Source organism: Tenrec ecaudatus, chromosome 18, assembly GCF_050624435.1.
Source record: "Tenrec ecaudatus isolate mTenEca1 chromosome 18, mTenEca1.hap1, whole genome shotgun sequence".
Lineage (NCBI taxonomy): Eukaryota > Metazoa > Chordata > Mammalia > Afrosoricida > Tenrecidae > Tenrec > Tenrec ecaudatus.
Genome location: NC_134547.1, coordinates 29,310,314 through 29,598,671, shown reverse-complemented (window position 1 = coordinate 29,598,671; position 288,358 = coordinate 29,310,314). Strand labels below are relative to the sequence as shown.

Below are 288,358 nucleotides of genomic sequence, written 5' to 3'. Positions count from 1 at the left end.
GTCTGGTGGATGCAATGGCGATGGAAGCATCTCAGCACTGGCCTGGGTCTCCACGTGGCTCCTCCAGCTCCAGGGCTCTGGTTCCATCAGGGGTCTCTGTGTGGTTTGTCAGCAGGAAGAGAAGCAGAATGTCTGCGTGTTTCTGGCCTCCAGTCAGCTATTTATCACTGTTGCACCTCCAAATGAGGTCATCAAGCTGTGACCTAATTGACAGGCTAGACTCCACTCCTTTGCAAGTTGACAGGAGATTATGTAACTGCCACAGTATACCACCCTTGAATTCAGAGAACTTCTCAAGAACACATTTGACTCACTAAACATTAATGATTAAAGACCTGATGACGTGTGGGATAAAATCAAGAATATTACATGCAAAGAAAGCAAAAGGTTGGTAAAGAGACAGGAAAGAAATATTTCAGAAGAGACCCTAAAATTTATTCTTCAATGTAGAGTAGTTAAAATGAATTGGAGACAGGATGAAGTCAAAGAATTGACCAAGAAATATCAAAGGAGGTGTGTTAGACAGGGTTCTCTAGAGAAATAAAACCAGATTGATGATAATTTTATATATAGATAGATAGATAGATAGATAATACAAGAAATGAACTGTTAAATTATATTCAGATAGATTGATATATAATACAACAAATGAACGGTTAAATTATAAAGCAATACAAATGGCTCAGTGCAACTCACTCCTGTGAGAGACTTGTGAGACAGTGGCAGTCCTTCAAGTCTTGAGGGCCGCCAGGTAGTCCTCTGTAGAGAGAGCTAGGCTATTCCAGCATAGGCAGCAAACAGCAAAGCAGGTCACCAACCATCATCCAGGTCACCAACCATCAGTCACCAGCTCCAGAGATGTACATTCCAATTCTCTGGTGAGGCAAGTTTTAAAGGGACCTCAAATTACAGCGACGCAGTTCACAGATTAGGTGTCCTACAGGTAGTGTAGCTTGCAAATTGAGGCACAGAACAAACGAGGCAGCCACACACTGGTCCAATGATCAAAGAGCGAGAGACAAGTGGCGAGGTTCACGGAACCATTTATCTCTCAGCCCTTCAATTAATCCCACATGTTTTTATCAGCCAGGCTGGCACAATAAACTATCTCAGGAGGTAAACAAGCAGCCACCTAGCTGAGAAGCAACAAAGCCCATATAGAAAAAGCACACCAGGCTGTGTGATCACAAGGTGCTGAAGGGATTAGTTATCAGGTATCAAAGAACAAAAATTCATATCATTGTGTACTCGCCTCCCTGATACGATCGCTGAAGACAAATAGGTTCATAAATAAATGTGGTGAAGAAAGCTGATGGTGCCCAGATATCAAAAGATATAGTATCTGGGGTCTTAAAGGCTTGAAGGTAAACAAGTGACCATCTAGCTGAGAAGCAAGAAAGACCACATGTAAGAAGCACACCAGCCTGTGTGATCACGAGGTGTTGAAGGGATCAGGGATCAGGCATCAAAGAACAAAAAATCACATCATTGTGAATGAGGGGAAGTGCGGAGTGGGGACCCTAAGCCCATCTGTAGGCAACTGGACAACCCCTTACAGAAGGGTCGTGGGGAGGAGAAAAGTCAGTCAGGGTGCAGTGTAGCAACGATGAAACATACAACTTTCCTCTGGTTCCTAAATTCTTCCTCCTCCCCACACTATCATGATCGCAATTCTACCTTATAAATCCGGCTAGACCAGAGGATGTACACTGGTACAGACAGGAACTAGAAACACAGGGAATCCAGGGCGGATGATCCCTTCAGGACCAGTGGTGAGAGTGGTGATACCGGGAGGGTGGAGTGGAAAGGGGGACCCGATTACAGGGATCTACATGTGGCCTCCTTCCTGGGGACGGACAACGGAAAAGTTGGTGAGGGTAGGCATCAGACGGTGTAAGATGTGACAAAATAATAACTTGTAAATTATCAAGGGTTCAGGAGGGAGGGAAAGCAGGGAGAGAGGGGAAAAATGAGGAGTGTGATGCCAAGGGCTTAAGTGTTTTGAGAATGACAAGGGCAACACATGTATAAATGTGCTTTACACAACTGATGTATGTATGGATTGTGATAAGGGTTGTATGAGCCCCCAATAAAATGATTTTTTAAGGAAATATTAAAGGGAAGCTCAAAAAGACAAAGTAAAATATTTTAGTGAACTGTATCTGGCATTAGAAAACAGAAAAGAAATAACACCCAGTAAATCTCAAGCTGAGAGAACTGAGGATAAAATCCTAGCCCTCAGTTGTAATATTGAAGGACTCTATCAGCAAAATAAGAACCCCTGATGGCAATGCTGGATAAATATTGGACTGCTAATGGCAAGGCCCTTGGTTCAAACCCACCAGGTGGTCAGGGACAGAAATATGAGACTATCTGTTCTGGTAAAGACCCACAATCTCAGAAACCCAAGATATGGTCACTATGAGTCGGAACTTAATGGCCAAGGATGTGATATGGGGACGATATTGAACCATGCAGGAGACACCCAAAGAAGATTTAAAGAATACACAGAGTCATTGTACCATAAAGAATGAGTGGGCAATCAACCATTTTAAAAGATATGATCGAGAACAGCAGTACTGAAGGAAGAAGTCCACGCTGCACAGAGGCATAAACGAAGCTCCAGGAACTGACAGACCAATCGAAATGCTTCCACTAACTGGCACTGAAAGCACTCACTACTCTATGCCAATCAATTCGGCACATGTGGTCAACAGACTGTTAAAGATCCATATCTGTGCCCAATTCAAAGAAAGGTGACCCAATAAAATGCAGAAATTATTGAGCAATATTATCACATGCAAGTAAAACTTTGCCATAGGCAATTAAAAAATGTTCACAGCAGTACACAGTCAGGGAACTGCCAAAAAAATCAAACTCGAGTCAGAAGATGACATGGAAAAAAATAAAATGTCAAAAAAGTTTTAAAGCTGATGATATGGAACAAGGGCATTGTTGACATCACATAGATCGTTGCTGAAAACAAAGAACACCAGAAAGAAGTATTGACTACAGAAAGGCATTAGACAGGGTGTAGCACAAAAAATAAGCCTGTGGATGGCAGTGCAAAGAAAGGGAAATCCCGAACACTTCATTGTGCACATGCAGAACTGGACATAGACTAAGAGGCAGCTGTCCAAAGGGTGTATCACAGTTGTACCTTTCATCACACTTATTCAATACGTATATTGAGCAAATAACCTGAGCAGCTAGACTAGATGAAGAAAACCATGGCATCAGGCTCAGAGGAAGACCCATTGACAACCGAGGAGAGCCTTGTTTGCTGAGAGCCAAGGAGAATCGAGACACTTCCTGATGAAGATCAAGGGCTACAGCTTTCAAGATGGGTTTTACTTCAATGTGAATTTTTAAAAATCCTTTCAACTGGACCAGTAGACAACATCATGCTAAATGAAGAAAAGATTGAAATTGTAAAGTATTCCAATTTGCTTAGATTCACAATCATGGAAGGAAGACAAAGTCTCGCTGCCATCGAGTCCATTCCAACTTTGAGTGACCCTGTAGGACAGGGTCTCCTGTGAGTTTCTGAGACTGTAATTTTTCACAGGAGAAGAAAGCTCCATCTTCCTCCTGAGGAGTGGCTGGTGGAAGCAGCAGTCAGTAAATCAAATGACAGGCTAGCAAATCTGTTGCACGAGATTTCTTTGAAGTGTTAAAGAGCAAAGACAGCAGTGTGAGGAATAAGGTGTTCATAACCCAAGCCATAGTCATTTCACTCAGCTCATCTGCATGGAAGAGCTAGGCAATGGGTGAGAAAGATTGCAGAATTGATGTACTGAATTATGGTGTTAGTAAAGAATATCCTAAATGCCATGGACCGTCAGAAGAACAAACAGATCTATCATGGAGGAAGTACAACCAGAAGCAAGGAGTGAGCCTTTGCGTCGTGTACCTTCCCATCTATTACCAGTACACACCAGTCTCTGGAAAAGGGCACCATGCTTTGTAAAGCAGAAAGTCATGGGAAAAGAGGATAGGGATGCAATGGACACACAACACAACAATTTTGAACTCAACGATGGACTCAAATATAACAATTTTGAAGATGGTGCAGGACCAGGCAGTATTGCAATCTGCTGTGCATTGAGTCACTACAGATCAGAACCCGCTTGAGGGCATCGGACACCAACATACTTAGCTCCATGGTCGTGAGTTAAATGGAGTCTATCTTACACTCATGCCAATGGTTTCTCTCATCAGGATGACTTGTCTTTAACCTGTTTAAGGCTTAATAAAAGGGTCTCAATCGACCAAAGGGAGGGTCTTGTTTATATCTCCACAGGGAAAGAGGGACCAGACTTCAACCCAGTGCTCCAAGATGTGAATGCAACATGCTGGCATGGAGTAGGGAACCAGTGGCGAGGTCTTGTGGGCCGGCCCCAATCCCAACTTTAATGGACACCTGCCCCTCCCCCCAGAAGAATTTATTTCATAGGATGGCATTGAATCTGCAACTCCTGGAAAGGGACATATCTGATCAGAGCACACAGGTGCTGATGAAGGGGGAGGAGGAGAGATTAGAGCACATCCTGGCCCACCAGGCCTTGGAGACGATGACCCCAATTAGAGCAGCCAGTCCACAGAGAGGACCACATGGCCAGCCCCACTATGAGACATGACGCCCCTCACTGACTCTTAGCTCTACAGAGAACAACATTGGAGACAGAGTGTGGGAATTGCACCCGATCTGATCTCACCACACCAAGGCAAAACACTAAGGGGGTACAACAGAACAGCAATGGAGTGGCGAGGTCCCCAAGGAATGCTGAAGGTGGACTTTGGGACCAGGGCATGGTGTCCCAACAGACTGGACTGAAAAATACTCTTAAAGGCCAACAAATGATCCTTGAACTAACTACAAGCTTTTCTTTCTTGTTGTGTCTTGTTTTGTTGTCATTGTTTTGTTGTTGTTTTGTTGTATAGTGTTGCTTGGTTTTGTTCTGTCTTGTTTTTGTGAATGTTATTATCTCCACAGGTCTGTCTAAATAAGATAGGCTGGATGAAAAATCTGGAGGAGAAAACAATGGGACTGACAGTTCTGGGGGGACGTGGGAGAGGGAGAGGTGGGGGGAAAGGTAGTGGTGTTTCAAACCCAGGGACAAGGGAACAACAAGTGATCCAAATTGATGGTGAGGAGGGTGTGGGTGGCCTGGTTGGGCATGATCAAGGGTAATGTAATCAAGAGGAATTGCTGAAATCGTCATAGGGACTGAGCATGATAATGGAACAAGAGGAAAGTCAAGGGAAATAGAGGAAAGAGCTGGGAGGCAAAGGGCATTTATAGATGTCTAGATAAAGACATGAATATATGCAAATATTTATGAGGATGGGGAAATAGATCTATGTGCATATATTTATAGGTTTAATATTAAGGTAGCAGATGGACATTGGGCCTCCACTCAAGTACTCCCTCAATGAAAGAATACTTTCTTCTATTAAATTGGCATTCTGTGATGCTCACCTTCCCAATACAACTGCTGAAGATAAAGCAGGTGAATAAGCAAATGTGGTGAAGAAAGCTGATGGTGCCCGGCTATCAAAAGATATAGTGTCTGGGTCTTAAAGGCTTGAAGGTAAACAAGCGGCCATCTAGCTCAGAAGCAACATAGCCCACATGGAAGAAACACAACAGCCTGTGTGATCACGAGGTGTTTAAGGGATCAGGTATCAGGCATCATCAGAACAAAAACATCTTACCATAGTGAATGAGGGGGGTAGTGCAGAGTGGAGACCCAAAACCCATTTTACGCCACTGGAGATCCCCTTGCAGAGGGGTCCCGGGAGGAGATGAGCCACACAGGATGCGATGTAGCAACGATGAAAAATACAACTTTGCTCTAGTTTCTAAATGCTTCCTCCTCCCCCCACTATCATGATCCCAATTCTACCTTGCAAGTCTGGCTAGACCAGAGGATGGACACTGGTACAGATAGGAACCATAAACACAGGGAATCCAGGGCAGGTGATCCCTTCAGGACCAGTGGTGTGAGTGGCGATACTGGGAGGGTGGAGGGAGAGTGGGTTGGAAAAGGGGACCCGATTAAAGGATCTACATGTGACCTCCTCCCTGGGGGACAGATAACAGAAAAGTGGGTGATGGGAGACGTTGGACAGGGCAAGAAATGACAAAAAATTAGACATAAAGTTCTCTAGTGACTTTATGTCTAATTTCTTAATCTGTGTGCCCTACTGGAGAGAAAATGGCCGAATCCTCACCTTCCTAGCAGGAGTCCCGGATTTGATTCCTGGCCAATGCACTTCAATTTATAATAATTTATAAATTATCAAGGGTTCATGAGGGAGTGGGGAGCAGGGAGGGGAAAAAATGAGGAGCTGATGCCAGGGTCTTAAGTGGAGAGCAAATGTTTTAAGAATGATGAGGGCAATGAATGTACAAATGCGCTTTACACAATTGATGTCTGTATGGATTGTGAAGAGTTGTATGACCCCCTAATAAAACGATTAAAAATAATAATAAAAATTTTTGAAGGGTCTCAATCGAATGTTTGAATTTGGAATCTTTCCCCACTAGAATAATAGGCAAGGCAAGATTCTATAAAGTGAATTCAACTGAATCTGTGCACTCAGTTATTTACCCGGAGCTTTATTAATGCCCTATTAGAAGTGGCCCCCACCCCTATTCCTGGATGTCCCACGCAATCATAGTTCCAGGCCCCCTCCCCTCCTGTTGTCCCTGCCAGGCACAGTGTTTTCCTCTAGAGATTTTTTCAAGGGGCTGAATTCAAACAAGAGTTTTCTTTGAAGACTCCAAGAAATCACTTTGCCCTTTCTTGCTCTTATAGCCATCGAGTCAATTCCAACTCATGGTGAGACTGTAAATCTTCATGGGAGTAGAGAGCCTCCTCTTTCACCTCCTGAGAAGGGGCTGGTGGTCCTCAACTACTAACCCGTGGCTCACAGCCCAAGACATGCATACACGACAGCCTTTAGAGGCAGCCTAGCCCCTCTCAGACCTTCAAGGGGTCCTCGGTGAAGTCACTCTGAGAAGCTGATGGGATCAATATCTGACTGATGGAATCTGTTAATGGTCCATGCCCCCACTTCATTAGTAACCCCCAGTTCCTGCCCCTAGGATCACATTATATGATAATTATTCTCAGATTCGTTTTTCATACTCCTGAAACACAGACACGCTTATTTGAATTTTTAGATATTAAAAGACTATAAAGTTCTCTAGTGACTTTATGTGTAATTTCTTAATCTGCGTGCCCTACTGGAGAGAAAATGGCCGAATCCTCACCTTCCTAGCAGGAGCCCCGGATTTGATTCCTGGCCAATGCACTTCAAGTACTGTCTGTCAGTGGTAACTCGCATGTTGCTATCATGCTGAACAGGTTTCAGGGGCCCTTCTAGACTAAGACAGACTAAAAAAAGCCTGGAGATCTACTTCAAATGTAGGGGCCGGGGGCGCTTACCCCAACAGTGGAAGGAGATCTGACACAAGGCTACAGTAACAAAAGAGGTTTTATTTGTACTAGCTTAAGCCAGGGCTCAAGTCCTCAGGTACTCAACCATGCGCACTGTCCAGGACAAGAGCCCCGAACAAAGAGAACGGTGCCGTTTATATACACAGGGTTTACGTCCCCAGGGCGCCCCAGCCCGCCCCTCCCGCTTTCCGCTGATTGGCTTGTTCGTGGTGGCTTGGCAGTTTGGCCCTTTGTGTTGTTCCCGCGCTGGCTATGTCGGCTTCTCATTGGCGGTTTGGCCCGCCGTGTCGTTCCCAGGTTGGCTGGCCTCAGTCTCCGGGATTTTTCAGCTCTGTACTGCAGGTGAAAAACCGAAACCAAGGCCTACCCGAGGTTGCGGAGCCTGCCATGGAGGCGATTTGGCTTTACACCAACATTCAGCCAAAGAAAGCCCTGTTGATCCACAAGGGAGGGTGGTGATGGCACAGGACCTAGCGGCAGTTGGCTCCAATTTGCACATCGTTTCTGTGTTACGTTGAGTTCTCTCAAGAAGCAAAACCCGTGCTCCTTGTATATGTCAAGAAATGGCTCTCACAGTTGTAGAACGAGGTCAATCCAATCCGGCTTCTCCTCACTTGTGGAAGCTGGCACGGTGTGGGAAACAGAAAGATTTCTCCCAAGTCGTCTCCCAAATAGGACACTGCTTGCAGCTAATGGTAAATAATTGTCAAGTTACTTCCCTAAAAGCAATCAGCTGCCAGACTACTGTCTAGTCCCACCAGGTGGGTGGGGGAGGGGGTAGGCCTGCTCCCTGCTGTTAAGGACAATGGGCTACTTCTCCCTAAAAGCTTGCAGTCATGATTTGGTTCCTGTAGGTGGCGTTCACACCCTACTGATAATGGTCTCTATAGTTGAGCCAGGGAACAGGTCAACCCAGCCAGTGACATCCAAAACTAGGTTGCCATCCTGAATCTAGGATCTGCCCATCTTGCCACATGTATACCCCCAGAACCTCCTCTTCCTATTGTGTGTATACCCCTAGATTGTCCCCCTCCCATTACTGTGTTGCCTATAGTACAATCCCTTCCTGTGACCTATGTCTCTACCTGTAATTGGGGGGCTTGCACTCCCCCCTAAAACATATAGGCCTGGGTTAGCAATAAAGAGTTCTCTCGTGCTCCCCCCTTGGCCTCTAGTTGGTTCCCCCTCTCCTCTGCAGTCCTCGCTCCCCTGTTCCCTTTCCCTTTGTCCTCCTTCCCCTCCCCCTCTCTCCACGTGGTCCACCAAGCAGGGCTGGGGTGAGTATGCTACTATGAAATGTGTCTGACTCCATTATTTCAGTCTCTCTTTGATCTCTCATGCTCTCAATGACTTTAATATAATATTTATATATAGCTCAACCCTATAATTGTGCCTATCGAACCCGAGAGTAGTGGTAGGGGGGCTGGACCCCTCCCCCACAGTACACAGAAAGTAAGATGATGGAGCAGAGACAGCAGGGAGCACAGGTTGGTGGATGCAGAGGTCTGAAATCAGCCAAATGAATCCACCATCTGTAGCCCATTGAAGGCTCCTGGGACTGAAGGGTGAAGCAACAGATCAAAGAACCATACACCAGGTGTAGCTCTGGCAGAAGTTGCAGGGCAAAATAGGATTCAACTCTGCTCAGTCGCTCTCACACAAAAAGGGTTAGGACACCAAGGAAGTGGCCTCAGGCTGCAACCCAATTGATAGAATCGCTGCCACCCCTACTGTGGGAGTCACCTAATCTGGTGTCAGTTTAAGGATTAAGAATGGAGGGGTGGAGTCTAGGCTGTCAATCTGGAGATAGCCAATGAGACTTCTGTGGGCATGGCCTTCTGGGAAATCTGGGACTTTCTCCTTGGAGGCGGAAGACACCTCTCTCTCTCTCTGCTACTCCCTGGGAGACATTACAGAAGATAAGCCACATGGATGCAACCAGATCTCTGAAGCCGGAGAAGCCACAGAGAGATCCCTGCCAGCACTGAGATGCTTACAAAACTACTGGACCCAAAGACTTTCTACCCACTGGCTTGTGATTGTCCTGCATTTGACTTCATTGCATGTGTTTTGTGAGTCTGAAGAGGACTTTATAGATTGGTATCGGACATATGGGCTAATATCGAACTTATGGATTTGATCTGGACTGGGCTGGGATGTTTTCTCAATGTTCAATTGCTCTTGTATATAGATCTCTTTCTTATACGCATATGTGTGTCCATGGATTTGTATCTCTAGTCTACCCAGACTAACACACCTACCCTTACCCAGGAGTGTCTGGTTGATCGTCACAGTTTCCCTGGGTTGGGGCTGACTGCACATTAACATTGAGGAGGGAAAACCCCCCACAGATGTGGCTACCAGCTTCCTAGCAAGAGTTAATTTCTTGGGACTTTAATCATAAGCTCCTCGTGGATGCAGGGATGCTATGTCACCTAGTTTTTAGCAAAAAATGTCTAGAATCTTATTTATAGAACATACCCTTACTTGCTTCACATTCTCACCTCCCCGAACCCAAATACCTGAGACAAAGGCAACAGTAGGGACCAGAGCTCAAGCTGCCACCCAAATTAATCATTGAATCTTTCAAACTCACATTTCATTGTCAAACACATGACAGAACTGTCGAAAGCACCAAATCATCTGCACAGGTGGCAGTGACAGATCAGCCATGGTGAGCTGGGTTGAGAATAGCTATTAAAACCTCAAGCTCAAGTTCAACTCCTTTGAATGCTGGCTGAAGACTCCATTGCCTCATCTGTAAAACGGGACTTTGATAGAATTAAAAGACGCCTGCCAGGAGAACACACAGCACAGTCCCTGATCCATAGAGCCATCAGTACAATTAGCTAGTTTCTAAAAAGATCTCAACTCTTTTATTGCATTAGAACAATTCAACTGATGGGGACATATCAAATATGCTTTCTGCTTGGTAAGTATTGTTCATCCTTGGCAAGTCTCAACTGCTTTTCTCTCTCTTGATGAAGTCTGTCTCCTACCATGAACTCTCATCAACTGATTATTCCACCTTCAGTTTTAAAACCTAACATCCACTCCCTAAACAGCGCCTCCTGACTCTGGATGCTGACATCGGTCCACTGTGCCTCTATCTCCCGGCCTTCCCTGCCTTCTCTTGCTTCCTGGCCACACCCCCTTCCTTATCCAAACTCGAACACTAAACTACAAGTGGATCTTCCAAATCAGTCTCTCTCTCTCTCCCTCTCTCTCTCTTTCTCTCAAATCATTTTATTGGGGGCTTTTACAACTCTTATTACAATCCATAAATACATACATGTGCCAAGGCCACCAAATCAATCTCTTTCGAGCAGCCCTTTCTCCCTTGTCTAGGTCTCATAACCCACCTGCGCAGACCCTCCATCTTTCAGGCTGTCAAGTCCTGTCCAAGGTGCCACATGGCTCGGCAGGCTGGTGCCAGTTGTAGGTCCATGGTCCCCAGATTCAGAGGGCCTTCAACATACAAACTTCCTCCTCTTCCTCTATCACCCATTATGTCAGTGATAGCAGATTGTATGGTTCTTGGTCTCTGTGTTTACTTAAAATTATTTCAGGCTAAAGTTTTCTCCCAGGAAATTCTAAATGTCAACTTTGAAACCCAAGTGACAGCAAGAGGAGGGCAGTTTACAGAACCGCACGCATCTCAGGCTGTCAGTAATTGAAGCGGGTTCCTCACACACCAAAAGAGACAGAGACCATCTCGGTTTCAAGATAGAATTCAGCAGGTGGCTTCTGATGGACCTGGTTGATTAAATTTTCTTTAAAATACAAAAAGTTCGGTAAAGCACCCGTCTCAAAGTTAACGACAAGTTTTCTGTAGTCAAATGGAGAGTTGGGACTCCACATTCTGTTCTGTGCCCATTGCTCTGTCAGCAATAACGGAGTGACTCAATCAATTAAAAAAACTAAGAAATGAATGATAAAACCATACAATTTCTTGAAGTTCACTGCCATTTTGGAATGCAACAGTTAATGATTTTGTGGCAAGAAATTCAAGAGTGCAAAGCAGAAGTGTGGCATTCCGCACCAGTGGCTTATTGGGGCTCTCTATTGCTGTAAAGAGTTACAGTCTCGGGAACTCATGGGCAGCTTTACCTGGTCCTATGTAGCTCCTGTGAGTCGCATCGACGGGATGGCAGGGAGTTTGGTTTGGGTTTTGGAACGCAGGAAGGAAGTACACGGGTCCTTGTGGGGCTGACATGAAAGTCCAACTGGAGAGGGCCAAGACGAAGAGCAAAGTGGGAGGGAACTGCTTTGAAATGATGGAGTATTTAGGGGTTGGGGGACGGTGAAGGAGAGAATGGAGCCTCTGATGTGCCCCATCAAGTTTGGAGAGATAAGGAGTCTAATTTTAGGCGTGGATTTGAAAGATCCAATAGGCAACTAAATCTTGAGATGGCAGCTCAGGTCCTGGGGGTATCCGGATCACAAATAAAGCGCTCTGGTGATGCTGTGAGTTTGGTGTTGGACTGTTAACCGAAAGACCTGAGGTTCAAGCCCCCCAGTCACTCCTCTGTAGAAAGATGAGGTTGTCTGTGTGGTCCTCTACCATCCTCACAATTGTTCTTAGGCTTGAGCCCACTGTTGCAGCCACGGTGTCAATCCATCTGCTGAGGGCCTTCCTCTTTTTGTTGCCGCTTTGTTTCACCAAACATGATGTCCTCCAGGGTCTAGTCTCACCTGACCACATGTCTGTAGTATGTACGATGAAGTTTCCTCATCCTTGCCTCTAAGGAGCACTCTGGCCCTCCCTGCCTCTAAGCAACTTCTTCCACTACAGATCAGGTTGTCCTTTTAGCAGCCCATGGTGTTTTCAATATTCTTCTCCAGCACCACAATTCAAATGGAACAATTCTTCTCCAGTCTTCTTTATTCAATATCCAATTTTCACATGCATAGGAGGCAATGGAAAATACCATGGCTTGAGTCAGGTACACCTTAGTCCTCAAAGTAACATCCTCATTTTTCAATATTCTAATGAGGTCTTGTGCAGCAGAATTACCTCATGCAGCTCATCTTTTAATCTCTTGACTGCTGTTTCCATCAACATTGGTTGTGAACACAAGAAAAACATAAGACAGTGTAATAATATTACTTAAAAATATAACTATACCTAAATTATTTTCTTTGTACTTAAAACCTATCTAAGATATTTGTATGGAGAAATTGGATCACAGTAATTTGATCTTTGATTTTAGCCAGAAACATTGAGAGAAGGCCATAAAGAACAGTCCTGTATCCTCCTGGAACCCCTATTTGTTAATATTGTTTTATACACCCTTTATATACCACAAGCAGGCCTGCTCACACACTCTGTATGAAAACAAGTTATCTGAGAAGTAGTTGTCGATATTGGCACTAACACATAACCTAAATATTTCAAAATACAGCTCCTCGAGGCAAAGGCATTCCATATATAACCACACTTTATTGCATTCAGACATTTTACTTTACTGCCCGCTGATAAAGGCGACCTGGCAGTGTTGTGGGCTTCGCGTTGGGCCAGCAAGTACAGCTCGACTCGCCCAGGAGCTCCCCGGGAGAAAGCCGAGGCTGACTGCTTCTGTGAGGGGACACCACCTCGGGGACCCTCGGGGACTTCTCCTCTGTCCTCTAGGGCCACCGTGACTTAGAATGGACCTGATGGCAGTGGCGATGAAGTAGTAACCAGCCTGTGTTCACATTCTGTCTCTTTTGTCTCCGTGAATCGAGAACAGCTCCTCCGCCTCTTTCGGTCTGAGCACTGCCAGTCTTGAAGAATGCAGGCCTGCTGTGTGCAGGTTGCCAAAGTTGGGGTTTCCAGGGGGTTCCTCATGTTTTCACCAAGTGCCATTGAGTCAACTTTGTCTCATGGTGACCCCGTTGGTGTCAAAGCGGAACTAAATGCCATAGGCTATTAATTAAGTGGCTGGTTTGGGGAACATATTGCCAGGCCTTTCTTCCAAGGCGCCTCGGAGGGGATTCACATCTCCAGCCTCTGGGTTAGCAGTCTAGCACAGGCATCATTTGCACCACTCAGACACCGCCTCACGATTTATTGTTGTTGGTCGGAGTTATCAAGGCCAGGCCAGCTCTCAAGGACCCTGGGTTCGACAGAACAAAACGCCGCCCGGTCCTGTGCCGTCCTCACAGGTGTTGTTACTTCGGGTTGCTTGCTGCAGTCACTGTGCCTATCATCAAAGCATCGGGTTAGGTGTGGTCGGCAGGAACAGTTCAAGGGAAGGTTGTGCTGATCGGGAGGGTTATGGTGTCAGGTGGTACCATTATTGGTGTTGAAGTCTTGCCAATTGGTTATCTGCCAGACTACTTTATTATAAAGTTTTCTTCTCGGTTTTTAAGTGATAAGTCATCTGTGAGGATCACACTTTGAGAAAGCATGAATATCCTACTTCAACAATGGGAAATTTTATTGCAAAAAGCGATTTTCCAGTTTTCCCATTCCTTCTATATTTATTAATGGGCTTTATGTTTTTATGGGAGTGTGAAGGACAGCATCACTGTGGGACAATCCTCCCCCCCACCCCCATGTGCTATAATACATTGCTCTCATCATTCTTTGTGCCCAGATTGGCCCAGTGGCAATGCCTCTTGTGTCCCGGCGACCTATTTTCACCAGTCTCAGAACACGTCCTCACATTTTAACACAGAGGTCCAGGCTCCCTGCCTATACACCCGGTGGTAGCTAACGCACTCCTCCGTCTCTTTCTCCCTTCACGGGGTATTAAAGTCTTGACAGAACATTGAAAGCTCTAAAACGAGACACCATGGCCCTAAATGTTCTATTTACAGGGATATAACACCGCCGTGTCTTTCTCAGTGCATCCCGCAATCTAAAAGGGTCATATATAAAATGTTGGTTTCTTTTTTGTTAGTTCAAGGACTGTTTGTTGGCCTTTAGGAGTGTTTTCCGGTCGAGTGTGATGGGGCGCCAAGCTCTGGCCCCAATGTCTATTTTTGGTATTCCCTGGGGACTTTGTTGCTCTGTTCCCCTTGTTCTGTTGCACGCCCTTAGTGTTTTGCCTCGGTGTGTTGGTATCAGATCGGGCGCAATTCCCACACTGCATCTCCAGTAGGAATATGGGTCAGTGAAGGATGTCGTGTCGCATAGTGGGGCCAGTCCATATGGTCTTCTCTGTGGATTGGCTGCTCTAAGTGGGAATATCGTCCTCAAGGCTTGGTGGGCCAGGATGTGCTCCATCTCTCTTCCTCCCCCTTCATTTGCTCCCGTGTGCTCTGATCAGACATGTCCCTCTCCCTGAGCTGTAGCTTCAGTGTTGTCCTCTGAGATAAATTCTTCTGGGGGGAGGGGCAGGTGTCCACGTAGTTGGGATTGCGGCCGGCCCCTCATAAAATGTTTTAAGGATAATCTATTCTCTATACGTACCTGGCAGGGGAGATACCATGATCACGAAGGTGGTTTTCCCAGGGCGAGGCTTATCCATTGCACTCCAGATGTGCTGACCCCTATGATTTCCCCAAATGTGGGAACTCGACTGCATGATTTGTGGTAGTGGGGGACTGCGTTTGCACTCTCCCTTGGAAAAAGAAAAAGAATAAGCTATTCTCCCCTCACCTCTCCTGGCTGCAGCGTGGGGGATCCCTGCAGGAAGCCAGGACCATGCGGCCACACGAGAGATGGCCCTCGACTCTCACAACCCTGCCGGCTTCAACTGCAAAGATGAAGCCGGATTTAGAAGTTTTATTGTTTGGCTCGAAGACCAGAAATTCAGACAGTATAAGATTGAAGACAGAGGGAACTTAAGAAACACCCACAGCAACGATTGGCCCAAGTTCTTTGAAAAGTATCTCAAAGATGTTAACTGTCCTTTCGAAATTCAAGATCGACAAGAAGCAATTGACTGGCTTCTTGGCTTAGCCAGAAGTTAGACTCGAATATGAAGATAATGCTGAAAATGCTGAAAAACACAAGGGCACGGTACCTGACAATGCCAAAAGTGATGTTACCGCTAAAAATGTAGAGCCACTGATCAACTTGACTATAAATAACCCTGACTTCAAGGCTGGTGTAATGACTTTGGCTAACCACCTTCGGATTCAGCGCCATGAGAAGCACCTGACACAGGATGCGGTCGCTCAAGCTCATGGAACAGAAGAGGGCGTGCCTGTTGCCTTAGATGAGCAGTCTTGGTTGTGACCCAGGAGATACAGCTCTAATGAAGTTGCTCTGATTCTTCAATTGTTGCATCCAGAAGAACCCAGAGAGCTCCAGACAAAAGTCAGTGGCACCAGAGTCGCTGCTCAGTGGATTGTTTTGGATCCAAAGACAGATCACAGAATGGCAAAGGGGGAAGATGAACATTTCAGGATTTGGGGTTCTCACCTACTTAGTACACTTGGGAACACTTCTGGCACCTGTTTGGAAATCAAATGTCACATTTTTGAAGGAAGAATACCAGAAAATAGACTATGTTCTCGATATTTCCCATCATTGCTTTTTTTTCTCTTTAATAAAGTTTGGGCAAGTGGGGAAAAAATAATCTATTAAATAAGGGAGTCGCAGGTAAGTTTTCCACTCAGAATTTTTTTCTGCTGGGGGAGAAGTGATGGAGTTTTACTCAGTAGTCATGATGTCAAGTTTAAGTGTCTTTATCTAACTGTGAGGAGCCCTGGCGGCCTAATGAGTTATGTGTTGGGCTGCTAGTCACAAGATGAGCAGTTCGAAGCCATCAGCTGTTCCTCAGGAGCAAGAGGAGGCCTCTGCTCCCGTAATGATGTACGGCCCAGGAAACCCAAAGGGGACATTCTGCTCCTTCCTGGAGGATCTCTCTGAGTCCGAATCGACTCCATGGCAATGGCTAGGTCTAACTGCAAAGAAGACGAAGCCCCTCGGAAAGAAGGACTGGCACAGTGGCTGCAACAATGGGCTCACACACAGTGATGGTGGAGAGGATGGCGCGGGCCTGGGCAGGGTTTCGTTCCCTTGTGCATCGGGTCATAAGGTTGGAACTGACTTGACAGCACCTAACAGCAGTGTGTCTAGTTGGTACTTATGACTATAGGAAAAAATTATTTTGTACACTGTAATTACATGCTTTGAATATGTAATTAAGAAATGCAAAACTTGGTGTCTTTGATCTGAATTTCCATTACTAATGCCTTTTAGTTCACATAACTCAGGGATTTCTTTGCAGGACCACCTTTTTCTAATTAGTGATCAAGATGAACACAATAGTTCAAGATGTTCCCCAAGTTTGGACCCCTCTAAATAATGCCTTTTATCCTATAGCATGATTATACTTGGCCCTAAAGATTGAACTGGCCATGACCTTGCCCATAGAAAGATACCACCCAGGGGGCCAGCCCTTGCATTCCTAAGTGGCCTAAGATCTGTGTCACCCTGATAGGCAAAAGTATAATTTACCCATCAACTACCAAGCATCTGCAGACGACACCGCACCCAATAAATGACCCCTTTTCGCAACCAGAGCTGGTCTATAACTTGTTATTGTTCTCTCTTTGAGGAAAGCGCACTCATCACATCCAGAGGTACCGGGGCACCTGTTCCTGTCCTGCTCCTGCCCCACCTCGGTTCACTCATGCTGAGAAATACAGTGGCCAGGAAACTGTACCACAGCCATGACTTTTAAGGACACTGGGAAGACACCAGGGAACCAGAGATGGCCATTCAGCACATTAGGATTATTCTAGTCAGGCAAACGTAAAATCCCTGGAGAAGCTAGTGCTGACTTGATGTGTTTATTGTTGTCAGGTGCTGTTGAGTTGGTTCCCAACTCACTGCCACCCTGTGAACAACACAATGGAACATTGTCTGGTCCTGCACCATCTAGAGGTGGAAAAGAGAAGTTCAAGTGAAGGGACAGTTTGGATGTGTTTTAAGGCTCTAGGAACCACTTAGCATAAAGCTCCTTGTGGTGAAGCTCTAAGACCTGCAATGGTTTCTAGAGGCGAATTCACAAACAACTCACTCACTTGTGCAGCGTTTCTGAGATCAGTAAGCACTTTTCCTCCTGGAGCCAGGTGTCAAATTTGAAGCATCGTTGCAGTGACATATAAAACAACTACCCATTGCTTCTCAGATGCTAAACAAGTAAGTAAGTCATGGAGCGTGTGCCCTGTACAAGCCAAACTCAGGCCAGCGGCTCACTTTTCTGTTCATGATGAATGTCACATTTATGAGATGGTATCAGAAGCCATGTCACAATCTTTCTGTATGTCACACCCTTAACGACAGTCACAGCAGCAACAAGAGTGTTGTTTCAAAGAATGTCACAGAAGTCTTGAAGACAAGGCGATGCACAACTTTGTTGGTGGATGGACGTACACTACAGACTTAGAGAGACACGGGTAACTTGGCAATGCATGAAGGAAAACATAGGGAGTAGCAAAACCATAACCCAAAGTGGCTCAACCAAACTGGGGACATTCGGGTTCACTGGCAAGCCTGGAACTCACCTGACTTAAACGGCTAGTATTTACATTCTCCAGGAACTTCCCTTTCCACTCACGCCAAAAGAAACCCCTCCTGAATTCCAAGCAGCTCTGTGAGCCCACGACTGCCCCAGCCTAAGAGCCCCGCTCTAACAGCTCTCATCCGGACACTCTTGGTGCTTAATTGTTACTACTTCTGCTCCTTCCCACATGTTTTGCCTTTTGTATTTCCAAGTGCATAGTGTAGGTCTATCCACTGATAAAGATGCACCTCCTCTTGTCCAATACGTCTATGATATTCCTTAAAAATAAACGACTGTTGCTTCTGTTGCCATTGTTGTTAAGGGTATGAAATACAATAGGACTGTGTTCGAGATAGTTTTCCTGTACCTCCTACCTACTCCAGAGGTTTTCACTCCTGAGGTCAACTGTATTTACTATAGCAACCCTCATTTATTTCAACTCTTCCTCATCCACTTAATTTAATGTCTCCTGTGGGGTGAAGAAGTAACTTTAGCCAAAGAATTTGATCTTTGTCCCATAGTTCCTGGGAGGTGATGTCTAAACTCTTGGAATTTCCCAAGCGATTGAAGCCCCCTTGTTTTCCATGAAGGGCTCTAGACCCACCAGAGAGATCTACCACGAACCCAAGTTATCAGCCAGACCTCCTGGAAGGAGGGTGACACAAGAGGCTGAGCTCAGCCACGTGACAAACGACTCAGTCAAGGGTACCTACATAATAAAAACTGCAATAAAAACTGCGACTGTTGACGCTCAGAAGGTAATAGACACTGATGCGCCCAAGAGCAAGGCGTCCCTGAGGACACAAGACGCGTCTCATTGCGTCTTGCTGAGATCTCACCTTATGTATATCTTCTTGATGCTGGTCTTGATTTTTATACTAAAATCATCATCCTAAGTACCACACTTTCCTATTTTTTTTTTTAGGTAAATCACTTAATTGGGGGCTCTTATAGCTCTTGTGCAACTCTCAATTCTGACTGTCACAAGAATCCTGTAGGAAAATGCCACTATACCTTAGCAAGGCAAAGAAATAAAAATGGGAAATGTGGAGATAGTACATTTGAAAAACATAAACTAATGCTTATATAGGTTATGAATATGGTGTAGGACCAAGCAGTGTGTCATTGCATTGAATACAGAGTTGCTATGTATCAGAGTTGACTCAGCATCACATAACACAACATATCAATGTCCGTACCTTTTAAACAGGAAAAAACTGATACTCTTTTCAAATGTCTGTATATTCATATACTTTGCTACAAAGAAATCCTAAACTAATCCCTCCTCAAAAATAAATAAAGACTCTTACCACCATGGGGAGAAATGTAATAGCAAAGTGGACAATCCAACAATAACAAAATGTAATAAATTATTAACAGAAAGTCACTCTTCTGACCAAGAATCAACAAAAGTTGATTGAAAAAACAAAAACATGATTACAAGAGCAATTCATGTGAAAATTTGTCACATAGGAACAAAGCTGGACCAGAACAAAATACTTATAGCTATTTCGACTGGAAAAACAAAGCCATAATATCTTATAGCTCCTTTCATGAAGAGGTGGGATTTTTTCCTCAGCCCTCCGGGCTTGCTGTGTCAGATAGAACACGTGGGAGCGGTGCCGTGTGAGTCCAGAGTCCAGCAGCTTTGGTTTGCGCTTCCTTAGCATGAAGCCCCAACACAATCACGTGAAGAAGCTAGTGTAGCCAATGAGGATGAGAAGCCACATGGCGGGACTTAGAGGCAACATGAGTAATCCCCTGACATGAGTAAACACTTCCAGGCCAACTGACCCACCTGCTGAATGCAGCTCCATGAATGATCTCAAGTGACCCCTACAAAGGAACGAGCAAGTCAACCCAAAGAATCATAAGCATAATACATTGATGAGAGTTTAAGCTGTAAATTTGGGGGTAGGTTGAACAATGAATAGCTTGGGGTAGTAAAAAATAAGAAACAGTACTAGAGGTACCCCTACCAAAAGAAACACATTTTCCCCACTGTGTGAACATTGAGCAACTCACTCTGAGTTAGTCCACCCAGTGGCATCACCTGGGAAGGTTCTCTGGTCACAGTGAATTTTTTCATGAAAGCAGTTTCACTAGAACCTCATCTTTTGTGATGATCTATTTAAGAGAGCAGTGTGCAGCTGTGTAATTTTTTTCCTGCTCAGGAAAAATGCTTCAGAAACTGTCGTGATGTTGAACATAGCTTCCAAGGACAGTGCTATGGGAAAAATTCAAGTTTATAAATGATCTCCTCATTCCAAAAAAGGTGAAATGTCAATTGGTGACAAACCTTGTACTGGACATCTGCCAGCAGATGAAAATGTCAACAAAATCATGCACTTGTGCTAGAAGACTGACGGACCATTGAAGAGGTGGAGAAGTTATCTGGACTATCTTGGAGCTCAGTTCAGCAAATTTTAACAGAAGATTTGGGAATGAGAAGGGTCATTGCAAAATGCGTGCCTCAGGTTCTGAGTGGCCAGCAAAAAGAGCCTCGAGTGGAAGCATGCCATGCTTTGTAAGAGCAGCTCAGAAGTGACCGAGGCTTTTTTTCCAAGGTCATCACTGGTGACAAGACATGGTGCTATTCTTACGACCCCAAAAAGCAAACATCAATCAAGTCAGTGGAAGACACCATCATTGCCTCGCCCAAAAGTAGCTTGTCAAGTGCAATCAATGATCAAGACGATGCTCATTTGGTTTTTTGGGTGTGTTTTTTTATGGGAGGGGGATAGTGCATTTGGAGTTAATTCCACCAGGCCAGACTGTTAATCAAGCTTTCTATTTAGAGGTTCTGAAAAGATTGTGTAACAGTGTGTGACAAAAAAAGGCCTGATTTGTGGCAGATGGAGGACTGGTTGTTCCATGACAACGATGCACCTGCTCACGCAGTCATCTCAGTTCACCAGTTTTTGACAAAAAACAGCATGCCTCTCTTGCCTCATGCACCTTACTCACCTGAACCTTCCTCTGTGCAACTTCTTTTTGTTTCTATGAATGCAGAGGTACATAAAAGGACAGTGATTTGATGATTTAGAAGAGGTGAAGACAAAAACCAGGGAGGTGTTGTCAGTGTATTAGGCAGGGTCCTCTAGAGAAACAGAACCAGGAGACATGTGATCATATGTATATGTTTATACATATATATATATATATATATATACATAAACATATATAAGTTTAGGGAACTGATTACAAGGATCTATATGTGACCTCCTCCCTGGGGGATGGACAACAGAAATGGGGTGAAGGGAGATGTCGGACAGGGAAAGATATGACAAAATAATAATTTATAAATTATCAAGGGCTCATGAGGGAGAGGGAAGGGGAAAAAAAGAGGACCTGATGCCAAGGGCTTAAGTGGAGAGCAAATGCTTTGAAAATGATGAGGGCAATGAATGTACAGATGTGCTTTACACAATTGAAGTATATGTATGGATTGTGATAAGAGTTATATGAGCCCCTAATAAAACATTTAAAAATATATAAGTTTATACAGCGAGAAGAAATATAATGGTTCATTAGTCCACACAGCTGTAGGGAGTTCAACTCACTTTCGTGGAACAATTAATATATTGAAGGCCCTTCAACCTCACTCAGGCTGCTGGTCCAAGGTCAAGGAAGCAGAATGAGGAGTGTGCTCTCAGGTAAGACAGGCAAAGTCAGCCTGCAGGTAGCAAGCAGCAGGGTGGGCAGCAACAGTTAGTAGCACCCCTGGGAGCTTGGTGAGCAGGTCCTGATGGGATCTCAAACTCAAACAATGTACGTACCAGAAGAGCGGCGAATCTGGTCTGCAAGGAACCCAAGCTCTAGCAACATGACCCACGAATTGGCTTGGCCCATAGGTAGTGCAGCACATGGCAAAGAACTAGCTCAAGTAGCAGCATGCTAGTTTGATCACGAGGGAAGAAGAGAGAGGGGATGCAAGCCAAGGAAAGTATTTATCTTGGTAGTGCTCCAATCAATTAAACTTTGCCCATGTGTTCCTGTGGAGGGCTAGTTTGCACAACAAACCTAACTATCATAGCCTCCTTGCACAACAAACCTAACTATCACAGCCATGCAAACAGATGAAATTGAAAAATGTTTCCAAAATGGAATCATGGATCTGACAAATATATTAAGTGTAATGAAGAGTACTTGGAAGGTGATAAGGTTGTTTTGTAAAAAAATTTAAATACATAGCTTTGAAAAATATTCTGGTTTTGGCGGGTACCCCCTAGTATAACCATACAGTTAACAAACAATAGGTTTGTATTTCTTACTGATTATAACATTTTGAAGTAAATAAGCAAAGCCACTGTACTGGGCATCTGTTTGTTCCAGTTGCTCCAACGGAGGACAACCAGCAGTTTGGTGAGTTGACTCCACCCCAAGCTGTAGGCGGTGGGTGAGATTCTGGTGTAGGTCGGTCAGTGTAATGTTATCACTTGGAATGTGCTCATCTGAGGAGTAAGCCAAGGTGGGCCAATTAAAGTGAATACCAGCACTTTATAGTCTACATCTTGGCCCTCTGTGGGGGAGATCAAGATGGGGCAAGGAGACTGCGCGAGGTGCAGCCCTCTCATGCAGGGTAAGCCCGGTTTCCTCAGGTCTGGGCCTTATGCACACTGGGATTTGTTACGTTACACAGCTCAATATGCGTCAGCTACCGCTGAGTTGGATCGGCACAACGGGCTCAAACATACCATGACCATGTGCCCACAGAGCCTTGTACATAAGGTCTACCCGAGCTGGACCCTACTCAAAGGCAACGGCCAATTACTGATATTATTAATATTATTATTACCTGCAAAATCCCCTTGCTGGTTTTCCAGGTAACAGTGAGGAATTCTTGACTGGTATTCCTGACTAAAGAGGCGGACTCTGGGGACTGGGAAAGATTTACTTGATGTACCAATAGGTGAGCGTCATCACTCCATTTCTGCAAAACAACGATTTTAAGACACGTACTGATCGCTCTAAAACGCGGGCTTGCTGGCTGGTTAGTCGGCAGAGTTTTGCTTCTGAAAGTATGGTAGATAAATATGGTAATACGGGCTTCCGGGAACCCTGCCCGCAGACAGACCTGAGCCCCTGGAGGCCACCGAGAGCTTTGAGTCTGAGCTTCCCGGGGCTTCCCGGAGTCGAAGGGACGGTCGGGGATAGAGACACCCCGGAGGCAGCCCTGCCTCTGGGCAAACTCGGAAACAAGGAGGGCTGATGATGCCACAGGAGCCCCTGACAGGTTTCCGCGCGTTCGGGTCCCCAGCCTCTGCCGTCCGCCACGCGCGGCCGAGCGGTGGAACGCCAGTGGCTCCCTCGGAGCGGGACTCTGGTGACCGGGGCCCTGGTGGCTGGTTACTGGAAATGCCCTGACGTTCTCTGCAGCCTCGCCCCGCTGCAGCCAGGACCCCTGACTCCTCAAAGGCCCAGCCAGAGAACCCGCCCCCCCCCCCTCACCTCTTTCAGGCTTGCCAGGGTCCCGGGCAGTGGCCTGTAGGTTGCCCACCTCTGCTGGGTCAAGTTCTAGGTGAGGGCAGGCAATGCCTCTGCCCGAACAAATGAGAAGGCACCGGGAGGCTTGTGCTGAGGACGTCTGGTTCTCTTGGGAGGGCTATCCCGCTGCAGCCTTCTGGTTCCTAGGAGGACTCCCACGGAGCTTCTCCACTGGAGGTAGGGAGACAGTGAGGGTTGGGGGTACAGATAGGGGTGCCATGGAAAAGACCAGAGGCGACCACTCCCTCCCCACTCTCCTGGATAGACCATAGAGCGAGCCCACCTCCCCCTGAGAGCTCTGGAGGATGGGACAGCCAGGGGACCCACATAAGAGGCCACCACTGCCGGGTCAAACAGGTTTTCTGACCCCTGGACATAGCCAGTAAGTAAGCCCTCCACCTCATCCCCCTCAAACTTACGCATTTGGGCTTTAGAAATTTTAAAAATAGAAGCCTATTTATGTTCTAAGGCAGTGCTTTTTCAACCTTCCTAATGCCGCGGCCCTTTCATACAGGTCCTCATGCTGTGTGGTAGCCCTCAACCATAAAATTATTTTCATTGCTACTTCATCACTGTCATTTTGCTACTGTTATTAATCGGATGACCCTGTGAAACGGTCGTTCAACTCTCAAAAGGGGTCGCGACCCACAGGCTGAGAACCGCTGTTGGAGCCCTGCCGGTGCTGTGAGTCAAGCACTGGGCTGTACCCGAAAGGTCGATGGTCCCAGTCCACAAGAGTGTAAAGTAAACCAGGATATTACGCTGAGATTAAAATGGGTCAGAGGGGCAAGTGAACCTTATTTTTGAAGCACAAATCATATCAGCCCCCACCTGACAGCTGCCATCCTTGCTTTGGACCCCACTGGTGACATGCTTTCTGATTTCCCTGAGTTGAGCAAACAGTGTAAGTTACGGCGACTCGGCAGGTCACTCATGGGAGCTATGACCCTGCTCCTGCCTTCTTGCAGTAGGAAGTATGCATTGACCCCTGCACCTTTCAGCTCTTAGACCTCCTCACAATTTTGTCATGATTCTTGCAGTACGTTTTACATTGATTCTGTAAACTGAATAAATCAGTTGGCCTGTGAACCTTTGGTTCAGTCACCTCTGGGGCCACCTCCCTGATAGTCTAATAGGAAACTACCTTTACAGCAGGGTAAATTCCTCCCACTACAGGAGCAGTAGCTGAATCGAATTCCAATGCTGAAATTCCTCTCTCCAATGGCTTCCTTATGGAATTCTAAGAACAACAGCTCAACATCCTGCTCAAACAGCACTGGCCCCACGGAGTGTGGGAAACAACAGAGCTGCTGATGTGGCTGCTGGAAAGGGCTCCAGATGAGGGCTCTCTCTTGGGAACTTATCTGACAGCATTTTCAGGTGATGGGATGAGAAGACCATTTGACTGCTGAGTTTCAAGAACAACACTTTTACACACACACACACCAAAAAGAAGGGGGGGGGGGAGGAAGGACCCTTCTGCATTCAAGGAAGAGGGAGATGCAAAGGGAAGATTGCTGGAAAGTCAGCTCCTCATAATCAGTTTATCAAGCAAAAGTATTGATATCAGCAGAGCTGACTTACACACACGCACACACACAGAATTTACCACAATGCTTTGCAAACATTATTGCCATATTGTGCTCAGTGAAAATACACAAAGATAAATATTATCATCAGTTTTCCCATCTCTCATTTTAGAAGCTAGCAACATATAATTGGAAAATAAATTTAAATTAATATCATTTAAAATTTCGCCAAGTATGTATTCTAATGTACTGTAAATTAGAACACAAACCATGAAATACTTACGGATATATTTAATAAAATTTGGGTAAGTTATCTATGCTGAAAATTACAAAATGCTGAGAGAAATTAGACAGGCTGTAAATAAATGGAACAATCTCCCATGCTAATGGAGCCCTGGTGGCATAATCGCTGATGGCATAGTGGACTACAGACTGAGCTGCTGACCCTGAGATCAGTGGTTCGCACCCACCAGCTGCTCCACAGGAGAAAAGCGAGGCTGCTTGCTCCCATAAAGGTTTAAGGTCTTGGAAAGGACCTTAAAGGAGCAATTGGACTTTGTCTTAGCATTGAGTCCGTCCCTCCCCTTTGCAGCCCTCTGCCCAACAGAAGGAAGCACTGCCGGGCCCTGCGCCATCTCCACAATTGCTCCTATGCTTGAGCCCAGAAGCCCCGTAGGGTCACTCTACGTCTAAATTAGCTTGAGGGGAGTGAGTTTGAAATTTTGGCAATGGGTTGGAAGACTCATCATTTGCTAAGGTGCCCATTCTGTTTTGATTTGTTTATAGACTAAATGCAATCTAAATTCAGATCCCACCATGCTTCTGTGTAGAAATTTATAAGGCAATTTAAAAATTTATGTGGAAATTCAAATGATAGTCAAAAGAGTAGCCAACATCATTTTGAAAAGGAACAAAGTTGGACGACTTATAATCCTGATCTCCAGATGTACTAAAAGTTACAGTATTTCCATAAAAATAGCCCGTGTGTACGTCTGTCTACCAGCATCGCAAGCTAGGGATGAGACCCATGTCGTCACTGGCATCCGCCATGCTGTGGTTCTACCCTCATCTGTGATTGAACTAAATACACTGAAGACACTTACATAGTGTGGTAATGTGAAAGCCATTATTATATATTTATAGAAAGCAAACAGTAAACTATAACAACAAATTCTCAAAAGAAGAGCCTCTGACCCTTCCCTGAATTACCCATTCTTTTATCATTGAGAAGATGTGCAGTGGTTCCGGAGAGATACTAAATTCACATCATTGCATCTGGCTACAACTATACTGTTCACAGGACCTGTCCAGTTCCAGAAGATTCTGCTCTACCACTGAACCTTTCTGAGTCTTGTTTCTGGCAGAAGGAAGCCTAAATGGATCTTCTGAAGGTTGGCCACTGGGTCCTTTGAAGCCTTTGTTGCCAGCTCCCTCCACACTACCTGGGTCTCTTGCCAAGTGTGCCCTGCATGCAAGCCTACTCAGGACTCATTCATTGCTCTGCACAAGCAAGGGTTGCACCTTTCTTAGCTCCACTGGCAAGTCTTCTGCCAGGTGCTCAGCTCTCGCTTCATGGGCAGAGCAGGCTCCCCTCTGCTGTCTTTCACTGTCTTTAGCATCCACTCTTCTGGATGTAGGAGATTCTACCCATAGGTACCCACCCTAAGTCTCCTTGATAGTAATCTCTGTAGGAGAAGCCCTTTATAAGCCTAGCAGGATGGCACTGATTTGTGTAGTAAATCACTGATTTGTGTAGTAAAATGTCCATCACCTGCAAAATCTGTATGCACCTTATTTGCATCTTCCCCACAAATCATTTTGCTAGGTTTACCATGTTGTAGCTAGAAAGGCCATGTGGAAGCAATGTTTTATTGTTAGGCATTATCCATAACAACCATAGCTGCCTCAGCCTGCACCCGCCTTACAAGAGTAAGTATGTTTCAGCCTGATATTTCAAACACTGTGTCAATCAGTCTAATTGAAGGTCTTCCTCTTTTTGCCTAACATAATAGTAGAGATCAAGAAATAGAACTACACATACATGATTAATGAGTTTTTCTCAAGTGCATCTCAGTAATTCAGTGGTGGAAAGGAACCCTTTACAATAAGCAATGTTGGCACAACGGGGTATACGGAGACAATGAACTGCAACCCACTCAATACACAAAAGCTGACTTGAAATACCTTTAAGACCTAAAGTTAAAAGCTAAATTTGTCCATTTCTGAGGAAAAAATTGTGATCTTAGAATACATAAAAATTTCTTAGCCATGAAACCAAAAGCATCATAAAAGCAAACCTTGATTTGATAGGCGTATAACATGAAACAACAGATGCGTAATATAAATAGGAATACGGGAAAGAGTCAAACAGAAGTGCCACTCAGCTTCCTCTTCCTCCTGTAGAGTGGCTGGTGGGTCTGAACCAACTTGGTGGTTAGCAGGCCAATCCTTGCCCAAAGCGCCAAAATGGCACCACCAATCACTAACATCAGAGATGGAAAAGGGGCCATCACCACTGATTCTGCTGATATTAAAAGAGCAATAAAGAAATAATATGAACAACTTTGTCAACCAATCAAATAACTTAGAAGAAACGGGTCAGTTCCTTGGGGAAAAAATCCACTTAAGGAGAAACAGGCTATCTGAATAGGCATATATGTATTAAAGTCAACAATTGATAACATTACAAAATAAAAAGCAGTTGGCCCAGATGGCGAAGTCTACTAAAAAATATAAGGGGAAAAAATTCTCTACAATATTTTCCAAAACATATAAACAGGGAGACTACTTGGATTTGTTTATTTTTATTATAATTTGGATGGAAGTAAATTTAAAGAGCAAATTAGTTTTCCATTCAACAATTGGTACAGATTTTTTAAAATTAGTTACAATTCTCTCAATTATGCTTCCTCCCGAGTTTCATTATTTCCATTTGCCCTTTTTGCCCTTCTTGCTGTCTAAGACTTGTTTCTGGGCAAGTGTTACCTTGGTGGTCTCATATGGATGATACTTTTTAACTCATTTTATGAGGTAGCTTTACCTCATAAATTATTATTAAAATGTTCATATAAAACATATTTTCTATACAATATTAATATAATGTAAACTAACAGATACATTTTATATTAATTCTATTCCATAAGCAACTGAGAACTATTCCAGTTATATAAGAAAGGCTCAACATTCCAAATCAATTAATGCAGACCATCACATCAGCAGGCTACAGAAGAAAACACATGTGATCATAAATAGGTAACAGAAAATCATTTAACAGAATTCAACACCTATTCATGATATAACCTCTCGGCAAACAAAAGATAGAAGAACACTTCCTAGACTTGATTCAGAATACAGGTAAAACACCTACAGTTGCACTATAATTAATAGTGAGAAAATAGATGTCAGAAACAAAGCAAAGATGTCCCTTCTCACCACACATATTCAAGTTCATACTAAAAACTCTAGTTACCATTTTAAAACAATAAAATAAAATACATGATAATTGGAAAATAATAAATTACCTTTATTAGCACATTAAATTACATTTTTTCCATGTACAAAATCAAAATAATTGGCAAAAAAACTCCAGAAACAATAAGTGATTATGGCAAGATTATAAGATACAGGATTAATATACAAAAGCCAATTGCTTTCTTAGATGCCAGAAACCAGGAGTTAAGAGTTTGAAGGTAAAGACACAATATCGTTCATACTAGCACAAAAAGAAGGAAAAGAAATACTTAGGAATAAATCTAGCAAAATAAATCTAGCAAAATCTAGACATTTACCATAAGGGTGTTCAAAACAGATAAGAATAAATCAAAGATGTAAGTAATAGGAAAACTGACATCTTAAATTTTTTTAGTCTTCTTATCATTGAACATAGACTACTATTTCTCCAACTAGATTCAATGTAATACCAATCAAAACCTCAGCAAGTTATTTTGGGAATACTGACAAGCACTCTAAAGTTTATATAGAAAGGGAAAAAGCAACACTATACTGAATAAAAAGAGCGAAGCTAGAGGACTAAAACTATTTGACTACAAAACTTAGCAGAACACTACAATAATTGAAACAGTGTGATACTGCTGAAAGAACAGATACAGAAGGGGGTGTAGAAAGGGAGAATCCATCTTGGGGATCTATGTGTAACCTCCTCTCTGGGGGATGGGCAATGGGAAGGTGGGTGAGGGGAGACGCCGGGCAGGGTAAGATAAGATAAATAATTATTTATAAACTATTAAGGGACCAGGGGGAAGGGGGAGCGGGAGGGAGGAGGGGGGGAAAGGAAACCGAGCTGATTCCAGGAACCCAAGTGGAAGGCAAATTTTGAGAATGACGAGGGCAACGAATGTATAGGGGTGCTTTGCTCAATTGATGTATGTATGGATTGTGATAAGAGTTGTATGAGCCCCAATAAAAAGATTAATTAAAATAAAAATTAAAAAGAATAATTCACATAAAGGCACGAGTAAGATTGAGATTTCATCACTGATGCAATTACTGTGGATTTTGTAGTAATTTTTAATGCATTGAAAAGCCTATTTACAGGACCTGATGCTTAAGTGGAGAGCAAATACTTTGAAAATGATGAGGGCAAAGAATGTATGGATGTGCTTTATACAATTGATGGATTGTAGGGAGCTGCGTGTCTCCCCACCCTGGATTTTAGCCATGAATCTACTCTCGCCATACAAACTGCCCAGAGGTTTTTCTGTCCTTTGTTCCTTTCCCGCCAGAGGGTGGCTGCCCTGACCCTTGCTAGGATTGGTGATCTTTCACTAGCAGCTGCTATGCTCATTGGTCAATACATGTCTGCTGGCATTTCCCCCCAGGCTCACCAGGAATGCTTCATTAGCATACTTACCTGTTTGATCAGTTGCCCGCCATCCCTTCCTTGTTTGAAGATGCACGACTATTGGCTACCTCAGCTGTACCTTATTTTACATGTGACGTAATGGTGCCAGCCCCTCGCTGGCTATTTAAACCTCTGCTCTCAACTCAATAAATGAGGCTTGATCAGATTCCTTTTTTGCCTCCATTTCTCGCGCCCTTGCCCATCTTCATTCCCAGTCCCTCTTTCAGGTATCCACGTTCTTGATGTCCCGCGGGACGGGACAATGGATGTATATGTATGGATTGTGATAAGAGTTGTATGAGCTCCTAATAAAATGTTAAAAAAAATAAATACATTTTATGCAAAGGCAAAAAAATAAAAATAAAATAAAAAGCCTATTTACAAAAAAAAACCAGATACAGAGATAAACCGGACAAAATAGAATCCAGAAATAGTTCCTTGAAATGTAATCAACTGACCCCCAAGGGGGAAGAATAACAGAAGTGTGGGTGAAGGGACCACACCAGATGGTGTAGAATAGGAAAAAATATATATGTATGTATATATAATTGATTAAGGGTTTCCAAGAGTCGGGGGGAAGAAGGGAAAACAAAAAGAGCTGATATTAAAGGGCTCAAGTAGAAAGATGTTTTAAAAATGATGATGGAAACATATGTACAAGTTTGCTTGATATAACTGATTTATGGATTTTTAAAATATCTGTAAGAGTCCCTAATAAAATGCTTTTAATAAATAAATAAAATCAACTGATCTTTGACAAAAGAACAAAGGGAATTCAATGAAGAGCTAAACAGACACCTATCAAAGAAAACATACAGATTATGGAAATAAGCACATGAAAAGTGCTCAATATTAATTGTCATTAGGAAAATAGTAAATTAAAATAACAATGAGATACCACTACACACTACTCACCCACTCCCTGTCACTGTGTCAATTTCCATTCATAGTGACCATATGGAATAGGGTAGAACTGTCCCTGTGGGTTTCCAAGACTGTAACCGCTTGTGAGAGTACTCATTGGGCTGCCAACCGGAAAGTCAGCAGTTTGAAACCACCAGCCCCTCCATGGGAGAAAGCTTTCTATTCTTGTAAATAGTCATATAGTCTTGAAACCCCACAAGGGTAGTTCCCTGTCCTATACGGTCAATGTGCGTCAGAACTGACTCCATGGCGGTGAGGATTTGGGGGACATACTTATTGGAATAGTTAGACCCAAGACACTGACAACACCAAACACTGATGAGGATGTGGAGCAACAGGAACTCTCGTGCTTGGAAATGCAGAATGACACTGCCATGTGAGAACATAGTTTGGCAGTTACATAAAAAGCTAAATATACGCTTGCCAAATGATGTAGAAGTCATACTCCGAGATATTTTCCCAAATGAATTAAAAATCAATGACCACACACAAAAGAAACTGCATAGGAATGTCTATGATAGATTTACTCATAATTGCCCGAACTGGAAGCAACAAATATGCCTTTCAAAGAGTAAGTGGATAAGAAAACTGCAATACATCTATTCAGTGGAATATTATCTAATAACAAAAGGAAATGAGCTATCAAGGAGCTAATTGGGAAACTTAACTGAATATTACTTAGCAAAAGAAGCCAATCTAAAAGGATACACATTGCATGAATCCAAGTATGTGACATTCTAGAAAAAGTTAAGTCTATATTGTTAGGTGGCCATGAATCTGTTTCAACGTAGTGACCCAGAATTCAGTACAACAGAATGAAACACTGCCTGGTCCTGTCCCATCATCACAATTATTGTCTGACCCACTCACTGCTGCAACCACTATGCCAGTCTATCTTCTGAGGGCCTTCTGCTTCTATGCTGACTCTTGAGCGTTAGGGTGCGCCAGACCCAAGTCACGGTATTTCCAATCACCTCACATGCATGTGAACGTTGGACATTGTGGTAGTGACATAATCTTGTGTCAACTTGAGGATATTAAGAGAGAAGGGTGGGGTCTAGCCTATCAGGTCACAGCCTGATGGCTCCTTGTGGGCATGACCTAATCATGAGGATTCTGGGAACTTCCTCTCCTTTTCTCCTGGGGGGCGGACTACATTCTCTCTGCTTTACCTTCCTGTTGGCTAGCCATGTACAGTCATGCTGAGACCTGAGTGAGCCATGCGGTGGAAGCCAGTGCTAGCGCTGAGATGTTTCCACCGGCATTGGATCCAGAAGAGTTTTCACCCACTGGTCTGCGATCTTCCTGCATTCCGCATCACTGCACAAGCCGTTTGAGTCTGAAGAGTGATTTATGAACTAGTATCAGACTTATGGGCTCATATTGGACATATGGACTTGATCTGTACTGGGCCGGGAGGTTTTCTTAATATTCCATTACTCTGATAAAAAGCTTTGTCTTTCTGGTTTGCTCTGCTTTCAGCCAAGGACTATCTGGTATCATCAGTGATAGCCCTCATTCCACGTCTCCTTCTGAATCCAGCTTGAATTCCCAGAAGCTCCCTGTTAATGAAACACTTTAAAGAGGTCTGTGTAGCAAATATTGACCGATGCAGGAAGCATAAAAATAAGATGGGGGAAAACCACAGAGCCACTATCAAAATTAACTCACTGACATTCAGCTATTTCAAGAGGTAGTACATGGTCAAGTACAATGTTATTGAAAGAAGCCCAAGGCTCCAGGAATTGACAGAGTACCAATTGAAATGTTTCACCAAGCATGTATCCCTGGAGGCTCATCTATGCCAAGACATTTAGAAAACAGCTACTTGGCCAACCGACAAGAAGACACCAATATTTGTACCCATTCCAGAGAAAGGTGACCCTAAAGAATGCATAAATTATAGAACAATATCATTAATACCACATGCAAATAAAATTTTGCTGAAGATCATCCGACAACAGTTGTAGCAATTTGTTGACAGGGAACTGCCAGAGGTTAAAGCCAGAAGAGAGGATATGAAACACGGGATATCATTGCTGATGTCAGATGGAGGTTGGCTGAAAGCAGAGAATATTAGAAAGATGTTTACTTGTGTTTTATTTTCTATACAAAAGCCTTTAACTGAGCGGGTCATAACAAACTCTGGATAGCTTTGAGAATGGAAATTCCAGACCACTTCATTGTGCTCGTGCAGACCTGCCCGTGAATCAAGAGGTAGTTGTGTGAACAGAACAAGGGTATACTGCATGGTTTAAAAATCAGGAAAGGTGTGCATCGGGATTGTATCCTCTCAACATATTTATTGAATCTGTATTCGGAGCAACTAATTAGAGAAGCTGGATTATATGAAGAAGAATGTGCAGCATCAAGATTGGAGGAAGGTTTATTAACAACCTCTGCTGAAAGGACTTGAAGCATTTGCTGACAAAGATCAAGAATTACAGCCTTTATTTTGGATTTCAACTCAATTAAAGAAAATATAAATGTAAAAAAAAAGAAAAATCCTTATAACTTAACCAATTGGTAACATCATGATACATGGAGAGAAGTTTGAAGTTGTCTAAGGATTTAATTTTGCTTGAATCTATAGACAATGCTCATGGAAACAGCAGTAAAGAGATCAAACAATACATTGTTTTGAGTAAATCTACTGTACAAAACCTCTTCAAAGTGTTGTAACGCAAGGATGTTACTTGGAGGAGTAAGGTGTTCCTGACCTAAGCCCTGGCATTCTTAATTGCCTCCTATGCATGTGATAGACATTGAATAAGGAAGACCGTAGAAGAATCGATACATTTGAACTTTGATGCTGGCAAAGTACAATGAACTGCCAAAAGAACATACAAATCTATCTTGGACAAGTACAGCCAGAATGCTCCTGAAAGGATCAGATGAGGAGACCTGTCTCATGTACTTTAGACATGCTTTCAGGAGAGATTATGTGTTAGTCTGGGTTGATTACAGAAACAAATTCATAGACACTCATATGGGTGTAAGAGAGAACTCTCTATCAAAGAGCAATTGTACATTCAGAAAATATTCCAGATAATATGGGAAGATGGCATCCAGGTCGATTTGCCTGACTGGAGCTCCTGCCAGACCAGAAAATTAAGGGTAATGAGAGCGAGACTGGAAGGCCGAGTACTAAAATTAGCATCAGGTGCTAGGGTCTGGTCCAGATCCCTGCTTTTAAAATTTTCACTCACAAAGAGAACTGAGAATACACTGTGATGCTCTTGGTTCAGTGTGCTGGGCTTGCGGGCTCCACTGAACCCAGTCCCTCCTGGTGCCCTAGTCTGGCAGTGAGCGGTGATTGCCCAGGCTGCTGTCTAAAAGTGGTTGCGATCCCAGATTGGAGGAGAGCCTCTGAAAGTGGGTCACAGGACCCCACATCAGAGTTTCCCGCACTGTTGGCTGCCTTGCGCTCACAGTCTAGAGGTTGCAATGGGCAGCCATAGATTTGCAGCAATTGAAAAGATAACAGAAAATTTACCTGTGTCAGATTGCAATTTGGCAGAGCACAAACAGGCAGCCAATAGTGAGGGGAGAGGGCCAGGGGAAGTTTAGTTCCAGTTGGCTGAGAGAAAGAGAAAAAAAAACCAAAAACCTCTTTGACAAGCTAGGTCTCCTTCCCTGGGGGTCAGTGTAACAGCCCGGAAATCAGGGCACCCACAATCCCAATATAAAAAGGAGAAAAAATATTTCCTTGGTAAGAACTTCAAATCCTGACAAACCTGCAGAACAAGTCCTTTAGCATACATCAACACAACAAGGTAGCCAGAGCTAAGGAAAGCCCGAAGTTAGCTACAGACCACAGCCCAGAGGTTTCCAACAGAACAAAGAGCCTCTGGGACAAACATCAGCCTCAGAAAGTTCCACAGAGCATAAACAGCCCGTAGCCTGGAGTTAATTTAATTCAATTCCAGACGGCCAGGGGAAACACAACAAAACAAACTTATCTGAGCTACAGAGGCAACAGCCACCTCAGCACAAACAACGGCAACTCCGCAAGTCCTATGGGGGAGCTATTGTCTGCCCTCGGTGGACCTTCATGCCCCTGGGGAAATCCTGCCTGTCTCCTACAAGTCCTTCTCGTGGCTGGTGGATCCCTTGGCTGTCCTGGGGCCCTACACGTGGCTGAGGGAATTCCCCCACCCCTCCGGCTGCTGCAGTGTTGCACAAGGTCGTCTCCTCCACTCCACACTGCTGCAGGAACCTCTGCCTGACCTCCGCTGTGATCATGCCTACGAGGGTAATTCCGCCCAGCATCTGCGGGACCCTACACCAAAGCAGGCAGACCACCCCGCCACCTTGAGACAGGGTTGGAACCCCTCCAGCACCAGTCAGGCGATCAGGACTCAGATAGCTCCTTACTTTTTATTATTTTTCCTCTCTCTTTCTTCTCGCTTTCCCACCACAGTCAGTCTCAGCGGGCCCAGTTTTGTTTCTTTTCTCTCTCTCTTTTCTCCTTTTTCTTTATTTTTCTTCTCTCTCCCTTTCTTTCCTCTCACATGCCACTGCTGGTTTCCAGGCCACTACCCTCCACCCAGGGCAACTCTGCCCACCCAGCAAGGAGAACTCCAGCCTGGCCTCTGTGGCAGTGCTGCACACAGCTCGGTATGAGGCTCAGATATCTCTTTATTTAATTTTTTCTTATTTTTTTTCATCTTAGTTCCCTTTTCCTGCTTCTTCTATCTCCTCTCTTTCCTGCCACAGTCTCAGAAGGCTCAGTTTTCCTTCTTTGTTGTTTTCTTTTTCTTCCCTTTGCTTTTTTTGCATATTAATTTGTTTCTACTTTTATTCTTGTCTTTGTTTTCTCCTTTCCCTCTTTGTATCCTCTTCCCCCTCTTTTCCTTTCACATGCTACTACTGTCTCCAGGCCATTCCCCTCCACCTAGGGCAACCCTGAGTGCCAAGTTTGGGAAGCTCCCACCCACACTCATTGGCTTTACATGCAGCTGGGAAAATCATGCCCACCCTCCACTGTACCCCAAACACTGGGGGATGTCCCCTTCAAATGGCTGGGGAACTGCTGCCTACATCCCAAGGCCCTACAAGTGTCTGGGGGAACTCCTGCCCGCCATTTGTGGTGCTCCATGCTGCTGCATGAACATCCATCCAACCTCCACAGCGATCTCTCTGACTAAAGTAATGCCACCTCCCATCCACGGTGCTCTTCACCAAGGAGGGTACACCCACCCACCCTCTTTGGCACCCCTGTTGCAGAGGGAACCACCACCACACCATCCAAGGTACTCCAATCCCCATGGGCCACACCACCATGGCTTCCTGGGAGATCAGCCAGTGAAGTGCCATCCTTGTGGGCCCACAACCACCCGACCAGCATCTCCTGAGATGACTGTCCAACTCACATTCTAAAGAATAGAATACTGATTGGCTAGGTTAAGAGTAAAGCCATAGAAAGATAAAGTGGTAGCCCAACCACCCAGTACAACTAGCTTCAGGTAGTGCAAAGAAGCGCTCATACGAGTCTCCCAAAGATAGAGCCCTTCCAGAATCTCTCTAGAAGATGGTGTTGCGCTCCTCTAAAGCAACATGGAAACAGCAACCAACCCCAACAGCCTCAATGAGAAATCAGGAGAAACAGAACACAATGCCAGAAGAATTCATGATTCTAACAATGTGCATAGAAGAAGCAGACATTGACCTCGACAGAAAGAAATTTTCAGAATGATGCTTTTAGTCATACAGGATATGAGAGAAGCAATACAGAAAATGAATGAAATGATAGAGGAGATAATGGCCACTCACCAAAGGGAAATACAAGACCTAAGGGATGAAATAACAAAATCCAGCAACAAAATAACAGACTTTACCAACAGACTGGAGGAGGCAGAGAATCACACCAGTGATCTGGAATATAACCAGGCAGACTTCAACAAATGGGAGAGGCAGTCAAATAAGACAGAGAAGCTGTAGAAAACCTGAGAGAAATGCCTAATGCTATGACGAGGAGGTGGGCAAAGGACCTGAACAGAAGTTTCACAGGGGCAGAAATCCAAATCGTCAATAAACACATGAGAAAATGTTCCCGATCATATAGCCATTAGAGAAATGCAAATTAAAACTATGAGATACCACCCAACACCCTTGAAGATAGCCCAATTCAAAAAAATCATAAAGCAACAAGTGTTGGAGGGGTTGTGGTGAGATAGGAACTCTCATCCACTGCTGGTGGACTTGTAGGTACATAGAGCCATTATGGAAATTGATTTGGCAATATCTAAAACAGATGAAGATTGAGCTACCACACGACCCAGCAATCCCCGTACTGGGCATATACCCAGAAGAGACAATGAAAAAAATCATGGCCAGACATCTGTGCTCCAGTGTTCATCACGGCACAGTTCACAATTGCAAGGAGTTGGAAACAACCAAAATTTCCATCAATGGACAAATGGATAAAAAAACTGTGGTACACCCATACAATGGAGTACTACGCATCCCTAAAATGCAGCGATGAACGCATGAAGCATATCGCCACATGGGAAGAACTGGAGTAAATTATGCTAAGTGAAGTAAGTCAAGCACAAAAAGACAAATACAATATGAGTCCATTGAGGTAAGCTTAAAAAGAAAAGAACGTTGCATAGGGGAAAAGCTACTATATACATACATCCCTGGGGTGAGGTCCAGCAACTATGGCAGGGGCCAAACCCAATCCAGGGATACATACAGCAGCCAACTAAATCAGAGGGTGAAAGAAAGAGTGGAAAAAAGACATGGGTGGGGGGATTAACCCACCCAAGGGGAGGGTATTGTTTCTCTCGCCACAGGAGAGTGAGAGTGAGACCAGGCTCCAACCTGATGCTGAATACAGCATACTGGCATGTACCAGAGAACCAACAGAGAGATCTGAAGGGCCTGCTCCAATCCCAACTATGTGGACACTCCCCCCTCACACACACACAGAAGAATGCATTTCAGAGGACAGCACTGAAGCTACAGCTTGGGGGTGGGGTACGTCTGATTAGAGAACACAGGAGAAACGAAGAGGGATGGAGAGTGAGGAGAACACATCCTGGCTCACCAAGCCCCAAGGATGATATTCGTGCTTACAGCAGACAATGTACAGAGAGGACCATAGGGCTGGCCCCACCATGAGACACAATGTCCTTCACTGAACCACAGTGCTACAGGAAACAACACTGGAGACACAGTGTGGGAATAGTGCCCAATCCGACCCCATCACACTGGGGCAAAACACCAAGGGCATGCAACAGAACAGCAAGGGGAGCAAAGTGATAAAATCCCCGGGGAATACCGAAAATAGACTTTGGAGACAGAATGTGGCACCCCATCAGACTCGACTGAAAAACACTCCTAAAGGTCGAACTACAGACCTGGAACTATTTGTAGGTTTTTCCTTTTTTGTCACTGACTTTCTTTTGTTGTTATTTTGGTTTTTGTAGTTGTTGATATTGTTTTGTTGGCTTTGTCTTCCTTTGTTATTTTGTTTGACTTTGCCTGGTTTTTGCACTTATTAATGTCTCATGCAGGATAAACAATTTGAAGACAAAAATGGAACTGAAGGTTCTGGAGGGATACGGGAGAAGGGGAAATGGGAGAAAGGAAGGTGGGGTGGGCAACCAACCCAGGGACAGGGGAACAACAAGTGAACTAAAATCAATGGAGAGAAGGATGCCTACTGGGGCTTAATCAAGGACAATGTAACAGTGAGGAATTACTAAACTTGAATGAAGGCCGAGCATGATGGTGGGGCAAGAGGAAAGTAAAAGGAAATAGAGGAAAGAACCAGGAGGCAAAGGACATTTATAGAAGTCTAAATACATACATGTATATATGTAAATATATTTATAGATAAGGAGAGGGAAATAGATCTATTTACTTATATCTATAGGTTAAGAATTAAGATAGCAGATGGACACTGGGATTTGACTCAAGTACTCCCTTAACACAACAACACTTTGTTCTAACAATCCAGCATTCTGCAATGCTCACCTTCCCTACTGGATTGTTGAAGACAAAATGGGTGAATAAGCAAATGTGGTGAAGAAAGCTGATGGTGCCTAGCAATCAAAAGACATAGTGCCTGGGGGTCTTAAAGGCTTGAAAATAAGTAAGCGGCCATCTAGCTGAGAAGCAACAAAGTCCACATGAGAAGCAACAAAGCACAACAACCTGTGTGATCATGAGGTGTCGATGGGATCAGGTATCAGGCATCAAAGACCTAGAACAAAAATCATATCAATGTAAATGAGGGGGAGCACAGACTGGAGACCCAAAGCCCACCTGTAGACAATTGGACAACCCATCACAGAAGGGTCACAAGGAAGAGATGACCCAGTAATGGTGCGGTATAGCACTGATGAAACACACAACTTTCCTCTAGTTCTTTGATGCTTCCTCCCCCCAACTATCATGACCTCTATTCTACCTTAAAAATTGCATTAGACAAGAACATGCAGACTGCTACAAATAGGAGCCCTCAACACAGGGCATTCAGGATAGATAAATCCCTCAGGGCCAACAATGAGAATAGAAATACCAGGAGGATAAGAGGAAAGTAGGGTAAGAATTGGGGAATCGATCACAAGGATCAACATATAACACCCTCCCAGGGGAACTAACAATGGAAAAGTGGGTGAAGGATGACAGAAGATGATGTAAGATATGAAAATAATAATCTATAACTTATCAAGGGTTCATGAGGGGTAAAAATGAGGAGCTGATAACAAGGAATCAAGTAGAAAGAAAATGCTTATGTACAAATGTGTTTGACACAATGGATGAATGTATGGATTGTGATAAGAGCTGTAAGAGCCCACAGTAATATTATTTCATTGAAAAGAGAAAGAAAACATTCCAGCCCAGTGCAAGTTCAGTTCATAAATCTGATATTAGCCCATACGTCCATTACCAGTCTATAAATTCTTCTTCAGACTCACGCAGCACATGCAATGATGCTGAATATGGGAAGAAAGATCACAGGCCAGTGGGTGGAAAGTCTTGTGGACCCAGCGGCAGAGGAAGTATCTCAGCGCTGGCGTGGGTCTCCACGTGGCTTCTCCAGCCCCATGGCTCTAGCGAAGTTCCATGTGTTTTGTCAGCAGGAAGACAAAGCAGAGAGTCCGTATGTATCTGGCCTCTAGTCAGTTATTTATCTCCATCGCACCTCCAAATAAGGTTATCAAGCTGCGACCTGATTAACTAGGCTAGCCTCCCTCTTTGCAAGGTGACACCAGATTATGTAACTACCACAGACCACCTGCAAAAGGACAGTATACTTGGTAAAGGAGAAGGGCAGCGAAAAAGCGGAAGGCCCTGACAACAGCCATGAGCCTGGCACAGGACAGGGCAGTGTTTCCTTCTGTGCTACTGACTCAACAGCGCCTAGCAACAACAACTCTATGGATATACTGCCACAGCTGTCTTTTAATTACATTAAGCAGTATTGTACTTGCATTTGATTTTAATGATAATGCTCCATAATTTCTGCCTTCTCTTGGGACCTTTCTTCGGAAGAGGCACTAATACGTCCCTCTTTCGGTCTGTTGACTAAGTAAAAGTCTTCCAACTTTCTTGACATAGTCTAGGAGGTGCTTCCAGTGCTGCCTCAATTTCTTGGAACTTTGATTTGGTGTTGTGTCATTTCCTGGAGCCCTGGTTTTCTGTAATGCCTTCAGTGCGGCTTGGACTCCTTCCTTTAGTAGCCTTGGTTCTTCATCGTATGTACGTACCTCTTGAAGTGGTGCAAGGTCAACCAGCTCTGTTTGGCATAGTGACTCAGGCAAAATTACATAAAAAGTAAACGTCTCCGTGGCTTCGGCAGTGAGGAGGTTGAATACATGAAGCACAGGAAATGGTTAAGGCAGTGGGACTGTTCCCTATGATATTGCAATGATAGATATGTAACATTATGCATTTGTCAAAACTGGAAAAAACATACAGCATAGGAATGAGCCCAAAGGTAAAATATGAACTTTAGTTAATAACAACGCATCAACCTTGACTGATGAATTGTAACAAAGTTCGCCCACTAAAGGAAACAGTCCATAAAGGAAACAGGGGTGGGGTTTGGGTGAAAGAATATGTGGGAGCTCTCAATCAGCTGCTCAATTTCCTATAAGCCTAAAATTAAGGTCTCTTTATTATTATTATTACATGCTTTTATTGTACCTCTGTTGCCATCATCATTTTCAAAGTATTTTCTTTCTACTTGAGTCCTTGATATCAGCTCCTCATTTTCCCCTCCCTCCCCCCTAGCCCCCCTCATGAACCCTTGATAGTTTATAAATTATTATTTTCCCCTCCCCCCACCTTCATATCCCCTTGATAGATTATAAATTTTTATTATTTTCATATCTCACACCGACTGCTGTCTCCCTCCATGTTTTCTGTTTTTCTCCCCCCTGGAGAGGTATGTATGGTTATGTATTGATCATTATGATTGGTTCCTCCTTTCTTCCTTCCTCTCCCCCTCTTCCTCCTACCCTTCTGGTATTGCTATTCCCTCTCCTGTTCCTGAATTCTGTGTGTCGTGAGCACCCATTTCTTAGCTATACCTGTGTACATGTTCCGGTTTAGTCTGAATTGAGAAGCAGCACTGGGGTCATGGTAATGGGGGTTGAGGAAGTCTCAAGGAACCAGAGGAATATAGTGTGTTTCATTGATGCTTCACTGCACCCTGGTTGATTCATCCCTTCCCAGTGGCCCCTCAGTGGGGAGATTATTCCACTCTTTACAGATGGGTTTTGGATCTTTGCTCCAACCTCCCTCCTTCCAAACAATATCATTTTGTTTGTTTGTAAAAATTAAGGTCTTTAAAAAACAAAAACAAAAATTTCTACCCTTAGTCTTGTTTTCAGCAGCACAGGCCAAAAGATTTGATCTTTAAAATAGGTTAATCAAATAAATAAATAATAGGTTAATCAACCAACAGGTCTTGAAAGAATAGTGACCATATACTTGTGATAGCTTCCAAGAAAGCTAAGGCACTTATTGTTTTGTGTTTCTAGGTTAACTGACCTGTATAATCTCTTCTTACTGGTTCCTTCATTTTCTTTTAGATTGGCAGAGGAGTATGTACTTTGAAAGTGTTATCTTTGCTATGGATTAATAAACTCACAATTGCCAGAACAACTTTGCTGCTATTTTGTTATTAATTGTTGATCTTCAAATTTATACTCTGAAATTATTCTGTCACAGAGAAAACCTCTAAAATTTTACTTAATTATAATATTTTAATTGTCATGGATTGAATTGTGTCCCCTCCCAAAATATGTATCAACTTGGCTGGGCCATGATTCTCAGTGGTTTGGCAGTTATAGAATAATACAATCTAGTAATCTATGAAATGATGTAATCATCCCTATGACGTGATCTGATGTAATCAGTCAAGCTATTGTGAAGTCACTAGGGTGGGATGTAATACCTTTACTCAGGGTCCAGCCTGATCTGGTTAAAGAAGTGATTCCTTGGCTGTAACCTGCATCACCTTTTATCTGACAATAGCTCAAACGAGAGAGAGGAACTTTTCCACCACCAAGAGAGAAGGGCCAGGAGCGGACCCATGGGTCTCATGGATCCAGGGTCCCTGCACTGGGAACCTCCTAGGCCCATGGAAATGTGTCAAGATACATGCATGTACCAGGCTATAGATGTTGAAACAAGACAAGGACTTTCCTCTAAATCCGACAGGGGGAAGGGTGGGGGGGTGGTGGAAGCCATCCCTGAGTTCTGCATTTAGACTTCTAACCTCCTAAACGGTGAGAAAATAAATTTCTGCTCATTAAAAACAATCCTCTTGTGGCATTTCTGTTGAATCAGCATAAGGTAACTAAAGCACTAATTATACACTAATTGTGAAATGGTGATTTCATAATAGTAATTGATTATAGTACAGATACCATTATTTAAGGAATAGGAGATAGATTCCTCATGAATCATAAAATGTCTGCATAACCCCAGGAAAATAATAGATGTGGGTGAACCACAAGCAAGATCATTCATCCCAGGACATCTGCACAGGGAAGGCCTGGGCTCTCCATCGTCAAGTTGCTGATGTTTGTTATTGAAAGAGTCAAGACGCTCCTGTAACACCAAGCCAGCCCTGCCACAGTGCTCTGTGAGAAAGGCATTTATCTCCAAATAAATCGTGGGAACGTCAGAGTGTCATAGTCCTGGGGCCAGCCCCACAGCGACCTGGGGAGATGTTAAGAATCTACCATATCCCATCAAGAGCCACCCAGAAACTCACATTCAAGACATGGAGACAGTTCAGGACTGTCTAGGAATGTGCCCATAGGATGTGGAATAAATGAGAAGTGTTTCTTGGTTTGGGTACTGTTTGCTCACTCGGCCTAAACAGAGGCTTCCAGCTGGTCGGTGTACATGATGAAGAGCCCATGGGTTGTGAAGAAACACACCACTTCCCCCAGATCCACACACTACTCTGTTCTACCTGGAGACTGGCTGCCCTAATCATGGTGTGCTGGTACCAGCTCCTACTGGCTTGTTTATGAAATACATTGATTATTCAAAATGAATTTATATGTGCTGACAAATAAATAAAGTATATTTAAATACACCTACTCTGCTATTGTCTTTTGCTCCTGAAGTTATTTACATCAATTTTGTCTCTATGGTGGGAATACAATGTAATGGATAGCTCCTTCCATGTCGCATTGGCAGCTTGAAATTGGCCACAGTGCCAGTATTGGCTCCCTGGGAAGCAGCAAATGATACACATCCGAGTTTGTCTGCTTGGTTCTTTCATGGATTGGTTTTAAAGGTTTCTTTTCTTTCCACAGTGCCCTCGTTACGCGCTTACCAGCCACCCAGAGCTTCCGCAGGACTTAAGTGAGTGCAGCAGAAGAAGGCCTAGCTGCTGGCAGGGCTGGAGGGAATACTCCTGGCAGATTGGATGGCAAGAGGTAACAAAAGGCCCGTCTTGTGGCCTGTAGAGCCTGAGCGGTGAGGTGACGCAATCAGGAAAGTAAGACCCGAATGTCCCCTGGAACAAGGAGTGAAGCTGGGGGCATACCACCACCTCCCACCCTCCCCCACCTGCCCCTTAGAAGGAACAATAAGCAGGAAAGTCACTCTACCTGACACCTGGGCTGCCAGGAAGGGCGACTCTCACTTAGACCTAATCCCAGGAAATTCCTCATACTTTCCCAGAGGAAGCAAATTGAGGAGAAATGAAACCGAGGAGGCTGCAGTTAAGTTCACAGTGGAGCTGCTTTTCAGCAAAAACCTTTCAGCTAATAGGGGGAGTGTGTGTCCAGGAACCCAAGGGTCTCTTCCCAATCTCCCTTTGTTCCCAGCTCTTGTACCCCATGGATGCTCCCTCACCAACACTTTGAGAAATGGCCAAACTAGTTTGCTGGAGCTTCTGATGGGGCAAAAATATGGGCAGGAATATTTGTGAATGTTCTGGAAGCAAGGATAAGATTCTGGGAAGCAAGCAGACTATGCAAGACCCACTATCAGGTCAGAGAACTTGAGGAAGGAAGGAGACTCTACTTTTATTCACCCCACCCTTGCCCCCTGCCTTTCTGTGCCGTAATCTTAGGGTGGGTTCTCTAGAAAAGTAAAACTAGTAAGATAAAGGCAGAGGGAGAGATGGAGATCTCAAGGGATGGTTCACGTGGTTGTAAAGTCTGGCAATTTCTAAGTCTGTGGGTAAGATGTCATATTGGAGGTTTCTCCTAACTCACATAATTGAAGGGGCTGACAACTCAACATTGGCAGGCTCCTGGCTTTAGGGGCAAAAAATCCATGCTGTCAGATAAGCCTGAAGGGTGATGGCTCAGAGGCTGCAGAGGCCTCAGGTGCTCAGGATGGGGAGGTAACACAGCAGGCCACTGGCTCAAGTCTAAAGAACCAGAGTTTAGACCCAGTAAATAGAAAGTTAGTTTTGCCAGAATGTCCATATATATTGGAAGGAGGCCACGGCCCTGAGGAACCTCCCTATTAATTGATTGGCTCTTCAGAGAAGATCTCCTTTTAGAGGTGATTATATCAGATCTCATTGTGGGGGATAATTGCACCATGACTGACAAGCGGCTGAGAATCATGGTCCAGTCAATGTGACACACCACTTTAAGCATCACATGCCCCCTGGAGGGCAGGCCCTGCCTTTTATTTACCTGTTTCCCAGGTGCCTAACACTGTGCCTGACACCTAGCAGGCTTTCGATGAAACATTCTTCTTTCTTGATCGAATGAACTTGTTTCTAGAAAGGAAATCTCCTCGGGATTTTTTTTAAGAGTGTGTCATTGTTCTTTTCTTTCTTTTATTAAAATTTTTATTATTTTATTGAGGGGCTCTTACCATTCTTATAATAACCATCATTCAATTGTATTCATCACACTAGTACGTATGTTGCCATCAACATCTCCAAAACATTTTCTTTCTACTTGAGCCCTTGGCATCAGTCTCTCTCTCTCTATCTCTCTCTGATCTGGTTTTTAATATTTTCTGGGTGTTTTTTCTTTTCATATTGGGTTTATCTGTTGTACTTTATCATTGTTGGTAGCTTCTTGACTCTTTGTTATGTGTTTTTCTCTGTTTTCGGTATATGAAACCCAGGTTGGGTGAATCTATGTTGACAACAGCTAGAGTGTAAGTTCTTGGTGGGTGGGGTGGAGGCGGTGGGGAGGTGAGGGGGAGCTGATATCAAGGAGTTCAGGAGGGAAGAATGTTTTGAGACTGATTGTGTTTGGTAGCAGTTGTGCAACACCGCTCAGTATGGACAGTCTGTGGGATACTTCGATGTCTGGAGGAGCTCCTCATGAAATGGTTTCAGAGAAAGACATCTGCTAATAATTGGAACTTGGAATGTGTGAAGTGTGAGTTTAGAAAAACTGGAAATAGTTCAATTGAAGTGGAACAATAAAGATATATAGCCTAAGTATTGCTGAGCTGAAATGGACTGGTGTTGGCATTTCGAATCGGAAGATCATATGACTTACTATTCCAGGAATAACACAACCAAGAGGAATGGCATCCAAAAGGACGGTGCAGAATTCATCGTGAAGTACAATGCTGGGTGTGATGGGATTGTATCTATTCCCCTTCAAGGAAAGCCAAGCTACACAACTATTATTCAAGTTTATGCACCAACCACAAAAGCTAGTGATGAAGAAATTGGAGAATTCTACCAGCGGCATCAGTTGGAAATCGATCAAACATGCAATCAAGATGCGTTGATAATTATTGGTGATTGGAACGCAAAAGTTAGAAACAAAGAGAAAGGAACCAAACCCAACTCCCGACCATCAAGTGCAGGCTGATTCACAGCAAACCCTCTGTGGGGATTGCTCACGTCTTCTCTGCTCATCAGTCCCAGTCTTGCTGTAGTTCTTTTGCTGCAGAATCTCTATCCATGCAAGCCTGTTAGAAGGCTTCAGAAGCTTTATTGAGTTGCTTGCCAGTGCTTCCATCCATTCCTCTTTGTCCTGTAGCATCACTTGAAATAATGAAGTATATGATAAGTGGTTTAGGGATTTAGCTTTCATCTATCATACCTCAGATTCATGAAGCCAAGTCAAGACTGTAAATCTTGATGGGGGCAGACAGCCTCATCTTACTCTTGAGAAGTGGCTATTGAGTTTGAACTGCTGACCTTGACATTAGCAGACCAATATCTAGCCCACAGTGCCATCAGGGCTCCATATCAAGCATCAGAGCAACACACAATTGACCACAGTACTAGCAACTGACAACTGGTGGTAGAAAAGAAGCCCCAGAGAGGGTAATTATTGTACAAACCCCTCTGTCCCTCTCAAGGAACTGTGGATTAGACATTGGATAGCTACCAACTGGGTCAGTGGCTCAGGCCCTCTGGAGAAAGATGGGACTGTCTGCTCCTGTAAAGAATTACAATCTCAGAAAACTTTATAGGGGTGCTATAAATCAGAATCAATACAATAGCAGCGGGGTTTGGGGTGGGGTCCTTTGTTTGCTTGGCGACCACACAGTGAAAAAGAAACTATAATCCAGCAAGTGACCACCAACCTTGCAGTTGTGTTGTGCTGCTTCTGAAACTCTCTGAGAGATCATTTTCTAAATACTTTCCTTCTGGGCAACGTGGCCTCTGAATCGTCAAAGGAGCTGAGGTTTTTCCCCGCCTCAGCGTGGTTCAAGGGACTTTCGTAGTGTATGGGTGATGTGCTGGGCTGCTCACCAAAAAGTCAGCAGTTCAAATCCCTCAGTCACGGAGGGAGAAAGAAGAAATGTACAGCCTCAGAAACCCACTGGGGCAGTTCAGCTCTGTCTTCTAGGGCCGCCATTAGTCAGAACAGACATGTCAGAAGTGCCTTTCTTTAGCAGCAAAGCAAGGAAGTGGGAGGGTTTCAGAGAGGCCGCCTGTCCAGCAGGAGCCCAGGGTGAGGCCTGAGCCTGGTGTTCTTGAAGCACAGCAGCTCTCCCGGAGCCCAACATTCTGACACCCTTCCAACCCGAACAGCAAACCCCAAAGGATTTGCAGGGGGCGGGGCGGGAAATCATTCTGTGGCGTGCATGCATGCACGCATGTAAAATAGGCCTGCTTTGAGCAAAGAAGCATCAATATCTATATTATTAGAAATAGATGAGAAGGCAAACAGGCAACCGTGAGACAACAATCGGATGCAGCCCACCCTGTGATGTTGTGTGTGTGTATATATTAACATGATCCAAATGCCCCTGCTTCTTGCATATCATAACTGTCACTTGGTTAGATGGTCCCCTTCAGTGATGTAACAGCCAATCTCCATCACAGGATCCACTGCTAATAAAGTGGGTTAAAAACAACTTATGAAGACAAGCCTTGAAGTGTGTGAGATTACAATGTGCTATTCAGTCTGCGACACAAAGAGCTCTACAGCCCACGCCAGGCGCCACACCTGCTGCGGCTTTCTCCGAGTGAATCTGGGCATATGGTATCATAATGGAGCACGGACTTACCGCAACAGAGATGGACGAGGGAGATTAAAGCTTCATCTGTAAGGATACGCTGCATGGCAAAATAATACTAATAATTGTATTTTCTGCTTTGTATTATGATAAAAAAAAAACAAAACCACAACACCTCAGTGCCTTTCAGTGGAGTGTGGGCTCCCTCTACTGCTGGCAGGGGACACCAGAGCACCAGGCTCTCTGGCTCCGGGGGGCGCAGAATACAGGTGGCTTGTCCTGGGAACAGAAAGACCGGTCTGAACCACTGCAGGGGGACCGACTTGTTCTGCACACCCTGCCTGTGAGGGAGGCTCTGGGACTGCCTGGGCTACTGTTGCTATAAGAAGCGAGGGTTCCCTGGGAGAGGGACAGCAGAGAACGGGGGAAGGGAGACCCCGAATAGGGCAAGATATGACAAAATAACGAGGTATAAATTACCAAGGGCATATGAGGGAGGGGGAAAAGGGGAGGGAGGGGGGGGGAAAGAGGACCTGATGCAAGGGGCTTAAGTGGAGAGCAAATGCCTTGAGAATGATTGGGGCAGGGAATGTATGGATGTGCTTTATACAATTGATGTATGTATATGTATGGATTGTGGTAAGAGTTGTTGGAGTCCCTAATAAAATGTAAAAGAAGAAAAGAGAAAAAATGATTAGGGCAAAGACTGTACAGATGTGCTTTATACAATTGATGTATGTATATGTATGAACTGTGAAAAGAATTGTATCAGCCCCAATAAATTGTTAAAAAAAAAAAAAAAAAGAAGCGAGGGCTGGAAGGAATGGAAAACTGCAAAGAAAGCCCAAGTTGTACCACCGGCACATTGTCTGGCACATTTTGTTCATACAAAAATGGGCCATAGTAGTGATGCTGAAAGGTGGCTTGCCCGTCTCTTCTTCCTCCTCCTTCTCCTCCTCCCCCTACTCCAACTTCTTTCTTTTTAAACACCCACACAGCCACTGCCAGAGCTCCTTCAACTTTGTTTGAGACCCCTGCCAACAATTTTGCTTGTTCTCCAAGTCCTGCCTTATTCAAGGACGGCCATAGGCTGACTTTTCATCTCCCACCTCAGCAGGTAGGCAACACTTCTCAACAGCCTCCCTCCACTGTCTCCACTTAGGTGCATGGTTGCTTCTTCTAGGGATTAGGACATTTGAAGGCAGCAACCCTCATGCCCGACTGATTCTCTCGCCAAGATATGACTGAGAGAGACCATGAACCTTAACCTCTGAGGTTGGACTGGAGTTTAACGAACAAGTTTGGGACTCAGAGAAGGGTCAAGGTGGGGGATCAGGTACTGAACGTTTGCTCTTCTCAGAGAGCATCATGAATTGTCCTAAACAAAATATCCATCTTACTCTCTGATCCTTTTGTTCTTTGCATGGCCAATGTCTCCGATGCTCTGCTTTCTCTCCACTCGCCATCCTAATGAAGTTACTTTCCATTAATCACAGAGACAGTGTGTATGGCTGGGGTATTGTGAAGGAGGGGAGGGGCACAGGTGTGCAGGTTGCCTGGCCATGCTACATTATTTTAGAGGCTGGACATGCATGAGAAGCCACGAGAAAGGAAAGTGGGGAGACTTGGGCGGACACATGATCACCAATTCTTACCTGCAGTCTGCAGAGAAAAATCTTCAATCATCTTTCTGGTGGAATTCTCAGCAATGGACAGTTGTATTTCCCATCATTTATCTCAACACTCATAGCATTCATTTATTCATTCGTTCAATTTGTAGCCACCGGTCATCTGGGTGACTGAAAAGGTGGGTTGGCCATGGAAGGTGATGGAGGAGGTGGAAGAGGTCAGATCCTAGAAAGACTTGGAAGGGAAAGACAGCAGGCTATTCCGTGACTTTAACATGGGGTGAGTCACAAGGAGAGGAGTCAAGTCTACGTTATCGAGGTAGGGCTGTTTACTGAGACCCGGACACATGGAGGTTACATGGTTTGGAACCATCTTGTTGACTCCCACCCATAGCAACCTCCTTACGGCTTTTAGGCTTGAGCCCTTCTTGAAGCCAGTGTGGCAACCTTGAAGGTCTCCTTGAAGGTTGCCTTCGTCACTGACCTTCTAATTTACCGAGCTTGATGCCTTTCCTCAGGGACTGGCCTCTCCTGTCTCCCCATCCTTGCTTCTAAAGAGTGTCCTGCTGTAGTGCCTCCCGGACAGCGATCTGTTCTTCTGGCAGTTTATGGTATTTTCAGTATTCTTCGCCAACACCATAATTCAAACGCATCAATCCTTTTCTCGACTTCACTGTTGATTGCCCAGTTTCCACCTTTATATGAGGCCCCTGGCGTGGGTCAGGCACACCGCAGTGCTCAAGGAGACGCCTTTGCTCTGAAGCGCTTTGAGGAGGCCTATGCGGCAGCGTACCCAATACAATGCAACAGTTGATTTCTCGACTGATGCTCCCATGAGTACTGATTGAAATTCAAGTGAAATGAAATCCTCGACAATTTTTATCTTTTCTCTACTTTTCCTGAAATTGTCTATGAGAGTTTTTGTTTTCTTTAGGTAAGTTTGCAATCCCTACTTCAGGCTTCTTCAATAAGTGCTTCAAGTTGTCTTTGAATACTGCAGGGTGTTAAATAAGTCTTCCTCACTTAAAATTCGGAAACATTTAACCTGCCCCATTCTTCTTCATATTTGCTGTATTTGGGGATGATTTGTTCAGCACATAGATTGAATAGGTCTGGTGGAAAGATACAACCCTGACGCAGTTTCCCTCAATTTAAACCCCTCCATTTCCTCTTGTTCTGGTTGAACAATTGTGAGCACAATTAAGGGTTCTGAAGTATTTTGAAATGTTATTTATAGTTTCCTTTGATCTACACATAAAGTCTGGTGCCTTTGCAGAGTCAGTAAAGCTCTGGTGTTCTCTATTTTCAGCCAAGATTCATCTAATAGCAGTACTGATATCCCTCATTCCACACCCTATTCTGAATTCAGGTTGGACTTTGGGCAGTTCCCTGTTAATGTACTTTGCAACTCCTTTTTAATTATCTTCAGAAAAAAATTGCCAAGAAATTTCTAAGACAATTACTTGGCTATCCAACTGGACGAGATTTATGTCCAAGCCCACCTCAAAGAAAGCTGATCCAAAAGAATGTGGAAAGTATCAAACAATATCCTTAAGAGCTTGCTGAAGAGCTCAATCCTAGACACTCATATATCCAGAGGAATTGAAATCAGGAAAGTAAGAGAAAGCTATGCACCAATGTTCATTGAAGCACTTTCCACAATGGCCAAACGAAACAAACCAAATACCCACCAACGAATCAGTGCATAAAATGTGGTGTGTGTATATATAAGGAAATATTGCTCATTTTTAAAGAGAAATTAAATCCTGATGGCTAGCACAAGAGAGATTAATCCCTAAAATAATGTTTCCAAAATATGTTCGTGGCAAAAGAACAAATAGAGTCTTGCCTCATTGATATGGAATAAGCAAATGTAGAGAAAGCAAAGACGATTAATGGTCACCAATGGTGGGAGGGAGAGGGCATTGGTTTCTGTTAACAGTGGTGGGATCATTTGGAAAAAGATATCAATCATGGTTGAAGAACATGAAGAATGTAATGTCACTGAAACATGTTGTCAAGCTGATTCTGACTCAGAGTCCCCCATGTCACTCTGCGGAGTACAACTGTCCCCAGGGTTGCCTGCCTGTATGGTGTCAGGCAAGCTCTTAACCATCTGACCCACCAAAACTCTTTCACTAAGACCTGCATTTAGAAATGATTGAATTGACAAGTATTTTGCCATGTGTATTTTCCTCACAATGAAATTAATGTTTTAAATTTAAAATAAAATTAAAGTTTTTATTTTTGTGTATAATTTCAACACAATAAAAACAAATTTTAAATCATACCATATCTCATACCATATACAACAATTAACTCAAATGGATCAACAATCTAAAAAAACCAAACTCACTGCGATTGAGTCGATTCTGACTCACAGTGGCCCTGTAAGACAGGTAGAACTGCCCCTGTTGGTTTCCTGGACCAAAGCTCTTTTTTTATTTAATAGTTTTATTGGGATATACTTTATATACCATACAATTCAATTGTTCAATAATATTAAGAAGATATGTGCAGCCATCACCACAATCAATTTCAGAACATTTCCTCCTCGTGCTAGTTGTAGTTAGCGCCCCTTTTTTTTCCATCCTTGCCGGTCATGCCCCTATCCAGTTACTATCACTATAGATCTATCTAACCTGGATTTTATACACAGGAAATCATACAAAACAAAACACAATCATACAAAATCATACAAAGGAAACAAGCAAACAAGACAACACCAATGACGAGAGAAAACAGAAAAGCATGAAAGAGAAATCAGAAAATATAAAAAAATTTTTAATGAGTCAAAAGGGAGATCAAACGATAAGCTATAACATGTTAACCTAACTACATCTGCCATCGTCAAGTTTACAATGCCCTCTGTCTGACAACAAGGCTATGCACATCTCTAGACTACAGTCAGAGGGGACTCACTGGAGGCTTCGTCCATGTGGGGACCCTGCAAATGGATCTGGGGCCTCCATTGCCATCCATAGCCTCCTGTAAACCAAGTGTTCACAATTGAAGCTCTGATACCATTCCCTTCTTTGGATTTGGGTTTTATTTTTTACAGTCTTGGATCACACAGGATGGTCCTTCCATGTGAACGTAGTTGATGCTTCAGTTCGATGGCTATTTGCCGTCCGGAACCTGGACGCTGCTCTTTCTGATTGCCTGGTTTCTTCACTGCATTTTGCTATATTACTCATAGCCTATTTTTTTAAAGATCATTTTATTGGGGGCTCTTACAACTCTTGTTACAATCCATACATCAATTGTATCAGACATATTAGTACATGTATGCCATCGTTCTTTTCTAGACATTGAACCCTTGGGATCGACTCCTCTTTTTTTCCCCTCCCTCCCCTCCCCAACTTGTGACACCTTGACAGATTATAGATTGTTATTATTTTCATATCTCACACCGACTGCTGTCTCCCTTCCCCTCTGGTTTCTGCTATTCTTCCCCCTGGATGGGGGTGGGTGGCTATGTACCATTCACTATGATCGATACCCCTTTCCTCTCCCTGCCCCATCCCCACATCCCCCTACCCTTTGAAATGGCTATTCTCATTCCTGTTCCCATGTCACCCACATCTGCAGCGATCTCTTCGAGGTGGTAAGCTTCAAGCAGGGTCATGTCATAAGAACGAATTGTTCTTAGACTGGGGCTAGCATGAAATGTGAGCCCCAAATCCATTCATATATCTATGGTTTTTATATATCTCTGGTTCATTTAGAGATACTATTATCATTTTATAATAGAGAATATTATAAGTCATTCCCCTGGGGCATAAGGTAATTTATTAATAGTGTCATTAATTTAACTAATGGTGTTGAATTTAAAACACTACAGCGAAAAGAAAATTATACAAGTATAGACCTGCTTCAGACTGTAGTACATGCATTGTTAACTTACACAGATTAAACTCTTAGTGACTGGACACTATTTACACAAACAATGGGGGTTGTGAAAGGGCAAAATTTTCAATAAAAGGCATAGCCATGCCTAAGAAGATTAATACATGCCACAAAACAAGCACAAAAGACTTTAAAATAGTCTGTCTATGGTAGTTCCAGACCACCTTTCATTGGAAATCCTCAAAGCACGGTATGAACCCAAATCCAACAATCACTGATTCCAAAATCTTGGAATAGCAGTCATTTGCTTCTTCTCACACTGGGGCTTAAGCCTTAATCTCACACTGGATTTCAGCCTTCAATCCAAGAAAGTACGACAGCTCCATAATTCTGGTATAAGTGAGTTTGTGGAAAAGCCCAGTTCACTTACTGGGATTTCCACATAGTATCCTTCTGGGGTGGCCTATGAAGGATGTTGAACAGCTCAAAAGATCGAATAGAATCTAAAGTGCCAGTAGCCCATAGCACATGGCTTGGGTCACCAAGGGCTAGATAGAAACTAGGCTGAAAGTGTCCATTTAGGACCATAGTAGCAGGCATCCTCACCCGTTGGGGTCTACTTCAATGACAGGTCACTCCTCCTGGTTTATTCACCAACAGTAAGGTAAGTGACTTCTCGGAGACCTATATGCCTTCCTCCCTGCATCTTCATTTGAATTTGTGGTGAGGTTTGTTAGAGGAAGTCAGCCTCTAACAACTGAAGGGCCCATAGGCACAATTGTGCAGTTATAATATATCAAGATTATAGTGAGGTCATAGAATATAGAAGAGAGAATAAAATAAAGGCATCACATTTTATGGTAGCATGCTCACTTCAGCCCCTCTTGGTGGTCCACATGGAGATGGGAGAAGAGAGAAGGGAGAGACAAGGGGGCCTCTTTACTATCTTGGGATATTTATACGTAGCCATAAGACGTGCATATTCAGCAGTTACAGACATCACAAGGTGGGTGGTGAGGAAACCTAATACCTGCATTGGGGGTAGGTATGAGGGGGGCTGGGTCACACAGCGAGAGGAGATAACAACAGGATGGCTGCTTCTGTAGGGAGATAAAGGCAACCATGTGCTCACTTTAAGGCAGTGTAGCTGTTAGGGGAGAATCTGTGGGAATGCTATTTAAAGCAGAATAATGTTCTTGGACTTTCTCTCTAACTCACCAAAGCGGTGGCTTTCCTACAGTAGGATACTGGCCTTCCAGATTCCCTCTGTTATAAGTTAGGGAATACAGTCCTAGTCATATTTCCCTCAGTGACAGTTTCCCACAAAGGTTCCCATATCACTCTGTGGTGACCTCAGCACAATGTTGTATGGTAGCAACTGAATGTCTTCCTCTCTGCCCCCAGCTGAGGTGAAGTCTCCTCTGTCCATGTGGTTTTTAAGATGTGCATATAGTGGGGGTGATGTCAGGCTCACTACCTTGTTGCTTAGGAAACCAGATTAGAAGATTACAAGACCTGAGCGCTGAAGTCTAGCTTCTCCTTGGTATTTACCCTGTCAGTAGTGGGCTCATACAATATTTGTCCTTTCGTGATTGACTGGCTTCTCTCAGCATGATGCTTTCCAGGTCCATTCATATCATAAGGTCTTTCATAGCTCCATCGCTGTTTTCTAGGGATGCATAGTATTCCATTGTGTGTATGTGCCAGGGTTTCTTTGTTCTTCTACTGCTGGACATTTGGCCTGTTTCCAGCTTCTTGCTGTTAGGAACTGTGCTCAAGAAACACGTAAGAGCATACATCTATTCATGCTCTATTATTTCTTTAGGGTATATGCCTAACAAAAGTATTGCTGGATCATAGGGTATTTCCATTGCCAGTTGTTTCAGGTATCGCCATATTGCTTTCCATGTGGGTTGTACATATTTACGAGCCCACCAGCAGTGTATAAATATTCTAATCTCGCCACACTCTCCGCAGCACTTGTTTTTCTCTGTCCTTTTTAATTGGACTGCATCGGGGTGTTTTCTGTATCGTTGTTTTGATTTGCATTTCCCAGACAGCTAGTGATCAAGAGCATTTCCTAGAGTATTTGCTAGTATTTGCTAGCTACAGTATTTGCTGTGTTTGCTAGCCAATTGAATGTCATCCTTTGTGAATTGTCTGTTCACGTCCTTTGCCTACCTTTTAGTTGGATTTTTTTTTCTTATTGAGGTATTGCAGAATTCTGTAGATTTTAGTAGAGTTCCTTGTCTGCTGTGTCATTGCTAAAGATTTTTTTCCCAGTGTGGGCTGTTGTTTGGCTCTTTTGGTGAAGTCTTTTGATGTGCATAGGTGCATAGGTGATGTGCATAGGTCCCAGTCATCTATATTGTCTTCCACAAGGTGTACTTCCTTGATTATATATGGCATAATCCATGTATGCCCTGTAATAGGGTCCTTAAGTTTGTACAAGACTGGAACTCTTTACTGGAGTAGAAAGCCTTGTCTTTCTCCCTAGTAGCAGCTGGTGGTTTCAAACTGTTGACCTTGCACTTAGAAGCCCAATATATAACCACAATGCCATCAGTGCTCCTGAATTATCTAAAAATAAGAACTTAAACCATAAAACTCTTAGGAGTAATCTTTTGAGAGATTTATTTTGCTTTTTGTGTCGGTGTAGTTTTGTTTATGTTTTGCCATTTTGTTGTTGTTGAGAATATTCACAGCAGAACACAACAAGTCCCACAGGTTCTCCCGGACCTGTAGTAACTGTGGTCTTAACGTTGTGCATCCCTCCTCACCCTCCTTTTCTGGGTTGTTCTTCCCCCATTAATATCCTATTAATATACACACACAGTGCCTGCCCTTTACAGTTCCGGTCTCATCTTTTGAATTGCGATTGTCACTTTTTAATGAGCCCTGGTGACATAGTGGGTTACAAGTTGAGTTACTAACTCCAAGGTCAGCAGTTCAAAACCACCAGCCAGTGCAAGAAAAGATAAGGCTTTCAACTCCTGTAAAGACTGATAGCCTTGGAAATCCACAGCCCAGTTCTACTTTGCCTTACAGGGTCGTTCTGAATTGAAATCAAGTTGATGGGGTGAGGTGTTTTTGTTTTGTTTTTTATCACTTTGATTCCATATAAATAGCTCTTTAAAAACCATAATAGTCTAGCAGATTTTTTTTTTTTTACTAGTTAAGACATTTGGTTTTAAGAAGATTTTAGGGTATATTTCTGGTTTAAGGCTTAAAGATTCTCCCAGGGAAAGAGTTTCTGGGGTTCATCTAGCTTCGGGTTCCCAGGAAGTCTGGAGTTTGTGAAAATTTGAAATTCTGTGCTACATTTTTCCTTATTGATTAGGATACGACTAAGACTCTTTGGTCAAAATGTTCATGGGAAAGGAGGCAGTTGGTTCCTGGAGGCAATTAGCCACACATTCCATAACCTTCTCCTAATCCTGACTTTCTTTTCTCTGTTGATCCCAGTAAGTAGAAACCAATTATTAGCCTCTGGAGCTAGGCAGTTCCGTCAATCCATGACTGAATCTCCAAACCAAGAGTAATCAAACCCAGGAGATCTCTGGGTGTGCCTAAGCATCCAGCTGCAGCAGGCACCCGCTTCTTGTTACAAACATATCACACAATTGTGTTTACAGGCATACAACATACTAACTACAAGTTCAATTCGTTGGGCAGCCCAACCTTTAACCAACATGTCTGGAAACCACTAATACATGTTGCTCCCTATACATTAGCTTTTACCTTATCTTTCTATATAAACAAAGGCATACAATATTTGTACTTTTGTGATTGACTTAGTTCACTCAGCATCATGCCTTCTAACTCCATTCATATATCAAGACTTCATTTCTCCTATCACCTGGGCTGGAATCCATTATATGAATATTTATCCATTCATCTGCTGATGGGTATTTAGGCTGTGAATAGTGCTGCAATGCAGCAGTACCCTGAGACGTTGCTAAGTTTCTCTATTAGCTTTAGAAGTTCACTTGTGGACAACTTGGGATACTTGCTAGAAGCCCTGGTATCACAGTGGTTACACACTGGGTTGCTGGCTACAAGGTCAGCAGTTTGAAACCACCAGCTTCTCCGTGGGCAGAGCTTTCCACTCCCATAAAGACTTAGTCTGTGCCCCAATACACTGGGGCGAAACACTAAGGGCATGCAACACAGCAGCAGGGGGGCAAAGCAATGAAGTCCCCCAGGCAATACCAAAAATAGACTACAGGGCCTAGGCGTGGCATCCCATCAGACAGACTGGAAAATACTCCTAATGGTCAACAAACAACTTATAGGTTTTTTGTTGTTGTTTGGAGGAGTTTAGTTTTGTTTTCTTTTGCTATTTTGTTTTGCACCTGTCTTGCTTTTGTGCTTATTATTGTTTCTTCATGTCTATCCAGATAAGTGGGATAAACAATACAGAGGAGAAAACAACAGGACTGAGTACCAGGGAATGCAGGAGAGGGGAAGGTGAGGGAAAGAAAGAGGGGGTAGGGAAAAAAAAAACCCAGGGACAAGGGAACAACAAGTGATCTGAAATCGGTGTTGAGAAGAGCCTTGGATACCTGGTGGAGCTTGATCAAGGGCAAAGCTGAGAGGAATTACTGAAACCCGGATGAAAGGCGAACATGATAGTGGGACAAGAGGAAAGTAAAAGGAAACAGAGAAAAAAAACTAGGAGGCAAAGGGCATTTATAGAGATCTAAATACAGGCATGTACATATGTAAATATATTTATGTACATATATTTTTATGTTACGTATTAAGGTTGGGCCCCTACTCAAGTATTTCCTCAACACAAGAACACTTTGTTCTAATAATCCAGCATTCTGTGATGCTTACCTTCCTAACATGATCGCTAAAGACAAAATGTGTGCATAAGCAAATGCGATAAAGAAAGCTGATGGTGCCTGGTTATCAAAAGACATAGGGTCTGAGGTCTTAAAGGCTTGAAGATAAACAAGCAGCTATCTAGCTCTGAAGCAACAAAACCCACATGGAGGAAGCACACCAGCCTGTGTGATCATGAAGTGTTGATGGGATCCGGCATCAAAGACCCAGAACAAAAAAATCATATGAATGTGAATGAGGGGGAGGGCAGAGTGGAGACCCAAAGCCCATCTGTAGACAGTTGGACATCCCCTCACAGAAGGGTCACAAGGAAGAGACAAGCTAGTCAGGGTACAGTATAGCACCAATGAAACATGTAACTTTCCCCTTGTTCTTTAATGCTCTCTGTCCCCACTGTCATGACCCCAGTTCTACCTTACAAATCTGGCTAGACAAAGCATGTACACTGGTACAGATGAGTTGGTAACACAGAGAATCTAGGACAGGTAAGCCCCTCAGGACCAATAATGAGAGTAGAAAAGGGAAGGTGGTAGGAGAAAGGGGAAACAGATCACAATGATCTACATATAATCCGCTTCCAGGGGGATGGACAACAAATGTGGGTGCGGGGAAACAGAGGTCAGTGTAAGACATAAAAAAATTTTTTTGAGTGACTTAGACAGTAAGTGAAAGAGTGAGTGAGTAAGTGAGTGAGAGAGTTAGAGAGTGAGTGAGAGAGTGAGAGAGAGTGAATGAGTGAGAGAGTCAACATGAAAATTTTAAAAATAAATTATGAAGGGTTCATGAAGGAGGGAGCGTCGAGGAGGGGGAAATGAGCTGATACTAAGGGCTCAAGTGGAAAGAAAATGTTTTGAAAATAACGAAGGCAACATATGTACAAATGTGCTTGACACAATGATGTATGTATGGATTGTGATAAGAGTTGTAGGAGCCCCAATAAAATAATTTAAATAATTTTTAAGTTAGTCTTAGAAACCCACAGGGGTAGTTCTACCCTGTCTTGTGAGTTATGCCCTGTTCTAACCTGATACTATGAGTCGGAATTGGCTCAATGGCAGTGAGTTTCATGAGTTCTGTTATATATGAGTTCTTATCATCACAGAATACACATAAGTGTATTTCTTTCAGAATTCAGGGGAGAGACTCGAGCATATGGCTGCATATGTAGGGAGTTGACACACCACCCCACAGCCCTCACCTACATGTCTGTGGAAAGACCTGTCTGTGTCGAGTGTTGGCTACTTAACGACCTTCAAAATGTCTTTTCACCTTTCTCCTTCCAGTCCTCTTTATATTTCCCAACTCATTTTAAATGTACAAGCTCATGATTTTCAGTATATTTAAGAGTCGTGCAACCAGCATATGAGAATTGGGTTTATTATGCCAACCAGCCAATAGGAACATGTGGGATTAGTCTGGTTGCAGTTTGATGAAAGGCTCTGCAAGACCTGCCCCCTTTCTCTTGCTCTCTGGTGATCGCTGCTTTAGCTAGTTTTCTGCCTCCACCTGTGAGCCACACCACCTGTGGGTCAATCCAATCCATGGATCCTATTGCTAGAGCTTGAGGCTCCTTTGAGACCTGCTTTGCCATGCTGCTGGTGCATGGATCCTGTCACCTTGCATTGCTTGTGTTTGATATCACATCCGGGTCTGCTTCACTAGCTCCCGAGTTACTGACTGGTGGTGACCCACCCTGCTGTTTGCTGCCTGTGGCAGACTCTGCTTGTCTTCCCTGAGGGTGGTCTCTGCTGTCTGCTTCCTTGACCTTGGACCTGGCAGCCCACCAGTTGAAGGACTTCCAGTATATTAACTGTTCCATGGAAATGAGCTGAACTGAACCCTCTGTCCTGCTGTGTAGACTGATTAACTGACACTTTCCTTCTTTCTGTATAAATCTATCTATATACATAATCATAAGTGTCCTGATTTTGTTTCTCTGAAGAACCCTGCCTAACACACAACACCACAATCTAGTCCTAGAACACTTCCATCACTCTAAGTGGCTTTTCTGAGTCCCTGCTGTCAGATCTGTATATAGAGATAGCAGCAGTCTAATGCAGGCCACCAATAAAAATTATACTACCAAAAACACTTTATAAATTCAATGTAATTCTGATCCAAATCCTAGCACAATTCATCAAAGAAATGGAAAAACGAATCACTGACTTTATATGGAAAGGAAAAACAAAGCACTATTAAAAATGAAAATAAAGTAGGTCTTTTACTCCCAGATTTGAAAACATATAGTCACAGTAATCAAAACAGCTTGGTACGGGTACAAGTACCAAAGACCAATGGATTAGAATTGAGAACCCAGACCTACAACCCACCTGTAAAAAAATGAAACAGGACCCATATCTCACACCATGTATAAAACAAACTCAAGATGGATTAAAGACCCAAATATAAAGACCAGCAATACAAAAATAGAGACAAACTTAAGTGCCCTGATACACGGCAAACACAACGAAAAATACCAACACCCTTGAAGACAAACTAGAGGACTGGGACTTTTAAATGTCAACAACAAAATTGTTCATATTATATTTATTCTCACTGCAAGGGAGTTGATTGTGATGTACCCTAACGGGCAGAGGAGAACTACTACTGTGGGCTTCCGTGTCTGTAAATCTTTATAGGAGTCGAAAGCCTCCTCTCTCTCTCCAGCCAAACTTTGGCTGTTTTTCAATGGCTGCCCTTTCTGTTCGCAGTCCCACTCAGAACCCACGACAGCCCCAAACCACACCAGCCTCCCTGCCACCACAACGACAACAACTATAAGGCAGGGAGAACGTCCCCTGTGAGTGTCTGAGAGGGAAACCCTGATGGGAGGAGAAAGCCTTCAGAGTCACCGGTGGTTTTGAACTGCTGGCCTTGCGGGTCGCTTGCCCATCTTGCAGCCACTCCGCCAGTACACTACCAGCGCCCCTTAATTATGTATTACACAATGCTAACTTGGCTGTCGAACGGCTCCAAGCTTGTACTTTTCCACTACTCCAACAGTAAAGTTCGAAAAAAGAATATGCTTGATGTTCACAATTTTGAAGCCACGGGCGAGGTATTGTACTCAAAGTGCACAACAGAAACGCACCGTAAGGAACAGCATCCAGACTAACACAAGCACGTGTGCAGTGTGCGCGGGAGCAGCACTTCCACCGCCGCGTCGCCCTCAGTGCCTCGCTCTGGGTCTGTACACACCGGTCAGGTCGCGTTTCCAGTTGGCTGTCGGGCAGCCCCTCCCCGCCGTCCACTGCGGGAGTCCGGTGAAGACGACGCCAGGGGTCGATCGCGGCATCTGCCCTCTCCCTGGCTGCCTGGCTGAGGCAGGAGGCGCTGCTCCGGGCTGGATTTGTGATGCCTGGACGCTGCGGGCGCCTGCGCAGTGCCGAGAGCCGCGCTCGCGCCGGAGGTCGGGGAGCGCCGAGTGGCGGGGCGTGCCGAGGCGCTGGGACTCGGGCGGCGGTGCCATGGCGGACGAAGGGCTCGAGGCCCTCAGGAAGCAGAGGCTGGCCGAACTGCAGGCGCAGGCGAAGCACGGGGTGAGCGCGCCCGCCCGCCCGCCCGCCCGGCCTTTGCGGGGCGCCGCCCTCTCCCGAGGCGCAGGGCGGGGCCCGGGCGGAGGCTCGCGGCGCCCTCGGTCCGGATTGTGCCGCTGCCGCGGGGCGGCGGCGTGGCCGACTCCGAGGCGGGCCTCCGACTCCTCTCCCCGCCCAGGGGCTCGGGTGGCCGGGAGGCGGATGCTGCCCACGTGCGGCCCCGGGCCTGTCCCCCCGAGGGCCTGCCCCGGGCCCAGGCCCGTTTGCCCAGCTCGGCCTCGCCGAGACGAGCCCTGCGAAGGCCTTGCGGTCCGAAACCGACTGCTCAGGGGCCCCGGGGCTTGCGTGCCCTTGACGTTGAGGTCTTGCCGTCTCCGACTACTGCCCCGACGATGGCCAAGCCAGATTGTTTTGTAGAATTCCGTTGTACTGACCCAAGGAGTCAGCTGATCTTCCTGTGCGGGTCCGCTGTGTGCCAGCCAGGTGCCGAGAGGACCGCAGGGAACCGAGGGACATCGAGTTGACAGTTCCGGGAAGGAGCCGGTCACCCCAAAAGATGCTCGTGTAGGGACTGTGCTGTAGACGGAACGGAGGCCAGCGTGAGGGGCGGGAGGGGAAAGGCCGCGGCGCCTGCCGTGCGGAGCCACTTTCCCTCTCCTTGAGCTTAACCCCGACCACCCGTGATTTCATGGTGCAGGGATCACGCACCCCACCCCCACCCCCGCACGGTGGTTTGCGTTCCAAGATACTCTACTCCATTGTGACTCCACAGCTCCTCATAACTGGAACTTTGCTACTGTTATGAATCCGCGTAAATATCTGATATGCAGGATGTATTTTCATTGTCCCAAATTGAACATCATTAAAGCGTAATGATGAATCACAAAAACGATGGAATTAAATATTGTGAAATATTTATTTCTAATGACAAATAAATGAAATTTTGCCTTGAAACATGGTGTAGCAATGGGTAGCAGTCTTCATTCCCAGTATGTGGGCATATCTGCATGTGAGCGCACCCCCTGGAGACGGTAGAGGAGCCGAGTCTGGGTTCCTAAGACCGTCGGAAATCTGTGTTTTCCACAGGTTGAGGACCACTGCTTTAGAGGCTGATCAAAACACTGCCGTAAAGGGAAATTCCGATACCTGGCTTTTCATTATTTGATAAACGCCTTACCAGGGCAGGAATCTGTTATGCATCAGAAATAAAAGAAGAATCATTCTTTACCTTCCCTTTCTCTGAGAAAATACTTTGTTAAAAGGTTTTTGTTTTGGTCTTTTCTTTCAGGAGCCTGGCGATGCAGCACAACAGGAAGCAAAACACAGGTGTGGCCTGGCGCTGGGAACACAGCCTTTTTCTAGTCCTGATTTTAACACCGAGCAGCCAGTTGGTACAGTGGTGACTGGGGCAGCCCTTGCTAAAGGGTCGCTATGAGTCAGCATGGACTCAGATGTCGGGGAGTTTGGTGGTTTTGTTTTTGGTCTTTAACACACGTGTGCATGTTAACGTTTTCTGGCACAGTAACTCAAACTCGCCGGCATGGGGTCAGTTATGACTCGTCGACCCTCTCAGAGTAGACCTGCCCATATGGGTTTCTGAGGCTGTAACTCTGAACCGGAGTAGAAAGCTTCATCTTTCCCCCATAGAACAGCTGACCTTGTGATTAGCAGCCCACAGTATAACCCACTATTGCCACCAAAGTGCCTTTGCACTACATACTGATTTTTTTTAAAAAATTAACAGCATCTTCACTATTATTTGTTACTAAGTTTGAGTGGAGCCCCACAGCACTTATTCCATTGTTGTGCAAGCTCTTGTTTATTTCTCTACTAAACAATAAACCTTAAAAATGAACATAATAGTACAAGTTACCACTATTACGAGGACCATGTGAGCACAGTGAGCACCTTTAGTTAAGTGACCAGTAAATACTGTTCACTATTTTATTCCAGCACAGGTAAAGCACCTCACACATGGCAGGTTGGTTGAATGGTATCTGATTGCTCCATCTCACCACCTTTTTAACTCATTTCATTCATTCTGAGAATATTTATTGAGCACCTCTGGGTCAGGCGTGATAGCGAATCTTTAGAAATTAGCAAGGGCAAGAAAGTCCCTGCTCGCTGAAATGCATCTCAAAATTACACTCATCCTAGAATCTTCCAGAGGGTATTTCTCTCTGCTTCTGTCATCACCCGGGGGACATACTTAACTGGAGACCTTAAAATGAAGTTCTCTGCTTGAGATCTCATGTAGTTGGATACTAGTTGGTTGGATTGCTGACGGCCCAGCCAGCAAGTTAAACCCACCAGCCGCTCCACTGGCGAAAGATGAGGCTGTCTGCGCCCATAAAGACTAATAGCCTTGGAGACTGCATGCAGGCTCTGTGGTTTGGAATTAGCTCAGTCGCAGTGGGTTTTCTGTTTGCTTTGTGTTTCCACCCGAGAAGTGTGAACGACAGACCTGCATGATTGAAGCTTACGGCTAGAATTCTAAGGAACTTTCTCCTTTCTCGTCCTCGAGTGAGCCAAGGTGAATGCTTGCATACTTAACTTGCTGGCAGATGAATGTCTTGTTGACTTTGTAATGAGGATGTTGCTCTTGGGTATCCCAACTTTGAATGGTTATGTCTCCTGTTACACACCTCATTTGGAGTGCTATTTTTTTTTTTTTAGAAATTATACAATTATGGTATGGTTCATAGTCACATCTTAGATTCTGTGAAGTATAGTAATTGTTCATGGCTTGAGTGACAAAGTGGAAGTACTTGGTAGAAATAAAAATGGTGTATGGGATTGGCATCAAGGGCTCCGCAGATAAGTGTGGTTAATGGGGACGCCCAGCTTCAATTCCTGCTTAACTGCAAAGCAACTTTCGGTCAATTGTGTTAATGGGTTCCTTGGGAGACTTTATTTTTCAGGGAAGAGACAGAAAGCCCCTGTCATAGGAAACTGAAGTAAGCCCCCTTTTCTTAGGTAGGCGGAAGAAGCAAAGATAGTTGGTGTTGTTAAGTGCCATCAAATCAGTTCCAACCCATAACAACCATCTGCATAACTGAATGACACCGAGTCCTTTGTTACAGCCATGTGTCCATCCAGCTCATTGAGGGCCTTCCTCTCATTTGCTCTGCCCTCCACTTTAGCCAGCATGATGTACTTCTCCAGGCACTGATCTCTCCTGACAACATATCCAAAGTATGTAAGATGAAATCTTGCCGTCCTTGGTTCTAAGGAGCACGATGGCTGTACTTCTAACCAGATTGTTTTTGGGGGGTGCTGGGAGGAAATTATAACTGTCTAGTGGTCCTTGTTTGTTTTGCTAAAAGGACAAGGATACAGTTACAATTTCCTCACCTGCCCACCCACCCAAATTTTTTTGTATGCACACACACTATTCCTGGAAGAAGTACAGCCAAAATGCTCCATGGAAGTGAAGGTGGAAAACTAATGGGAAGGGGACAGGAGTGGCCTTGGGAGCCCCACCCCCACTCCTTGGGTCCAGAACCCCAAGAGATGGTCTTGGGAAGGGGTAGGGCAGTATACAGTGGGTGGTGGGGCACAATGATTGAGTGACTACCCTGCCTCCCCAAATCTAGACCTGGGCTGAGGCGCAGACAAGGCCGGATCAGCTTAGCCAAAGGGGTGGTGAAGGAAGAGCGCAAGAGAATGATGAGGTTGTCAGTGATACCTGTGTCTGCAAAAGTGGAGACAAAAGGAAAGGATAAATCTTCAGAGAAAAAAAGTACAAGGAAAAGGGGAACAAAGGGAAAACAGGCTGAAGCAACTAACCAAGAAACTAAAGATTTACCGTCCCAAAATGGAGAAATGAAAAGCGAGAAGTCCACCCTGTGATGAAGGAGGAGGAAGAAAAAGCCGCCTGGTTAATGTGCACCATGTCTTTTCAGTGGGCCGTGTTATCTCCCTTCTGGTACAATCCAGAGAAATAGTTTCTGTAAATGCAAGTTTTTTAGTAGCTCTAGAAACATTTGTAAGGAAGAAGAAATCCCATCCCCCCCTTTTTTATAAGTGTAAGTGCTTTTCCTTAACATGTGAAATCATTTACTGGTTGTTTATTTTATGGTACAACCAGAAAATAGTGGGATGTTGAATTGTGGGAACATAACTGTTTTGGGATGGATAGGTAGTTTTATATACCTAATACAAAACACACTTAATAGTAGCTTGGAGTCACTGTCATGCATTGTATTACTTGAACATTTAAAATTTGTTTCCATGTTTGTTCTTAATAGAATTGTGTTTGGAAACCATTTCTTCTCAGAACTGTGTGCATTCTGTAACACCTTTGATTGTGGTAGTCCAGTTTTCCCAATAACTTTGTTATGTGCTGTGAAGGGTTGAACATTTGAAAGTGTAGTGTATGTGACATTAAATTGTGACAGTGGGACACATCGCTTCTCGGCCTTCTGGCTTAGGTCAAGTGTAGTGAATTAGTGGGACTTAAGATATAACATTTGAAGATAATGGTACTTGATAATCTCTTTTATAAAAAATTGCCTCCAAATTTAAAACTGGGAAGTCACTGGAATTTAGAAACATATTTTATCTACATGCCATGTTAGGATTTTTGTATGTGCATTAAAATGGTGTACAAGTTGTTCATAATGTCTCTGTACTGATCTCAAAACAACCAATAATATGCCAGTTACAAAAACAAAAAAGAGTAGTAGTGAGGATGGTCCATCTTTTGCCAAACATCCTTTGGACATGTTATCAGGAGACATCAGTGTCTGGAAAAAGTACAGCATGCTTGGTAGTGGGCATTGAAAAAGAGGAGTCCTATGGATAAGGTGGATTGACACAGTGGCTGCCAACAGAACACTGAGGATGTCACAGGACCAGGCGGTGCTTTGTTTTCTTGTCCATAGGATTGCTATGGGTCGGGACTGACTTGATAGCACCTAACAACATACGTGCTAGTAGATGCTTCATAAAACTGAGAACTGGATCTAGCTCTGCCATGTCTCCTAACATGGCCCTCCCAGATCTCAGCTTCGTCATCTCTAAGGGCATTACACTGATTAATCTCTTGGTCCTCTTCATTCCTGCTAGCCCACCACAAATTTCTAACACACACACTAGGGTACTTAATGGTGGTAGTAGTAGTTAAACTGAGACTTCACCCTAAAATTAGGAAAATTCAAAGTTTTTCCATTAAAAATACCAGTCAATAAATTGTGTGTGTGTGTGTATATATATATATATATATATATCTACTAAGTGTCCCATTCATACATGTACAGTTTTACACGCATGTCTGCGGTCAGTGGATGGTTGCAGGCCTGCTCTCCAGTCAGACACTTGTTTTAGGAGTCCTTCGAAAGGTCCAGTCAAAAGTGGCTTCCTTGGAATCCGCTTGGCCAGTTTAGTTCAAGGCAGCAGTCAGCTCAACTTTTTTTTTAGCCTCAAAAGAATTTCTTCAAAGACATCGGGTGCCATGGAAGCTTATTAGAACAACGTTTTAGGGAAAATTGAAAGCTCATTGTTGAGGGGAAAAGGGTCAGGAAGGTAACACTGAAAGTTTTCCCATCATGACAATGTACTGCTGTCTTCAAGGGGAGCAAAGGCTGTCCTACGAAATCCTACCAGGAAACCACACCCCGCCAACCCCACAACCTTGATCTTGCTGCTTCAGGCTGCTTTTCCTCAAACTCAATAGTGAAAAGGAACACAACTTTGAGTCCATCAGGGACACCGAAACTGGGTAGATCGAGTGCAGCGTTCTCTGGGGAGTGCTGGGGAGAAACAGCCTTCACAAGTGCATCGACCACGCTGGGGGGGTGGCAGCAGGTGTACTGAGGTCAAAATGTATTATGATTTGATCTCCCTTTTGATCCATTGTCAAGCTGTTTGAGTGAAGGAAATACTTGTGGACTGAGCCCCCGGTGAATCCCCTCTGACCATGGACCAAGGCTGTGAATCGTCTTGCTGTTAGGCAGAGGACATTGGAAAGTGGATTTTTGCAGATGCAGTTAGGTTAAAATGTAGCACCCTATCATTTGATCTCCCATATGATCCATTTACATTTGTTCTAGTGTTCAATATTTCCTATTGTTTGTATTCTATTTTACTTCATTATTGCTGCTTGTTTTCTTAATGTTTCTGTGTATGAGATCCAGGAGGTACAGAGACAATAACTGGCTCAATGGCTCCTGGGGATGGGAAGGCAGGGGAGGTGGGAAGATAACGATGAGGATAGGAATGAAGCAAACGTTCCCAAACTGACTGGTGAAGACTGTGCAACTCTTCTTATGATTCAACTCTTTAATTGTGTGATATGTGAATTATATGCCAATAAAATTGTTGGTGATAAAAAAGCCTAGTGATCTGGTCACAACCTTAAAAACCGTGGAGCACAGCGCAACTGTAAATGCAAGGGCCTCCACAACCTTCAGGGAACACTACCATGACCTTTTCATTCCCTTCTGTCCATGAACTTCTGAATCTGCCATCTCCATGGGTTGCCATAGACTTAGCAATAACTGTTTTTTGTAAATTTATTTATAAGTCGATTTTTTTAAGTACATAGACCTAATTGGAGGGCATGTCAAAAAAAAACAGCTTCACATTTTGGTAGTTTTCCTATGATTTTAGAGAAGTACGCTTTGACTAACCTCATACACAGCTGGTTTTGATGACAAGGATATTTAATCTATAGTTGTTGCCTCTGCACAGCACTGCCTGTGAAGTGCAGATTTACATCATAAGACACTTCCTGAATTCAGTAGGAATGCTGACTGCTTGATTCTAACAGTGCTTGTCCTGTGTTTTTGTTGTAGGGAAGCAGAGATGAGAAACAGTATCTTGGCCCAAGTTCTGGATCAGTCAGCCCGGGCCAGATGTAAGCATCTTCACTTTCCTCTACTTCTATGGCAGATCCGATTGGCTGTAGTTAGTTGAGAGAGAGAGAGAGAGAGAGAGAGAGAGAGAGAGAGAGAGTGTGTGTGTGTGTGTGTGTGTGTGTGTGTGTGTGTGTGTGTGTGTGTGTGTGTGAGAGAGAGAGTGTGTAGTGTGACATTCATCAACCTAAGGACATGTACTTAAGTCATCACAAGTACCAGCTCAGTTGTTGTACTGCAGTTCAGTCAGTCAGCTGTTGATATGCGAGATGAGGGTTTGTGGTCTGAGAGAGAGGAGAGAGAGAGAGAGAGAGAGAGAGAGAGAGTGTGTGTGAGAGAGAGAGAGAGAGAGAGAGAGAGAGTGTGTAGTGTGACATTCATCAACCTAAGGACATGTACTTAAGTCATCACAAGTACCAGCTCAGTTGTACTGCAGTTCAGTCAGTCAGCTGTTGATGTGCGAGATGAGGGTTTGTGGTCTATTCTGTATTTTAGCATGGTTAGAACTTTTCATAATGAAAACAGGAAAAATGGGCTGTGGAGAACAAGCTAATACTTTCTGTATAATTTGAAGTGGTTTGAATTTAGAAGAGGCAGCTTTACATAAAGTACCACCATTGTTTATCTTTGGCAAAAAGGTTTTGTACTTGGGAGTGTTTGTTCAGCTTAGGCTTGGCTTGGTAGATATGTTGGTGGTGTCAGATGAATATGTATAAAAATAAATAAGGGGCTTTCCAATGGGCAAACACATTTTTAAAAGGCAGGATTTCATCCTGGCCTGACCACTACATGTTTATGTGGCCCTGACTAACACTGGTGGGACTAAAACTCCGTTTTTAAGGGAGGTGACAACACTGTCTCCTTGCCTGCCTCGATGGTCACAGGACTTAAAAAGTAACGGATGTGCCCTGCTTAGGCACTTAATTTTACAATGTAAGAAAAGTGCATTTCCTCGTGACGCCTGGTGTGTGTGCTCTTGTTTCAGTAAGTAATTTGGCCCTTGTAAAGCCCGAGAAGAGTAAAACGGTAGAGAATTACCTCATACAGATGGCGAGATATGGCCAGCTCAGTGGGAAGGTAAGTTTGAACTGCTTTCAAGCCGCTCCGGCTCCTGTTACTTAGTTTTTATTATAACAAGTCTCCTGCAGGTCAGTTTCCTCTTCATCTACTTACAGACTGTATTCCGGGGAGGTTAATGGGCACAGGCAAAGTGGATGGGGAGTAATGAGGCAGCCCAATGTGAAGGAGGTAGCCAGTCTCTCCAAAAAGTCTACGTGGAAATGTTCACCTGGAAGCCTGCTTTACTTTCACCCGAGATACATTTAAGTATTTGAAACAGTGGCCCCCACCTGCATGGAGACCCCCTTTGCTGCCGCTGCAGTCTACAGGGGTCAGCCCTGCCACGGCGAACCACTTAGAGAAAGTGCTGCCGGGCCAGTGGTCTGAGGAAGAGCGTGCCTCGGTCCGTGAGGTAGCACTTCGATTCCGCAGGCAGCAGAGCGCTTTCCACGGCATCCCTCACACAGAATACAGTGCTCAGTGGAGGTCAGGGTGACTTCTCTAATAGTGACAGGCGAGTGTTTTTCAAGGCGTGTTCCCTGTGAATGTCTCTGAGGGAGTTAGGTCCTGGGTACATTTCTCCCCAACTCCTCGGGTGAGGAATAGCAGACCAAGTTTCATTCAGAACTTTGCAAATCAGCCACTATTGACAGTGGCTTCAGCCTCCTCCCTGCATCTCTGCCCACACATCCCGCCAGACGGTAAATGAGTAAAGCTGCTGAAGAGGTCGAGTCTTCGTTTCCTAAGTACCATTTTCCTTTTGGTTACCCAGGTCTCAGAACAAGGCTTAATAGAAATTCTTGAAAAAGTCAGCCAACAAACAGAGAAGAAAACAACAGTTAAAGTAAGTTTTCAAAGCCGCACATGGTTTATAATAAAATATATTTCTTACATGTAAGTGGTGGGCACATGCCTGCCTGGAGATTTTCATTTTATAACAATGGGCGTTCAGGGAGAAAGACTGAGTGTATTGTGGGGAGAGAGTAGACATAGAAAATATATGTAAGGCTGTTCTGTGTGCGCCTGCCTGCCAAACACACGTATACTCAAAACTCAACCCAAACATAAAAAATATTTGTAAGGCTTTTCTGTGTACTCCGACTGCTAACACACACACACACACACACACACACACACACACACACACACAACGTGGTGATTTAATCCCCACAACGTGCTGGAGCAGGCTCTCTCACAATCCCCCTGATGTTCAAACCTGTGGTGACAGCAGTTTGTCTCCCCGCCCAGTTCAACAGAAGAAAAGTAATGGACTCTGATGAGGATGACGATTACTGAACGGACGTGGCCAGCCTGAGCGGGACGGAGCCCTCCGAGGACGGATGGCACTTGGCAGAAGTTCTGATCTGATTACATGTTTCCTTTGTTTATAGTCTCTATGCCTTTAAAAAAATAAACTTGTTATCTAAAACACTTGGGCCAGTGCTGTTTGTGTGCCATAATCGAGTGACTGGGCGATTGCATTTTGAGTGGTCTCCTTTCCTGCCAAAAGTATTTCAACACATCGTAAATCCGTCCCCATGAAGATTCCACTTGGGAAACGCCACGGGCAGGTCTCCGTTGCCCTAACAATGGGTCACTCTAGGGTCGGAGCGGCATGAGTGGGTGCCAGTTAGCTGAAGGGTGGGAGTTGGAATCTACCCAGAGGGACCTGAGAATAGATTTGGTGATTTCTTGAAACACCAGCCATTCAAAACCCTGTAGTGGAGCACAGTTGTGCTTGAAAGCATTTGGTTTGGTTTCACAGCGTGGACATGATGTGTCTGCAACGTGACACCTGTGGTTAAGTCGGGGAAAGGCCGTAGCAGGAACAAGCTGCCAGGGCACTGGTGAGTAAAAATAATGTGCTGCAGCAGCCAACTGTGTCGTAAAGACCCAAATCCATGGGTTAAGCTAAATAAACGTTTGCGTTTGGGTACATTTAATACTTCCAAGACATGTCTGAAAGCAAAGAAGTGGTTTTTCTTCGAGAATTTGGAATGATACCATTTAATGTAGGATAGTAACCTCTACCTAACCGCTTCATAGTCGCCCGATTCATAGCAGTAGCAAAATGACGGGAAGTAGCTACGAAAATAATATTATGGTTGGGGGGTCACCACAACATGAGGACCTGTATGGAAGGGTCACGGCATTAGGAATGTGGAGAACCACTGCTCTACACAAGGAGGTGGCTTTGTTTAAAAGCGAGGCAAACAGATGGGCAGAGAAGCTACCTGAACTGTGAAGCTGTGTTATATACATTTCATTCTTCCTTTGAGAGGAATTGCAACATTGGTGTGGGTTCCTACAAGGATTGTCGGCCCTGGGCAGCGCAAGTAAGAAGTACATGACACGATGCAAGGTCAGCAGCCTGCACCCACCGAGAAGCCCCTAGGAAGAGAGGCCATCTGCTTCCAAAAAGTCACAGCTGTTCCACTAGTTCTGTGGGCCTGACCTGCTGTGACTAACCATGGTACTTGGTTTCAATCACAGCTACCTGGAGAATAAAAGGCCCGCCCATCCATCCATCCATCCACCTACTTATCCAGCCATCCACCCACATCCATCCAACGGGGAAGTCCGTTTCCATACACAAAATGGGAACGATCGAGCAGCCAAGGAATGCTTGTCTCTAGCAAAATATCAACCGAAAAAGTGGACCAGGACACAGTCAAGAATCCTACGGTTTACTGTTTCTTTCCCATCATTTGGCACATATCCAAGGCACATTAGAAAATTAGAAATCATAAATTACTTTGTAGAAAAATAATCAGGCCCTCCCTTCTATACACACACAAGCTACTTCCAGGAACACGTATACACCCCCCATCCCTGTTAACGGAGTTCCCAGATGTAGTCGCGCCAAACCCATGTTTGCTGTTCTTCACCAACTGATAACCTAAAAAAATAATTTTTATCATTTCTATAAATTTATAAAAAGGAATTAATGGCAATCAAGTCTAACTTAAAAGTAACTTGACCCTGGCTTGTGCTCTAAGTTTGGAACTTGAATAAAAAGACTAAGGGAAGATGTGCCCAGTCTGCTCGTGAATCCAGTGGCCATCCTTCAGGTGTGGCATGAAGGTGGGGAGGCCCCTCATGGGACAGGTGTCTCTACCAACACTGCCACAGGTGTGCACTGCAGTGACCTGACAGCTCACCTTGGTTGGGAGGAAACAAACTTGGCTTTTCTATGTACACAATGCAGGACGGCTCGAATCGGTCCTCTTAGCGAGAATGAAGGTCGGTGCGGCAGTTAGGCAGCTTCAGGCTCGAGTGCTGCTTTGCAAAGGGACATTGTCCTGGGAGGGGCTTTCTTGACTGCGGTGTGGCTTCTCTGCTGGCCTGCCTCCTGCATAGCAGGCGGCCTCCGAAGCGTCTGTCCAGCTTGTCTAGGCGAGGGTGCTCGTGCAGCTCGTGGTCTGCTCATGCATGTGTGGCACAAAGGGTTAGCACCTTTCCGCAGAAGCCGAGGACCTGGTGATGCAACCGGGTGCTGGCCCAAGAACCCTAACACTTAAACAGGAACATCAGGCCTGAGTCACTGCTGGGGCCACTGTCCTTTCCTTTCTAAGTGTGCAGACCAGCTCTGAAGAGGGAGGAGAGACGTGGTTCCACGGTTGCATTCAGCCGCTGACCTGGGGAAAAGCTGTCGGAACTTGCTGCTGCAGACCGACTCCAGGAAGCCAGTTATTTGAAGTACGCCGAGCTGAGTTCTGATTGGCGTCAGGCCTGGGAGACACTGGCTTCCTGGGGAGTGGTGAGGTCGCCAGCAGCCTCTGGGTCCTTGGATCCCACTGCCTCATTGACTGTGTGTCTATGCAGCATCCGCCGGTTCCCTGGGGCAGCCTGTTCCGGCGTGGACCTCGAGGACTGGTCACCACACCCCATTCCAGCCGTTGGAGGTCGGCTTGGCTCTGGCCAGGGAGTCTGTTTCAGTGTGGCTCTTTGCCTCCCTGCCTATAGAAAAGGTGTAATTCAGTCCACGCCATCCTTTCCACCCCCACCCCAGCACAGTGAGTGCTGCCACGGAGCATGCAATAAGGGCCATTACTTCCGTTCTAGCATCCCTGGGGAGCTAGCATGACCTGGGACTCTGCAATTGCTCTACAGCATCTCACCCTTAAACTCAAGCCTCCAAGAAGCCCAGACTCTTGTTGCCCCTGTGTTACAAGATCAGCAACCTGCCCCAACAGCAAGGCAGATTTCAGAGTCTGCAGCTGGGGAAGAAGACTAAATAGCAAAACCAAAATGAGTCAGGTCTACACAGCAAATGTCTCTCAGATAAAAAGGATGAGCTTCAGGATCTTTGGTCAAACAAACCACCCCCAAGAGCCCCAAACCCAATCCGCGGTTAGGAGTTGGTTATGACTCACAGCGACCCTGTGTAGGCCTCTGGGCTGCCCGTCTTCACAGGAGCAGCCCAGTGCTCGCCAGTAAGCTACAGACTGGTGAGCTTAACTAGCGAGAGCCGTGTGTCCGTGCAGCGTGGCATTACCTCCGGGGCCACAGCTCAGAGCCATGCTGAAGTGCCAGAAGGGGGGCCACCCAGGGGCTGTCCACAGAAGTGATTTTATTCTGTGTCTGGAGGGGATTTTCACCCAACCACACACTAAAAGTGAGACTCTGTTACCCCGCGATCACAGGGCAGTGTTTAACTCACCTGATGCAATGCGTCTTCAGTAAGATCAGGCACACTTTGATCTCTTGGTACCATCTCCTTGGAAGTCCTCGCCCTGAAATCCCAGAGAAATATCCGGGATAACAAAATCCCATCACTTGTTGCCGTCAAGGCGAGTCGTGAGCAAAGCAACCCCATAGGATAGAGGCAAACTGCCCCCCAGGCCCCGAAGCCGCAATCTCCCTCGAATAGGCCATCACACCTTTCTTCTGTGGGGCTGCTGGTGGGTAAAACTGCCAGCCTGTCAGTTAGCTGAGGGGCATTTAACCACTGTGCCACCAACTGAGAGCCACTCCCAAACCCATTGCTGATTGTCAACGCTGGCTTCAAGCAACCCTACGGGGCTGTAATTTGTCCGGAAGCACAGCGCCTCAGGACGGAGCCCAAACCACCAGCCTTTTAGCTAGCAGCTGAGCGCTCAACCAATACGCCACCAAAAAAATCTTTGTCTATCCCACTTCCCTTGGTAAGTAAATGGTAGTCAAAAACACAGGGTTTTACACTTACTTAAACTGGCCGGTCGAGGGGACAAAGTAAAACTGCCTGGAGAAAGGCTCGTTGGGTAAATCACACATTTTTGAGTTCCCTGCAAAGGAAAGAGACATTTCTCAACTCTTCACAATAGCGTGAGGGCCGGTTTATGGTTAAAGTGCAGATGTAATCAGTAGCTCCATGTTCGTAGGTTAGTAAGATTTAAAAAACAAAACACTGGCTTTGCTTTCAAAAATATATGAGGTGATCCCTATGAATCTCTGTGAAATTCTGTGAATTTCTCAGCAAACAGAAAGTGAAGTCCTCGATACGCAGATAGATCTGTGCCACAAAGCCCGGGCCAGTTAGGGTGAGGGAGCACAGAGCTCCCCGATATGTGAGCGTACCCACATCAGTGCACTGCACACCTTCTTCTCATGAAAAAGGAAACAAGAACAACTTATTTTGAAAAGGCTTCGTACCCATCCCTGCAAGGTAACTGCTGTTGTAATCTCCATCAGCCTCCAGGATGCTCAGAGCGCCTGGCTTTCGAGCACGAGGCGCAAGAGCCCCATCAGAGGGTGCCTGAAGGTAAGGCCGAGGGCGTTTCCCCAGGAGGCAGCATCAATGTCCACTGGTGACTGAGGACGGGCTGTTCACGTCTTCTGACATTTTATGAAAATCTGCAAACACTCATGGGCTTCCCCCTCAGCCCCAGCTGAGAATGACGGAGCGAAGGCCGGCACTTACACTTTTTCCTGATCTTGACAGTAATGTACTCCTTGTCATCTGTCTCATCAACATCGTCTAACGCAGCAACACATCTTGGGACTACTTGAAGTAATTCCATTATTTTTGAATTCTACAATTTGGGAAGAAAAAAAATAACGGCAATTAAAACAAATTAAAAAAAAATCAAGGCCTAGTTCTGAGCTGCACACTCCGGGGCAGGTATTGGCGTGCTCTGTGCCCTGGGACTGACAGGAACAGGTCCCAGTGAGAACTGGCTGAACCCAGGGCCCACCGCCTGCTGGTGAGCTGCCTCGGGCCCATGACAACTCCGTGTGCCCTGAGCGGAACGGACTCCAGAGGGCTGTCAGGGCCTGGTCTTTGGGAAATTGATTGCCAGGTGGTTTCTGAGGTACTGCTGTGTGGACCTGAACTTCTGATCTTTTGGTGAGCAGCCGAATGTATGCCCAGGCACCCCAGTGCAGGGCCTAGCACATGCACACAGTAAGTGCTCAGTGAAAACAGAGCACCATCACCCTGCAATATTAGAATACTTCAATTCTGTGAAGAAATGCCACTGAACATTTTTAAAGGATCTAGGGAGAAGGTTGGATTTAGGGGACCCTGCCAAGTGTGCCACTGACCAGCCTCCTGGTTGTTTATTGCAAGTAGTGAATTGGATAAAGGTTAAGCATGAAGCAGGGATAAAAATAGACTTTTCCCTCACCATTTCCCCACGGCAAACAACCAGAGAACACAAACCAGACTCACTGCCAGTTCTAACACAGGGAGACCTACAGGGACCAGGAGAACTTCCTGAGGGTTACTGAGCCTCAGATTCTTTACAGGAGCAGAAAGGCACCTCTTTCTCACAAGGAGCAGCTGATGGTTTTGAACTGCTGACCTTGCACTTAGCAGCCCAACATGTAACTCACTGAAACCACTAGGGCTCCTTTCCAGGCCACTGGCAAGTGCTAAAGTGGGAGAGATTTTTTAAAAATCATTTTATTAGGGGCTCATACATCTCTTATGATAATCCATACATACATCAATTCTGTAAAGCACATTTGCACATTCGTTGCCCCCAACATTCTCAAAACATTTGCTCTTCACTTAAGCCCCTGGCATCAGCTCCTCATTTTTCCCCTCCCTCATGTACCCTTGATAATTTATAAATTATTATTTTGTCATATCTTACACTGTCCGACGTCTCACTTCACCCCTTTTTCTGTTATATGTAGATCCTTGTAATTGGTTTCCCCTTTTCACCCCACCCTCCCGTTTTCGCCATTCTCACCACTGGTCCTGAAAGGATCATCTGTCCTGGATTCCCTGTGTTCCCAGTTCCCCTCTGTACCAGTGTACACCCTCTGGTCTAGCCATATTTGTAAGGTAGAATTGGGATCATGGTAGGGGGGAGAGGGGGAAGCACTTAGGACCTAGAGGAAAGTTGTACGTTTCATCGTTGCTACATTGGACCCTGACTGGCGACCCTTCTGTAAGAGGGGATGGCCACTTGCCTACTGATGGGTCTTGGGACCCCGATCTGCACAGTGGGAGAAATTTCTTGTTGAGAGTGTTCAGGGAGGCCCCTGGCAAGTAACCACAGCTCCCCTTGCAGAACTCAGGAGCTTCACACGCTCCACACACTTCCTCCCGGTGCACTGCTGGCATGGTGAAACCAGGACACCGCCTTCCCTGCTACCTGCCCTCAAACCACGCTCCATCCCCCCACATACCTGGCTGCAAGTGAGAGGTGCCTGAGCAAGGCCTCCACCTGCAGTGGGTCGGGGCGCCTCCTCTCACACCTTTGCAAACTAGCCTTGAAAGGATGCTGTCAAGCTCCCCGAGCAGGTGATGGAGGGCGATCCCAGAGGGTGCTCCAGACTTCAGCAGTAACTCCAGAGCAAGCGCTCCAGGAGCCAGGGTGCCTTGGCGGCTGAGCCCTCTCCACGTACCTGGTCAGCACAGTCCACCGCCGTGCAGTGCCTCTTGTTCAGGACCTGCACGGACGCGCCATGAAGCAGCAGCAGCTCCACCACGAAGACATGCTTTTCGATCACCGCCTCGTGCAGGGCAGTGTTGCCTTTGTTGTTGGAAGCGTTCATGGAGGCCCCGTGCTAGAAAGGGAAACCGTACAAGCCGAAGTAAGGCTGTGACGCAGGAAGGCCGGGGCTGGGGTCCGGGCACTACAAAATGCTGTCCACTCTTTTGCACATCTGAAGATGTCTGTGATGCCAGGCTGGGCGCACAAGTCCCACAGGGAGGGTTGTGCACAAAGACGGTCAGGGCCGCACACTCCTCCCCAGAAGAGAGATGGAAACAGAAGCCACCCCCAAGGGGCGAGCCGTGGCTGTGCGGCCCTTCAGAGTCAAGGTTTCCACAGCAGGCTTTTCAGAAAGCACTTGCTTCTGAACAGAGAAATAGTAACAATTTCCTGTGCTAGATGAAAAAAAACAAAGCAATGCTAACCTCAACGTTACCCATGCTTCAAGTCCCCCCAAAGGAACTGCCACGGAGTCAATTCTGACTCACCGCAACCCACAGTGTAGACCGCTCCCCGAGCATCCCCTGCATGCTGGGTGAGCTAGGACAGCCCCACAAGGAGGCCAGCGCCTCAGTGACACAGACTGACACAGTGGCCGCAACAGCGCGCTCCAGCACCACGCTCTGGAGGACGGCGCCGCGCCCCGGTGTTCCGCTCTGCTGTACGTTAGGCTCACTGAGTCGGCACTGGCTTGCTGGCACCTAACAGCAGCAACAAAATTACCTGCCTGCCGATGGGCAGGACGATTTCCCTGCGGCTTCAAATTCTTAACAACAAGCACAAAAGGCCTGCATCGTGTGAGGGCAGAGACAGTGCTGAAGGGTACAGATGGTGCTGAGGGCAACGGGGAACCTGGAAATGGTGCTGATGACCATGTCTCGTGGCGGCCCGGCAGCCCAGGGCAGCGGAAGCCCTGCAGGTTCCCCCGGCTGTACGTCCCAGCAGACGCAGACAGCCTCGCCGAGCTGCACCGCTGAGCTGACGGCCAGCAACCCACCAGACACCCCACCACGCCCCGCCCCACCAGGGCGCCTTCGTATAACGTGGTGCATGTGATCGCACTACGTGGCTGACGTGTGTGGCTACATCTGTGAGGGGGCTTCCAAAAGTACGTGAAAGGGGGAATTAAAGGTCATGGATATTTCCACGAGCTTTTGGAAGACACCTGGTATTTCACCACAAAAAAAGGAATTTCAGAAAGGAAAAAGTAACAGTGCCATTGGAGGACATTGAGCCAATAATTCAGCAAGGGGGCGAGACACAAACCTTGGGCCTAAGCCCTCTAACACCTCCCTCGGCCTCCTGCCGCAGCACTGCCCGGCCGGCTCTCGGGCAGGCAGGGCGAGCCCAGGGAGGGCAGGGCCGCAGCGCTGTCGGGCTCACCTGCAGCAGCAGCGCTGCCACCTCGTGATGGCCGCTGGCACAGGCGTAGATGAGGGGCGTGCTTCCGCTCAGGTCCTGTGTGTTGGGTTTCGCGTTGGCGTTGAGCAGACACTTCACCACCTAAGCCCCGAGAAGGAGGGTGTTCAGCCTAAGCTCCCACTTGCAGGGTGACAAACACAACAACGCGACATTCTTTCTACTTTCCTCAGGGTTCTTTCCAGGCCCACAACAGACCCTGGGGAGAAAGGAGAGCCCTGAGGAGGGAGCAGAGGGCCCCTCTGCCGGCGGCCTCCCACGAGCTTTCTCAGTTCATCTTTGTATCGAGCCTCTGGAGGGTCGCAGCCATGCAGGCCAGGGGATTATCCTGGGGTGCTCAGTGGGAGCAGTGGACCACGAGGGCAGGTCAAGGAGCCCTGCTGTGAACACAGAAACCTTTCGGAAACAAAAATATCAAGGTGTGACGCGACTGTTTCTCAGCACAGCCTTCACGGAGGTCTCGATACTTGTGAAGATGGGTTCCATCCCTCTCGCCTTTCCCGAAGGATTCTGGGTTGGCACGCTCAAGGGACTGCAACCGTGTTCCTCTTCGGTGTTGAGTTTCGGGCACAAACAGCAATCTCCAGGGGCAGAATCGGGACTGCTGGGTGGATGGGGTCAGGTGTCCCTGTGAGAGCTCACAGGACAACCTTGTTGCCCTTGATGAATGGAACAAGCAGGAGCACTGCTGTGATGGGCAAGAAAGACCCGCCCTTTTCCTCACTGACGCTGCTCCCCGTTTTCTTACGTTCAGCTTCCTACCAAGCCTCTAGGATCACCCCATGTCCTTCGGGAACATCTCTTTGGAATGCCCAGAAGCAGTCTCCATCACCTCCAGAGCTAACCCCTCATCTTTGAAGTCCTCAGCACTCCTGGCTCCACCTAGACACGGCTGTGCTCTGTGGGGCAGCATCCCGCACACTTGTGGCCAACCTTCAAGGATTTGGGGAAATGGCTGGTTGAGTTTGATATTATTATCCCCGGCATCAAAATTGGGATTTTGAAATTATCTTCAAAGTTTCATGTTACCCCTGATATCAAAACAACTTCATTCCAGGGTAAAAAGAATTATTATTTTTAATTTAAAAAAATCACACTGAGACAAGTGTATCACTGCCAGGACTTGGCTGCAGCCATCCAGCGATGTCGGAGACACATGTAAACACCTTTTCTTTGGAAGAAGCCCGGCAAGTGTGGCCTGGGACCCCAGGAGCAACAGTTCTGGACTGCTCCCAATCTTCAAAAACACTCACAGAGTAGACAGAGGAAAAGTGTGTGCATGTGTAAAAATTTCACACAGAAGAGCAGGCTTTTCAAAAAGCCAATTCTCCCACAGGGTCTCCTGTCCCTCTTCAATAAGCCCACAGCTGTACTTCATGAGGCACTAAACCACTTGGCACTGACCATAGCTGTGGGAATGTCAAGGCAGTAAGATGACCAAGGGCAGGGCCGTCGGTGACCCAACACCAGGGACAGCTCCTGCGGGATGCCAGCTTTGCCTTCCCAGGTGGGAATGGTGTATGTGGTGCCGACTCCCCAGGTATTTCAGGGGCTGTTGCTGAGTACTGCGCTGCCCGCAGCTCAGGGCTGGCATCCCCACCCCGGGAGGTCTCACCCTGCTTGCATCCCCACCCCGGGAGGTCTCACCCTGCCCAGAGACATAACCTCTACCTCAAAGTGGCCCTTCTGGCAGGCGAGGTGAAGTGGAACTGCCTGGTTTGCATTTCGGGCGCCCACGTTGGCACCGTGCTTCAACAGGAGGGGAACGAAGGTGGCACGGCCATGAAGGGCAGCCACGTGCAGAGCGGAGGAGCCGTCCTGGTTGGTCACATTCACACCAAGCCCACTGGCAGGAATCTTGGCCAGCTTCTAGAAGTGGCAGAAAAAGAAGTGCCATTAATACTTATTAAGCCTATGGAGAACAGTTGAAGCCATCGGGCCCAAAATCCCGTTGGACTGGTAACTGCAAGGTCAGCAGTTCAAAACCACCAGCTGCTCATCGGGAGAAAGCAGAGGCTTTCAGCTCTTGTAAAGAGTGGCCGTCTTGGAATCTCACACGGGCAGTACCACCCTGCTCTGCAGGGTTGCTATGAGTCGGCATAAACTCAATGTCAGTGGATGGTATTCTTGGAAAGTGAGTTACTCTCAACCCTCTCCAGCCAGCCCAGGGAGGGGCTGGGTGTGTCCTTGGTGCAGATTACGGTGCTGGGGATGAAAGTCAGGAGTCCTAGCCTGACTGCTTTAGTCAGAAGTCCCTGGACTAACCTCCTAAATTCTTCTAACACAGTGGTTCTCAACCTTCCTAACCCCGTGACCCTTTCATACAGTTCCTCATGTTGCGGTGACCCCCAACCATAACATTATTTCATTGCTACGTCATAACTGTAATTTTGCTACTGTTATGAATCATAATATAAATATGATATGCAGGATGTATTTTCATTGTTATGAATTGAACATAATTAAAGCATAGTGATTAATCACAAAAACAATATGGAATTATATATATTGTGAAATATTTACTGGTATTTCTAATGACAAATAAATCAAATTTTGTCTTGAAGCATGATGTAGCATGGGTAACAGTCTTAATAAAACAACAGTACACCACATGGCTACATTTTGTGACAGTCTGCATAAAAAGCCAACGTCAGTGCGAAGGTTGAGATAGTTTCTTTCTCACCAGACCAGAAATTCTCGGGGCAGTCTTTGCAAGAGCACAACGAAGATCATCTTCCACAAGTCTAATTCTGTAGTTAGACTTGATAACCAACAAGCTGGAAAACCCTGTTTCACAAAGATATGTTGATGGAAATGGAAGAAGAAGGTGTAACACGGTCTCAGACAGAACAGGAATATGACTGCAAACACTTGATCCAGAATTTTGTAACTGGCATTGTAGAGAAGTCAGTTCTCACTGCATCGTTGTTAATAAGTCCAATGAACTCCTCTTGTGCTGTCTCAGGAACATCTTCAACTTTGACTGTGAACGGGCTTCTGGCAAGTGTAAATGGGTATCAGGTAGATTTGGAATGTCGGAAGAAATTTCGTCTGCAAGCATGTGCAAGTGCTCTTTCACATCGTTATCATCTTAAGCCTTTTGTCTGGTTCAAGGTTATGTTCCTCAGAGAAATCAGATAACGTAGGCAACATGTAAATTTTATTTTCATCCAATTTGTTTTTGCGCAAGCTGAAGTTTCATTTGGAATGATCAGATCTTTTCAGACAAATTGAGGCATATTGCACTTGGTCCTTGCAGTGATAAGTTTAACTCATTCAAGATGGCAAAGATGGCAACCATGTAAGCTATTTTCTGCAGTTCACTTTTATCGCTGGAAAGTGCTTTGAACTGCGGTCTTGCTTTCTGATGAAAAAATGTTCTGAGTTCACCACGAAGCTCAAAATCACGTTTTAAAGCTTCCTCTCAACAACCATCTCACTTCAGTGTGAAATATCAGAGCATTATTCGGCGCATCCAACTCGTTGCACAGTTGGGAAAACAGTCGACTGCTTAAAGTGCTCGCCTTTACAAAATTGACAGGACTTGTAACTCTTGTGGCAGCGTCTTTGTTGCTACTATTTGCCGATGAATCATACAGTGAGTTCTGATGACTTTTGGTGACTCATTCAGTACCAAACGTTGAAATCCAGACTGACATCCTAGCATAGCTGGAGTACCATCTGTGCAAACACCACACCCCTTTTCCCAAGAGATCTTATGCTCTTTCAGAAATGAACCAACTGTGTCAAGTACTTCACATGCAGTAGTTGTCATTTCAAGAGCTTTGCAAAAAAGAAACTCATCTTTCAAGTCGCCATTAATATACCTGGTGTAAACGGTAACTGAGAACAGTTTGCAACATCTGTAGATTCATCAAACTGGATGCTAAATATTGGAAGTGGACCAGATTTAATTTCCTGGATTACCTGATCAAGAATATCAGCAGACATGTCATCTATTCTTCTGCTGACAGTGTCGATAGAAAAAGAAATTGCACTCCATTTCATAACAAATTCACCTCTGATCATAACTCGAACAGTGTGAGGTTTCACAGCTCTGGTGATTCTGAGTCCTACCAAATATGAAGCTTCAACGGCTGCTATGTTTTGTTTGTGGTACTTGCCACCAGTGTCAAGTCTGGCTCTCTTGAGTCCATTTTTCTTCTAAAATAGTTGGTATCTTTGCCACAAAGCTCAGATGCTTGCTATCAAAATGCCTTTTAGTTTGTTCGGCTTTATAGATTTGGCTCATAGAACTTCACAACAAATAACACATTGTGGTTTCTCAATTCCTGCTGTGATTATTGAAGTAAAACCATACTGTAAAAAATCCTCACTATATTTTCTTTTCTTAACGTTCTTCTCTACATGATCCATTGTCATGGGATGGTTTGCGAATGAAAATAATATATAACAAGAGCTTTAATAATGCAAAAGATGATACATGGCACAGTTCATTGACGTTTCCTATGATTCACCATTCTCTGTGTTGTTCTTTTACCTACCTGATCCTACCACAAGGGGACGGTATTCACATCAACCACAGCCGACTATAAAAAGACCAATCGGCAGCCAGATTAAGTTCTCATGGTACAGATATAGTTTTTACAGTACATGGTTTTACATTTACCTAGTAATTGTAATTCATGAAATGCCATTTTACCTCCAATACTGCTTTCACCAGAGCATCTGCTCTCTACACAGTAGCTGCTCTCTACACACATGTGACTGGCCCGCATAAGTACAGGGTGTATGTGACGGGGTTGACACAATGATGTCATCACACCGGTTACTTGTATGTGTGCTTACCTGCATGTGGGCAGACCCATCTGGAGAGGGGTAGAGGAGCAGTGTCTCGGTTCCTAAGACCATCAGAAATGTGTTTGCCAATGGTCTTAGGTGACCCTTGTGAAAGGGTCATTTGACACCCAAAGGGGTCCTGACCCACAGGTTGAGAATCTTTGTTCTAATATAGCATACATGTCCCAATCAGGGTCCCCTGCCCATTTTGTAGTCCCCTTGTAACTGTGATGTACTGATCTGACACCAATCCTGAATCTGTGACAGTTTCCTTTGCCCCAGGCCCTGTTAAAGTAGCTGCCTGAAAACAACTGGACGCCATTATGACCCCATGCTAATGGGCTCTCATCTGGATGATGGGTCTTTGCCCTGCACAACACTTAAAAATAAATAAATAAATAAAAATACAGCATGCCAAAGTAACATGCCATGGCAATTCAGCAGGGAAAGGAAAGCCTATTCAGCAACCGGTGTGGATGGGGATGCAGAGCCTGCTGGAATGGTAGGAATGGTGAATGGTACCAGTCTACAAGCCTGCAGCCCCCACCCTCTTCTCAGCCAAGGCCTTCCAGGGACGTGGGAGGCCATCAGTGCCTGACTTCCGAGTCGTTCCCTTTTGACCACAGCACTGGCAGTAAGCACCATCACTGTGATGTAATTATGCAGCTCACTCACTCAATCTGGCTCTTTCCCATTATCAAATCATTTAAGAGCTCAACAACAATGTGCTCCAACCTGTAAAAATGGAATTACATTACATCCCACTGCCAAGTGCGATTTACTCCAGGTATGCACAGCTGACTCAACCTCTGAAAACCAATGTCAGCAGGCTACAGAAAAATCACATGAGCCATCAACGGATGTAGAAAGAGCACGTGACAATAACCAACAACCATTCATGACAAAAGGGCTCAGCAAGATGGGAACAGAGAGGAACAATCTCAACTTGATAAAGAGCATCGGCAAAGCCTCTAAGGGCTAACACGCTCTCCTCCTAAGGGCAAAATCAAGGAAGCAGTGTCTACCTTCACATTATTATTCAACACAGGCCTGGGAGTTCTGGCCACTGTGATAGGGCAAGAAAAATCAATAGAAGGCATCAGATTGGAAAAGAAGATTTTTATCAGACTGATCTCATTTGCAGAGACTTGACTGTGTAGGAAATCCTAATCTATTTTTTTATACTTAAAACAATGACTGTGGGAAACAAAATTTTGAAATACTATCGTTTATAATCATTCACACACACAGTAAAATACTCAGGCACACGCTTAACAAAATAAGTATAGGATCTATAAGCTGAAAATTACAAAATGTTGATGAAAGAAATCAAAGGAGGTCTAAAGTATCAATTTCCCTCAAATTATTTATCAGTTTAATAAAATCCCTATAAAAATTCCAGCATGTTTGTTTGTAGACCTCAAAACAAAAACAAAAAAGCCCTCCCTGTCACCGAGTTGACGCCGACTCATAGTGACCCTAAAGGGCAGAGCTACCCTGTGGTCCCCCAAGATTGAAACTCCTTTACAGGAACAGAAAGCCCCATTTTTCTCCTGAGGAGCAGCTGGTGGTTTCAAACTGCTGACCTTGAAGTGCAGCCCAACAGGAAACCACTAAGTCACCAGGGCTGCTTATAGTTAACATGGGCAGGCATGAGTTCAGGAACAGCTCAAATACTAAAAGGAACGAGAGAAATCACAGTACCCATATGAACAGTTCCTATACAGACACAGAAACGCCCACAGGCAGCTGTACCTCGTCCTAGAGTTTCCCCAACTCCCCCAGGATTTGATAATGACATTGATAACAACACATCGGAATAGAGTTGATGGCATTTTCCCCAGTTATACTCAGATACAATAATCAGTGTGGTGTTGGTAGATGGACAGGTAACAGAGACAGCTAACTGAGTTTTGACAAAGAGCAAAGGGAACTCCATGGAGAAAGGACAGCTTCTCAAGTGGGGCTGCAACAGGCAGCCATCCACGGGGGCCAAAGACGAGCCTCAACTTTGGTACTTTTACAAAATTACAATCTACCGACTTAAAACTATAAACCTTTAAGAAGAAATTTTTGGGCAGTTAAAGAAGTGACTGCTGACTGCTATGAGTTACGGATGAGGAGGCATAAGCAAGGATGAAGCGAAGAGAGGGGTGTGGCTTTACAAGGCGACAAGAGTGATTTGTCAATTCCTATGGTGACAGAACCATGTCTTGGATGTGGTAGTGGATATACAAACCCCCATGTGATAAAACTGTATAGAATACACACACACAAGTATCACTAAAACTGAGGAAGTGTGAATAATGCCAGTAACCACTGGGGAAGCTAACCTCAAGGTCAGTGGTTCAAACACACCAGCCACTCCGCAGGAGACACATGAAGCTGTCTCCTTCCGTATATGGCGGCTGAGTTGGAATGGACTTCATGGCAGTGGGTTGGGTTGTTTTGGGAGCCATGGCAGTATCTTTGGACTAGGGTTTTATACGACGTTACCCCTGGGGAAACCGGGTAAAGGGTACCTGGCAGCAGGGCTCTCCCACAGAAGGGTGTACCGACAGCCTGAGTGAAAGGTGCAGTGAAGGAGCTGGCCTGGAGTCTCTTCAGGGGCCTCGTGAGTGTGTGTTCACAACCCCTTCCATGTGACCAGAGGGCCCAGACAGCAGTGAGCACACCTGTACATTTGGAAAGCCAGGTGCCCAAGCAGAGCCACATGCATCAGCTACCCCGAGGTGGGTGGTTCAAACCCACCAGGCACTCCTAGGGGGAAAGATGAGCCTATCTGCTCCTGCAAAGATTCAGAGTTCCAAGAACCCGACGGAGTCAGAATCAACTCAATGGCAGTTGGTCAGTTAGTGGGTCATATCTAGGGGAGGCTCCTGGGAGACAGTAATTATCTGGCTAGGGCAAAAGTCACCTTTTGAGCTGGAGCACATCTGGGGCACTGGCACAAGGGGTGGCAAAACTCAAGCTCCCCAGCAGCCCCTGCAGCCTCCTCCACGTCCTCTAGCTCCTCTTCTGTCCACTCCAGCAGGTACCGCACCTGAGGTCAGAGGGAAGGAGAAGTAGAAACGTCAAACACCCCCTTCAGTCCTTTCCAAGTGGCTCGCTCTCGCTCTCTCTCTCTCTCTCTCTTTCACACACACACACACACACACACACACACACACACACACACACACACACACCCCTCAAACACCAGAGTTATTTGCAGGTGGCTTCTGTTCCCTTCAGAAGCGTCAGCGTTCACCTGAGTCCAACCCTCTCTAAACCCACTCGATGCTGATCTAGGGAGATTGAGCGACCGACTCTTGTCCACAGCAGGTGTTAGAGTCTTCTTCTGTTTTCTCCAGAGAGAGGCCGACTGATGTGGACTCGGGGCTGAGACCGGCCCCGGGCACTAAGCGAGCTCCTCCTCTTACACTAGTTCAGGGGGCGCTTCCCACAAGCAGGGCCATCTTTAGTGACTAAGAGAAAAGGACTCGGGGGAGGTCGGTTACACGTCCAAAGGCACACTCAGCACAAGGCAGGGGTCCAGTGTCCCCCACCTCCCACACCAGTGCACTTTTCTGCAGTGTGCTAGCCTGCACACAGCAATAGTAAATGACCCGCAGATGGGCATCCTAGACTGAAAACACACATTTCTAAACGTGTTTCCCATCCTTGGTGAAGCAAGCATGTGCACGGGAGGAGTGACAAAGGGCTCCTCGGGCCCAGAGCATCTCCCCTCCAGGGCCCTCTGCCTCCCTGGCAGACACCGGGACAGAGGAAGAGCAGCAGTCTCTCCCGTAAGAGCAGGTGCGTGCACTGGCCGGGAGGGTGATGACCCCAGGGCACAGGAGAGCCCGTCTGCCCCACTTCCTCACCAGTGGCCTCTGCCCCCTCCCCTCCCGGCCCTCACCAGAAGAGGTGCAGCAAGGCAGTGTCAGGCAAATAGAGACCACAGTGGCCGCTCTGACAGGTCAACACCGGCCTCCGGGCAAAGGCAACCGCGGCGCTGACACCTGCTCAGACACTAGGTGTCCCAGAGCTGATGGTCCTCAGGCTCATCCACAGAGACGTCCTGCCTCTGCTTCAAACCCACACGCTGGTGAAGGTCATATACATACTCTCTCTCTCTCTTTAAGACGAGTACATACTTCCTTGTATTCTTATTTCAAAAGTTATGCATTTTATTGACATATGATTCACAACCATACAAGTCAATGGTCTGACTATATTACACAGAGTTCTACAATAACCACCACAATCAAATTTAGAGCATTTCCAATCAAATTGATCTAGTTATTCTCTCTACAGATTTACCTAACTTGGATTTTACATTAAAAACAAACACAACAAGCAAAAAATCCACGAACAATTTCAATCCAAAAGAAAACAGAAAATAAAAACATGAACACATTTAAAATGGTCAAAAGGGAAAATTAAATGCTAAGGTGCTAAATTTTTGCCTGATGATATTAATCTACTTTCCAGAGCCGCCTAAGAATGAAGCTATTGTTCTATTCACACACAAGGGGTTCACCGGTGGCTCAATTTACGGAAGGACCCTGCAAATGGATTTGGGGCTTCCAGTGTTCTCCAGAGCCCTCTGCAAACTGGTTAAGGGCACTGTCAACCCACACACCCTTGGGAGCTCCCTGGGAATGTGACCCCTGCAGAGCTCGGCATCGGGAAGGAGGTGCTGGGGTACTGACAGGTCGGCGCTACATTACCACAGGGAACGCTGGCAGTCCAAACCCACCCAAAGGCATCTTGGTCACCTGCCTCTGAAAGGTAACAGCCCAAGAAGCCCAACACCAGAGAGCTCTGCTCTGTACACCCACCACAGCCAGGAGTGTGACTTACACGCCACGGCAACCACCACCAATCTGGCAAGCATCACGTCTCTCCTTCCTCCATGTGGGAGCCAGAGATAGGACAGAGGGGGCTCGAACCAAGACAGGCCCTGCTGTCCATCAGATGTGTCCTCACAGTGAGCATGCGGCAGATTACCTCCACCTCAAGCCCTAGTGTCCTTGCTCGGTGCAGCCTCGAGCAAACAGCCTACCCTCTCCAGACAGCTGCCTGTGACTCTTTGAAGCTCCCCATCTCAGGTGCAGCCCAACAGCCCAGAAGCCACAATCCTCTGCAGAGCCACAAACACGCCCTTCCTGGCTCATATCCCTTACCTCGGCCACTTCGTCTCTCCCCAGCCTGTCCTGCCCTCAGATCAAGGCTGTTCACCGTCCCTGGGCTAGTGAGCCCTGGCTCAGAGGCCCTCCTCCTGTGCCTCTGGACTTGAGCAGGCTTTGCCCTAACCCAGCACCTACCAAAGTCAGCCACGCCTACTTTGTGGCTTTCTGTGGCCCGGCCTCATTGCCCGAGGGGAAAACAGAGCCCCAGCCTTACCACACATGTTCTGTGAAAGTACGCAGATGCTATAACCGGACTAGAGACAAGAACCGAGAATGGCGCCTGGCAGCTTTACCTGACTCAAACTCACCATTTCCAGATCTCCGTCAGCAACCGCTCTCAAAAGTTTTTCGACCTTAATAAAAAGAAGAAGGTTAGAATGACGGAGAATCATGGTAGAAGAAGTGAAAACGGTGCTGTCAAACCCTTGTCACTTGTTCGTTTGCCTCTTGCTCTGTGGCTTGCTCCTGTGTCACTTAGGAGCTCACAGCACAGCCCGAAGACTGCGGAGGCAGGGCATCTTGGAAAGTCGCTGCTAGCATGTATTTAAGGTATGCAAAGGTAACTACTGCTTATGTAAAAACAATGTTGGTCGCTGTTCAACTATTTCAAGAGGCAGCACATGATCAAGAACCAACGGTATTAAAGGAAGAGCTTCAGTTGCACTAAAAGCACAAAAAGGCAAAACAAAACAAGGTGTAGATCCTGAGTCTGCTTCTACACAATCCCGAGAGGGGGGACCAGGTAACAGGGGGGAGTGAGACACCCCAGTTACTGAGAGGCACTTCTGAGCGGTGGACGTGGAGGGCAGAGAGCTCCTTACTTGGTGACACAGCAGTGGCTTTACGTGCATCTCATTTCCTGTGCTGTTTTCTCTCTCTCTCTCGCTCTCACTCTGTCTCTCTCTTTCTCTAGGGAGCAGGCCACGGAAGACCAGCGGGGTGAGAACCGTGCAGACTCACGGACTCGCCACCACAGCACAGGTGTGTGTGGCCTGGGCAGAAAGTGGGAGCTGCCCAGCTGCGGGGCTTACACTGGCCTTCATGTCACCAGGTCCTCCCATCCGGAGCCTCACCTCTCGGTAGTCCCTCTTGGTCTCCTTGTGCCGAGAGCTCACCGACATGGAGGCGAAGCTGGAGGTGGAAGACCTCTGGCTGACGGAATCCACAGAGCGCTGAGGGGACGAAGCGGGGACCTGCAGACAAGATGTGGGCACATGGGCCAGAAAGGAGGCGTCTGGCCTCAAACATGAGACGTCGCCAAAACGTCCATTCAAAATTCCACTATCTTTTTTTTTTTAATGTAACAAAAAGTTCATCTGGGTTTACTGAATTACCAGATACTTTCAATGAATATTAATGAAAGGATGAGAGTAAAAGAGATACTAGGCTATAATACCAACACACTGAAATTCAGAAAGATAAATTTTAACAAAAATTATTAAAATTGATGCTAATGTAATTTCTCTATATTCCAAATTTTTAAGGGATAGAAATTGCTTTGGAATTCAAGGTCGACATATTATTTGTTTAAACGACGGCTCAGCCATAGTTATGCCATGACTAACTTTCACTGAGTATTGAAAAATCTTTATGGGGCATCTTTTAAGTCCGTTCTCCCACAAACCGAAGCCCTCTCATAAAACCAACGAGCTCCGCTCTACTCCCCTACCTCGGATGACCTCCGCCTGCTCCTCACGGTCGGATGACCGGCCTCCATGACAGACAGGATCTGGGTGGATCCAAAGAACAGGGAAACGACTAAGCAGCTGGGTACCAGCAAGCGCCCACTGCCTGCCTGTCTCCCCGAGAGTCCCCGACGGCCCAGACCACAGGATACCAGTGTGGGTCCTCCCATCACCTCCCATCCCAGAGTGGAGTCCATGCTGTCCATGGGTGGCCCACAGGGTAAGAGAAGCCCAGACACAGAAAGGACCCCAGCCAGAGGCACCCTCTTCCCGCCCCATGGCCGGTTGGCACGAGCTAAAGGCTGCCGGTGGAAAGGTCTCGAGCAGGAGCAGCAGGGGCTGAGCCACCATGGCAGCCTCCTTCCCTGTGCAGAGCTGCTTGGGAGGGGCCAGCAGCAGGCGCACAGCGGCAAAGGAGCCCTTCCCCGGGGGAAGCACAGCCTCCCAGGCCCCCAAGCAGCACTGTTCCGCTTCGGGCAACTGTGGGCAACACCGCTGACAGCTAGCCCTGCAGCCAGGCGCAGGGATTGAAATTATTCACAACTGTGCCACCCCCACAAGACACAGCTAATGGAAACACTGCCTGCTGCAAGGGAGCAGGTGCTGCAAAAGGGAGCCAGTCAATTAGCGCCAGCGGGCTGGGCCAATGGCAATGCCGGCCAGCAGAGCGCCCTAGAATGGAATCCATGTGTGTGCCTCATCACCAAGGTTCTGGAGGCTTCTGTCTGATGGCCACGCTTCATAGTGGCCCTGCTTCCACCCCCTACCCACACACTGGTCTGCCTAGGAGCCTCTTTAGGGTGCCTCGTCACCCGCTCTCAGTAAGTCACCCCTTCCCATAGGAGGGAAGCACATTCCACACATGATTATCAGGAGAGGCTGAATGTAAACATGTAACAAATCACACTGTCAAAGACACTATGCTCAGTGGTGTTCAACTGACCAGATTAGGCAAGGTCCAGGGGGCAGGGGAGGATTCCACAGGGACTGGGTGGGGGAGGGTCTTGGTCCTTCCCGAGCAGCCTCCCTCCCTCCAAGCCCTTGTCCCCGCCCCGCCCCCTGCTCCAGGGGCTGACACAGCAGAGGCACTCAAGAGGCCAGGGCCCTCTGCAGAGAGCAACCCCTACAACCACAAAGATGGGAAACGGAAGAAACATGAATTAGTAAAAGCCATTAACAACGAGGCCCTAAAGCCAGCAGAGGGTGCAGGCACTGCCCTGTCCTCGGCACTAATGCACAGTTGATCCAACAAGGCCAAGACCTAATCTATGGACATTGATTTTTTTTTCTTCCTCCCCAGCCCCTCCCTTAGAATCACATGCTGGCCAGAGGCCAGCAGTGCTACCTTGGAGTTTAATGCACACGCGAGCGGGGTCTCTTTCAGTCTGTTTTGGGTCTCTGTGGATGCTCCGTTCTGCAGCAGGGTCTCTATGATGCCCTGGTAGCCCCACCGTGCAGCTACATGAAGGGGGGTGTCTCCTTTCTCGTTACTGATATCCAGTCTGCACGCTTGCACATCGTAGTAGACCAACGCCTTCACACACTGCAGAGGAATTAGAAAATGCCACCAGTGAGAAGCCTGCCAAACCCTGGGCAGTGTGCGCCCACCACTGCCTCCAGCCATGTCCCAATTCCACTGAGGCTCCATCCATCGCACCAAAGTGCAGGCCCAGAGGGCTGGAGCTGGAGGTTACCTCAGCAGGGCATAGCACTTCTTCCAAAGAGTTCAACTGCCAATCAGTAAGAAGTGGCTGGTGGCAGAGTTGCCAATGGCCTGGTCTGGCCCGGGCTGGCATCTGAGACCCTGAAATCGGGACATTCCCTGACTGGAAAGAGTGACTCGGTGCACCTGAACTGGGTGGACAGCACGTGGTCCAGGCTTTCCCGCTGAAGCGTCTGGGCGCTTTGGGGACTGCTAGGCCGAGGGTGCCTATGCGACCAATTCCAATAAAAACCATGGTCGCCAAGTCCTTGACAGGCTTCTATGGCAGGCGGCCTTCCCGCCCGTGGGCAGAGTGCCTGAGCATGCTCTGTGCGGCTCCCTGCGAGAGGGCTTGGGGCAAGCTCGCCACCTGCTTTCTTCCTTACTCCGCCTTGAGGGCCACGAGCACACCCCCAGGCTCAGCTGTGCGAGGGGCCCCGCACCGCCCACAGGACGGATGACAGGGTGGCCGGTGGAGAACGGGGTAGGTCTCCATGTACTGACCAGAGGCTTTCCCCAACAGGCCAAGCGAAGGAAGCAAGCAGCCTTTTTAAATGATCATCCATCCACCTAGCCCGTCTTTACCAACACACGTATCCACCTGAGAGCGGGGAGGTGGCCAAAAGACAAAATGAGTAACACAGATGGACAGACAGGAAGTGAAATCACAGATGATAAAATTCCTCTGCAGCGTGAATGAACGGAGATGAGGACCAGATGGTAGCAGCAGTGCAGGACGATGACTGCGTTTCAGGATGAGCTCATGGGCTTCAATAAGTTTGGGGTGTCTGTCATTTCAATAGGACTTCTGTAAAACTTCTTCAATTAAAAACAAATGACCGCCACCTCGTATGTCCTAGTAATTGTTAATCCCCAATACTACCTGAAACTAATTACAAACCCGCCTCTGCCCCAAGGGGTCCAAGGTAAACCCGCCACCCCCAAACAGCAAGGAGCACTCACGTCTTCGTGGCCGTAGGTGCAGGCCAGGTGCAGAGCAGTGTTGCCGCTGTTGTCCTGCATTTCGGCACTGGCCTTGTAGTGCAACAACAGCAGCTGCCAGAGAAGGGGCAGGCAGGTGAACCCCAACAGGCCGGCAGCCAGGCCCGGGCTTCCTCAGGGACCGTGGCCCTGACTCTTATCAGTGGGAGGCCTTTCGTCTCATTTAAAATCTCACTCTACTTATATTACTACTAAAATCAGGTCCCTTTCATCTTTCCTCACAAAAAAACGCAGAGGTTACTGAAGAAGTCTTCGGTGCCCCCTTTCTTCTCTGAGGCCATCTAGAAGTTTCACTGGGTGACTGCCCAGTGAACCCACGGGGTGTGCCTTGCCCCCACCCTGGCAGCCTGCAGTATGCAGCTGCAGCCCAGCCAGTGGTGTAAAGGAGCCAAGCATAACACACCCCGCCAAGCTCCAAGACAGAGAGGAGGGCCTATGCCATCTACATCTACCGGGCTCCCCTGCCGTGGTGGCCCCTGCTGCTCACCGTCACGCTCTGGAAGCCCTTCTGGCACGCCAAGTGCAGGGGGGTAGACCCGTGATAGTCCGTGGCGTTTACCACAGCACCACTGGAAACCAGGAGGTCAATGAGGGACGACTGCCCTGCAGAACAGAACTTCACAATGGAGAAAACAAGAGAAGCAGCCTTCTGGACCCGAACTATATTCTCACATCAGTACTTCTGCCTAGGTCCCACACCAAGAGGGTAGCTGAGCTTGAGAGGAATCCGAGCAGACAGTACTGTGGCCTCTGCAGCCTGGGAAACCCCAGGCTGGCCTGGGGAGGGGGCCCAGCTCAGGCCCACATCACAGCCACAAATGCTAGTGAGAAAGAGCCTTCCGCATCAACCCAAGATCCATCAGATGGAATATGATTCAGTCACTAAAAATGCGCATGATGAGGAGAAATATATCTCTATGTTACTATTTGAGAGCCTTAGCTCTGATCACAGGAACAGAGGAGGCAGCTAGTAGATGAGAATAATGAGCTCAAGCGGGCCCTGCTGATGTAGCTATTGAAATCTATATGTGAAAGAGCTGCTTTTGCAAAAGAATGAGGACGCGTCTGGGACACTTGGGAAAACATGACAAACGTACCTTCTGATCCCACACCTTATACAAAAACAAGTACAGAAAACATTTTTGCGCAAGCATATGTTCACACACAGAAAGCAAAAGATGAAAGCGCACTGTCTAAATATTGCTAAGTTAGTAGAAGCACAAATGAATTTAGCATATTTTAAGAAAGCAAACTCACTGCCATCAAGTCAGTGTTGACTCACAGTGAGCGACCCTACAGGACAGGGTCAAACTGCTCCTGTGGGTTTCTAAGACTGCACTCTTTTTCAAGGAGAAATACGCTGTACTACCATGTGCAACAAGCCTCGTACAGAACGATACGGTCTCCGTGTTATCATATGCTGTGTGTGGACATGAACACACCTGTGCTGGAATGCTGAGCAAGCATCAATCAAAAGTCTCTCCGGGGAACAGGAGGACGGCACGTTTCTATCTTTACTGTGTCCTTTACCAGACAGTAGAACACCCAGAACAGAATTAAGAATGTCCACGCATTGCGAACACAGTGGTCAATGACACTGAACAATGTGTGTGGAGACTGTGGGAACCTTCACTGAAAACACAATGAAACATAGTTACTTTTTAAAAGTAGGACTTACAAGAACGCCCGGCTGGGAATTCTGAAACCCTTCTCATGCCTCAGATCCCAGCCTTCCCTTGCTGGCCCCATGTGGCACATGGGGCAGTGTTAGGCTGTCTCCCGGTGAGAGCAAGTGCACTTCCTCTTCCAGCCAGCGGGGGCGCCTCGGCCACAAAGGCCCACAGCAGGTTTGGATCCCTCCCCTTTCCAGGGAAGCCCTTCGGGGGTGGACCCTAACAGGGGCTGTCTCTGTCGGACCTCTGTGGGGCCTCCCTCGGGACCACGCCTAAGCCCCATCAAGAGCACATACCACAGAGAGCAGCCACGTGGAGCGGTGTTTGTCCCCTGTCGTCTCTGGAGAATGGAGTGACAACAGAAGGATCATTCAGTCTCCTAAAACAGAGTGAACAGGCAGAAAAATACACCCTGGGTGGCATGGCGAAACGCCCCCGGTCAGGCTGGGCATGGCAGGCCCCACTACCAAAGGACCACACATGCAACTGCTCCTCGTGAGAGGCTGCCTGCAAAGAGGGGAAGCAGAGGAGACACTGCTATCTCGGAGCCACAGCACAGGGAGCCGAGGAGCAGGCAGGATCCCCTCCTCCCTCACAATCACATGGCCCGCGTGCCAGTCTCCCGCTCGCTGGCACGCTGAGCGTCCACGGGGCTTCTTACCCAGAAACGAGCCTCTCACAGTCATCGCAGAAGCACAGCGGGTGGCACATCTTTTGGATGGCGTCCTGATCACGGTCCTCTTGGCTCAGAAGTCTTTCGACTTCTTTCTGGTTCCCTGACGCAATGTGCTAGAAGGCACCAAAACTACTCTCACTACCGAGGCATGACTCATTCTTCTGAGCGTTCTTCCCAAAAACACATATCCAATAGGTGTCCATGAACTTGATTTTCTCTCTGGGATTTCCTTCTGAGACTGTAACTGTTAACAGGAATAGAAAGCCCTGTCCTTCTCCTGCAGAGCAGCTGGTGATTTCAAACTGCTGACCTTGTGGATCGCAGCCCAATGCGTAACCATTACGCCTCCAGGGCTCTTCCATCACGATACTCCTCCTTTATTCAGTAAGGAGCCCTGTGGTGTAGCGGGTTACACACTGGGCTGCTAACCACAAGGGCAGCTGTTCAAAATCACCAGCTCCTCCATGAGGGAAAGGTAAGGCTTTCTACTCCCGTCAACACTTACAGCCTCGAAAGCCCTCTGTGAGGATCACTATGAGTCAGCCTTGACTCCAGTTTGGTTTGGGGTATTCATGTGAGTCAGAGAAAAATGAGGCTGTCCGCACCAGTGAAGATTTACAAACTCAAAATCCCTACGAGCAGTTCTACTCCATCTATAGTTAGAATCACTATGCTTTAGAATTGACTACATGCCAGAGAGCTTGAGTTTTTGTTTGCTTAAATGTTTCTTAATTGAAAAAAACTGTGACAAAAATGATACAGCACTATGAGTGGAGGAGCAGAATTGTGACAGCTCACAGGAATGGTCACTGTTGGCCCTCTCCCTCGTGTATTCTAACGTAGCCTCCGTCAGGGGTAAGAGAGGAGAACTACTACAGACAGGACCCCACTCCCAGGCAGTCCTGTGGGTCAGATGCCCGTGCTCCTGGATGCACCCCACAGTCAGAGCAGAGGGAACCTCCTTTGGATCCAGGGAGCCAGGAAACATCAGCAGTCTCCCAAGGGTGGCGTCAGCTCACTATCTGTGCCCCCGGCTCTCCCTATGCCACATGACCCACCACTGAGCCCGGCGCTATGCCTGGTGCGCACACCCAAACTTGAGATGGTGGGGAGAGGGCCATCCAGCCTAGCGACAGCACAGTGCATGGTGGGCACTGGCACCCGGGAGCCATGCTGGTGGGAACTTTACAACCTCCGCCCTCCTGCCACCCACCGCTGACCCAGAGAGCCCCAAAGATGGAGTGCTCCTCACACACTGCCCAGAGGGGGCCTGGCGTCTAACCTTAAACAGGCAGTCGATGGGAGTGGACGTCATCTGAGACAGCAAGTTCACCCTCTGCTTAAGGTACATTCTGTCACCAAAGCCCTCGGAGTCCTGCAGGGAGAGGGCAACAAAGAAACACACCATCCATGTTCCAGGTGTCACCAGAAAGCAGAGGTCATCCAAGACAGAGGGCCCCGGGAACACCCCTGGCCACTTCCCATGGGACTGGCGGAGCGGCAGCCCTTGCAGAAGGTGAGCGGAGCCTCCTCCGGCTGGGCTGGGAGGGGGTGTGCTGCTTGGCATGCTTGTATGTATGTGTGGAATGGACACTTCAGTGTGGAATGTGGCATGTACATACCATCACCTTCTAAAGGAGAATGTGGACATCTTCCCAACTGTCCTGGCCTCCTCCTTCTCTCTCTCAAATATTCAGCCTACTTACTTTACCTGGGGCCTACAAATAATAAAACCATCCCACTAATCTCACTAGCTGGTTTGGCTCCATCTCCTACAGTCTACCAGCAGGAGGGAGGGCCTTTACCTTTTGAATACACTTACTAAAATAATGGACAGCATGGGCACTGGCCCAAAGTCCACTAAGACACTAGAATTCCTGACACGGGAATTAGCAGACCTCTTCAGCAATTTCCAGGATCCTCCCCATGTCTTCATATGATCGGTGACATTTAACTAGAGACAAAAAGTCTAGAGCCACATTCCCTGTGACATGATTTCTAGAAAGACGTGTCCCTTGTCACTGGAGCACCTTCGGCTACTGTGCCCAACACCAAATTCGCTTCCTGCTGTAGATCTGTTCTCCGCCCTGGCGCGCAGCCAGCTGCTTCCAGACGTCAGCAAACCCTGTCAGCTCTGAGAGAGAAGAGAGCTCTCTCCTTCCGTTCAGAGGGAGAGGGAGCCAAGTGCAGCGCCGGGGTCTGCTGTGGAGGCAGAGTCCTGCACACACTGCCCCGCCCTCCCCCAGGACAGCACGGTTCATGCAGGAAGGGGACGCGTCCACCTGAGCACCCTGAGAGTCTCTCTGCCTGCAGGCTGCTGTGAGCTCCAGCACGCTGCCTCACGGGGTGGCTAACACCTAACAGCAGTCATGGTTCAGTCCCTTAACTCTAGATCAGCCGGCGGTGGAGAGAGGAGGGGCTCCAGCTTCAGGGAAGGGCCTGTGATCAGCTAAGTGCTGTTTAAGCAAGGATTCCGTTCTACTTTTTAGAGACTAAGGAGCGTGGGTAACCCAGGAAAATGAGGAAGACCCCCCCTGCCCCCGAGAGACGGCCTGACAGTGGCTGTGGCAGTGGGCTCACACACAGCCCACCACGGGATGATGGTGTAGGACGAGGCAGCAGTGTCTCCTGCTGGACACAGTCCAGCATGGGTGGGGGGCGGGGAGGGGCGGCTCCTACCGCCAACCACAGAGGCAGAGTGACCAGAAACAGGCAAAGGGTGCAGGGTCCTCTGTCCCTCCCCCACCCCCACCCCCACCAGTCCCTTCGTTCTTTTCTCAGTGAAACCAGTCATCCCAGAAATGCGGCATTTCCCCAAGGCGAGGCCCTCAAGGATAAGGCCAGTGGTGTGATTTTATCTCAGGCATGAGGCTCCTGAAAAACAGCCAAGCCTGTGTGAGCCAGAGTGGCCGGGAAGGAGGTGTGGGGGACGTTCCCAGGGAGAGCGCCAGAGAAGCCGTGCGCACCCCGCCAGAGTGGGCCTCCACAGTGTCGCTGTGTTGGGGTGAAGTGAAGAATGGCTATTAACACAATCCGATGTGCTATGGCCAGTGCTTCCCATTTCCAGACACTTCCTTGGGGCTCTCTCAGTAACGAGGAAGCAACACCGAACCCAGCTGCTGGGGATGGTCCAGGGAACCAAGAATCCAGAGAGGCTCATCAGGGGAGCACATGGGGGCATCTATCACCGCCCACAGTCACCTACGGAGGGCGGAGATACACTCACGGGCAGTGGGAAGGTTCAGCTCAGTGAGGGCAACAAATAAACAGACTCCCCCAAAGGCCAACAGCAATACTGGACACACACCAAGAACCACACAAAAGCTGCTCCCCCACTCCTACCCCTACCCCCACCCCCACTTCCCACCCCTGCCCCCGCCCCGTCCGACTAGGAAATTCCATGGTATAAGTAGGAGTACAGAGCTCACTGGTGCTTATTGTCCTCAGGTCTCAGTCTTCCAGCCTTCGTGCCTCAGAAAGCGGAGGCAGAGGGCTTTGCTCGGGGGCAGCAAGGAGGGCGCGGGCTCAAGGGGCGACCAGAGACAACCCGGGGCCCAAGAGGCCAGGCACCTCTGCTGGGTGGTGGTGCCTGCCCGGAGGGGAGTGGCTTCTCGGAGCAGCGGAGAAGGGGAGGAGCAGGGGGTGGGGAGAGCAAGGGGGCAGGGTGCCTCTCAGGAACACAAACAGTAAACACCCCTGCAGACACCACCAGGCGCCACAAGTTCCGGGCACTAAGCAAGAGACAACTCACACCAGGAAGCCGTGTTTCCAACAACGGCGACTGTGACTGTGCACACGTGTGCGCGCTCCAGAACCTCGGCCATTTCCCCAAGCGCAGAAACTGAAAAAGTGAGGGAGGAGCTTTCCAGAAACACCATGGCTACTCGCACCTGAGAATGGATGAGCAGCGCTAGTCTGATGTGCACACCAGCAGGGGGCAGAAATGAATTCATCAAGAACCCAGAGACGCAGACGCGCACACATGTCGGTCCAGCAGGCAGGAAGGAGCTCAGGTTATGGTTAAAGATACAAATACACGACGAGACATATAACAAAATGCTAACAAAAGTTACATTTTATTTATAAGCAAATATTTATAATCAATACTAGTCTTCTAATCAGAAAAAATAAAGCTTTTCTTGGGGGGGGTGACAGCATACAAATCTATATAAATAATCTCAATTTTGAAAAACATACACCCACAGGAGTATGTAGTGCAATGGATTTAAGATTTTTTTCTAATTCACACAGAAAGACCTCTCTCCCAGTTCAAGCTTCCCAACTAGCCAGGACAACAATCATTGGTCTCTGAGTCCTAAAAGTGCATCCACTCAACAGACCCCTGGTGGTATAGTGGGTCTATATATTGAGCTGCTGACCACAAGGCTCTAGGTTCAAATCCACCAGCTGGTCACTCCACTGGAGATGAGGCTGTCTACTTTTTGCAAGGATCAACATTCTCAGAAACCCGCAGGGGCAATTCTACTCAGTCCTACAGGGCCACCACAATGAGTAGGGATGGACTCAAATGACCTCAACGGCCCTGGGCTTGCAACGTCATGCTTGTTGCCTGCCCATCATCACCAAGAAACCCCCAATCACCATATCCTGGGGCTTCCTTCCCGAAGCAACTGCCTTCTCCCCAAGTCCTTAGGCCTTTCAGAGATGATGGGAGGTGAAGAGCCATACATCCCAGTGACAACTCACCAACTTTTCCAACAGACTGAGTACTGACCGTTCACTGGACTGTCAAGAACTCTGCCCCCAACCAGCCAAGGCTGATTTCTTGAGAAATCACTCACCATGGCCCTGCCCCACCCACCAGCTCCAGGACCCATCAGATCCGCCAGATCCACAGAGACACAGTCAGACAGAGACAAAATGCGAGAGAGAGAAAAATGAGAGAGGGAGGGAGGGAGGAGTGAAAGAGAGAGAGGCCAGAGCAGGACGAGGGCTTACTGGCGGTTTCCCAGAGAGGCTTCCTTGGCGGATGTACTCAATGGCGGCCTCCACGGAGGTCAGGCAGTACCCCAGCTCATCTTTTGCCGAGCTGCTGAACCGGAAGTTTTTGATGTAGCTCAGATTTGCCATCCTAGCAGAAAAAAGGGGAAAGCATTTTATCGCTGAGTACCACTGCTGCAGGAAAGGCTACTGTCACAGCCCAGTATGCACCTGGGCCAAGCTCCCAGGGCCGAGCTTGGCTCAGGACTGGGCGTTAGCCCCCTGGGGAGCCCTGGCTGTGTGTTTCAAGCCAGCGTGTGCTTGTGAAGGAGTCCTGGTGGCACTGGGGTTGGGCATTGGGCCACTTAATGGCAAAGTTGACAGTTCAAACCTACTAGCCACTCCTCGAGAGGAACATGAGGCTGCTGTTCACATAAAGCTTTCGAGCCTTGGAAACCCTATAACGGGTTGCTGAGTCAGAATTAACTCAATGGCAGGGGTGCATAGGATAGAGGGGTGTGTGTGAGAGTGAGAAGTTATTTACCTAATGTAAAACGGAATCTCTTTCCCTGGCACACCTATGAAGTAGGAAAAAGGAAGGGGGAGCTACGGCCAAGCGACAGCCGAGAGCCACACAGTAGGTGTTGACCTGAACTCACCCTTCTGTCCACAACAACGCAGTCTTACAGTGTGAGTCTCCCAGGGCTCGGAGAGCTGGCCCGGGGTCCCGCAGTCGGTATGTGACCAAGCCTTATTTAATCAACTAAGAGCTCCAGATGCTGCTACAGTGCAGGGAGTACCCATCGCTTTCAAAAACGGATGCACAGATGAGTAGATACAGGGCCACCCTGGTAACGCATCAACACGTCAGGTGAAAAAATCCCAGTTGTGCCTAATTACACGGTCTCCTCTAGACTGATCATTGGTGCTGTCTCAGCAAGACGGGCACCGTACTGTTGCTTCCTGCTGCTCACAGAAGGGTCCTTACCTTCAACAAGATCACTCAGAGGCAGGCTTCACTGAACACTCATAAAATGCCACTTAATTACAGCTTCGCTTCATTTACCTAAGATGACTGCCAGACTACAACTAATTTAGTATTATAGGGCTCAAGCAGTATGGAGCATTGTTATTAAATTATGAGCATAAAAATGGATTTAGGAAGAAAACCAAAGCACTGGAATCAGCTGGCTTGATCTCTGCTAGGGAGGGTGGGCCGTCAGGAAGTACAGCGACTTGTTGCTTTGCTGGAAGAGGGCAGTTTATAGGAAGCTGACACTGTCAAGTGAGCTGTGAGGATCCTCTGGGAAGAGGATGGATGGGCTTTGGGGCCAGTGACCAGCTGTGTAGGCGTGCTGGTGGTGTAATGGTTATGCATCGTGCTGCTACCCAAAAGGTCAGCAGTTCAAAACCACAAGCTACTCCTTGGGAGAGCAATGACGTTTTCTACTCCCGTAAAGAGTTACAGTCTCCAGAGGGCTGGCACCACCACGGGACACCCGTCCCTCACTGAGCCATGCTCCTGTGGGGGACAGCACTGGAAACACAGTGCAGGAACAGTGCATGGTCTGGCCCCATCACGCTGGGGCAAGGCACTGAGGGCATACCGGAGAGCAGCAGGGAGAGAAGAGTGATGAAACCCCCAGGAAATACCAAAAACAGACTTGGGAGACCAGTGTGGCACCCCATCAGACTCGACTGGAAAACACTCATAAAGGCCAACAAACTGACCTTCGACTATTTATAGGCTTTTCCCTTTTTGTCAGTGGCTTTCTTTTTGTTATTGTTATGTTGTGTTTGTTTTGTGCTGTTATTGTTTTGCTGGTTTGGGCTTTATTTGCTGTTTTATTTGGCTTTGCCGGGTTTTTGCACTCATTAATGTATCTGCGTGTCTATCTAGATAAGACAGGCTGGATACATAATTTGGAGATGAAAAGAATGGGACCAATGGTTCTGGGGGAAACAGGGGAAGGGGAGGAGAGAGAAAGGAAGGGGGGCACTAACCCCGGGACAAGGGAACAACAAGTGAACTAAAATCAATGGAAGGAAGGTGGTAGGATGCCTAGGGGGCAAGGTAGGAGCAAGGAGTTACTAAACCTGAATGAAGGCCGAACATGATGGTGGGACAAAAGGGAAGTAAAAGGAAATAGAGGAAAGAACCAAGAAGCAAAGGACATTTATAGAGGCCTAAAAATAGGCATGTACATATGTATATATATGGAATAGAACTATGTACTCATATCTATATGTTAAGAATTAAGGTTGCAGATGGACACTGGGCCTCAACTCAAGTACTCCCTTAACACAAGAACACTTTGTTCTAACAATCTGGTATTCTGTGATGCTCGCCTTCCCAACCCAATCACTGAAGACAAAATGGGTGAATAAGCAAATGTGGTGAAGAAAGCTGATGGAGTCCGGCTATCAAAAGATATAGTGGCTGGGGTCTTAAAGGCTTGAAGAGAAACAGGCGGCCATCTAGCTGAGAAGCAACAAAGCCCACATGGAAAAAGCAAACCAGCCTGTGTGATCATGAGGTGTCAATGGGGTCAGGTATCAGGCATCTAAGACCCAGAATAAAACCATAACTAACGTGAATGGTGGGGGGCATGGAGTGGAGACCCAAAGCCCGTCTGTGGACAACTGGACATCCCCTCATAAAGGGGTCACAGGGAAGAGATGAGCCAGTCAGGATGCAGTATATATCTGATGAAACATACAACTTTCCTCTAGCTCTTCGGCGCTTCTTTCCCCCCACTATCATGACTTCAATTCTACCTTACAAAACAGATTAGACCAGAGCATGCACACTGCGACAGATAAGAGCCACAACACAGGGATTGCAGGATAGATACCCCCCTCAGGGCCAACAATGAGACCAGGGATACCAGGAGGAATAGGGTAAGGGGGGGTAGAAAAGGAGACTCGGCAGAAGGGTCACCTAGAACTCCCTCCTAGGGGGACAAATAGTGAAAAAGTGGGTATGGGTTGATGGAGGATGATGTAAGATATGGAAATAATAGTCTATAACTTATCAAGGGTTCGTGGAGGAGAGTGGGGGGGGAGGGAGAGAGGAGGGGAAACTGGGGAACTGATATCAGGAGCTCAAGTGGGAAGAGAATGCTTTGAAAATGATGATGGTAGCATATGTGTGAATGTGTTCGATATACTGGAGGAACGTATGGCTTGTGATAAGAGAGGTAAGAGTCTCTGAACCCCACAAGGGCTGCTCTACCCTATTCTATAGGGTTTGTGTGTGTCAGCATTGACTCAATGGCGGTGCACAGCAAGACCAGTACCGTGTTCCAGAACGAGAAACATGAGCTCTGCGAGCCACTGTGGCTCCCCATGTAGCGGGGCAGGCACAGCACCAGGCTCATGGGAGGAGCTCAACTGCAGGCAGCTCTTCCCGAGTTCACCCTGGGTTAGGTGTTGGGCTGCTAACCAGCTGCAAGGTTGGCAGTTCAGAGCCACCAGCCATGCCTGCTTGAGAGAAAGAGAGGTCTGCCCGCTCTGCCCCGTAACGCCTGACAGTCTCGGGAAGCTTGTGGAGCAGTTCCATTCTGTGCCCCGGGGTCAGGTCGCTGCGACCAGGGAGGCTGCAGGCAGGCGCGGCCCCTGCAAACACGTGTGGCCGAGAGCATTACCAGTTGGGGATCTCTGTTTTCACGAGCAAGTATAACAGGACCGAGAGCAGGTCGTCGGCGCACACGGTCTCCAAGTTAACTGAAAGGGAGAGCAGGTGTTCAGAGGCTGTCAGACTCAAGGCCAACACACAGGCCAGATCCCCCCCACCATCCAGCCCCAGGAACCACGGGGTGACAAGGACCTGGGGCTGTACATCGTGCGGCGTGAACATGTGTGTGTATTCTGTCTGAGGCTGGAGTCAAGGGGGTAAAGAGCACCTCGCACTTCCAGAACAAGTACCAAAGGTAGTACCTCTAAATAGGCTGCCCCGTCCACCTCCCAGACAGGTCAAGGGCCCCGGGCAGATGGAGGCAGGCACAAGGCTAAGCTGTGCCCAGAGCCTTCACCAGAAGCTACCTCCCCCTCCCCGCTTCCTGAAGTCATTTCCACTCTCCTCACCCACGGAGGCTGACACCCATGCCTGGTGTGATTGTGTTGTTTCCACTGTGGAATTCCAGTTACATCACTCACATACTCAGTGAAGAGTTCAAATGGGCAAAAGAATGAACTCAGATGTCTTTTTCCCCAGAGACACTGCTACGGCTGCTCCCTGGGCACCCTCCCAAGTGTCGGCATGCACCCTGGGGTGAGTGTGCAAGTCACCCACCTCCCTGTGTGCTGGCGGCCGGGTGCCACAGAGCCACTCTGCACTGCACTGCCCACAGGATGCCCCTATCTACGCCCACACATGGGCCCCTCTCAACCCTTCTCTCTCAACTTTGCTTCACTTGACTTTTCCCCTTGGAATCTGGGAGGGGGACAACCACGTGTACATGTCATAGGTCTGTCTCACAGGTCATTTTCTCACTCCAGTCGCCCCGGGTGACATTCTCAGAAACCCTACCCAGGTCTGTCATGAGTCACAATGGACTCCAGGCCAGGGGGAGTTGAAACTCTTGCCCAACAGACCCAGACCCGCCCTCCAAGTCAGAGCCAGCCCAGTATGACCATGCTGGGTGCCCTGGCTGAGCAGCCCCGTCTGCCTCACCCCTGCAGGCTGCAGCACTGGTCCTTGCAGACTCTCAGCCAGTGGGCACGCACACCCCTGCAGGCCCCGTGTCACCCCTGCTCCAAGGCAGACTCGCAGTCAGTGTACCCCTCACCGCCACCCACTGGGTTATTCCCCGTGGGCCCCCTGCAGCACACACCTCTCTGGCTAGGAGACTGGGTGATAAGCTGCATGGCCTTCCGCACACACAGCAGCTTCTGCTGCGGGGAGGTGCACTTGTTCAGCTGGCCCAGTGCCCGCTTGGCCCGGGGGATGTTGAAGCTGGAAGAGAATTCATGGAAGGCCACAGTGCTGGGCCCTTTATCCTCGACCTGATAACATCATCTCCGGGAATGCAAGGGAGGAGCGACCAAGACCCAGAAACCACCTGACTGCAGCCTGGGACGAAGCGTGGCAGGCCAAAGGCCTGCCCGGGCTGCCAGGTGGCATGGATGCACTCGAAATGTGGGCAGAACTTTTTTTTAAATCATTAGCCCCAGAGAAGGGGGGGAGGGAAGTTCACACCTAAACCCCTAATTTTGTGCCTTCATGAAACTTAAATCTTCTCAAAAGCTGGTGAGAGAGGAGCTGTGTCTGTCTGCAGCCCGCCCGGCTATGTGACTTGCCCCCTGGAGACTGGCTGCACACAACCCCATCCTCTGTAGCGCTATCCAGCAGAGGGTGACAGCAACTTCAGCCTGTCATCTCCAGTAACCTAAGGGGTGCTGGTGATGCGCTGGTTCAAAAGTTGACCTGCTAACCGCACGGTTAGTCCAAAGCTCCCAGCTCTGTACTCGGGTAAAAAGTTACAGCTTCAGAAACACCAAGGGCAGTTCTACTCTGTCCTACAGGGCCGCTATGAGTCAGCATGAACTTATGGCAGTGAGTCTGGTCCTGTTCTGTAATCACTTCCCAATCCCAGTCCTGAGTGTCACCTCTCTGACCCTCCGCTGCTGGGAGCCTGACCTGAGGGGGAGGGGCAGCACAGCCCCCACTGGGCCCAGGTCCTCACCTGAACTCGGGCTTCACACCAATGTCCCTCTGCTGAAGATCCTGAAGGCTCCTTGTGATTTTGTTGAAGGCCGCGTCCTAACAACAGATTTCAACGAGGCTTCAAATGTCTCTGAGAGGCCCCGGATGAGGCGTGCATCCCAGGCACAGGGGACCAAGAGCCTACCTCACTTGCCTCCATGGTCCCCACGTACTTAAAGATCAGGTCATAGATGTCGTGATGGATGTACATCTGTGAAACCAATGGGCCCCCGTCAGGGTGAGTGTTGGGGAGCCGAGGGCTCCCTGCAACCACACCACCACCACGCCAGCCCCCTCGCTGTCCCGGCCGCCTACCTCCACAGCTTGCTTCATCAGACTCATCTGGGCCTCCTGCTTGGCAAGCAGTTTCTAGAACAAGAAAAGCACAGTCACAGAGCTCGGGCCAGCACGAGCGCAAAGCCGTACGGCTCACACACCACGCCTGGCAGGGCTTACCAGGTGGGAGTCCCGCAGGAGTTGCTGGAGGCATTTGGTGTACAGAGTGTTCACGGAGTCCTGCAACACAGAGCAGACAGACCGGCACCCTTGCAGCTGGGCCCACAGGGCTCCACCCACAGAACACTGGCTACAAGCACAATTGCCAGCTTCTTTTTTTTTAAATGTGGCAGTTACATCATCTCCTGTCAACTTGAGTGAAGGGGTGGGGTCTAATCTGTCAATCAGGTCATAGCCAATGAGGCCTGTGTGGGCATGGTCTTCTCATGAGGATTCTAGGAACTCCTGTCTTCTTCCCGGGAGTCGGGGCACACACTCTCCCTTCTAGACATTCCTGCTGACAGGCCACATGGAGCTACACTGGTAGAGCCAGAGGCCTGGAGCTAGAGGAGGCACGTGGAGACCCACGCCAGCACTGAGATATTTCCACCGCCACTGGATCCACAAGCCTTCCCACCCACTGGCCTAGGATCTTCCTGCATTCAGCGTCATTGCAAGTGTTGCATGAGTCTGAAGAGGAATTTATAGACTGGTATTGGACACGTGAGCTAATATCAGACTTATGGACTTGATCTGGACTGGGCTGGGATGTTTTCTTGATATGCAATTACTCATTGGTTTTCAAGTTCTCTACGGTGGCTTCAGTGACGTTTCTAATTAGGCTTGCCCCGTGTTCCCAACAGGGAAGGCAGCAGCCCAGTTTCAGAGCAACCCGAGCGGCCTGCGGGTGGCCCGATGGCCAGCGAGAGGCCTGGGTGCCCGAGGCGTGAGCGGGCTACGCACTATGTGGTGGCGCAGGCTCTTCCTTTCACACTCTCGGAATGTTCGGTGGAAGGAGGCGATGTTCCGGTCGAAACGCTCCGAATGTCTTCCCAAAAAGTCTCTCACATCTTCGATGGTTTTCAGGGAAAAGGGATCGAGGGGTGTTAAAGGCTCATCTGAAAGAGAGAGACAGAGGGTCAGGCTGGAGGAAGACCCCACTGTTTTCTGGTGAAAAGAAAAAAGGTGTCACACTCGTTGCCACAACCTACCGAGACCGGATGCTCTCAGTGCCTCCCACTCACAGCCATCAAGTCCAGCCCGACTCCCAGTGGGCCTGCAGGACAGGGTAGAACTGCCCTGTGGGTCTCTGACCTGTACCTCCTCAGTGGAGTGGAATGTCCCACCTTTCTCCCAAGGAGCAGATGGAGGTTTCGCACTGCTGACCTGACTGTGAGCGGCCCAGTGCACAATCACCATGCCACCAAGGCTCCTTCTGGAGACCTCGTTTCCAGATCCTGCCCCAGTGCAGCCTGGTTACCGTGCAGTGTGGGGTCGAGAGAGTATGGTCCTTCCTCCTGAGCTATGAGCATGGCCTGTGAGGCTCGGGTACCGGAGTCCCAACTCCTGGCAACAGGCCTCACCGAGAGTCTCGGATTGCATTGGACACATCAAATGTTACCTCAACTTCATGGGCGGACCGAGAGCTGTTGCTCACTCAGAACAATGGGCTCTTAAGTAGGCCCTGCAAGGAGGCTGGCTAGGAAAGTCAGACAAGCCCTTCAGCCCAGGGACACTGCCACATGTAACCCCCGGGGTGGCATCAGGGTCAGAAAGAAGTCCGTGAAGCGCTGCCCCTGCGCTGCGCAGCATCCAACGTGCACAACTGCCCATGGCAGCCCAAGCTACACCTCCTCAGCCCAACAAGACGTCATGGTCACAAGTGCTACAGAAAACAATTAGAGACATTTACACGGATTTTTAATGGGCTCTTGAATGTTTTATGATGTGCTTGTAATGACTACACCCAAAGAAGTTCTCCAGGCGTATTTCTCCAAGCCAGGGATGCTCCCTCCCCTGGCTGGCCCCTGCCTACCTGAACTTGCTCTCTTTTCCAAAGGATGGGCTATGCACAGGATGCTGAAACTCTCCTCTTTTTCATTGTAGAAGGTTTCTTCAAAGAGAATTGGCACTGAGAGAAGACAGGTGAAGCCAGTTCCAAGTTTAATCCTGTTTCCCTGGATGACGACATCCTGGAACGAGAGAGCCACCACTGTGCCACCAGCGCCCCCCCTCCCCCCACCAGGCCACCACTGCCACGACACTCAGCCAGAATCTGGCCCCCGTCCATTCCCTCAGGTTTCCGGGGCACATTTGGGCCACATTTGTTTTCTCTCTCATCTCTTCTGTGCTGGGGCACTGTGTTGGCCCTGTAGCTGCTCCACACAGTCCTGACCCTTCTAAACAGTACAGCAGACACAGCACAGAGCGGTCCCTTGGTGTAAAAGACATCCTGTTCCTCTGGGAACAAAACCAAATGGGGAGGCCTTCTGTGATCTGGGTAAGACTTACAGAAACTGTGCTCCACGGTGGGTGGGGCTGAAGGCTGTGTCCTCCAGTCCTCCCCCTGCCTGGTCAAGTCACAGCCTCTACAGCTGTTCTGGCCTCAGCAGGGTGCCTGCGGCAGCCCAGCCACATGAGCCATGTCCCTCTGATCTCCCTGTAGATCTAGATCCCCGAAAGAAAGCCAAATGTTTGACAGGTGGCGGCCGACGCTGGTGAGCAGATCCGTGGGAGGGCAAAGGGTTGCGGGGCCTGATGCCATGCTCCGGAGCCCTGGCTTCAGGCCCTTTCCCTCCCCACCTCGGTGGCCAAGAGCCTCAGCTACTGAGTCCAAGGGGCCGGAGCCCAACCCCTGCATCGGTGAGGGCCTCGCCACCGTGACTGGAAATAAAGAGGGGGACAGAGCCAGCACTGACTGGAATGGAACTGTCCCCTCCCTCAGAACCCCAGATGTTCACGTGTTAAAAAGGCGCATTCTCTAAAGCTACTGAAGGTGCACTCTCCTGGGAGAGAGAAAATGTCCCTCTGTGGCATTCCCATCCCACAGGGCTAATGGCAGCCTCGTCACCCAGATCCACACCGAGTCAGTTCGCAGAACCAAACCCCGTCATGGGGAAGCACGTACTGCGGGGCCGCTCTAGACGTGAGAGAGTAAGAAAGAGTAACAATACAATGCATGGCATGGCATGATCCTGGGCTGAAACCAGAAAACTGGCCATACAATGAAGCAGAATGTGTATGTATAAAGTGTATGGTGAGCATACACTTTGCTCCTACACTGTGGAGCTGCGAGAGAATGTTCTTGGGAAATACTTCCTGAATTATTGAGAGGTAAGGAGACGTGATATCGACAACTTGACTCTCTGAAGATTTAGGCCAAAATAATATGTCTAGAGATGAGAGAGAACACAAAGGTGGCAACAATATGGACAGCTGTCCAGCCTCGGGGAAGGGCCCACAGGTGTTCTCTGTCCTTCACGGTGACATTCCGTGGGCTGGAAATAATGGCAAAAACAGAACGTCATGCAAACTGAAATTCACCCGATGTCCAATTTGTGACCAAGAAACCAATCAACTGTCCAAGGCACTGGGCAGGCACAGCTGACGGTGACAGGGACCTTGGTGGGGAGAAAGCATTCCAGGGCTCGCAGGCAGACGCAGGGGAGGCAGGGCCAGCACGGCAGTGTCCTCACTGTCCCCTTCTCCACTTTCCTCGCAGGCTCTGAAGCAAAGGCAGGCATCCCTGCGGCCCGTCCAGGCGCTGGGCGCCTACCAAAGCCATCACTTCACACAGGATACAAGGATGAGAGCAAGCTCTTCTTCCCTCCCGCCCCCATGCTGGGTGAGCGAGCGGTCCTGTCCCGACGAGCCCAGGAGCAATGGTTACCTTTCCGTCTAAGGTCTGGTAACGCTCCTCCACTGGGATCAAAACGTAGGACTCAAACCGACAAGTAGACTGGACACTGCTGGACAGGCTTCCCTTGCAAGGGACCAAGACCTGGAAGAGAAGAACCGGGCCGAGTACCAGAGGTGTGTCAGTGGTGACTTCAGCAGAGCAGGATGCAGCCACAGGCACTCCGGCTGAAACTGTCTGGGGACCTACTAGCAGGGAGAATTCCTGGGGTCACTGGCCTGCCAGCTGTTGAGATGCGGCAGATGCCCCGCCCCCAGGGCAGAGGGGCACCGCTCTTCAGACATGGGGGTAGAAGGCTGAGTCCCTCAGAGCCCGCCCCACAAGTGCCCCGCTCCAAGGGTCACAAGGCTCAGAAATGACTCCTAAGAGGAATTCAGAAAAGTCAGGCCAAAAAGTCTCGTAAAAGTTCATCACCCAAAAGATCCCCATTTGACCCTGGAGACTGCTTCTTTCTGATCAGGTTTACTATTTAAACCTAGTTGTAAAATCATAAACAGTAACCACTAAACAAACAAACACGGACCTGCTTAAAGAAAAAGTTTGTGGAAAAGGAATTAAAAGGTAATGGAGTTTTACTGCTAATTTTTTGAAGCCGACTCATATCTACAGGTTTGACAGAGTGTATGTGGTGCAATATATTTATGTCACAGAGCATGTGGGCGAACAAAGTTATAAACATTTGTTGTTGTTGTCAGTTCCAACTCAGAGCAAGCCTGTGTCCAACAGAACGAAACACGGCCTGGTCCTGCACAACTGTCCTTATGCTTGAGCCATTGTCGCAGCCCCTGTGCCATGAAAACGCCTTAGACGCAACCAACCACCTTCAGAGAGTGAGTGACTGGGCCTGGGGTGGGGTTCCGGACCAGAGGGTTCCACCGCCACCAACTGGCACAACATAAAGAGAGCCCTGGTGGTGTACAGGGGCTGGGCTGGGTGGCTCGTTTCCAGATCAGCAGTTATAACCAACAGGTGCTCCGGGGGGCGGGGGGTGGGGGGGGGCTTTCTGCTTCCAAAGAGACCTAAAGCCTCAGAAAGCCACAGGGACAGCTCTACTCTGCCCGATGGGGTCACTATGAGTCAGAATGGACTCAAAGGCAGTGAGTTTGGTCCTTTCGTTCTCTGTTTTGTTTTGGAGTCTACAAAGGGCGTCCTACAGTCACAACTAGAGCTGTAAGAGCTTGTGAGCAGTCCCTTCAGGTGCTGGTCTCTGCCCACTGGGGCCAAAAAGAGTGAAGAAGATAAAGGATGACTGGACCACGCGAGCCCCAATCTCTGCCATGCTGAGAGCAGAGCTAGAGGCCTGCTCTGACGAGGTCCCACCAGCAAGTCTGGAGGAATGTGGAATGGTACACAAACCCACACAGGAGACCAGGCCGACTGGTCTGATGAGGGCTGATGGTGGCCCAGAGACAATGGCCCTTAGACACCCTTCAGTCTGGACGTGAACTCACCCCTGGGGCTCAGTTTTGAGCCAGCACAGCCTGGCCTATAAGATGAGCGAGCAGTAACAGCAGGCAGGCAGCACACACTTCAGAAGGTGCAAGGCGCAGGGATAGGAGAGCAGGGCGAAGGAGGCCGATAAACACAGGGTGGAAGCAGGGCAGGACGGCAATCAATGTCACAAAGCCAATGTGCATGAATTATTGAGAGGACAACCAATCTGCTCCATAAACATTCCCTCAAATCTCAATAAAAAGGAAAGAAAACACAACGTCATCGATATGCTGTCTGCAAGAGACATACCTTAGGTACAAAGGCAAAAATAAAGTGAAAAATCAAAGGACAGGGGAAATGTCAAGCAAAATGGCAGAGCAGGAGTGGGAATATTCATCTCTGATAGATTTTAAGGCAAAAACCAGCATAAGGGACAAAACTTACTCAAAATCAAACTTACTGTCATCAAGTCATAGCAACCCCCTGTGGGTTTCAGAGACTGTAACTATTTTGGGGGAATAGAAAGCCCAGTCTTTCTCCCTTGGAGTTGCTGGTGGTTTTGAACTGCTGACCATGCGGATTGTAGCCCAACACATAACCACTACATCAACAGGGCTCCTGTTAGGACAGGGTGGAACTGCCCCTGTGGGTTTCCAAGACTGTCACTGTTTATGGGAATAGAAAGCCCTGTTTCTTCCTAGGAGCCGCTGGTGATTTTCAACTGCTGACCTTGTGGTTAGCAACCCAACATACAAGCACTACCCCACCAGAGCTCCTGTTACAAGAGACAAGGAGACTCCTTACAAAGATTAAAGGGTCGATCCAGCACGAGAACCTAAGTATTAAAAAATAAGAAAAACTTAGTCACGATCACAGCATTTTCCGGATGCTGATGCTGTTATTAATTGAATTAGTCACCACCACCACCTACCCCAAAACACAAACAAACAAATGAGTGTTGTACATTCTAACTTCCATGTCTGTGGTTATGATCCTCCTGAGGCACGGGTTGTCTGTGTTGCGTTAGTGAAGCGGGATGTGGAGTCAATCTCTTTTGAAATAGAAATGAGATTCAAGGCAAGTTGGTAGGCAGAGACAGAGAAGAGACACCAGTCACAGGAAGACACCCAAGAGCAGAGGCTCAAAAAGACAGGACCTTCCTCCAGAGATGACACAGAGGACGCCTTCCCGACGGCCATGCCTTCGATCTGGACATCTAGCTTCCTAAACTGTGAGAAAATTAACTTGTTTGTTGTAGCCACCCCCTTGTGGTATTTCTGCCATAGTAGCATTAGGCGACTAGCGCAAATGCCATAAAGACTACAAAACAGAGTCTGGCACAGGCTGCCGCCTACACCAGCAATGGCTCAGGGTGCCAGGCTCGCTCTAGGGGAGGTACCAAATTCTAAGCAGGCTGTGGGCACGACACTGACCAGGCATCAATGAGGCCAGCTTCCCAGTACTACGCAATTGGACAGAGCTCCACTCCCAATGGGCTCTCTGCCCTGGCCCTGGCCACCAGGTGTGCATCTGTGCTTGCCTCATTGTGTGGCACCTTGGCTGGGCTACGATTCTAAACAGGTTATCAGTTTTGATATAGCCCCTCCCATGATAAGATCTTGATTACTGTCATCTTGTTACTAATCTTGGGAGTCATCAGCAGTCCACCATCTTACCTGCTGACCTTGAATTCTTTTGCCTCCGCAGCCAGCACTCTGCTGACTGGCCTACCAATCTGCCTGTCAGCCCTTCAGCTACACGAGTTAGGAGAAGCCTCCAGCTTCACATCTGACCACAGAGTTGGAAACTGCCAGCCTCTATAATTACGTGACCTTTCCTCGACAGAAAAATAGGTAATCATATATATATGTATATATGATTATCTATTTATATATGTATGATACACACACACACAAGGGGGTACCCCCCCAAAAAAACAGAATTGTTTTTCAAAGCTATGTATTTAATTTTTTTTTTACAAAACAACCTTATCACCTTCAAAGTACTCTCCATTACACTTAATACATTTTTTTATCATTTTATTGGGGGCTCATACAATTCTTATCGCAATCCATACATACACCCATTGTGTCAAGAACATACGTACATTTGTTGCCATCATCATTCTCACAACATTTGCCTTCTACAATACGTTTGTCAAATCTGCAATTCCATTCTTGGAAACGTTTTCAAACCTCACGTTCTTTTTCTTCACCTCTTCCATATCGCTATCCTCTCATGACCCTCTGCATTCTTGGAAACAAAGAAGTCGCACGGAGGTCAGGTGAACAAGGTGCCTGGGCAAGAGAGGCATGCTGTTTTTTGCCCAAAACCAGTGCATGGAGCTGGCTGTGTGAGCAGGTGCACTGTCTGGCGGCAAAACCAGTCTGCCACAAATCAAGACTTTGTGGCTGCACACTGTTAGACTATCTTTTCAGAACCTCTAAAAAGAACACTTGATTTAACCGTCTGACCTGGTAGAATAAATTCCAAATGCACTATTCCCCTCACATAAATAAAAAACAAATGAGCATCATCTTGATCTTTGATTTCACTTGAGCTTTTATTGGGTAAGTTGACAATGGTGCCTTCTACTGGCTTGACTAATGTTTGCTTTCGGGGTCCTAAGAATGGCACCACGTCTTGTCACCAGTAATGACCTTGGAAAAAAAAGTCTGGGTCGCTTCAGAGCCGTTCTTTCAAAGCACAGCATGTTTCCACTTGACGCTCTGTTTCCTGGTCAGTCAGAACCTGGGGCACAAATTCCACAGCGACACATCTCATTCCCAAATCTTCCATTTGCTGAGCCAAGTTCCACGACAGTCCAGATAACGTCCCCATCTCTTCGATGGTCTGTCGTCGGTCTTCAAGCACAAGTGCACAAATTTTGTCTACATTTTCATCCGTTCAGGAAGTTGACTGGCATTCAGAACGAGGTTTGTCATCAATCAACATTTCACCTTTTCTGAAACGAGAAACCACTTGTATACTTGAGTGGTTCCGACAGCGCTGTCCTCGTGAGCTGTGTTCAACAGCACAACAGTGTCTGCAGGAGATGAAATTTCACAGCTGCACGCTGTTCTCTTAAATCGGCATCACAAAAAGCGAGTTCTGAGAGAAACTGCTTTTACAGAACAATTCACTGTGACCAGAGAGCACCTACGCAGGCGGTGCCTTGGGTGCACCAGCTCTGAGTGAGTTGCTCGATGCTCACCTAGTGGGGGAAATGCGCACTATGAAAGTTTATTCTGTTTTTATGGGGGGTACCCCATAAAACATATATATGTATGTGTATGCACCCCGTATATACACAGCGCATATATATGAGCTTCACTGGCCTTCACAGTCACTTCTTGGGAGGAGTCTCACAGATTCAAGTGTGCCTGAAAAGAAGTGGACCAAGGCCGCAAAACCTACAGAGCTCCTTCCCATGGCAGATGGCCAGACTCCCCTGCTGGCTCCCCAGGGCCCGTCCACACCTCCTGTTCTGACACAGGCACTGTGGGCAGCGAGAGAACCTGCTACACAGGACTGCTGGGATGCAGACATGGGGTCAGGCGTGTGGCACAGCAGCTGACTCTACATGAGGTGTAGGTCCCGTTACCGTGAGAGAAGGCCCTTTCCCTACAGACCCCACTGAGCTCTGAGAGCATCCTATAATTGGCATTGCGACACAGCACAGCCTGGAATTAATATGCACTTTCCGAAGGGTGTGGTCATCTCTCACACTGCCACCTCAGCTTCAGCTTCTAACGCAGTGGCCTGCACAGTTAGGAACTAGCTGTGAAACAGACAGATGGCAATGCCTAACTCTGGTGAGCTTGAGAGGCTTAAATATTCTTCTTTGGGAGCAACAAGGAGCTCTGTGCATTACAAACTGGGCTACTTATCCACAGGCCAGTGTTTCAAACCCACCAGCTGCTCCAAGGGAGGCTGTCTGCCTCCATAAGGACTGACAGTTTCAGACACTCCGAGCGACAGATCCGCTGTCCTGTAAGAGGATGATGACTCTGAATCAACTCAATGGCAGTTGGTTTGGAAACAAACGGTCCAGAGCCACTGCCCAGGAGTCAATCCGACTCACGGGGACTCCACAGGGCAGAGCAGAACCATCCAGGGGTTCCGTGGCAGTAACTATTTACAGCAGTAGACGACCACATGCTTCCACCACGGAGCGGCTGCTGACATTGAACCGCCAGCCTTTGACCACTGCGTAGTCAGGCCTTCGTCAGAAACAGCCTTAGTCTCACATATGTTTTTGAATACAGAAGGAACTGTATTTCTGAGGATTTTTGTTCCAAACTTCTTATTCTGAGTTAGGTGAGTGTTTACATGAAAACACAGGGGAAGGGGAGGGAGCAGAGAGGGGGTGTCACAGGGAAGTTTCACAAGTCCTTTAAGTTGTTTGATGCACAAATGATAGGGACATCTTCACAACAATAGACCTTTTACTGACCTCTATAAGCCAAAGGAGTTAGTTCTGGCACAAAACCAATCATGAGCACCAGAGGGGCGCTTTGAGAAACCAGGCCCCGGTGGTGGGGGGCAGGCAAGATGCGGTAAGAACAAGCTTTCATTTTCCAGTAAAATGTGCCAAAAGGCAAACAAAAAAAAAACACCCGAAAAAGAAGATGGGGACAACTAATCATAGGGTAGTGGTTGAGAGGTCCGAGGAACAACTGAACCCTGGCCCAGCGCAATCCCAGGAGGCTTCCAGAGGGAAACACCTCAGGACGATCCCTCTGCATGCCTACATGTACCACACAGGCTCTGGAAGCTGGTCAAAACCGGGCAGGTTGGCAACTGACTTCCTGTAAAGGTAACTGGAGCCTGATACACTTCTGGCACCGCCAGTGCTGCCGGATCTGCGCCCAGCACCGAAGGACAACCGTCCGGACAGGTGCACTTACAATCCCGTGGGTCTGGGCCACCATGCTGCACAAGTCGGAACGCCACTTCTGAAGAGCCAGGTAGAACGGGTTCTTCAGGAGGTCCTCATCATACAGAGCCATAGGGGCTTCAGGGGGGCCACAGTGGGCTTCCTGGAGGAGGGAAACAAAGCAAACATGACCAGCCTTCTAGAATACAGAGAGGTGGAAACAGCATTCCTTTAACCAGAAGAACAAAACGACTCCCAGCAAGTATTAAGCTTCTCCCACACACTTACCACTCACTCCGGAAATATCAAACACAGCCCACCAAATTAAAGATCATTTATTGGTTAAATATATGCATCACATTCAGGAAACCTTGCTAGCTCTCAGTGCCTGAAAACATATCCATAGATACTTTTGAAACCGTAGACATGACCAAAATTACCGCCTCTCAAAGACGAGACATATTCTAACACTATAAGAGTATAGAAATAAAAATTTTTAAAGAGTATAGAAATACAGAGACATGAGTATAGATACACAAGTGTCATCTTCAGGTGTCATAAGTTGGGGCATGCCTATTGTTCGAAAAAGAGTCAGTTTTACTTTTTATTATTTTTATTAAAGATAATACTTACACATTTTAATGAAATAGTTTATGTCTATAGACAAGAAAGTGAGCCCAGGTGAGACCAGCAAAAGAACCACACAGCCAATCGACATAATAGTGGGAAATAATAAATTGCAGTGTTTTTATAAGTCAACAAGTTTGAGGTTAGTTTGTTAAAAAGCAAAGGCTGCCTGAAACATCATCATTTCCAAGTGTAAGATAAAAAGATAGTTCCCCACATTGTGTGTGTGTGTATGTGTATGGATCTGTGCTAAGAATCTTAAAGTTTTATTTTTCATCTTTAGGTCTTCAATCCATCTGGATTTTATTTTTTTCTGTGCCCTAAATCAGGCATCTAATTTTAATTTATTCATATGGTAGGTCTACTACACCATCATCATTTTTTACGTAGTCTACCCCTTTCACATGGGTTGATAATGCTCCCTTGGTCATCCTCCACGCTCCCACACATGTCTGACATGTTTCTGGCCTCTGCTCTGTTTCAATGGTCTAGCCCAGGAGTCGACAAACTTTTGAGACAGAAGAGCCAATCCTGTCCCTCAGAACAATTTAAAAATTATTCAAGAGCCATAAATATATTTTTACAAAGTAACCATTATCTGACAAATACCACATGTGCGTCCCAAGGGAGCTCAGTTTCTCTGCCCATGGTCTACTCTAGACCAGTGTTTTCCAAAGGCCACACAGCCCCCTGGACGGGACGCTGTAACAACTGGGGAGGAGCAGCAGAAGCAGATGTCTACACTTTATCCTGGATGGTGGCTACAGTTTTTAATTACCAGAAGGACACTGAGTAATTTTTTTTTTTCTAAAAAGGGGGAAGTAGGCCATATCAGTTTGGAAACCGCTGGGCTGGGCCAACATTGTCTAAGAGAAATGTGAGAAGAACAATTTACCACGAAAAAACAGCTAAGCAGTCTTGCAGCCTTTTTTTGCTGTCGTGCCTTTACACTCTGGTGTGCATTTTGTAGTAACAGAATTTTTCAATTAGTATCAGCCACACTTAGCCAGTGGCTATTATAGCAGACAGCATCAGTCTTGACCACACTGTTTTACATCACAACAGTTTCATGGAAGACCTTGCTCTCTTGTAGAAGCCCACACTGCTCTCCAAAACTGTCTGGTGCTTCCTAGCTCCTTATACTATCACATAAATTAGAATCAGCCTGTCAATTCCATGCAAAATTCTGTTGGAATTCTTACTGAAGCTAAGTTGTGCTGGACTACAGTCTCACTGTGTCTTTATGTCCTTCAATTACATTTTTGCCATCAAAACTATATATATATATACCTTTAAAATGCATTACTTGTATATTTAATGTGTCAATCTGGGTAGACTAGAGAAACAAATCCAGAGGCACTCAAATATGTGTATAAGAAAGAGCTTTCTATAAGAGAGCAATTGTAATATTAAGAAACATCCCAGCCAAGTGTAAGTCCAATATTAACCCATATGTCCGATACCAATCTATAAATTTCTCTTCAGACTCATGCAACGCATGCAGTGACACCAAATGCAGGAAGATCATAGGCCAGTGGGTGGAAAGTCGTGTGGATCCAGTGGCGGTGGAAGCATCTCAGCACTGGCAGGGGTCTCCACGTGGCTCCTCCGGCTCCAGAGCTCTGGCTCCATCAGCCTCTCTCCATGTGTCCTCTCAACAGGGATGTCTCACAGGGAGTGAGCCTGTGTCCCACCTCCAGCGAGCTATTTATCTACTTAGCGCCTCCAAATGAGGTCATCAAGCTGTGACATGACTGATTGACAGGCTAAACTCCGCCCCTTCACTCTTAAGTCTCAAATTGACAACAGAGTAAGTAACTACCACATTTAGCACACACTTCGTTGCTGTTATAAATGGACTTTTTCATTTTAAATTAGTTATTGTAAGGTTTAAAAGGCAGAAAAGCCAAGTAGACTTACAGCACAGTCATACTCAAAAACAAACTCTCTGCCAGGGAGTCGAAGGTGATTCATAGTGACCTTATAGGACTGGGTAGACCTTCCCTGTGAGTTTCTGAGACTGTAAGTCTTACAGGAGTAGAAATCCGTCTTTCTCCCTTGGAACGGCTGCAGTTAGCAGCCCAACCTATAACCACTACATCACCAGGGCTCATTACAGTCACACTGCACACAAAAATGAGGATCAGTAGAGAGTAGATCTAAAATCACCACCAGAGCTGTGGCTTAGGAAGCCAGCTGGCCCTGGCATGACTCATGATTTTAGGTCTGTGAATGACTGATGGAAGACTACCTATCAATGGTTAATCATCAAAGGGAACTAATCATTAAAGGGAACTAATTGTCTTAAGGCTGGTGCTGTTCGAAACCACTGTGTGCGAAATGATGGATGCCCTGGGGCCATTCATAGAAGCAGGTGTGTGGCCTGTTTTAAGAACAGTCTACAGCTGACCTTCCATGGCTCTTAGCCTGTTCCCCTCATCACACACTACCCTGGTTTTACTAAGTCATTAGGGCAATCTGCAAAACGTATACAGAAAAGAAGATCAGGATGCCAGCCACGTCATGCCACCTCTCTGAGCCCCACCCAGGTCTGTGTGACAGGGACCACTAGCACCTGTCTCTGCAGATCTCCCACTAGGCTCATGTACCACCCCCTTCACTGTCTCCACCCTACTGCACACCACCACACCACCACTTACTGCTAGCCCACAAGGTGCATTTGGAAGGATGCGAAAAGGCAGCCCTCCTTCCCAGTAGGAGCCATGGTGGCGTAGTGGTTATGCAGCTGGGTTGCTAACCACAAGGTCAGCTGTGCAAAACCACCAGCCACTCCGCCGGAGAAAGATGGGGGCTTTCCAGTCCAGTAAAGAGTTACAGTCTTGGAAACCCACAGGGGCAGGTCCACCCTGTCCGACAGGTTCCTTATGAGTTGGCATGGGCTCAATGGCAGTGAATTGGGTTTTATTCCTGGAGGCTGCAGCTCTAGGCCAGGACATGCAGCTTGCTAGGCGGCTCACAGGCTGGCTGTTGGCCCCAGGGCACCACTCTCTCTGGCTGGGCACCCCCTGTGCAATGAATAACCCACACAACCGTGCCCAGTGACCCTACTGTTAATGTTTGACATGCTCCTTTACACGCCTGGCTCCTTCTAAAACGCAGGGAGCAGCCACCTGCTGCTTTACATGGAACAGCAGTACTGCCGCCCACAAAGAAATCATCTTAAAATATTTACATTATAAAAGTAATTGCTCTATTTAAAACTTTGCAAGGTTATATTGTCTGGCATAGGTGCTTAGACAGAGGCCTCTTCTCTTAATTAAAAGGGAAATGAGAACATTAGCAAATACTAAAGAGCATCCATGAACCTTCTTCTTGATACAATCAGGTAAATGGACGGCGAACAAAAACCTGAATGATTCTCTGACTAGGTAACTGTGCTCCACAGAGCCTCCCTTCTCCTTGATACAATCAGGTAAATGGAAGGCGAACAAAAACCTGAATGATTCTCTCTGACTAGGCAACTGTGCTCCACAGAACATCCTTGGAAAAGCAGCAGGGAGTGTGCCTCCATGTCTCATAAGCAATATGCCCTGTGACACCCCAGGAAACAACCATCAACTGGGGTATCCCTGCCCCAAGGAGAGTGGTCACTGCGATAGACGGTACCCCATTTTCAGGTTCATAGCAACTATAGGTAAATAGGCAACACCAGACCCATGTGGGAGATGAAGAGACTGAGGCTCTGGGAGCAGCTGCCCCAAGATTCTATCAAACTCACAGAAACCACCGAGTGGTTTCTGACTCATAGTGACCCTACAAGACAGAACAGAACTGTCTTTGGGGGTTTCGAAGACTGTAAATCTTTAAGGGAGCATGCAGAAAGCTTCATCTTTCTTTGGCAGAGCAGCTGGCAGTTTCGAACTGCTGACCATGGATTAGCAGCCCAATCCATGACCCACTATACCAGCAAGGCTTCAAAGATTACATGGACACCACTTTCTGCTAAAACCTGTACCAGAGCTGACAAACCAGAGGCACTGCACAGGAAGGTGTGTATACAGAGGGCAGTTGGAAAGTGGTGCCTTCACTCATTCTAAAGCCGTGACCTGACTCTAAAATCCATGTTGAATTTTAAAAGCTGCCTTTTTCTAGCAGCCCTTGCTCTAACCTTGACACTGACCCCGCTAACCATATCCCCTCTGAAAGTCAAGGCAATCTATTCCAGAGGGTTTTCCCACTACGGACAAACAGAGGCAGGATGTGACGGCTTGGCCTGGAGGGCTTCGATACACACTGTAGATAAATCTTGACAGCGGACTCCCTACAAACAGCCATAATTGAGACAGCCATTTTAATAACAGGTTACCCAAAAACCTGTCCTGCCATTGGCATGGGAGCATCCTGTCATAAACGTAAGACCACGCACACTTGCCATTCACTAGCCACCCAATTGCACACATATGAGGGTAAGAAAAGTACTGCCACAGAACCACAGGCACGATTTATTAAACAGAAATAACAGACGTAAAGCTTCTGTTTCTCAACATAGCCTCAATATAAGTCCATACACTTCTGAGGGTTCAAATCATCTTCCTTTTGAACGTTCTTTGAGTTCTGAAAACGGGAAGATCAGAGCTGTAGGGGGGATGGGTAAGATTTCCCAAAGACGGGAATGCACACAGGACAACTTGCTACCCTGGAAGAATGGACAGGTAACATTTTTGGATGTTTGGGGGAAATATTCACTATTGCAACTTTCCCAGTCTTTCCTTGACAGTGCAGTTTTTTTCAATTTTCTTAATTATTCTTCCTAGTAAGCCCCTGGGGATCATCTTGTATCCTCTGAGAAAAATCTATGAAGATTCCTTCTTTGGAAGCCCACCAAAAAGAGTCAGTATCGTCTTCTGAGCTGACCTCTTTGCCTTGAATGAACCTGGCCCAGCAGATCCCCCAACAAGCCACCATTTGGATGAGACCTTTTCTCTTCTTAAGGCGCCCTGACGAGAAACCAAGACAAGGGTACGCCTCAGAGAACTTGTGTATGATCATTCAATGCACGCAGGACCTGCTCCAACACAGTCTGTCTGGAATACACCTGTAAACATATGAACTGAAACCATCGCACCAATACGTTGTAGCTTGCCCTTGTATGTCACCTACTGACTCGGGCTAAGTCCCTGGTTCTAGACTCCCCTGGTTGTTGTATGGAGTCCTGGCAATATAGTGAATTAGGGGCTGGGCTGTTGCCAGCATGGTCAGCAGTTCGAAACTACCAGCTGTTCCATGGAAGAATGCTTTGCACTCACGTGACAGAGTTACAGTCTCTGACTGCACAGGGGACGTGCTGCCCTGTCTTGTAGGGTCGCTAGGAGTCAGAGGGAGGGTGTCTTGGGGCCAGTCATGATTTTGTAATGTTCAGTCCTGACCTATGGTACCAAATGTCAGGTTTCCTCACTATCAGCAGAGGGGCCATTTTCACTTTGTGAATTTCAACGTCTTCCTGGTCTGAACTGTCTCCATCCCTTTTGCTTTAACTTTCAATTTTTGTCATGTTGCTCGATGACAAGCCCATCCCTTTTACCACTCTGCCCGTGGTGTCCAATAAAATGCCTAGAAAGGGGTTATTTCATAAGCCACAGGGGAAAGTCGCCATGGCAGACAGCCCCAGAGACCCCAAGCGGAAGTCCCTCAGTCCAGTCAGAGCTGTCCTGGTTGCAGGCTCTCCTGGGAACAGACTGCCTTCCTGCATCAGGCCCCTCTGGGGATTCAAGAAGGGCACTGCAGCAAAATGTCTTCAGATAGTCTCTCCCTGGGCCCCAGGGGCAGCCCGGCAAGCAACCAGGCATCTGAACGGGACTGAATCACACTGTTAATGGAGTCCAGGCAACCCAGGACAATGGATCACGTCAATTTGCCGGGGCAGTCACCAAAGAGCAAAGCAAAAGTTCCTAACACTGACAACTAGTCATGGCTGTGAACAAAAGTATAGTTACTTCTAAACAAACCCACACGAGAGACAAGCTGGGGCATTGGGGTGGTGGGGTGGGGGTGGGAGCTGTTCAAAGATAGGAAGGAACACTCCACCGGCTAGAACCACACCCCCACACCCCATGAAAAACATGAGTATGGCTTTCCAGGAAGAACCACCAACCTAGCTGTGAGGCAGGGAATGTGCACCAGAAACAGCAAGTAAAGCCCAAGCCCAGGTAGAAAAAGGTGCAACAGGAAGGGGTTATTCCTGACAGAATATCAAAACCAAACCCACACCAAACCCACCGTCATCGGTCGACTCCATCCTAGAGACCCTAAAACGGGTTTCCAAGACTGTAAATCTTTAAGGGAGCAGACAGCCTCATCTTTGTCCCAAGGACCAGCTGGTGGGTTTGAACCACCAACCTTGAGGTTAGCAGTCCAGCACTTGCCCAACAGCACCATCATAACAGGGACTAAAGTTCAGGAAGCAAGAACAGGATTCACATGGGCACTGCGGTAGTTATATAAGCTGTCAATTTGAGAGAATTAGAGTGAACTAATATCCCTAATCAATACCAATGCAAAAATCCTTAGCAAAATACTGGCCAATAGAATACAAAAGCATATAAAAAATAACCCACCATGACCTAGTGGGATTCAGACCAGGGATGCAGGGATGATTCAACATACAAAAGACCATTAGTATTATTCGCCACATTGACAAAAAAATTACAAGAACCACATAATATCGATAGATGAGGAAAAAGCATTCGACAACATCCAACACCCATTCCTATTTAAGACACTCAAGAAAATAGGAATGAAAATTCCTCATTGTTATACAAACTATACATTAAAAACCAACAGCCAACGTGGCAATCAACGGGAGAAAAGATGAAAAAAATTCCACTGAAAAAGGAGACCAGACAAAGATGCCCCTTGTCCCCACTCCTATTTAACACTGTACTGGAGGTCCTAGCTAACAGCATAAGGCAAAGAAAAGACATCACAGAAATTCATCTGGGAAGGAAGAGGTGAAACTATCATTATTCACAGACGATATGATTTTATACACTGAAAATCCCCAAAATTCCACAAGTGGAGTGTTGGAAGTGACAGAGGAATATGGCAGAGTGGCAGGATACAAGATGAACAAACAGAAGTCTATCAGACTGCTATACACATCAGACAAGATCACAGAAGAGGTGATTAAAAAGGTAGTACCCTTTACAATAGCCAAGCACAAATAAGTTTAATGCTATCCCAATACAAATACCATCATCCTTCTTCAAAGAATTGGAGAAACTGATTACCAACTTCATATGGAGAGGGAAGAAGTCTAGAATTTCAGAGAACTCCTCAAGAAGGACACAGGGGGAGGGCTTTCTCTGCCTGACTTTAGCATGTAGTATACAGCCACAGTGGTCGAAACATTGTGGTACTGGTATACCAGCAGATATTAAGACCAATGGAAAAGAGCTGAAAACAAAGAAATAAAAACATCGGCATACAGACACCTGATTTTTGATAAGTGCCCAAAAAATATCAGCTGGGAAGTGGATGCCCTCTTCAATAAGTGGTGCTGGAAAAAAATGGACATCTACCTGCAGAAAAACGAAGCAAGACCCTTACCTCACTCCATGTACAAGAATAAACTCAAGGTAGATCACAGACCTTGAAGTGAAAACCCAAACTATTAATGAGGTACTTGGGACAAACTTGAGAACCTTGGCACAGGGAATGCATAGCTATCAGAACTAGGGAAGGACACAAACACAGAGGAGTCACAAACTGACAAGTGGGATATACTGAAAATAAATTACTTGTGTACATCAAAAGAATTCACCAAGAGAGTAATAAGAGAGCCCACAGACTGGGAAAATATCTTTAGCAATGACACATCAGACAAAGGCCTTATTATAAAAATCTACACTACTATGCAAGCTTACAATAAGGAAAAAAACTAATTGCCCACTAAGGAGGTGGGCAAAGGACCTGAACAGAAGTTTCACAAGGACAGATATCTGAATGGCAAATAAACATATGAGAAAGTGTTCCTGATCATTAGCCATAACAGAAATGCAAATCAAAACAACTATGAGATTGTTTTAAACCACCTAACACCCTCAAAGATAGCCCAATTCAAAGAGTCAGAAAGTAACAAGAGTTGGAGGGGCTGTGAGGTGATAGGAACTCTCATCCACTGCTGGTGGACCTGTAGGTATGTACAGCCATTATGGAAATTTATTTGGCAATATCTAAAACAGGTGGAGATTGAGCTACCTCATGACCCAGCAATCCCCCTACTGGGCATATACCCTGAAGAGGCAAGAAACAAACCACGGTCAGACATCTGCGCTCCAATGTTCATTGTGGCACAGTTCACAATTGCAAGGAGTTGGAAACAAGCCAAATTTCCATCAACAGACAAATAGATCAAAAAACTGTGGTACAGACATTCAACGGAGGACTACGCATCCCTAAAATGCAGCGATGAACGCATGAAGCATATCGCCACATGGAAAGAACTGGAGTAAATCATGCTAAGTGAAGTAAGCTCAGCACAAAAAGACAAATACAACATGAGTCCACTGTGGTAAGCTTAAAAAACAAACTAAAAACCGGGGCAGAGGGGAAAAGCAACTACATACATACATCTCTGAGATGAGGTCCAACAACTATGGCAGGGGCCAAACCCAATCCAGGGATACATGCAGCAGCCAACTAAATCAGAGGGGAAAGACACGGGTAGGGGGGAGCAGGGCAGTAGCTCACCCAAGGGGAGGGTATTACTTATCTCTCCACAGGAGAGGGAGACCTGATGCGCCAAGACGTAAGTAGAACACACCGGCATGTACCAGGGCCGGCCCCAACCCCAACTATGTGGACACCCCTCCCCTCGCAGAAGAATACATTTCAGAGGACAGCACTGGGCTGCAGCTTGGGGAGAGGGTGAATCAGATTAGAGCACACAGGAGAACACAAAAGGATGGAGCGGGAGGAGAGGACAGCCTGGCCCACCAAGCCCCAAGGACGACGTTTCTGCTCAGAGCAGACAATGCATGGGGAGGACCATAGGGCTGGCCCCACCACGGTACACAGTGTCCCTCACTGAACCATGACACTGCCGGGGACAGCACTGGAGCCAGAAGCGGGAATAGTGCACGATCTGTCCCCATCACGCTGGGGCGAGGCACTGAGGGCATGCGGCAGAGCAGCAGAGGGAGCAGAGGTGAAACTCCCGGGGAATACCAAAAATAGACTTGGGAGACCAGTGTGGCACCCCCCATCAGTCTCAACTGGAAAACCCTCATAAAGGCCAACAAACAGACCATGAACTATTTATAGGCTTTTCCACTTTTGTCAGTGGCTCTTTTTGTTATTGTTATTTTGTTTGTTTTGGGTTGTTGTTGTTGTTATTGGTTTGTCAGTTTTTATTTCCTTTGTTGTTTTATTTGGTTTTGCCAGGTTTTTACACTTATTGATGTATCTGCATGTCTATCTAGATAAGATAGGCGGAATAAATAATTCGGAGATTAAAAGAATGGGACCAATGGTTCCGGGGATACAGGGAAAAGAGGAGGTGGGAGAAAGGAAGCGGGGGTGGGGGGTGGGGGGGGTGGCGGGAAGACACCAATCCAGAGACAGGGAACAAGTGAACTAAAATCAATGGAGAGAAGGTCGTAGGATGCCTCGTGGGATTTAATCAAGGGAAATGTAGCAGCAAGGAATTGCTGAACCCGAATGAAAGCCGAACATGATGGTGGGACAAGAGGAAAGTAAAAGGAAATAGAGGAAAGAACAGAGGAAAGTAAAAGGAAATAGAGGAAAGAACAGAAGGCACAGGACCTTTCTTCATAGAGGCTTAAATACAGGCATGCACATATGTAAAGATATAATGAATGGGGAATAGAACTATGTACTTATAGCTATATGTTAAGAATTAAGGTTGCAGATGGACATTGGGCCTCGACTCAAGTACTCCCTTAACACAAGAACACTTTGTTCTAACAATCTGGCATTCTGAGATGCTCACCTTCCCAACACAATCGCTGAAGACAAAATGGGTACATAAGCAAATGTAGTGAAGAAAGCTGATGGTCCCCGGCTATAAAAAAAATATATAGTGTCTGGGGTCATAAAGGCTTGAAGATAAATAAGAGGTCATCTAGTTCAGAACCAACAAAGCCCACATGGAAGAAGCACACCAGCCTGTGTGAACATGAGGTGTCAATGGGATCAGGTATCAGGCATCTAAGACCCAGAATAAAACCATACCAAATGTGAATGAGGGGGCGCATGGAATGGAGACCCAGAGTCCATCTGTAGACAATTGGACATCCCCTCACAGAGGGGTCCCAGGGAAGAGAGCAGCCAATCAGGGTGTAGTACAGCACAAATGAAACACACAACTTTCCTCTACCTCTTTGGTGCTTCCTTCACCCCACTATCATGATCTCAATTCTACCTTACAAATCAGATGAGACCAGGCCATGCACACTGCTACAGATAAGAGCCTGCAACACAAGAAATCCAGGATAGATAAACCCCTCCGGACCAACAATGAGAGTAGAGATACCAGGAGGATTAGGGGAAGATGTGGGGAGAAAAGGGGAATCGATAATAAGGATCAAACTAGAACCCCCTCCCAGGGGGGACAAATAATGGAACAGTGGGTATGGGGTGCAGAGGACGATGTAAGATATGGAAATAATAATCTATAACTTATCAAGCATTCGTGAGGGAGGGCAGGCAGGGGAAGGAGGGGGAAGAAATGGGGAGCTGATAACAGGGGCTTAAGTGGGAAGAGAATGCTTTGAAAATGATGATGGCAGCATATGTGCTTGACACACCGGATGAATGTATGGATTGGGATAAGTGATAAGAGGTCCAATAAAAGTTTTTTTTTTAAAGAGTGAAGGGGTGGAGTTTATCCTGTCAATCAGGTTGCAACTTGATGGCCTCATTTGGAGGCGCTAAGGAGATAAATAGGTCACAGGAGGTGGGATGTATGCTCAGTCCCTGTGAAACATTCTTGTTGATAAGCCACATGTGACAGGCTGATGGCAGTCAGAGCCTTGGAGCTGGAGAAGCCACATGGAGACCCCTGCCAAAGCTAAGATGCTTACACAGCCACTGGATCCACGAGACTTTCCACCCACAGACCTGTGGTCGTCCTGCATTCGGTATCATTGCTTGTGTTTCGTGAGTCTGGAGAAATTTTTGGAATGGTATTGGACATATGGGCTAATACCGGACATCTGGACTGGGCTGGGACGTTGTCTCAATATTCAGTTGCTCTTGTATATAAAGCGCTTTCTCATACACATGAGTGTCTATGAATTTGTTTCTCTAATCTACCCAGACTAACACAGGCACTGAGTGAACCTTAAAAAAAAAAAAAAAAAAAGGTAGATGAGTCCAGGGAAGTAACAGGGGACGTCCACAGGGAGCAGGCAAAGTGGAGCACAACAGCAAGATATGGGGGAGGCCCCTAAAAGCTACCATCAAGACATCCACATCAAACACCCCAACTGCATAAACCCGCAAGGCCCTTATGCAAGCAGTATGGGGAAGACAACAGAACTTGCTGTTATCTGGTCCCAAGCCATCTGCTTCCTCTTCCCTCCACTCGCAAACTCTATTGTACGAATTAGGTGGGGGTTTGCATATCACATCATCATGTTTGCATTCATCGAATTAAGCAACTTATCACATCTCCTAATGGCCTTCCCTGTTTCCTTCCATCTCGCTCTGTCTAGATGACCCTCCCCTTCGCCACAGTTGACACCTGTCTGCCTTCTAGCCCATTGCTTCCCCTATCACCCCAGGTGCCCAGCAGCCACTTTCTTTGGGTATGAAAACCTTTGCTTGCTTGCTTTTGTTTCAGTGGTCTCATACAATATTTGTATTTTATGACCAACTAATTTCACTCAACACAGGGTTATTCAAATCCATCCCAGTGATGAGGTGGCTCGGTTTCAGCACCCTCATTGTGTGTGTGTGTGTCACAGTCTATCCCCATTCTCCCACTGAGGGGCATTTGGGCTGCTTCCGTCTGCGAATGGTGCGGCGAGGAACATGGACGGGCAAGTATCTGTTCGCGCTACGTTCTTTATTTCTGGAGGGTGGACACCAGGTCATCTACTTCCTCTCGAACATTACTAGTCTTCTTGGTCTGACCTCTCATCCGAGAACAGGGTTCAAGGGCTCTGGCCAGCCCTGCTCTCCACCTTTAAGGCTCAATGTTAAACCTAGGGCAGCTCCCACTCACCTGAGTGCAGACTACCAGAGCTGGAACCAACACCCAGCTAAGTGCTTTGAACAAAATATCCTGCCATGGCTGTCTGCCAGAATCAGTCTGACAGCTGTAAAATGACAGACAAACCAAACTGACTTTTTCATGGAAAACTGGAAGGAAGCTCCTTAAAAAGAGGGGAATAAACAAAAAGGAAGTCTTCCCCTACCTGAGTTCCAATAGCATAGAGAACAGCTAGTGGTGACAGCAGGCACCTCTGCCTATGGGTGATGTGATGTTGTTCCAGGGACAGGAAGGTCTTGGGAGGCCTGGGACCAGTACCAGCCATTTCCGGGGAAGATGTGTACCCCTGGCCTGCTGGCAGATGAGTCTGGGTAGTCCAGGGCCCTCTGGTGACAGACAACAGGCAGCCTGGCTAGGCTGCAGCTCTGTGCAGGGGTGTCAGCCCTGCCCAGCTGTGACAACCACACCTTCGCCTCGGGGGCCCTGCCTGGTCAAAGCCCCCCTGGCCAGGGAGAACCCACGTTTTCTGCTGGCTGGGCAAACTGGCGATTCAGAAGGAAGAGACACCTGTGTTTCATACCCCACGGAAGCAAGCTGACATTGTCTGGTGCTGCCGTGCCAAATACCACATGGGCGAAGCGTTCATGAACAGAAATATAGTGCTTCACAAGTCGGGCAGCTACAGAGTCAGAATCCAGGGTGCCAGCTCTGTGGGCGGAGCTCCTACTCTCTCAGCTCAGGCAGAGCCCCTGTGTCCACTTGTCTAATACCCCCCCACCCCCTCACCCCCGGGTTCCCGGTCGCCTGTGGGCAGCATCTCTTCCCCCGTTGTTCATCGTTTGGCTCTGTGCCAAATCTACGCTCTACATACCTCACGACCCTATGTGACAATGGCCTTGTTAACCACGAAAACTCTTTCTTCAAATAGAGCCACATCCAACAGGGTGGAGGTCATGCCTCCGACACGTTTTGAAGGGGATGCAAGTCAATCCATTGGCAATTATGTTACCTATGGAATCGAAGTCAGTGATGTCCTCCTCGCCTGGCTGCTAGGCAGACCTCGTCCCTAATGTGCTGTGGGCTGCTGAAACTGCTTGCCAACCGGAACACTAGCAGGTGTTAGGGGAAACCAAAGGACCAGTCAGGAGTCATCTCTCCTAGGGGCTGGAAATCCACAGGAGAGGCTTAGGGCTATGGATGACTTGCTATGATCCTTCTAGACGGAGGGTTTGTATTCCCGACCAATGAAGAGACAAAAGTGAGGGGTGGGTGGCCCACCAAGGGAAATAACTAAAAAACAGCAATAAAAACGCACGTAACTCACTGCCATGGAGTCGATGCTGACTCCATGCCCTGCCCCTGTAGGTTTCTGACATTATGACTCTTCATGGGGATAGAAAGCCCTGTTCACTCCTGAGGTGGTTTGGAACTGCAGACCTTGTGATTAGCAGCTCAATATGCAACCACCGTGCTACGAGCTTGTAATGAAGGAAATAGGGGCATGGCACGCCTGGGAGGGGTGGCACCATGCAAAACAAGTGTCTAGCACCACAGCGAAATCAGCCATCTTAGAAGAAGGCCCAGAAATGTCACTAGCAACCATAAAGACAATCCAGGAGACAAGTGTGAGCCTGACATTCCTGCACGGAACCTCCCAGGTTCAGAGACAACGAGTCATGACACGAGAGCACAGTGGGCTCCCAATCCCCGGAGCAAGAAAGCTGGGTGCTTTCAGACAGGAGGCTTGCTGGCACAGCGGAGTGCCTCCTGGGCACTTAATTGGGGGAGCTAGTTTTGCCCACCCGTGGAGCTACAATCGAGCACCTTTGAGCTGAGGCTTACTGGCAGGGTGAGCGTTTGTCACAGAGCTAAAAGAGCTTTGTAATACTTGCCAAGCAGGGTAGAAACGTGCCAGAGAGGCACGTGCCTGCAAGCATGTCTGAAAGGATGCTGTCTGATAAAAGAACTGTTTCCTGGGTGTTCCCGATCTTGAATTGTAACCCACTACTTCCCTAGGAGCTCTGGTGGTACAGTGTTACTCATTCGGCTGTGATCCACATGGTCAGCAGTTAGAAACCAGCAGCTCTGTGAGAGGAAGACTGGGCTTTCTACTCCCATAAACAGTTAAAGTCTCATAAACTTACAGTCAGCGTTGACTTAATGGCGGTGAGTTTGGTATGCTTTATTTCCCTAATAAAGGGGTCCTAGCTCTAGTGTCACAGTGGTTATTTATTGGACTTTTAGCTGCAAGCTCAGTAGTTCGAAACCACCAGTCACTCTGAGGGAGGAAGAGGGCTCTCTACTCCCACAATGAGTCACAGATTCATAAATTCACAAAAGCAGTTCTACCCTGTCCTATAGGTTGCTATAGCAGTGAGTTTGTGTTGAGCTAATTGCTGCTAGCCGTTGTAACCCACCAGTCCTCTGCATGATTTCCCCTGGAGAAAGATCAAGTTTTGCTCCTATAAAGATTTACAGCCTCAGAAATCCCCAGGGGGCAGCCCTACTTCATCCTATAGGGTCTCCATGGGTCAGAACCAACACCATGGTAGTGAGTTTGTTTATTTCCCTAATAAACCCCATCTTCGTGAGTACTGTCTGTGCATGGTATGTGGCCACGGCAAGGAATTCTCAAGCCCAGCAGAGAAGTACTTAGTGTGTGCCATGGGAGGGGCGGCTGTTGTCAGGAATGGTGAGAAGGCGGAAGGGTGGAGGCAGACCTGACCTCCACCTCCTAAGGGTCAGCCTTGAGCAGCTGATGCTGAAGATCCTAATGCTCCTGGTCACCTTGTGAGGTGAGAGGAGGTTGGGCACCACCCCCACGCAGGCATACAGACTAATAACTCCAAACAAACAGGGCCCTCAGAGCTGACCAAACACAATGGAAGCTGGAATATGGAGGGTCCAACTGGGAAGGGGACACAAGTACCAGCAGACTAGAAAAGCTTGGGGTGTACAATTGCCATCATCCTGCTCCTTGAATTGCCAGTGGAGGCACCAGGTACCCACTTCCCTGCCAGGGTCTTGAGAAGAAGGGCAGAGCTCTGAAGGTCACTTGTCAGGGTGGACAGAGATGGAAGAGGCAACCTCAGACCTGATCTATCCATCCTGATCCATTCTCATCCTGGTGTCTATTATCATGTGGGCTCTTCCTCTGCGCCTCTGGGAGAGGACCAAGCTCCGGGACACCAGCCCAACCTTGGACATTCATAAACCACAGGAAGAACCCCAGCAGAGCAGATGCCACCTAAACACTAAACACTGAAGACCCCACCAACACAAAAGACCCGGCAGCTGTCCTCATGAGGGCCACATGGCCCAACGGCCACAAGGCAGCAGCAAGATTTTGACTGCAAGGCCCTCTGCAAACACTAACGCAGCTTCCCCAGCAGTGCTTCCGAGCAGGGCTGATAGCAAGACTAAGATTGCCCAACATGTACGTTAGGAACCTAGGTCTACCCAACTGGCCAGCCCTCACTATTTTCCCGCAGTAGGAGATGTTGCTGTGTCAGTGCCTGCACCCCTTCCAGCCTGGACCTCCCCTCCCCCCGCCCCGCCACTCCCCCCAAGGTCTACCAGCACCATCTCCCTGCTGTCACTCATTACACACACAGAGCAAAGTGATGTTTCCATCACTAGTGTCTGTCCAGGTCAGTGGTTTCACCTTTGCTCCAGACACACACAAAAATCTCAACACGAGGCCTCTGTGTACCTCGAAGTCTCCCACAACAACAACAGCACCTACCAAACCGTGATTAGTTGTGGGGGCTAGCCACCCCCTTGCCCTTTATCCACCCATTGGCCCGGCAACTCCAACTTTCAATGTCTTGGTGCAGGCCCCACAGGTGGGCTTGGGAGAGAAACCAACAAGAGAGTGGATGACTCCAGTTAAGGGTGAGATAGTTTATTGTGCCAGCCTGGCCGATAAACACACCTGGGATTAATTGAAGGGCGGAGAGATAAGTGGCTCGGTGAGCCTCTCCTTTCTTGTCTCTTGCTCTTTAATCATCGGACCAGTGTGCAGCTGCCTTGCTTGTCTGTGTCTCAATTTAAAGGGCACACTACCTGTGGGACACCTAGCCTGTGGACTGTGTTGCTGTAAGTTGAGGTCCCTTTAAGACCACAGGATTGAAATTTACTTCCCCAGAGCTGGGGACTGACAGTTGGTGATCTGGTTGATGGTTGGTGACCTGCCTTGCTGTTTGCTGCCTGTGCTGGGATAGCCTAGATCTCTCTCTCTCTACAGAGGACTACCTAGTGACTCTCAAGATTTGAAGGACTGCTAGTGTCCCACAACTCTCTCACGGGAATGAGTTGCACCGAGCCATTTGTACTGCTTTATAATTTCTTGTATTTTATATCTATCTGTATATAATTTAATAGTTCATATCTTGTGTTATATATCTTTATATATATATAATTATCAGCATCTGGTTTTATCTCTCTAGAGAACCCTGTCTAATACAAGGGTGACCTCAGAAGCCCGTCCCAACATCACTGCTCCACCAGGTGGATCCCCAAATATTAACCCCCAAACCAACTGTCAATCAGCGGATTCAGGATTCATAGCAACCCTGTAGGACAGAGAAGAGCTGCCCCCCTGGGTTTCCAAGGCTTTGGAAACTTTAGAGAAGCAAACTGACACATCATTCTCCTGCAGTGCAAGCTGGTGTGTTCCAGCCACTCACCTGGTTAGCGCTTAAAGACGGTTCTGCCAAGTCTCCTTTGAAACGTCAAAACCCACTGCCTCTCTCCAACGCAGGTGGGCGTGGTCTTACGAAAGCAAAATGGGGATCCCTGTCCACGACACCCACAAACAAATTTCAGCTCCCGTGCAGCCGAGTAGTCACCGAATGTGGTAAATCCTCAAGGAAGCCATACCCAGCACGCGGGTGCACCTGCACCTCGAGAGGCGACCAGAGGGAGGGTCACCACCCGGTGCGCGCGCCTGAGGGCAGGCCATTTTCAACGAAATGAACTGAAACGACCCAAAGTCTACAGCACCCCTGGTGTTTATAGGTGTTCCTTGAGTAATCTTCACCCAGATGGGCCAGGGGGGCAGGCAGGCGGTTTCCAGTCAGCGCGCACACCACTCCACCTCCCGTGGCGTCCTCAGCACTCCAGGGGCCACGGCTGCGCGGTTTGAGGTTCAAGATCTCACCACGGCCTCCTAGCTCTGGCCATCCTGCCCACTGCCCCCAAGTCCGAGCTCTCCGGACCCGGACCTGGAAGAGTTGGCCAGGAACCGCAAGGGTCAAAGGGCCGTTTCTTGTGGGTCCCCATCCCACCTGACACCAGGGGCCGAGTAAGCAGTGAACGCCCAGCCACCGACACAACCAAGCGAATGGACCCGGAACCTTCGGGGCCAGCCCGGGCCCGCCAGCCGCCCGCGGGGTGGCCTGGACGCGGCAGGGCGCTGGCTGCGGCGGTGAACCCCTCCCCCTCCTTGGTCCGGGCCGAGCCGGGCTCCCGGCCGGAGGCGCAGCTGTCCCGAGGGAGAGAGGCGCGATGGAAACCCACGGGAGGACACTTACTTAGAAAGGCTACATAGTTTCACCCCTGCTCATCCTGGAGCGGTGGCGGCACCTCCCGGACGCTCAGCTCAGACCTTCGTGCCCACCACCCCTGCAGGACGGCTCCGCTTCACTGCCCACCCCGCGATTCACTCCGTGGCTGGGCGGACCTTTGACTGGGGCTCTCGGTTGAGCCAATGAGCAGCGGTCGCTGCGCAGAGTGACGCTTGCGCAGAGCAATCATTGCGCTCGGTTCAGTTAGGGGCGGGGCTCAGACACTTCCTAGTCAGGTTGGCCCCTCCTAGAGCCGCCGACTGCGCGTGCTCGGAACGAGAAGGCGCAGAACTGGGGCTAGGGGTGGAGTCTAAAGCTCGGAGGTCTGCACGGGGATGGGTAGAGGTCTCCTGACCTGGGAAAAGCCCCGCCCCGCGGCTTAGCCTCCACCGCCAGCTTTGGAGGATGAAAGTGCACGGTCCTAGGAGGCGCACCACCGCGGGTCGGAAACGGGGCCCGGGAGTCGGGGTCCCAGGTTCCAGTCCCCTTATTTGCATGAACACTCCTTGACTTAGGACCCCTGTTTCTCCATCTCCGTAACTGTGTGTGTGTGGGGGGGTGGGGGGGTGTTGGATCATCTGACGTTCCAGAACTGCCACAGGGGTACCGAGGAGGGAGAGACTGGGGGACTGGCCGACACGTGACCGCTCTGGGCGGGCTCCGCCTACTGTGGTCCAGGGGTGGAAGCGCCGGCCAGCACCAGAGGAGGTGGGCGGGACCTAGGAAAGCCGCCCCGGCCGCGCTCGGTAGCTGCTAAGGCGGAGCGCGCGGCGGGGCCACTGACTGGCCCCCGGCGTCGACGCCGGAGAAGGATGGAGACCGCGCCCGAGGCGTTGCCCGGGACCCCCAAAGAGGCGAAAGCCGAGCAGCAACGCGACGTGTGACTCGGAGCGCGCCCGGAGAGAATGGACTTGAGGTCCGGCGGCAGTTAAGAGGGCTTTTTCTGTGCACGCGGCCGGTGGAGGCGCACGTCGCGGTTCCGAGCGAGTTTGGCTATGCGGAGCTCACGGGCGGCTCGGCCGGTGGCGGGCGTCGGGACCGGTGGCTCCCTGGCGTGCTAAGGGCGGGTCGCCGGGAGCGGCGCGGGCAGCGCGGCCTCCCCAGAGCGCACTGCCATGGCGAGGGAGGAGTGCAAGGCGCTGCTGGACGCGCTCAACAAGGCGACCGCCTGCCACCACCACCTGGCGCTGACCGTCGGCGGCTCCGGCGACTCGCAGAACCTGCGTGTGGAGCTTCGGGATGTGCGCCAGAAGGCGCTGGGGCTGGCGGTGACCACACGAGCCGGGCTGACGGACGCGCTGCGCGACCGGAGCCTGGGCGCCGAGGAGCGCTCCGAGTTCGAGCGCCTCTGGGTGGCCTTCTCCGGCTGCCTGGACTTGCTGGAGGCGGACCTGCAGCGCTCGCTGGCCTTGAGTGCGGCGTTCCCGCTGCGAGCGCGGCCGCTGGTGCGCACGGGCTTGGCGGCGCGTTCCTGGAGCACCCGGGAGCTGCGGCACGAGGCCGACCGCGACGTCGACGCGGCTGACCTGAGTGGGCTGGAGCGCGAGCTCCTCCAGGTGCGCGAGATGATCCACGACATGGAGATGAAAGTCAACGTTCTGCGCTGGACCGTGCAGCCCAGGCACGCTGCGGCCGCGGAGCTGCTGCCCAGCCTCGGTGCCTCCTCGGTAGGCGGCGCGTCTGCGGAGGAGCGCACGGGCCCCTGCGATCCGAACAAGGCCCTGGCCGCCACCGTTTTCAGCGCTGTGCTGCTGGCCACCGTGGCCTTGGCAGTGTGCGTGGCAAAACTGAGCTGACAGCGACCTGCCGCCTCTGCTTCCTACCCTGGAACAGCCCTCCAAGAAGGACACTGGGACAGGGGCATGGGGGGTGGGGGGGGAGAGAGAGAGAGAGAGTGTGTGTGTGGTCCAAGCACACATCACTCCGTACCTTTTCTGGCCTGCGAGGAGTTAACTTTGCACCAGCCATCAAGGACTTTACAGCTGATGTCTGCAGAAGCTTTAATCCCCTATTAATAGGAGCCGGTCCACTGTGACCCCAGGTCCCTGGGAGTTAATGGAGTTAATGGGCTCCTGCTCCTGCTGCAGCGACCTGTTTACATTCATGCACACTGGGGCGCCCCACCCTTATCGACGTCTGTTTTGTTTCCTGGTCAATCAAATTGCACTAAGATGTAAGCAGGTTTTTATTACTTTAATCCTCTGGGGCCTGAGTTTTGGAGAGTGTGCAAGTAGAATTTCATGCAAAGTGCTTTCAATACGTTCTCAATTGCACTTCTTGGCAGAGTTTAATCCTTAGTCACCAAAAAGCAGCTAGAAGAGGCTTGGCTTCCTGATCCCTGTGGCTTCCCAGGGCCTGACTCTACTCAGGAAGCCAGAGAAGACTCGCAGGAGCTTTGCTGGGTTTGAGTCCACTGCGCACACTGGCCTGCAGAGGAGGGCTCTGACAGCCGAACGGGCGGCACAGGCTTGGGAAGGGCCACGGGTCATTTTAACGGGCGCTTCTCTCCGTCTAAGGGCTTGTTTTTGTTCCAGAAACTAGAGCAGTGTTTCAGCCGCCTTTGGGGAAAGCTGGTGAATCCTCTTTGGTGCTGTAATCCTATCCTGGCCCTGATTTGTTTGCTGGCCAGTAGGCACACTGCCTTTGAAGGAAGCTGCGGAGTTCAGTGACCTGAACACTGCCCCTGCCCCCTACACTGACAGTGGCCACAAAGGTTTTGGACCAATCAGCTCTGAGACTGTCAAATTTTAACAGAGTTCACTATGGAATTTAAGAAACTTTAAAAAAAATTATAACTTGAAAGAAAAAAATGCATAACCAACCACATCAAGTACCCTCAAAGTTTGTTTGTTTGTTTGTTTAGAAAGGACATTTGACTACGAATTCATAGTGCCAATAGGTGTGAGCATCTTGGTCTTGACATGTGTACGCATGTGACGAAGGAGACATCCGAAAATCTGTATTTGTGAAAGTGATCGGCATGAAGGCAGGAGGTAGCTGATAGTGAAAACTACTGGGACCGCACAGGTCTAGGTGGAAGGAATTAAGTGGGCCCTTGGGTCTTTTAGAGCCCTGGTGGCATAGTGGTTATGTGTTCAGCTGCTGACTGCAAGGTCAGCAGTTTGAAACCACCAGCTGATCCCTGGGAGGAAGACTACTCCCATGAAGAGTTTCTGTCTCAGGAACTCACAGGGGCAATTCTACCTATGAGTTGGAATCAACTCGATGACAGTGAGAGGACTTGGGTCTTTGCGACTGGGGAGCCCTTATGGCATAGTGGGTTACATGTTCAGCTGCTAACTATCAGGCCAGCAGTTCAAAGCCATCAGCAGCTCTGAGGGAGAAGGATGAGACAAAAGCATTACAGTCTCCAGAATTCTCAAGGCCTGTAGGGTCACTATGAGTCCACACTGACTCTGTGGCAATGGCTTTTTTTTGTTGTTGTTCTTTTGAAGGGGGAGAGGGTGTCTTTGGGCCAGTTGTATGTGGAAATGTATGGCACACCGTGGTATGAGAATAGAGCCTGCCTGTGCCACTGCCACCTCTGGTCCACTTGGCAGAGGGTACTTTGCGGCAACCTGGGAGAAGTGAGGCTGAGAAAACAGGTGCATTTAAACTCTGACGTAATCTGGAGTGAAATCCAGGCACTTTGGCTGAAAACTGACAAGGATTTAAAAAATATACTCTTACTCCAAAAAAGGAGAAGAGCCTGGGAGGTGGGAATTGGCAGTTTTTCTTAGGGAGCTGAGACAACATGCTGTCCTCGACCCTGTTCTTACAAGACCAGGCTACTCCTACCACCCCAGCCCACTTCCACTCCTCAGCTCAAAGGTTCCAAGGTCTCTAGAAAAACAACTTATTTGTTTGCTTTCAAAAGACTCATGAGGTCTTCGGCTGATAAAACGTTTTATGACAATTAGCAACACAAGGATGTCCCATCTGAACAGGGACCACTTGACTTTCATGCCATCAGCCGCCTGCCCAGGACCCCTTTGGCGATGTGGTAGAACACTTTCTCTCTCTGTTCTTGACTCCTCCCCCAAAGCAAAGCAACTTGGTGTCCCTCTCGCCTTCTCTCAGCTCGTAGGAAAAGAAGCGGAAAGCATTTTGCAACCCAGGGTTAGAAAATATTCCCTAAAGCCTTGGTCCAAAGGAATCTTGCTCTTTCTAAGCTTTCTTAACAAGGTGTTTTTATTCAGTGGGGGGTGTGGGGGTGGTGATGTTCTAAGGAACCTACTAAAGAGATAATAGTGTATCAGGTGTGCACTCCATTCAGAGTAGTTGGGTAACAACGTTCTTGCTCTTCTCGATCTCTATCCACTCTACAGAACCCTACGTGGTTCTAGGTGCTTGGGGAGTGAATACCTACTCAGAGTGTCCTCTCCCTGAAATTAAGTGATAAAATGTTGCAACAACAGCAAAAAGCTGTTTTACAATAAACATTTATCCTCTGGACCTATTAACCTAAATAACTCTTCGAATTTGGAAAATGTCAGCATTAAGATTACTTGACATTCCTTGGAGTTATTGTATAATAGAACTTGCACCTCTTGTAGGCTGCTTTTAATGTTATCTGTTATTGGTACTATGTATAATCCAGGAGATTGAGATCTAATAGAAACCTGATTCAACTTAGCTGTTTAATATCCAAGCTATAAAAGAGCCTGGTGACGCTGAAGGATAAGGTTTGGGCTGCCACCAGCCGCCCTGGAGTAGAAAGGGGAAGCTGCCTTGTTCCCTTAAGGACCGAGCCTTGAAAACCCTGGTGATGAGAATCAACTCAATGGCAGGGGTTTGGTTGAGTTAGCAAACCTATTAACTTTCTAAAAATATTAGGACAAATGATAGGAAAACAACAAAAAGTTTCAAAGTGTTCTTTCCAAGCCTGTACTTTTGTGAAGTTAAATGTGGACGAAAAGAAGAGCTCTCTAGGTTTCTCTTTGGAGCAAGCACCATTACTGAAAAGGCAAAACCTTGCAAGCTGAAGACACTTATCATGGACACCTTCTTTTTAGAAGTATGAGTTATGACCTAGAATGATTCATTCTGAAAAATGTTTGTAGAAGAAATAAGAAATAACTATATATATACATACATACCTGGCAAGATTAGCTGTTATCTAAGTGTTCTAAGAAATGACACTTTCATGGCACAAGAGAAAAATCTTTGGAACTCAAATTCGAGCGCATGTGGCATGATTTACTTAAGGCTTACAGGGAGCGCGTGGAGGGTGTGTGTGTCAAATGAGCAGTTTGGGTTGAAGAAAGCAGGTTTGCATGAAGACCCCGAAAATGCTGCATTTTCCTTTTCAATGTGATAGTTTTGTGGTGATTTCAGAATGTAGCATGCTGTAATGAATGCATTTTTAGGGGTGTGAGCCCCATAGTGTGGGCCTTTGTGTCAGCCTGAGAAATGTGCTTGTAGGACTCCCTTGTCCCCTGGGAAGTGCCTCCACCCACTGCAATGGGCAGGGGCCAGGGGCACTGCCTCTCCCCAGATACCTCAGAGAAGTCACACTCCACCCTGTGCCTCTCAGTCTTCACTTTCAAAATGGAGGGGTCCTGAGTGATGAACTCAAAAGTCCCCGTCTAGATCTTCCAATGTTAAACTGATGCAGTGACACAGAAAGGGCTTCTTTTGATTCGTTAGTTGGTCGGGCACCTACAAATGGAATCTTAGAGTTACTGAAAATAGTCTGCTGGGAAAAATTCCGTTGCAATTTTAAAACAATGAGTTGGCAGACTTAATACAAACTGTCTAAGTATTTCTAATTTACACTACTTAAATTAGATTAACAGTCCCCATCCAAAATCCAAGAAATCCTGAAATTCATCTATTTTAAGTGAGCAATCAGGCTATCTAGACTGACTGGAAAATTGGGAGTTGCAAACACTGCCATTTAGCATGGAGACAGGCTGGGAGAATTGGCTTCTCTTGGTAATGGCAGTGGCCGCAGAATGTGAAATGTATTATCTGCCTCCTGTCTGGCATGAGTTGCTTTTGTTTCAGCAAGATCAAGGGTGAAATTAATGGCTTCTTCTCTATGAATGCTGCTCCTAACTAAAGTTTATCAATGATCATTGAAAACTGAATTATAATAACATTGCTTAGAACTTAGTGGGACAAGGCAGCTGTCAATTTGTAATTTAAATATCCATATTCTGAGTCTTCCTTCACTCACATCTGAATAGAAGTTAGTGTCCTGACTGACATGCACCTTCCACAGACTTGGTGACATCCAGAGATGCTCAGAAATGTGACAGGATTTCCCAGCTCTGGGGGCTTCTTTCCACAGTGGTTATGCTCATCTTCTAAGGCGGCATAAACTCCAGGAGAGGACAGGGCTCCAGGTGGCAGGTCTTAGGCTGCGGTCAGCACACCAAAGTCCTAGTTCAAGTGCTGATTCTTCTGCTTTGGAGAACGACCGAAGGTAGATGCTGCAGCTTTGCCTCCTTGATGATGATGGGTCTCTGCAGGAAAAGTTCCCCGCTTCCATTGACTTATTTCTCATCTCTTGCCACAAAGGATTTTCATTGCACTGCTCTTTGACCGGGGGCATCATTGTGCGTTTTAGAATTTGGCAACCTTAAAGCTGATTTGACCAATGTAAATAAAGCACATGAGAGTTCCGGATGGCAAAACGACCTGAGTCCTTTTAAAATGTTGTTGCCAGAGAGCAGAAGCTTTTATGTGTGTATGATGCATGTGGGGGAAATCAACAAAGAAGTAGCAGAGATGAAGGTATTTGTTAAGAGGGTGGGATGGCAAATGCTGTGCTTTTCATTTGATGTCATTTTTATAATAACACCTCGAATGCGCTTGTCATCTAGAAAGTATCATTTGTTAGGATGTCCATTTTAACAGAATCTCAAGTATAATGGCAAATAATTTGAAAAAAAAAGACAAAGCATAACATTCCTGGAATTTTAATCAGGGAATCAAAAGCATGTTTTGAAATTTATCAACATAGGATACATAGAGATTAAGAGCAGGAACTGTGGAATCAGACACACCTGGGTTCAAATCAGAACTCGCCTGGGAAATGCTTTAATCCCACCGACCTCAATTCCTTCTCTGTACAATAGGCAGAAAAAAGACAGCTTAGTTCAGAGGGGTGTTGAAGTAATGCTCTCTCCTGGTGCCAATCCAAACCACTCTGACTGGTAGTGACCCCCATAGGACAGGGTAGAATTTCCTCTGTGATTTTCTAAGTCTGTAACTCTTTGTAGGAGTAGAAAGCCCTGTCTTTCTCCCGTGGAGGGATCAGTGGCTTTGAACTGTTGACCTTGGGGTTAGCTACCCTATGTGTAAGCATTATGTCCCCAGGGCTCCTTTCTCCTGGCACAGGGCTAGTAAATGTTATTTTATTTATTACTGTTATTATACAATTTAAGACCTAAAAATTGGATGGATGGGTAAGCCAGATAAACAATATATATGAAAACATTTAACTTTTTAATAATAATTTTGCCATTTATATGAGATAAAATCTAAAATTGCATTTAATTAGGTTAAAAATAAGTATCTTTAGTTTTATAGGCTAGAAGGTTAAAAGCTGAAGATATCTTTATTTATTTTTAAATCATTGTATTGGGGGCTCGTGCAACTCTCATCACAATCCATACATCAATTGCATCAAGCACATTTGGACATTTCTTGCCAGTATGATTCTCAAAACAATTTCTACTTTAGCCCTTGATATCAGCTCATTTTGCCCCCTCTCCCTGTTCCCTACTCACAAACCCTTGCTAATTTATAAATTATTATTATTTTGTCATGTCTTACACTGTCCGACATTTCCCTTCACCCACTTTTTATTTATTGTCTGTCCCCCAGGGAGGGGGTTATATGTAGATCCTTATAATCGGTTCCTCCTTTCCACCCCACCCTCCCTCCACTGTCCTGGTATCGCCACTCTCACCACTGGTCCTGAAGGGTTCATCTGTCCTGGATTCCCTGTGCTTCCAGTTCCTATATGTACCAGTGTCCATTCTCTGGTCTAGCCAGATTTGTAAGGTAGATTGGGACTATGATAGTAGGTGGGCTGAGGGGTGCAGAGAAAGCATTTAGGAACTAGAGGAAAGTTGTATGTTTCATCATTGCTACACTGCACCCTGACTGGCTCGTCTCCTCCCTGTGTCGAAGATATCTTTAAAAACAAGATATGGTATATAATAAAAAAGGTCTAGGTTACAGAAGGAAATTCAAGTTCATCTAAAACAGCGGTTCTCAACCTGTGGGTCGAGACACCTTTGGGGGTCAATTGGTCCTTTCACAGGGGTCGCCGATTCACAACAATAGCAAAATTACAGTTATGAAGTAGTGATGAAAATAATGTATGGCTGGGGAGTCACCCCATGAACTGTATTAGGAAGGTTAGAGAAGCGCTGATCTAGAACTGGGAACCATGCATATTTAAAACACACATTTATTATGATATATATATAGAGAGGCAAAAGGGAGCTTTATTGTTTCCATGTGGTCCCCAGCTTCACCGAGGAGCTCCAGGGAGGTGGCGCTGCGGCTGGCAGGGCAGGTTCAGGCAGAGGGCCCCTTGCAGGTGGCTCGGCGCCCTCCGCAGCCCCTGGTCTCATTGGAGGGTGAGCCTCTCAGGAGAGATCCTCGCCCCGCCGGCCTGGGGCCTGGGCAGCCTGCGGAGGTGGGTCAGGGGTCGCCCATCTTCTTGAGCACTTGCACCTCCTCGTCCAGGAAGTGGTTCTCCAGGAAGTCAGATAGGGGTGGCTGTGTGAACAGACCCCAGGCATGCAGGTCCAGCAGGGCCTGGTGGAGGGTCGGCTCCAGGGCCAGCGCAGCCTCCATGGCGCCCAGGTTCTGCCCCCGCTCAGCTTGGGCGGCTTCTGCACACCCAGGAAGAGGGCGCTGCAGCCGCGGTGGTGCTGCAGCTTCCAGAGATGCTCACCCGTCGCGCTGCTCCTTCGCCAGCTCGTGGTAAGAAGTGGCCCGCGCCCTCCAAGGCCACATTGTCGCCTTTGAAAAAGCAGCCCAGAGGCCTGCAGACGGCGGAATAATTCTGATGGATCTGAGACCTCATGACTGGTAGGTTCAGAGGTCACCACACACAAAATGAAAATGTTAGTTGGTCCCAATAAGAGGGGATGGCCCAGGAGATGGCCCCCGAGGTGATGCCCGGAAAGGAAACTGGAGAGTGGTCGAAGGCTGGAGGCAGGGAGTCCCCGGGTCTGTTCCGTTCAAACACTGTTGAAGCAAGACACAGATCAACAACGGGGCCACAGGGCGAGCTTCGATATAATTAAAATACGATAAAACTCACCCTTCCTGGTGCGATTCTTGTGTATGGGCAAATGTATGCCAGTTTTCATCACTCCTCAAAGTTCCATTGTGCCCTCTTGTGGCCAACCCAGGACTCCCACCCTCGTGCTCTGATAACCACTGATCTGGTTTTTGTCTGTAGGGTTGTTTTGTTTGGTTTTAAGTTTTATTGGCATATAATCCACAAATCACACAACTCAACAGTTCAGTCACACCAAGAACAGTTATATGATCATCACAATGTTAGAACATCGTCTTCATTTTTGTGCTCACCCTTATTAGCACCACCACCCCGACCCCGAACCTCTCCGGCCATCCCCCAGGGAACCATTCATCTAGTTACTGTCTCTGTAGATTCAATTATCTGTAGTTTTCATAAATGGGATCCATACATTTTGAAAGAGCGAACTTGTGACCATTTTGCGGAATGTTTTTTATGTGTTGACCCTTGGGATATGCAGGATGCGACTGATCATTCAGGAGTGGACAGTGTCCCGTCCCCTGCCAAGCGTGCTTTCCTGCAGGCAGCGAGCCAGTGCTCCCGCAGCTGCTGGGACATCACCAAGCTGAACTCCCCCACTCTCCCCTTTTCCTCTGAACAGAAAAACTTGATAAAGTAAATAAGGTGGGACAGAAATGAGTTTATGCTTACAGAGCTAAATAGTCTTACACTGAAAGATGACATGTTTGGGAAGCTGTTCTTTTATTTCTTTGGGGATATACAATATTCTGGCAATAAAAGTTTTTTAAAGGAATGCATTGTAAAAACTGCAAAGGAGGATTTCTGGAATGTAAGAACGAAGCCAGTGTCTTAAACTATGAAGTAAGAAACTTATAACCTGACCCACCCATGAGTGGCACAGGGTGATGGCCTAGTGCTAACAGGGAGTCGGCTAGACATATTTGTTCTCAGTCCCAGGGAAGCTAACACCATGGACCTGCAGAATAGGGCAGGGCACTCTAAAAACCTGTGGATAGGCTTTGCTGGCTACATTACCTGGAATAAATCACTATGAACGCTCTTCTCAAACTGATCATCTTTTTCTTTATTGCTTATAGAGAGTCAGATTATAGAAGAATTTGCTTGTTTTCTTCTAGTGACTAAGTAATTTAATTCTTTGATCCACTATAATGACCAACCACTAAGAGATTTTCAGTGATCTCCACCTTTGGTATTTTCACCCTTGTGATGTCCTGGTGACGAGAATGGGTTACATGTTGGGCTACTAACCTTGAGGTTAGTAGTTCAAGGCTTTCTGCTCCCATTAAGAGTGACAGCCACATTCTATGATGCTCACCTTCCCGACACATTCACTGAAGACAAAGCGAGTGAATAAGCAAATGTGGTGAATAAAGCTGATGGTACCTGGCTATCAAAAGATATAGCGTCTGGGGTCTTAAAGGCTTGAAGGTAAACAAAAGGCCATCTAGCTGAGAAGCAACTAATCCCACATGGAAGAAGCACACCAGCCTTTGTGATCACAAGGTGTTTAAGAGATCAGGTATCAGGCATCAAAGAACCAAAAATCATATCATTGTATACTCACCTCCATGATATGATCACTGAAGACAAATGGGTGCATTGGCAAATGTGGCGAAGAGACCTGATGGTGCCTGGCTATCAAAAGATATAGCATCTGGGGTCTTAAAGGCTTGAGGGTAAACAAGCGGCCATCTAGCTCAGAGGCAGCAAGGCCCATATGGAAGAAGCACACCAGCCTGTGCGATCATGAGGTGTCAAAGGGATCAGGGATCATCAGAACAAAGAATCATATAATTATGAATGAGGGGAGGAGGAGTGTGGAGTGGAGACCCAAAGCCTATTTGTAGGCCACTGACATCCCCTTACAGAAAGGTCTCAGGGAGGAGACGAGCCAGTCAGGGTGCAGTGTAGCAACAATGAAACATACAACTTTCCTCTAGTTCCTAAATGCTCCCCCTGCCCCACTATCGTGATCCCAATTCTACCTTACAAATCTGGCTAGACCAGAGGATGTACACTGGTACAGATAGGAACTGGAAACACAGGGAATCCAGGGAGGATGATCCCTTCAGGACCAGTTGTGTTTGTGCGTGGTGATACTCAGAGGGTGGAGGTTGGAAAGGGGGAACTGATTACAAGGATCTATGTATAGCCTCCTCCTTGGTAGATGGACAACAGAAAAGTGGGTGAAGGGAGATGTCACAGTGCAAGATATGACAAAATAATTTTTAAATTATCAAGGGTACATGAGGGAGAGGGAGGGGTTGGGATTAGAAAAAATGAGCTGATGTCAGGGTCTTGGGTGGAGAGCAAATGTTTTGACGATGAGGGCAATGAATGTACAAATGTGCTTTACACAATTAATGTATGTATGGATTGTGATGAGTTGTATGAGGCCCTAATAAAACGATTAAAAAATAAATTTAAAAAGTGACAGCCTCAGACACCTATAAGCACAGTTCTACTCTATCCACACGCTCATTGTGAGTCAGAATTAACTCAAAGGTAGTGAGTTAAGAGGATTGTTTGTTCAGTCACCTCTACGAAACTGACAGGCTAATGGATCACTTAAAATTGCAGTCATAGAACTGATTTAAATAAACTTAAAACAAACAAACAATAGTCAGTTGATTCTGTGTACAAGTGGTACACAGTTTAACTACTCCAGCGTGATCTTTATGGAAGCAGATCGCCAGGCCTTTTTCTCGAGGTACTTGTGGGTGGATCTGAATAGTCAACCTTCAATTTAGTAGTCCAGGGCAAACCATTACATCCATCACCCAGGGGCCGCTTGTTAAAGAGAGGACTCAGATTTGAACAGGCGCCTAACAAAAGATGTTAATTCTGTGCTTGGAGGCCACTAACGAGTCCAGTGTTCCAGCCACTAAAAAGAAACTATCCAGACGAGGATTAAACATTCTCTTGTAAAATGGAACTGATCAGATGACCTAAGCTGCCTGAAGAGGATCCTCAGCTGCCCTAACAACTCAAGAGGCTGTGTGCAGTGTGTCCTATGGGTAAATCATAAGATTATAATCGTGGGAGGGTGTGGGGGGGCAATGTTTAAGTTTTCTTGGCATATGCAGCAGAGGAAAAAAAGACACGGGAAACAGACTGACAGGACATCAAAGCTACGTCTGACCCCACCTGGAAAGCCATACAAGATTTGTTCTGTTTCTAGTGTGGGTGACTCTTGCAACAGATGAGATCAATTTAAACAGTAATTTCTGAGAAAACATTATCAAATACTTTATGATAAAGACAGTCAGGAGGGGTCTTTTTTCCCATCTATCAGGCCACAATTGGGGATGACCAAGAAGGTAGGTAGCTCTCTCCTATGTTCCTATCATTTGTGTACATTCCTCCTTCACCTGTTCTTTGTTTATGTCCCCATCCTTTCCATGTGTACGATGCCCAGCTATCTTTTCCCTAAATAGCCTGCTTTTGGGATTACCAAGGAGATTCATCCGGAGATTCTATTCTTTCTTGCCTCCATGGTTTTCACTTCGGCAGCTTGGCGATCAAAAGCGAATGTGGGGTGCTGAAGATGATATTTGGATTAACTTTAAGGCTTAGGATGAAACCACCCCTCTGTCAGGGGTGCCTGTTAGGTCTCTCTCTCCAGGCTAGATTCCAACCTCAGTCCTTGGCTCCACGCGAGAAAGAATTCACGCCGAAGCTGGGCTCGTGATCCAAGTGAATTTAATGAGAGTTAAAGTTAAGTTTCAGGTTTTAAGCGGCACCCATAGGATTCCTCTGACCATGCGGCCTTGCAGAGACTGCCCCAGGTCACCCAAGGATCTCTCTCCTTCCACGAAGACTGCCAGACCACCCCTCCCCCTTCTGGTCCCTGCATTTTCAAGGGGTGGGGGGGGGAGGCGTGGTGAACGACCCCAGGTCGATCCCATTGGATGAATTGCAATCACCTGGCCCAGGTGGGCTGCTCCAGGTGTAACGCCCATCCGAGCCCACCGGCGGGAAAATCCAGCTTTCCTATGCTGGCTCTCCTGGGCATGCGTAAATGGACTTTCCCATCCCAGATGCTAGCTACCTAACACCTTTGTGAGACATTTATAATTCAACACCTGCTTTTGACACTCCGGCGCCCCAGCCTTGATTTGAGAAGGCCCCGGCCCCGGCTTTAAGTGTGCTAAGGCGGGTGGGCACCTCATTTTACCGCGGTGGATCACACGCGTGTAAGCATTCCGGGTCCCATTCCGCTATGCGCTCACAGGTCCTGGGCGGCTCCCGTCGCGCGCGAGTGACCTGGCGCGCGCGGGGGTGTCTCGGCGCGCAGGCGCCCCACTCCGCCCACAGGCCGGCCCGGTGAAGGTCGAGCGGCCAGGGTTCAACGGCGCGCGGGGCATCGGCTCGGAGCTCGCTCGGCTGCGTGCGCGGAGCTGCGTCCTCAGGCCTGGCCAGGCCGTGCCCGCGGCGCCCGAGCCGGCCCCATGAGCGGGCCCCTGCGACCGAGCCCGAGCACCTGGCGGCGGGCGGCCTCCACCGTGCTGGTGGCGGGCTGGGCGCGCCCGGGCCCCGCCGAGGGCTTCCGGCTGCTGCTGCTGCGCCGCTCCGATCGCCGGAGCGCCTTCTTGCCCGGCGCGCACGTCTTCCCGGGCGGCGTGCTGGAGGCGGCCGACGCCTCGGCCGACTGGCTGCGCCTCTTCGCGCCGCACCACGGGCCGCCGCGCTTCAGCCTGGGCCCCCCCGCGCCGCGGCGCGCCGCCTTCCCGGTGCTGCCCGCCGCCCCCGCCGGCGCGCTGCCGGATGACGTGGCCTTCCGCATCTGCGCCATCCGCGAGGCCTTCGAGGAGGCCGGCGTGCTGCTGCTGCGGCCCCGCGGCTCCCTGCCGGCGCCCGGCCCCGGAGGGCCCCTGCCCGAGCCCGGCCGGGCCCTGGAGCCGCCGCCCGGCGTGGCCGCCTGGCGCGCCCGCGTCCGCAGCGACCCGCGCCACTTCCTGAGCCTGTGCGCGCACCTGGACTGCACGCCCGACATCTGGGCGCTGCACGACTGGAGCACCTGGCTGACGCCCTTCTTCCGGCCCGGCGGCCGGCGCTTCGACACCGCCTTCTACCTGTGCTGCCTGCGAGAGCCGCCGCCCGTCTGCCTGGACATGGCCGAGGTGGTGAGCAGCCAGGTAGGGTGTCCCTCCGGCAGGGGGAGGAGGACAACCAGAATTCGAGAGTAGGGATCTAGCAAGGGGCGAAAAGCCCACTGGTCGTCTCTGGACAGGCTGATCCCAGCGAGGCTAACGACCCCAGGGTCATGTTGTTTAGATGCAGTTGAGTCGGTTCCGACTCACCGTGACTCGATGTCTAGCCAAATGAAACACGGCCTGGTCGTCTGCCATGAGCGACGGTCTCAGTTCAGAGGTCTGCCTCTTCCCTGCCCTTGAACCAAGCAGGAAGCCCATTTCCATGGACCGACCCCTCCTAATAGCAGTGAAACAACCAGCTCCTGTCAGCTGTGCCTTTGTTTCTAAAGGCGCCTTCTGAACTTCCTTCGTCCAAAATACATGGCAGTCGGTGCAACATTCAGTTTCTTGACCCTCTCTCCCCACAAGGGCCCCCTCCGCACCCCCACACAGGTGTGACCCAAACCAGAACCTTCTCTGTAGGATGGTGATGTAGGTGCTTTCACATGTACTTTGTTTACTAGCTAGTTTAACTCCCACAGCAACGTGCAGGGCTGGTGGTGTTGTGTGGTCCTTATTCTTACTTCATGACTCCATAGCATGGAGTAGAACTGCCCCAGTGGGTGAAGGCCTGGTGGTATAGTGGTTACGTGTTGGGCTGTGATCCACAAGGCCAGTAGTTTGAAACTACCAGCCACTCCAAGGGAGAAAGATGCGCGTTTCTACTCCCATAAAGAGAGGGCTTACCGTCTCAGAAACCCAGATGAGCCTTACTACCCAGGCCTATGGGGTCACTGAGTTGCAATCAACTTGATGGCAGTGAGTTTTGTTGTGTGTGTGTGTGTGTGAGTGTTGTTTGTTTGTTTGTTGGGTGAGGCGGCCTTAGTGGGTTTCCTAGGCTGGAAAGCTTTGCAGGAGTAGATTTCCAGGCTTCTCGCTCCTGTAGACAAAAGTGACCAGAGGGTTCCAACCACTGCCTTTTAGGGTTGCTAGCTGAGGTTTTATCCATTGGAGTCCCCAAACCAAATCCACTGCCATCAAATCAATTGTGACTCCTGGGCTGTTGTTGTCAGGTGTCTTTAAGTTGGTTATGGCTCTTAGCAACCCTGATGGACAACAGAAGCACCGCCCAGGCCTGCGCCATCCTCACTGTTGTTCTTATGTTTGAGCCATTGCTGTAGCCACTGTGTCCGTCCAGCTCCTCAAGGGCCTTCCCCATTTTTGCTGCCCGTCTACTTTACCGAGCACGATGTCCTTCTCCAGGGACTGGTCTCTCCTGACATCATGTCCGAAGCACGTGAGATGAAGTCTTACCATCTTTGCCTCTGGCTGTATTTCTTCCAAGACAGATCTCTTTCTTCTTTTGGAAGTCCATGGTACTTTCAATATTCTTCGCCAACACCATATATCAAAATGTATCAATTTTTCTTCGGTCTTCCATATTCAGTGTCCAACTTCGACATGCATATGAGGCAGTTGAAAATACCATGCCTTGGGTCAGTTGCACCCTCGTCCTCAAAATAACCTCCTTGCTTTTCAACATTTTTGAAAGGTCTCGTGCAGTAGATTTACCTAATGCAATGCATCATTTGATCTCTTGTCTGCTGCTTCCATGAGCATTGATTGGGGATCCAAGCGAGATGAAATCCTTGGCACTGTAATCTTTTCTGTTTATCACACTGTGACCTGTTGGTCCAGTTGTGAGGAATATGGTTTTCTTTACGTTGAATTATAATCCATACTGAAGGCTGCAATCCTTGATCTTTGTCAGCAAGTTAAGTCCAAGGTTTTGTCATCTGCTATCATAGGTTGTTAATCTTCCTCCAGTCCTGATGCCACATTCTTCTTCATATAATCCAACTTCTGTGGTAGGGAGGTACTGTGATTACTATTTGGCTAGAAGGAGCCTGGTGGCATAATGATTACACAGTGAACTGTTATCCGCAAGGTTAGCAGCTCGAGCCCACCAGCCACTTAAGGGAGAAAGATGGGGCTTTCTACTCCTATAAAGTCTCAGAAACTCACCGTTTCTCTCCTGTCCTCTAGGGTCCCGATGAGTCAGCATCAATCTGGTGGCAGTGAGTTTGGTTTGCGTTTTCAGAGTCCCTAGAAAATGTCCTCCTGTTTCAGTTGGACTGCTGAGGAAATTACTTGGAGGTTGCATCTGACCTCTGGCTAGGCACAGGAGAGCGCCAAAAGACAGAGGCTGCCTCCACCAGCCCTCTTGCTAGCCTATCTTGACACCAACTGTCCCTCCCACGGCACTCTGCTTCTCTGTGGGGTCCGACGTCTGCTGCAGTGGCTGCACAGAGATCGCAGCTAACACTCCTGACTGGGGGTGTTTATTAGGGAAGTTGACAACATTAAGACAAGTCAGGAGCAAAACGCATGTGGTCTTTTGTCCATAGCAGTTCCTCTTCGCAGGCACGCCCCTCTGGTCCTTGACTGCTCGGCATGTGGTCCTTTGACCTGTGCCCACTTGTCTGCCTCACAGTGTCATGGTCTCTGTTTCTCAGCACTGCTGCCTCTCCTGTCCCCACCACTGCAGCCGGGGTCTCCCACATGCTCACAGGTGGCTGCTCCTTCTTAATGGCCCTGGCACTCTCTCTGCCCCTGCCTTTGAGATGGCTCATATCCAGGGGAGGGACCAAACGGTAAATCATTCCACCCCGTCACCTGGTAGGACTTAGAGGGCAATGGGTAGAAGAGCCATAAGTAATTTCACTTCACCACGACTTCTAACTGGAAGGGCAGTTTGGATCCACCAGCTACTCCAAAGTCTGCTTCAGTAAAGATTTGCAGCCTTGGAAACTATGGACCAGTTCTACTTTGTCATATAGGGCACTATGGGTCTGGTTTGGTGGTTTAGAGTCCCTAGGCAACCCAAACACCATGACTTGACTACTATACCCAAAAGATTGACGATTCAAACCAGCCTACCCAGACCTGAAGATCAAAGCCGGGAAAACCCTATGGAGCAGTGCTACTCTGCACGTGCGAACTCTCCACGAGTCTGGATCGCCTGGCAGAGAACTAACAACGGGTTTATAAGGGTCCAAGCTCTGTTTGCTCAACCGCGAATCTTCCACTGATGCTGTGGAAGAAAGATCTGGCAATTGCTTCCATTATACTGCCCTACAAACCTGAAGGAGTCGTCTGCTCTGGAACACACGGCGTCACCGTGAGTCCAAATCAATTGGACATTGAGCTTTTCAAAGAGCCAGCTTTGGCGTAACCTTATTTTGGGGATTTGAGTGAAAGTTTACAGAGCCAATTGATTGTCATTCAACATTTCACACACATTCTGTTTCATGACATTGACTACAGTCCCCACGAGGTGAGCATGCTCTTCCCACGCCCTCCCTGTGCTCTCTGTTTCAGTTGGGCCTTCTTCCCTGTAGGAGCCCTGGTGGCCCAGGGGGTGGCTGCTAACCGCAAGGTCAGCAATTTGAAACTGCTGCCCTCTTCTTGGGAGAAAGATGAGGCTTTTTATGCCGTGAAAGAGTTAACGACTCGGACACCCACGGGCAGGTCTGCCCTGCCCTGTAGGGGTGCTGTGAGTTGGAATTGACTCAGTAGCAGTGAAGTTTTTGTTTTGTTTTGTTTTTTAATACTTTTATTGAGGGCTCTTACATCTCTTAATACAATCCGTACATTCATCCAGTGTGTTAAGCACCTATGCTGCCATCATCATTTTAACTTCCCACTTGAGTCCCTGATATTAGCTCCCCATTTCTTCCCCCCGCCTCGCCCACTCATCCTCATGAACCCTTGATAAGTTGTAGATTATTATTTTCATATCTTACATCATCCTCTGTCACCCCTCACCCACATTTCTGTTGTTCATCCGCCTAGGTTGATCCTTGTGGTCGATTCCACCTTTCTCCCCCCACCCTCCCTTAGTCCTCCTGGTATCTCTACTCTCCTTGTTAGCCCAGGGTTATCAATCCTGGATTCCCTGTGTTGCACACTCTGTAGCAGTGTGCATGTTCTGGTCTAATCCTATTTGTCAGGTAGAATTGAGGTCATGATAGTCGGGTAAAGAAGTACCAAAGAACTAGAGGAAAGTTGTGTGTTTCATCGGTGCTATACTGCACCCTGACTGACTCATTTATTCCCTGTGACTCCTCTGAAGAGGGATGTCCAATTGTCTACAGATGGCCATTGGGTCTCCCCTCCGTGCCCCCTCCCACACCACCATTCACCTTGGGAATGATTTCGTTCTGGGTCTTAGATGCCTGGTACCTGATCCCATCGATACCTCATGATCACACAGGTTGGTGTGCTTCTTCTATGTGGATTTTGTTGCTTCTCAGCTAGATGGTCACTTGTTTATCTTCAAGTCTTCAAGACCCCAGACCCTATATTCGATAGCCAACACCATGGGCTTTCTTCACCACATTTACTTAAGCACCCATAGTGAAGTTTTTATTCTTTCTGTCCTTTGTGTCTTCTGAGCTGTATCCTCAGGCAAATGCTTCCCTGTGACTTTTGTATATTGATTGCTTAAGGCAGTGGTTCTCAACCTTCCTAATGCTGGGACCCTTTAATACAATTCCTCATGTTGTGGTGACTCATCTACCCCCCCACCCACCCACCATAGAAGTATTTTCTTTTTTTTTTAACTGAAATTATTTTGCTTTATTTGAAAATTGCTTCTAACTTTAAAAAAAATCATTTTATTAGGGGATCATACAATTCTTATCACAGTCCATACATCCATCCATTGTGTCAAGCACATATGTACATTTGTTGCCATCATCATTCTCAAAACATTTGCCTTCTACTTGAGTCCTTAATAAGGGTTGCTTACTTTTCCGCCTCCCACCCTCATCCCCCTCCCTCATGAATCCTTCATAATTCATAAATTCTTATTATTTTGTCATATGTTATACTGTCTGATGTCTCCCCCCACCCTCTTCTCTGCTGTCCATCCCCCAGGAAGGAAGCTATACATAGCTTCTTATAATGGGTTCCCCCTTTCCACCCCACATTCCCTCCACCCTCCAGGCATCACCACTCTCACCACTGTTCCCAAAGGAGTCATCTGTCCTGGATTCCCTATGTTTCCAGTTTCCACCTATACCTATGTACATCCTCTGGTCTAGCTAGATTTGCAAGGTAGAATTGGGATCATGATAGTGGGGGGAGGAACATTTAAGAACTAGCGGAAAGTTATATGTTTCATCATTGCTACCCTGTACCCTGACTGGCTCATCTCCTCCCCACAGCCCTTCAGTAAGGCGGTGTCCAGTTGCCTACCGATGGGCTTTGAGGCTCCACTCTCTACTTACCCACATTTACAATGATATGATTTTTTATTCTTTGATGCTTGATACCTGATCCCTTCGACAGCTCGTGCTCACACAGGCTGGTGTGCTTCTTCCATGTGGGCTTTGTTGCTTCTGAGCTAGATGGCTGCTTGTTTAGCTCATAAAATTATTTTCGTTGCTACTTCATAACTGTAATTTGCTACCGTTATGAAGTGGGCGACCCCTGTGAAAGGGTCATTCGACCCCCAAACGGGTCACAACCCCCAGGTTGAGAACCACTGGCTTAAGGCTTTCATACCTGCCAGGTGTTACTGTTCACCTCGTAATGCTGGCTATTGTTTGGCTGCAAAGTTAACTCCCAGATGGCAGTTAGCTCAGTTCCAGGCTTGAAATTCCACCAGTAAGACTAGTCTTTTTTAATGATTTTGAATTTTGTTTTACGTTTTTCTTCCACCCTATCCAGGAAGTGCACTTGTGACCTGCCTGGTTGATGATCTCTTACAGAGTTCTCTCTCAGGTCCATAGACAGAACCAAGCCTCTGTGAGAGCTCCCAATGCATCTGCATCTGCATCTGCGTCCCGTTGTGAAATGTGGCACGCTTCATGCTGCCTTCTGATGCGGAAGGCCTCAGCCTACCACTTTGTCCCTGCAGCCAGCCAAAGCGATGATTTATAGGAGCAAGAAATGGCCTCCCTGGTCTCAGGATTGGTCTCCTAATTCTCACCTTTTTAAGGGGATCATCCCAGGATTATACCCAGGCCACCAAATAGATTCTATCACTCAGTGGCCTTTAAGACAGAGTAGAACTTTCCTTTTGGGATTCTGAGGCTGTAAATCTTTCTGGGAGTAGAAAGCCTCATCTTTCTCTTGTGGAGCTCCTGGTGGATTTGAACAGCTCACCCTGTGGTTAGCATCCCAATGTGTAACCCACAACACTCCCAAGGCTCCTGCATGTGGATTCATTGTACATCTCCAATTAAGACTCAAGTACTGGACCGGTTATTGTTAGGTGCCATCAAGTCAGGCCTGACTCGGCGACCCAGTGCACAGCAGGACAGACGCACTGCCAGTCCTGTGCCGTCCTTACAATTGCTCTCAGGTCTGAGCCAGTCACAGTCACGGTGTCAGTCCATCTTGTGGAGGGCCTTCCTTTTTTTCACTACCCCTCTACTCTACCCAGCCTGCTGTCCTTCTCCAGGGAATGATCTCACCTGACCACATGCCCAAAAGTACGTGAGACAAAGTCTAGCCCTTAATGTCTGTAAGGCGCATTCTGGTCGTACTTCTTCCAAGATAGGTGTGTTGTTCTGTTGCCATCTGACTCTGGAGCCAGAAACATCAAATGTTATGTTGTCTGTGAAATAAACCTCAGGAAGCCTTACTTTTGTGTCCCCTCAGTGGTCATCTCCATCAGAAGCAACAGAAAGTTTCCTGTCCAAAGAAATTTGGTTGCCACCCCCCCAGTTCTATGAAATAAGAAGACTGGCCAACTTTGCCTCTCTCTCCGACCTGCACACGTTTTGTCTGGAGCATGCATTAGAAGGGAGGGAAAGGTGGATGCCGATCACACTGTTAACTGCGAATGGGGCGATCCAGCTGCTACCAGGTAAGTTGGCAGAGGACTAAGACTTCCTGTTTGCATCCCCCTGAAGGCACTGAGTGGTACGACCCAACACAGGGCCAGAAACTGCAGCGTGTGTTAAGTGCCCTTGAGGGTGTTATGAAATAAGATCAACGTCACTATAGTGTCCTGTCACTTTACACACACACACACACACACACACACACACACATACACATTTTTTGTGAATGTAATTCTAAGCCATTACAAAATGATTTCTGTTACATTATCTTTCTCTCTCTCTCTCTTTTTTTTTCCTGTTAGTTTTGGATGCATGAGAACCCGGGCGTTTTCGGTGTATTTGAATTCAGGAGGGTTTGTTAGCGAGCATTTGTGGTCGTTTGGAGCAGGACTTGGTGACCTGTGTGGCTTCGTAGCTTCTCGGCTCCACAGAGTAGTGCTAAGGTTTATTACTCAACTTACATGGGGATAATGTGACCGTTTTTGAAGTAGAAATGAAATATGAAATATGAAATGTCTCCAATTGAGTACAGAGTAGCCCACATTGAAAGACCGAAAGTATATGGATATTAAAACCAATTTTGGTATCAATATTGAATAGGATGAAAAATGCCATGATTGAGTATAAAAGTCTTAGTTTTTGATGAAGACATGCTGGTCAGAAATGCATACATTCTCAAAGAAGACACTTGGCTGGTTGGTGGGAGGTGGGGTGTTAGGGGAGAAAAATATTTTGAAATACAAGAAAGAAGTTGGTAAGCTCATAACATTGAGGTTATTTAACAACTACAACAGTTTCAAGCACATGAAATAGATCCAAGTAGCTACTGATTTGTAGGTTACTAATATGTCAGAAGGAGCTCTGGTGGCATAGCAGGTTATGCTTTGGGCTGCTGCCTGCAAGATGAGCAGTTTGAAACCACCAGCAGCTCCATGGGAGAAAGACAAGGCTTTCTACTCCCATAAAAATCGACAGCCTCAGAAACCCACAGGGTGTTTCTACCCGGCTGTACAGGGTTATTGACTCAGAATCGACGCGGCAACAAGAACGAGAGATGGAGAGTATGTTGGACTATTTTCTAAAATGACACTGCATGTGGAATTAAAATGTTCTTATTTTTCAGGAGATGACCTGTACTTGGAAGATTCGGACTATCTAGAAAAAAATTTATCCACGGAAAAAAATACTGCAGAAATCATGCAGGAAGGCAAGACCTTTCATCGAATGGTGCTTCACAATCGCCATCTTTATAGTCTCCATGTGACTTTTCAGTCAAAGTATAAGCACATTTATCCGAAGACCTATGTAGTGAGTAAGAGTCGAATGTAGGCTGGTGCTTCTTTAGAAGAGCTCTGTTTGAGGCAGTCAGTTCCAACGAAGAGGGGTTGACGAAGCGTCCTCGGAATAGAAGGAGTTACTGCACATCCTTGTTTCACGTTCTCCCTGGCTTACGTTGTAGCCCTACGGTCGTAGTGGCTACGCGTTGGGCTTTTAACCACAAGGGCTCCTGGGAGGGGAGGTGGGGGTTTCTGCTCCCATAAAGATTTACAGCCTTGGAAATCCGCAGGGGCTGTTCTATTTGATTCTTAGAGGGTCTCTTGAGTTGGAATCGACTCATTGGCAGCGGGTGAGGGTCTCGCTTATTTTATTTTCTTAAATGGTACAATGTACCTCAACTATAAAGTATTAATGATCTTATTATCAAAATGAGTGGGAAAAAGTCCACCCACCAGGGTTTCTACTTCTGTGTTGTTTTTATTACTGTGGCGTTTAAGTAACATTTCCTACTGTTCCTGCTCTCTGAATCATCCAGTTGAATTTGCACTGATCCGTGGTGTAGAAGTTTGCTTCACGACTTCCTTAGCCTTCCTGCTGGAATTGGGAACATTGTGAGTGTTGCCTGGTGAGGAGTGCACTGAGGCATCCTTTAAATCAGTGCTTCTCAGCCTTCCTAATGCTGTGACCCTTTAACACAGCTCCTCATGTTGTGGGGACCCCCAAGCACAAAATTATTTTCGTTGCTACTTCATAACTAATTTTGCTTCTGTTACGAATCGTAATGTAAATATCTGATATGCAGGATGTATTTTCATTGTTACAAATTGAACATAATTAAAGAATAGTGATTAATCACAAAACGATATATAATTATATATTGTGAAATATTTATGTGTTTGCTGAGGGTCATTCGGCCCCCAAAGAGGTCGTGCCCCACAGGTTGAGAAGCGCTGCTTTAAGTGATAGGCCGTGATTTCCATGCTGCTTCGTTAGTTTTGATGCTTACCTCTGGATTCCTTTCGAACCAAATTACATTGGTCCTTCCCTCATACCCAAATTAGAAATCTATTTAGTTAATATTTTAAAGAATTATGAAACAACTTTTAAATTTCACAAAAGCCATAATGATTTACAACCAAGTGCTAATTAAAACAAAGAGGCTAGAGGGACTTCAAGCTGTTCCTCATTTAGGGGTGGTTTATGGTATTTACCTTCAGTATGGTTAGCTGGGGTGATTTTTTTACCCTCTCTAGTGGGGAACAGAGTTTATTGATGAAAGGGAAATGATGACTAAAGTGCCAATTCTAATTCAATGCCTCTGACTTAGGTATTATGTAGGGGATTTTACTTTCATGCACTGTCTTATTTTCTTATATACAATAGATATAATGATAAGTAAAATGTGTGTACAGTATTCCCGATTAGAGGAATACATCTAGATTCTAAAACAAGGGTTTTCAGCCTAGGGTCACTTTGACCTGTAGGGGACTGCTGGCGCACTCTGAATTTTTTGTTTGTCACAGCTGGAAGGGAAGGGCTGCTAATGCCATGGAGGCTAGGGATATAGTTAAATAATCGCCTGCACCAGACAGCCCTCCAGAACAAAGACTCCTGTGTTCAAGGTTGAGAAACTATTCGACATTAAAACGTATTTTCTGTAGGAAATGCTTCTAACATGAGTTTTGAGAACCAGAGATTCTGTTCACATTCTGTTTTGACTTAGGAATCTAGAAACTTGGGGGTTTTTTTCCCCCAAGAGGATGGCTTTAAAGTTCTTCCAACCCAACCGAACACTGCCTGAGAAGGGTGCCGACTCCTAATGACGGTGAAGAACAGGGTAGAACGGCCCCGGTGGGTTTCTGAAAGTGTAGCTGGTAAGTGGGAATAGAAAGCCCTGCCTTTCTCCCTCAGAGTGGTTCTTGGTTTCAAACAGCTGACCTTGCTGATTACAGCTCAATGATGAACTGCTGTGCCACCCAGGCTCCCATAACAGGGGCTATGTACTTAAGGGCTCAAATGTAAAGGAACTCCACCCCTTCAGAGAGGTCACTTAATTTTCATATTTTGGGAGGAACCCTCATGCTTTGGCTTCTGTAGTTTCATAATCTCTGCTCCTCTCCAGCCTCTTTTTCAGCCTCTGCCTGTGTCACAGTGTCCCACTCTGCCCTCCCCTCTTGACCACTCTGCCTCTCTCTGAGGCTACTTTTCTTTCGCCTCTTAATGACTTTTTAAATGCTAACACCAAACCACCAACAACAAAAGACCCTCATGCCATCAAGTTGATTCCACCTCACAGTGACCCTACAGGACAGGCTAGAACTGCCCTGTGGGTGTCTGAGACTGTAACTCTTCACAGGAGTCGAAAGCCTCATCTGTCACCCTTGGAGCAGCTGGTGGTTTCAAACTACTCACCTTGCAGTTCACAGTTCAACGCATAACCACTGACATGAAGTCAACCTATTAGAAGTCCTACCTATCTTCCCACTTACAGATAGAAAACTCATCAGGAGTGACCTCACAAGGTATGTAAAAAGCATAGGAAACCCAAAGAATCCAACACAGTGCCTGTTCTTAAAGACTAATGTATCAAGAAACATGAACAAAACCAATGGCCAGAAAGAACCAGATATACAGAAATCTGACCCTGGGGGGGGGTGGGGTGGATATATATATATATATATATATATGAAAAAAAATATATATATAACAAGGAATACAAAAAGAAGACAAAACAGAAAAGGAAACAAATGCTCAGAAACATTTTTTAAAAATTACTTCCATGTCACTACTAGGAGGAGCTCATTGTGGGTTATGCGTTGGGCTGCTAACCACAAGGTCATCAGTTGGAAACCACTCTCTGTTCCTTGGAAGCTTTCTATTCCCGTAAAGATTTACAGTCTCCGAAACTTTGGGGGCAGTTCTACCTTGTCCTACAGGGTCAGGATGAGTCAGAATTGACTCAGTGACTGTGAGTTTGGCTTTGCTTTATTTAAAAGCGGATCAATTGATTGTAGATTTAAAAGACTGAGAAAAACTCAGAGAATAAGAGTTTATGGAAATAAATATACGATTGCCAAACTTAAAAGTGCAAAAGAATGGTTGAATGAATTTTAGGAAAATTCATATGTTAACAGAAAATGAAAATTTGTAATAAAACAAGCATTTGGATGGATGCAAGAAATCTAATATTCAACCGATACTTCAGACAAAGTAGCGGAAGAAGAAATTGTCAAAATGAAGGAGAAAGTTTGCCAAGATGGAGAAGATTTTTTACTTTTCATCTGAAAGAACAGCATTGAACAGGATATTTCATAAAGAAAAAGTCACAGGCAGACACACTGCCCTGGAATTTCAAAGCACTCGGGATAAGGACGACAGTGGAAGTTTCCAAAGAAGAAACACTTAAAAACGCACAGCCATCCAGTCCATGCCTACTCAGACAGGACAGGGTAGGACTGTCCCCTGGGAGTTTCAAGTCTGGGGAGTAGAACGTCCTGTCGTTCCCCAAGAAGGGGCAGCAGGTAGTTTCAAACTGCTGACCATGCAGGTCTCAGCCCAATATATAACCATTATACCACCAGGGCTCCTGACCCAAGGGGGAAAGGATGAGGTGTGTACAGGGAATGCGAGACCAGCATCAGACCCAGATGGCCTGGGTTCAAATCCCTCTGAACACTCCAGCCTGTCTGGAAAAGAATCAGAGCTACTACAGATGGCAGGAAAATCCAAGGAAAAACTGAAGTAGAAGTGTATAGCAGAACTCTTGATTGTAAACGTGGAAATCAAATAGAACAGCCATGAGGCGTTACTGTTACTGATTAGCAGTGTTTTTGCATTTTCAACACAGTACTAAATAATCATTGTTGAAAGTGCTACAAATGTTAAAAAATATAATTACACTTTTAACCTATTTTGTTAAAAAAAACTTTTGAGTAAAAGATAGTGCCTGCCCGATTATGTTGTTGCAAAGGGAAGGGGGAGAAAGTGAGGAGAGGGCATCAGTAGCTGCAGTTTTATTTATGACAGTGCAATACCTGTTTTTTAATGCAGAAGTACTTGGTAGGATTCAAAGCAGAGTGGTCACTTTTCAAAACAGAAACGAGCTTCATCCCTGAAACCAAAAAAGCACTGTAAATGGCAGCCAAGCATAAAAAGCCGAAAGATTAAAGCGGAATTCTTTCAAGTAGGACTAGCTATCAATAAATAAGGATGGATTACATTTACTAAAAGAAAAAACTGAGTAACATAAAACCTACTTATAAATTGAAACAATTTTACACAAAATAAAGACTTAGTTTGGGTAGACTAGATAAACAAGTTCATAGACACGCATGTTTATAAGAAAGAGCATATATACAAGAGCAGTTAAATAATGGAGAAAACGTCCCAGTCCAGATCAAATCCTTAACTCTAAAACCAATCTATAAAGTCCACTTAAGACTCACAAAATACATGCAATGATGCCGAATGCAAGAATATCACAGGCCAGTGGATTGGAAGTCTTGTGGATCCAGTGGCATCGTAAGCATCTCAGCCCTGGCCGGGGTCTCTACGTGACTTCTCCAGCTCCAGAGGTCTGGTTGCATCAGGCTAGGTCCATGTGGCTTCTCCATCTCCCAGGGTGTAGCAGCACCATGTGTTTTGTCAGTAGAGTGTCTCTCAGGGAGTGAGCAGAGAGAAGTGTCCCCGCTTCCAAGGAGGCAATACACGAGTTCCCAGAATTCTCAGGAGAAGGCCATGGCCACACAGAAGCCTCATTGGTTATATCGATTGACAGGCCAGACTCCACCCCTTCCCTCATAATCCTCTCAAATTGACACCAGATTATATAACTACCACAAAGACAAAGAAAGATGAGTCAGAAACAAAGCAAGAAGAGTTGAGAATATTGATGTGATGGATGGAACCAAGATACAAAGCCTGGTGACCGCACATGTGACAACTGAGGCACTTGTAACTGAAATGGATGACACAGGTGTCAGGCACCTACACCTAGATCTCGGCTGCTGTGTCTAAGAGAACTCTCCTACCCGACTTACTGGTTCTGCTTTCTGAGGGGGCCCACACAGAATGTTGCAAGAAACAGCAGCACAAGGAACTGGCGAAGGTTGAGTATGCTTGCCCAGTGCTAAGAATTATTCCAGTTTAATAAAACTTGCGTCTACCTGCCTCCGCTCCCTTTTCTGCCCATGGGCACACTGACACGAGAGACGGTCTGGGGATGACTGGAGGCCCTACGGTCTAGGACTCACTCTCCTGCCATTCTTTTTTTAAATTGTTTTATTGGGGGCTCATACAGCTCTAATCACAATAGATACATACACACGTTGTGTCAGTATTTACATCTTAAAGGACATTTTACACGAGTAGAGGCTACAGTCTTCTCCATTACTCTTTTACTCACACCCTTCTCTCTTTGTTCTTTAAAAAATACTGTTATTAGGAGCTCTTATATCTCATACCATAATCCATACATTCATCCAGTGTGTTAACCACATTTGCTCATATGCGGCCATCATTTTCAAAGCATTCTCTTCCCACTTAGGCCCCTAATCCCCATTTCTTTTCCCTCCTTCCCCTGCCCGCTCTTCCAAACGAACCCTTGATAAGTTATAGATTATTATTTTTATATCTTACATTGTCTTCCGTCGCCCCTCACCCACTTTTCATTTGTCCCCCTCCTGCAATTTGTAACATTGTGCCGTCTCTTCCCTCCCCTTTATCTCGGCTTGAAAAATGCCTTAGGGTGGGCAGCAAAAATATAAAAACAATAACTAAAAATAAGGACACAACACTGCGTGAAGTTCCCTTGTGGAACCAGAACTTCGTTCCCCAATTGTAAACGGTTTTCAGTTGCGCTTCCAGGGTAAGAACAGTCTAGAAAGAAGGAATCTGTGATTCGCTTCTGAGAGATTAGCCACTGAAAACCTTTTTTTAAACCAGTAGCATCAGAACGTCCGAGTCCCAGAAATGAACTGAAGTTAGAAGATACTCAAAATATGATAGAGTAGGAACTGCTGCCTCAGAGTTGACCTTGATGATATGGATGGACAAAACTTCCCATTTCTTCATTTGCTGATGGGCGCAGCTCAAAATGAGAAGAAATATCTCCCAAGCACTCATTAGAAACTAATTTTGAATGTACAAATTGGGAATCTAGGGAAATTTGAATGTACAAATTGGGAATCTAGGGAAATTTGGAGTAATCAGAAATAAAATGAAATGCACAAAGATCAGTGTAGGCATTAGTGAGTTGAAATGGACTTTGATTTGGCTTACTGAGGCAGGAGTGACGAATGCAGGAGAAATAGCATATTCATTGTCAGAAAGAAAATTTCGAGCTATACAATGCTGTGTGTGACAGGATAGCTATACTCCTCCAAGGAAGACCCCTTAATGCAACTGTTAATCAAAGTTCCACACCAACTAAAGCCAGGGGAGAAGACACTGAAGAATTTACCAACTTCTTCCATCTGAAATTGATCAAACTGGTCATCAAAATGCATTGATACTTAGTGGTGATTGGGATGTGAAATTTGGAAACAAAGAAGGAGTAGTAGTTGCAAAATTGGGCCTGATGGATAGAAATGAAGCAGAGATTGCATACTAGGATTTTGCTGCAAGACCAATGACGACTTCATTGCAAATGCCATTTTCAACAAGAGAAATGATAACTATTCACATGGACCTCACCAGAGAAAATACACAGGAATCAAATAGACTACCTCTGTGGTAGGAAGAGAAGATGGAGAATCTTCTCCATCATCAACAACCAAAATAAGGCCAGAGGCCATTGGTGGAAGAAACCAATAAGACATTGAGCAAGTTCAGGTTGAAACTGAAGAAAATAAATTCACAACAACATCAAAATTTCTCAGAACAGCCAAATGTTGAGCTTGAGTGAGTCCTACCTGAATGTAGAGACAATCTCAAGAACAAATCTGGTATATGAGCACTAAATCACTGAAGATCAGATGAAGGACATTGTACATGATGTGTGACAGTTTTCCATGATCTCCCACATCCTTTCTAAAGTTCTGTATATCACCAAATAATCCTTAGACTCCCTTTTGACCCCATGCCAATGGTTTCCCCATCTGGATAATAAGTCTTGTTTCCCCCTTGTTCTGCTTAAGACAATTATAAATGTTCTCATAACAATGAAGAAGTATATCATGCAAGAAGTAAGTAATTTGAAAGAAAGGAAAGAAAAAAGTCCAAAGGATGCCTGAAGAGATCCTGAGACTTGCTCATGAATGCAGAGTAGCTAAAGTGAAAGGAAGAAATGTGTAAAGACCTGGATTAGAAAGCCACTCACCATATCTCAAGTTGAAAGAAATGAAGAAAATTCAAGTGTCAAGTTGTAATATTGAAAGTTTCTGTGGATAAAATATTGAGTGAATGCAGGAAGCATAAAAAGATGGAAAGAATATACAGAATCACAATACCAAAAAGAATTGGTCAAAGTCCAACCATTTCAAGAGGTAGAATGTGATCAAGGACCCAAAGGTATTGAAGGAAGAAGTCCAAGCAGCACTGAAGGCTTTAGCAAGAAAACAAGCACAAACAAACAAACCCAAGGCTCTAGGAACTGATGAAATGCCAATTGAGATATAACCATTTTGGAAAGTGATATGGTGCTACCTCAAACAACTGGCAATTGAAATTCCATGTGAGCCATCCATACCTCTACTAGGCATATGCCCAGAAGAAGTAAGAGCAGTAATGTGAACAGACATAAGCACTTCCATATTCAATGAAGCACTGCTCACAAGAACAAGAAGTTGGAAACAGCTCAAATGCCCAACAGTAGAAGGTTGGGTAAAGAAACTTTGGTACATACATGCAATAGAATACTATGCATCACTAAAAAAAAGTGATGAAACCATGAAGTACCTCATGGCATGGATAGACCTGGAGAACATTGTGTTGAGTAAAGTTAAAGCCACTACCTATAGGACTGGGTAGAATTGCCCATGTGGGTTTCTGAGATTGTAACTCTTTACCAGAGTAGAAACCCTAGTCTTTCTCCCATGGAGAAGCTGGTGGTTTTGAACTACTGACCTTGTGGTTAGGCACCCAACACCTAACCACTAAACCATCAGGGCTTCTGAATAAAGTTAATCAGTCTTAAAAGGATACATTGTATGAGACAACTACTATAAGGAAAAAAGAAAGATTTGTATACCGCTGGGAACAGCCTTTGGAGGTTCCCAAGGGAGGGCGGGAAAAATTGGAAAGATCAACCAACAGACTTCAGGTTGACAGGCATTGACTGAGTGAAAAGGAGGAGAGAGATAAGGGAATCAGGGAGAGGGATGAGATAGAATGTGGTGAAAGGGGGTGTTGATGAGTAGCTAGACTTGTTGAATGCAGAGTTGATGGTCTGAAATGTAAATTGCCCACATAATTTCACAATAAAAAATTCATTCAAAAAATAACAATTGAGATGTTTCAATACATTGATGCAACATGGAAGTACTTATTAGTCTTTACCAAGAAATTTGGAAGACAGCTACTTAGCTAACTGAGTGAACCAAAATCCATATTTGTGCCTATTCCAAAGAAAGGTGACCCAACAGAATCTAGAAGTCATTAAAAAAATCTAATTAAAGCATTACCGAAACCCTAATGAAGGCTGAACCTGATAGTGGGACAAGAGGGAAGTAAAAGGAAATAGAGGAAAGAACTAGGAGGCAAAGGCATTTATAGAAGTCTAAATACAGGCTTGTATATATGTAAATATTTATATTTGAGGGGTAAATCTATGCACATATATTTATAGGCTTAGTATTAAGGTAACAAATGGACATTGGACCTTTACTCAAGTACTCCCTCAATGCAAGAACACTACTATTAAGCTGGCATTCCATGACGCTCACCTTCTCAACATGATCCGCTGAAGACAAAGTGGGTGCATAAGCAAATGTGAAGAAAGCTGATGGTGCTCGGCTATTAAAACATGTAGTGTTTGGGGCTTGAAGGTGAACAAGTGACCATCTAGCTGAGAAGCAACAAAGCTCACATGGAAGGAGCACACCAGCCTGTGTGATCACGAGGTGTAGATAGGATCTGGTATCAGGCATCAAGGAACAAAAATCATATTATGAATGAGGGGGAGTGCGGAGTGGAGACTCAAAGCCCATCTGTAGGCCACTAGACATCCCCTTACAGAAGGGTCGAGGGGAGGAGACGAGCCAGTTGGTGCAGTATAGCACCAATGAAACATACCATGTTTCCCCGAAAATAAGACATACCCATGAAATAAGCTGTAGTAGGATTTCTAAGCATTTGTGCAATATAAGCCATCCCCTGGAAAATAAGACATAGTGATAGGCGTGATTATGCAGCATACCAGAGCGGAGCAGTAACAAAGCCAGGCAGCCCCCTCCACAAGATCGGCTCCCCCAGTCAGGTCCCGGTCGTTCTGTGCGTGCTGCTAGCTGAGGCATGGAGGGAGACATGGACAGTGAAAGTCAAAGTCTCCGTGAAGTGAGGAGCAGGACGCTCTGCTTTAGGCAGTGTGTGTCCGCAGCGGGGAGAAGGAAAGCTGTGTTTACCATCTGACTCAGCACTGTGGGTTGATGTTCCAGAAGAAGATGACTTCACTATATTTGAATAAATGTAGATTGTTGTACCATACTTAGTAAAAATAAGACATCCCCTGAAAATAAGCCATAGTGTGTCTTCTTGAGGAAACATAAATATAAGACAGTGTCTTATTTTCAGAGAAACCTGGGACAACATTCCTCTAGTTCTTTAATGCTTCCATTTCAACCCCACCCTCACCCCACTATCATGATCCCAACTCTACCTTACAAATCTGGCTATACCGGAGCATGTACACTGGTACAGACAGGAGCTGGCAACACAGGGAATCCAGGTTAGATAAACCCCTCAGGACCAATAATGAGAGTAGCAATATCAGGAGGGCAAGGGAAAGGTGGGGGGAGAAAGGGAACCAATCAAATGATCTACATATAACCCCTTCCCTTGGGGGTGGACAACAGAAAAGTGGGTGAAGGGAGACATTGGACAGTGTAAAACATGAAAAAATAATTTATAAATTATCAAGTGTTCGTGGGGGAGGGACAAAATGAGCTGATACCAGGGGCTCAAGTAGAAAATGTTTTGAGAATGATGATGGCAACAAATGTACAAATGTGCTTGATACAATGGATGGATGGATTGTGATAAAAGCTGTGCGAGCCCCCAATAAAATGATTTTTTAAAGAAAAAAATCTCAATATTACATGCAAGTAAAATTTTGTTAAAGATAGTTCAACTACTTTGCTAAAGTTCATTGCAGCAGTATGGTGACAGAGCTGCCAGAAAATGTCAAGGCAGGTTCAGGAGAGCTAAGACCCGAAGGGTAGCATTGCTGATGTCACATGGGCAGAAACTGGAAGAACGGTTTGCCTGTGTTCCACAGAGTGTGAGAAGGCATTCAACTGTGAGCATACGAACTACAGATCACATTGGGACGGAGGGGTTCCAGGACAACCGTGCGCACGCAGAACTTTTACACAGGCCACTAGACGGTCAGTGGAACAGAACAAGGGATGACTGTTTTTAAATCAGGAATGGACCATCAGGATTGGAAGAAGCTCACTAACCAACTGCCAGATGCAGGTGACATGACCTTCTGCTTCTCATTTACATAAGGTGGCTCTGCTTGGGCTCACTGGAAGAGAATAAGGACAACCCGTGAGCAAGCAGTCCTGCTGTGGCAGTGGTCCACTCGGCAGGACTAAATCCTAGGGATGTGCTCCTGTAAAGATCCTTTCAGGGCCATGCAGTGAATTTGAACCCATAACCCTGTGGGTTTCTGAAATTGCATCTTTACTAGAGTAGAAAGCGTCCTCTTTCTCCCGTGGCGAGGTTGGTGGTCCCGAACTGCTGACTTTGGGGTTAGCTCCGCCACCAGCGCTTCCCTCAGGAACTTAGCACTGGAAGCGTCTGGCGCAGTTCTATTCAGTCGCATAGGGTCGCTATGCGCTGGAGTCAGTGGCGAAGCACCTAACAGTGCAACAACAGCCCGGGAGCCCTGGAAGCTGGTCAGAGAGGCTGAGGCTGGCAGCACAGCCTAATCAGGAGCTGATTCTGAGGTCACAGACTCGATCTGCCCTTCCCAGGTGGTAAGAGGGTGCACTGTGCTGGGGGAGATCCTGGATGTTTGGCCAGGTCTGGGCTGTGCGGAGAAAACAACAATGAAAATCACTTGGCACCATGCACTGAGATGGCCCGCTGCAGGAACCACGTGCTCCGTCTCCCGCAGCTGCTCCTCCCGGCCGCACGGGGACGCTGTGAGCGCACTGGCGGTTGCCTGGCCGTTGGGCGCGCCGCGTGCTTTCTGGACTCGCTGCCGGCCGGGGCGGGGCGGGGCGGGGCGGGGCGCGTGGGCGCGGGGTTGCCGGGAAGGCGGCGCGGGCGGCGTCAGGTGACCCGGGCTCCCGCGTGCGCTCGTGGTGGCGTCGACGGAGGGCCGAGCTCGTCGCTTGTGCGTGCGTGGCCGGACGACCCTGGGGCCCGAGCCGGGCCCGCACGTGTCCGCCGGGCCGGTGAACTGGGGGGCCTCGGAGCCGAGGTGGCGGCACCCTCCCGCTCGCGCGTCCAGCCCCGGGAGCGACTCCATTTCGTCCAAGAGATCATTCCTCGTCCCTAGAGACAGGAAGAGCCCGAGGGGGGCTGCCCGCGACTCCCCTCACCTCGGTGCATGTGTTCTCTCGGGGTGAATCCGCCGACCTCAAGGGAGGCGCCCAGGAAGATGCTGGAAGTCTCGGTGCTGAAGGTGAGCAAGCCCAGGACTCATCCTCGGCCCTGACCTCCCCATCCCCACTGCAGGAGGCGCCCAAACAGCCACACTGGCCTCCTGGGCCGTTCCGAGTTGCGCCCCCGGGATGGCCAAGCCTGTCAAGCATGCGAGCCTCGCGTTGACCGCCCACCCTTGGCTTAGCACTAGGGCGCTCAAGCCACCAGTGTATGAAAATGTATTTCAGCTAAATGAGTACTTCGTGTATTTTCTTGTGTTTTTAGTCTGGTAAGTGCGTCTGGAGACCAGAGAGGCCTGATGTAGCTACAGTGTTTCCCTGGAAGCCGTTTGCAAACTTGATGAGTTTGGATTGGTGGAAAAGGGAAATGCAATTCACTTAAAAGTCATGTCAGTGGACACCAGAGAAGGACATAGGAAATGGTGCACTATTTAAAACCAACCTACATGCCCCCAACCCCCCTCCCTTTAAACCTCTCGTGAATTGATGGTTTACAGAGCAAATGTACATATATCTTCTGTCTTATGGTGGGGTGCATGTATGTACCCAGTCTAAGGGTGATGATACGTATATCCTCTGTCATACTTGTATATATATTCACAAACATACTTATACTCTCAAAGCTTACTTAAGTGTTACGTAATTTATATGAATAAGTATTCATACACATTTGGAAGTGGAATGGCCTGGGGGAATTTTTAGGGGTAGAACTGACTGGGCTTTCTACTCCCATAAACAATTATAGACTCATAAATCCACAGGGGGTTGCTATGCGTCCACATTGACTTGATGGCAGTGAGTTTTCTGCACCCCTAGAGAGTTATAGTCTCTGGGGAGATGAGCCAGTCAGGGTGCAGGGTAGCAGCGATGAAACATAACTTTCCTGTAGTTCTTAAATCCTCCCCCCACACACACTATCATGATCCCAGTTCTACCTTACAAATCTGGCTAGACCAGAGGATGTACATAGGTACAGATAGCAACCGGAAACACAGGGAATCCAGGACAGATGACTCATACAGGACCAGTGGTGAGAGTGGCGATGCCTGAAGGGTGGAGGGAATGTGGGGTGGAAAGGGGGACCAACTATAAGAATCTACACATAGCTCCTCCCTGGGGGAGGGGCAACAGAGAAGAGGGCAGGGGGGTGTATGGAGGAGATGTTGGACAGTGTAACATGACAAAATAATAATTTACGAATGATGAAGGGCTCATGATAGGGGGAGTGAGGAGGGAGGGGGGAAATGAGCAGCAGATATTAAGGGCTCAAGTAGAAGGCAAATGTTTTGAGAATGATGATGGCAACAAGTGTACATATGTTCTTGACACAATGGGTGTATGTACGGATTGTGATAAGAATTGTACGAGCCCCCAATAAAATGATTTTTTTTAAAGTTATAGCCTCAAACTCACTGGGGCAGGTCTCAACTGTCTTTTAGGGTCACGGTGAGTTGGCATGTACTCGATGGCAGTTAGTTTGCTTTGTGTTTTGGGGGAACCAAGTGGCGTAACCAAGAGAGAAGCTTATTTCTCTCTCACCTATAAGAAGGCCAGAGGTAGGCAGAGACCATGTCTGCACAGCAGTGCTATTCACAGACTGGGGGTCACACTCACGGGATCCAGTAAACTCAGTTGGCTGAAATTTGAGGAGACAGCCAGAAACACTGCCTGGCAGCTTAGCAGGCTTGTTTTCAGCGGGAGGACTCAGCAGTTGTCAGTTCCTGTCCCACTGTGCCTGGGATCACCATGCTGGGACTCCATGACACCTGACCATTTGAGGTTATGGTAATTTGTGATGCTTGTATTTGCAAACGGATACCCTTACCTTAGTCAACCCTCCAGATGTAAAGGAGTCATCAGAAAAGAGTCTGTGTGGTCATTGAAGCCACTTAGTGGTTTGGTTTGTCATTCAGTTCGCGTCTGGTTTTGGAATGACTTGCTGTATTGTTATGCTGTAAGTGGAAATGCATATAGTCAGCAAAAATATTAAAATAGGCCAACACCTGACAGCTAGAAAGCCTATTAGCTGATGCAAAATGACAGTGTTCTCAGATAGTGTCTTGAGGACGATTTCATTGAAGAGCGCTTTGGAAGCAGCAGCTTGAGTGCCCGTGTTAAACGGCTGAGTGGACTAGAGAAACAAATCCAGGGATACTCATCTGTGTGCAAGAAAGAGCTTTATATCAAAGAGCAATTGCATATTGAGAAAATATTCCAGCCCACTCCAGATCAAGTCCATAAGTCTGATAGTAGCCCATATTAATCCATGAATTCTTCTTCAGACTCACACAGCACATGCGATAATGCCAAACGCAGGAGGATCACAGGCCAGTGGGTGAAAAGTCTTACGAATCCACTGGCAGTGAAAGCATCTCCAGGGCTCTGGCTGCCATCAGCATGGCTCCATGTGGCTCCTCCAGTTCTCTGAGTGGCTCCTCCACAGGAAGGTGAAGCAGATAGAGTGGCCCTCCTCCCAGGAGAAAGAGAGGATGATCCCAGAATCCTCATGAGAAGGCCACACCCACTACACTCCATTCCTTTACTCTATCCAGTTGACCTGAAATTATGGACCTACCACAATACCCCAAACCTGTGTCAGGAGGACGAATCTTTGCAAGAGGACCAGTATCCTCGGTTTCCAAGTGCAGTGGTCTCCCCTGTGCACAGCTCCAGTCTGAGGTGTCTTATATTTAAGTCTCTTGCTTCTTGATCTCTGGCTTCTCTGGGGCTGAGGCTCCAAAGTCTTTGTCTGCATTTCCTTTTCTTTTTTTAAAAATCATTTTATTGGGAGTTCGTACAACTCTTACCACAATTCATACATTCATCCATTGTGTCAAACACATTTGTTATCATTTTCACAACATTTTCTTTCTACTTGAGGCATTGGTATGCGCTTCTCATTTCCCCCTCCCCCACCCTTTTTCCCTCATGAACCCTTGATAATTCATAAATTTTTATTTTTTATGCCTTAAAGTGACTGATGTCTGCCTTCACCCATTTTTCTGTTGTCAGTCCCCCCGGGAGGGGGTTTGTCTGCATTTTCATGTCGAAAGCTACACGTCACATGAGTCTATTAGAGGAACCATTAGTGATTTGCAGCCACCACCAAATAAATCAAACCAAACTCACTGCCATCGAGTCAGTGCTACTCATAGTGACCCCCCCCCCTGTGGGCTTCTGAGACTGTAACTGTACAAGAGTAGAAAGCCCAGTCTTTCTCCTGTGGGGCTGCTGGAGGTTTCGAACTGCTGACCACACGTTCACAGTCCAGTGCATAACCACTACACCACTAGGGCTCCTTCTACCTTCTCTTCTGTTGGGAGAGTTCTTGTTATGCTGAGCTTTTTCATTGTCTGGCATCTGTGTGTGAGCCCTGCTTGGATATTATTGCTGCCTTTTGTGTCCATGCGCTCCTCCCACCTTGTTGAAGCAGAGTAGCCCAGAGTGTCGGCAGCATTATCCCCTTGCGTAATGGCCCTCTCATGACCTATGTCCAGAATCGTGCATTTCTTTTTTTTTTTAACAATTTATTGGGGCTCATACAATTCTTATCACAGTTCATACTAATACATACATCAATTGTATAAAGCACATCTGTACAGTCTTTGCCCTAATCATTTTTTTCTCTTCTTTTCTTTTTTTACATTTTATTAGGGACTCATACAACTCTTATCACAATCCATACATATTCATACATCAATTGTATAAAACACATCCATACATTCCCTGCCCCAATCATTCTCAAGGCATTTGCTCTCCACTTAAGCCCTTTGCATCAGGTCCTCTTTTTTTTTTCCCTCCCTCCCCTTTCCCCCCTTCCTCATGTGCCCTTGGTAATTTATACATCGTTATTTTGTCATATCTTGCCCTATCCAGAGTCTCCCTTCCCCCCTTCTCTGCTGTCCCTCTCTCAGGGAAGAGGTCACATGTGGATCCCTGTAATCAGTTCCCCCTTTCCAACCCACTCACCCTCCACTCTCCCAGCATCGTCCCTCACACCCTTGGTCCTGAAGGTATCATCCACCCTGGATTCCCTTTACCTCCAGCCCTCATATGTACCAGTGTACAGCCTCTGTCCTATCCAGCCCTGCAAGGTAGATTCGGATCATGGTAGTTGGGGGGAGGAAGCATCCAGGATCTGGGGGAAAGCTGTGTTTTTTATTGGTACTACCTCGCACCCTAATTAACCCATCTCCTCTCCTAAACCCCTCTATGAGGGGATCTCCATTGGCCGACACTTGGGCCTTGGGTCTCCACTCTGCACTTCCCCCTTCATTTAATATGGTATATATATACATATATACATATACATATATACATATACACATATATACACATACATACACACACATATCTTTTTTTTGCATGATGCCTTATACCTGGTCCCTTGGCACCTCGTGATCGCACTGGCCGGTGTGCTTCTTCTATGTGGGCTTTTTTGCTTCTGAGCTAGATGGCCGCTTGTTCACCTTCAAGCCTTTAAGACCCCAGACACTATCTCTTTTGATAGCCGGGCACCATCAGCTTTCTTTGCCACATTTGCTTATGCACCCATTTGTCTTCAGCGATCTTATCATGGAGGTGTGCAGCCAGTGATATGATTTTTTGTTCTTTGATGCCTGGTAACTGATCCCTTCGGGACCACTCGATCACACAGGCTGGTGTGTTCTTCCACGTGGACTTTGTTGCTTCTGAGCTAGATGGCCGCTTGTTTATCTTCAAGCCTTTAAGACCCCAGTCACTATCTCTTTTGATAGCCGGGAACCATCAGCTTTCTTCACCACATTTACTTGTTCACCCACTTTGGCTCCAGCCGTTGTGTCGGGAGAGTGAGCATCATAGAGTTCCAATTTAATAAAAGAAGGTATTCATGCATTGAGGGAGTGTTTGAGTAGAGGCCCAAGGTCCTTCCGCCACCTTAATACTTGACCTATAAATATAGACACATAGATCTATTTCCCCATCCTCCTATATATATTTGCATGTACATGTCTTTGTCTAGACCTCCGTGAATGCCCTTTGACTCCTAGCTCTTTCCTCCATCTCCCTTGACCTTCCTCCTGCCCTACTACCATGCTTCATTGCCACCTGGGCTAGAGTATACCTCTTCTCTAAGCAACCTTACCCTTGATCGTTTCCCACCAGGCCTGCCACTCCCCCTTCTCTACCATTTGGGGTCCCATGTTTTTCCCTCGTCCCTGGGTTTGTTAACACCACTTCCTTACCCCCTCTACCCCACTGTATACAAACATTTTAGGGGTGAAGACTGTGTAGTATGGAAGAGACCAGACCAAAACCAGGCATTTCTTTTCACATTTTGAGAGAAAGTCTGAATTGGCAATTCCTGACAAGTCCACCACAGTCGAGGGCTCTTCTTCCACCTCTCCCCTTCTCCATCTCCGATTCTCAGCACACTGTTTCATAGCTTTTTCACTCAACCAGTTTTTAATTTTGAGCTACAACTTACAGACTCCTAAATGTCATTCTTTGACATTTGATTTCAGGGACGTATTGAAAACTGCATGCTCTCGTGTAGCTGCTGTCACGGTCCATCACCCGGAACGATTCCTTGGTGCCTCTTTAGAGGCATTTTTTGGTTGCAATGTTTGTTTAGCATGTGGGGTGAAGGGTGAGGGTGAGGTCTTTCGCCAGCACCTCGTGCTGCCATCCACTGGCCTCTTCCTATTGTTGTGCCTTTCCCAGAGTGTCCTAAAAATGTAGCTGTGCTTATGTGGTCACTCAGTGTACACTGCTGAAAGATTGCGCCGTGGGACCGTATGGAACAGTTCTCCTTTCTCCTGTAGGGACTGCTGGAGACTTGAGGGACTTGGGGTGCTGATGCAGTGGTAAGTGCTTGCCTGCTGGGAGTCGGCCAGCTGGAGAGAGGTGCCCCTGTCTGTTTGCATGGACATTCAGAGCCTTGAAAATCATGTGGGCCACTTCTCTGCCCTCCAGGGTGGTAATGAGTTGGCAGTGGCTTTGTTTTATTCTGGTCGGTCTGCAGATTTTAGGGCCCCTCCCTCTGTGATTCTGCCCTTTTCACAAATTCTCCCCATGTTCTCAGCCACTCTGGCAGCCCCAAGTTCTGTTCTTTGATTTCTCAAGCCCAACGCCTTGTGGGTTTCTGCTTCAGAAACAGGTTGTGGACTAGGGTGTGTTCTCTGCGGAAACATGTAAAAACATGGATTTCACCCAGATTAAGTTCCTTCCTCTCAAGAATTGAAACTGCCCCACCTCCCTCCCCTCCCCACCCCCCAGTTTCTTCTGGCTTTGATAGTTCTTCGGATAGCTGCTAGGGATTTCTCCAGAGCTTTTCATTGTTCTTTGCAGATGGCGAATCAGTTGTAGGCTGTTCTGCTTGTATTACCTGAATACCTAGCTGCTGTTGATTTCAACGGCTCTAAAATGTCCAGACATTCAGTGAAGTTGAATGAAACTCAGATGAGCACCTGTTTGAGGGGCCTCCAAAAGCTCATGGAAAACGATTACTTTGCATTCCATTTCCCATGAACTTTCTGAAGCCCCTTTGTATTCCTGCCCCCAGGTGTTTAGAATCCAAAGTCTTCGGATGCTGTCGCCTGTAGGTTTTTTCAATAGACAGGTTAGGGAATACATTGGAAAACTCGGAAGTTGTTACTGATATTTTAAATTCAAATTTAACTTTGTATTTTGTATTTGTATTTCTTTTCAATGAAAGCTTAGTTCTTAATAATACTAATTTATAGCAAATATATGCACAAACCCTGCACAGAGTTTAAGCGCTTGGCTACTAACCAGAGGTTGGCATTGTAAGCCTACCAACCGCTCCCTGGCAAAAAGGTGTGGCCTTCTGCTTCTGTAAATATTTAGAAATGTTATAAAGCCTTAGAAATGTTATGTAGCAGTTCTGCTCTGTCCTACAGGGCCTGGTGAGTCAGATTGACAATGGTGGAGTGGTTTCTCTGTGGATGTCTATGTATGTATGAGTATGTGGTGCAGTGTGGAGTCAGTTTTCTAGCTCTGCAGGCTAATGACAGAGTAGAGCTTCTCATAGGGTTTTCCAGGCTGTGGTTACTTGTCCTGTGGATTGGCTCTGTGTAGATGCATATGTGCACATAAGTACATGTATGTAGATGTGTGTATGTACACACACACAACATATATATTCCCATCAAGTTACTCCGAGATGTTTAACTTCTTTCTCCTGTAGGTAATAACTTGTATTTCTTTCTGGTTTATCTTCCATCTTTAAATTTTTTTACTATGACTCATATTTCCTTTGCTTACAAACTTCACGATTCTAAAGGTATTATTCAGAACCCTGATTTTCTATCTAATTATGATTACTATATGTATGATTGAGAATATTGCTTTACATGTTTTCATATTTTTTAATAATCATTTTATTGGGGCCCTGTACAATTCCTATCACAATCCATACATCCATCCATTGTGTCAAGCACATTTGTACATTTGTTGCCGTCATCATTCTCAAAATATTTGCTTTCTACTTGAGGCCTTGGTATCAGCTCCTCATTTTTTCCTCTTCTTCCCCACTCCCCCCTCCCTCATGAACCCTTGATAATTTATAAATTATTATTTTGTCATATCTTACACTGTGTGTCTCCCTTCACCCACTTTTCTGTTGTCCATCCCCCAGGGAGGAGGTTATATGTAGATCCTTATAATCGACTTCCCCTTTCTACACCACCTTCCGTCCACCCTCCCACTATCGCCACTCTCACCACTGGTCCTGAGGGATCATCCACCCTGGATTCCCTGTGTTTCCAGTTCCTATCTGCGCCAGTGTACATCCTCTGGTCTAGCCAGACTTGCAAGGTAGAATTGGGATCATGATAGTGGGTGGGAAGCATTAAAGAACTGGAAGAAAGTTGTATATTTCATCATGGCTACCCTGCACCCTGACTGGTTCCTCTCCTACCCACGACCCTTCAGTAAGTGGACATCCAGTGGCCTACAGATGGGCTTTGGATCCCCAAACATATTTTCATATTTTGTCATTGATTTTTAATCTTTGATCTGAACACTTACGACAGAGGCACCGGTCAAGAATGTGTTAGAGCAACTAAAATAGCAACAAACAAGTATCATGGATCTTTTAAGGGTTTTTATTTTCTGGCTTTCATTCAGTTGTACATTGTTTTGTTTTTTTCTTCTTAAATTTTACAGATTGAAGATCCAAGTTGCTTCTGGGTTATTATAAAAGGATATAATTCCTTTTTAGATGATGAAGCTGACTATCAAAAGTTACACCATGCCATGAATGGCTTCTATAACAGCGTGTGTCCAGATGTGGAAATAAAACCGTTAATGTTAGAAGAAGGGCAGGTATGTATCTAAATGGGCTCTGAGCACTGTTTTTAAAGTACTATTCAGCACTGTTCAGGCAAATAAGGAAAGAAATGAACGCTCTTCGAGTGCTTTAATTACTAATGACCGGTGCCTTATGTGAGGGCCTTTGGGTTGCTTGCATCTCAGGCCACTGTGGCAGCTGCTGTGTTAGGTTTACATGGGGCCGTAAGATGGATTCTCCTCTAAAGTTGTCCTCCTGCGGGGTCACGGGGTCACGGGGATGGCATGAGAGCCCGTGCAGCTGTCGGGACCTCAGGACGGATGCTGTCATGTTGCTTTATTTCGCTCCTCCCGCATCACCACCCACCTTCTGCGCTCTCTGCCTCTTGCTTGATTCTTCCTACAGTCCAGCCATTTTTCAGCGGCGTTTGGATTTCTGTGACAGTGTGATAGAAAGGTTGAAGCTCTCGGTGAAGAAAACTAGAAATAAACTTGCCTCTCCTCTACAAAATCATCCGTGACAGCAACATAGCCCATGGGCTTCAGAAGGTCCATGCGGAAATGAAATTAAAGGATCATGGAGGTTTTTCCCAGGAACTTCTTTTGACAGCCCCCTTTATTATTATTATTATTATTTTCCCCGTGCTATCGATTTGTTGGGAAAGCTCAACCCAGGAGATGGTCCTCTTGAAATGCCCATGTCTGGGTAGCTTGATGGCGTCCTCGTGATGGGGTGCTCCATCAGGCCACTTTCTTTGGAAACATGGTGAGACGTGGGGCTTCGGTGAGAGAGAAGATTACTTTTTCATCCGAGAATGGGTGGTGCTGTGAACTTCCTATTTCACTGACTTGAGAGACACTTATGACAATAACCAGTGAGTTCAGCTGAAGAAAGCTTGGGCCCTGCCTTGTGGAATCACTGATGAGCTCTTCATGGTTTCAGCCTTCAGTGACCACTGCTGTCCAAGCCAGCTCTTGCCCTTCAAGCTCATAAAATGATGGATTTTCTCATCCCTCCGCATTCATCAGCTGGGATTCCGTATTGAGCTTTCCGTCACTTATTAAACGATCTGGTTACCCTGTGTAATGCGTTCTCGCTGGAAAGGTGGAACAATCGTTTGATTCTTTCCCTTAGCAGTTTCCAGTGTAATAATCACTGTGCCTCACTGTCTCCACTGATGTCCAGAGCTCTGTTTTCATTTTTCCTTTTCTCTCCACTCCTTAAAAATAAATAAAGATGACGTTTTGAACGTATGGCTCCTAATATGTTCATCAGTTGTAGTCATTGTACTTTGATTTGCCAAGTTGTCTCATTTGGGGCTGATGGATGCCTAGCATAACATGGTCTCAAAGTTGAATAGCCGTGACTTTAGCATTAAACAGAAATGCCCTCTTCTTTGTGGGAATTTCTCTTGACTTATTGGAGGTTTTGGGTATTTGAGTTAGTGAGCGCTTTGGGGTTCCATCCTTCGCAGAATGACTGGCTGCTGTGTGTGTGGGCCTGTGCTCAGCACGTGGCTGGCTTGTTGGGGACAGCCACTCAGATTGGCTGTGGCACAGCCCTTGCTATAGGCCGATGTCTCATTTGTAGTGTCCTCCCGGCATGGGGTGAGAGGCATTTATGGATGCAGTCATTCAACACGTAGTGTGTGAGGACTTCATATACACTAGACACTGCGCTAGGTGTTAGGCATATTAAACAAAACAGACACAAATCCACAGTCCGGGAGCCGGCACATCCAGCTGCAGCCCAGAGACGTGAATGGGCGAGGCTGGCAGAGGCCACGGGGAGGCGGGCGGGGAGAGTAGGCCTGAGGCTGCAGTTCCCCATGCTTGGCAACCTTTATGGGTTTTGTTTCTTTGATTTAAGCAGGTTGACATTTCTCATTTCACTCTCTAAAAATGGCCCTTGATAGAGGGGCTAGAAACATTTTGGCAGGGACTGCTGCGTTAGAAGGCCGGCTTCCTAGGTCCCTCGCCTGAGAAGCCCTGTCCAGCCTCTCCCCTTTCAGTGCAGTGCAGTGCAGGCTCGCTCACTCGCTCAGCCTCCAGACGCTAGCACGTTGGAAACAAAATGCCTTGCCTTTCCCCGTAGGTGTGCGTGGTGTACTGCCAGGAGCTCAAGTGCTGGTGCCGGGCGGTGATTAAGTCCATCATGTCTTCGGCCGGCCACTGCCTGGCAGAATGTTTCCTTGTGGATTTTGCCAAGTACATTCCAGTCAAGTCTGAAAAGTATGTACACATTTATTTTGCCTTGCGTTTTCACAGGGACGACATCGGTTGTCGTGGAGACTCTGTCCATGTTCAAAGGCTTGAGTCACAGAGGCCTTGCTGAGAATGGGCCTCTTAGGAAAAACAAGCTGGATTTATGTCTCTCACGAAGGCAGCGCTGGCAGGTTCTGGTCTGCACCCATTGGTGGGGCAGGGAGTGGTGGTGCTCAGGACTCAGAGCTCTCTGGCCTTTCCTCTGCCTGCCTGTTCACCTTCCAAAGACTTTGGGCTAACCTGCTCTCTGGACTGGTTCGCTGACTGATGATTCGGCCCAGTCAGGGAAGCTCGGCTATCGGAAAGACACAAGCAGGCCCCACGGAGACGCCCTTCTCAAGCCTGCAGGTAGCGTGTGTATTGAAAGGCGCTGCCTGCTTGTCCTGGGTCACATGAGCATAGCTCCCGGGGCAACAGAACAAGGTAGGCAGCTGGTTCAGAGAGGACTGGTACTCTGGTCAGAACCACACGTCATACATAGTCCGCTTGGCTGTTGGGGTTAGTGTTTGTCAGTCTTGCGTCCCACAGGTTTACAGTAGCATGAGGACCCATCTCTTCTTAAAGGAAGGGCAATCCCAGGCTGACTCCTACTGCACAAAGAACGTGTCTCAAAGGATTCCATGGCAGAGGGGCTTACCATGACAAGGCTGAACATTTGCATACATTTATTTAAGAAAAAAGTTTGTGCTTGTCTTGCTTTGCGATTTGCTATGCTTTTAAAATCACAGTTGCTGTACAATCAGTGTGTTAAACTGTTGGATGACTTTTTTTGTTTCAGTACTTGGTGTTTCAAGTGTTACTTGTTTTAGGCAAGAGACTCTGGTGATTCAGTAGAACCCAGGGATCCGTTCATGGTTCTACCTGTCTCTAAGCTAAGACAAAGGGGCCAGGCTGCCACACGGCATAAATCAGGCCCGGGGGAAAGGCCCGGTATATGGTAAAGTGTGGTGTCCAAGTGGTTTGTCATTTGTCTGAGAGAAGAATGGAAATAAAAATGCTAAGCTACTTACTAATTCTCAGCCCTTCAATTCTTTTGTGCAAAGTTGGCAAGTACTAATTATGACACCTCGTTTACAGAAATTTTGACATAATTCTGGTCATCAAGTAGAATTAATACTAAAGAATATTTAATACAATGTGTCCACTGGGCTGTTGCTTATTATACACTGTTTTTCCATCTTTGGCAATTTTATTGTTAGCATTACCCCTTGGTGACACTGGGCGCTAGACACTGACCTGCCACCCATAAGGTTGACGGGGTACATCTACCAGCAGCTCTGCTGGGCAGAGATGAGGCTGTCAGCTCCCATAGACTGGACAGTCCCAGAAACCTACAGGGGCAGGTCGACTCAACGCGAGTGAGTTTAGTTTTGCTTTAAAGAGCATTGGCAGACATTTTCCCCACCGTACCTCATATACACTGCCTATCGCTTTGCAGACTCTGAATATGCCCACTGTCATGGGGTGGATCGGGGCCCGTGGGCCAGAGTAGAACTATCATGGCAGAGTTTCCGGTGCTCTGATCTTACTGAAACAAACTATCACACCTCCCCACACGGATTAGCCGGTGGGTTGCAGCTGTTGCCTGGTTGGCAGCTGAGCGCTTTAACCACTGAGCCTCCTAGACTCTGTGTGTGTGTGTGTGTGTGTGTGTACATGTTTTGTACATAGAAAAGTGAGCTTTTTTCCCACTCTCCAAGATCCATTTTATTCCCTTGAGCAAATGCATCCAAGTACTTCTTGTTGGAAGCTAAATTAGAAACATGATTATTTTCTGTGTGTGTGCTTTGTTTTACTTTAAGTACCTGGGCTATATAAATGTGCTTTAAAGGTATATACTCTGTACCCTTTCCCCCCTCCCCTTATAATTGAGTATTTCTGTTTCCCTGCTAAGCATCCGGGTTGCCGTGGAAAAGTTCATGCAGCTTCCCTACAGAGCGAAAAAATTTGGGCTGTTTTGCATAAACCCAGTCACATTACACATTGACTTCTGTGGAGGCAGTGCTGGAATTGCGTAAGTATAGCTTCTAAAACTGCTCGAGTCGCTGGTAAAGTTCCTCCATCTAGTGTCCGAGGTCTGTCCCAAAGCCAGTCCTTTGCAGCAGGGCCAAGCCGTCTCAGGAGTCGAAGTATTCTGTCGAGGACCATGTTCGAGCTGAATCTTTGTTTGTTGGGTTGGGGCAGAAGCAGAATTCCTGACAGCCCCATCTCCAGAGGGTCAGGCATAGGTCTGAATGTCTGCTTTTTCTCCCAGCTGCCCCTTTTTAGTAGGCTTTGGGAAATCAGTGGGTCTGTGTTGGGCTGTTAACTGCAAGGTCAGTAGTTTCAAACCACCAGCCACTCCTCAGGAGAAAGATGAGGCTTTCTACTGCCGTCTCAGCAACCCACAGGAGCAGTTCTGTAGCCACATCAACTCGATGGCAGTGAGTTTGGTTTTGAGAGTTTGTAGGAAATAACACATTAACTACCATATATACTCATGTATAAGCCGAGTTTTTCCGTACATTTTTAATGCTGTTTTTGTGGTTAAAATTAGGTGCCTCGGCTGATACTCGCTTCAGCTTATACTTGAGTATATACAGGTACATAGAAAATCATCCATACATATGGAATTGTGTAGCATTGAAAACAAAGCCTTCATTCCTCATGGTAGGGTCACAAAGAAGAGACGAGCCAGCCAGGGAGCAGTAAACACCAATGAAACATACAACATTCCTCTAGGTCTTTAACGCTCCCCCCTCCCCTACTGTCATGACCCCAGTTCTACCTTACACTCCAGCTAGACCAGAGCATGCGCACTGGTACAGATGAGAGCTCTTGTCTCAGGGGGTCCACGACACATCAACCCTTCAGGAACAATAATGGGAGTAGTGATACCATGAGGACGGGGAAGGTGGGGGGAAGGAAGGGGGATCCCGTCACAATGATTGACGTATAACGGTGTGTTCCCAAGGGGGTGAACAGCAGAAACCTGGGTGAAGGGAGACTGCAGTTGTTCTAAGATAGGAAAATAATAATTTATGAATTATCAAGGGTTCATACAGGAGAAAGGGGGAAAAATAGATGATAGCAACATATATATGTACAAATGTGCCTGATGTATGGATTGTTATAAAAGCTGTAAGAGCCCCCAATACGATGATTTAAAAAAAGAAGAATGAAAACAACTCCTTAACATTCTCCTCCAGCCCTACTTTGTTTTCTCAGCCCCGGGAGGCTGCTGTGATAACGCTTCAGGCTCAGCACTTCCAGACATCCTTCCTGGGTTTTGTGAACGTTTTCATCCTGGAATTCTTCGTGGCATTGACTCATTTTGAGCAGAATGGTGATGTCATCACCAGGGAGTCTGGCCGGTGGAGATAATGTGCTATGCACTTTCTTTTGTTCTGTACTTTAAAATACTGGCTTCTCCCGCTTTCCTGCTGCCTGCAGCTCTCTTGGTTGGCCTTCTGAAGCATAGGAAGATGTCAAAAGGGCAAGAAGATAGAAAATGGGAGATAGTAGAAGGGAGCTAACGTTGGTGGAAGGGAGTGACCAATGGGCACCCAGCCCTCAATCTGTGACAACCTGTGCTGGGCGCGGTACACTCGGACAACCACCCCAGGGGAGTTTGTGTGATGGCTGGGAAGACATGTTGAACCAGGGTCTATAGAGTTGGGACAAATGGTTCCGTGGTACCATGTTGGTGGGCACAGGGCGCTCAGGTGTCTCCAGGAAGTGGACTTTCTAATCTGGCCCATTCTCAGCCTGGCCTCCATGATGGCTCAGGAAGTAGTCTTGGAGAGGCGCATGCTGCAGAGATGTGACTGGGGGGCGTTACCCTAGAGGAGAGTTTCCACCAAGCTCCCTATATGTCTCATGGTTAAAATAGCACTCCATCAACATCTGGCCCAGGTTGGCAAAGTGATCCTGGTATACTGGCCTCAAGTGATTATTTAGTGCAGTTACATATGTTCATTGTTCCAGGCCCGCCAAGAAGTGGGACAGCGCTGCTATTCAGTACTTTCAGAACACTCTCAAAGGTAAGGCAAGGCCATGGTCACCCCAGCCTGCTTTAACTTGGCACAATCTTGACAGCTCTTTTCAGGGGCTGGAGAAAACTCGCCTCCCCACTGGCCCCACCTCCTGTGGCTTCCATGAGTGACTGCATCCTGGGAACTGTAGGGATGGCCCCAGGTGTCCATAACTGACAGTTCAAGGTCGAGAGGAGCAGTTTAGGTGAGGTACTCTGACGCAGTAATGATGGTTTCCTCTGTGTTTGGCCTAGGTGCCAGAGCACTGTAAAACAGAGGTACAGGAATTTCATTGAACCCGAAGTTGATGGGAAGTGTGTAAGGGATAGTATGAAGGGGCTTCAAAAAATTCCCAGAAGATGGAATGGAAAGGTAATGGAATTTCCCTTGAGCATTTGAAGCCCCTCTTGTATGCATGTTTGCTGCGCAGTCACTGTCATCGTGGATGCAAGGTGTGTGAGAATGGGTTTGTTTATTTTCAGGATACTGTCACAATGTAATTTTTGTGGCAACCATGCTAACCCGTGGCAGGAGGGACCAAACGACTGTGCCTGACTCTTAGGACTGTTGGGTGGTGTTAGGACTGTTGGGAGGTGTTAGTGGGTGTGAAGTAAATGGCTCCTTGCTGGAGTCCAGGCTTCTCTGAAAGGTCAGCTGTTCGGATCCCACTGAAATGGGCGCCTGGGAAGTTGCTAGTTTGGGAGTTCGGCCCGTGTAAGCATCGGGGGAATCCCCGGTGATGACCGGGTCTGGAGGAGGGAGACACCTTGTTTTGAGTTCTGCCCAGCCACTTTGTGTAGCCTCGGGCAAGTGACCTAGCTCCTGAGTCCAGTCCCGTGACCTGTAAAAGGACAGTAACAGCACTTACCTCAAAGGACTGTGAGAAGAGTCCTTTGAAAAGGACCTGGTGCAGTGTCTGATACCTGGGAAGAGCTCAGTTAGGCTCCTGACGGAGAACCAGGCATTCTGACCCAGTGGACATTTGAAGGATAGACAGGACTCTCTGAGGAAGGTTTTGACAGAAATTTGGATTCAGTAGTCACTGGAAGGAGGTGGGGATGGGGAGGCAAGTCCTATACTAAAGGAGTATCTTGTGGGAGGCAGGAGGAGGATGCTGTTGATGCCGACCAGGGATGCGTGACTTACTCTTATTAGGGAAACCTTTCCCTTAACTGCCAGACTCCAGAGCCACCCCTGCCTGGCTAGGGGAAGCTAGTGGAAAATCTTAATATGGTTAGCAGAGATTGATAGTGGATAAAAGCTGAAATTACTTAAAGTACACATGCTATAAGCTGTGGTAATTTGTGGTTTTTTTTAACCCTATTCAGCTACTACCCACGTGGAAGCCAAATTGTGTGCTGTGGAAGAAGATACTTTTGAGGTTTACCTTTATGCAACCATCAAAAATGAGAAAGTAAGTGAGAGCTTTGTGCTGTACAATAATTTCTTTCCATTTTGAACTTGATTTCAGCCAAGTAAACACCAGGGAAAACACCACCATGCATTCAGTGTGGACATGGACTCCACCTTTCAGGGCGTGGCTTGGCTCAGAAGTCAGCCTGGGCTGCGTCACTTCGTTGATGTAAAAAGATTACTGTCATGTTTTACTTAAGCAGAACTTTACTCAGTAATGGGCAAGAAGAATTGTTCTTGGTTATTACATTGGCCGTTACAGTAACTACAAAAGTTATGACATTGGACTGGGGATTCTGTAGGAGCCAGCAGTACTGCTATTGGGCATATACTCCAAAGAAGTAAGGCAGAACAGGAAGGGATGTATGCTCTTTTATGTTTATTACAGCACAGTTCACAAAAGCAAGAAGCAGGAAACAGCCCAAATGCCCAACAGTGGGGAAAAAAAGGTAGATAAAGAAACCGTGGTACACATCTCTTGCTCCCTGGTGACCAGAACAGTGGGCTGCTGCTTTAGCTAGTGCTCTGCCTCAACCGGTACACTACACTACATATGAGCCCAGCCAACTCGTGGATCATGTTGCTAGAGCTTAAGCCTCCTTCCAGATTTGCCTCCATACTACTGGTGCATACATATATTGCTTGAGCTTGAAGTTGGTGGATCCTGTCACCATGTTTGAGGTCCAGATCATTTCTGGGCCTGCTTCACCAAGCTCCTGAGCTATTGACTATTGCTGACCCACCCTGCTGACTGCTGCCCACAAGCAGACTCTGCTTGCTTTGTCTGAGGGAAGATTCCTTTGTCTGTTTCTTTGACCTTGGACCTGGCAGCCCACAAGAGTAGATAATAATATTTGCAAGTACCGTGGACTGCCAGAAGAACAAACAAATCTGTCTTGGAAGAAGTACAGCCATAATGCTTCTTGGAAGTGAACTTGGTGAATTATTACCCTATATACTTTGGACATATTATGATGAGAGCCTAGTCCTTGGGAAAGGACTCATACCTGGTAATATGGAAGAGCAGTGACAAAAAGGAAGGCCCTCAATGGTCTGACACAGTGGCTGCAGCAATGGACTCAAACAGCACAATTGTGGAGCGATATGGACTGGGAAGTGTTTTGTTCTGTTGTGTATCTGGTGACTATTAGCTGGGACTGACTGCACAGCACCTAACAGCAGCAGCAGGGGGATAAGTCAACAAGTATTGTGTCTAGGGATCCACTTCATACATGTAGAAGTTTATTCCAAATAAAAGATGTGTGAACATGAAAAAAAGTTATTACATTGGATAGTAGGAAATGTTTTCTTAAAAGAGGCAACTATATAAATATATCATTGTATGTGGTATGTACTCATCGAAAAGAATTCAGGCAACATACACAGAAAGAGAGTAGACGTCACATGTATCTCCTTTCCCCTGTTGTTGGGCCCTGTGTGTGAGTCAGTCAGAGACGACCACCACCCGCTTCAGACACTGCGTTGGGTGGTGGGTAGCCAGCTATATCCTTTGGGGGTTTTGCAGCTTCCCTTCCCTGTTGAATTCAGCTCTGACAGCGCATGCAGCTCTTTTCTCTCTCAGCCTCTTTCATGGGTGCCAGCTGCACCTTGGGGAGTCGGCATGACTTCATCCACCTCACACCCTCTGGCCCTATTGCTGCCTGGGCTTCTGTACTTTGCTCGAGCAACTCAAACAAAGTGCACAGGAGACACAGAGAGAAACTGTACCTGCAGTAACAGCTCGAACACAACAACAAAGGATACAATTCACCACAGGACAGGGTCTGGGAGAAGTGGCACAGGCACAGTGTGGCGCTGCCCTGTCCAGGGAGGTACATCGTACGCTCTCCTGTGCATTGTCACCAGCCAGGAAGCTTTAGGGCCTCTAAGGGTCTCATCATCTGATCCGGGCCCCTAGGTGACCCTCTTGGTCTGGCAGCCTTCATTCATTATTAGCCTCAGGTGTTAGTACAGCTTGAAAGAGCAGGAGCAGAGGTCAGATGATGCCATACCTTCTCAAGAATGGCCCAGGGACACTCTTCAGAGAACTCACTAGGACATGTGAATGTACTACAGAGAGTTCTTGTTCACTCTTCATGTAAGTTCCCTTAATGTTAATGTTTCTCATAACCATCGTATGATTATTGCAGCCAGAAAACTAATGCTGAAAATACTACTAAAAAGTTAGAGTTGTGAACCAGCTAGAACTGAGACAGACAGACACAGACATGGGGCACTCTACCCCACAGCAGCACACTGCATTCTTCTCCTGTATGTGGTCTGCCGGTTAGGTTGCAAACCAAGTTGTGAAAAGATTGAAATTCTACAAAGAATCTTCTCCAGGTCAAATTGATGGCACCATTGGGGTCATTGCCTGGTCTGTGAGTGGGGCTGGAGGTGGCCCTGAAGAAGCTGGTGCTGCAGCTCAAGACAATGCTGAGCCCCAGGGGTTGGCGCTGTATGCATCAGATCCGGACGCTCCATATGTGGTGGGCAGAGGCTGGTGTGTGTGACCGCACACCATGCAGCCCTGCCTTTACCTGTGGCCAACATGTTTGAGAGCCAAGGGAGAAACAAAGGCAGTGCCACAAACAGCGCAGCCCCAGCCCTGGTTGAACGGATGGCAAGGAGGGAGGCAGCCTGAGGATGTCCAGGCCTCCCAATGCCACCATGCTGTCCATGGGGTGGACCTGGGAAGAGACTTGATTGAGGCAGCACCAGAGAAGGCACCCCCCGACCCAGCCAGGACCATGACAGGCATGACCTCTTGTCTAGCCTTCAGTTCCTGTAGTTGCCTGCAGTTGGTAAGAAACCTTTCTGAAGGACTGGGAAACCCTTCTCCAGTCAAAATGGAGACAAAGTGGAAATTAGTAACAGAAGGAAAAATGGAAAATAACAAGCCTGTGGAAAGTAAACAACACATTGTTCACAAAGCCTAGGGGTCCAAGGGCAGGGCCCTTGTGAATGAAAAGGAAACATACCAACCAACCCCTGTGGGGCACAGTGGCGGAGAGCTGTCTGGTGATAGAGCTTACACACGACAGCCTCAAGCCAGCAACCGAACTACCACTTGAAGAACTGGAAATGGAACCGCAGGCAGCTCCGCACTGCCAGCGCATCCACTCTGACTCCAGCAGCCCTACAAAGCTCCTGTCCAAGGCCCCTGTGGGTTTTTGGAGACGGCAAATCTCTGCAGGAGCGTTAGCCCGCATCTTTCTCCCACAGAGTGGAGTGGCTTGTGGTTTTTAACCGCTTACCTTGTGATTAATAGCCCAACACTTGTGTGTAAGAGAACACTGAGTAGCAACAGGCCAAGAAATTAGATAACAAAGATGAAATGGACAAATTCCTAGAAACACACAAACTTTCCACACTGTTTCAAGAAAGAAAGAAAGAAAAAAGATCTCTAAAGACCCATATCCTGGAGGGTGGAGGGAGGGGAACTGATGATAAGGATCTACATGTGACCTCCCTAGGGAAGGATGACAGAAAAGTGGGTGAAGGAGACATTGGACAGGGCAAGTTATGACAAAATAATAATTTATAAATTATCAAGGGTTCATGAGGGAGGGGGAGCGGGGAGGGAGGGGAAAAATGAACTGATGCCAGGGGCATCTCAAAAAACTTTTTGAGAATGATGAGGGCAATGAATATACAAATGTGCTTTACACAGTTATATGTACGGATTGTGATAAGAGTTGTGTGAGCCCCTGATAAAACGATTAAAAAAAAAACAAACCAAACAGGATAATACAAACCAAAAAAACAAACAGGACAATACAAAAAAAAAAAAGACCCATATCAAATGAAGAGATTGAGTCAATAATCAAAAACTTCCCAACAAAGAAGAGCCTAGGACCATATGATCTCACTGGGTAATTCTATCAATCATTTATAGATATGACTCTAATCTTTCTTAAGCTTCCCCAACACCCTTTCCAAAAATAATAATAGAGGAGTGAATACTTCGTGACTACTGTGTATGGTCAATGAATATCAACCGAGGCATCTAATTTTACCACAAAAACTGCGTAAGAACTGTGCTGAGGAACTCAGCATGAGTCTATGCGGTAACTGTGCGGTAATTCTATAAGGATAGCATTAACTCAGTACTAAAGTCGGACAAAGACATCCCACACAAAAGAAATCTGTAGACCAATATTTCTTAGAGATGCAAAAGTATTAGCAAACCAAAAGCAGAATAAAGGGAATGCATGCCATGATTGAGTGGAATTTATCCCAAGACTGGAAGGGTGGTTCAACATTAGCAAGTGAATCGGTATCTTATTGATAAAACAAAGGAAAAAAACACATGATCACCTCAATGGATACACATCAGGAATTTGAAAATCTAATATGACTTCATGATGAAAACACTAAACAGTCTAGAAACAGAAGAGAGAATCCTCAATATTTTTAAAGATGATGTAAGATAGAGTAGTATATCCACTTTTGCCATTGCTATTTTCCACATTGTTTTAGAAATCTCAGTGAAAACAATTAGGAAAGAAAAAGAAAAGGTGTCCAAATTATGAAGGAAGAAGTAAAATGCTCTGTTTTCCAGATGAAACCCCCAAAGAGTCACAAAGCTAGCAGAGGTAATAAAGGGAGAAATCTGCAAAGCAACAAGATAGGAATCAGGCCAAAACACAATCAGTCTGGCCTTTATACAGCAGTGAACACTTTTCTGAAAGATAAGGAAAAGTTTCATTTACAATGGCATCTAAAAAATTAAAATCCCTAGGAATAAATTTAACCGGGAAGGTAAAAGACCTGAAGACTATAGCATGTTACTGGAAGAATGTAAAGAGCACCGATAGATGGGAGGCCGTCCCATTCGCATAGGTTGAACACATACGGCTGTCAAAGGAGACAGTGCTACTCAGAGAAAGCCCTAATAAGATTCCAGTAGCCTTCTCTGAGAAGGTGGGAATGCCAATCCTCAAATTCATCTAGAACGGTGGGCGCCAAATAGCCAAAGCTGTGTTGAAAAAGAAGAGCCACATAGGACGATTTATGCTGCCAACAGACTTTAAAGCTACAGTCATCAAAATATACATGATAAGCTTTAAAAAATCATCCAATACATACCTGGCAGGGCAGACACCCTGACCAGGAAGGTGGTTTTCCCAGGGGAGGCTCACCCTTTGCACTGCGGGTGTGCTGACCCCTGTGATTTCCCCAAATGCGGGAAACTCCACTGCATGATCTGTGGTAGGGTGGGACTGCGTTCGCACTCTTCCCCTGGTTAAAAACAAATCATCTCTAAATGGTCAAAGATTACTCTAAAGAAAGGGTGTCAAACTGGTAACCCACGGGCTGCTTGTAGGACCCAAGGTAATTTTTTTGTGGCTCACGATGCTCTGAAATAACATGAAAATAGAAAAAATTGTTATGAAGAAAATAGCGCTTAGGGGAGATCGAGGCAATACCGTACACAAAATTCCCTTGTGTGGGGTCCTAGTTTACAACTGCCAGCACCAGCACCATGACAGGCTGTATAAAACCAAAGTCTGGGGCAGGCTTAAGCTCTAATTTCAGATTCCTGGACACTGAGGTAATTCTGTCAGAGAAGGTATCACCTGTCCCAGACTGACCAGTAGGGAGCAGCGAACACCCCCACCCCCCCAGTTGACCAGTCAAGAGAATATGCGCGGAACTACTCGCCAACCACCACTGGACAACGCTGATGCCAGAAGTTTTCTCCAATAAGTTTAAAGAACAGCAACACTGGACTGCCTCACCTCCCTGACCCCATAAAAGTCCAGGGAACAAAGAACTCGGGGCTGATTCCCTTCTGGACGCTGGGTCCCGCTGCGCTGGGCAGTGCAGGGAAAAAAGCCCTAGCTCGAGCTAGCAAATAAACTCCTTTTGTGGTGTTTGCATCTCAACTGGTCGTAACTCTTCCGTGCGCCAAGGTGAGCTGGCGTTCCTTTCCCAAATCCAACAGTTACATTTTATTTCAGAGCATCGTGGGGCCACAGAACGTCGAGGAGCCACAAAAAATTGCCTCGGGGGCTGCATGCATCATCCCTGCATTCAGCATCCCTGCTCTAAAGCAAAGATGAGGCAGAGGAGGGAAACTGAAAATGCAACAACCGGAACTGAGTGAAAGAATGCTGACGCACAGTGAAAAGTGTAACCATGAGCAATTTGTGTAGAAATCGTTGAATTACAACCTGTTGTGCTAATCTGTTCTGCCTCGTGCCTATTGAGCCCCCTTTCATGTGCATTTTAAAAGCACTTTGGCAGGGGAGAAGACCATTCAGTTGCTGCCGTACAACATTGTGCCGAGGTCACCCCGAATCAACATAAGTGATAAGTTAACCTTACTGCCAGTGCGAGTAAGTTCACGTCGAGACTGGCCAGCCGAGGTCGGATAAGAGAGTGAGCAGGGGCATGCACGTGTCACTTCTCTTGGTGGGGAACCAGGTGGAGCGACCTGCCATCAGGAACAACACCTAACAAACACTCTTCTTGAATCCAAGGGGCCAATACTGCAGAACTGAGTTCACAATTGAAGTCTTTGAAGCTAATTCCTATCCAGTCCTTAGTGACTGGAAACTTCACAGTGTCCTTTCCAGGCACCAGCATCGTTCATAGACCATACCAGGGGACCTGATGTGTAAACCCCACGAAGGGAACCTCAAACTCACCTGTACAGATTTAAGGAACTGACATACTCCCTTGGCGGAACTGCTGCCCTATGATAAAGAAGCAAGTGGGGTAGACTCCGGTACCATCTGGTTATTCGACAGAGGGGCCGCCGTCTCTGGCAACCCCGCATCAAGAAAGCTCCCGGTGCCCCGAGGTCCACAGACATACGGCAAGCGCCCTCCCCACAGCACAGATGGCTCAAAGGAAGGTGCGCTTGGCTTAAGGGGCAGTGAAGGAGATGCCCAACAGGAGATTAGTGAGCTCGTCAGCGAAACCTGCAGCTGCAAAGTGAAGAGGAACCCAAAGAAGGATAAAGCTCTGGACCAAGCAGTGCAGGCAAAAGGGAAAACAGGATGCAGTAGCTGACCAAGAAACTGAAGATGTGCCTGCCCCAAATGGAGAAACAAAACAGGAGGAGAGCCCAGTCACTGATGAAGCAGGAGGAAAAGAAGCCACGTCTGATTAATGTTTAGCTATCGTGTCTTATCTGTGGACCCTGTTATCTTCCTTCTTGTACAATCCCGGGGAATGTTTATATCAACTATTTTGCAAATGCAAGACTTGGTTGTGGCCAATCTTGGTTTCACCAGTGCTTAGATGGGCCTCCTCTCTGCATACTCAGTTTGGGTCTTTCCATAGTTGTCCAAGTAGTGTGCCTGATTTCTTTCCAGCCCCTTGTTGTGGCCCCGTGCAGACATTGGGGAGACACTCCCATTAAGTCCCTATTTTGAATTGTGAGTTAGTGGGACTTAAGATATAAAAGCTTGTCAACACTTGAAGGTAATGGTACTTGATAACCTCTTTTTTAAAAAATTTCCTCCAAATTTAAAGCTGGAAAGTCACTAGAACTTAGAAATGAATTGTGTCAATAGGCCATTTTAGGATTTGGGTACGTGCATTTAAGAATTGTGTACAGTGGGGGGAGAGGGGAAAAGAGGAACTGATACTAAAGGCCCAATAGAGAGTAAATGTCTAGAAAATAATGATGGCAACATATGTACAAGTATGCTTGATACAATTAATGTATGGATTGTTATAAAAGCTGTAAGAGTCGCCAATAAAGTGACCTTTTAACAAATAAAAGGAAGGGGAAAATGAGACAGTGATAAGCAAAAATAATTGTGTTCAACTTGTTCATAATATATCTGTACTTATACTAATCTCAAAAAAAACCCAATAAAATTCGAGTTACAAAAGGGGGAGAAAAACAGATGATTGTTATCCCAAGATTATGGAATTGATGGGTGTTGGGCTTTGGTTCAGATCTCCTGCTTTGAAGGGTGGGTACCCAATGAATTCTGGCCCAGGACTATCATATATGTATTATTTAATACTCTGCTTTCTTATGACACATTTGTTTGGTAGGCCTGGTTCTACATTGGCGAATGGATGCCATTGGGAGTTTTTCTCTTATCACCAAATCTCCACTGTTCCTGTAAATAGTGTCCAGTCACTTAAGAGTCTAATCTGTATATATCAACAATTCATATATTGCAGTCTGAAGAGCCAGTGCATATACGTCTAATTTCCTTTTCTCAACAGTGGTTTAAATTCTAGACCATTGGCTAAATTAGTGACACTATCAGAATTACCTTATGCCTCAGGGGGATGATTTATATTCTTTTCTATCAAAATGGTTATGATGTCTCTGAAGTGAACCAGGGACACATATAAGCAATAGATTTGTAAGTGGATCTGGGGGCTTATGATTCTAGTCCCAATCTAAGAACAGTTTGTTCTTATGACATGCCCCTATTCAATACTCAGCCTCATGAAGAGATCACTGAAGATACGGGCACTGTAGCAAAATGTGGTGAAAAACTAGATGGTGCCCAGTAATTGGAAGAAATAGCATCTGGGGTCTCAAAGGCTTCTTTTTAAATAAGCAGCCATCAGCTCAGGACCCTTGGAAGAAGCCACACTGGCCTCTATGATACAGGGATTGTAAGTAATAAAATTCAAATTCGAAGGAGGGAATGGTATCAGATCTTAACTTGTGAACACACTGCTTGCAGAAGGCTGTGGATGCAAAGGAAGACCACAGTCCGTTTGCAGGGTCCCCATGTGGATTAAGATTCCAGCGAATCCCTTCTACCCATAGCCTAGAGCTGTGAACAGTCTTACTACCAGAGGGCAGATCAAGTGGCCACATCGTGTCCTGCATAACGCCAGCAGATGGACCCTGCGTGAGAGAGCAGATCAAGTGGTCACATAGTGCCCTGCGTAACGCCAGCAGGTGGACCCTGCGTGAGAGAGCAGATCAAGTGGTCACATAGTGTCCTGCGTAACGCCAGCAGATGGACCCTGCGTGAGAGAGCAGATCAAGTGGTCACATAGTGCCCTGCGTAACGCCAGCAGATGGACCCTGCGTGAGAGAGCAGATCAAGTGGTCACATAGTGCCCTACGTAACGCCAGCAGATGGACCCCGCGTGAGAGAGCAGATCAAGTGGTCACATAGTGTCCTGCGTAACACCAGCAGATGGACCCTTCATGCTGGAAGGCACTCAGAATACAAACGTGCTGCCTTTTCAAAGACTCCACTTTAACGCCATGAGAGGGATCTTCATTTGCTGATGTGGCACAACATATACTGAGAAGAGGTAGCTGCAAACATCCATGGGGGATGTATGAAGTATGGCGCTAGGAAAATGGAGGTCACCAAAGATTCACTGGAGCGCATGAAGATCGATGCATAGGCACTGGGCTGGTAATGGCCGCTTGGAATTGCACCGACACGTGGCCTGCTACTCAAGGAACGATGAGGAGGAATGGCGGCACATTCATTGTCAAAACCAAAATCCCAACATCTGTCCTGAAGTACTGTGTTGTCAGTGATAGGAAAATAACCCTGTGAGTACAAGGAAGACCAGCTAATTAGCTGTTGCTCAAATGTATGCACTAACCAGTGAAGTGAAAAACGAAGAAATCGATACTCTACCACCTTCTGCAGCCCGAAACTGATGAAACATCAAGACATGCTAATTCTGGTGGCTGGACCCTTTCTCTGAGGGCACCCGAATGAGACGAAGACAAGTGTATTCCTGAGAGAAGTTGCCTGCAGCCTTCCATTCCTTGGTCACAGAGATAAGTCTGAACGTTTTGTTTGAAGTAAACCGTGTGTGTGTGTGTGTGTGTGTGTGTGTGTGTGTGTGAGAGAGAGAGAGAGAGAGAGAGAGAGAGAGAGAGAGAGAGAGAACTGGAAACTGAGTAGCAATACTTTTTAATTAATCTTGGGGGTGTGTATTGAGCCCTGCTATGCATCCACACATTGTATGTAAATTCTTGTGTACATGAACTAAAAGCCATGCTGCGTCTGATTTTCATCGGACACCACGGAATTTTATCTTAGCCTTCCCCTCAACTCCATGCTTTTCTCCTGCGACGAGACGTCTGCACTTGTGAACCACTGGTTAGTCCTGGTTTCCACATAAAAACGGTTGCAGGATTGCTCACACACATTCCTGTGAAAAACACGTTTGTCTTAATTGCTTGCACCTGAAATGTTGTTTCCTTTCATTTTTTTAATTCTTGTCTTCCCTATAGTGTGGTTGTTCCTCATTTGGAGAAAGCTTCATTTGTTATCCAGGCTGTGCCTGACTTCCCAGTGACTCCTGCTTGCCCTTCAGTGTGTGTACATTTGCCCCCACTCTGAAAGACTGCCAGGAGCCCTAGTGGTATAGTGGTCACGCATCGGCCTGCGATACAGTACACTTGGTCACCAGTTTGAAACCACCAGCAGCTCCAAGGGAGAAAGACTGGGCTTTCTACTCTGGTCAGTAGTTACAGTCTGGGGAACCTGTAGGGGGTTACTGTGAGTCAGTATTGACTGGTTGGCAGTGAGAGAGAGAGGCAGAGACAAGAGAGAAACTCAAAGGGATTGCAACTGGGAAGCAAGGAGACCAAAGAAACCAATTCCCAGAGGAATCCTGAAAACAGACTTCTGAATTGGCACAACATACGGAAGGGTCAGCAGGCACACCTGGAGCTATCATTTTGTTTTTTCTCTTGTTCTATTTGTGTTTTCTTGTTATTATTTGCTTTTGTTGTCATTCGCCCAATGTCAATATATAAGATAGGCAGGACGGACGAACAGTGTGAGTAGAAAACTATGGGACCAGCGGTCCCAGGGGACATGGGATTGGGGGGAGTGGGGCGTCAACAAATGCAGTGATAAGGGAAAAACAAGCGATCTACAACTGATGGTGAGGAGGGTGTATGGTACGGGGGGCAGGGGTGTGTGTGCTTGATCAAGGGCGATGTATCTGAGAGGAAATACTGAGCTGAATGGAGGGCGAGCATGATAGTGGGATAGGAGGGAGGTGAAAGGAAATAGAGGAAAGAAATAGGAGACAAAAGCTATGTATAGAAGTATAGCCATAGGCATGTATCTATGTAAATATATTTATAATGGAAAAAGAAGTAGTGTCCCCAATAAAATGAATCTTTTAATTAAAAAAAAACAATTAGGAGTGGATCTCATACGGAAGTGGGGGCCTGCCTATAGTTTGTATTGCATGCAAGACTCCTCCCACCTCCCAGCCCACTCACATTCTGGTTCATTTTATTTATGGCATTTTTTTTTGTTTTGTTAAATATGGAAAGCTTCACGAATTTGCATGTCATCCATGCGCAGGGCCATGCTAATCTTCTCTGTGTCCTTCCAATTTTAGTATATGTGCTGCCGAAGTGAGGGCAACATTAAAAAAATCATTTTATTAGGGCTCTTACAGCTCTTATAACATTCTATATATCAATTGTAGCAAGTATATATATATATTTTGGGGGGGAGGAGGGGAGGTACACTCCCCTTTGTCTTTGTTTATTTTTATTTTTTTTAAACGTTTTATTAGGGGCTCATACAACTCTTATCACAGTCCATACATATACATACATCAATTGTATAAAGCACATCTGTACATTCTTTGCCCTAATCATTTTCTTTTCTTTCTTTTTTCCCCCTTTTTTTACATTTTATTAGGGACTCATACAACTCTTATCACAATCCATACATATACATACATCAATTGTATAAAGCACATCCATACATTCCCTGCCCCAATCATTCTCAAAGCATTTGCTCTCCACTTAAGTCCTTTGCATCAGGTCCTCTTTTTTTTTTCCCCTCCCTCCCCACTCCCCCCTCCCTCATGTGCCCTTTGTAATTTATACATCGTTATCTTGCTCTATACGGAGTCTCCCTTCCCCCCCCTTCTCTGCCGTCCCTCTCCCAGGGAGGAGGTCACATGTGGATCCCTGTAATCAATTCCCCCTTTCCAACCCACTCACCCTACACTCTCCCAGCATCGTCCCTCACACCCTTGGTCCTGAAGGTATCACCCACCCTAGGTTCCCTGTGCCTCCAGCCCTCATATGTACCAGTGTACAACCTCTGCCCTATGCAGCCCTGCAAGGTAGAATTCCGTTGATGGTAGTTGGGGGGAGGAAGCATCCAGGATCTGGGGGAAAGCTGTGCTCTTCATCGGTACTACCTGTAGCAAGTATATTTGTACATATGTTGCCATCATAATTTCCAAAACATTTTCTACTTGAGCCCTTGGTATAAGCTCCTCTTTGTTTCCCACTCTCATGAATCTTTGATCAATTATATACTGCTGCTATTATTTCATATCTTACACTGTCACTTGTCTCCCTTCATCTACATTTTTGTTATTTGTCCCCTTTGTGGTGTGTGTGTGTATGTGTGTGATCAGTATAACCTTGTGATGGGTTCCTCCTTAAGACTTTAGATTGTCTCTTTTACACATTGGATACCAAAATGCTGGCCACAGATTCCATCTTGTAAAAGGTTTTACAAACAAATTTTTTATTAACCCACCAACCACTTTCTCTTTGCATTCCAAGTGTGTATGTATGTTTGCATGTGGATGGAAACTTGCCATTACTTGAAGATGATAAAATGCAGAAGGTAAAGAGAACTCTGCTTGGCTGAGCAAGAGCTTGCAATAAATGCATGAAATTGAAATTTCTAGAAAAAGAAAATTGGGGCTGACAACCTTACTCCAGCTCTAAGGAAGCACAAGGTCTAGCCAATATGTACTCTTAAAGGTGTTTTTTTTTAATCTGACTTCTTTGACTCAGCAGAATTATTTTAAGATATCTTGATGTGGTTACTTGAATCAATGATGTATTCCTTTTATTAAATGTTTTTCCATTGTAAGAACATACTAGGTATGGGTCACGTATCCATTCCCATGGAAAGCTGAGCTGTGGTCCATTCGGGACTCTTATAAAAAAGCTGCTATGAACACTGTGTACAAGCCTTCTTGTGGGCATATGCTCTCCCTTTTCTCAGGAGTAAAGAATGAGGAGTGAAACTGCTGGCTTATGTACTAATATGTAGTAGGAACCCTGGTGGTCTGCAGTCCAAACCCCCAGCCACTCCAAGGGAGAAAGGGCTTTCTCCTTCTGCAAAGAGTTACAGTCTCTGAAACTCACAAGCGCACTTCTACCCTGTCCTGAGTCAGCATCGTTGGCGGTGAGCAACTCAATTAAAAACCTTCCGGTTGTTTCCATATTGGCTGGTTGTTCTATGTTCAGGTCAACAACGTTACAGAAGCCGGCTATTTTTCACGTTAGCCATTCTATTTGGTGTGCAGTGGTAGTTCATTGTGGTTATAACGTGCACTTCCCTAATGACTCGTGATGCTGAATGCCTTTTCATATGCCTGTGTGAAATCTCCGTTTCTTCTTTGATATGTGTCTTCTGTTCATTTTTTAATTGGGTAGTTTGTTTCTGTACTAATGAATTCTTTATTCTGGATGCATGAGAGTTATCAGATTCATGATGTTAACAGATATTTTCTCCTTATTTATAGATTGCCTTTACCTTCTCTTTATAGTGTCTTTTAAAGGGCAAACATTTTCTGTTCTGATTAAATATGCTTTTATCAATATTTTCTTTTACGGTTCGCTCGCGTTTCACCATTGTCTTACTATCAAATCTTTGCAAGACAAGTTCTTGCTAGTGCCTTTGAGGTGTTTTTATATTTCATGCAAGTTTTTATTCCCAACAGGATGTCTGGTTCGAATGACCTGGTGTACTAGCACCAGAGCAGGGATCAGCTGATCTACTTCTTTCAAATTAAGTTGTAGTTGATTATTTTTCTAAATGATGAGATTTGGACTTTAGTTTGGAATATTTCATGAAAATTATTGATAAGTTATCTGATTATTCATGGCATTTTTTCCAGGTTTGTGTTAATGATGATCTGGTTGCAAAGAACTTCGCTTGTTATGTGTCACCGATGGAGAATAAAATCCTTGATTCTCTAGAGCAGTCAACAGTGGAGAACAGAAAGTCAGCATCCTTCTCCAATAAACTCAATCCTGCACTTAGTCTTTGGCCGATGTTCGTGCAAGGAAAAGATTCTCAGTGGATACAAAGTGAGTGGAGCCGTTTTCTTTCCAATTGGCTTCTAGGAATCTTGGTTTATTGGTACAGATTGTTGTTTGTAATCTCCATATAGAAACAGAAACTTTAGTTCTGTGCCTGATGTTGACGTGGACAGCAATGTGATGGTTGTTTTTATGAGACCAAGAAACACTTTAGAATTTCCTATTGAGTTCTCAGAAGTCTGTAGTGTAAAAACATTAAACAGGGCCGTGTGTGTTTTGAGCTTTAGACCCTTTCAAAAAGTCCATTGTTTGCAGAGCCCTTAGCATCGCGGACTGTGGACACAATTTTAAGTGTTTCTCCCAACATTCCGTTTTCTTTTTTCTATGTGTTAGAGAGAGCTATATATCAAGAAGTACCGCATATACTCAAGTGTAAGCCGAGTTTTTCAGCACATTTTTAATGTAGTTTTTGTAGTAACATTAGGTGCCTCGGTGGGTATTCGGGTCAGCTTATACTAGAGTATGTATGATAATTGTATATCAAGGAAACATCCCAGCCCAGTACAATTGAAGTTATAAGTCCAATGCTAGTACATTAGTCCCTCTTTAGACTAATGCAGCCACATGCAGTGCAGGAACATCACAGGCTGGTGAGTGCAAGTCTTGTGGATCCAGTGGCGGCGGATGCATCTCTGGCTTTGGCAACAGCCTGGGTCCACCAGCAAGAAGGTGAAGGGGGAAAGAGAAGGAGGTGCCCAGGGCCCTCCTCATGAGAGGCCTATGCCCACAAGTGTCACCATCTGGCTGTGACCTGATTGCAGCTACTCCCCACCCCTCACTTTCATATATCTACAAATTGGCTAAAACATTGTGTAACTACCACACCTAGCTTTAGTTATTTTTCAGCTTCAGCTTTCTAAAGTCTTGCACAGGCCAAGGCTGTTTAAATCTTCATGTTTAAGCTCCACTCATCTGGAGTTTTGCATAAAAATATTGGTTCTTTGTTTGGTATTTGCCTTGCATTCAGTTTTCTTTATTCTGTACATTGTTCTCTAGTTGGGTCTCCTATAATCTTTTCTGAACATTTGAGAATAAGTTGCTGACCCATCCGCAAGACTGGCACCAAAAGGCAGAAAGCCAACATGGATGCATTGCAACCCTCTAACCTTTAGACACCTTTCAGGGGTAGCACCATGTGTTACCTTTAACTGTCCAATCTCTGTAGTTTTTCTTCAGTCTCTAATGGACTTTTATGACCTTGGAACCTATTTTATAGAATGTCCATTAGGTTGGTGTGATGATTTCTCCATAATGAGATCAGGTTATGTGTCATTTTGGTAGGAATGTCGTAGGAGGGTGTGTGTTCTTCTCATTTCATCTTTTTTATTTCCTCGTTTATTTATATTGGTAGGTACTCCCATAGGCAGCCCTGTTGGTCTTGCACAATTCTGTAACGTGATATCTGGCATCTTCTTGCAAGACCAATGGCGCATTCATTGGAAAGCATTACCCACCCCCTCCCCCTTCCGACAACTGTTCACTGTGGATCTCGTCAGATAGGTAACACAGGAACCAAATCAGCTACTTCCCTGGAAAGAACTGATAGAAACAACGATTATTATTCAAGACAGAGCCAAGCACCTACAATGGAACAGACGATGAGTTGGTGATACATAAGCTCAAGTTGAAAGCTAAAGACAAAGCAAAGCAAATTTAGGAGGACCAAACTATGACCTGGGATACATCTTACCTGAGTTTTAAGACCATCTCAGGAATAATTTTGAGGTTGTGGAATAACATCAAGGACATCATACTTGAAGAAAGGGAAATGCATTGAAAAACAGGAATGGAGGGATAGACCAGTATGTGTACAAGAAGAGATGCTAAAACTTGATCTTGCGTGCACAGTGGTTAAAGTGGGTGGCATAAAATAATGAAATAAGAGAACTGATCAGAAGATTCCCAAGGGTATCTCAAGAAGATAAATGTGATCTCCATAAAGATTGAACATTTTTTTAATGTAAGGATATTGGTTTTAATGTTGTTTTTGTAGTGTCTTGGCTGGCGTTGGTATCTGAGTCATACTGACCTTCGAAGGAATTAAAGGCTTTAGGGAGTCCCCGCTAGTCTTCAGATTGTGCACACGTTGGAGGACCAGGATGCATTCTAGAAATGCTTTGTAGAATTTGCCAGTGAACGCTTATGGTGCTGACCATTTGTTTGTGTTGGGGATCTTTTTTTTTTCCCCAAAAATTATTTATTGTGAATGAGGTGGGGATTTATATACCACATCATCATTTGTGCATTCAACCACGTAAACAGCTCATCAGACTTCCCAATAGTTTGCCCTGCCCACTCTCACCCGCCACCCCCCCTCTTTTGCCCATCCCTCCCATATTGTCTTCGACCTGTTGGGAGCTTTTTTATTACTAATGGTGTCTCATTACTATGTAATAGAGCTAGTCACAAGTTTTATTCTTAAGTTGGTACAAGTTTCTAAAAATTTGTCCATTTCATGTAGGTTTTTCCATTTCTTTGTATACAATTGCTCATAATATTCTTAGAATTAAAAAATGTAAAACCAGTAGTAATATCTCCATTTATTTTATTCTGATTTTAGTAATTTGAGTCTTTTCTCCTTTTCCCTTAAAGTCAGTCTAGATAAAAACTTGCCAATTTTGTTAATCTTTTCCCAGAACCAACCAGCTACTTGTGCTGTGCACTTTCTCTAGTGCTTTTTCTATTAAACATTTCGTTTTTCCATTCTGATATTTATTTTTTTTCTTCCTTCTAGCTTTGGGTTTAACTTTGATCCTCGTTTTTCTATTTCTTTACTGTATAGTTATGTTCTCAACTTGAGATCTTTCTTTTCTTTTAATTTTTTTTATTAATCATTTTATTGGGAGCTCTTTTTGATAGAATAATCCTTAATTCAGTCAGATCAAGTATAATATTACAGTTTCAAAACACCTTTTTTTTGAATTCTCTGCCTTCAGCTCCCCTTTATCCTCTCCCTCTCCTACCCAGGAACCCTTATTATTATATTATATATATATTATTATTGTGCTATATCTTATACCATCCAATGTATCCATTCACCTGTAATTTTGTTATTCTCAAATGGGGTTATACAGTCATCATTGCTATCAGTGCGACCCCTTCCCCCTATCTTACCGGTACCCTCAGGGAATCATTACTCCTGTTACTGTTTTGAATGATCTTAATTATACAAATGAGCAAATGCAGGTCTAACAAGATTCATGAGGTAAAACAAACACCGTAATAGTAATAGATTATCATCCCTTCCATATAGCCCTTCTGTGAGGGACTGTCCAATTGTCTTACAGGTGGGTTTTGGGTCTCCACTTTGTCCACGCTGCTACGTGTCAATTTGCTTGTTTTTGAACTTCTGATACCTATCCCCATTGGCAACTTCATGTTCATACAGGCAGGTGTCTTTCTTCCATGTGGGTTTTGTTGCTTCTCTGCTAGATGGCCATTTGTTTATCTTCAAGCTTTTAAGACCCCAGACAAGATATAACAAAATAATAATTAATAAATTATCAAAGGTTCATGAGGAAGGGGAGAGCAGTGAGGGAGGAGAAAAAATGAGGACCTGATGCCAGGGGCTTAAGTGGAGAGCAGATGTTTTGAGAATGATGAGGGCAATGAATGTACAAATGTGCTTTACACAATTGATGTATGTATGGATGGTGATAAGAGTTGTATGAGCCCCTAATAAAACGATTTAAAAAAAAGAAAAAAAAAAGACCCCAGACATGATGTCTTTAAGTAGCCGGGCACCATCAGCTTTCTTCACCACATTTGCTTATGTACCCATTTGTGTACCCATTTGTCTTCAGTGATCATGTTGGGAAGGTGGATGTCATACAGTGCCACATTATTAGAACAAACTGTTCTTGTACTAAGCTAAGATTTAAGTGGACGCCCAAAGTCCTTCTGCTTCCTTGTATTGAGATCTCTTTTAAAAATATATTATTATATTGCAATAAGTGTTTCTCTCAGAATTGATTTTGCTACATCCCTCAAGTTTTGTTACGCTGTTTCCATGATGCTCACCATCCCAACACAATCGCTGAAGACAAAGCAGGTGCATAAGCAAATGTGGTGAAGAAAGCTGATGATGCCTGGCTATCAAAACATGGAGCACCTGTGGGGTCTTAAAAGGCTTGAAGATAAACAAGTGGCCATCTAGCTCATAAGTAACAAAGCCCACATGGAAGAAGCACAACAGCCCGTGTGATCACGAGGTGTCAATAAGATCAGGTATCAGGCATCAAAGAACAAAAAGATCATATCATTGTGAATGAGGGGGAATGTAGAAAGCCCATTTGTAGGCAACCGGACATCCCCTTACAGAATGGTAGATGGGAGGAGACGGGCTAGTCAGGGTGTAGTGTATCACCAATGAAACAACTTTCCTCTATTTCTTCAATGTTTCCTCCCCCACCCCCCACTATTATGATCCCAATTCTGCTTTACAAATCTGGCTAGACCAGAGGATGTACACTTGTACAGATAAGAGCTGGAAACACAGGGAATCCAGGACAGATAAACCCCTCAGGACCAATAATGAGAGTAGCCATACCAGGAAGGTAAGGGGAAGGTGGGGGAGAATGGGGGAACCAATCACAATGATTTACATGTAACCCCCTCCCTGGGGGATGGACAACAGAAAAGTAGGTGAAGGGAGACATTGGACAGTGTAAGGCATGAAATAATAATAATTTATAAATTATCAAGGGTTCATGAGGGAAGGAGCGTGGGGAAGGGAGGGGAAAAATGAGCTGATGCCAAGGACTTAAGAAGAAAGAAAATGCTTTGAGAATGATGATGGCAACAAATGTACAAATGTGCATGACACGATGGTTGTATGTGTGGATTGTGATGAGAGTTGTATGAGTCCCCAAAAAATGGTTTTTAAAAAATTTTGTTATACTGTTTTCATTTTCTTAATCTCAAATTAAATTAATACATTTAATTAGTTAACTGATAATTAATTTAGAAATAAATTAATTTTCTAAATTTCATGCTCTATAACCCATTGGTTGTATGTTGACAATTTCCACAAATGGTTGATTTCTAGTTTATTCCATTGTTGTCATTGTATTTAGTGCTTCTCTGTCCTATGGGACTGCTATGAGTCACAGCTGATTTAATGAGAAATTTTGTTTAATTTGGGCTATGACAGAGTAGCAAACATACCACATGGAATTTCCAGAGCTATAAACCTTCCAGAGGCAGGTTGCCATTCCTTCCTCCCATAGAGCTGCTGGTGGTTTGAACTGTCACTTTTGTTAATAGTCAAGTGCTTAAGCACTGCACCACTAGGGCTCCCTTCCATGAGGATTACAGCCTGGGAAACCCCACGGAACAGCTCTTCTCTGTCCTGCAGAGTCACTAAGAGGGTCTCCTATAGATCCCTTTGAGTTGGAATCAACTTGATGACATCCACCAAGAATAGTTAGATGTTGGCATTAAAACTATATTCTCAGGGTGGAGGGAGGGTGGGGTGGAAAGGGGGAACCGATTATAGGGTTCTACATAGAACCTCCTGCCTGGGGGACAGACAACAGAAAAATGGGTGAAGGAAGACATAGGGACAGTAAGATATGACAAAATTATGATTTATAAATTATCAAGGGCTCATGAGGGACCGGGGAGGGTGGAGAAAAATGAGCTGATGCCAGGGCCTTAACTGGAGAGCAATTGTTTTGGGGATGATGAGGGCAGTGACTGTACAAATGTGCTTTACACAATTGATGTATGTATGGATTGTGATGAGTTGTATGAGCCCCTAAAAAATGATTAAAAAATAAAATAAAACAAAGCAATTAGTCAGTTAAAAAACCAAAACTATATTCTGTCATGATTTCCTGAAGTAGGATTTCACCATGGTATACCTCCTCTTATTATAGTCTGCTTTTATTCTCTTGCCTATATATTTTTATGCATAAAAATGGCTTTATATCAAGAAGTAATTTTCGAGAAAGTGTCCCAGCCCAATTCAACACAAGTTCTTCAGTCTAATACGCGTCTGTAAGTTCCTCTTCAGACTCACAGAGCCACGCGCAGTGATGCAGACCGAGTGCAGGAAGATCACAGGCTGGCGGGCGCCAAGGAATGTGGAAGTGTGGATGTGGCAGGGCTTTGACAACTCAGGGTTAGTGGTCGAGTCCAAGCAGGCAGAAAGGCAAAGTGCCTGCTTCCTGTTCATTAATGGTTCTCTTTTCAAGGTAAACCTTACATCTCTATTTCTAATTTGCAGAGAAAGCTCCAAAGTGTAATGCAGATTCATTGAGAAATTCACCTCCAGAGAAAGGTGAAAAGGAATGGCAGAGCGTCTCTTTAAAAGGTGGAGATAAGGTTGTATTTTTAATTGTTCATTAAGCATAGAATTCTTAAATAATTTTAGAGTATCTCCTTAAGAATCTGTTAAGAACCAAAAATATGTGTTTTTTGGAAAGAAAAAAATCCTGAAAATGTAAAATTTGCACGTTGACTGAATTTTTCGAAAACAAGCACATTCCAACTGACCTGCAGTGAAGGCTTTGTTCTTGGAGAAGTATAACTTCTCCCAAAGGGGTCTGTCTTTTCATTTTACCAAGGGGGTCAAAGGCCGGGCCCTGGGGCTCTTAGAGTCCAGGGTAACCTGTCCTTTGAGTCTGTTTCACAGACCTGAAAGTCACTGCACGCTGCTCTGAGTCCTGCGTGTCTGCTTCAGTCTAGTCAGAGCAGTGGTAGTACCGTCCAGCTCTCCGTGCTGGGCTTCCTGTGTCTGTGTGCACATCAAAGTGGTTGATAAAAACAAGTCCCATGAAATGTTGGTTCCTAAAGGATACATCTCTTAATAATGTCTATATTCGCCCTTCCAAGTACTAACCAGGCCCGACCCTGCTTAGCTTCCGAGATCAGACGAGATCGGGCGCATTCAGGGTGGTATGGCCGTAGACAATAATGTCTGTATTCTTACTGGAATTATTGTTTGTTTGTTTTTTCCAGTATGTTGATTCATCTCCATACTGGCCAGCCAAAAGAGGCTTAACCATTTATGCTGCTCCAGAGATTCCAGCAGCAAGGTAGGATTTAAAAACTTGTGGTCCTTTGGACTTGAGGCTTCAATGTTCTGTTTTCTTAAACCGTGTTCCATAAGATTGGTAAGAAATTAATTCCATTTCAAAAAAGGGAGGAAAGGATGACCTGGACATTTCAGCTAAACACATAATGTAAAAGAAAGAACCGGGACAACTGGTCAGCAGCCCAGTTGACTGAGAGCCCACAGTGGCTCTAGAATGTCCTTGTTTCCGCATTGGACAGGTCCAGCTATGTACGGCAGGTCCCAGCAGATGTAAGTAACTGTTGAAAGGGTGGCTAAGGGCAGACCAAGATGGCCAAGCAAGTTGACTGGTTACAGGTTTGTGGAAAGCGGAGTCTGGTTTGTTGTCTTCCTGCAGGTGAATTTCTAAGGCTTTATTTAACCTCATTAAGATAGTCATCATTGGTGTTAATGAATTCACACACTGAGATGATGTAACAGTGTGTCAGTTCATGTATAATATAAGAACTTAAAACAGTACACCTCCATTTCCCCTTGCTGGACTTTATCTTAGTTAGACATTTTATTTCCATGTACGTTATAAATGCTAGACTACATTCTGCTCATGTAATTTTGGTTGGGGTTGCTCCGTGGAGGAAGGCTTGGTGATGATCCACTGTCATAAAAAGTAAAGCGTAGAAAACCCTCTGAGGCCACTCTGCTCTGTCGCATGGGGTCTCCGTAAGCCCCCTGGCCCCAGTGGTGCCCGACAGCAACCACCTATCCTACTCTCTCACAGCTGCTCCACAGCTCAGGCCGGTGGCAGGAGGTCATGAAAGAAACTCCGTATGCACCTTGGGCCTGGTGGTTTTTCAGGTTCCATGTCTCTGCCTTCCCGTTTCGTATTGTATGCAAAGTGGTTTATCATAATCAGGGACAGTAGGCGGAGTCTCCCTTGTTCCCCAGTAGTGTCAGAAATTACTTTTGTACTTAGTGGGGGTTAATAAAACTATTTTCAGGATCAAAGCAAACAGGCTTACAATTTTTTTTAATTTATTATTTTTTTAATTTTAACAATTTATTAGGGGCTCATACAATTCTTATCACAGTTCATACATATACATACATCAATTGTATAAAGCACATCTGTACAGTCTTTGCCCTAATCATTTTTTTCTCCTCTTTTCTTTTTTTACATTTTATTAGGGACCCATACAACTCTTATCACCATCCATACATGTACATACATCAATTGTATAAAGCACATCCATACATTCCCTGCCCCAATCATTCTCAAGGCATTTGCTCTCCACTTAAGCCCCTTGCACCAGGTTCTCTTTTTTTTTTCCCCTCCCTCCCCTTTCCCCCCTCCCTCATGTGCCCTTGGTAATTTATACCTCGTTATTTTGTCATATCTTGCCCTATCCGGAGTCTCCCTTCCCCCCTTCTCTGCTGTCCCTCTCCCAGGGAAGAGGTCACATGTGGATCCTTGTAATCAGTTCCCCCTTTCCAACCCACTCACCCTCCACTCTCCCAGCATCGTCCCTCACACCCTTGGTCCTGAAGGTATCATCCACCCTGGATTCCCTGTACCTCCAGCCCTCATATGTACCAGTGTACAGCCTCTGTCCTATCCAGGCCTGCAAGGTAGAATTCGGATCATGGTAGTTGGGGGGAGGAAGCATCCAGGATCTGGGGGAAAGCTGTGTTCTTCATTGGTACTACCTCGCACCCTAATTAACCCATCTCCTCTCCTAAACGCCTCTATGAGGGGATCTCCATTGGCCGACACTTGGGCCTTGGGTCTCCACTCTGCACTTCCCCCTTCATTTAATATGGTATATATATACATATACACATATATACACATACATACACACACTTATATCGTTGTTGTTGTTTTTTGCATGATGCCTTATACCTGGTCCCTTGGCACCTCGTGATCGCACTGGCCGGTGTGCTTCCATGTGGGCTTATTTGCTTCTGAGCTAGATGGCCGCTTGTTCACCTTCAAGCCTTTAAGACCCCAGACACTATCTCTTTTGATAGCCGGGCACCATCAGCTTTCTTCACCACATTTGCTTATGCACCCATTTGTCTTCAGCGATCCTATCATGGAGGTGTGCAGTCAATGATATGATTTTTTGTTCTTTGATGCCTGGTAACTGATCCCTTTGGGACCACTCGATCACACAGGCTGGTGTGTTCTTCCATGTGGACTTTGTTGCTTCTGAGCTAGATGGCCACTTACAAATTTTAATAAATACATTTTGGTTTCTAGTGTTTCATGTCAGAAGCCAACTGAGAAACCTAGATTGGCTGAGAAGAAAGAATACAATGAAAAGAATGGCTGTGTGAAGTAAGTTTTTTCCCTTGGCCCGTTTTTTTATTGAAAAAATTGTCAAAAAGTTGTAAGCAGAAGGAATCTATATCTGATTTAAAGTTTCATTTTGAACTTGTCTCCCCACCAAACAACAACAACAAGCAAAGAATTCAGGAGTGTCCCAAACCTTTGTGGATAAAGCAGCGGTTCTCAACCTGTGGGTCTTGGCCAATTTCGGGAGGCAAACGACCCTTTAACAGTGGTCGCCTCAGACCATCGGAAAACACAGATTTCTGATGGCCTTTTTTTTATTAATAAATCTTTTTATTGGGGCTCATACAACTCTTATCACAATCCGTACATACATCAATTGAGCAAAGCACCTGCTGTAGTTTATTGTGCCAGCCTGGCCGATAAACACAAGTAGGATTAACTGAAGGGCAGAGGGAGAAATGGCTTGCTTGTTCTGTGCCTCAGTTTAAAGGGGTACACTACCTGTGGGATGCCTAGCATGTGGACTGTGTCGCTGTAAGTTGAGGTCCCTTTAAGCCCACACGATTGGAATGTTCATCTCTGGAGCTGGGGACTGACAGTTGATGACAGTTGGGGACCTGCCCTGCAATTTGCTGCCTGGGTATATATAGCCCAGCTCTCTACAGAAGGGGACTAGTAACTGGCAGCTCTCAAAAACTTGAAGGACTGCTAATGTCTCACTGTTTTATAACTTAACTGTTAATTTCTTGTATTATCTCTTTGTATATTATTTAACGGTTTATTTCTTGAATTATATATCTATCTTTATAAATATATTTATATATAATTACTAGCAATCTAGTTTGTCTCTCTAGAGAACCCTGTCCAATACAGCACCCTTATAAATTCGTTGCACTTGTCATTCTCATAATTCACCTTCCACTTGGGTTCCTGGAATCAGCTCATTTTCCTTTTTTCCCCCCTCCCCCTCCCTCCCCGCTCCCCCCTTCCCCCTGGTCCCTTGATAGTTTATAAATAATTATTATATCTTATCTTACACTCCCTCGTGTCTCCCCTCACCCACCTCCCCCTTGCCAATCTCCCAGAGAGGAGGTTACACATAGATCTCCAAGATCGGTTCTCTCTTTCTACACCCCCTTCCATCCTGGTGTTGCCACTCCCACCGCGGGTGTTGAGGAGTTCGTCCGTCCTAGATTCCCTGTGTTTCTAGATCCCTACTGCACTGCTGTACATCCTCTGGTATAACCGGGTCCACAAGGTAGAATTGGGGTCATGATAATTGGGAAGGGAGGAAGTGTTCAGAAACTAGAGGAAGTTTTGAGTTTCATTGTTGCTACACTGAACCCTGAGTGACTCATCTCCTCCCCACAACACCTCTGGAAGGGATGTCCAGCTGTCTACAGATGGGCATTGGGTCCCCATCACGCACTCCCCGTCATTCACGGTGATGTGATTCTTACCACCACCCCACCTTTGTTGTTTGAGACCTGGTCTCCTCTGCGCTTCACGATCACCTATGTTGGTGTGTTGCTTCCGTGTGGGCTTTGTTGCTTCTGGTCTAGATGGCCGCTTGTTTGCTTTCAAGCCTTTTAAGTCCCCAGACGCTATATCTCTCAGTAGCCAGGCACCATCAGCCTTCTTTACCACACTTGCTTATGCACACTTTCGTCTTTAGCGATTATGTGAGGAAGGTGATCACACAATAATTGTTTTTGTTCCTTGGAGTCTGCTACATGGTCCCTTCAACACCTTGTATTCGCTTAGGCCGTGTGCTTCTTCTCTGTGAGCTTTCTTGCTTCTGAGCTAGATGGCCGCTTGTTTGCCTTCAAGCCTTTAAGACCCCAGACGCTATATCTTTTTGACAGCCGGGCACCATCAGCTTTCTTCACCACGTTTGCTTACACACACGTCTGTCTTCAGTGATCATGTCGGGAAGGTGGGTATCCTGCAATGACTGTTTAACAGGGCGAGGTGCTATTGGGGGGATTATGCATGAGGAGGCCCAATGTCCATCTGCTACCCTACTACTGAACCTATAAATATATGCACATAAGTCTATTGCCCCCATAATCATAAATATATTTACATATGTACATGTCTGTATTTAGGCTTCTCTGTATGCACTTTGCCTCCTACTCCTTTCCTCTATTTCCTTTCGCTTTCCTCCCGTCCCATTACCATGTTCAGCCTTCATTCTGGTTTCAGTAATTCCTCTCAGTTGCCTTGCTCTTGGTCACTCTCTACCAGTCCTCCCCTCCCCTCCCTTCTCTGGTTTTGAACCACTTGCTGTTCCCTTGTCCCTGTGTTGGGTGATACCTCCTCCCTTCCCCTACCTCCCACGCTCTCATGTCCCTCCAGGACCGTTGGTCCTGTTGTTTTCTTCTCTCGTTATTTGTACAGCCTATCTTGTCTAGGTGGACCTGCTGATATAGTAATATGTGCATACTAATGCAGATGACTTTGATAGCGCCCAAGTGACACATAAGAACATGGCTTTGGCAGAAGCAACATCGACACGCTGATAAGCAGAAAAGCCACTAACATACAAAATTTACAAGGTAAAAAACAAAAGACAAAACAAAAAGATAGCAGATATTAAAAGAATAATTGCTAGTAGTTCAAGGTCAGTTCGTTGGCCTTTAGGAGTGTTTTCTAGATGTAGCTTGTGAGGCGCCACGTCCTGGCCGGAAGTCCATTCCTTATACTGCCTCGGGATCCCTTTGCTCCTGTACTCTCGGTGAGAAGTTTTATGGGTGGTGCTCTCGTTATATGGCTAGCTGTGTGCCTTCTTCCTGATTTCCCTGTTTAAAAAAAGGCTTGCCGCCTGCTGGTTAAACAGTTCTTCACAGCGTGGAATTTCGGGTGATTGTTGCTTTCTGTTCTGCCAAAGTCACAAAAGATTCACTTGTGAGTGGCTAACAGCAGAGTAATAATGTCATTTTACCCACAAAATAGCATCAGGCCATTTATTATTATTATTATTATTATTATTTTGGACCCCCCTCCCCAACCTAGAAACGCTTTTGCACTCGAACTGATATTCATGGTGCTGTGCACCCACCAGAGCGGTAGTTGCAGAAGCCTTAGAGGTGGGTGGGTTGTGTTGAGGCCCTGGTTGACCTGGGATGTGTGGCCTGTGAGGCCTCAGCAGGGCTCCATCACTAGAGCCCTTCCATATCCATAGCCCTGCCTTGAATCCCCCAGACCTGGGCTTGGCTGTTACTGTGCCTGAGTGGACACTTCCTCCCAGGCATCCCTCCACCCCAATAACCAAGGTTGCAGGTGATAAAATTGACTCTTTCCTTTGGGATTAAAGGATTTACAGAATATGCTTTTGAGTTTATAAGCTGACAGATAACTCTGATACTATTTTATTGTCCTCTGTTTTTGTGTTTAAGAGTCTGTCTGCTGTTCTCCAGTTTGCCATTTCTTTAGAACCCACTAATTAAACTGGTTATCCTTTCAGTCTCCTTGGGTCCCTGGGAACCTGGAAGTGGTTCAAGAATAACAGCAAAGGAGGCAGAAGGGAGTTGGTTTCTTAGAAACATGTTGGTTGGTGACCTGATTGTGTGTTCTTTCTCCTTGTCATGCAGATGGTTCTGGGATTGATACCTCCCTCTGTCCCTGAGGCCTAGTCAACCATATCTGTCACTCCCTCTCAGGCTTGGAAAGAGTTAGAACTCAGCCTTTCCTCAAGGACAGTCAGGCAGGCAGGGACTCGCAGGTTGTCAATGTGCTATGTGATTAGAATAGCAGTAAGATTGGCATGAGGACAGAGTGACCTTGGCAGATGGCTGAAAACCCTGCCTGGCTTGAAGGAGCACCTGAAAGGCTTGGCTTGGCACCCACCGCGCTGCCTCTGTTTCTGAGCCCATTGCTTCCTTTTCTGGTCTGCTCACACTGGTGGGTTTGCTCAGCTGGCCACAATGAGTAAGTTGTTCTTTTCTTGACCTTGTTCAGTTTCTTTGACTTTAGATTTGTGCTCTGCACTATAACTCATTTACAACCCCCCATTTTTAATAAATTCAGAAAGAGGAGGTGTTAGACTGGGTTGCCTAGAGGAACAAATCCAGGGACACTCATACATGTGAGCGAGGGCTTTATATCAAAGAGCAAGTGTATGTTGAGGAAACAACCCAGCCCTGTCCTGTCCACTATTAGCCTGTATGTCTGATACTAGTTCATAAATTCCTCTTCATACTCACACAGCACGATGATGACGTGAATGCACGAGGGCACGCGTGGGTGGAAAGTCGCCTTGTGCATCTGGTCATGGTGGAAGTACTTTCCAGGGTACTCCAATAGCAGTTCACCAGAGGCTCCATCCATGAATCTCACTGTCATCCACAGCCTTCTGCAAACCGGATGCTCAGAATGTAAGCTCCTCTGATCCTGGAGTTTATTATTTACAACCCGTGGATCTCACAGGCTGGTGTGCTCCTTCCGTGTGTACTTAGCTGACATCTTACTTAGATAGTTGCTTGTTTTAAGACAACCCTTTCTGTTCTTTCTGATAGCACCAATATAGATGAGTTTTTTAAGGCACATGATACTCATAGGTGATACTCATTATTTTGTGATCCAATCTGTGATTTTAATTGAAAGTTGGGCCGTGAGTAAGGAGGGCTGAAGAAGTAGATACGTTGGAATTATGGTCCTAGAGAAGAACACTGAAAGTACCATAGACTGCCAAAAGAACATGCAAGCCTGTCTTGGAAGAAGTGCAGCCAGAATGCTCCTTAAAGACGAGGCTGGGGAGACGTTGGCTCGTGTACTTTAGACTTGTCATCAAGAGAGATTATTCATTGGAGAAAGACGCCAAGCTTGGTTAAGTAGAGGGGCAGCGAAAAAAGACTGTTAGCCTGGGTTGATTAGAGAAACAAATTCATAGACATTTGTGTGTAAGAGAAGTTTATATCAAAGAACAATTATATATGGAGAAATCATACCAGCCCAGATCAAGTCTGTAAGTCCGGTATTAGCCCATATATCCGATACCAGTCTAAATTCCTCTGAAGACTCATGCAACACATGCAATGATGCCGAGATCACAGGCCAGTGGGTGGAAAGTTGTGGATCCATAGCGGTGTAAGCATCTCAGCGCTGGTGTGGGTCTCCACATGGCTCCTCCAGTTCCAGGGCTCTAGCGTAGCTCTGTGTGTCTTGTCATCAGGAATACAAGGCAGAGGGAGGGAGGGAGGGGGAGAGAGAGAGAGGGAGGGGGAGAGAGAGCGTGTGTGTGTGTGTGCGTGTGTGTGCGTGCGTGCGTGTGCGTGCGTGTGTGCGTGCGTGCGTGTGTGTGTGCGTGTGTGTGTGTGTGTTTGGCCTGCAGTATTCTATTTCTCTCTGTGGCACCTCCAAATGAGGTCATCACACTGCAACTTGATTGACAGGCTAGAGACTCCACGTCTTTGCAAGTTGACACCAGATTATACAACTACCACAAAGGCCTTTAGCAGATTGATGTAGCGGCTGCAACAGTGGCTCAAACCTGAGGACACTTGTGAGGACGGCACAGGATCCGCAAGTACTTCATCCTGTTGTACACAGCGTATCTGAGTCAGAAACCACGCGGTGGCACCTCTAATAACAATAAGACGACCGTGCAGGATTCCCTTATTAGCTCCTGTGACTTCTTGTGAAATATTTGTGGGTTTCTATGTACAGAACCGTGTCACGTGCAGAGTTGTGCCTCCTCCTTCCCAGTTTGGTTACCTTTTGTTTCATTTTCTTACCTAGTTGCCATTTTTCACTGAGGAATGTTTATCTCTGTGGTAAGTTTGGGGTTGCTCATTCCAAGGTCAGTGATTCAGACCCACCAGCCACTCTGCAGGAAGGTGAAACTCGCTGCTCAGCCTCGGGGTCCATAAGGAGCAGCTCTGTGCTGCCGCGGAGGGACCCCACGAGCCAAATCCCTTGGGTCGTAGTGGGGTGAGCTTTATGTTTGGGGCTCTCTGTCGTCCTGTGATCCTGGATCATTTGCTCATATTAAACAGAGAAAGCTAAGGAGCCGAGGAGGGTCTCTCGAGTGCACATTGGCTTGTGGTGTGTAAAGTAGGCTGTGTGTTTGTGGGGTGTCTCTTACTGTCCTCTGCTCTAGGGATAGAGGCTTGCCAGCCAGTCCTGAGTACTAAGTGACAGTAGCAGCCTGGGGTCTCGCCCAATACATGATTTCCCTTTTCAGTACCATGCTCACAGCCTCATTTGTCCCTGCAATGCCCAAGCACTGCCATCTTCTGTCCAGTCCTCTCAGGGCGTCCATCTCTCTGTCCAACACTGACACTTGAGTGGACGACCTAGATTGCCCCTGTGGGTGAGCCCCTGTTCCACTCCCCCGGACAGAGGACCCTTCACTTTCTGAGGCTTGCACCCTGCAGACAGTGAAACCTCGCATGGCTACCTTCACATTCAGCCACCTGGCCAGCGTCCAAAATTGTGTTGTGGATTATTATCTCCTGCAGGATTAACTTGATGCAAAGAATTTGGTCTTGGCCCTTTGTTCCTGAGTGAGAACAAAAACTTAGGATTCAAAAACCTAGGATTTCCTCCAATGATTGAAATGTCTTTCAACAGAAAAGTGGGTGAAGAGACATTGGACCGTGTAAGAAATGAAAAAATAATAATTTATAAAATATCAAGGGTTCGTGAGGGAGGGAAGATGGGAGAGGGAGGGGGGAAAATGAAGAGCTAATACCAAGGGCTGGAGTAGAAAGAAAATGTTTTGAGAATGATGAAAATGTACAGATGTGCTTGACACGATGTGTGTAGGCAGCCCCCAATAAGATGATTTTTAAAACTCCCCCAAAACAAAAACAATGTTTTTGATGTGGACTTCAGAAGGGCTTTAGACGCATGTTGGGTGGAGCCGAGTTTGCCAGAAAGACCCACCCTGTGGACTTGTGACACTGACAGAGTGGTGTGAACCAGCCTCCGAGGAGAAGCCTAGACTTTGAAGTAGAATTACCTATGGGATCCTCAGTAAACACTCCAGACACACATGTTCTAGGACCAGGTGGTGGACAGGGATACCTGTGGGAGGTAAGCGTGTGCCTTTCAGGAGTATGGAAACTCCACATTGTGAACGCTCCCAGACCTTGCCTTTTGAGTCTCCTTTTGTAACTGCTATAATTAAACAGTGACAATAAGTGTAGCATTTTCCATGAGCTCTCTGAGCTGTTCTCATTAGTCACACGGAAAGGAGGGAGGGAGCCTTGGGAACCAGCAGGTCAGGAGTGAGGGCAACTGGGAGTTTACGGCTGGCATCTTGAGGGGGTGGGTAGTGGGCATACCCCAGATGTGTAAGTCACAGGGTCATAAGTGGCACTATCATGGGGACTCTCAGTGTGGGGTTGGTGTGTGAAGGCTTGAGCACAGTCAGCTACCTGCAGGATTGTGCCCTTCAGTTGGTGAGGTCTCCCCTACCCTCAGGAGCTTAGGATCAGCAGAAGAACTGCTGTATTTGCGACTGGTTTTTGACATGGAGTTAAGAATGAGGTTTTATTTATTTGAACTGCAAATTTGGTATTAAATAAGTGGGATTTGATTTTTCCAACAACATCTCTCTAGCATTTGTTTTTATTGTGGATTAAAATTAAATAAAAGTTAAACATTTATTTTGAGAGATAAATGTACATAGCATGACATTTTACCCTTTAGAGTATAAAATGGAGTAGTGATTTATTTTCACTGTACCCACAGAGTTAGTCCAGTCTTTAATTTAAAAAACATGCCATCACTTCAAAAACGAGCCAATACTATTAGCAGTCAATCCCCATCCTCCCTTCTCCCAAACCCTTGGCAACCACTCTCTAGTTTTTGCTTCTGTGGACTTGCTTAATCTCGCTATTTCCTATCAGTGGGGTATTCATACTACATGGGCTTTGTGTCCGACCTCTTTCCCTTAGCGTGCTTTCATGGTGCCTCTGTTTTGTAGTCTACACGAGTACTCTGTTCCTTTTTATGGCCGAGCAACATTCCATTGGATGGGCTATAACACATTTTGTTTAGCTGTTCATCTCTTGGACATTTGGATTAAAATCCCCTGTGTGCAATTCGATGTGTATGTTTAACTCTCCATCTTCAGCCAGAGTCACTTGTGCCCCTTTGTTTTTGCGCTTCCTGCTGTCACTGGCCCAGACCCATTTGGAGGTTGGACTGGGTCCAGAGGGCACTTCCAAGTATTCTTTTTCTATCATTTAACAAAGACTTAGACAGTGATCAGGCCCTGTCTGATCTTCTATGTTATCATCTGTAAAATGGAGTGGACCAGGGCTCCTAATCCCGGCAAGAGGTGGGGGTGGGGGGAGGTGGAGCACTTTCCAAAGATGTCCTGAATAAGGACCTGAATGAAGCCCAGGCCTGGAGGGCATGGCCACCATGCCGTGTCCCTTTCCCTCTAAGGCCCTCTAATCTTACTAAACAAACCAGTGGCAAGTGAACAGCTCGGCTTGGGTTGGAGACTGCTTTGTCACTGTCAGGGAAGAATGAACATAAAGGGCAGATTGATGAAACAGAAACACCTTGTACCCTTCAGGTTGTTCTCTTAACTCTTTTACAGATTATTGCAGTTTTTAAACCCTGATCCTTTGAGAGCTGGTGGAATCTCTGATCTACAGCAGGTAACACAGACCCTCAGAAAAAGGAAGGGTAGGAGGGACCAGGAATTATTTAAATCTCCCCCTTCCTCCTTCCAGACTAGAAGTACCCCTTAGATGGGGGACTCCTCCAGAAGATGCCCTTATAGGAATTACTGGTGAACTATTGCTTAAGAGGACTTGCTCCTCTTTTATTTCTTTTATTATTATTTTATTCCTTAAAGTGCCCCAGTGATGGGTAATGTTTACACGTTGGTCTGCTAACCACAAAGTCAGCAGTTCAAAACCACCAGCTACTTAGCAGGAGGAAGGTGAAGCATTCTGGTCCTCTCAAGATTTACAGCCTCAGAAATCCACAGGGGCAGTTCTACCCTGTCCTCTGGGATCGCTGTGAGTTGGCATGGACTTATGGCAGTAAATTTGCTTTGGCTTGGCTTTCTGTTAGGTCCTGTTTTGATAAGCATATATACCCAGATTCTTACATGGACCTCAAGCTGTTGTATTGCATCCGTTGCTGTAAAGTCTGGGGCATTTTGACTTGTGTAATGAAGTTCTCGGGGCAGTTGCAGAAGCTGAAGTCAGGGAGGCAGCAGCCCTTGGTGGTGCTCCGGAACAAGATCGAGCCCTGCCTCACCATGGAGATGGCGCCCCTTTCAGCCGACCTAAAGAAGGTACACGTGCCCTTGAAACCAGACCCCAAAAGTAATGCTAACTTGTAACATGTGAGGATTTTTTCTTTCAATTGATCCTGCAGTTAAATGGTTGCTTTTGTATGATTTCTTTGCTTTTGCTATTAATGTTGCATTTATCAAGTCCAGGATAACTTCTTATAAGTGAAGAGGTCTTTTGTGGAGAAGCATTGTGTAACTGTAAATGGCCTTCTGAAATAAGTTTCCAAATAGGCCCCTGTGGAAGGAAGGGGTCTTAGAAGGGCAGCAAATGGCCCAGGAGACCTGTAGTACACCTCTTGACATTCTCTCAAGCATTGCTTTATAGCCCTAATGGTATCTGCTGGTACACTGATCAAACAGGTCTGCCTATAGATAAATTTAAAAATAAAAGTGAAGGGATAATATTGAAACCACTGAATGATATGGTACATGGATTATAAATAATATCTTTAAAAAACTAGAGGAATACTTGTAAAAAAAAAACCACAGTAATTAGAATCTTACAGAAGTCTTCAGTGAACAAGTTTTCTACAGATTTCTAGAAGGCTTTAGAGTGTGGCTAGTTTCATGGGGGAGGAGGGGGGCAAGGTGGAGATGGCAAGTCAGAGTAAAGATAACCCTGAAAATGACAAACAACTTAGCAGACGTTGGCCACACCCACTGTAGCCCCTGTGCTCAGGGCTGGGAAGCCCACTATTCCCTTACGGGCCTCCTGTTTCTGCTGCTGCCTTTTGCCTGCCGAGATTGCTGCTGCTGCTTCTCGCCCTCTCATGCCTTCTCCAGTGTTACAGCTCTCTGTGTCTCCTCTGCCCACGAGGCTCTCAGTGCAAGGATACCACTACTGTCCAAAAGCTGTGCTCCAGTCCTGGCTCTTTTTAATGGCAGTGAGGCCCCACCTCTCACTCTCAGGGATTGGTTGTCTTTTTAAACCTGGTGGAATGGCAGAACTGATCAGGATATACAAGGGTTCCAGCCACATTACTTGCATGATCCTGTGCCCCAAGCCTCCACTTGCCTGTCACTTTGTTGCACTGTGGTGTCTTGTGTGATGCTGGGAGGTATGTCATTAGTATTTCAAATGCCAGCAGGGTCACCCAAAGAGAACAGATGTCAGCAGAGCTTTGAGACCAAGAACAGAAGAGTAAGGAGGAATTGGCTCCCCACTTCAGAGAAGGAGCTCCTGGAAGGAAGCCTTCTGTATCGCTTTGGAAGATTGTCAGATGCTGAAGGCCTAATGAGTGGAAACAGAGCATGCTTAGAGAGAGTGCTGGAAGATGGGCCTCTAGAGTCACAGGGCACTGGAAATGTGGTGGAGGAGGAGCTGCTTTTTCAGAGTAGAGGTGACCATGGTGATGGAAATGGAGTAGTTTGTGGCAGTGGAACCTTCAGGACTTTCATCTGCTGATGGGGCACACTCATGGTAAGGAGAAACAGATGCAGAAATTTTCCAATGTTTGGAATATGGAATGTGTAAAGTATGAATCTAGTATGAATCTAGGAATATTGGAAGTGGTCAAAAATGAAATAGAAAAAATGAAGATTGATATCCTAGGCATTAGTGAGCTGAAATGGACTGGTAGTGGCCATTTGAATCAGAAAATCATAAGATTTACTATGCTGAGGAATTAAGAGAAGTAGCATTGTATTTATTCATTGTCAAAAAGGATACTGCAAAATCCATCATAAAATACAATGCTGTCATCAGTGATAGGCTTATATTTATTCTCCTTCGAGGAAATCCAATCAATGCAACTACCACTCAAATTTAAGCACCAACCACAAAAGTCAGTGATAGAAATGAAGCTGGAGATCACATGATAGAAATTTACAAGAGCAATGACTTGTTCATAGCAAATACCTTTTTTTTTCAACAGTGACTATACATACATATGGCCTAATCGAGATGGAGTATAGAGAACTTGAATTGAATATATCTGTGGAAAGAGATGCTGGAGAAGCTCAGTATCAGAAGCTAAAACCAGACCAGGGGCTTACTGTGGAACAGACCATTAATTACTTAATTGCCCACATTTAAGTCCAGGTTAACGTTGAAGAACATTCAAACAAGTCCTGGAGGGCCAAATACGACTTTGAGTACAGTATACATCGCACCTGAATTTCAAGAACATACTTAATGCATTGAACACTAACGACAGAAGACTGGATGAGCTGTGAGAGGACATGAAGAACCTCCTTCATGAAGAAAGCAAATGTTCCTTAAAAAGGAGAGAAAGAAAAGATCAACGTGGATGTCAGAAGAACCTGAAACTCTAAATCGTAGAGCAGCTAAAGCAGATGGAAGAAAGGATGAAGTCAAAGTACTGAACAGAACATTCCAAAGGGCAGTTCTGGAAGACAAATAGTATGAGTTAGAAAATCACAAAGGAAGACCACATCCAGCATGTCTTCAACTGAAAGGACTGAAGAAAAGTCAAGCCTTGAGTTGCAACACTGCAAGATTCTGTAGACAAAATATTGAACATACAGGGGACATTGAAAGAATGGTTAAAAAAAGAAAGAAACGGGGAGGGGAAGAAGCTGGAATTAATACGTAGTCACTCATTGTACCAAAAAGAACTAGGAAACTCTCTGTTTCAGGAGGTTGCATATGAGCAAGAACCAGTAGTGCTAAAGGAAGACGTTCAAGCTGCACTGAAAGAAAGCCTTAGTCAAACAGAAGGCTCTGGAAATTGATAGAATACCAATTGAAGTGTTTCCACAAGCTGGTGAAGCACTGGAAACATAGTCTAAACCAGGAAATTCGGAAGACAGCTACGTGGCCAACTGATTGGAAGAGATCCATATTTGCACCTATTCCAAAAAAGACAACCCATTAGAATGCTTGAATAATAGAACAATATCATTGATATCATATGCAAGTAAAATGTTGCTGAAGTTAATGCAATAACAGTTTCAGGGAGCTGGTCAGAAGTTCAGGCTGGACTCAGAAGAGGACTGGAACAAGGGATGTCATAGCTGATGTCAGATGGATCTGGGCTGAAAGTAGAGACTACCAGAAAGATGTTTACTTGTGTCTCATTGACTGTATTAAGGCCTTCGCCTGTGTGAATCATGACAAACTGTAGAGAGCCTTGAGAAGAATAGGACTTCCAGAGTACTTTATTGTGCTCGTGCAGAACCTGTCCGTGGATCAAGAGGCACTGTGATAACAGAACAAGGGATACTGCATGGTTTAAAATCAGGAACGTGTGCAGCAGGGTTGTATCCTCTCACCATACTTATTCAGTCATTGTGCTGTGCAAATCATCAGTGTAGCTGGCTTCCATCAAGAAGAATGTGGCATCAGGATTGGAGGAAGGTTTATTAACAATCTGCAATATGCAGATGATACAAACTTGTTTACTGAAAGTGAGGAGGACTTGAAGCTCTTTGTGTTAGTCTGCGTAGACCTAGAGAAACAAATTCATAGGCACTCATAGATGGATAGGAAAGAGCTTTAATGAAGAGTAATTGTACATTAAGAAAACATCTAAGCCCAGTCCAAATCAAGTCCATAAGTCCAGTGGTAGCTCATGCCCATTACCAGTCTATACATTCCTCTTCAGACTCATGCAACACATGCAATGACGCCAAGTGCAGGAAGATCACAGGGCAGTGGATGGAAAATCTTGTGGATCCAGTGGTGGTGGAAGCATCTCAGCACTGGCGTGGGTCTCCCTGTGGCTCCTCCAGCTTTAGGGCTCTGGCTCCATCAGCGTAGCTCCATGTGGCTTGTCAATAGGAAGGGAGAGTGTGTGTTCCCTCTCCAGCGAGCTATATCTTTCCTTAGCGCCTCCAAATGAGGCTATCAAGCTGCAGCCTGATTGACAAGCACTCTTAATTGTCTCAAGTTGACAGAGTATGTAATTACCACATTCTAGTGGAAGATCAAGAATTGCAGCTGTCCTATGGATTACAAGTCAATATAAAGAAGACCAAAATCCTTACAACTGGACAAATAGGTAACAGCATCGTAAATGCTGAAAAGATAGAGGTGGGGAAGTTATCTGGACTATCTTGAAGCTCAGTTTAGTGAATTTTAATGGAAGATTTGGGCATGAGAAGGGATGCTGGGAAATTTGTGTCTTCCTTTCTGACTGACCAGCAAAAAGAGCATTAAGTGGAATCATGCCGTGCTTTGAAAGAACAGCTCCAGAGCAACCCAGACTTTTTCCCAAGGTCGTTTACTGGTGACAGACTAGACATGGTGCTATTCTGACAACCCCGAAAGCAAATATCAATCAAGCCAGTGGACGATGCCATTATCATTTCACCCCACAAAAACTCATCAAGTGAAATCAAAGATTAAAATGATATTTATTTGTTTTAGAGAATCTGAAAACATAGTGTAACAGTGTGACAAAAAGGTCTGATTTGTGGCAGACAGGGAACTGCTTTTGTCCCCATGACAATGCACCTGCTCACTCCGCCATCTCAGTGCACCAGTCTTTGACAACAACAGCATGTCTCTTGCTCCGTGCACCTTACTCACCTCGCCTCACTCTGTGCGACTTCCTTTTCTCCACAAATGAAGAGGGACATGAAAGCCCAGCATTTTATAATTTAATAAGATTATAAAATAATAATCGTTTCTAATTTTTCAAGGGATCACAAGAAAGGGAGGGAGGGGGAAAAAGAGCTGATCCCAAGGGCTCAAGTAGAAAGTAAATGTTTAGAAACTTATGATGGCAACATGTGTACAAATATGTTTAATACACTTAATGTATGGATTGTTTTAAGTGCTTGCAATAAAATGATATTAAAAAGACTGATTTGATGACATAGAAGAGTTGGTGAAAAAATGAGGGAAGTGTGCGGTCAGCTCTCTGAACAGATGAGAAGGAACTGGTCTCACATACAGGACCGGTTCACAATGTGAGCCAGAATCACATTGGTGCCCCTCTCCTCAAACCGCCCCCGCCCCCAACCACAGTAACACTACAATAGTAGTAACCTCAGCATTTCGGTGAAATTTGCTTCCAACCTACAAGTTCCTGCTCACACTCCGAGGGAAGCAGAGGGTAGGCTGTAGCTATGCAAAGTCTCAAGTCAGTTTCAGTGCCGTTCGCACTCGGTCAAGAAGCTGTGAGGAGGAGGACTCGTTACAGCGGAGAGAGGGATGCATAAATGCCAAGTATGGAGAGTAACAGCCCGATGCAGAGTCTGCTGAGGGGTCTCCATGGAGATAATGGTGGTGCTGATCTGTTCAGCCCACCATGAAATGGTATTGGTATGGTTAGAGAACTTTGTTAAAATGAGCAACCAGTATGTTTAAAAAAAAACAAAAAACTTTTCTGGTGGTGCTGATGCACTAGCAGATGGTAGGAGACAGGTAAAACAGCCATACCCTTTCTCCCTGAGTTTTAAGTATCTGATTAATGGGCCAGTTATTGGACCCTTTTTAATCGCACCCAGTGAACTAAGTGGGAATCTGGTGGCGGGTGCTTGATGCGGAGACAAGATCACGTGACTCCCCAGTCTGGAAGATGCTGTTGGAGCCATGTTCAGTGAGTAGAGTGAAGGGGGCCTGCTGTGTTTATTGGTCTTCTGTGTTGCATTGTGGCTTGTTTTGGCTGTTCTTGGTGTCTTGTAGGCTCTTCAGAGAAATAAATGCCCAGGACCCAACCACACCGAGTCTTACTCTTGGCCTCCCATTGCTCGTGGCTGTGACGTGGTGGTCATCTCTCACAGTGGAAATGACCCTCTGTTGTACCTGCCCCCAGTGCTGACGATTTTGCAAACAGAAGCCTGCTATAAGTCATTGCCAAGTAGACACGGAGTAAGTTCAAAACCATCTTTGTTTCCCCACAACTAGACGATTTATGTAAAAATCCTAGGTCTAGCATTTGGTGAGGCTGCTCAGTTTGGTTCCCAAGCTGCTCTCTTCGTTCTTCTCCCGTCGACGATTCTCTCACAGGAGTAGGCAGTTTGGCGCCACTGATGACATGCACAGTGTTAGACAATCCGCACCGCTCGGTTTCCAAATCTTTCCCCCACCACCCACCTCGGGTAGCCACTGGACACTGTGGTCCCGCTGAATTTGCCTGTTCCAGATCTTTCCTGTAAGTGGGATCATGTAGAGTTTGTCCTTTCGACAACTTGGCATAATGTTCTTCTTGGCCATATGTATCACAATGTCATTTCTCTTCATAGCTGAATATATCTGTTAAATCTGCTTTAATGAAACAATGTTGTAACTCTTCTGGCTTGCACGGTGATGGCCGCAAACTCTTACCGAGTTCCTGCTCTGTGCAAGGAGCTGCTGTGGATGCTGTGCAGGTTTGTCCCAAAGGGTGTCTGTCACCGATGCGTGTAGGCCCTGGGGACCTAGCAACTTTCTCTTCGTCTTTGTCTTTGCAGCCTCTGGCAGTCATCGTGTGCCCAGGGTGGAAAAAGGCCCAGTTTATTTTTGAAGTCTTGGGAGACTACAGCATGTCCTCCAGGCCCCTTCATCCTGTGCTGTTAACAGTTGGACTTCACAAAGATGAGGCCAAAAACATGAAGCTTCCAAGAGGGTGTAAGCGTCCTTGCAGCTTGTGATTGCCACAGCGGGCGTGGGAACCACTGGTGACACTGGGCTTGTATGGCCCAGCCAGGCCTTGCTGCTGGTCAGGGGCTCTTGGTTATTATCACTCCAAATCAACATGGACTGGCAGCAGCTTGTTTTTTCCTTTGGATGGTCATAGATTGAGAAGACTTTATCTCTCTCACTGAGAAAGCTTCAGTCGGTTATTTCGTGAGCACTGCCTGTTAGAAGCGGGGCTCACAGCACCGACTGAAGCCCCTCTGCCTGCAGGGTCGCCCACTTGGTGTAACTCTAATCCAATCTGATAATTACCTGGCTGGCAGGACCTCTTGCCTCACCTGCTTGAGTAAAGAAAATCCTTTCTTAAAAAAAGAAAGAAAAACCTCTGCTTGTTTAACTAGAGAATGTGAAATCCCAGCAGAGGAAATGTGATGAAACCCTTTGGGAATTCTACAATGTGAATTGTCTTCTCCTTTACAATGTAGGTGATGTGATTGTTACCACACCACATAGCCTCCTGAGACTCTATAAGTATCAGAGTTTGCTGTTCCTTAGACTCTGTCACCTGATTTTGGACGAGGTGGAAGTGTTATTCTCTGAAGCCAATGAGCAAGTAAGTACGGCACCCCTTTAGATGTCAACAGTGTTTAGAAAAGTAGATCAGTCTATGTGTACATGCATTTCCTTTGGTTTTTGACCTTGGTGCTTCCCAAGACAATGGTCCTGAGCTCCCAGGCCCGTTGACGCATTCACCCAAGGTGTTTGGTTATGAGTGAGAAAGTTCTATAACTTTGCTTTGTTGTCTTCTATATTTAGAGATATTTACAGCATTGGGAAATACATGTGTAGAAATGCCCTCTTGTTTAGTCTCTGTATATGTTCCTGCATATGGTTCCATCCTCCTCCCCTCAATTGTTGGGCTTGCATGTTTCCACTCAGAGAGTATAATTATGGCCTTTCTGTATGATGGTGTATGTGACAGTGTCTACCACTGACGCTGTAAACCCGCCTACTCCTCACAGTGCCCTTGTTTGCCGAGCTCCCGGATTGCCCACTGCCGTCCCCTTCACCCAGGTTACTATGTCTATAATCAGAAAAAATTTAATACATATACAAAAAAGCTATAAAACACTGCTCCGAGAAACCAAGAGACCTATGTTCAATGATGCCTTTTTTTCTCCAATAGTTTGTTTGACACATACTTTACATATCATACAATTGAGTAATTTCATCATTCAATCTTATCGAGGGGAATCGTACAATCACCACCACATCCCCCACCACTACCATGATTAAATCGCCTTAATATGAATTGTATAATCTAGTCAGTTTCTTTTAATTAAAGTTTTCCTTGACCATTTTCAAGTCCTCGTGTAAATGGAAGACCATAGGATGCTCATGCTACAGAGACTTAGCACTGTGAAAAGGTCAACACTGCAGTGACCTACAGAGATACTGTACTCCTTCCATTAGCGTTCTTTAAAGAGACTTAGAAGCTATTCATCAACTTTATATGGAAAAGAAAGAGATTCCGGATAAGCAACCCCAGAACCAAATTCATTGCCGTCAAATTGATACTGACTCATAGTTGTAATCCTACAGGACAGAATTAAACTGTATCTTTGAGTTTCTAAGACTTTTCAGTCTTTATGTGAGCAGACAACCTCATCTTTCTCCTGGTAGGTTTGAGCTGCCGACCTTGCAGTTAGCAGCTCAGTGTGTAACTCACTGGACTATGAGGGCTTTGGGATAAGCAAAGCACGACCAGAGAGGAAGAACTCTGCTCCCCAGGCACAGCAGTGCAACAGTCTGGTTCTGGTACAGTGACAGACACACAGACAAGTGGAGCAGGATTGAGAACCCAGAGGTCAGTCCATCCTCTGGAAGTTGAGGTTTGACAAAGGACTGAAGCTTATGAAATGGGAAGGTATCTCTCTCTAGCAAATGAAGCAGGGTCCGTACCTCACGCTTTGTATGAAAATGAATGAAGACAGATGAAAGGCCTAAATGTGAAACCTAAAATCATAAAGATCATCAAATAAGAACTAGGGGCAAATTGAGGGGCTCTAATACATGGCATAAATACACTGTCAAACATGACTGAAAATAAAGAATTCTAGATGACTGGGCACCCTAAAGATTAGAGACTTAGTACATCTAAAGATTTCACCCAAAAAGTAGAAAGAAAACCCATAGACTAGGGGGGGAAATTGGCAAATATATTGGGGGGAGGTTGTTGAGGAAAAAGCTGGATAAAAAAGAACTTGCCCTTTAACCTGTCATTAAGAAGAGAAAAGACCTGTCTGAAATCTCCTTTCCAGTGTTAAAGTCTTTCCTCCTGAATTCTTTCCAGGGGAGTTTTGTAAAAATATTTTGGCCAAAGGTTTTCTGATTAAGAAAGCAATTTTTATTTTAGAAAATTGGAGAAATAGAAAACCATTTTAAATCAAAATCAATAATTATACATAGATAGAGGCAATGCTACTATCCTTACTGTTGGTGCCTTTTTTCTTTTTAAAAATTCTATTAGTTACACATATATAATTAATAAGATTAAGATCTTAAAATCATTTATTAGAGGTTCATAGAACTCTTTCACAATCCCTACAACGATTGAATCAGGCATGTTTGTACATGTGTCACCTTCATTCTTTTCAAGATCGTGTTTACGCACTACTTTGTAGCTTGTATTTCCAGTTAACAGCGATATCAGTCGTCACAGTGCTCTGTTTGTTGGCTATGGAGTACTGCATGACACCATTTATCTTGGAATCTCCTATTTTGGATAGTTTGCATAGAGGCAACATACATGTTTTTTGCACAGTTTATTTTTAGGATAAACTCTTAGGAAGGGAATAGTGGCATTTTGGGGAAGTATGATCCTTGGTGACCAAGAGCAGTCATTTGGGACTCAGGATGACTCTGTGTCCAGTCCAGACTTCCTTACTTATTGTGACAGTGTGAGCTTGGACAGACTGCTTTCATTTCTACAAGGGTTCAGGTTCTTATGTACAAAACTAGGACTCTGGTATGTGGGGGAAGGCTAGCACCCCCCCCCCCGCCCGACTAAACATGGGTTTGTTAGGCGCAATTTTACGGTAATAAAGTCATAGAGAATAACAGAGATAGGAGAGAAAGTAAAATAAAGAAGTCAGACATTTCATGGTAGCATGCTCACCTGATGGCCATGATCTTACTAGCCAGATCTATGCTTAGCATGGGCAGGAGAGCGAGGCAAGGTGGGCCGGAGAGAGCCCGAGAGTGGCACCCAGCTTTATTGCTGACCAAGGCTTATATCTACTTAGAGGGCGTGATTACAGGTAACTGCATATGTCATTGGAAGGGGCCGTACAAAAGGTAATACAAGCAATAGGAGGGGGATATACACCATGGGCATAAGCATACCAGGAAGGGGATGAGCTAGGTTGTGTACACATGTTAAAAAGGTGTGGAACTAGGTGTGACAAGAAGGACACACCCTAGATTCATGATGGGGCCTAACCTTGCGGGCTTGACCAAGTGGGCTTGACCTCCCTGGGCTCACCTTCAGAGAAACAATCTATCCTTATGAGACTGGAGTGGGCCCTACCTATTGTGGGATAAACAGTGGTGCTTGCTTGTTCTGGAGGGCTGATAACCTTTAGGGAGAATAATCTCTGACCTACTTATGTTGACCTCCAAGTGTATAGTCATTTGTCACGTATAGCAAGCAGCTAAGTTTGGGACCTATTTGGGGAGACAACTTGGGAGAAATCTTTCTATTTCCCACAATTCCCCCTTTTGTTTTATGTATAAAAAAAGTGCTACAGTGGCTACACGTTATTTTCTATACATTGAAAGCTGTCAAGGCAAATTTAATGACCAAATTAATATAGCCAAGCCAAAACTCAGGCTTAAGGCAAGTACTGTATGTACTCGAATATAAGCTAACCTGAGTATAAGCTGAGGCACCTAATTATTACCTGGGAAACCAGAAAAACTGATTGACCCATGTATAAGCCTAGGGTGGAAAATGCAGAAGCTATTGGTGAGTTTCAATAATCAAAACAAATGAAAATAAAATTACTAAAAATTGAGACATCAGTGGGGTAATTTATTTAAATACTTATTTTAAATAAAAAACAAATAAAAGGACAAGTCATTTAACATTAGTAAACCACAGTAAGTGGAAAATAGGTTCAACAAAAACAATGAGGTATCAACAATGGTACCTTAAGAGTACTATTCTTGAGCTCAATCAGCAACCAAGCTAAAATGTAAAGAGTTAAAATCCTTCAAAACTGAATTCCTCATCATCATCCGTATCCCAATGCAGAGCTTCAGCTGGTGTGAGGTCATCACAGACGCTGTCCTCAACTGAGATCGCCGTCATCACCATCACTGCTGTCATTTTCGTACAAAGCGCAGTCTTCACTGCCATCCATAGCATTACTAATACTGCATTTCTGGAAGGCACGTCGCACCATGTCTTCTGGAATGTCTGCATGCATCACGAATCCACTTTGCTATTAACTCTATGTCAGGCTTCATGAGATTTCCTCCTTTTGTTAGTCAGGCTTGACCAGATGACATCCATTCATGCCACATCCTTCGCGCATGGTCTTTAAAAGGTTTATTCAAAGATCCATCCAAAAGCTGCAGTACAGATGTAAGCCCACCTGGAATAATGGCTAAAGTAACTTTACTAGATTTTGCCAATTTTTTTATGTCATCCAATAGGTGGGCTCTGAACATATCCCAAACAAGTAACCATGGCTTTTTCTTTAAGGCTGCTCCTGGTCGTTGGTTCCGAATTTCTTCCATCCATTTTTTTTGCTCCGTCTTCATCCATCCAGCCTTTAACATGTGCACGCACAGTAATTCTTGGTGGGAAATTGATCTTTTTAGACAAGGTCTTTCTTTTAAAAATAATGACAGCAGGCAGCTTTGTTCCATTAGCCAAACATGATAGAATAACTGTAAAGTGATTTTTTTCATTTCCTGTGGTTTTGAGAAAAATGTTTTTTTCTCCTAAACTTGCCACAGTTCTTTTGCTTGGAAGATCAAAAGTCATGGCAGTTTCATCCATATTCCCAATATCTGCCAGGTCATAATTATAAATCCTTCTTTGTTTTATAGTAAATGACTGGAATGACATACCGTAATTTTTTCTTCAAGATCTTGTGGCAATTTCTGGGAATCTTTGTTCTTTGTCTCAAACATAGTAGGCCAAACCTGTTCATGAAGCGGGTACACCATCCTGCTGACGCAGTGAATTTTTCAATGCCTGGTGCTTTATATTTGTCATCCTTAGCCATTTGTAGAGCATGTATGTGGATTCCCATGCGTGTTATGCAGTAACCATTTTGATGACACTCCATAACCCATTTATGCAATTCACTCTCTAGAGTCCCATAAAAAGATCTTAAACCAGGACGAGCTTTTTTAGCTTTTGGAATCTTCCAAGTCAGCCTTCATTTTCCGCCACTCCCTCACTTGCTTTTCATCAACACAGAATTCCCTACTTGCAATACTCTTATTGCTCTCTTCTGCTCTTGACACAACCTTCATTTTGAAACCAGCCTCATATGACCGTCGTTTTTGTTTGGTTCAAGAGTATCCATTTCTAATACGATAAAAAAAACAAGACTGAAAAAGAACTTTCATGGTAATGCCCCCCACCAACACACACACACAACGAGCTAGCCGGAGGGGGAGGGGGGAGTCCATGTGGGCGGGAGATGCAGGATATGAATTAACACAGACCAGAGGGGAGAGACGGAGCGCAGTCACAGACACATCCTTACCAGTTCAGCTGCCGGTGTAAGCGAATCACTACAGGTGCTTCTGTGAATTGGAGCCGTCCACGTCATAGGATGGCTCTGACTGGTTAGATGTGAGTAAACAAACATTCAAAACCCTACAGTGTCAGCGGGGCTTAGAATGAACAGTGGAGAAAAGGCAATCACCCGCGAGATAACGGGCACTCATCCCGTTACCTCGGGGAGGTGGGGAACCAGCGAGATTTTACACCTTGCTGGGGTACCACTGACCCATGTACAACCCAAACCCCAGTTTTTCAGCACATTTTTACATGAGTATATACGGTATTTTGAATCCAGGCACAGGGGATAAAAGTCCCCCATGCCCATCCGCTATTGGAGGAAGGTATGAGAGGGATTAGATGCCGCAGCAGGAAGAAATAGAGCCAATAGCGTCTGCTTCTGTAGGGAGATAGAATCAACTATGTGCTAACTTTAAGGCAGCACAGCTTTTAGGGGAGACTGTAGAAATGATAGACTGCCGCAGGAAAAGGTACTCGGAATGTATCTCCAACTACCGGAGTGGCGGTCTTCCTGCCATGGAACACTAGTCTTCCAGATTCCCTCCGTACCAGCCAGGGCATAAGTCCCGGTCTTATTTCCCTCAGTGCTCGTTTCCCACTCTGGGACACTGCCATCTATAGTCCCTGTTTTCATGCATGCACTTGCCTTCTTGAAAACAGTACACCTCTTTAACCTCCTTTGTCCCTAATGACTTAAGCTGGACATTAATTTATATTGGTCATTTGTACCCATTCTTCTAAAAGTTACTTGTTTATCGTCTTTTCCCATTTTTGTTGGTACATCATCTTTTTCTAAACAATTGTTAAAAAGATTTTGTATATGAGTACTAATATTGTACAAAGGTAAGTAAAATATTACTATGAAAATCATGGAAATGATTAGTAAGTAAAAGTAAACTGTGAAGTTACTTGTTTCTCAACTTGCCCTCTTTCTGGTCTGTACACTTCAGAGGGCAGTATTTCCTTTTCTCCAACTCTTCTCTGAGGTTCATGTCCTTTGGACGTGTTGTCAGGAGAGACCAGTCCCTGGAGAAGGACAGCGTGCTTGGTGAAATAGAGGAAAGCCCTCACAGAGGTGGATTGACATGGTGGCTGTGGCAGTGGACTCAGACCTAACAGCTGTGAGGCGGGGCAGGACCAGGTGATGCGCCCTTCTATTGTGCATAGGCTCCCTGTGAGCCAGAGCCAGTTTGACAGCACCTAACAACCCTTCTCGGAAGAATTCTGCATTCTTTGATTTATTCCACGGAAAAGTGAACCGGAGACATGTACAAACCATAGATAGGTTCGTGGAGTTAGGGCTTGTGCTAATTCTAGCCCTGGTCTACGAACAATTAGTTCCTAGGACATGGCCCTCGCTGACACTAGCCCTCATGAAGAGATCACGGACAATAAGGCTACTGTAGCAAAGTGTGAGGAAATCAGATGGTGCCCTGCTATCAGAAAGGATAGTGTCTGGGATCTTAAAGATGTGTCTTCAAACATGAGTGAGGCCGTGAGGCATCTTAAGTAAGTCCACACAGAAGAAGCACAGCTGGTGTGATCCCAGATTGTAAATAATAAAATCTAAATCTGAAGGAGAGAATGATATCAGCTTAAATGGTGAACACCCAGTTTGCAGAAGACTGGAAGAGAGTGGAAGCCTGAAGTCCCCACATGGGTTAAGTCTGGTGGGTCCCCACTGAACATAGTCCAGCTATAGCCTTGCTGTCACACAGCACTGTAACGTGGACTCTGGAAGGTGTAGCCGGGTTAAAATGTAATACCTTATCATTTGACCTCCCCTTTTTTTTTAATCGTTTTATTAGGGGCTCATACAACTCTTATCACAATCCATACATACATCAATTGTGCAAAGCATATTTGTTCATTCATTGGCCTCATCATTCTCAAAACATTTGCTCTCCACTTAAGCCCCTGGCAGCTCCTCATTTGTTCCCCTCCCTCCCCACTTCCCCCTCCCTCATGAACCATTGAAAATTTACAAATTATTATCTTTGTCATATCTTTCACTGTCCAACATCTTCCTTCACCCACTCCTCTGCCTTCCGTCCCCCAGAGAGGAGGTCATACGTAGATCTTTTTAATCAGTTCGCCCCTTCCAACCCTCCCTCCACCCTCCCAGTATCGCCACTCACACCACTGGTCCTGAAGGGATCATTTGCCCTGGATTCACTGTGTTTCCAGCTCCCATCTGTACCAGTGTACATCCTCTGGTCTAGCCAGAATTGTAAGGTAGAATTGGGAGTGTGATAGTGGCAGTGGAGGAAGCATTTAGGAACTAAAGGAAAGTTGTATGTTTCATCATTGCTACATCGCACCCTGACTGGCTCATCTCCTCCCCGAGACCCTTCTGTAAGGGGATTTGACCTCTCTTTTGACCAATTTTAAAGTTGTTTCAGTTTTCAGTATTTTATTTGCTTTTTATCTTATTGTTGACAGATTTTGTTGACAGTTCTTGTTGTTTCCTGTTTGTGTGTTATATGGTTTTCTGTTAATGAAATTCAGGATAGGTAAATCTGAGAGATGGTGACTGGCTTAATAGTTCCCTAGGGGCACAGCAAGGGAGGGTGAGGAGGAACTGACAGCATTGATTACAAAAAGAAAATGTTCAGCACTGAAGCTTTGGCTCGGGGAGAGGCGGAGTGAGTCTGATCCGAACACACAGGAGTACACTAACAGGGAAGGAGAGAGAGTGGAGCACACACTGGCCCACCCACCAAGCCCAAGGATGGTATTCCTGCTGGGAGCAGCTAATGCACAGAGAGGACCAGGGCCAGCCCCACCACAAGACACAACATCCCTCACTGACCCATACCACTACGGGGGACAACACTGGAGACAACAGTGGGAATTGTGCCCGATCTCACCCCACCACAGCAGGGCGAAACACTTAAGGAGTGCAACAGAGCAGCAAAGGGAGCAAAGCAATGAAGTCCCTAAGGAATCCCAAAAATAGACTTTGGGGCAGGATGTGGCACCCCATCAGACTCAACTGGAAAACACTCATAAAGGTCAGCAAACAGACCTGGAACTATTAATAGACTTTTCTTTTTTTTGCTGTTGTTTTGTTTGTTTCTGTATTAATACTTTTGCGTGTCTTTCTAGATAAGATAGGCAGGATGAACAATCCAGAGGGATAAACAACGGGACCCAAGGTTCTAGGGAAACACAGGAGAGGAGGAGGCTGGGGAAGCCAAGGGGGATGCCAACAAACCCAGGGACAAGAGAACAAGTGATCTAAAATCGATGGTGAGCGAGGCATAGGATGCCTGGTGGGCCTTGATCAAGGGCAGTGTAGTGAAGAGAAATTAATGAAAGCTGACTGAAGGTTGAACATGATAGGGGGACAAGAGGATAGTAAAAGGAAAGAAATAGGCAAAGGACATTTACAGAGGTCTAAGTACAGTCATGTACATATGTAAACATATAACAATAGGGAAATAGATCTATGTACATGTATTTACATGCTAAGTATTAAAGTAGCAGACGGACATTGGGCCTCTACTCAAGTACTCCCTCAACACAAGAACACTGTTCTAATAACCTGGCATTCTGATGCTCACCTTCCCAACAGGAACACTGAAGACAAAATAGGTACATAAGCAAATGTGGTGAAGAAAACTGACGGTGCCCAGCTATCAAAATATATAGCATCTGGGGCCTTAAAGGCTTGAAGATAAACAAGTGGCCATGCAGCTGAGACGCAACAAAGCCCATATTGAAGAAGTACACCAGCTTGTGTGATCATGAGGTGTTGATGGGATCAGCTATCAGGCATCAAAGACCCAGAACAAAAAATCATATTGATGTGAATGAGGGGGAATGAGTGGAAACTCAAAGCCCATCTGTAGACAATTGGACATCCACCTCACAGAAGGGTCAGAAGGAAGAGACGAACCAGTCAGGGTGCAGTATAGCTCCGATGAAACATACAACTCTCCTCTAGCTCTTTAATGCTTCCTACCCCCACTTTCATGAGCCCAGTTCTATCTTACGAATCCAAGTAGACTGGAGGATGTACACTGGTACAGATTAGAGCTGGCAACACAGGAAATCCAGGACAGATAAATCCCTCAGGACCAATAATGAGAATACAGATACCAGGAGGGTAAAGGAAAGGTGGAGGGAGAAAGGGGGAACTGATTACAATGATCTACATATAACCCCCGGGGGGACAAACAACAAACATGGGTGAAGGGAGATAATGGTCGGTGTAAGACATAGATGGACAGATGGATGGTGGTAAGAGCCCCCAATAAAATGATTTTTTAAATGTTCAGAAATGGATTGTGGTGATGATTGCACACTTAAGTATGTGCCAGTAAAGTGCTCAAAAAAAACCAAGTTACAGCACAGTCTGGGCAATCTCGAGGGACTCCCATCGTTCCTCTCAGTGCTCTTTGAGTTTGGGGAACAGAAAGAAGTCTAAAGGAACAAGGGCACAGCTACAGGGCAAAATTTAGCAAAATTCTCTTAGGACATCCCTTGTTACTCTTGGAGCCTACGCACATACATTGTGACAGAAATTCTTAGCATAACTTCCATGGCCTTTTCCTCATCCGTGTTCTTTTTATTTATTTATTTTCATCCATGTTCTAAAGTCTTCATCATACTAAGCCCCTCTGGTTGTCCTGTGTAACTCAAGAAATCTGTCAAGATGGCCCTTTGGGAATCCAACAGAGCAGGCGCCACAGTCCTCTGAGCCGACCTCTCCTTGTGAACTGAAGGCACACTTCTCATCCCCCGGGAACCTCTATCTTGGTTGGAGCTTTTTTGAAAGCACCCTAAACAGACTGACACGAGTGTGGGCATGAAAAATGTATCTCAGCCACCCCCTGATCTTAGACATGTTTAAATGTATTTTGTCTTAAGCCCGTATACGTGTGAACTAGAACCCAAGTAGTCGCTGTCCGTGTAGCTCTTCCATCCAGAGAGACCTAGAGTCTGCTGTCCGTGTAGTTACTCTATCCAGAGAGACCTAGAGTCTGCTGTCCGTGTAGTTACTCTGTCCAGAGAGACCTAGAGTCTGCTGTCCGTGTAGTTACTCTATCCAGAGAGACCTAGAGTCTGCTGTCGGTGTAGTTACTCTATCCAGAGTGACCTAGAGTCTGCTGTCCGTGTAGTTACTCTATCCAGAGAGACCTAGAGTCTGCTGTCCGTGTAGTTACTCTATCCAGAGAGACCTAGAGTCTGCTGTCGGTGTAGTTACTCTATCCAGAGTGACCTAGAGTCTGCTGTCCGTGTAGTTACTCTGTCCAGAGTGACCTAGAGTCTGCTGTTGGTGCTTTAATTTTGCCTTTTGTGGTGTTTTAGGATAAAATGACTTTAAATTTAACATTACAAATTTTTTTTCAGTTCCTTCAAATTTGAAAGACCGTCTGTACTTTGAATAGAAAACCTGCAATGTCTTACATTTTATGTTCTGTTAAACTGAATTCCTGTTCCTTTCCAAACTAAAAACAAAACACATTTTACTTATTTTTTTAGATGCTCACTATATTGAATAACTTTAAAAAAATCATAGAGGATGAAGAAATGGAGTCGGCACCCCATCAGATTGTTGCGGTTGGAGTTCACTGGAACAAACACATAGAGTATCTAATCAAGGAATTCATGTGCGACCCCTACATCGTGCTCACGGCCATGGAAGAGGCTGCCCTCTACGGCCGGGTCCAGCAGGTAATGTGTCCGTGTGTGTGCATATTCTTCGGGGGTATAGAGAACAGGTGAACACAGGCCAAGAAGCCTGTATTTCATGGCTTTAAAAAAATACCCAAACATTTTATTGACAGGAAATTCATTTATCACACAATTCAGTGGTTTAAACATATTGTAACGAGCTGTCACCACAATCCATTTAGAACATGTTCTTCATTCTTGTTAGCTCCCCATTAACTCCTAACACCACCTTCCGGTTCCAGAAACGGAAGAACTATTGATCTAGTTACTGTCTAGGTGGATTGCCTATTCTGGACTTCTTACAAAAAAAACTAACAATGAGAACAAAATAAAACATAGAAAAGCCTTAATCCCAAAAAAGCAGAAGATAATAGAGGCTAGGACAGATTGAAGATGGGCCAAAAAGGAAATCCAATGATCATGTTGAATGTTCACCTCACTCTATCTTTCGTAATCCACCTTCCAATGCAGTCTGTGGGTGAGGCTGTTCCTCTCCCTGGTCAATAGGATGGCCCAAGGGCTTTCCATGGAGGCGTAATTCATGTGGAGACTGCCGTTGCATTTGGGGTTTTGACTATCATTCGCGTTGTTCTTGTTGCAGCTGTTAGGTGCTGTCACGTTGGTTCCAACTCATAGCCACCCCCTGTACAACAGACTGAAACACTGCCTGGTCCTGGGTTATCCTCCCTATTGTATTGTTAGCGTTGAGCTTATTGTTGCACCCTCCGTATCAGTCCACCTTGTCAAGGGTCTGCCTCTTTCTCGCTGCCCCTCGACTTGCCAAGCATGATGTCTTTCCAGGGACTGCTCTCTCCTGATAACATGCCCAAAGTACTTGAGACTGAGTCTCCCCGTTCTTGTGTTTTCTGGGGAGCATTCTGGCTGTTTATCTTCCAAGACAGATTCATTGCTTCTTGGCAGCCCTTGGTACTTTATTCTTCGCCAGCACTGTCATTGAAATGTATCAGTTTTTCAGCCTTCCCCTTTCAGTGTCCAACTTTCACGTGCATGTAAGATGGTTGAAAATACCGTGGCGTGGGTCCGGCCCACCTTAGTCCTCAGAGTCCCATTCTCGCTGTTCAACCCTGTTAGCGGTCAGTGCAGCAGATTGACTCGATGCAACGCATCTTTTGATGCCTGGACTGCTGCCTTCTTGGATCATTGATTGTGGGTCCGAGCAAGACTCAGTCATTGACAACTCCGGCCTTTCCTTCATTGATCATGGTGGTCCTCTTGGTCCAGTTGTGAGGGTTTTGTTCTCTTTACCTTGCATTGCGATCCCCACCGAAGGCTGCAAGCAGTGCTCTTCATCAGCACCTACTTTTCACATCCCTCTTCCTTCCAGCTGCCTGACTTGTGTCATCTGCACGCCTCAGGTGGTGAACACGCCTTCCCCCAGTCCTGATGCCACGTTCTTCTCTGAGGATTTGCTCAGCTTACAGATTGAATAAGTGGTGAGAGGCTGCAACCCTGCTGCACACCTTCCTGATTAAACCATGCAGCATTCCCTTGTTCTGTTCACACACCTGCCTCTTGATCCATGCACAGGTGAACATGTTACTCCATATCTGTCTTTTCCTCTTCAGGTGGTGCATCTTTGTCTAGAAGGTGAGAAAACCTCCACTTTACTTCAGACGCTAGATTTCATTCCAAGTCACGCCCAAAAGACCTTGGTCTTCACCTGCTCTGTGGCCGAAACAGAAATAGTGAGTAAGGTGAGCTCGTCCACACGTACCGACAGCCCCCCGGCCCCCAAGCTCGGAAGTTGGATGACAGATGGCTGAAGTTAAAAACGCCCCAGAGGTGGAGGCAGGCTCGCTGCAGGCAGTGATGGCAGGAGGAGAGGGCCTGCAGGAACCAGACTTTAACTTTCCGTGGATGGGAATGTTTCCCTCTGGGGCAGCACCGTCACGGCTGCGTGCTACCAGGACCTCATTGATCAGTATGCTCTGTACACTCGAACTAGCAGAACTAGCAGTACAAGTGTGTTCATGCCACCAGAGAGGCTCAGCATTTACTCACCGTAACCTCATTTCTTATCAACCTGTGCTACAAATGAGAAGACACAGGGCTCAGTAGAGCATCTCCCTCAGCTTCACAGCTTACTGTCAAAAACAAACTCACTGCCACCGAGTTAATGCCGATTCATAGTGAATCTAAAAGACAGGATAGAACTGCTCCTGTGAGTTTTGAGACTAACTCTGTACAGGAAGTAGAAAGCCCATCTTTATCTTGATGTTCAAGTGGCTGACCTTGAAGTTAGCAGCCCACCTTAACACTATGCCACCAGGGCGCCTTCTGTGTACCATGTGTACCATGTGTTTGATGTTTGTGTAGGCATATGTATAAACATGTATGTATGTGTTTAAGAAGGAAAAAAGTTAGCAAAAATATGTTTATTTTGCTTGCACAAATTTGTAAATAAACTAGAAATCCACTGCCATCAAATCAGTTCTGACTCATAGCAACCTTAGAGGGGGTTTCTGAGACTGAATCTTTGTAGGAGTAGACCTGTTCATCTCTTTCCCGCAAAGCAGCCAGTGGGGTTGAGGGCCCCCCCCCCTGTGGGATTAGCGGTCCAGTCCTGAGCCCACAGAACCCCTGGACTCCTTAAGCAATCAGGAACGTTTGAGAACCTATCGTCCTTTGATTCTCTAATTGATAGCTGAGACCCCCAGGTGCTACACAGTCTGCTCTCCTATAAATCTGGCAGTCTCGCGGGAGAACTGAGCTCTCATTCCAAGAGCATCCGAGCCGGCACCTTCTCCCAGCAACACAGGGTAGCCAGGAGTTGGAAGCAACTTGATGGTAGTGGGTTTGGTTTTTTAATATTGATAACTGCTAGCTCCAGACTTACGGTTCTGACTGAATTGGCCTCTTTGGTTTCATCTCTAGGTAGTAGAAAGCAATTCAATATTTTGCTTGAAAATGCATAAGGAAATGGTTTTCAATTTAAAAACTGTTTCAGAACAGTGGAAGAAGAAGTTAAGTTCTGGCTCTCACATTGTATTGGGTAAGTGTTTTCATTTCATTGTATTTAGAAACGGTTGAGCTAATAGCAATCATATCTTCCTTTAAACGAGATTAGACCCGAAAGTATTACTATGGAATTATAAAACTAGAGCCCTTTATTAAACAAGAATATCGAAACATGAAACTATTGCTTCTTTGACACCTCCTCCACCTAGGTCTACACACTTCTGATGGTGCTGTTTCCATCTCTAACCCGTCCACCAAATAGCCTTTGACCTTCCGTCTGTACCATGTCAGAAATACACTTCTGGCCATCCTCAAAGGAGTCAAAGAGTATTCTTTTTCGGTGTCTTTTGAGTTGAGGAAACAGAAAAGTCTGAAAGGTCAAATCAGGGCAGTAGGGTGGTTGGGTAATGTTCCCTAATGACGTTTTTCACTGGACAGTTTTTAACCACCCTTGAAGAATAAGCCAGGTTCATTGTGAGAGGCGGGAAAACTTTCCTTTTTTATCATTTTATTGGGGGCTCGTACAGTTCATAATCACAATTCATACATACATCCATTGTGTCATTTACATTTGTACATTTGTTCCCATCATCATTTTCAAAACGTTTTCTTTCTACTTGAGCCTTTCTTTGGTATCAGCTCATTTTTCCCCTCCCTCCCTCACCCCTCCTCCCTCGCAAATACTTGATAATTTATAAATTATTAATATTTCATGTCTTATCCTGACCGATATCTCCCTTGGCCCATTTTTCTGTTGTCCTTCCCCCCTGGGAAGGGGTTATATGTAGATTATTGTGATCGGTTTCCTCTTTTCTCCACCCACCTTCCCCTTACTCTCCTGATATGGCTATTCTCATTATTGGTCCTGAGGGGTTATCTGTCCTGGGTTCCCTGTGTTTCCAGTTCTTATTTGTACCGGAGTACATGCTCGTCTAGTTGGATTTGTAAGGTAGGGGGCAGGGGGAGGAAGCATTAAAGAACTAGAAGAAAGTTGTATGTTTTGTCTGTGCTTTACTGCCCCCTGATTAACTCGTCTCTGATCCTTCAGTGAGGGGATGTCCAATTGCCTACAGATGGGCTTTGGGTCTCCATTCCGCACTCCCCCTCATTCACACTGATATAATTTTTTCTTTGATGACTGAGCGGGGGAAACTTTCCTGATCTATTGCTCGGCAGTACAGTTTTCCATTTTCTAAAAACTTAATAAACCATCATGGTCATTCTGTGTCCTTTGAGAAAGTCTGTCGAGGTTTTCTATTTGGAATTCTGGGGGGGAAACCACAAAAAACAGTCACCACAGTACGAGCCTCCAAAAAAATGATTTTAAAAAAATAGTCACCACAACCTTCTGAGCCGACGTCTTTGCATTGAGTTTAATTGGCCCAGCAGAGCCCCGTGGGAGCTAGTTTTGAAGTGAACCCTGTGCTCCAGAGCACACTCATGAGGCCAAGTCTCATCCCGACCTCATCAACCCTGACCTTCTTTAACAGGCAGTGGGGAGAGCGCGTCTTTGAGCTAGCTGATCTTTATGTCCTGCTCTCTGTCCCCTTTTGAGCTGAAAGCTTGCTGAGGCCCAAATGTTCCCTTAGAATGGAAGATGCTGACCCTGTGAGACCCCAACCTCAGTGGTTGTCACATCAGTGGAAAGGTGGATGTCAGCCACAGTCTCTTCCTTCTTCAGGGTTGACAGTCTGCCCTTAGCTCACCTTGAGGGTCAGGGGACAAAGAGGAAACCCCCTCAAGGAGATGCACTGGTAGGACGGGTACCACATTGGGCTCAAATGAGACGAAGACAGGTTTATTACGGACAGCACTTGTCTCCAGTCTCCCACTGGTTTCAAAGACCTGTTTTATAATAAACCCAGGCAATGAACTGGAGCCCTCTTAGCAATACTTTGTTGGCTTCCCCTCATATATCTCATGTCCAAATCTGACAGTTCACATATTTATTGAGGTTTACTAGTAGTGTTCATTTCTAAATGAAAACCTCCTGTAAAGTTTAGAGTCTGAGGTGGATTTAAGGGGCCCCTGGGCTCTCAGATCAGTAGGCAGTGACTCTTAGTCTAGACATGCTCCCTGCTCCAGCCACAGTCACTGTCACAATTGAAAACAAAACAAAGACTTTACATGTCAATATCCCTGCACATCTCATCTGCCACAGCAACATGCATATGCACTCCAGTGAGAGATGGGCTGAAATATTGATTGAACATATAGCTGTGTTAGAATTGTATACACGTTAAAGCATATACAGTAAATGAAAATTGTATGAGCAACCTGGACTTGTGATCGAATGAAGATTTTCTTTTTTATTTCCCCATACTGAAAGGGGTGCAATTCCTGGGAATGGTGGGGAAACGGCAGGATAGGCCCTGCGTGGGAGAGGTCAAATGCAGTAGGGGAATGTGATCAGGTCTGGGTGTTGGGACTGCTCCAGAAGGTGAGGTCCATGGGTGTCGGGACTGCTCTGGAAGGTGAGGTCCATGGGCATTGGGACTGCTCTGGAAGGTGAGGTCCATGGGTGTCGGGACTGCTCTGGAAGGTGAGGTCCATGGGCATTGGGACTGCTCTGGAAGGTGAGGTCCATGGGTGTCGGGACTGCTCTGGAAGGTGAGGTCCATGGGTGTCGGGACTGCTCTGGAAGGTGAGGTCCATGGGCGTCGGGACTGCTCTGGAAGGTGAGGTCCATGGGCATTGGGACTGCTCTGGAAGGTGAGGTCCATGGGCGTCGGGACTGCTCTGGAAGGTGAGGTCCATGGGTGTCGGGACTGCTCTGGAAGGTGAGGTCCATGGGCGTCAGGACTGCTCCGGAAGGTGAGGTCCATGGGTGTCGGGACTGCTCTGGAAGGTGAGGTCCATGGGCGTCGGGACTGCTCTGGAAGGTGAGGTCCATGGGCGTCGGGACTGCTCTGGAAGGTGAGGTCCATGGGCGTCGGGACTGCTCTGGAAGGTGAGGTCCATGGGCGTCGGGACTGCTCTGGAAGGTGAGGTCCATGGGTGTCGGGACTGCTCTGGAAGGTGAGGTCCATGGGTGTCGGGACTGCTCTGGAAGGTGAGGTCCATGGGCGTCGGGACTGCTCCGGAAGGTGAGGTCCAGCGCAGCCTGAGGTGACCTTGTTGGGCTCCTTTTCCCCAGCTCTCACCGATGACTGCATCCCTCTTCTGGCCATCACCGATGCCACCTGTGTGATTCACTTCAGCTTCCCTTCCTCACCCAAAGTTTTTGGTGGGCGTCTGTATTGCATGTCTGATCATTTCCAGAGTGGACCAGAGCAGGTTTGATTCCGTCTTTCCCTTACCGCCCATTGCCGTCCATGCACTGAGGGATCCAGGGTGCAGGGTGCTTAGCTGCAGACACTACGTCGGTGACCCACTTCCTTTCTCCTCCCTGGTTTGAAGGGTTCTATGGAACAGGGAGCTGGGAGAACCAAATCTGTCTTGCTGCTGACGGAGAGAAACGCATGCCACGCGATTGGTGTCCTCCGCTACTTGGAGCGGACAGATGCCCGAATCCCGTCGGAGCTGTATGAGTTCACCGCAGGGGTTCTGGAAGCCAAAGAATACAAAAAAGCCAAGAGGCCTCTCTGTCCGTATCTCAAGGCTTTTGGTTTTTGCAAGTAAGTCAGCCTTCCTTGTTTAAGAACAAGTGCCCTGTAGCATAGATGGCGGAGCACAGGCAGGAATCGGTAAGTAGCTGTGCTCCCACCTGTCGAACCAGCACCCGGCTCCTCAGGAAGCACCCTGAGCCCCAGCTTCTGCCCGCCCCCAGAGCTTTCCTGCCGGTTTGTGCACCGTTGAACTGGACATCAGCGGAATTGTTCCAACATCTTGCTCTCCCATCAGTTGTTCTGCATGTGGCAGTATCCTGTTAGGTCTTTTTGCTGTACAGTACACTGGTGACATTGAAAATACATTACAATTATATATCCACCCTCCTGTTGGTGGGCTTTGGACTGTGTATGTCTCATAGTCAGAAAGACACCCCTTTCTCTGGAGCAGTGCAGGGCACTGAGTTCTTTAATGTGGCAGCTCTTTAGCCATAGCCATTTGTGCTCTAACCAGACGACCTTTGTTTTCCTCGGGTGGGGGGCGTGGGGGATTCCGAGTGGGTTAGATGATGCAGCTGTGCATGATTGTCAGCAGGGTTAATGGTGGTTGCCGCTCCGCTGGGTGGAGCAATCTCAGAAGCAGAAGGTCAGGGGATTTTGCTTTCAGCAAGAGAGAAGAGCCAGGAGGGGAGCATGCTATTTGGACCACCAAGACCCTTGGTCATTGAGCCTTCTTGATCCAGCAGACAGGATTAAGTTAAGGTGACCAGACTCCCACTTTTTATGGGACAGTTCCGATTTTTAACTATTTGTCCCACGTCCCGCGGCATTTTTAAAAAGTCCCTATTTTTGGAAAGAATGCACGACCAGCGAGGGAACGTCAGGAGAACGGGAAGGGAATATGCATAATATATAACACCGTTCAAACAGCTGCTGATTTGTTGCCCGTAGATATGGAAAATATTGTTATTAAAATATATTCTTATTTCTGTATATACACTGTGCGCCCGTTGAAATGTTTAAAGAGTTTTGTGAAACTGAGGAAGTTGAATATCAGAAAATACTTAGGTACAGTAAAACACGCTGATTAGCTCTTTTGCCAGCTGTTGAAAGAATTTGTAAAATATACGATCCTTTGAAATCCTACTTTCTATCACAGGATAAATGTCCTAGAATTTTAGAAGAGTTTTTTGAAAAAGAATCTTCAAAAATTTGGCTGGATTTTGTACACGATCAAGCAGCTCTTTTTCAAAATGCTATAAAACTTATTGAAGGTGACAGAATTTCGGTAATCAAAGTAGCAAATGAAGTTAATAATTTAAAATTTCAGTCTCAAGAATGGTTAGAAAATAATTTTCTTCCTTTAAATATCCGTAATAGTATAAGCCAGCTAGAAGAACAAGGTGCAATAAATCGTGTAGAGATCATAAATCACGTTAAAAAGTTCTATAGTAATTGCATAGATTATTTAGAAGAGTGGACGCCACATTACAATGATATTGAACATTTTCATTGGGTTACCTTAAAACAAGAACTTAATTGGAATGATATGCAAAAATCATTTGATCATATTGCTCAAAATTTCCCATATAGTAATATTTCCAAAAATGATCTTTTTAATGAGGTATCATTATTAGAAATATATATTGATAAGGAAAAGGTTAAATATTGAGCATAAGCAAAAATCACAATAGAGAACAAATGGTTAGAAATATGTCATCATTTTGAAACAAACCATGTTCTATACAATATGCACTAAAAATTGTGGAATACATGCTGTCCTTACCAGGAACTAATGCTGCGACTAAAGATTTTTCTATTGTAAATAAAGTGTGGACATCAGAAAAATCACAATTAAGTGTTGAGACTTTGAATGCCAGTTTATGTGTGAAATACAATTTAACAAATTCTCGTTTAACAATTTAACAAATTTCATGACCTTTTAAACAACGACAGGTATCTACTAAAAAAAATTTGCTCAAATGAGAAATATGCCAAAGAATAAAATAATACTATACATAATTTTAAATGTATTAAATTTATAAATTGTACTTAAGTTGAAATTTAAAAATATATATATATTATGTTTGCATCCTATGAAAATTTTTGTTGCTCCGTATAGACCAAATTTTAAATCAAGAACCTTCCCCGCCTCCCCCTTCCCCCCCCCCCCCAAGGTGTCCCACTTTACCAATGTTAAAATCTGGTCACCTTAGATTAAGTGCACTTAATTTAGGGAGCTGGGTTTTCTGACCCAGGGAGCAGCAGTTGAGTGTCTTCAAGTTGAGGCTTAGAGTGGAGAGGTGTGCCCTTTGGACATTTGTTAGTAGCCCTAAAAGAACTTGGTAACATTGCTTGAGCAGCCAGAGGCCAGGCCAAGAGGCTGAGAGCCTGCTAGAGGTTTGCCTGGGGCACAGTGAAAAGAAACTATCCTGAACATTTCCCACCTGAACTCTAATGTGTTAATGGCCTTAGTAAATCCCTTAGCCTCAGAGACTGTTTGGGAGGTCTCTGTGGAAGGAGCCACTTGACTGAAAAAGAGAGAGTTCTGTGGGGGGAGGGTTGGAAGTGGGTCCTCTCTAGCCTCAGCCTCATGGGAAGGGGCCTTGGGCATTGTGGGTGTAGGCTTTGCAACAAGTTTGTTTTGTGTGTGTATTTTCATAGCCGCTTTGGAAGAACCGTGGTGGCATTTTTATAGGGACTTTGTGTTATTTCTGTGGATTGATTTGGAAAGTGTCCTGTTAGCAATCATGGGGGCCTCCCTCCCTCAGAGCTCGGTATAACGCCAGTGCTTGAAAGATGGGTGGCAGGGGGTGGGGTAGACGGTGTCTGAAACACACTGGGTTCAGTTTAATTTCCAGATCACTGTTTACCTTAACTCTTAGGACTTACGGTACATTGAATAGGTTATGAGCAATTATTTCCATTGTGCCTTTAAGTAGAATATTGACTTTTGAAAGCTTCCAACTATTTCTCAGTTTGTAATTGCAATTAAAACTTGCAATTCCTGGTGTGTTTCTCTTCAAGGGTGTTTATTTTGGAATTATATTTTGTTCATTTATATAATGCCTGTAAGATTATATAGAGCCAATAAAATAACTATTTCCCTTCATCTGACTCCATGATAATTATAATTCAGGACCCTTTCCATAATTTCAGGAGGCTTGGTGGCATTGTGGGTTACTAACTGCAAGGTCGGCAGTTTGTAACCACACCTGCCTTTCCTGTGGGAGGAAGATAAGACTTTTCACTCGGAAACCCATTCTTTCTTCATTCACTTATATATCGTCAGTGCCGTCTCAACTCTGATATGGTTATTGGATTTTAAGGATGGTTGGAATGAGAGCTTTTCGATTTCCACTGGAGGTGCATTTTCCTGGAGAATACCTAAGAATCCACGATAACAATGATTCCTGGGGTTTTCCCTTCTCCTACCTTTAAAGCCATTTTCTCTTTTTCAGAGACAAGAGGATCTGTCCCGACCGACACTATATCAATCCAGAAGTGGATGTGCCAAGGAGGTTATCTAAGCAAGCGCTGCCAGCGTCTGGGTACATTAAAGTAGGTCTCATGAAAGCGATTAAATTCTCGGCTCTTCGTCGAAGATAGCATCCCAGTGGGCCGTGGTAATGCACTGTGTGGCAGTAGACATTTGGGAACTTACAAAATGCCTGTGTTAATACCCTAGCTTATTTAAGAAACCAAGGCCAGATTGGGGAAGAGGATAACCACTTCTGCAGCTTAGGGAGTTTTCTAGTGTGTTTTCAGAAACTATAAAGCCTTTCTCAAAATAGAAATAACGTGTATATGTTAATATATATCCTTACTATAGATACAAACATAAATATAGATCTGCGATATAGAGCTACACACGTGTGCGCACACAGAGTGTGTTTGGAGTTAACACACATCAGCTGCTGCCATCGCGAGGGCCTCTCCCATCCGTGTGAGAACAGAGGCACCTGGAGCGAGATGGAGAAGAGGAAGTTGTGGCTGAGGCGGGAATTCAAGAGTCAGAAAAGATGGCGTTGGGGTCTTCAAGGCTGCACGAGAGTAGAATGACGGTTCAGAGTTTCATCATGATATTTTTGTTGGTGTTTCCGGCGGGCCTTTGCCGGGGACCACGTGGCTTTGTTCAGTGGGCTCCATGGTTTGTCTTTATCCTCACCCCCACTGCCGGAAGCTTGTGTTGTTTCCATATGAGGAGGGTTGAGAGTAGTGCTGGATGTGTTGACTCTGTTTCAGATGATACCGTTTTACATTTCGACTGCAACAAGTTACTTTGGCCGTCTCATTGATAAACATGTGGATCTCTATGAAACTCTTAATGCTGAGATGACTGAGTATTTTAAAGATTCCAGCAATAAAACTATGGCCGACAAGGTGGAGAAATTTGGGTTATATGGATTAGCAGAAAAAACACTTTTCTACAGGTAAAATACCCATCTCTCGATGTTGTCACATGCAAGGTCTGTCCCGATGGTATTGATTTCCCATGCTCTCACTGCTGTCTTTTGACTTCAATATACACAAATGAGCCTGGCCGTCCCCCGGCCACCTGGCACAGTTCTACATGTGACACTCCACCCGGACCACAGGTGACATTGTAACAACTGGCATGTATTGAGCAGCCACTGCATGCTACATACATTCTTGCAAAAGCCCTAAGAAAGGAGGATCGTCCCCATTTTCCAGAGAAGCGCACTCAGGCTCGGTGAGCATGTGTGCCTGGTCAAGGTCAGCTCCTGCATTCGTGCTCACGGGCCCGGGTGCAGCCACAGCCCTCGACTGTTGCTTTGACTCTGACAGTTTGGGAAATGTAATATGCTATGTTCATTTCATGGTGTTTTTAGTAAACGAATCGACTCTTAAAAAATACTACATGTTATTTGCTATCTATATGTACTTTCTAAATGTTTTTTTTAACAATTTCATTGGCGTATAATCATATATCAGACAACTCAATATTTCAGTCATGTGAAGAAGAGTTGTACACTTTTCATTGAAGGGACCCCAGGAGTTCCGTGAGAGAGGATCCCTGGTGATCTGCCCTCGCTATGAGCTGGAGTCTGCTTAAAGGCAGCCAACCACACACTTTGACAGAAAAGATCCCCAAGAAAATACACTTGAAGGCCTTGGCTCTCTTTTCTAGGAGCGAGTCGCTCGGTCTCGGGGTCAGTTTGCACCTTGTGCGCATTAACGCCCGGGTCGATGCAATGCTGTCCTCGCCAGTGTCTCTGTTGTGTTGTTCTCCAGGGTTCAGGTGTTGGAGTTGAGCCAAGAAGAAGACGCGTGGGCCCTAGACAGTGTCCTTGTGAAGTTCATAGATGAAGGCAGGACGGGACTTGTCACAAGAGACCAGCTAGTGCACCTCCCCGAAAGCTTCCATACCCTACCCCCACAAGCCGTGGAGTTCATTGTTTGCAGGGTGAAGCCCGCTGACAATGAAATGGAATGGAATCCAAAGGTGAGTAATTTGGTCTTTTACACCTGAGTATAAAAATATTTAGAATATTTTTAGAATGTGTAGAATAACTTGAACCTCAGAATTCAGAAAAGGAGGAGGCTTTGTACTCCCTATAAAGAGTGGCAATATAAGACACTCACGGGGCCATCCTGCCCTGTTCTCTAGGCTCCTTGTGAGTCAGTACCAACTGATGGCCATGAGAACGCAGAATTGAGGCTTGCTGTTGGAATTTGGAGTGTCGAGTGCTTGCCTGTCACTCACTGCGTGGAGTTCGGGGATTTAAAATTGCAGCCAGCCTCAGTCCCAGCCGATGCCCAGTGTCCCAGCAGCTGCTCCGCAGAACCCCTCCCTGAGCATTTATGAGGGCTTGTCACTGTTGCCACCAGTGTGAGTGTTCACAAACGTAGCACTAGCATAGAACTCGGTTTGTGCTGACGTCAGAGAGGCTGCAGGCAAAAGTAAAAGAGGCCTTGTGAGCGCCAACAAAAACAGACGCCCCAGAAAACTTAGTCGTTGCAGAAACGGAGAGAGACCCCCATGACCAGCAAGAAAGAACCAGGAGTGAGACACGGCCAGGACCCGAGCTTTGACAGGTGCCAGGGAGCAGCTCTGAGACCTTGAGACAGAGCACAGGGCTTCCCAGGCCTTGGAATGAGCAAAGCTCAGTGAGTGCCTTTGGGCAGGAGGCTGGCTTACAGGGTGGGCGACCACTTGGGCACTTAGCAACACAAAAGGATCTTAGAATGCTTGCCTAAGCAAGGCAGAGGCCAACTGGCTAAGAGGTTGAGGACCAGAGAGAGACCTATCTGCCAGCATATCCGAGAAGAGGCATTATGGCCAAATTACCTGCATCCCTAATATTTTGTAATCATTCTCCCTAACAAGCCCTGTAGTTATAAAACAAAGCCAAACCACATACCCCAGTCAGAGGGAGCCAAAGGGATGGGAAGGCTCTGGAGGGGTCAGCAGGGTGGACGAGCACAGAGGGTGAGCCCGGGGCCAGACAGGCTTCCAGAGAAAGGGGCATTTCCTCAGAAGACAGCCTGTACCAAGACTTGGAGCACAGAGTGGTCTTGTGTGGGCTCAGGCAGCTGCGCAGGGTGGAGTGAGGGGACAGACAGACGGTGCTATTCTTCAGGGGAGGCAGGTGTCTATAGAGTCCTGCCCCCTGCTGTTCACGGGAAGGAAGCTCAGTGTGGTATGACTTGAGCTATGGGACACAGAGTAAGTTATTTCGGTTGGCACTGTGAAAAAACAGTAACTGTTTCCCCAGTACAGAGTGGACCACAAACCTTGCTGTTGTGAGTTTACTAGGAATGGCTTTTAGTAAGAAGCATTATTTTTTCCTTTGTTCCGGAAATATGCGCCAAGTGCCTGTTGGTGGCCATTTCAGTGCTGGATCTCGGGGGTGGCCTGTAGCCAGGGCAGAGTGCTTGCCTTGGGCAACACTTGGTCAGTCAGGTGGCTGGCCACAGTGTGTTGTAAAGAGCAACCATCTTGGAAATGGGGAAGACTGTTGGGTGTGTACTTCCAAGTGTATGTATGAAGTTCAAGGAGGATGGGAACAGTGTCATGGGCTGGAGCTGGGGACTGCCCCCTGCTCTGCGCTAGTGAGGTTGGAGAGTGTTTGCTGAGCGCTGCGGGTTGTGGCCCCAGGTGAGAAAATAGGGCTCCATAGCCAGTCAGGTCCCTTTGCAGAGTGGCCTCATCACTGTGGCCTCCTCTGCCACGTCGGCACTGTCACTGCACTTGCACCGAGCCCAGTGGCACTGTAAGGCAGGAGGGAAGGTGGGGGCGAAGGGGGGGACCCCTCGGCTGCCGCTCTGCGCCTCCAGCGCTCTCCAGTCCATCCCTGCCAGAGGACTGGCAGGTGTCGAGGAGATTTGTACAGAACTCCATGCAGCATGCACAGAACATGGAGCCCACAAATGCCAGCTGAGCTCAGTGCCCTCGTCACTTTTGGCTTTGTTTTGTTTTCAGGTTACTAGGTACATTCATCATAAAATTACTGGAAAGTTGCATGATGCGAAAGTGGTACTGGCTTTGGGAAATACCCTTTGGATCGATCCAATGGTAAGCATGAGGAAATCTGTGTTGGAGTGGTCCCTGCTCCTGGCCACATCAGTTCCAGTAGCGTGCACCACACAGCCAGAAGTGCCGCTGCCACGGGGAGGGATCCTTGTCTGGGGCTCTGCTTTAGGGAGAAAACAGCTTTAGTCTCATGTCACTTGGGTTATGAATTTGGTTGCAGGTTTCACTCGGTGTTTTAGGGGAATATTTTACAAGATACCTGCCCCCCTGAAACTTAAGTTTTATGAAGCTATGCTTCATGAGAGGCTTCAAAAAGTTCATAGGAAAACTCCAATATCTTTTGATTTTGCAGAAAATGGACTTTTTAAAACTATTGTAAATTACATTTCATTTCATTAACTTTGTGTTCAACAGTTTAAACTACTCATCATATAAGCAGCAGTCCGTCCCTGTCCCCCCCACCCCCCACCTGCTCCTTGCTTTCTCTTCTCCCTCTGGAGGCCTGTCTTCCATTTCCCGCAGGTTACCTCCCACTAGCAGACTGGCCTATAGCTTTTTCCCCTTCCCTTGCCACCCCCCAACCCCCCAGCAGTCTCCAAAGTCTGTCCCATTGAGGGTGACTGTGTGTGTGTGTGTGTGTGTGTGTGTGTGTTACTATTTTCCCCTTAAAATCATGGTCTCAAAATACTTGCCCCCTTCCCCACACACTTTCTGTAGCCCTCTCATAAGTGATCTTCTGTTGGCTGCTCTGTTGTATTTGGGTTTTTAAATGTTGATCATGGACTTCAGAGATTTCCTAATAAGGCCCATCCTGCTGGAGGCCCCAGGGCCGATGCCACTGGCTTTCCCAGCTTGCAAGTGATCTCAAAGTCCTAGGGACCGTCTCGGAGTTCGCAGTGCGAGGATCCCAGTCTGTGGGCATTCATTCATTCCAGGTCAGACTTGATGATGTCAGCAGTTTCTGCCCTGATTATGCAGCACCTACTATGTGTTAGGGCCTGGACTGGGCACTCAGGTTCCATCTCGTGGACAGAACAAACCAAGGGATGGTGGGGAGGGCGTGGCGAGAGAGACCTCAGCTCTGCTCCACCCGCACCGTCTCTATCCCTCCACATGGCCCCCATCAGAGTTTGCCGTTCAGAGTTTCGAGGTACAAGATTTTAACGTTACAATTATTCACAGTAGATTAAGGAATTCCCTTCATAAAAACACTTGAATGAAGGGTTTCTTTACATTGTCGCAAGGTCTTTACGCATGAAAGAGATGTAAGGATGAGAAGAAGAGCTGTAGCTGGCCATGGTGTTCATGGTGCTGTCATCCCCTCCTTTATCGGTGCAGCGGGTGGGGGGAGGGGAGGCGGGGATAGAAGCTTCCTTCAGCTGGGCTCTTTTTGACCTAAGAGAATGAAGCAGAAGTGCCACCGGGCAGACAGACACACAGCCCCCACTGAGAGACCAGAGGAGGCTGCTGGCCCCCGCACTTCCCTGGTTCCCACGAGTGGGCGAGGCCGCCTCCCTCCATTTCCAGCTGGTGCTCTCAGGGTGCTCGAGGGCCAGCAGGCCCGGCCACCGCGCAGCAGCAGCCTTGTGGGTTTTCACATGGTGCTCCGTTTTGAATTGAGTGTCTGCCTGTCTTTTCCCATCAGGCAGTCTGTTAGGTCAGGGTGGAGCTGCTCTGCTGAATTTGTTTTGTTAGTCAAAGTGCACGAGAATGTTGGCTGTAGAAAGAACGTTTTCTGTAGGAGAGTGCCCAGAATGCAGGAATTAGGGGCACGGGGTAGGCCCTTTCCAGGCACCTGAGAGGGCTCAGTCCTGCGCCCTGCCATCTGGGCGCCTTCTCATGGAGAGAGGAGGTCCAAGGGAAGCAGAGTGTGGCCAGGACCTAAGGGGCGGGCCTCTGGGAGCCGGCCGTGCTTGTAAGACTGGTGACCAGGACACTACGGGGATTTATTTTGGTGGGGATTCAGTCTGGTCAAACCACCTGAACATCCTGGGGCAGGAAGGCGGGCGTATGAAAGTGTTTGTGGGTCATTTAAAATTCAAGGTGTGAGTCTTGCCAATGTTGTACTTCTTCGTTTGACTCAGGTGCACATTACAAAACTTCCAAATTTGAGGACTTCTGTCATTGACTACAACATTCGGACCGAGATCCTGTCTCTGGGAATGGGCGTGGAGAACCCGGAGCACACAGAGCAGCTGAGGAAGTTGTGTGGAGGAGCGGAAACGCGGCCTGTGTCAGGAAGGCTGTAAGTGCATTTTCCCTCCCCGTGAGAGAGCGGCAGTGTGCAAGCAGCGCTCGCAAGCTTTCTTTACCAAAGTGTAGGGAGTAGTCTCTTGTCCCTCTGTCCTCATCACCGAGCTCCAGTGATGATCTAGTTTTGTCTGCACGACAGCCTGCTCGTTGTCTTTGATAGGTGCATGTTAGGTGCTGTAGTCAGTTCGACTCAGGGCGCCCTGTCTACAAGCGACAGACACTGCGGTCCTGCGCCATCCTCACAATTGTCCTTGTGCCCATCGGTGCAGCCACTGCGCCAGGCCATCTCGTGGAGGGCCTTCCTGTTCGCTGCCCCTCCACTTTACCAAGCCCAATGTCCGTCTCCAGGGACGGGTCTCTCCTGACAGCATGTCCAGAGCACATGAGACGAAGTCGTGCCATCCTTGCCTCTAACCCTATAATGCCAGAAATTTTCAACTTCAGGGGGAAAAAAATTTTGTTTGTATTCTTTACTTTCATAGTTATCAATATATATAAATAAAAACCAAAATATATTTTTAAAATACATAATTTGAAATGTTTTTTAAATTAACCAAATTGTCGCATTCATCCATGGATTTATAATACAAATAAAAAATGCACTTTTTCATCTTATTTTATTATTAAATAAAAAGCAAACTGAAAACTTAGTTTATTTCTAAAATATAATACAAAATTTATTTGCTTATAATTTTAGTGTAAGATTGAACAAAACATTTTTTTTCTTTTGTGATCCAAAGATGAACTTTGCATTTGCTGCAGAAAAATACTGGTGCACTCTTGCAGTTGACATTGTTGCATCTTCCTCTGTTGTGACCTCAGGGTAAAGGTGAAGACCATCCAAACAGCTATCTCTTCCAGGGAGACTTTGGGTGGCAGGACCTCCTCTCTTTTTGTCGGCAAACTCAACCCCAGTAAGGCCCGCAGAAGGCCTGCCTCCTTGTGTTGGTCTGTTACTCTTCCCGTCAACAAGAAGAGCTTTGGCGATGCCATTTTGATCTCTTGCAGACTTTGGATTTTTTTTTTTTTTTTTGATAACGGAAGGCTCTCACGGTCTCTATGGTAAAGCAGCCAAGAGTTCACAACAGTCACATCTCGAAAATGAAAAAATAATTTGTGATAATATTTTTTCAATCTGATGTGAATTCTATACAGTGCAATTAGCGAGTCTATCAAATCAAGCAGTGTACCCAAAAAATTGCTCAAGTTCCTGGCTACTCCGTGCAAGAAGTTTATTGGGATTTTGCAGAATTGCATAAAGATTTGATTGGTCGACAATATGAGTAATGGGGTATCCTTCAAGAAAAAATGTCTAAAATATTCAACAGGATGTCTTATTACCCCAGAAGAATCTACTTGTCCTAACCATTCAGACATAGGTCTAGCTGTACCGTCTCCAAAAATGTGCCACCAAAGAGGAATTCTTCGATTTCTTTATGTAGATGGTTTTGAACTTGTAGTTATTGGAATTCATTCTTCAGCTTGAACAGCTGAAGTTTCTAACTCACCTTCGCTAGCATTATCATTACTAACTACGAGGTCTTTGAATTCATCCAAATCAGAATAATTGGGCGTATGTTCACTTCCTATCATGGGAAAAATAAATATTGTTATCAAAACAGTTTGAATAGCAATTTAATTAAAATTTTAAATTGTAAAATCAAAATTTTAAAATATAATACACATTTTATTTACCAATTTCATCCATATTAGCATCTGGTTCCTTGTCTGAGTCTGTGCTGCTTCCATCTAGGTCATAAATTTGCCGTTTTCCATGAAACAAATCACAATCCAGGCTGTGGTAATTTTTGTCACCGTCAATTCAAAAGTCGAATGTAGTGAATTCATTAACATTTTGAAAAAAGGAAAATATATAATAAATACAGTGTTTTTAATGAGTATTACGCCTTTGACATAAAACTACAGTTTTATGAACATATACAAAAAATGTCAATACTAAAACTTCACCAGATTGAAAATTATCGTAAAATGCACTGAACGCCAACCATCACTTAACCTCAAAGGCACATCAGTCAAAGCACGTGCCACGACTCAAGCGCCCTGCCACTAACGTGCGTGACTAGCGGTACGCGTTTGACTAGCAGAGTGCGGCGATTTCGTCGGCATCGTGGTCGGCGCCAAAGGGCTTATAATTTCTGTACTCGGCACGTTTTAATGAAATGTTAGGAAAACGTCGCACTGGCCGTTACAGGGCTCCGGAGCATTCTGGCTGTCCTTTTTCCCAGACAGATGGGTTTACTCTTTTGGCCGCCCACGGAGCTTCCAGTACCGCTGTCCTTCACCAGAGGAGTAGTAGGATACAAATGCACAAGAATGAAGAGGCCCTCACCTTACACCACTTAACACATCACTCAAAATGGATCCAGGGGACGAAACATAAGAGCGAAAACTATCAACACCAGTGAACGTGGAGTAAACGGCGATGTCGTAGATGTGACATGAAAGTCCCGGAAGTAAAAGGAGAGATAACTCGGACAGGTGTACACCGGGAGAGTGCGGACACTCACAAAACGGAGAGACTGTTTCAAGCCATGCATCCCTGCAGGAGGCCTGCTGCCAGGGCTGCTCTCTGCCCTCAGGGTCGCTGCCAGTCGGCATCAGCTCGCTGCCAGCGAGTTTTGACAGATGAATGTAAGGGTTTGTACACAACATACAAGGAGTTCCTGCAACTCGGCAATAAAAACATAATTCCATTAAATATTGGCGAAGAACTTGAGTCAATGTTTCGTCAGAGAAATTACAGAATGGCCAATAAGCACACGGAAAGCTCAGCCTAATCACTAGGGGAATACAGACCCAAAGCACCGTGAGGTGCCACTCACACCATGAAGGAGGCTGGCTTGCATCAGAAACACAGGAAGTCATCTGGGAGGGGTGACACGGACACATGGGAACCCCTGCAGGGCTGCTGGGAAGGTGCAGTGGTGCACAGCCTCCTGATGGGGCCCAGCAGCCTCGCCCCTAGGCGTACACCCAGCATAATGGAAGCCCCCCACGTACAAGCGCCCCAACGTGAGCTGCAGCACCGTGGTCAGCAGCGAAGACGGGGTCTCCTAAATGCTCCTCAGCAGATGGGTGAGGGAGTGCTGAGCTGTGTGCCTGCAGGGGGACAAGATTTAGCTGCCGTGACATCCTGGCACTTGAATGAAGCTGTGCTAATGAAATAAGGCAGAAGCCATAAGGCAGGTACTGTTAGTCCACTTAAGCTAAATGCCCAGACTGGGCACATCCCGAGGCAGAAAGTCAATTCGGGGCTCCGTGGGCTAGGGTGTGACAGGGATGGAGAGTTACCGGCTGATGGCTACAGTGTTTCTGTGTGATGTGGTGAAAAACCGGAACAGTGATGATGGTTGTACAACATGGTGAATATAATGTACATATATGTATATGTAGTGTATAAATATGTGTGTTACCACATGAATACATTCACTAACCACATTCAGTGTTTTCAGAGTATATATATTTACTACTAGAAAGTTCGGTACCTGTGGGCTTAGGCTATACATATGCCTTTGACACACACACACACACACACACACACATTTTAAGAAATGAGAAAGATTTCTTTATAAGGACAAAGCTTGTTTTTTAATCATTTTATTAGGGGCTCATACAACTCCATCCGTCCATCCATTGTGTCGAGCACATTTATACCAAGGTCTCTTTTTTCCAGAATAATGAAATTGTCTGGCTGAAAGTTTTTGGTGCCATTACTGAAAGTTTTATCAAGTATGGGTTCTAGTCAAAAGGGGAAACATTCAGACCAAGGTTTTGAATCCTTAGGAAACTCAAACTTAGTGGTTCCACATTGAGCCTGGGGAAACCCCCAAGTCTATAGCCCAGAGAAAATCCTAAACCTTGGACCGAAACTGCCCACTCAAGTCATCTTTAAGCTAAAATAAACAGTTTTGCCCAGCCAGTGAGAAACACCTGCCTTACACACAGAGCTCTTTCATCTTTCTGGGATCCAGCAGACAGCTTGACTGTAAAGCATGGGTGGAAAGCTAAGGGAGGGGCTGTGAGTCTCAGCTAGAGGTGGGGACAGTGCAGGCAGAGGCAGGAAGGTTGTGACCCGTGTCATTGAGTGGTACATGTCAGTGCAGGTTGTTGAAAGGGGATAGGCTTTGTGGTATATAGAAAACCGAAAAACAAACTCACTGCCATCCACTTGATGCTGCCGTAAAGTGACCTTATAGGACAGGGTAGAACTGCCCCAGTAAGTTTCCAAGACTGTAACTCTTTATAGGAGTATAGAGCCCAAAGATAATAGAATTTTTTTATTATGTTAAGATACTCCTTTAAAAATGAAGACAACAGAAAAGTGGGTGAAGTGAGACATTGAACAGTGTAAGATATAACAAAATAATAATTTATAAATTATCAAAGGTTCATGATGGAAGGGAGGGGGTTGCGGGGAGGGAGGGGGAAAATGAGCTGATATCAAGGGCTCAAGTAGAAAGCAAATGTTTTGAGAATGATGATGGCAGCAGATGTACAAATGTGCTTGACACATGGATGGATGGATGGATGGATTGTGGTAAGAGTTGTACGAGTCCCCGATAAAATGATTTTTTAAAAAAGATGTATATTTAATTGAGGTGAGGAAACGCAGGAACGATCAGAGCACCAGCTGTGCGCCCAGCCTGCTCACAGTCCCTTTGCTGGGAAGCAGGATCATCCCACCAGCTGGCGGGAGCCTGCCTGGGCAGGGGCTACATTTCCAAGGCCTTGGGGAATGACAGGCCCTGGGAGAGGTGGGGGACAAGTTATGGGGAAGCAGCCTTTTGCTTAAAGATGAAACGGAAGCTTTTGAGACAAACGAGATTAACCCTCTGGCTGATGGAAGGCAGACTGCCAGTGGGGCGTTAATAGCCAGCAGGCACTGAGCAGGTTGGAAGCAGATTCTAAAGTGGACGCAAGTAAAGCCACAGTAGACACTGGAGAGCTGGGCTGATGGTGTGGACCAGCAGGGAGGAGGCAGGTTCTGACCCCAGGTGATCGCACTCGCAGTCACCAGCCCTGTCACTTCTTGTGAGAAGTCCCTGCCAAGGGCATGTCCTATGGTCCCCGAGGTTTGGCTAACTTCTGCCTCTTCTGTGTAGGCGCCCTCCTGCAGCAGAAGGTGCCGCTGGTCTACAGACCCCCGAGACAGAGGCCCCGGCTTCAGGAGGAGGGCCCGGTGCTGAAAGCAACTCAGAAAGCCCAGAGCATGGTCAGTGCTGTTGCTGGTGGTGAACTTCAAGTCACTCCTGGCCTGACCTCTTCCTGAGGCAGACTGCACCGACAGACACGTCATGCACGATGGCCTGACCTCTTCCCGAGGCAGACAGCACCGACAGACACGTCATGCACGATGGCCTGACCTCTTCCCGTTGCAGACTGCACCGACACGTCATGCACGATGGCCTGACCTCTTCCCGAGGCAGACTGCACCCACAGACACATCATGCACGATGGCCTGACCTCTTCCCGATGCAGACTGCACCGACAGACACGTCATGCATGATGGCCTGACCTCTTCCCGAGGCAGACTGCACCCACAGACACGTCACGCACGATGGCCTGACCTCTTCCCGAGGCAGACTGCACCGACAGACACGTCACGCACGATGGCCTGACCTCTTCCCGAGGCAGACTGCACCGACAGACACGTCATGCACGTTCGTGTTGTCCTTGCTTCCGCGTTGCACCTGTTTTCCTTCCGTCGCTTAAGGCACTGCGTGCCTGCAGCACAGCGCTCCGACTGAAGTGGAGAGCTGACCAGACGCCCAGAGCAACGGGTTTGGGCACTGCCAGGAACCCTGGCTAGCTGCCCCCTAGTGATCGCGGTCTGACTCCCAGTCCCGTTCCTCTCGCCAGATGGGAGACCAGGCTCCCGGGCCACACCCAGCACCTCACCTGACCACCCCTGCTGTCCATGGGCTTCATGGGTCTTCCATGTTGCCGACTTGGATTCGATCATGGGAAGAACCCCGTTTATTTCTCGCGTCCCTAGCTGATAGCCCTAGAGGTGGTTTTCAGTCTGGGCCTCTTGCACGAAAACCTTAGGAGTAAAAGCGGCGTGCAGAGTGAGCTGATCACTGGGCAGGTCAGATGGCGGACCACCTGAGAGGGCCAAACAGATGGATAAGAGAAAGCAAAGATGCCGGCCGGGGCAAAGCCAGCCATGCACACCTTTGTTCCAATCTCTGGATGGAACGATGCAGCCTGGGGCTCCGACCCCACTGCTGGAGGAGACAGGGCGTTCCACCTCTCTTGCCTGGGCCTGGGGGTTACTGCTCCTGAGGTTGCCTTTAAAGGGGCCCTACAGGTGCAGATAGACTAAGAAGCCTGACTGTCTGGATCTGTGGGTCCTGATTATAGGCAGTCCCTTTTCAAAAGCCTTCCTTTCCTTTCGTGGCTCTCTAATTTTGAGATTTGCCAGAACTTACTTTTAGCTACACAAAGTGATGTACTTTTTAGTATTTCTGTGCAACTGAATACTGGGTTACAATGAACTTGACCCTTCCTTCATATGAGTAATTTCTCAGCTAAAAATGTGTACAGTGTGCAAAAAACGATGTGTGCATATGCTCAGAGTTGCAGATAAGTAAACCTGACTTTGCTCTTGTGCAGAAGCTTTGTCTGGAAGCAGCAGGGACCACCCCACTGAGCAGCCTGCCCTCCCGGACCTGAGCAGGTGGGTCCCTGCCCTGCGGGAGCGCGGCTCTCCCTGGCATGGGCATGCCTTCTGGTGAGCACGGCAGTCCTTCTCTCGTAGCTTGCACCCGCAGATAACGTGGTTTCAGAATGACGACGCGGTCATCCTGCAGATAAGACTGCGGAATGTGAGAGAATGCAGGTGTGAGTACTTCAGAGACAGGGTCATTTTCAGGTAGGCTGAGGCACAGCTCATAAAGTTGGCTAGGAACAAAGTTTTGAGTTTGCAAAGACTGACTGGCTCTCCCTCCCTTCGTACCCCCAGTGCCTGGGTGGGAGACAGATTCTACGTGGCCGACATGGCGCTGCAGGCCAGCATCCTGAAGGATGAGTGCCGGTGCAGCATTGCGAACGAGGAGCCCATCATCACACTAGCCAAGGAGACGAGGGGGCCCTGGGGCGGCCTGCTCAAGCAGAAGGTGAGCTGGGGTCGGCTGTGGGGCCTTCCCAGCATGGGACACCCGCCCCTCCTCTCCTCTCACTCGGCGCACTGTCCCCTTGAACAGAACCCGAACGTGGCTTTTGATTTTGATCACTGGGAAGAGAGTGAAGAGGACAGCCACTTCTCCAAGGGTGAGCCACCCACGCCCCAGAGAGGCTGGGGGCGGGGCGGGGGCAGGGAGCAGTGTGTGGGGGGTCCAGGGGGACAGGTCCCTCCCTCGGGCCTAGGTCCTGGTGGGAATGGGTAAATAGAAAGCCCTTCGGGAACGTGATGTTAAATAGTTTAGCTTGACTGTGCATCGTCCTTGGTTAAAAAATACATCTTTCTTGTTTCAAAGTAAACAAAAAAGTTAGCAGTATGAAATTAGCCCTTTGTTTTCCCAGGAGGATAACTTATTTCTAACCAGACAGATCTTACCTGTTTGTTGCTCACCTAAAATAAGGAAGATGTGAATGAACGGCAAAATAGATGGAGCTTGAACCCCAGGGGCTTAGTCTGCTTCACTCGGGATAACAGTCTTCTCTGTAGTTACATGTTTTTAATATCGTCTAACTTTTGCAGTTACATATTCTCAAAGTCTGTCAAGCACAGTGGCAGAAGTAGCCGAAGCCAGTGGCAACACGTCAGAGGGCAGCAAAAGTGAGAGCGAGTGAGGTGGGGACGCGTCCCCAAGAGTGGTCCGGAGGCCGGATGCAAACACGGGCGCAGTGGTGCCGACGGGACGTGAGGAAAACAAGCCGCCATCTCCATGCCGGTTCCCACCTGACACAGACACTATCATGGCCATCTTGTGACGCTGGGACTTGTCTTGGGTGGCGGTGAAACATTAGGAGTCAGTTTAAAACAAGACTGATAAGAAGGCTGCCCCCGGGGGCCCAGCGAGAGCAGCACATGCCGTAACCCAGCGCCCCCGCTCCTCCTCGCTCACTGCCACCGATGGAGGATTCGGCCTGACGTGCTCAAGTAGCAACGAGCCAACTGGGTCACAGACGCCGATGGGCGTTAGTTTGTGTGGTTTGGTTTTGTCTTGCTTTGTTTTAGACCTAGACTTAGTGCATTTCTTTTTTAAAAAAAAAAAAACTAATTTATTTTTTAGTGCGTTTCTAAATACCCGGTAAACACCTTGTAAACAGAGCTCTGTGTAGGCCCTGGAACGTTGAGTTAGTTGGGAATGGATGACCTTCTTGAGGCTCTAGTATTTCCGTGTCCTTAAAGCACTGAGAGCTGTCCACAGACAGACGTGGGGTGTGTCAGCAATACCAGCACCACTCGGGCCATCTGGTGGGGAAGTTCCTGCTTCTAAGGAAGGCCCTGCCCGTCGGGCTTGAGGGAACGTAACAAGGCCCTGTGGGGTACCCAGAGGCAGCACTAAGAACGCCTGGAAAGGGTACCCTAAAAACTTTGTTGGTCTCTTCGGGGAGAACTCCTCCCTGTAACCCCAGTCACAAAAATTATTTGTGAGAAGAGTGTACAGTCATTGCCATTCCAGTGAGATTGCCCGGAGGCTGATTTTTAGAAAGGTGACCTGTTGGTAATTGAAGACTGTTTGCAGAGCATGTATGTTACGTGACTGCCTTCAAGAAGTTCTGCTCAGAAAGTACCAGGTGCTTCACGTTTGAGCCACCACCTGAACTAGGGGTGACATCAGGGTGTCGTCGGCAGCCCTGGCTCACTCCTGGGTCTCAGTTACCTCATCTGTAAGATAGACATTCAGGTCATTGAGTGTTCTTACCCCACTCAGAGCCACCCCAGAGAGCCCTGTGATGGGCAGGCCCAGCACTGCCCTCTAGTGGCGTCCAGCTGCCAGGGCGGCTGAGACTGAGCTGGAGTCTGGCAGGTCTCAAATTGGCCCGAGTTAGTGACTTTTTTCTCCCGACACAGAAACTCTGGGGCTCTTCTCACATCCTTCTCACATCCTTCAACTACCAGGTTGCCTTTGGGGACTCTTGGGGGCCTGCCCTTAGCAGCAGCAGGGAGGTTCTCTCAAACGTTGGTTTTTTCAGACACTTACATGTACTCCTGTTTGAAGTTCTGGTTGCCGTCTGCAGTGCTAGCTTGTGAAAAGTAACCAGTTGTCATCTCAGATGTTGCTGCTGTTACGATACAGACTGATTTTACGGTTGGGTTAAATTTTGGAAATACACGGTAAAAATGACTTGACTTCACGCTTCGAAACTTGCTTACATACAGCTGTCGTGCGGGTGACTTCTGGGCTATGTCATCAATAAAGTTTTTTTCACAGAAATGTTTGCTTTAACTTTTTTATTTGTTTTAAGCATTTCCCCCCTAGTGTCAGATATAAAATGGAATTTTTTCCACCACGCCTTTCGGTGGAGAGACCAGTGAGCGTTGATGGGGTGCTGTGATGAGCACCAGTCAAGGCCTCTCCCGGACACACAGACTCAGTGGTTCTGGACATCACGCTTGCCGTGGTAGACCTGCCACTGGCATCACCAGGTTAAATGGGGGGGTGCTGCAGTATGTGTGTGTGTGGTGGGGGTTAGTGATCACTATTTTAATATTTTAAATATTTCAGTCGAAGCAACACCATTGCCAATTTAAGTACTCTTTCTTTTAAATCATTTTATTGGGGGCTCATACAACTCTTATCACAATCCATACATCCATCCATGTGTCAAGCACACTTGTACATTTGTTGCCATCATCATCTCAAAACATTTTTTACTTGAGCCATTGGTATCAGCTCATTTTTCTCCTCCCTCCTTTCACGAACCCTTGATAATTTATAAATTATTATTTTTTTACATCTTAACACTGTCCAATGTCTCCCTTCATCCACTTTTCTATTGTTCGTCCATGGAGGGGGTTATATATAGAGCATTGTGATTAGTTCCCTCTTTCTCCCCCACCTCCCCCTTACCTTCCTGGTATCCCTACTCTCACTATTGGTCCTGAGGGGTTTATCTGCCCTGGATTCCCTGTGTTTCCAGCTGTGATCTGTACCAGTGTACATCCTCTAGTCTAGCCAGATTTGTAAGGTGGAATTGGGATCATGATAGTCGGGGGGCGGAAGCATTAAAGAACTAGAGGAAAATTGTTTCATCATTGCTACACTGCACCCTGACTGGCTCATCTCCCTGCGACCTTTCCATAAAGGATGTCCAGTTGCCTAGATGGGCTTTGGGTCCCCTCTGCACTCCCCCTCATTCACAATGATACTTTTTGTTCTTTGTTGCCTGATACTTGATCTTTTTTTTTTTAAACAATTTATTAGGGGCTCATACAAGTCATATCACAGTCCATACATATACATACATCAATTGTATAAAGCACATCTGTACATTCTTTGCCCTAATCATTTTCTTTTTTTTCTCTCTTTTCTTTTTTTACATTTTATTAGGGACTCATACAACTCTTATCACAATCCATACATATACATACATCAATTGTATAAAGCACATCCATACATTCCCTCCACTTAAGCCCTTTGCAGCCTGATACTTGATCTTATCAACACCTCGTAATCACACAGGCTGACCAACGCCAATATTTAATATTAAAAAAAAGACCTGATTTGCCATTGATTTAAAGAATACCCTTTATTGAAGTAGGGGCAGTATACCCCTGTTGAATAGTTGCCACCATAATGGTGGTACTTTGGTTTCAGCCCCACCTGCACGCCTGCTGCCATCAGCATTTTGTGAGAGTACATCTTTTGCCAATAACCATAAACACCCATGCAGAGAATAAAGGATATCTGAACATTAGATATCATAAACATCTCAATACATTTTGTTTTCCTTAAGAAAAACATGAAGAAATCACCGTAAATACTGCTTACAAAAATAAGTTCACAGTTGTGACAAGGCCCCCAAAGACGACTTGCTACTGGGGCTCCTCGGGCGGCACCACTTCCATGAGCATCTGCAGGTACATGGTCACGGGCTCTGAAAGGAGAACCAGGAATGGAATGCAGCCAAACGAAGCCTGGCATTTACGAGCCTCCCCGCCTGCCTGCCTGCCTTGAGCCAGCCTCTCACTGATGACTCTTGCTATGTAGGTGTGGATGGGGCTGGGGGAGGGGGCTGCCACCTCTGTCAAGCCCTGCCCAGCCGTGCTGAGAGATTGGACAGATGGACGGACCCCCTGGGAGCTGCATTGGTTTTTTGGAGGGAAATGCCTAACAGTATTGGCGCCGCCTGCAAAGCATTGATGGCTACCCAGCAGCTTTTGAGGGGAAAGTACGGATGCCTCCACTCTATATTACCGCTGGCTGGCCAAGAGTGGAAAGGCTCTAGGACAGCATTTAGCTTGGCTAAAGTTTCTACCAAGAAACAAAACCTCGTTTTTACCATTAGGTCAGTGAAATCAAATCCAAGTTCATTTCCAGAGGCCTGGGAGAAAATGCCCTGCTCCTGTGCTAGTGGACGTCAAAGGAGACGTGGTCAGAGGACGTGGTTGGACGAAGGAGATGTTACAGGGAAAAGAAAAACCCTTGGCAGAAATAATCAGCCATATTGTGACTTTCATCCCACTTTGTTCATCACAATGGAAACAGCCTCTCTCTCACTTGTTACGCCACTGTCAAAGTGCTGGCAGCTCAATTCACCAGCTGAAGAGACTGCCATGCTCCCTCTCAGGCCAGCTGCATTGCCCTCCAGCTGAGTTGGGTTGGGCTTTCACACTTGGAGTTTTCTCCCAAAATTGTATGTATGTGAATGACAACAAACCACACAAGAGCCCCCGCGGGAGTCCCTGTACACATGTGTTCAGACAAGATGAAGAGGCTGGCTGTTAGCATGCTGCTATGTCCACTGGTTACTGACTCGTCCACAGCCCAAGTCCTGCCTTTGAGGAATTCAGTGTAGGGGGAAGAGAGGCCAGGAGACACCGAGGGTGCTGGGAAGGGGGCCCCAAAGGCTTTTATGAATGGGCCTTCCTGCAATTGAGACTAGTCTAAAAGGACTGGGACTACAGTGTAGACAAAGACTTTCTTTGATGTGCAGGAGGAAACTGATGATCTACTTCAAGAGGCATCCACTGGGGACCCCACAGTGCACAAGTTTCCCCTGACACCTGCGTGGCAACGGGTGAGGGTGGGTGCTCGGTGACCTCCTTACACGTGAAAGTGTACTGGACAATTGTCATAGCAAGGAGTTAAGCCAGGTTGCCCAGTGGAAAGCAAGACCTGCGGCCTTGTAATCGGAAGGCTCAGGCCCAGGTCCCCAGCCCTGGGGCCAGTGCTGCCCCGTCTTGGGGGTCTGATACTGCTGAGCCCCTCAAGTGATAACTGCATATGCGCCAAATGACCACTTTGGGCTCCTATTCCTTAGAGTGATTGATGAGACACAGGCCACGGGTGGCCCCAGAGATGTGGCTGTGAGGTGTGGGTCTTGAGTCACCAAGAACAAGCTGAAATGGGCTGCACAGTGTGAGATGCCATGACAGGAAGGCTGGTGTCTGGGCTTTCTGATGGCAGAACGCCAGCCCTTGGCTGGATACTCACTTGAGATTCTCTGAGCCCAGCTAAACTTGTGATAGACAAAGAGGAAGTAAAAGATGAGGCCGCTGAGGATGAACAGGACGCAGTAGAGATACTCCAGGGCTGGCTCACTGATGATTGGGGCCAGCACCAAAAACACAGATATGACAGTCACCAGGATGGGAATGACAATGGGCACCTGTTGGCGGAGCAGAAGGCTGCGGTTAGCATCTGTTTTTGGCTTCGGCACTTCCACGATAGAAAAACAAAACGAAACACATAGCAACCAAGAAGATCACCATGCATTTCAAGTACCCCACACCCAATTTCAATCATTTCCAATATTCTGCCACAAAAAAAATAGTATTTGCAGTCAAAGCTGACAAAAATAAATACTTCATGAGAGAAACACAGCACTTCCTATTCCCACCGCTTGCTCCATGTTTTCCTACTCAGCTGCGCTAACACAGACCCACCGCCGTGGCGCCCAGTCCCACTCGTGGGTGGGTGGCGTAGAGTCAACTGTGGCTCCTGGTAACACCCCCGGTCCTGTACCAACCTCACAATTGTTTGAGCCGCTGTTGCAGTCATTGTGTCAGTCCATCTCATTGAGTTTCCTCTTCTTTTGATGCCCTTCCACTTTACCAAGCATAATGTCCTGGCTGTGGCAGTAACATAATCTACTGTCAACTTGAGGGTGGGGTGGAGTCTATCCTGCCTATCAGGTCGCAGCTTGATGACCTCATTTGGAGGCGCTAAGGAGATAGATGGCTCTCTGGAGGCCAGACCCACACTGCTTCATCTTCCTGCTGAACAGACACATGGAGCTACACTGATGGAGCGAGAGCGCTGGAGCTGGAGGAGCCACGTGGAGACCCGTGCCAGCACTGAGATGCTTCACTGCCACTGGATCCACAAGACTTTCCACCCACTGGCCAGTGATCTTCCTGCATTCAGCGTCATTAAATGTGTTTCATGAGTCTGAAGAGAACTTTATGGATTGGTGGTGTCAGACCTATGGGCTAATATTGGACTTGTGAACTGGACAGGGCTGGTGTGTTCTCAATCTACAGTTGCTCTTGTATGTAAAGCTTTCTTATACACATATGCGTGTCTATGAATTTGTTTCTCTAGTCTACCTGGACAGGTCTTTCCTGATCATATGCCCAAAAATATGTGAGACAGAGTCTTGCCATCCTCTTGTAAGGAACATTCTGGACCAAGACACATTTGTTTATTCTTCTACCAGTCCACAGTTCAAATGCATGAATGCTTCTTCAGTCTTCCGTATTCATTGTCCAACACTCACATGTGAACCAATTGAAAATCCCATGGTTGGGGTCAGTTGTACCTTCGTCCTCCAAGGAACATCTTTGCTCTTTAGCGCTTTCAAGAGTCTGGGGAGCAGAGCTCCCAGGGCAATACGCCTCTTGCTCTCTGGACCATTGCTTCCATGAGAATTGGTTGTGAGTCCAAGTAAGCCAACGGACGGAATCCCGACGTCGATCTTCCTCCATCACGAGAAGCCTGGGTGCATAGTGGTTACCCCCGTGGTTGGGCTACTAAATGCAAGGTCCTCAATTCGAAACAACCAGCTGCTCAAGAGAGAAAGATGAGGCTTTCTACTCCTATAAAGAGTCACAGTCTTGGACAGTTCTGCCCTGTCCTGTGGGGACACTGTGAGTTAGAATTGACTTGATGACAGTGAGTGTCTATTAGTCCAGTTGTGAGGTTTGGGTTTTTGTTGTTTGTTTTTAACAATTATTTGCAATCCACACTGAAGGCTGCAATTTTAGATTTTCATCAGCAAGAGCTTCTTGGCTTTCAATAAGCAAGATTGTATCATCTTCGTATCATGCAGGTTGTGTCTAAGCCCTCTTCTAATCCTGATGCCATATTCTCCAGCTTCTCAAATTATTTGTTCAGCATACAGATTGATTAAGTATGGTGGAAGGATACAGCCCAGATGCGCAACTTTTCTGAGTGTGTTAATCGGGGTAGAGAAATTCATAAACATGCATATGTGTGTAAGACCTTTATATACAAGAGCAATTGAATATTGAGAAAACATCACAGCCCAGTCCAGATCAAATCCATAAGTCCGATATTAGCCCATCTGTCCGACACCAATCCATAAGCTCTTCAGACTCATGAAACACATGCAATGACACCAATGCAGGAAGATCACAGGCCAGTGGGTGGGAAGCCTTGTGGATCCAGTGGCGGTGGAAGCATCTCAGTGCTGGCAGGGGTCTCCACGTGGCTCCTCCAGCTCAGGGCACTAGAGTAGCTCCATGAACCTTATCAGCTGCAATGTCCCCCAGGGAGTGAGCGTGCATCCTGCCTTCAGAGAGCTATTTATCTCCTTAGCGCTTCCAAATGAGGTCATCAAGCTGCAACCTAATTGACAGACTAAACTCCACCCCTTCACTCTTAATCCTCTCAAATCGACAACAGATTATATAACTACCACACTGATATAAAACAGTATGCCTTTGCTTTGTTTGAACAGCTGCCCCATGGTCTATGTACTGGTTATGAACGAGGACCATAATGTAAGTCTGGAATTCCCATTCTTATCAGTGTTATCCGTAGTTTGCTATGAGCCACAGTGTCAAAAGCCTTTGTTAATGAAACACAAGTAAACATCAGCCAAGATCTATCTGACATCACCATTGATATCCACCATATCACACCCTTTTCTGAATCCAATTTGAATTTCTTGAAACTGAATTATCTTCAGCAAAATTTTATTGCACGTATTAATGATATTTTTCCATAATTTTTGCATTCTGCCAGGTCACCTTTCCTTGGAAAGGTTAAAAAAAATGGACCTTTCAGCTAGTTTTCCAAATTTCTTGACATGGGTAAGTGTTTCCAGTGCTGCATCATCTTTTTAAAACATTTCCATTGATATTCTATCAATTCCTGAAGCTTTGCTTTTGGCTACTGCCTTCAGTGCATCTTGGACTTCTTAATCACAATGGTTCTTGGCTATCGGCTATCTCTTGAGGTGGCTGATGCCGACAGTTCTTTCTGGCGCAGGGACTCTTCTCCCTGACCTCTTCTTTGGATGCTTCTGGCGTCAACCGTTGGATATTTTACTGCAAGCCCAGAATCGTCTTCTCTAATTCTTTCTTGATGGATGCGGAGCATGTTCTTCCTTTTTGGATTGCTAACCCAGCTCTTTGTACATTTCCTTAGAATACTCTGGCTTCTCAAGCTTACCCTTTGAAATATTTTACTCGGCGCTTTGACCGCATCATTTTTTTCTTTGATTCTGCTACTCTATGTGCAAGAACAAATTTGAGAGTCTCCTCTGACTTCCGATTTGGTCTTTTGCGTCTTTCCTGGTTTGTAGTGACTTTGTGTTTTCTCCACGTGTATTGTTCTTGTCGCCATGCCACAGTCGTTAGCGCTCAATGTATCACATCTGTTCTTTTTGTTTTTTATTATTGATTGGGAAAAATACAAATATCATAGTATTCCATAGTTCAGTCACATCCAGCAGAACTGCCCATTTGCTACCACAGTCAGTTTTTACACATTCCTTTCCTACATGGACTCCTTGATATCATCATCTCCTCTTCACCCTGACACGACCACTTGCTCTCTATAGCTTCATCAGTCCTGGGTTCCAGTCTGTGCTTGAGACGTTCTCTCCATTCAGGTGGGATGTACTCAGGGTGTATTTTGGCTCTGGTGGACTTGTTTTCATGTTCTTCAGATTCAATCTGAACTTGCATAGGAGCAATTGACGGTCTTGTCCACAGTCGGCCTCAGGCCTTGCTATTTTTTTTTAAATTAAATTACTCATTTTATTGGGAGCTCTAACAGAGAGTGTAACATTCCATGGTTCAATTAGATCAAGCATAATTGTACAATTGCTACCACAATCAGTTTCCAAACATTTTTTCCCTCTTGGACTCTTTGATATGAGCTCCTCTGCCTAGGGAAGGATACACAGGAGCCCAGTGTGCTTCCTGCACAATTTCTAACCGAAAACAGCTCTAAATAATACGATCTAGTCTCAAAAAAGAAGAAACCAAAGCCATGGGAAGTTTGGGGAATTCAGCTTACCTTGATAGGTCTTTCCAGTTCTTTCCTTGTAAACCTCATGACAATGAGTCCGAGGATGGTCATGCCATAAAACAACCATGCAGCGAAACTGAAGTAATTGACTAACGAGTTGATGTCCCCGGGAATGATGTAGATGATAGCTATGATGCCCTAATGGAAAGAAGAACGGATATTCAGGCCACTGGTACATAGAACATTATCCTGATTGCCTCAAGGGAGACCGAAGAAGCTTTTTTTTTTTTTGCTGTGGATAACCTCATAGGGGAGAAAATTCTTCCTTTCTCCCCTTTTATATTTGGTAGATGTTAGTTATGCTTGGTGTTGTTTCTGAAAACTGACAGGACAACTGATCGCTGAAGACAAATGGTTGCATAAGCAAATGTGTTGAAGAAAGCTGATGGTGCCCAGCTATCAAAAGATATAGCAGCTGGGGTCTTAAAAGACTTGAAGGTAAACAAGCAGCCATCTGGCTCAGAAGCAACAAAGCCCACATGGAAGAAGCACACCAGCCTGTGAAATCATGAGGTGTCCCTGGGATCAGGTATCAGGCATCTAAGACCCATAATAAAACCATAACCAATATGAATGAGGGGGAATCGATCACAAGGATCAACTAGAACCCCCTCCCAGGGGGACAAATAATGGAAAGGTGGGTGAGGGGCAATGGAGGATGATGTAAGGTATGGAAAAAATAATCTATAACTTATCGAGGGTTCGTGAGGAAGGGTGGGTGGGGAAGGGAGGGGAGGAAATGAGTAGTTGATACAGGGGCTCAAGTGGGAGGAGAATGCTTTGAAAATGATGATGGCGGCATATGTGCAATTGTGCTTGACACATTAGAGGAACTATGGATTGTGATAGGAGATGTAAGAGCCCCCAATGAAAGTATAAAAAAAAAAGATAGTGGAATTCTCCCACAGACTTTTTGGAGTCCCCTCATATGTAATATATATATATGACTTACAGTCAAGAGGTATTCCTACCAAACCACAGAAACCTTTTATTAAGTAAAAATATCAAAATGTGCAGTTATTGTCTTGACAAATCCTCCATCTAGGTCGTTACACTTCTGAAGATGGTGTTTCGACCCTCTAACTAACCCATCTTGAAGAACCCTGCACTGGGCATTGTCAAGAGACTCCAACGTGTTCGTTTTCAATGTTCCTTGAGTTTGGGGAACAAAAAGAAGCCTGAAGGGCAAGATCAGGGCTGCAGGTTGGATGAGATTCTATGTCCCAATCAAATCCTCATCCAGCGGCACTCCGGTGCCTGCGAATGAACAGATGTGCTTTCATGATGGAAAGCACAGGCCTGGGCCAACTCTCAGGACCTTTTTAAAACTCCAGGGCAGTTTTCAGTTTTCTTAAAAATTCTTCCGGATAAGCCTCCATTTTGTCTTTCAAGGAACTCTATCAAGATTACTCCTTGAGGACAAAACAAAACAAAAACCAGTCAACTCGAGCTTCTAAGCTGATCTCTCTGCCTTAAATTGAACTACCCGACATTGTCCCTGGGAAGCTGCTGTTTGATCGGCCCTCTTGTGATGGATGAGAGAACTTGTCTGCAGCCATCCACTGACCTGGGAGACATGCTAAGGCATGTTAAGAAAAAAACCCACGCATGTATGAACAGGAACCTTAGTAGCATACTTGTGAACGGACCCTAATCCATTTGATACATACTCAGTGATACCTAACAGCAAAGTTCAAAAAAAAAAAAAAAAAACCCTGCTCGGTGTTCATGCCTTTGCTCACTAGTCAAACCCAAACCCCGACTTGAAAAGCCCTGTGCATGCTGAGAGTGAGCCGCCTGTCTCTTCTTGCTGAGGACACACTGGGGTGACTGACGCTGCCTTCTAAGCTCCGCTCTCACGCAGACAGCACAGAGTGCTTGAATTTGTGCACGACGACATTCGCCAGTGTGCTTGTTTTGTGTAAAAATATCGTCACCATGGCTCCAGAGAAAGTTAGCGATACTAGCAGTAAATTGAGAGGAAACTGATAACCGTGGTGGAGCTAAAGAAAGAAAACCCTGCAACATTTGAATCAGGCTGCCGCTGGTCTGACCTGGCAGTTGAGTACAACATGATCAAGTCCACATTATCAACATTTTTGAAGAAAACAAAAATGATTACAGCAGCTAATAAAAGGTGTGATCCCGAATAAAATGATTTTTTAAAGGTGTGAAATCATTAACTACGAAACAAAGAACCCAGACCATTAAAAAGGTTGAAAAGTTTCTGATAACTTGGGTAAATCAGAACTCAATGGCGATAACATACCCAAAACAGTGCTTTGTGAGAAAGCTGAAAGCCTCCATAGTGATTTAAAATACTGGAAAAATTAATCTATAAGTGTAATTTGGGGGCCTCCGAGCCAATTACTTGGTTATACATTATGGGAATAATATGTTCAGTTCTTGAACTTTTTGGTGTTCACACATGAATTTGGAATGAATTGTGTTCGACAACTGAGGTATCATTTATATGTTTGTTTTTATACATAATCTTCTCTTTCTCGCCACACACACCATCAGCTTCATAATTAAGAATTTCTCAGCAGCTGATAGTAAGGGCTCAAGTGGAAGGCAAATGTTTTGAGAATGATGAAGGCAACAAATGTACATATGCGTGTGACCCAATGGATGGATGTATGGATTGTGATAAGAATTGTATGAGCCCCCAATAAAATGATTTTAAAATTTCTCTTCCAGAGTTTTCATCACAGAAAAGCACCTGGTCTATGAAACATAGGCGGAGGCCATCTCGATCTGGCCTTGACCTGCACCTGTTACATGACCTAGATGGGTATTTCCACTGGGGCGTCTGTGTCGGCAGAGCAGTTGTGCCCTGGGAGGGTGCTGACACCGCTCCCTGAGACGAGGAACGTGTGCGGGGAAGGTGCACACACGAAGGACTCTCTTCCCCTCAGAAGATGTGGGAGGAACATTCCGGCTCCAGGTGCCCAGGAACCGTAAATCCTTCAAGGCCACGCACTGGCGGTTGGTACAGTTTGTCACCAGAGCGAGACAAACGTGGATGAAAGGGGCACAAAGGGCGCATGCTTGGGAGACTCGGCATCTCTCACAGATACGTTCAGAACAAGAGCTGAGAGGTGAGGTACCCCGCTGAATTGGCTTGCACTTTTTATATCCCGGTTTCACCTCGAGTAGCATGAGGCTCTGGCAGCGCAGTGGCTAAAGGGCCAGGCTCTCTCTGTTATTACTTATGAAATGTTCTCATTGCACCTAGTCTACTGTACACTGATTCACTAGTTTCAACAAGCGCAATCCAGGGACATGAATTACATTCTTTGACCAGGGTGACCATCCCATCCTTTTCTGAGTCATTCCTCCCCCGTTCCATAAACGCAATGCCTCATTGGTTTTCTTTAATTTTTAAAAATCATTTTATTGGGGGCTTGTACACGCTTATCACAATCCATAGCAATGCCTCTTAGGGTTCCTGTCTAATTTCTCTTTCCACTTGACCAGTTTCATTGACATGTAATCCACATGCCATTTGGTTCAACAGTTGAAATGGATTCAAGAGTTGGGCAGCCAAGAGCTGAGCTCCTAAGCAGAGTCGGCAGTTCAACCCCACCAGTCACTCCTCTGGAGAAAGGTGATCGGTTTTGCTTCGGCAAAGATTTACAACCTGCAAAACCCTCCGCGAAGTTTTACTCTGGCCTCGAAGGGCTGCTTAGTGTACACGGAAGGACTGACGTCGGTCCCCCTGAGGGCGAGGGCTCCCTGGGGTCTCTGGACCCCAGTGAAGGAGCCCTGGTGCAGTGGGTGTGCTGCTACCTGCAAGCTTTGCCATTTGGAGCCACCAGCGAGCGGCTCCGACCTCGGCTGACTTTCTTCTCCCGCAAGCAGCTAGTGTGGGAAACGCCCCGGGCAGTGTCACCCTGTGCGCAGGCTTGCCCTGCGGCAGGGTGGCCTCGTGGCGGAGCTTGCTTTGGCTCGGCTCGTGTGGCTTTCTGCCACGAGGGAGGGGTTCACGGGGACTCCATACTTACATAAAAGATGATGGCGGGGGCTGGAGTGAGGCGCCGGACGCTAATGTAAGAGAGGGCTTTCAGCATGTGACCTTCCCGACCCGCCACGTAAATGAGTCTGAAAAAGAAGGCACGTGACGTCAGCCTCACCAACGATGCCACAGCGGACGCAAGGGGCTGCAGGTGAGCCTGCTCACCTGCCGGGAACGCGGCTTCGGGAGGTGAGAGGGCTCTGGAGACAGGAAGGGAGGAGTTACGTGCATCCCGGTGCAGGGACGTCACCAAAGCCAGTAGAGGGAGAAAGGGGCTTGAGGCTTAAAGCTGGGCAAGAAGCAAATGGGAAAGTTAGTTCAGAGCCAGGGTTACTCCTGGGCCAAGGGCCTGGCACCCCCCTCCCCCTCCTCACTGCCATCTACCTGAGCCGATGCTGACTCAGAGTGACCCTGCAGGACAGGGTAAAACTGCCCTGTGAGTTTCCAAAACTGGACTACTTCACAGGAGTAGAAAGCCCCATCTTTCTTCCTCAAAGCAGCTGGTAGTTTCAAACTGCTGACCTTGTGGGTCGCACTATGCCACCAGGGCTCCCCTCGACACTTCAAGCAGTACAGAATCTCCACACTTCAAAAAGTACTAAGACAATTCAGACTGAATCGGAAGAAACATGCAAGTGACATCGTTCTCTCCCCAAGAACTGGCAATTCAGCAACCTGAAAGATTTCATCTAAAATATTAGAGAGACCAGGGAAAGGACAAATAGACAATTTCTCTTTAGAAGTGACGGTTTATTATTTTAAAAGGAACCCTGGTGATTATGTGTTGGGTGGCTAACCACCAGGTTAGCAGTTCAAACCCACCAGCTGCTCCATATGAGGACGAGGAGGCCTGCTCTGGTAAAGATTCAAGTCGTGGAACCCAAGGGGCAGTTCTCCTCTGTCCTGTTGTGTTGCTATGAGTCAGAATCAACTTTATGACAGTGAGTGTGGTTTAGATTTTAGTAATTAAAAGGTAATAGATAAGTTAACTAGATACAAAAGAAAACAAGATGTTAGAAATGCGGAGGTAAAAAAATGGAGATGGGAAATTAAGAGGGAAAACATACATGGGATGGCATGAGGCAAGATTCAAAATCAGCAGGTAGCCTTGCAGAATTGAAACGGGCTGTGAGCCTTCAGGAGGAGGCCTGGTGGCACAGTGGTTACACATTTGGCTGAGTAATACAAAAGGTCAAAAGTTCAAAACCACCAGATGCTGCACAGGAGAAAGTGGGGGCTTCCTGTGCCCATAAACACTTAGTCTCAGAAACTCATTTCTACCCAGTCCTATGGGGTCGCTATGAGTTGACGTCAACTCAAGGGCAGGGAGTTTGGTTTGGGGTTTAGTGAACACGTGGGGCTGTGCTACATGACATCAAGAAAACACGCTGAGCTACAGACACTGTAGAGGGAGAAGCACCAGCCAAACATCTTCAGGACGGCTGGATTCAGAAAGGGGACTACAAAATGGGGCATTCTGAACAAGGCAAATGTCTCAGGAGAAACCATATCTCCCGAGTGATGTGAGTAATCGAGTTTCAGATTCAAATTCTAGGGGGTTCAACTGTGGGGCAGTGTGCGACTCTTGGAATCCGCAGAGAAAAAGTTAAAACGGGTTTGAGGTAGGCCACGGTTTCAGTTTCGGTTCCAGGTTCCTGGTCACTGATGCAACACATCACCTGATCCACCTAACCAATGGGACACCGCCTGACATCACCTGATCCACCTAACCAATGGGACACCGCCTGACATCACCTGATCCAACCTAACCAATGGAACACATCGCCTGATGGCGCCTTAGCCAATAGAGTTCAAGTGACAGCCCACCAGTGACTGACCAATCAGGAAAGCACTCATGAACCTACTCACCAATCACCGCTGGACAGTGCTGGCGCCAGAAGTTTTCTCCAATAAGTTTAAAGAACAGCAACCCTGGACCGCCCCTTGTCCCTGGACCTATAAAAGCCCGGGGAAGCAAGCGCTCGGGGCTGATTCCCTTTAGACCCTGGGTCCTTGCTGTGCCGGGCCCTTGCTCGAGCTAGCTAATAGACTCCTTTTGCCGCTTTTGCATCTCAACTGGTCGTGCTTATTGTATGCGCCCAAAGTAGGCTTACCTTCCTTGCCCAAATCTAACACAACTATCATTCAAGACCAAAGGAAAAATCAATGTTTAGATAAGCAAAGACTGAGGCACGACTCCAAATGCTCTCTGAAAACGAGGGGAGGATCTCTCATGAAACTGAACTCAGTTGTAGCACGCTGCAGGAAGGAAGGAAGGCAGAAAGCAGTAAAACTTGTTGCTATGCAAACTGGATCTTTAGATGTTTAGTGACAGAAGGGGTAGGTTTATGAACAGGGTGTTACTAATACGCTAAAACCAAAATCCAGCAAACTCCACTGCTATGGAGTTAATCACCCAGATTGACCTTCATCTTTCTCCCATGGAGCAGCTAGTGGCTTTGAACAGCTACCTCTGAGGTTCGCAGTCAAACAGTGAGCTGGCAGTGCCCCCCACATTGCCAGACATGATGAACATGGAGCAGCCTTCCAAGGAATGGAGGAGCATTTGGGGTATGATCGATTCTATTCATGTGATGTTTTCAGAGTATCACTAAAAAATTAGAAATATAATTCCCATGTCGGTAGCTGAAAAGAGAAACTTTGATGGATTATTAAATCAGGATACAACCATTAAAAACCCCCAATAATAATAATCCTGTCTTCAAAGTCAATACAAGGATTCACATCAACTGTGAAGAGCCCCTCTGGTGGGGTGTCTTCAAAGAAACACAAGTGGAAGCCCAATAATGATTTTTTTTTTAAGTTGAAGATACAAAGGAGGGGCCACAGTCTCAAGACTTTCAGAGCAGAGAGAATGGGAGGTGTGAAGAGGGGACATTCCCACTGAAATAAGGAACAGCCCAACAAAAAGGTGACAAACCAGGTGTCCTTGAAGCACAAGGCAAATACCAACAAACCCATGGCCACCGTGGGAGATGCGACTCATACATGCTTGGTGATGATATAAACATACAGAAGCAATTGTGAGAAGAAAATAAACCCTCCCTGCCATCCAATTGCTTTCCCATTCATATGGGACAGAGTAGAATGGCAGCCCGTGTGGGCTTCCAAGAAGGTAAGCCTTTGTGGGAGCAGAAAACTTCAGCTTTCTTCTGCTGAGCAGCTGGTGGTTTCAAACTCCTGACCTCATGGTCAGAAGCCCTACATTTAACCCATTATGCCACCAGGGCTCCTTGAAGTAATTGTGGAATATATTTTATTGTTAAACCCATAGGAAACAATGAGAAAAAATGCAATCAGCCAAAAGGAGGTCCTAAAAATTCCAAAGAATTGCTATTAGAAAGATCACATACTCCGACTACAATCAGCGAAATTCAAAGCCTGGGATACAAAGGTCCCAGGCAGCAAGCACATTCCCAGAGTAAGGTGGTGAAACAGGGGAAAGGACGGGGGTAGGAGTGGGAAATGCTTGGATGAAAGACGATACTGTGAATTCACTCTTTAAATTCTATCCACTCTACTGTTGCCGGGTGCTCTCCAGTCAGCTCCGACCCTCAGCCACCCTCTACGCAGCAGAACCAGACCCTGCACAGCCTCGTGCCATCCTCATGATGGTTCCTGTGCCGCGCCCGTTGATACAGCCACTGTGCCAATCCATCTTGTCGAGGGCCTTCCACCTTTTCTCCACTTCTCCACGTTGCCAAACGTGATGTCCTTCTCCAGGGACTGGTCTTTTCTGACAATATGTAAGATGAAGTTTGCCATCCTTGCCTCTAAGAGCACTCTGGCCGTACTGCCAGCACAGATCAATTTTCCCTTTTAGCAGTCCATAATGCTCTCAGCATTCTCCAGCATTACAATTCAAGTCAATCAATTCTTCTCCGGTCTTCCTTATTCAACGTCCAACCTTCACATGCACATGACCCCATGGAGAAGACCATGACTTTTGTCAGGTGGGCTTAGTCCTCAAAGTAACATCCTTGCTCTTTAATATGCTACTGGAAACTGAGTCTCAGAAACCCAGAAGGGAAGTTCTACCCTGTCCTATAAGCGTCACCCAGTCAGCATTGGCTCAATGGCCGTGAGTTTAGGTTTGGGCTTTTATTGATTGTACATAGGCATTCAACTATGTGGGTCACAACAACCATGGATTGCCTCGTGAAGAACGAGAGCCCCAGAAGACCTTCGGGTGCTCATGTAGAAACTTCTTGTGGATAACGAGGCAATTATCCATACAGAACAAGGGACTATTGCATGGTCTAAAATCAGGAAAAGTATGTGTCAGAGTTTCACCCTTCCATCATACTTACTCAATCTGGATACTGAACAAACAGCGCGAGAAGCTGGGCTACATAGAGTTGTGAAGCAGGACTGGGGGATGGCTCATTACCCCAGTGCCACCTGCAGATGACACAGCCTTGCTTGCTGAAAACAAGAGGAACTGAAGCACTTACTAAAGATCAAAGACTGCAGCCTTCAGTGTGGCTTTCACCTCAACATAGAGAAAACAAAAATCCTCTGTACCAACAGACAACATCATGATAAACGAAAAAATAATTGAAGTCATCCAGGATTTCATTTTTCTTGGATCCACATCAATAATGGAAGCGGTTGTTAAGAAATCAAGTGATATATTGCATTGGGAAAATCTGCACAAACCCATTTAAAGTGGTAATGTGTAAGGATGTCATTTTGAGAACTGACTTATGCCCTAGTAATTTCAATCTCCTCCCATCCATGTGAAGTCTGGCAATGAATAAAGAGCATTAGAGAAGAACTGATGCATGTGAACTATGGCATGGACAAAGGAGCCTGAAATTACCATGGCCTGCCAGAGCAACCAGCGCTCTGTCTTGGACAGTCAGAAGGCTCCTGAGAAGACAGGATGGCAAGACTGACTCATAGACTTTGGACACATCCCAGTCCTTGGAAAAGGACATCCTGCTTGGTAAAGCAGAGGATCAGTGAACAAGCAGCCCCTCCAGGAGCTGGGTAGACACAGTGGCTGTGACACGGACTCCCACATGACACGGGTGAGGAGGATACAGGATGGGCTGGCCTTCCATTCTTTTAGACTGGGAGCCTTATGAGTCAGAGCCAACTACAGCTACAAACATGCATATTATAAACACAAATGAAAAACGAACTGCTGCCAATGCCAGCTCGTGGCGTGGAGTCGAATTGGGCTCCATGGGGTTTTCCGTGACTGAGCTTTTGGAAGCAGACTGCCAGGCCCTTCTCCTGAAGGTATCTTTGGAGGGTCTCTAAGTCATGTTCAAGTCCAGTGCCCAAGCCTGTCCACACCTTTCTTGCTATTTTCCTGTGTCAATTCGAGCTACATCACTTCTCTGGACTTCAAGTTCTCACCTTAGGTCAGGAGGGGCTTCGCCTGGCAGAGCCCTGAGGGCTGTAGAAGGTTGTCTTTCTCCAATGTGAGATTGGCCCTGCTGCCTGCTGCCCACCCTGGTGGAGGTGTGGCCAGGGATGCCCTACCTGCCCGCGGTAAAGCAGGACCCATTGGCAGCACCGATGGTTGAAAACGCCACAAAGAGTGGGACGACCCACGAGGCGGGATAGAGAACTCGATCCCCAAACGTCTGGTGAGAGAAGAAATGAATCATCAGGGTCTGTCCCGGGCCCCAGGAGTCCCTGATCCTCAGAAGCCACTGCTCTTAGAGGTGCTGGGTCCCCACAGCCCCACTTGGGAGGGAAACAATTTCCCACTTCTCAATCCTATACGTTTTCTTCCACTCCTTTAGCCTTGCTTTCTCTCCCTCCTCAGCCACCCCTTCTCATAGACCTCATGGTGCCCCCAACTACATTTCCTCCAACAGCCCATCCTGATCCCTCATTCTCTGTTTCCACCTCCTTTCCTGTTGTACCCCAACTCTGTCAGACCTCTAGTTCATGAACCCCACTACCTTGTCCGCTGTCCCTCATGCCCCTCCCTCTTGTCCTGGAGTCTCTTTCTTTAAATTCCACAGGCTGTTCTTATAACCAAGGAGCCTTGGTGGTGCCGGGGATGGTTAAGCATTGGGCTGTAAGGTTAGTGGTTCAAACCCACTAGCCGTTCGCTCCTCAGAAGAAAGTTGAAGCTCTCGGGCCCCTTAAATATTTCCTCCTTTGGAAACACGACATAGGGTTCCTATGAGTTAGAATCAGCTCCATGGCAGTGATAGTATTGTCGTCACCTCCTTCAACTTTCTTGCACTTTCTTTCTCCCTTGCACTTGTCCAAACTCCCAACGCAGGTGAAACCCAGCTCTGCTCTCCACCTCTACCTGCTAAGGGGCTCACAGATGTTGTTGGCCTCTCACATGAGGTTAGGACAGCTCTAAACTGTCCACTGTCCTAACCTCCTGAAATTTTATCCCCCACGGCCTCTCCTGCCCCGTGAGGCATTTCACCTTGCCTGGTCCCCCTCCCAGGAGCCATACTCTCCCACCTGCGCCCCTGGCCCCCACCAGCAGAGATCCCTGGGGGCACTCACCACAGCCACAGCCGGGGACTGCAGGAGTTCGGTCGTGGTCATCACCGTGAAATAGGCAACGTTCATGAGGATGTAGCACACCGTCACCAGTGGAATCCCAATGATAATGGACAATGGCAGGTTCCTGGGAGGATCCGTGGCACAGGAGCCAGGGTCAGACCAGGACATCCCGGGAGACTCCTGAGATTGTGGTTGTATCCACCCTGCTCTCCCACCCACCCTAGTGTGCCCTCCCTGTGTTGGGCTGAAGTCACAGTGCCCTTTGAAAGTCCCCCACCCCCCACACAAGGTAGGAGTTTGTGGAACATTTTCAATGTGATATTTTCCATGAAAAACTCGTAGACAGTAAAACTCTCTAGTGCAGTAAAATGCAATTGTTTATGAAACAAAAAGCCAGAACTAAAGGGAGGTGAAGGGTCCCTGGGGGAGGGTGTCAATGGTCAATGTGCTTGGCTAAATGAAAGGCTAAAAGTTCAAGTCCTCCCAGAAGCACCATGGGAAAAAAACCCTACTGATCTTTCCCCCCAAAATCAGTCACTGACAAGTCCATGAAGTTGGAATCACCTCTAGGACGTGTGGTTTTTAGGGAAGTTATTGGTCTGCGTTCACCTTAGCAACCTCCCCACTGCCCAAAGCAAACCAAACCCTAGTCAGTGTATGATGTGCGCATAAAAACATGCTCTCTCCCACGTGTCTGGGAGTGGGTCATGACATTACGGGAAAGCAGTTCCACACTTGTTTGGGGTTTTTTTTTTTTGGCCAAGAGAAGAGACATAGGCTTGCCTGTTCACTGCCTCTTGCCCTGACTCAGCTTTGTTACCTGAAAGGATTTTTAAGTTCTTCTGTGATATAATTGAGTTGATTCCTAGAGAGATAAAAATAACATGAGTATGAGCACATGATGCTAAATGAAATAGCACTGTATGGTCCTATTTATACAAGAATACTTTTTTATATACAGAGACCAGTGTTCATCGGCGTCCAGGCAGCGGAAAGGAGACGTCACTGTAGCTCAGAGTCGTGTTTGTTATCTTGGGTGATGGGGAAGCAGCACTGAATGGGGGTGTGGTAAGCTCAGCTCGACCAAGGTCAATGGCGGCCCTAGGAAGTACCCAAGAGGAAATGATGTTTGTGCGAAAGAATTTGGCAATGCGATGAGCAATAGCTGAAGCCTGCGTGTATGACCACAACTAATGTCTATGCATCTATGTGTACATGTGGTTATAGGTGTGTGCATGAGTGTGATCATATCTAAATGGATACATATCTCCAGGTATGTGTGTGCTGACATATCTATTCATAGAGGACACGGTTACATATATTCCTCAGGTATAACCAAAAGCCTTACAAGCTTGGTTTTCTGGGTTTAAAGGCAGAGGCCCTTCATGTTCCTCTGCCTCCTAGCGACGTAAGTGGTGTCTTGAAAGTTTGCAAACAGTCATCTAGATATGACGACTGGTCCCTCTCACGGGAGCGAAAGAAGAAGGAAGCCCAAGACTGAAGCAGAAACTAGTGTACACAGCTAAGAGTCCGCACGAACCCGACCTAACTCCCCTGGGCCCAGGAGACCTCGATGATGCCCACCTGCCACTGCGGGCCTGGCAGCGACAGCAGACGGAATTGGAGGAAAAGGGGACCAAGACCTCAATGCTTTACAACAAGGAAACAAATGACAGACTTCCTGGACCCGGTGACTCTGGAGGCCACTTCAAGGTTTATGCTCTGCCTTACTCTTAATTAGCTAAATTAGATGGACTCATTAAAAAAAAACACCTCCTGTGAGTACAGTGCTTCTTTGAAAAGTCCCTTATGTGAGATGAAATGGTCAACGATGACTTGAAATCCGAGACGGGAATATGAGAGGCAGGGAAGCTAGATGCACAGAAACGCATGAACAACTGGGACGGGACTAAAGAGGGTCACCGACGTCAGCACACACCTTGCGTCGCCAGTGTTGACTGGGGCCCTAAACTGCGTGTCAACCTCCGCTGAAAAGACAAGAGGCTACTTAGGACAAGGAAGAGATTCTTCCCCATCGAGAGAATTCTCCTGCGGAGACCCCAGGTGATTTGTTGGGTGTCTTTCATGGGAATTGCATGAATTTTCAAGAATAATTGGGGGTGGAAGGAGAATAATTGGGAGCAGCGAATGGCCAAGGCAGTTTGAAAACCAGAAGATTCTGTGCCTGAAGAGGTGTTGAGATTCAAAGCCTCTGTGGAAGAAGCTCAAAACCACCAGCCACACCAGACGAGACAGATGGGCCTTTGGTCCCCACAGTGACAGTCTGGGAGACTCCCAGGGGAAGCTTTGCCCTGTCCGACAGGCTCCCTGTGTGTCGGCATGGGCTCAACACATGAGTGTGGTTTTGCTTGCTTTTTACGTCTTCTCTTTTTGTAGAGGAGAGAAAGACTCCTATCTCAGATGGCCATGTTTCTTTCAAAGACAGACCCTCTTCTGGAAACAGAATACTGAATGAAGGGCATGCTGGTCAAGTGTTAGGGCAGCCTGGCTGCCTCCAGGTCGCCGAGCCTGCTGTGGCCCAGTGAAGCCTCACCCCGGCACCCCTCAGAGAGAGGGCAGTGACCTTTGTGCTCAGAGGGGGGGCAGCAGGGTGAGGGCACCGGCGCTTAATGAAAGGGAGGTGAGACGTTGCCTCTAGGCCCCAGAAAGCAGAGTGAACCGTTGCCTCCCATGTGGTTTCCACTAAAGATGCCGGGGGAAGCCCTCCACCCCCAGCCTGGGCTGGTGTTCCGGGCCTCTTACCATCCGTCGTAGGCCCAGAGCCCGTTATAGAACGCCAGGCTGATGGCTCCCACCGTCACTTTCGAGCCCTCAAAAGAATTTTCGAAATTCTTTGTGTTTCCTGTAATCAAGTCAGACAGTGAGTAGCTGCCTGGTCAAAGTCAGCTGACCAGACCTGGGCTGTGCATGCATCCATCCTCATGGGACAGAGAATGGGGAAAAGTGGGAAGGAAGGATTCGGGGGGGGGGGGGGTTCTTGCCACACCGCCAGAGCCAGGCTAACTGAGCAAGAACGCTCGCCTGTGCCTGCGCGATGCCCCGTCGCCTGCTGAGCCGGTCACCTTGGGCCAGGAGGACCATGCCGCTGATGATGATGATGGCTACTATCACCAGCTTGGCTGCCGTGAAGACGTTCTGCACGTAGCTCCCCAGCCGCACGCTCAGCGCGTTCACCATCGTGATGAGCACTAGAGAGGAGTGAAAAACAAGGACCGGTTGGGGTTCATGGGGCTCAGCCTTGCCCTCCTTTCTGAAAGCCCTGGAAAGACTTCGTGAGCATCGGGCTGCTATAACGCCAATGGCTGGCAGTTCAAAGCCACGGGCCACTGAGCATGAGAAACTGGAGGCTGTCTGTTTCCATCACGATGCACAGTCTCTGGTGGCCATGGGTGGCCGTGGAGCAAGCGTCTAACTTCCATCTCCAGCGAGGCCTCCCCGACCTCCGGCGGCGAGCTGAGCGCTGAGAGGGCAGAGCCAAGCAAGGCGTTGTAAAGCCTTTGAGAGCCCTGATGGTGACCTTTGAAATCCAACAGGCCCGCCCCGGGTGTGCTGGGGACGCGGGAGGCCCGCAGCCAAGAGCGAGGCGCCCCAGGCCGCCCTGCGTGTTGGGACCTGGGAGACCCGGGCCAGCGTCCTCTGGGTGGGGGGCTCTTGCAGGACTACTCACGGATGGCGGCGGCGGCCAGGCACTTCACCACGACCTGGGGCGGCTCGCAGCCCGCATAGAAGGGCGCGGAGACGTACTCGGAGAAACTGAGGCAGATGATGGCGAAGGAGGTAGGCTTGATGACGAAGAGGCTGGTCCAGGAGAAGAGATAGGCTGGGATGGGCCCGAAGGCCTCCATCAGGTACGGGTATTCACCCCCCGACTTGGTGATCATGGTGCCGAGTTCCGCGAAGCACAAAGCACCTGGGACATACAGTGAGGTGTCTCCTCTCTTCCGGGAGAGCCCTGCTCACAAGCCTTCCACCCCCACCCCAACCTCGCAGCCCTCTCCTGGAACCACCCTGAGCCCTGGCCGTGGGGCTGTCGGGTCACAGCCAAATCCACAGGCATTTGCTGCGTGGACCGGGGACCAGTAGTCTGCCCCTCGCTGCCCTGTCAGGGGCCGGGCCTGTTACCCAGCGTGGCGAGAATCCCGCAGGCCGCCCAGATGATGAGGCAGGGCCCCACGGCTTCCGTGTTGCTGAGCACAGACTTGGGAGAAATGAAGATGCCCGAGCCGATGATGGTGCCCACGATGATGCAGATGCCGCTGATCAGGCCCACCTGGGGTGTGGAGGGAGAGAGAGGGGGCAGGATGGATGAATGCTGCCCCTTCCCTCCTCGCCCTGCAGCCACCCGCAGCCCCAGTTGCGCTTGTGACCAGGGCAGCAGCTGCAGAGGCATGTCCACCTGCCCCGGTCAACCCCTCACAGCATCGTCCCCAGTGTGCAGTGCGGGGAACTGAGGTGCAGAAGGGACAGGTAGCTGTCAGGTGCACAGCAGGGTGCACAGCAGTGAAGGGCAGACCTGGCCCAGCTCCGTGCTCCTAAAGGTGCAGAAGGGAACAGGCAGATTCAGCAAACAAACCCCTAGCGAGAATGGCCCTTGGGACACGTCTTCCCAAAGTGGAGAGTGACATCAGGGCTTGGGGGGTTCCGACTAGAGGGGTCACATGGGGTGAGCAACAGAAGCCTGTCAGGGCAGAAGCACAGGGATGGAGCTTCCAGATGCTATTCCAGGCATGTTTGGGGGAGTGGGGGTGTTGGTGGGGGTGGGGTGATTCCTAAGAGTAAAATCTGGCACAGGCTCACAGAGGATGACTCAGTTTATATGAAGAGTAGGAACAGGTCAAAAGTAGCCATGGGGCTAGAAGCCATGGTGTGGGCCCCTGGAGTGACTGAAGGGAGCTTTCTGGATGATATAAAAACCCAACTGCACCCAAGAGACCCAAACCCAAGTCTTGGGCCATCACGCTGACTTCTGCCCCAGAGGCTCCAGGGGTGTGGCGTCCTGGCTCCGTGAGGTTTGCTTGCCTGTCATTGGCCCAGTAAGTCTTTCACCAGAGTTTTCTTCAGCAGGACCCCTGGGTGGCTTCAAACTGCCAACCTTTGGGTGAGCAGTCGATTGAAAACTACTTGCACCCCTCAAGAACCTACATTACTACATATCAGACAATACATTTCTTAAGGGATAACGTGTCCACACAGGCCCCGGCTCAGAATGCCAGCCTCTCTAGGATCGGAGGCCTGATGAGGAGCCTGAGGTCAGGGGCCAGAGATCACAGGGAGATCCTGGAGGGCCACCCCAGAGCTATGGCACACAGTGTGGGATGGCCCAATAAGCAAGGTAAGCACAGGCTTTCCTGTGCTTTTTCCTAAGCTGTACTGAGCAACATTCTCTACACATGAGTTGCCTCCTGAGGCCTGTGCCCTGGGCACGCGTGGAGTCCTGGCCTCTGAGCTGCACCTCCAGGGTGCGGGGGCGCTCTCCAGTCTGCAAACTCCCCGGCTTTGTTTTGGTTGGTGTGGCAGTTAGGTTTCATGTCCACTTGACAATGTGTGAAGTGTGGGGTAGAATCCATTCCGTTAATCGAGTGCCTCCTTTGGGGTGTAGCCTTTTTACAAGAGACCGTGAGAACGTCTTTCTCTCTTGCCCTTCACCTTCATCCTTGCTGAGACTCTGCCTGCCTCCAGGGATGGCCCCACGTGGGCCACCTGCCGCTGAGAGCTGCCATGTTCCCACCAACCTTGGATCCAGGAGGGTCAGCTCCCACTGGCTTGTGATCACCCTGCTCCAACCTGCACCGTTCTTTACCATTGGCCTGCAGCTGTGTGAGTCTGAGGAGGACTCTGCCTAGCATTAGACGACAGACCGGAGTTGGACTCTAAGCAAGGTCTGCAATCTTAATATAAAATTACTTCTTGATATAAAGTTCTTCTGTATACATATGTGAGTGTCATTAGTTTTCTTTCTTAAGATGACCTGGCCTAACACCATTTGTGACTCGGGAGACCCCACGTATCACAGAATAGCACCCCTTCGCAGGCTTTTCCCGGCTGTCACCTCAAGGCCGGTGAGTTTGCACCTGGAACCTTTGGGCTGCCAGCCATGTGTCCCACCTAGGGACTTTTGCTATGCTCCCTTAATGGCTTCGGCTTCCACAGCGTCCTCCCCTGGGCTGACAGCTGGGCCTTGGGGCTCGCCAATGGTCCTCCAGTCCTTCCTCCTGCTGGGCAGCTGCACAGAGCTGAATCTGTGATGAGGTCTACACCTCCCGGAAGCTGCTTCTCCTAGGCTCTGCCATGCTCTGGCTTGACTCAGCTGTGCTCACCATGTGGCCCCAGGACAAAACGTTGGAGCAGTTGTTCCCAGGGAGACTCAGACATCAAAGGGTCCTTCCACACCACCTCAGAGTCCATTGGGCTGAGCAAATACAGGGCCCTCTGGAATGCTTGCCCAAGGCAAGAATACATGTATGGATTAATTCCCAAATAATATGCTGAATTCACAGGAGGGTCAAAACAAGGTAAGTCCAAAGAAGCATTCCTTTAAGAATTAAAAAAAAATCACTTCTTTTGGTTAGTCACTAGGGACTAGACGGCACTTCACTCTGGTATGCCTCATTATAACACCCTCCCTCAATCTATGAAGACCACCTTACCTGTTTCTGAAGACTTGTGGTCTTGGGTTCTGGATTCTGGACTGAGTGTTCATCCTCTCTCCTTTTCCTCAGGCTTGTTTCCCCCATGTTTCTGTCCGACCGGTCCTCAGAAGCTGAAAGGAGGGCCGGGGCCATTCAGCAAATGTGTGGCTGACACAATGTGAACGGGAACCCAGCCAGCTCTGGGATGTGGCAAAAGACTCCAACAGCCCACAGTAGCTCCGACTTTAGGTAAGGATGGGCGTTGTGTTCGGTAGCAGAATAGGAACTAGGGGTTGTCTCTCTACATGCTAAGGCCTCCCTCCCAGCTTTACATGGAGTTGGAAGACGATCAAGGCTAGAGGACATGCACAAAATTCAAGCCTTGGAGACAGGAAGCCAGTACACCAATCTAGGCCAGGTGGGCTTGACTCATCCAATGGGTCAGCCAGTACCGTGGACCATGCCTCCCAGCAGAAAGCCCCCAAAGGCTGAAACTTAGAGCCCACTGCCGTCTTTTCCAGCTGCTCCCCAGGTCTCCGCTTGTGGGTGTGCAGTGCCCTGAGGATGCCTATGTAAAACCCGAAACTTCTTCCATCCTTTATAAAAAGCTCCCTTGGATCACAAACCAGGCTTAGTGTGAATTCTTTCTTGTGCAAAGCCAAGGACTGAGGCATTTCTCACCCAAGGAACCTAGCATTCAGTCCCTTAGTAACTCTTCAGTCCTGGGACGAAATATTAGTCATTGATCTTAATTCTGCTCAGGCCACAGGAAACGGAGCTTTGGGCCCACTCCCAAGCCCACAGGCCTGTTAATACCTCCTAGCCTCCGGCTGCCAGGCTTGAAAAGCAATTTACCTCCCTGGTAAATTCGCAAGTCACATATTTTTATAAATGAATGCGTACACCAGAATATGCACTTAAATGTAAGGAAGAGTTCTTTGGCTCTTCATTGTGCCTCAGGATCATTAAGACAGCTCATGCCAGATAGATCCATCAGATAAGCATGTTCTGATGGAGTGATGGAAGGTGGTGGGAATCACTGGGGAAAATCAGTGCAAAGCCACCTCAGAACGGGCCTGAAGAGCAGCTGGCTTCCCTGGCCCAGGTCTTACCTTTTCCCTTGACCTTGCTGATCCGAAGGAGAGGCTGCAGGCATGCGTGTGTCTGCCAGTCGCACCCCAAGAATGGCCATGTCTTGCGCCCGGGAGTGGAGGAAGCCAGGGTACAGAGGTCGGCAAAGGTAAATGATTAAACCGACCTTGTTTGAGCACTCACGCGGCCACCCACCACCCCAAGAAGGGCCGGGAAGGGGGAGGCACGCTACCTTCCCTCCAAAATGTTGATGCTGCCGCCCCCCGCCGTGCCCCCCCACCTGCCACCTCCCTCGAGGGAGCTATCTTTCTGAAGAGTGAAACAGTGTTAAACAACATCTTCTTGCGGCACGTGCGCGGTAAACTTTGGAACGGATTCTTTTATTGCCTTCATGGGCTTTGCTGACAGCTCAGGGAGCCCAGTGGTAATTGCTACGATCAGACGTTTCCTCCCAGATTCCTCGGCCTGCTTTCCCAGCACCCTAGCGACCTTTGGCAGTGACTGGACGGGGTACCACCTGCCTGCTCTCCTTTACAGCTCCCCTCAAACCCCAGTCGGAAGGGGCGGCGGTGCCATTAAGCAGCCCAGTCCAGGACCGTAGAGTGGAAAAGGGACACACGGCAGCCAGCCCCCAGGCACTGGCAGACCAGAGGGACAAGAAGCTCTGTCCCCTCCTGCCTCTCAGACCTGGGGCGAGGGGCCGGCGCTTCCAGCATGTCTGCACACTTAGTGGGGCTTAGCGCCCTCCTCAAGCAGCAGCACGTTCCAGAAGGCCGGCCTTTGGCTCTGGGGAGATCATTTCCCCAGACAGCACCACAGGCCACGGGCGAGCCCACAGGGATGTCTCAGGGCTGTCTCCTTCCGCCCTCTGACGGATGGCAGGTCCCAGGAGGCTGAGCTCCCCTGGGCTAGCCACGGGCTCCCTGCTCCGGCACTCCCTCCTTGTCTGCCAGACACCACAGGGGGCTCCCTGATGCCACCAGTGGGCTGGCATTCCGACAGAAGCCATGCGGGGGAACTCTGATCCTCTTACAGAAACCCGAGGAGGAAGGTCTGATGGTCTGACTGAAGCCATGGGAGCAGGGGAGGCTTGGGGTCAGGCAGCTCACTTCTAAGCCGCAGGGTCCAAATCTTAAAACT

The 288,358-nt window shown here is 46.7% G+C and overlaps 6 protein-coding genes, 3 non-coding genes and 1 pseudogene across 10 annotated transcripts; 7 read left to right on the top strand and 3 right to left on the bottom strand.

Moving 5' to 3' along the window:
- The first annotated feature begins 14,860 nt into the window (after positions 1–14,860).
- LOC142432921 (U1 spliceosomal RNA) lies at positions 14,861–15,023 on the top strand. Its single transcript, XR_012781007.1, has one exon. It is a non-coding gene; the product is annotated as a U1 spliceosomal RNA (small nuclear RNA).
- Positions 15,024–15,119: 96 nt separating this feature from the next.
- LOC142431685 (RNA transcription, translation and transport factor protein pseudogene) lies at positions 15,120–21,798 on the top strand (annotated as a pseudogene).
- A 39,519-nt stretch (positions 21,799–61,317) lies between these two features.
- PDCD5 (programmed cell death 5) lies at positions 61,318–70,814 on the top strand. Its single transcript, XM_075537337.1, has 6 exons — positions 61,318–61,472; positions 62,758–62,795; positions 68,267–68,328; positions 69,312–69,403; positions 70,158–70,229; positions 70,634–70,814. Exons 1-6 carry the CDS (start codon positions 61,401–61,403, stop codon positions 70,679–70,681), a joined length of 384 nt encoding a protein of 127 aa, XP_075393452.1. The 5' UTR covers positions 61,318–61,400; the 3' UTR covers positions 70,682–70,814.
- On the bottom strand, positions 70,752–135,095 carry ANKRD27 (ankyrin repeat domain 27). Of its 2 annotated transcripts, XM_075537335.1 has the most exons (29): positions 134,958–135,095; positions 116,632–116,763; positions 110,261–110,371; positions 108,407–108,563; positions 107,335–107,489; positions 106,552–106,611; positions 106,411–106,464; positions 106,241–106,306; positions 106,076–106,152; positions 105,224–105,345; positions 104,036–104,114; positions 100,407–100,539; positions 96,730–96,822; positions 95,433–95,560; positions 95,068–95,150; positions 93,586–93,701; positions 93,060–93,152; positions 91,740–91,937; positions 90,379–90,438; positions 89,783–89,902; positions 89,018–89,062; positions 86,450–86,575; positions 80,404–80,601; positions 78,697–78,816; positions 77,225–77,386; positions 75,288–75,399; positions 74,574–74,652; positions 74,049–74,121; positions 70,752–73,345 (listed from the first exon to the last, which is right to left on the bottom strand). In XM_075537335.1, exons 2-29 carry the CDS (start codon positions 116,731–116,733, stop codon positions 73,112–73,114), a joined length of 3,156 nt encoding a protein of 1,051 aa, XP_075393450.1. In that variant the 5' UTR covers positions 116,734–116,763; positions 134,958–135,095; the 3' UTR covers positions 70,752–73,111. The 2 variants fall into 2 exon arrangements, with proteins under 2 accessions (XP_075393450.1, XP_075393451.1); XM_075537336.1 differs by lacking the exon at positions 110,261–110,371.
- A 520-nt stretch (positions 135,096–135,615) lies between these two features.
- Positions 135,616–141,726, top strand: RGS9BP (regulator of G protein signaling 9 binding protein). The gene has a single exon (XM_075537267.1). It carries the CDS (start codon positions 136,106–136,108, stop codon positions 136,784–136,786), a length of 681 nt encoding a protein of 226 aa, XP_075393382.1. The 5' UTR covers positions 135,616–136,105; the 3' UTR covers positions 136,787–141,726.
- A 6,858-nt stretch (positions 141,727–148,584) lies between these two features.
- On the top strand, positions 148,585–160,213 carry NUDT19 (nudix hydrolase 19). Its single transcript, XM_075537985.1, has 3 exons — positions 148,585–149,402; positions 156,072–156,279; positions 157,380–160,213. The coding sequence occupies exons 1-3, from the start codon at positions 148,716–148,718 to the stop codon at positions 157,583–157,585; spliced, it is 1,101 nt and encodes a 366-aa protein (XP_075394100.1). The 5' UTR covers positions 148,585–148,715; the 3' UTR covers positions 157,586–160,213.
- Positions 160,214–168,989: 8,776 nt separating this feature from the next.
- On the top strand, positions 168,990–261,629 carry TDRD12 (tudor domain containing 12). Its single transcript, XM_075537237.1, has 31 exons — positions 168,990–169,325; positions 177,475–177,633; positions 179,693–179,829; positions 181,757–181,876; positions 183,829–183,884; positions 185,204–185,289; positions 199,158–199,350; positions 205,592–205,689; positions 206,326–206,402; positions 208,641–208,718; positions 217,234–217,294; positions 217,834–217,941; positions 223,535–223,720; positions 224,302–224,458; positions 224,953–225,080; positions 235,782–235,973; positions 237,560–237,688; positions 238,869–238,986; positions 242,089–242,228; positions 242,352–242,569; positions 245,962–246,061; positions 246,746–246,933; positions 247,757–247,967; positions 249,948–250,040; positions 252,083–252,243; positions 257,375–257,484; positions 258,888–258,951; positions 259,033–259,146; positions 259,237–259,390; positions 259,478–259,544; positions 259,975–261,629. Exons 1-31 carry the CDS (start codon positions 169,251–169,253, stop codon positions 260,064–260,066), a joined length of 3,870 nt encoding a protein of 1,289 aa, XP_075393352.1. The 5' UTR covers positions 168,990–169,250; the 3' UTR covers positions 260,067–261,629.
- LOC142432988 (U1 spliceosomal RNA) lies at positions 190,372–190,534 on the top strand. Its single transcript, XR_012781056.1, has one exon. It is a non-coding gene; the product is annotated as a U1 spliceosomal RNA (small nuclear RNA).
- Positions 196,535–196,640, bottom strand: LOC142432861 (U6 spliceosomal RNA). Its single transcript, XR_012780963.1, has one exon. It is a non-coding gene; the product is annotated as a U6 spliceosomal RNA (small nuclear RNA).
- Positions 261,630–263,259: 1,630 nt separating the features above from the next.
- Positions 263,260–286,231, bottom strand: SLC7A9 (solute carrier family 7 member 9). Its single transcript, XM_075537113.1, has 12 exons — positions 286,145–286,231; positions 283,620–283,767; positions 283,165–283,407; positions 282,560–282,685; positions 282,240–282,339; positions 280,297–280,341; positions 279,477–279,600; positions 278,481–278,584; positions 272,956–273,052; positions 268,937–269,086; positions 264,881–265,055; positions 263,260–263,321 (listed from the first exon to the last, which is right to left on the bottom strand). Exons 1-12 carry the CDS (start codon positions 286,229–286,231, stop codon positions 263,260–263,262), a joined length of 1,461 nt encoding a protein of 486 aa, XP_075393228.1.
- Between the last annotated feature and the right edge of the window lie 2,127 nt (positions 286,232–288,358).

Coding starts and splice junctions, on each gene's coding strand:
- PDCD5 (XM_075537337.1), top strand. CDS start 61,401: ATGGCGGACGAAGGGCTCGAGGCCCTCAGGAAGCAGAGGCTGGCCGAA. Junction 61,473..62,757: donor AGGCGCAGGCGAAGCACGGG/GTGAGCGCGCCC, acceptor CTTTTCTTTCAG/GAGCCTGGCGATGCAGCACA. Junction 68,329..69,311: donor TCAGTCAGCCCGGGCCAGAT/GTAAGCATCTTC, acceptor CTCTTGTTTCAG/TAAGTAATTTGGCCCTTGTA.
- ANKRD27 (XM_075537335.1), bottom strand. CDS start 116,733: ATGGCTCTGTATGATGAGGACCTCCTGAAGAACCCGTTCTACCTGGCT. Junction 104,115..105,223: donor CCAGTCTCCTAGCCAGAGAG/GTGTGTGCTGCA, acceptor TCTCCCTTTCAG/TTAACTTGGAGACCGTGTGC. Junction 90,439..91,739: donor CGTGTGCATTAAACTCCAAG/GTAGCACTGCTG, acceptor GGATCCACCCAG/ATCCTGTCTGTCATGGAGGC.
- RGS9BP (XM_075537267.1), top strand. CDS start 136,106: ATGGCGAGGGAGGAGTGCAAGGCGCTGCTGGACGCGCTCAACAAGGCG.
- NUDT19 (XM_075537985.1), top strand. CDS start 148,716: ATGAGCGGGCCCCTGCGACCGAGCCCGAGCACCTGGCGGCGGGCGGCC. Junction 149,403..156,071: donor CCGAGGTGGTGAGCAGCCAG/GTAGGGTGTCCC, acceptor GTGTCCCCTCAG/TGGTCATCTCCATCAGAAGC. Junction 156,280..157,379: donor GGCGATCCAGCTGCTACCAG/GTAAGTTGGCAG, acceptor CTTATTTTTCAG/GAGATGACCTGTACTTGGAA.
- TDRD12 (XM_075537237.1), top strand. CDS start 169,251: ATGTGTTCTCTCGGGGTGAATCCGCCGACCTCAAGGGAGGCGCCCAGG. Junction 208,719..217,233: donor GAAAAGAATGGCTGTGTGAA/GTAAGTTTTTTC, acceptor ACTCTTTTACAG/ATTATTGCAGTTTTTAAACC. Junction 259,147..259,236: donor AGAGACAGGGTCATTTTCAG/GTAGGCTGAGGC, acceptor TCGTACCCCCAG/TGCCTGGGTGGGAGACAGAT.
- SLC7A9 (XM_075537113.1), bottom strand. CDS start 286,231: ATGGGGGAAACAAGCCTGAGGAAAAGGAGAGAGGATGAACACTCAGTC. Junction 282,340..282,559: donor CATGGTCCTCCTGGCCCAAG/GTGACCGGCTCA, acceptor ACTTGATTACAG/GAAACACAAAGAATTTCGAA. Junction 278,585..279,476: donor AGTCCCCGGCTGTGGCTGTG/GTGAGTGCCCCC, acceptor TTCTCTCACCAG/ACGTTTGGGGATCGAGTTCT.